Below are 224,226 nucleotides of genomic sequence, written 5' to 3'. Positions count from 1 at the left end.
ATAAAAGGCAATCATACCTGGTGTAATTCGGATTCATAAAATAGAACACAAAAAAACTCCTGAAAAAAAACCAACAACCTATCTGTGGAATGAACCAATTTATGTTTCAGGTCGATTTTCATCAGAACTCTGTGGAAGAAAGAGTTGCAGTTAGATAAAAGACGTGACATGTCTCTCTAAAACCATGGCCAAACCCTTACCACCTGACGCCTGGAGGAAGAATGACTCATATTCTGCCTTGGGACCCTGCAACCACAGGGTTAAATGTGGATTTCAACAGTTTCCTCATTTCCCCTCCCCTCATTATCACAGTCCCAAGCCTCCAACTTGGCACAGCCCTTCTGACCTGTCCATCACCTTTCCCATCACTTCACCCCCTCCCCCCCCCCAACCCCGACCTATATCAGCCTGTGCCTGTCCCACTGAGCTCCATCTCTGTCTACCTTGACTATCTCTGTCTCCTTTAGTCCAGGAGCTCCCCACCTATGTTTGGGACACCACCCACGTCCTTCACTTCCTCCAAGATTTTCATTTCCCTGACCCCCATCTTCACCATGGGCATCTAGTCCCTGTGCACATTGATCTGCCATGAAAAAAGGTTACCAAGCCCTCTGTTTCTTCCCCTCACGCTGTTCCAACCAGTACCCTTCCACCGACACCCTCATCCGCCTGGCTGAACTGGTCCTCACCCTCAACAACTTCTCTTTCCAATTCTCCCAATTCCTCCAAACCAAAGGAGTAGCCATGGGCACCCGCATGGGACCCAGCTATGCCTGTCTCTTTGTCAGGTACTTGGAACAGTCCATCTTCCGCAGTTACAGCAGCACCACCCCCACACCTGTTCCTCCGCTATATAACTAACTGTATCGTGCTATCATGAGGACATTGAACAGTTCATCAACTTTACCAACACCTTCCACCCTGACCTCAAATTCACCTGGACCATCTCAGACACCTCCCTCCCCTTCCTGGACCTCTTCATCACCATTTCCAGCAACCGATCATACACAGACATCTACTACAATCCCACCTAGACTATACCTCCTCCCACCCTACCTCCTGTAAAACACCATGCCTTATTCCCAATTCCTCCACCTCTGCTGCATCTGTTCCCAGGATGATCAATTCCACCTTTAAAAAATCCCAGATGACGTCTCTCTTCCAAGATCACAATTTCCCTTCCCCGTGGTTAACGATGCTTTCCAGTGCATCGCCTCCACTTCCTTCACAACTGCCCTTGAATCCCACCACCCCCAATGCAACAAGGACAGAACTCCCCAGTCCTTATCTTCTACCCCACCAACCTCCGCATATATTGCATCATCCTCTGCCACTTTTGGCACCTCCAAATGGTTCCCACCACCAGAGATATAATTTGGTCCCCAATCCTATCAGTGTTCCGAAGAGACCACTCCCTCCGTGACTCCCTCGTCAGATTCACACCCTCACCAGCCCATACCCCACTCTCGGCACCTTCCCCTGCCACCGCAGAAATTGCAAAACCTGCGGACCCACCACTCCTCTCACTTCTGTCCAAGGCCCCAAAGGATCCTTCCACATTCCACATGCCTTTATCAATGTTGTCTACTGTATCCATTGCACCTGATGTGATCTCCTCCAGATAGGGGAGAAAGGACACCTTCTTGTGGACTGTTTCAGAGCACATCTCTGGGATACCTGCAGCCAACAACCCCACCGCTCCATGGTTGAACACTTCAACGCCTCCATCCACTCCATAAGGGACATGCAGATTCTGGGCTGCCTCCACCACCAAACCGTTACCACCCGGCGCTTGGAGGAAGAATGTCTCTTTTCCACCTTGGGACCCTGCAAACACATGGGACCAATGTGAATTCCAACAGTTTCCTCATTTCCTATCCCTCCACATTATCCCAGGATCAAGCCTCCAACTCAGCACCGCCCTCCTGACCTGTTCATGACCTTTCCCATCTATCCGCTCCACATGCGCCCCCCCGACCTATCACCTTCTCTCTCACCTTCATCTACCTATCGCTTTCTCAGCTACCTTTCCCCCAACCCCATCCCCCTCCCATTTATATCTCAGCCCCCCGGCCCAGAGTCCCCATTCCTGATGAAGGGCTTATGCCTGAAACATCAATTCTCCTGCTTCTGGATGTTGCCTGACCTGCTGTGCTTTTCCAGCATCACATTCATGATACAAACTAAATAGAACTGGCATAAAAACAGTACAGCCTGGATGCCCATTTCAGTAGCACTTTGAATCATTTTGAAGAGTAGTTTTTGTTAGCTAGTGTTATGAAGATGTGGCTGAACTATACGTTTTAAGAGAGTTAAAAGCTAGCAGTGACTACACCAAGTGTTCTCAATAAGACACAGTGTAACATGTGCTCCCCCCAAAAATACCAATTTCCAATCAAGTTTGAATTGAGTACATTGACAATCTTAAAAGCCAGTGATACAATCTGATGCTCTGGGGTATAAGACTGGTGAAATTGAATAGTTGGGAGGAGAATTGCCAAGCCCCAGTGGATAAAAGGTTGTTTGAAAAATAGCTCTCTTAAAGGTACCTTTTTTGATCAGTAACCTGTGATGCAGAAATTCCTAAGAAGACACAGGAAGATTCAAGTAGAAGAATCAAAAGCTGCCTGGTTTTGAGATAATAAGTGTTGTTTTGTAACTCTTAATTGGGAGTTTTATTGGACTAGTATCATATAAAGGAAGATAAAAGATAGGTTAGAGTAAGGACTTGTACATAGCTGTTAGTTAATTATTCTCTCTTATACATGAAGAAATAAAGTTGATAATTGTTACTTTAAATAGTTTTTGGCCACTCAAACTTTTACAGATTACTGCACGGGATAAAGCTCTTCTGTGTTGCTGGTTTTAAATTAAGCAGGAGAGTTTACCCCTAGGTAGGTAAGTGAAGCAATCTTGACAAAATGCCCATCAATCTCTGATGTGGTATTTTTGAAACAGAAAAGAGTTAAATGATAATAAATGGGAATTTAAAAAAGTCCAATACATCACCAACTACAAACACAAATGTGGCAATGGTACCCAACACAGCAGTGAATATCAACTGTTTGCAGATTCTGCTGACAGGGAATGTCAGGTTCACAGATGTGTCCCTGTCACCAATCCACCATCATTGCAGGACTTAGCAAATCGACTCTGGTAGAAGCCTGCATGTGACTTCATTTAACACGGGGACCTTGGGCACCTTCATTTTGCATGTAATCTTTAAAGGTTGGTGGTTAGATATTTTACCCAGTCAGATATCAGTGACATGTTAAGCCATAATTACCAGGAGCAGTTTCTTCTGTCTTTGCCATCAGCAAAATGCATAATGTTCCAACACTTGTGATGGGACAGAGGAGGTTTTGGGCAGCTGCATCTGTGATTGAGGATATCTCTTCAGCATATCCTCTGACCCACGTTTTCCTGGAACCCACCTCCAGCTGGATCATGAACTTTATGGTCAAAGAAATAAAACTCTTCATTTTGAAACTTGGAATGTTCGAACATTCGTGGATGACTCTGGTCTGACCATCCAAAAAGAAGGACTGCAATCTTAATCACGCCAGTTAGCAAGACCCAAATTGACATTACTGCCTTTAGTGACAGCTGTCTTTCTGGGCAGGGGCAGGTGGAAAACAGACAATGGGATATACCTTTTATTGAAATGGCAACACTGACAGAAACCCTCATATTCATGCAGATGATTTTGCCATTGGTAGATGGACCTTGAATGCATTGTCAAATTCCCGAACTGCATAAACGAATGGCTCATAACACGTCAGCTCCAGCTTAGTCCTGATCAATATGCCACAGTCATCTGCACTTATGTTCTGATACTTGACTCAGATGAAGCTATTAAGGATAAGTACTATTTTGATCTTGGTGAAGTTTTCACTGCAATCCTGAAAGAGGGAAAGATCATCCTCTTGTGGAATTTAATGCCAGGGTTGGCCCTGACTCTAATGTTTGATCAGGACGTACTGTGAACATTGGCGAGGGAAAGGCCAATACAGATGCTGTCCTACTGATGACAAAGTGTGATTAGGATTGCCTCTTTATAACCAAACTAGTCTTCCGCAAAAAGGACTGACATGAAACCACATAAAACATTCTGGATTAAAACATCAGCACTTTCTGCATTGTGTTTTTTTTTCAGTCAAAGTACTGAGTGACATCAGTATTACTCAATCCATGCAGAGGACTAATACATATTGGTCAGATTATCTGATAATGTATTGCTGGAAAAGCGGAGCAGGTCAGGCAGCATCCAAGGAGCAGGAGAATCGACGTTTCGGGCATGAGCCTTTCTTCAGATTATCTACTGAGCACAAAGACAATGCAACAACCAAAGGTAAGAGGAAGAATATCAAGGTTGCAACCTTAAAACAGCTCACAACTAATATGGAAGATCTTCATGCACCCAGCGCAATTCACTGTGATAAAAATAAGTGAGCTGTACTGGATACCTGTGTCCAGATCATTGAAATTTGAGCATTGTCTGCACCAAGACTTGTTTGATAAAAATAATGCAGAGATGTGTTACCTCCAGAAAGAGAAGCAAGCAGCACCTTTTGTCTGTCAGACTACGCAAGGTTGCAATTCAAGAAGACAGCATTCCAATCGCTCAAAGCAGACAGTCAAAGACTCATCTAGAATATAAAAACAAGTGGTGCAAAGAGAAAGCCTGAAACATCCAACAGTAAACTGTCCACTACAATGTGTAAGGCTTTATGAAGTTCCAGGGCTATTTATAGACCGTGGCCAAATGGATGAATCCCCTTTGCTTGCATGATGGGTATCTCCCTCTCTTAGGCTTGCAATGCTGGAAAAATATTCCAACAATTCTTCAACTGTGAATTCACAGTGACAGTTGTTATTCCCCATTTTGTGTCCAATTATCCTGCAGTAGAATCTGTGGGTGAACCACCATTGATAGGGGAGCTGCAATAAGAAATCAAACTGATGGAATACAACAAAGCCTTCAGTCCTGATGGTTTTCCAGCTGAGATCTTAAAAAATGCCATTTACATCAGAATTCCATGCACTCATTCTAGGGATTTTGGAGGAAAAATAGTTATTCCCTAACTTCAGAATTATGTAAATTTGGATTATCTTCAAGAATGGAGATAAACCATGCTGACAAAATTATTGAGGCATATCCCTGCTGTCCATAGAGCAAGGCAAATGTTGACATAGGTTCTCCAGACTTGCCTACTTTCTGTGGCTGAGGAAATCCTGTAAGGTACACAATGTGGATTTAAACCTTTCAGAGGAACCTACATTATGACCTTTGTTGCTGGGCAAATATAATAACATTTTTGAAAACAAGACTATGAACACTTCATGGCACTTATTGATGATCAATGCATTTGATAAATCTCCTGTCTCTGCAGACTCTACTGCAGAGATTACATTGTCCAAGAAAATCCATCACATCCCTGCCAATGCCTTGTAAAATTTTGACTGCAACCTTTAATAGGGGATCTGAAATAGATGCCTACATATTCTGGACTAGTGTCAAAGAAGACTGTGTCAAGGAATCATTCAAAATGATCTATCCTGTCTATTGAGCTGCATCAAGCTTCAGGTCCAGTTGCTTTAAAGAGGCAGGGCAGCAGCGGGGAACAAAATAAAAGGAAGCAAATTCTGCATTTGAGATACTGCTACCTTGTGATTTGAGGTTCAGGAATCAGTCTGTTCAGTCACATGAAGATCCACAGCAGTATCTCAAAACTCTGTGTAAATGTCATCTAGGAATCAAAGGACAGACTTTGATATGAATATATATTCCTGTGCATTGACAATGCTATTTGGCCACTTTTATACAATGGCACACTTATCAATGAATGGAAAGAAATAGCAGAAATCAATTTACCAAATATGAAAGAGAAAAATTAGAAATGGTTAATATCTACATCCTTATCCAATTTCTGTGGTTTCTCAATCTCACACTGATGTGTGATTCTTAATTGTTCCTGAAGTGTTCTATAAGGCATTGGTTGCAACAAGAAGCTATAGAAAAAATATGTTCTGCAGTCGTCTAAGAATGTGACCATAACTTTCTCAGGTCAGTGAGAGTTGGGATAATAGATGTTCATCTTTCCTGTGATCTTTCTCACAACGCGAGAATGATTACATTGAGAAATACCTTAAGGGATACAAGTAAACAATTCATGTTCCTGAATTCAAGTTGCTGAGATCAAAAGATATTGGTGCTCGAGTTGAGAATTGAAGGATAAGATAGGATTAAAACTAGACCCTTCAAACTACATACCTGAAAAATTCACCATGGGAAGTCTAAGCACGAATAGAATCAAATTGTGTGGAATTTGAAAACCAGTTGTCAGAAATCATAGCTTCATATGATCCATAAGCTGCAATAGGGATACCCCTCACTAGGATTCAGTATTCATTGGTAGCTAGTTGAAAACTTTGTCTTCTGCCAGTTAAAAGAACAACAAACAAAATGGCTACTCCTGGAAAGCCAAAAGACGTTTTGGTCCAGTAATGAATGAACATCTGTTAAAGTGTGAGAACAAGTTCAGGCAAGCAGAAATGTACATTTGAGGTTGATCTGGCTTCTGTTCAAGGAAGAGACTAATTTGTCAAACTTTCCCTGATGGGTTCTAATGCTGGAGGGATTGGACACCTGTGGTGAAAAAGAAATAGTGAAGGCTAGGAAATTAGAAACTCTTAAAATGATGAAAAATGTTGGAAGTGGCATGGATGTAGGTGGGAGGGGATTGAACATAACAAAAATAAATCACTTTTCTATTTACTCATTCTCTAGAGCAGCAGTTAACGATGAATTTAGTTTCTGCATTTACACCTTCAAGATTTTTTTTTCTTTTTTACTTATCACATTACCATCTCCCTCTGCCTCACATAATCACCCCTTCTGTCATTTGATTACTTCTACCTTACACTCAATTACAGACATAATCTCTTTTCCATTACACATCCATCCACAGCTTTCTCAGCCTCAATACTTGCTTGAAGACCTGTTTTACATCAAGCGTTTTTCTATTCTGATCATCTATCTGAAACATTAACTGCCTTTCTCTGTTACACAGTATGACCTGGCAAGTATTTCCAGCATTTTGTGTTTTCATTGGCCTGGTATTGGCTTAGGTTAGCTAGCATTGTTTAGTTCATGCTAAAGAATGTATTATTAGATTCAGCCCTTTTGGACCAATGCATAGAAAAATGTAGAAGTTACATTAAAAAAACAGAATATATAGTTCAACCAAGCCATGTCAATATTTGCAATAAAGTTCTAAGCACATTCAACTGTCCTGTTCCATTATCCAGTGATCTCCAATTCCTTAAGTATCTGTGTAATAGATTTTGTTTTGCTTCGTTGTAAATATTTTGCATTTAATCTTGAATCCATGTCTTGAGCCTTTCATTCAAGACTCATCAACCACTGGAAACTGTCTACTTTCATCAACCCTGCCCTGTCCTGTTATAATAATGAACAATTACAATTACATTTTCCTCAAGGATTGAATGAAAAGAACACGGTTTTCAAGTCAGGCTTTACATTTGTATTATCATATGTCAGGCCGTATCTTCATGAATCTACATTATGATATCTGCAAAGCTGCAATATTATTCTTATTATAGGAAGTCTAATACTGTACACAATATTCTCACTGATGTTTTAATGAGGTTTGTGCAATTTTATTATTATCTAACAAATTTTATGTTTCAAACAGCTTGAGATTAATTCAAGTATCCATCAGTTTTGCTAGGTCTTTGTCAATCTGAAGGGCTGCATTTAATATTCACTGATCCTGTGCCCTCAAATTCCCCTGCATTTCTTTAGCATTAGATCTTCTTCCATTTAGAATAAATTATTGCTGATTTTTCATCTTCAGTAAAATATAACCACATGTGAATTCCACCTGTCATTTTTAGTCTGTTGCCTTATTCATGTTCCTCTGCAGTTTCCTGTTGTTTTACCAAAAATAAAACTATAGATTTAATCTGCGCCATCTAAAATCACCTCCTCTAGGGCAATATCCAAATGAATATTGCCCTTAATTCCAAACTGTTTGTTCAATTTTTCTAACCAATTTTTATTCCTAATTCATTAACTTTAATTCTTCTCCAGTAATCTCTCATATCATACCTCCCATAGAACATAGAACATAGTCAAAAAAACTTCCTGGAGATTAATACACACTATAACATTTTTCATGCAGATAAAAAAAATCACACCACGCCATATTATAGTCCAACAGATTTATTTGGAGGCATTAGTTTTTGAAGTGCTGCTCCTTCATCAGGTGGTTGTGAAGCAGGACCGTAAGACACAGAATTTATCACAAAAGATCTTTTGCTATAAATTCTGTGTCTTATGGTGCTGCTTCACAACCAGCTGATGAAGAAGCAGCACTTCAAAAGCTAGTGCGTCCAAATAAATCTGTTGGACTATAACCTGGTGTTGTGTGGTTTTTAACTTTGTCCACCCCAGTCCAACACCAGTACCTCCAAATCTTTTTTCATATATACTAAGTTGGTTATCTCTTCAAAGCTTTTAAGCTTTATGAAGTATGATCATCTCTTTTGAACTATGCTGGCTGTTTCAAACTATCTTCGCTTTATCTAGATAATTGACAGTTACAATTAAAAATACTCAACATTCTCTTTACCACGCTAAACTAAATGTTTTGGACTAGCTTTGTTATCCTTTTCAAATATGGCTCTTTTGTTGGTTACTCTTCACACATCTGTTATATTTGTTCGTTCAATTAACCCCTGAACTCTAACCTATAGGGCTTCCACATTTCCTCCCTCAACTCTTTCAGTGTTCTACAATGTACTTCAGCAGGTTACAGTAATTTGTCTTCTTTCTATCTATTTAATTTATCAGTTTTTTAAAAAAAATCCAAATCCACCAGAACTTTGTTCATCACAATCAGTTCAAAACTTAACTCCTTCCTTTTTTAGCCAGGAAAAATGTGAAGCGTCTTTTAGATATTTCTCTTATTTTTGATCATTCTCACATTGACAACTATCTCAATTAATGGGGGTACTGGTATTGGACTGGGGTGGACAAAGTTAAAAATCACACAACACCAGGTTATAGTCCAACAGATTTATTTGGACGCACTAGCTTTTGAAGTGCTGCTTCTTCATCAGCTGGTTGTGAAGCAGCACCATAAGACACAGTTAAAGTTCTCTTTTACTGATATGTTTGTAAAATCCTTTATGTTTTTGATACCTTTGTGAATATCTTTACCTCTCTGTACTAAGCACGTATGCTTTGTATTCTGGTTGTTTTGTAACTATCTATCTCTGATTTCTTCTCTGTAAGTATAAAGATGATTCAACCCTCTCAGCTGAATAGAAACCAGACAGTTGGGTCATTAAAATGTCCCTTACTTACTTGCATGCACGTTACCCAGATTTCACTGATGAAGTTTCTGGCCTCTGGATAATTGAAGATCGGAATATCTGGCAAATTCCCATCAGAATGCTTCAGGAAGGCTTGCTCACTGATCCCATGGGAATTGCCCAGAAAGTTTTAACTACTAATGAGCAATTATTCCATATCCTGAACCCTCCAAAAAAAGTCTCCAACTATGAGTTAGGGACAGACACATAAGAGTTCCAATTTATTATCTGGATAGTCACCCAGGATAAGTTAGCAGAATTAAAATAGATGACACCTAACCAAAGCTAAGAGAGTTTATTTAAATATGTCAAAGACTGAAAACATCATTGGGTCCTGACTTCAAATCTAACTTACAGCTTTACCTGCCAGTCCAACAGAAAAGAGAAGGGGGGAAATGGTATATTTTTAAATTTCCTTTTACTTAGTTTTATGGAGCTAGGGGAGCAACAATGTCACCACATGTCACATCATCACTATTTCAAGTACAAACTGACACGGTCTGGAGACTTTCAGTGATTTAAAAAAGAAGAAACACAGAATGAGGGATTTTTCACAGATTATGGAAACGGCAGTGGTGTTGGCTGAAAACTGTCTACTTGCTGAAGAATGAGACATAGCATGACAGAGGTCCCTCCTCAGCTGTTTTGTGAAACTGATGAAATGGAAAATATTTCAGTAGCATACCCAGGTGGATAAGTCACTTGTGAGATGCAGGCAGTTGATGCACTGTTAGGAAATATTATGCAAAAGATTTTCTGTCCTACAGATTACCGCAAGCAGCATACAACACCAGCATCATATGAAAGCTAGACCACAGGCACACATATGGTAAGCATAGTTGTAGTGTCTGTTGCAACTGCACTTACTGATGTTGTTCAGTATTTGGAGGCAGAATGTGAAGTACAAGGGGATGTGGGACGTGTGTTTGTGCAGGGGCATTAAAGCCCCCAAAATGTCATCCAGTCAGTTACCTAACATGACCATACACTCTTCCAAATGTAATCTGGGAGGGTTTGCAGGAAAGTGGGGAACCCTTGTGGAGCTGCCAGGCAAATAATTAAAATACTCAAAAGAGGCAATTAGCTCAGAATTTATCTCAGCATTTGGACTTTATGGGTCAGTGGAAAGGTTTTCTGAATTGCGTGGAGCTTGCCAGGTCCTACCAGGCAAGAGTACAATGCAGGGAGTGCTACGTCAGTGAAACTGACAGACTTTAAATGGTGAAACTGAATAATTGCAGTCACCCCGAGGTGAAAGGCTGCTGATCAGAGCACTTCTCTAAGAGTATGCATTTACTGTGTGACACGATCTTTCCAAAGGTTTGGAAGTCAGTTTATCTGTCTTGCACTTTACTCACCCTGATCTGCATTTTCTTCTGTCATCCTTTATTATAGTGTGGGAACAACACATGCAAAAGTCCTTCGGACTCTGATAAGGAACAAGAAAAGCAGCAACACCAACGGAGTAGAGTCCCTAGTTCTCATTTCCATTCTGTTATTCTTGAAGCTGCAGGAATTAATGTACAATTCAAATCTAATATCTATTACAGTCCCTTGGACTAGAAATCCTTCCTTTGAATGGTATGGTGTATTTTCCTGCCTGTCTTCTAATTTATTGGGGAACCTCAAACCTGTATTGTAGAGCCATGGCAAAAAGACTTATCTGAACAAATAAGTTTATAATCCAGACTTGTCCATCCAACTCTGTGTGCCCATTATGATAAAACTTGTTTCTATGTTCCAAAATTGCCTTTTTGATCTAGCTATAGTTACAGTTATTCACCAATGAAAGGACAATAGTACGTTAATCACATCGCCTATGTTTCCAGGAGCTTCCAAATTTATCTAAACTTTGGTATTTTACTATGAATAACAATGTAAACAATATCATAAAATGAGCATTTTATATTAGTAATGATAACATAGATGCATAGAGTCATGCAGCATGGAAACACAGTCTTTGGTCCAACCAGTCCATGCCGATCATAATCCCAAACCAAATTAATCCCACCTACATGCTCCTGGCCCATATCCCTCCAAACCTTTCCTATTCATGTACTTATCCAAATGTCTTTTAAATGTTGTAACTATACCCACATCCATCACTTCCTCAAGAAGTTCATTCCACACATGAGCCACCCTCTGTGCAAAAAAATGACCCCTATGTCTTTTTTAACTCTCTCTCCTCTCACCTTAAAAATGTGCCCCTCATCTTGAAGTCCCCCAGCCTAGGTAAAAGACAACTACTATTAACTCTATCGATACCACTCATTATTTTATAAACTTCTATAAGGTTGCCTCTCAACCTCCCATGCTTCAGTGAAAAAGGTCCCAGCCTGTCCAGCTTTCCTTCCTAAAACTGGGCAACCAGAACTGGACACAGTATTCCAGAAGAGACCTCACTAATGTCCTGTACAACCTCATCATGGCTTCCGAACTCCTATACTCAAAGGACTGAGCAATGAAGGCAAGTGTGCTAAGCACCTTTTAAAACACCCTGTCTACATGTGATGCAAACTTCAAGGAATTATGTACCTGAACCCTTAGGTCCCTCTGTTCTACAGGGCTTGAGCTATAGGGAGAGGATGTATAGGCTGCAGCTGTTTTCCTTGGAGCATCGGAGGCTGAGGAGTGACCTTACAGAGGTTTATAAAATCATGAGGAGCATGGACAGAGTAAATAGACAAAGTCTTTTCTCCAGGTTGGGGGAGTCCAGAACTACAGGACACAGGCTTAGGGTGAGTGGAGAAAGGTTTAAAAAGGAGCTAAGGGACAACTTTTTCATGCAAAGAGTGTATAGAATATGCTGCCAGAAGAAGTAGTGGAGGCTGGTACAATTACAACATTTAAAAGGCATCTCGATGGACACATGAATAGGAAAGGTTTAGAGGGATATGGGCCAAGTGCTGGAAAGTGGGATGGATTAATTTAGGATATCTGGTCTGCATGGATGACTTGGACTGAAGAGTCTGTTTCCATGCTGTACATCTCTGTGACTCTATAACACCATCCAAGGCCCTACATTAATTGTATAAGTCCAACCCTTGTTTGATGTACCAAAATGCAATACCTGACATTACATATATGACTTTACAATGGGAATAGGTCTCCTAACCTGAATCTAACCTGTGGGTATATAAACCAAATTACCTTCCAGGTTTGCTTTCCCTCAAATAACAACCGTCAAAACAAAGAGATATTTAAAAACAAATATATATATTAAGAATACCACCCATCTCCTGCTGGTTTTACTGAGTTGACAATAGCTATACGTCTTAACTGAAAACCTCATTAATTTACCAATCTAGAGAAATGTCTAATAGGGAGATTAATTAAAGAAATAACTTTCTTGCATACAGCAGCATCTTGGCCCTGGTTGAGCAATCATTGACAGATGAATGATGCATGTTGTTCCTTACACTCTTTATTTTGCAGTTACTTGCAGTAATTAGAGACACAAAACAGTGTGGTGCCCTCTACAAGTGATGTTGAATCTGTGAGAAAAGCAGGCAACATTGTGTCTTGTTATTCAGTAAAGTTGAAAAATCATTACTGAGACAAGCAGAGTTTAAAAAGGAAACATACCTTAGAATATTTAATTCAATGCCAAGTCAAATAGAGAAAGTGGAACAAAGGAGGAAAAGAAAGAAAAGGGATGGAAGGAAAAGATCGTAAACTAAACATTTCACTTTAATTGTTGAAAATCTCCAACATTCATTAAAAGTTGAATGAATGAGATTCCATATTTGTAAACGTTAACTTAACAGTGTTAGAGAGGTTGATTGGTAGTAATTAAAACTTCCCACATGTTTAAAGCTCACTTATAGTTGAACAATATTTTTCGGCATGATTGGGGTACATTTAGTGGCCAAGTACAGCAACTTCACAATCTTTCCATCCTTGAATGTCTTATCCCTCACAAAATATCCTTTGCAGTAAGCAAGACATCCCAGTCACAAACTACCTGATTTCCATGTTTATCTGCACTTGGTGTTGGTATCTGATTAATTCCTCATTAACAATGAAAGATTATAGTCTGGATTTAGTGACAAAATAATGGTATGACTACTTCTTCCGCAGAATGTGCTGAAGTGTTTCACTTATAGAGGTATTTCTGCAGTTAGCCACATCATGAATAAAAAATAGTCTCTTACTTCAGGATGCATTTCGTTACCACTTCCCCACAGGAAGTACCTGAATAACAGCCATAAATAATCAGGCGAGATTAACAACTAAAACATATACATATCATCAACACTTCAAATATTATCAAAATTCTATTTGTTGAAAGAATTTAAACCCTCAGTTGGTCATTAAGAAATGTATTCATTAAGATGTATTTCCATACAATGGAATTAAGAGATTGGTATTTGTCATCATGCAGTTTGATTGACTGTAGCCATGAAGTCCACAAAATAAAGTTGGAGTTTGTTTTATTTAACTGCGCACACAAATACAAACCTCCAGTTCCATGTTCTGTGCTGCAGAACATTCACTTTTTTTGGAGATAAGCTGTCCATAATCTGTTGGTAGAATAATATAGCAACAACTTTTTAAATAATGAATGTATAATGCTTGTAAAATGCATCACAAATAACTATTTTAATGCAATGCATAATCGAGGTACTGGCTTATTGTAGGGACCAGCTTACTCTGTTGAGTCATCAATATCTTGTAGTCTGCATGTGGGTGAATTCCTTTTTGTGTGTGTACTGAACATATTGGATGTACAATTAATAACAGCTGTCACATTCAATAGCCAAAATTCTTAACCAGCCAGTAAATATGTTGCTCTGCTGCTTCACTTATAAATTAAAGTATGCTTCACCACCTGCACTGACAGCATGACCAAAATCTACCTGGCATTTAGATAAAAAAGCAAGATGGGTTTCTTCAGCTGGATATCGTACCATCTGTTCTGCAGCTTAATTGGGTAACAGGAAGGACAGAAAGTATGCAAAAAATAGTTTAAAGGTTGTTGGGTTTTGTATTTGTGTGCACAGTTAAATAAAACAATTTGTAACTTTAGTTTGAATTCTTCACAGCAGTGAATGGGACTGCACTATGACAGTTCCTTAGCTCCTTTGTATGGGAGTACATCTTAGTAAATCCATTCCTTAACTTCCAATTAAATGTTTAGATCTATTTTTGAAAAGTAGAGTTTAGATGATGTTTAAAATGTTGATATGTGTATCGGATTGGAAGTCAATTGCTCAGAATGAAAAGGAACAGATTTTCTAAATAGCATAGCAAAAGTAGGAAGTTGTTACTGATCACAGAAAACTACAAGAATAATATAACTATGACTATTTTTTAAAATCTTGCAATATGTCTCACTCTGACTAACATTTTAACATTTTGAAATTTATCCACATATCATCCATGCACTTATTAGAACAGTTAAGTGTTGATTTGTACCAAGTGGTTCAGAGTCTTTACTTAATACAATTGTGTAAGAAACCAAGAGCCATTAAATAGATAAAAGGATCGTTATTTTTGGAAACTGTGAGAAGGAGTTCTTACAATGGTGTTATTGTATAAGTGAAAGAGAATGCTTATTAGTCCAAGTCCCAGGCGAAAGAGATCTTATGTTATATGTTTTAATCTCCATGTTAATCTGCATTTGTAGATGTTGCAATTTCATGGGAATGCAATGCTATCCCTAAATAAGTAGTTATTGCTCAATAGGGAATGATGTTAACTTTCTTTGCTTGGCAAAAAGGGGGCCATGGCAGAATTAAAATGATAGTGGTGGATTTATTACACCATCCTCCACACTTATCATCCAGTGCATGGAGTTTTCATGCCCAGGCAAAGCAAGTGCTTGAATCACATAGTGGCTTATGAATGTTTGCAAATATGTTTCCTATGAAATGTATAGTGCTCCAAAACAATTTTGATGGCTTTTAAGGTGGATTGTATGCTAGCAACACTCTGTTTTGCAATATCTGGGACATCTGATATTGTGAAAAACAATAAAACTAAAGCTGTAATAGCTATTAAACAGTGTCAATTGTGTTTAGTTTTGTGCTAAAAATGCCAGAGGGAAATGTTGAGCCGCTAAACAAAAACACACATTCCAACCTGAAGGTGTTTAGTTGATTTGAAATTGGATTTTGGGCCTCCCTTGCCATTTCTTTGCATGAACTGCTAGCACCTGTTATGCTTCTATAACACTAAAATTAATATTTTAATAATATCCTATTGACAACAGCATAACGGTGAGCATGTGAAGGGGGTTGAAGAAGCATTGGGCATGGACTAATTATAGGAAGGGTGGAAGCACTGCTTAGACTGCAGGTGAAAGCTGAGGGGAGGGAGGTTCACCATTTCAGTCAATCCTAACTAACCTCTGCAATCTACGCATGAAAGTAGCACAGACCTATCTTAGGAAGCTGAGGATGCTTGCAAACCAGCCTTTGACAAATGCAGTGGCACCTGCTTGAGCACTTTAGACACCAAAGGATAAAGGGAGCAGATACATGGGAGCAACACCACCTGCAAGAGTTTTTACAAGCCATTTACCATCCCAACTTGGAAATGTACGACACAGTTCCTTCAGTGTCGATGAGTTGCTATCCTAGAAAACTCCCCCAAATGCGATTGTGGGTGTACCTACATCAAATGGACTGCAATAGTTCAAGAAGGCAAATCATTTTAAGACCACCATTTTAAAGGCAACTAGGAACAGGCAATAAATGCTGGCCCAGCTAGTGATGCTCATATTCTGTGTATGAATGAATTCAAAAGAAATATCACATTTATTACCAAAAATTATTCTTTTTGCTTTTGTTTTCCAAAGAAACAATAAGATGCAACAAGGACCAATTTTTACTCTCACTTTTATTTGGTAAATTTAATCATTCAATTTAAGAAAGGAAGCAGGGAGCAAAACAAAATTGTACAGACATCAAACCTGTTTCCCAATGCAATTTATTTTATAGTGGTTACTATCAATTCTACGTGATTTCTAGTGGGAGACAACCCAAATGCAGGCAAGATTTTCAAAAAGACCGCTTTATTAACTTTATCCCAATTCCCAAAGACAATCATCAACAGTGTGTTATTAGTCCACATACACTATTCAACTCTGATCAGCTGTAGCCAACAGAAGATTATAGAGATGAAAGTGTAATTATCCATGCTGTGTGACTCTATAATTCTAATGTTTACTTTGGACTTCAGCTTTATACAATGGTGAACATGTTCTGAAGGAAAGAGGGAAGGGAAAACTGTTGAATAGGTTGCAACTAGTCTTCAACTAAAATTACTAACCTTCTATTTTCACATTTTGATGAGATAGTGTGGTATGCTCAAGCACCTTAGAAAACAAGTGCATTAATTTACTACATGATATATTCTCTTTTCAGCCAGCATTCTCTGTTGTATTAACTATTGCTGTCACTTATTGAGGACCATTGATTGTTGGTTTCCATTGGTGAAGGATAATGAAAACTATTTTTCTCACCACAGACTGTAGATGTTATTACTATTTCAGATGAAGCGTCTAAAAAACTTGTTCATTATTAAAGCATCATAGAATCCCTAACTGCGGAAAGAGGTCTTTCAGCCCATTCAGCCTGCTCTGACTCTCCAAGAGCATCCCACCCAATCCAGCCCTTTCTCCATCCCCATAACCATGCATTTACCATGACTAATCCACCTAGCCTGCACATCCCTGGACTATTATTTCTACTACATTATTGCTATATATACAGAATGCAAAAGTTTCTGATATACAGTCGATTATAATTTATTTTGCTGCTTAGTAACTTTCTTAAATGTATTTTTAATTTAAAATTAAATATTTTTGTTAAGGAGCATGCTTTGTGTGCAGGGGAAGGATTAATGATGTCAAAGTTATTAATATAAGCTTTCCTCAATGTATTGAACAGAAAACATTCTAATGATTCCAAAATATTATTTGAAAGATCACACAAATCCTGAAATTAAAGAGTAATAAGTTAATGTGAGAATGTCTACTTGATTAAAAATGGTCTTCCTACTAATTTATTAAAAACATTAAACCATTTGCTTTAGACAGGTTAACACCTCCAATAAATTGGCAGAGACGGGAATTTTGGATGAGCATATTGACTAGTAAACCCGATTTAATTTCAGTGCTAGAGTATTTAGTGCCAATTTTGTTTCCTATCTCGTTCAATTGACATTGTCACTAAGGGAGTGATGGAAGAACTGGGAAAATATTTTCATGCAAAGGATTGTGGAGCAAGGACATTTTATCAGGTATAGTGCATGATGCAGGAAGCATATGCATATGATGGGCCCCAGCTATACTGCCATGTTAGCTAGCAATTAGTTACAATTGTGTTTAGCTTCAAGTCTAGTTTACTGTTCAGTCAACATTTATACACAAAATTCCAACTACTAAAAACATTACAAACTAAAACCCATACTTAACTTAACTCTAACCATCAATTGCTTATTTTAAATACTTCTCTGTGTCTCTCAAGTTCCATCCTTTGCACCAGTTGTGATATCAGTATTTATGTATAAACATTGCACAGGTCATTTTAATTAGTGAGTGGATAGTAGAGTATCTTAATTCAGACATACAATAAAAGCTTGCATTTATTTATTGTCTTTATAGTGTAGTGACATTTTTACTTTTAAAGGAAGATATTCATTTTGCATTTTAGATAAGGCAAAGATTCCAAAGTTAGTCTGGTATGTAGCAAAAAGTATGCATGTGACACACAGTGCACATGTAATTTTGTGAAGTTGATAATTTAATGTGAAAAAATGATTGGGGAATAAACTCTGAACATGTCTTGTATCAGTTTATTTGTATAGCATAATAGGAAAGGAGACTGCTGCAGCATGCTTAAGAAGTAATTAATTTTGAATGGCCACAATAAAATGAGGTAAAAACAATGACTGCGGATACTGGAAACCAGATTCTGAATTAGTGGTGCTGGAAGAGCACAGCAGTTCAGGCAGCATCCAAGGAGCAGTGGAAATCGACGTTTCGGGCAAAAGCCCTTCATCAGGAATAAAGGCAGAGAGCCTGAAGTGTGGAGAGATAAGCTAGAGGAGGGTGGGGATGGGGAGAAAGTAACATAGACTACAATCGGTGAGTGGGGAGGGGATGAAGGTGATAGGTCAGGGAGGAGAGGGTGGAGTGGATAGGTGGAAAAGGAGATAGGCAGGTAGGACAAGTCCGGATAGGTCATGGGCACAGTGCTGAGTTGGAAGTTTGGAACTAGGCTGAGGTGGGGGAAGGGGAAATGAGGAAACTGTTGAAGTCCACATTGATGCCCTGGGGTTGAAGTGTTCTGAGGCGGAAGATGAGGCGTTCTTCCTCCAGGCATCTGGTGGTGAGGGAGCGGCGGTGAAGGAGACCCAGGACCTCCATGTCCTTGGCAGAGTGGGAGGGGGAGTTGAAATGTTGGGCCACAGGGTGGTGTGGTTGATTGGTGAGGGCGTCCCGGAGATGTTCCCTAAAGCGCTTTGCTAGGAGGCGCCCAGTCTCCCCAGTGTAGAGGAGACTGCATCGGGAGCAACGGATACAATAAATGATATTAGTGGATGTGCAAGTAAAACTTTGATGGATATGGAAGGCTCCTTTAGGGCCTTGGATAGAGGTGAGGGAGGAGGTGTGGGCGCAGGTTTTACAGTTCCTGCGGTGGCAGGGGAAGGTGTCAGGATGGGAGGGTGGGTTGTAGGGGGGGCATGGACCTGACCAGGTAGTCACGGAGGGAACGATCTTTGCGGAAGGCGGAAAGGGGTGGGGAGGGAAATATATCCCTGGTAGTGGGGTCTTTTTGGAGGTTGCGGAAATGTCGGCGGATGATTTGGTTTATGCGAAGGTTGGCAGGGTGGAAGGTGAGCACAAGGGGCGTTCTGTCCTTTTTACGGTTGGAGGGGTGGGGTCTGAGGGCGGAGGTGCGGGATGTGGACGAGATGCGTTGGAGGGCACCTTTAACTACATGGGAAGGGAAATTGCGGTCTCGAAAGAAGGAGGCCATCTGGTGTGTTCTGTGGTGGAACTGGTCCTCCTGGGAGCAGATACGGCAGAGGCGGAGAAATTGGGAATATGGGATGGCATTTTTGCAAGAGGTAGGGTGGAAAGAGGTGTATCCAGGTAGCTGTGGGAGTCGGTGGGTTTGTAAAAAATGTCAGTGTCAAGTCGGTCGTCATTAATGGAGATGGAGAGGTCCAGGAAGGGGAGGGAGGTGTCAGAGATGGCCCAGGTAAATTTAAGGTCAGGGTGGAATGTGTTGGTGAAGTTGATGAATTGCTCAACCTCCTCGTGGGAGCACGAGGTGGCACCAATGCAGTCATCAATGTAGCGGAGGAAGAGGTGGGGAGTGGTGCCGGTGTAATCCCGATGTGGTCTCCTCTACATTGGGGAGACTGGGCACCTCCTAGCAAAGCGCTTTAGGGAACATCTCCCGGACACCCGCACCAATCAACCACACCGCCCCGTGGCCCAACATTTCAACTCCCCCTCCCACTCTGCCGAGGACATGGAGGTCCTGGACCTCCTTCACCGCCGCTCCCTCACCACCAGATGCCTGGAGGAAGAACGCCTCATCTTCCGCCTCAGAACACTTCAACCCCAGGGCATCAATGTGGACTTCAACAGTTTCCTCATTTCCCCTTCCCCCACCTCAGCCTAGTTCCAAACTTCCAACTCAGCACTGTGCCCATGACTTGTCCGGACTTGTCCTACCTGCCTATCTCCTTTTCCACCTATCCACTCCACCCTCTCCTCCCTGACCTATCACCTTCATCCCCTCCCCCACTCACCGATTGTAGTCTATGCTACTTTCTCCCCACCCCCACCCTCCTCTAGCTTCAGGCTCTCTGCCTTTATTCCTGATGAAGGGCTTTTGCCCGAAACGTCGATTTCGCTGCTCCTTGGATGCTGCCTGAACTGCTGTGCTCTTCCAGCACCACTAATCCACAATAAAATGATATCTGTGCAGCATTTTAGTTTTCCCTTATTTGAAGAGACATAGACATCAAATAAATATACCATCCCTCCAATTATTCTCTCAAATTAACATGCCTGGCAATCAATGAATGCTAAAAAGCTGCTGAACAGAAGGCAAGTTTCTATTGCCCACTTCATCAAGCCTGACACTAGTCAGTGACAGTGAAGTGAATAAGCCATCAAATTCTACAGAGCTGTAGAATTTTCAGGGGTTTCAAATTGACTGCATATGTATGGCAATTAATTTAGGATTAGTTCATCCATAGGCAGAATTAAAGCCTGTACCCCCAAAAATTTGAATATAATTTTAGTTTGAAGTGTTCTGCTCATCTGGGGATAGATGGGGGAGGACTGACCTTTCTGCTTTCTGTTCCAGCGCTCCCTCCTGGAGGCATATCAGTTGTGAGCACCTTGTATATGTGCTAGAGAGGGCACACAACTGGCACTATAGTAAAGGGCATTCACCTTGATCCCATGAGCTATGGCAGTGCCAGTGGCAGACATGTGGAGTAGGGGACTATCAGCATTTATGTCTCCTGATAAATTTATGGGCTCTCCATATTTATTATGGTGTTAGGCTGGTGTTACAAGGATGTTTTCTTATTTTCAAGTTGATGTATAATTGACCTCAACAAACCCCGCAAAACATACACTAATGCTTCTTCTTCGAGAAGGAATTTCTTCACCCAGAGAGTTGTAAATCTATGGAATTCCCTGCCCAGGGAAGTAGTTGCCACTACTTCAGTAAACATTTTTAAAACTAAGATAGGTTTTTTTTGAAAAATAAAGGAATTAAGGGATACAATGAGAGTGTAGGTAAATGGAGTTGAGTCCACAAAAAGATCAGCCGTGATCTTATTGAATGGCGAAGCAGCCTTGAAGGGCCAGATGGCCTACTCCTGCTCCTAATTCTCTTGTTCTATGTTCTTAGGTCTACACTGTGCACCACATAGGAACAGGCAATTGTTGCAAAACCATGAGAGTTATTCCTGGTCTGAATTATTACACATTACTCTATGTAGGATCATTGAGTAATGAAAGCCACCAGGGGGCCTCATGGGTATACTTTAAAATTCCTATTATTAAAATATTTTTGGAAGAATAATCAAAGCAGCATCTCAGAAATCTTCAAATTTGGAGAAGCTGTGAAGCAGGATTCTTCAATGTTCAGAACGTACAAATGAGGAAAAGTACTTTTGCTTTAAATGCATTTACCCTCTCGGGCTACGGTTGCTACGGTGACCATTGTCATTAGGAATAAAAGGGAAGTAATGCAGAACACTGGAACTTTGTAAATCATGAATTTACATATGTCGAAAGTTTTAAAAGGTATAAAAGAAAATCCTCTGATATCTAAAGCAGGAAGATGCTGCAAAACAAAAACCCACATTTGCACACTGAAGCTTTGGTGAATGTTAAATTTGAAACCCCTTCAGGCTGTATTTGGTAACTCAACAATTTTTCTATCCTTCAAACGAGTTTCTGAAAAGATTTGGTCAAAACTCTATGCTGCATACATGACCAAAGGGAGTATTTCAAGGAACATGCGTCGCGATTGGAATTAAATCAATCATTGCAGAAATATCCTGGCAAATGCAGGAAGCCTGTCACTGGCAATACTACAATTCCACTCCAGTTACCTTGACATTTAGATTTGCTGGATCAAATTGAAGCGAAATACTTCCTGAGCTGGTTAGAATTCAAGAGTTGAGAAAGCATATTCCTTTATTTCAGGTGACGTGGGTTGGGAAAAGTTTGGATTTTTTAAGTGACGTGGTGAAATCAGAATAAACTGGGGTCGGGGCGGGGGGGCTCTTTGACACAAAACTTGGATTGATATCGATAGTAACGGGGTATCTAGTGATCTCATCTTTCTCCAGGAGAGTGTTGTCTTTAACTGTACAACATCCGTCCGTTAGTGACCCTCCCTCTCTCCCTCCCTCCCTCTCAGCCCTGGCACATTGATTGAACTGAACTTTCTGATCCACAAGACAAGCTCCAAGCGTTCCCTCCACTGAAACCACCTTCCAGCCCAGCATTGAAAACTGTTCACGTTGTATTTATCTCCCGATTTTCGTTATGCTGTCGGACCAGCCTCGCTGACTGCTCTGTGTATCAACAACAAAGAGTTTTTTTTGTTCGTTATTTCATCCCCGTTGTCCTATTATTTGAGGATGAGCTGTTGTACGGGGCGGTGTACCCTCACCTTCCTATGTATCCTTCAGCTGGTGAGTGTAAAATCATTCTAAAACAAAATCAACGTGGAGCATTGTCTCCTTGAGTAAGTTTGTCTTAGTCGGTAGATTGTTTTAATATTTTTCTGATTTATTTGTCAGAACTTTCAGACAATCGATTGTCGGGTCAATGTACTTAATGCAATTTCTTTCAACATCGCGATGAAATTGCAGTAACTCGTGATAAAAGCGGGTTGGAAAACAGTAGAAAGGTTTATTCATGCCTGCATATAAAAGTCTGAGTATCCCAGTGGGAAGCGTTGTGTTACCAGAGCCTTTGCAGAATGATATATAGAGCCCTGTGTATCATGCCGTGGGTCAATGCAATGCAGCGGGTTATTGTGGCACAGCCAGTTGGGATTAGTGCTGTCTTGTGTCTGTCCCGGGTTTGCCCGCGAGATCTGGCGCTTCCACCGAGCTGGTTGTTTCTCTCTTTTGTTCCGGCGAACCGAAAGGGGTGACGCAAGGACCCTTTTCAGCGAGAGAGGCAATAACAAAACCCGTTGGCAAGGCCGTGTCCGACTTTGTTTTGAAAGATCAACGGCATAGTATTTCAAATTCGTGCAGTTCACTGAACTGACATGGCAGGGTACGTTCAGAGTGCAGCCCAGTGTAAGGCAAGGTGTCTTCCTGGTCAGCAGCTCAGACTTTGCCATTTGTCATTCCAGGCAGCGTGGTTCCACGCTGTTCCACGCGTTTGGTACCAGGACTTTAATCACTGTTGCAAAGAGAGTTCATTCCTGCATTTACCTTCCCCCAACAGCCACCCAAGAAGCATTTCAAACCCCACCTCGCACGATGCAATATCACGGTTCTCTCCCAGCCTTTCAAACCGTCTGTAGCCACTTGGCCTTCCCAGGTTCCTTTCACATCTTCAAAACGAGCCAACGCTTTGAAGTGAGAATGTCATTCAATGGTCGGCTCACTGACATTGAGCGATCTCAAAGCCAAACTGATCACAAGGAGGTAATGAGAGAAATTGAAGAACTGGAAGTGAAAACCCTCTTGCTTAGATACAGTGTCTGTGGACAGAAAGGGCTTTGAACTGTTTTCCAAAGGGTCCTGCTCCATGCTATAAGGGCAATGTCCTGGGAGAGACACATATTGGAAAGCACGGGAGTCTTTGAGAAGAAGAGGCAACATGAGATTTGATTTGTGTCCTAAATATACCAACATTCACAGAAATATTTGTTCATTATGCAACACTGAACTTGAATTCTCACTTGGAGAAACCATAAAGATGGTTACTGTAGAAAATGAAAATGCCACACCAATGTGCTGTGAGGTAAAAACGCAGCGTGCTGGAGAAACTCAGTAGGTTTGGCGGCATTTGTGGAGAGAGATAAAGAAGAGTCCGTTTGGACGAGAAATATTCACTTTGCTTCTCTCTCCACAGATGCTGCAAGATCTGGTGAGTTTCTTCAGCATTTTCTGTTTTTCTTTCAGATTTCCAGCATCCACACGTTACTTTTATTAGAATGCACAGTGAAGATTTAATTTGTCCTGCCTAGAGGAAACTTTACACCTGGTGCTGGCCTTGACCTGGAAGTGCTTGATGCTACCAGTGGGTTCAAAAAATGGAAGTTGTTTTGATTTTTAGCAGTAACTTGTTTTTAACTATTTGAACATTAAGAGATATTCTTGTTAAGTTCATAAGATATAGGAGAAGAATGAGGCCATTCAGCCCATTGAATCTGCTCCACTATTTGATCATAACTGATATGCTCCTCGCCTCCATTCACCTGCTATCTCTCCATATCCCTTCATCCCATTACCAATTAAAAATCTGCCTAACTGATTTACTCACTACCTCAGCATCAAGCACACTTTGGAGACCAAACCAACTCATGAGTATATTCTGCACATCATCCTTGTATGTCCAATAAATGCCATATTCAGCAAAGAAATGTGTTGGAATTTAGTCATACTTCAAGGACATATGTACATATTATCTAGAGTCTATAACTAAATTAATATTTAGCTAACTTTGTTAAACATATAATTTGATTGGGTAGTGTTGCAGTACAGACATCTTGAACACTTTCCTCATGTAAAACATCTACTCTGCAGAAGAAATTAGTTGCTACATTAAAATAAAAATAAGAATGCACAGCCCCAAAACATTTTGGTCATGAAATTAAGGCTGGAGCTGGATGACCATTTAATGTGTTTGAAATTCCTGTGAACAAAATTAAGTTATATTGTTTATTATTTAGCATATTATTTGTTTCTTGACGTTTAGCAAGGCACATTAAAGGATTAAAAGCAGAAGAACATGTCTTTTAATATATTAGAAATTTTATTAATTTTGTCTTCCTATTAAATGGATTAAATCAATTTCAGTTCAACTTCAGTCATCTTTTAGGATTTGTTTAAATACTAATTTTATTGATCTTTTCTGAACTTGACAGTTGCCCTGTGCTTAAATAAATGCAATGTTCAGGAATGCTGGAGAGCTGAAATAAAAATCAAAAATGCTGGAGAAACTCAGTTGGTCTGACAGCAAGCATGGAGAGAGAAAGAGAATTATCATTTTGAGTTCATTATGACTCTTCAGAACATTGCAATGTTAGCCAAACATGACTATTTTGCCATGTCCTAATATTCCAGGATTTGTTGGGCCCTATAATATTTTCTGAAAACTTAATTGTCAGTATCCTGTGATCTGGCAGCCTGCTCTCATCAATAGTGATATAACACACAATATTGGGAGTCTGAGAGAAAAGGAAGGAGATGAAGTGGAAAAGTAACTGATCAAAAGTCAACCAAGATTATTGCTGAATTCATTGGCTCATTATTACCAGGCATTATTAGTGGGGAGTCCACAATCAAGGGTCACATTCTAATGATACTGGGCAGGCAATATAGAACTGAGATGAGGAGAAGTTTCTTCACCCAGAGAGTGGGGTGCTTGTGGAATTCACTGCCACAGCGAGTGGTTGAGGCCAAAATATGAAATATTTTCAAGAAGGAGTTAGATATAATTCTTAGTGTTAAAGGGATCAAAAAGATATGAGTTGGATGACCTGCCATGATCATATTGAATGGCAAAGCAGATTTGAAGGGATGAATAGCCTACTCCTCCTATTTCCAATTTTCTATCTTTCTATGTGAGCTTGTTTATTGTGTAGCTACATATTCTGGGTTAAAATTGCTCTTTTTCTGAAGGATATAATTTTCCCCTCATTACTATTGAACCTGCTAATAAAATTACATGACCAGAAATTGCATTTTGATTTTAATTAACGGACTCATTTTAGTGGAAATGGCAGGTTGGCAGTCCTGTTCTCTATGTCAGTGTCTCGGTCTGTGTTGAGAGCCAAGCCTCATTATGAACATCACAAAATCTGTCCAGCGTGTGTAATCCACCCACTCCAGACAGATGCAACATTTGGTAATCTCAGTGGTAAGAATTATGAGATAAGAATGGATATAAAAGTGCTCATGGTTATGATTGATGTACTTGGGAGGTGGCGTTATTAGGTATTTTGTAGGATTCTGAAGAAATGCTCCTTTTCTACCTGTCCTCTGCCTCAGCAGTCACTTGACCTCAGATGTTCAGAAGGCTATTAAAATGATATATTTTGAAGGATCGAATGTAAAGCAACAAGTTCTCTGTTACAATTTTATGTCCATTACTACTTGACTTCCAGGAGTAAGGGGTCTGGATTGAGAACTAAAATTGGTTGCTGTAAGTTGCAGAAGTATTTGTTATTATAAATCATTTTCAGGTTATTAATGGCAGAAAGTAAAATGGGCAATATCCCATATTCCAGTAAAAGATAGCCCTCACTGACCATTCACATATATTTGTCAGTATTTGCAGTCAATAAATGTTTGCCTTCAGTCTGGTGAAATATGTAGTTTGATACTGATAAATGTGCAACCATGTGTAAGTAAGATTAGATTAGATTAGATTACTTACAGTGTGGAAACAGGCCCTTCGGCCCAACAAGTCCACACCGCCCCGCCGAAGCGCAACCCACCCATACCCCTACATCTACCCCTTACCTAACACTACGGGCAATTTAGCATGGCCAATTCACCTGACCTGCACATCTTTAGACTGTGGGAGGAAACCGGAAGCAGGGGATATCTAGGGCATCTCTGGGATTTGCAGTGGGAAGGAAGAGAAAGCAACTATGTCAGAATAATTTGGGGCAGGCACTTCACTATGGTTATGCCCATGACCAAAGAGGGTTCTTCAATATAAATTGTAAGTTGATTTATCTTCAGAGTGTAGTCTTTCGTAAATCCTTCCAAGTCTTTGAAGTGACTGTGATGCTCAGTGATGAAATAACAAAAGCATAACATTGTGTACTATAAATATTGTGGTATGGCACAGTGAGCATGCATTTCAGCAAACATCATTGTCAAAAACATAACACATCATACAGGCAAAGTTAAACCTCACTATTTCAAACTGCAGCACTTGGGTGACTATTGATGTAATTAAGATATATGGTTTCAAGAAATGTGGATGGTATTTAATGAAGTTGATGGGGGTCTTAGACTGAGTTCTGCCAGAACTCCACCCATTAGAGGCCCAGGATCATTGTGGATCCAGGCCACAGGTGGGTGATGGCTGAGGGGAATCATGGGGAATAACAGGGTGAGGTTGGCAGCAAGATGGTTCAGAGCAGTTCTCCCCTCTCCAGGACATCAATGTGGACTTCAACAGTTTCCTCATTTCCCCTTCCCCACTTCACCCCAGTTCCAAACTTCCAGCTCAGCACTGTCCCCATTACTTGTCCTACCTGCCTATCTTCTTTTCCACCTATCCACTCCACCCTCCCCCCACCGACCTATCACCTTCATCCCCTTCCCCACTCACCTATTGTACTCTATGCTACTTTCTCCCCATCCCCACCCTCCTCTCACTTATCTCTCCACCCTTCAGTCTCTCTGCCTGTATTCCTGATGAAGGGCTTTTGCCCGAAATGTCGATTTCGAAGCTCCTCGGATGCTGCCTGAACTGCTGTGTTCTTCCAGCACCACTAACCCAGAACCTCCCCTCTCCATTGCTGAGCCCATCTTCCTGTTGCCAGGTTCCTCGATCAGGCCGAGTGCCTTTGAATGAGAGACTCCCAGGAAGTCTCCAATAACTCAGAGAGGGCTTGTGTCGTGGGCTCCCAGCTTAGAGACTGCCCTGTCTGCCCCTGGGTGAATATCAGCAGGAGTGGGCTGAAGACCTTAATAGGATTTTTGATGGCAGGGTGAGAAGGCTATCTGCTGAATGTAAATGTATTGATAAATACTTTTTTGTTGCATGTTGTATTTGTACTTGTACTAATCTTTTATAAATTATGACCTGTTTTAGAAACCAAATGCTATTAAAATTATGACTCTTCTTAAAAGAAAGGTCTTGATTGTTATGGGCTGAAATCATGTGGCTTATGATTAAACAGTTTACTATGTTTTCTGCTGTGTCTCTTCACTGAGAACAGATCAATAATAGATCCTTTCTCTCAGTGGTGTATTGTCTAAGTGTAGGCTGTAGCCTTATTCTAATTAAACAGAACAATAGGTGCACTTGCTTCAACCACGTCACTGAGTTAACACCATGTAAATACCTTGTAAATGACTCTTGCAACTGTCAGAATGATTCTTTCACACTGCCCTTACTTCTGCAATCCTAGAAAACCAATTTAATGAAACAGCGGAAAAGCTTGGGTTCATACAGCATCAATCATGACTTCAGGAAGTCCCAAACGGATTCACAATCAAAGAATCTCTTTGGCTGTGAAACTACAATTGTAATTTAATTTTAATATTTATGTATATATTTTATTCATGGTTATCATACATCTAATGATGAGGGAAACATAGCATGAGCATAAACATCTTTCACTGCAAAATCATGGGATATTGGAAGTATTAGCAAGGGCACCCCTAATTACCTTTCCGAAGTTGGTGGAGAACCACTTTTATGAACCACTAGAGTTCATATTCTGTAAGCATACCCATAGTGCTGAGAGATAGGGAGTTTTCCTAAATTTTGACCCAGAGATGATGCAGTAATGAGGATAAATTTTCAACAAGATGTTTGCGAAATGGAGGAAAACTTGCAGTTGGCAGTGCACCCATCTATCTATTGCCTTTGCCCTCCTAGATGATAAAGATTATCATTTTGGAAGGTCAAAGGAGCCTGTGAGGCTAGCTACAGTGTGTCCTTTAGATGTTACACACTGCCATTGTGTACATGGTGAAGGGAATAAATGTTGATTGTATTGTCTTGGATACTGGTGAGCCCTTGTGTGCTTTTTGAGCTGTGTTCATTCAAAGAAAATGGAGCATATTCCATCAGACTCTTGACTTGTACCTTGTAAATGGTGGAAAGGCTTGGGAGAGTCAGGAGATGATGTAGAATTCCTTGCCTCTGACCTTATCTTGCAGGTGCATTACGGTCAGTGTAATTAAGTTTTCTGGTCAATGTTGAGTTGTAGGATGTTGATGCTAGGGAATCAGGAAATCTGTCATTGAATGTCAAAGGGATGATGGGCTGAGTTAGACTCACACAGAATGAAAATTGTCATTGCCTGGTGGCACTTGCTTGTCATGTGTCAGCCCAAGACCAAATAATGCCAAGCCCTTGATTCATATAGGCATGGACTGCTTCATTTTCTGAGGAGCTGTTTTAAGCACATATGATAAACCTAAGGCGTGACTCCTTGAAGAATTGACAAAAAACAAGGAAGTAACCAATAATGTACAACGTTCTCTTGTTTAGGGGTGGAATTTCTTCTTCTTAATCTTTCTGAGAGATAAACACAGTGCAACCATTGCATCTTAACTAAGAATGACAAGACCATGGCAGATTATAACTTTAACTGTTGGCAGTAAATAGACAGTCTAAGATCATAAGAAACTTAAGGAAAAGAAGTTGGTGTTATGGTCCGAATGCCCACTTCACTATTTGATAAAACCATGGCTGACCTTTTATTTCCCAGCCCTAATGTACATCTACTAGTTGGTTGTTAAATTGAAATACGTCTTGGTCAATTTTTCTTCCTACTATCTTCATTGGAATTCGAAAACAGGTCACTTTTCATCACTTCTGAATGAAATAACTCCACAGAGACTTAAATCCCATTACCAACTCACCCTTTGTTCACACAAGAACAGTCTTTGACTCTAGTGCTACCTCTTCAGAGACAATTCTCAGAGTGCCAAAATCTTTGACACTCAGCCAGACCTTCCTGATTAGACCAGATTAACAATTCCAATCAGGGAACTCATATTCTATACTGGATGACCTCATTACAATCTCTCTGAGTCCAAGGATATAGGCCAGTCCTTTTTCTTGGAGAGCCTCCTGGGGTGTTTTAGCATTGAGTCAGATTCCTCTGACTTGGCTTCCAACATAGGTGGTATGCTACGCTAAGGAGCTCCCCCCTTGCATTGGAGCATCTCGGTAGAATTTCACTCTCTTCTTCCAGTGGCAAAGGCATTAAGGGAGATACTTCCATTGTGTCCATCTCTGATGGAGAGGACTCATCAATGCTTGACAGAGGGGGTGAACTCATGGCAGCCTTTCCGATTGTTTTGAGGAGCAGAGCACATTTTGCTCCCACATTGTTTGGGTATTCGTGGCTTTTATATCGTCCACATGCTTGTTCAGGACTGTCGTATTTACCATCACTTTATACGTCACTGCTCTGACCTTGCATCAACCATGCCTCTTGTCCATGCAGGGCCATTTCCATGATTCTTACAGCAAACTTTGTCGCCTGTATCAAACTGTCTGTCTCACTTCGCAGAGCGTTGAGTCCAGCATTGGTATACCTGATGTCATTTCATCCTCCCCACACCTCCAGGTCTAGAAAGATCAGACTTAGCCTGGTGCAGAGTCCTCTACTCATTAGCAACTCTGCTGGTGCTATCCCCCTGTAGTTGCATGTAGACTGGTCCTATAATCAAATAAGACAGGTTGGTATTTAGTGAGGTGGTAGGCTGTTTCTTCAAGCCTGTCTTCAAAGTTTGGACTGCTGTTTCTGCCAGGCCATTGGACGATAGGTGGTATGGAGCTGAACTCATATAACGAATCTTATTTAGCTGAAATATTCATAATGAAATAATGAGATGTTGGAGCATTTCTTTGCAAAATGCATAATTGGTATAAAGTAAGACATTTTCATTCCATGACGGCTTTAATGCTTCCTTTTGTAATGTTTTCTGAATTGATGTTTTGTGCATTATGTTTGCAAGCATTCAATAACAGACGAGTGAAGCTTTCTCCAGTCTGTCTTACTCAAAATTACTTGGTTGGAAAAAAAACTATTTTTAATAAACAAAGCTAAACTTGTGTAGGAAATAATCATCGTTTGTTTTATCTCATAGTTGCTTCCCTGAGCTCATCACAGATGTTGTATTCTATAAACTTTTCAGCATTTACAAAGTTGCAAACTGTGTGTGACAACGATATTGGTTTAATCTTGCCTATCAAAACTAAACCGTTTTTTTACATGGCTTTAGAACTGAGCAGTAAACCAATTAGCAATAACAAAAAAGTTCAGAAGTCTGAAAAAAATACAGTAACCTGGAAAGTTTACATGAAACTATTTATACTACCTCTCATTCAGCATAACTCAGTTGACATAAAAGCTTAGCACATAGGGCAGCAAATAATTAGGAAAGTGGATAGCATATTTTCATTCTTATGGTTGGAATTAAACACAAAAGATATGGAAGTTATGCTTCAGCTATCCAGGGCATTGGTGATACCACTAGAGTACTATGCACAGTATTATCCACCTTATTAAGAAATTTTGTAAATGCCTTAGAAGCAATTCAGAGAAGGTTTACCAGAGAGATACCTGGAATAAGGAGGTTGTCTAATGAGGAAAGATTGGATAGGCTAGGCTTGTATCTTCTGGAATTTGGAGGAAGGAAAGCTGACTTGATTGAAACATTTAAGAAGGGTTTGACACCGTAGCTGTGGAAAGGATGTCCCTCTTATTGGAGAATCAGGAATGAGAGGTCACTGTTTAAAGATCAGAGGTTGCCCATTTAAAACTTAAATGATGAAAATATGTTTTCCTGAGAAAATGGTTGAAGCTGAGTCCTTGAATATTTTGAAGGCAGAAATGGATATATTCTTGTTGAGCAAAGGGTTGCAAGTTATCATGGATAGGCAGGAATGCATATGTGAGGATACAGTGAGCTCAGCTGTGGTGAGCAGGCTCGTGGGGCCTGAATGGCCACTCCTGTTCCTCGTTTGTATATAGAAATGTTCATATGTACAGTATATATATATTGAGACCAGGATTAATATCCAGAGCAAGTTAGTCCATGCAGATCAGTGCAAGATATGGCAAGGTCTTCCATGTTCCTTTCCAGAAAGCACTAATCAGACCAAAGCTGGATTACTGTGAACAGGTTTGGGTCCCTTAACCTCGGAAAGATGTACTGACACTGGACAGTCCAGACAAGGTTCACTGTTTGATTTTGGGCATGGAGGTATTATCTTATGAGGAGGGGTTGATTAATTTGGGCTTGTACTCAGTGGAGTTTAGAAAAATGAGAGGAGACTTTATTGCAAGATATTAGATTCTTAGAGAGCTTCATAGTGTGGATGCAAAGAGGTTGTTCCCCCTTGTGAGAGAGTCTTGGACCAGAGGGGCATAATCTCAGAATTATGGATGACACATTTCAGACAGAGATAAGAAGGAATTTCTTCTTTCAGAGAGTACTGAATCTATGGATTTTTTTATTGCAAAGGGCTACCAAGGTTGAGACATTCAGTATATTCAAGGCTGAGACAGGTTTTTAAGCAGTTCAACAGTTATGGGTGCAAAGTAGGAAAGTGAGTTGAGGATTATCAGATCAGCTATGAACTCATTGAATGGCAGAGAAGATTTGATGGTTTGAATGGCTTCTTCTGTTCCTATGTCTTTTAGTCTAACAGTACGGATGTACAACGCAAGAATAATATATGACTGAACATAAACCTGCAATGTGTATTTAAGTAAACAAGGTCAGCCATGTCAACTATCCCAACAAACTAAATGTAGTGGCCTTGAAATTACATTGAATGAATATTAATGAATGCACTGAAATCAGTGTTAGGGCAATCTTTTATCTGTTATTTTGTTAACCTAAATTAAAATAAACAGAAAAGAAACATGGAAACATTGAATGGTTGTAACGCAGAAAGTTGTAACATGGCCTGCCATGTCTGAGCTGGCTCTCTGCAGGAGCAACGCAGCTAGTCCCATCGCTTCCCCTGTGACTGCATTCTGTTTTTTCTTTTTATGTGTCTATCCAGTTCAATTTTGAAAAACACAATTACATCTGCCATCACCATAGTCTGATGTAGTGCTTTTCAGTTGGTAACTCTCTGTAACAAGGGCTATCCTGTTGTCACAGTTGTTTATTTTGCCAATCAACATTTTTTACATTAAGACCTCGTCTCAGTTTAACATTTTAAAATATGTTGCTTACATTTAACCTGTTGTCATGCTGCAAATAATCTCTCATAACTTCATCTATAATCAATTGTACCATTATTGCAATCATTTTGTATTATTAGTATTTTGATTTGGAACATAAAATGTGGAACAGTGCAGTACAGGAAAATGCCCTTCGTACATCATTTGACCATGTTGCCATTCTAAACTAATCCCATCTGCAAGCACATGGCCTGTTTCCCTCTATTCCTTGCCTGTTCACATGTGTTATCATATCTGATCCTACTACCTTCCCTGGTAGTGAATTCTTGGCACCCACCACACGCTGTGTAAAAAAAACACTTTCCTCGCACATCTCCCTTAAACCTTTCCCCTTTCACCTTTAACCTATGCCCCTGAGTACTTGACATTTCCACCCTGCAAAAAAGACTTCAAGTATCCACTCTATCCATGCCTCTCATAATTTTATATTCGTCTACCATGTTGCCCATCTGTCCCTGATGCTCTGGCAAAAACCATCCCAGTTTAACCACCCTTTCCTTACAGCTAATACAGTGCAATCCAAGCAACATTCTGGTAAACCTCTTTTGCATCCTCTATAAAGCGTCCACAGCTTTCCTATAATGTGGAGACCAGAACTGCACACAATATTCCTGTGTAGCTGAACTAAAATCTTAAACAGCTGCAGTGTGACTTGCCAACGTTTATACTCAGTGCCCCAACTGGTGAAAGCAAGCATGATGCACACCATCTTTACCATCTTATCCACTTCTGTTGCCACTATTAGGGTGCAATGGACTTGGACCCCTTAATGTTCTGAAGGGTCTGGCCATTTACTGTATATTTTCCTCATGCATTTGACCTCCCAAAATGCATCACCTCACAGTTGTCTGGCTTAGCTCCATCTGCCATCTTTCTGTCCAACTTTCTAGCTGATCTATATCCTGCTGCATTCTTTGAAAATCTTCCTCATGATCCACAATTCCACCAAATTTCGGGTTGGCTGAAAATTTACTAATCAGACCACTCACATTTTCATCTGGTTAAGTTTTGTATATTACAAACAGCAGAAGTCCCAAAACTGATCCATGTGGAACACTATTGGTCACAGACTTCTATTCAGCAAAACAAAAATTCAATTGAGTTTGTGAGACAAGACATCTCCTGCGTAAAGCCATGCTTTCTATCACTAATAAGTTAATTCTGTTTCCAATGAAAGTAAATGTTCTCCTTAAGAATCTTCTCCAATAATTTCCCTACCACTGATATAATGCTCACTGACCTATATTCCTGGATTATCTCTGTTGCCCTTCTTAAACAAAGGAGCAGCATTGGCTATTTACCTTGCCTGTAACTAAAGAGGATACAAACGTCTTTGTCAAGGCCCCAGCAATCTCCTCCCTTGCCTTGTTCAATTTCCTGGGATAGATCCCATCAGACCCTTAATTTTATTTTAAGATACTCAACACCTCCTTCTTCTAATATTGACATGTCCTAGAATATCAACATATCCCTCCCTCATCTAACTGTCATCTATGACCTTCCCCTCAGTGAATACCATTGCAAACTACTCATTATGCATCTCACCCACTTCCTCCAGCTCCACATATGAACTCTCCCCTTTGTCTTTGAGTGGACCTAACCTTTCCCTAGTTACCCCCTTGCTCCTAAAATATGCATAAAGTACCTAGGGATTCCTATTAATCCTACTTGCCAAAGACATTTATTTGCATCCTTAGCTCTCCCAATTTCTTGTTTAAATTATTTTCTGCTTCCTTTATACTCCTCAAGGGCATTCATTGATTTCAATTTCCAAAAACTTGCTTATGCTTCCCTTATCTTTTTGGCTAAACTTTTAATATCTGTTGTCATTCAAGGTTCCCAACCTTGCCATCCTGGTCTTTTATGCTCACAGGAATATGCTAGTCCTGAAATCTGATCAACTGGCCTTTAAAAGATTCCCACATGTGAGATGGGATTTACCCTCAAAAAGCCACTGCCAATCTAATTTCTCCAGTTCCTGCCTAGTACTGTTATAATTAGCCTTCCCCCCCAGCTCAGCACTTTCATTCTTGGACCAATCTTAGCCTTATCAATAGCTATCCTAAAACTTATGGAATTATGATCATTGTTCACAAAATGCTCCCTCACTGAAACTTTGATTACCAGGCTCACTCCCCAACACATGACCGTTTTGCTAGTTGGACTATCTACGTGTTGTTTCGAGAAACTTTCCTAGATGCACCTAACAATTTCTGCCTCATCTAAGCCCCTGTCATGAAAGGCATCCAATCAATGTTGAGGAAGTTAAAATCACCCACTACAACAACCCTGGTGTTTTTACATCTTTCCCTGATCTGCTTACATATATTTTCCTCTATGTCCTCCCACTGGCTATTAGGGAGCCTACAGTATAAATGCGTCAGTGATAGTCCTGCCCATTGTCCTCTCTTCGTGCAGTTATGACATTCTCTTTAATCAGTATTGCAATTCTTCCACCCTTTTTACATTCCTCTCTATCTCACTTGGGACATTGAAACCTTGGAACATTGAGCTGCTAGTCCTACCTTTTTCTCAATCAGGTTTCTGTAATGGCTACCACATTGTTACCCCATATATTAATCCAGGCTTTAAATGTCTCTCTTTTATGTGTTATAACCCTTGCATTAAAATAAGACAGCCAGTCCCACTGTGTTCCTGCCTGTGCTTCCTATTAGACTTACTTGACTTAGCATTGACCTTCTCTTCAATCCCTCCACATGATGACCTATTACTCTGTTTTCCCACACCTTTGCCGCACCAGTTTAAACTCTCCTGAGTGGCAGTGGTAAACCTCCCTGTCACAATATTGATACCCCTCTATTTTAGGTACAACCCATCCTTCTTGTACAGGTCCCACCTGCCCTGGAACTGATCCCAGGGATGCAGATATCTGAAGCTCTGTCTCCTACACCAGCATTTTAGCCACACATTCAACTGTATTATATTCCTATTTCTGGCCTCACTAGCACATGCCCAGAGAATAATGCTGAGAATACAACCCTAAGTATCCTGCTTTTCAATTTCCTATCTAACTCCCTAAATTCCCTTTGCAGGATCTCATCTCTGTCCATGTCATTACTACCAATGTGGATCACAGCCACTGGCTGTTCCCCCTTCCTATTATCTTGTGCCTGCTCACATAACATCTTTTACCCTGGCACCAGGCAAGCAACACACCCTATCCATGCCTCAGACTATAGAGTCCCCTATCACTACCACTTGCCTGCACTCCAGCTCTCCTTGCTGTACAACAGAGCAAATCATGATGCCACGGATTTGGCTGCTGCTGTTGCTTTCTCCGGGCCATCTTCCCCGACAACATCCAAAATGGTTTATCTGTTTGAGAGGGGAATGACCCCAGGGGTCTCCTGCACTGCCTACGCATGTTTTATAGTTTTCTTGGTAGTCACTCAACACTTTCCTGTCTGTCTGGCTCTTACTGGTGGTGTGATCAACTTGCTCAATGTGCTATTCACAACATTCTCAGCCTCATGTAGCTCCATAATGAGTCCATCCACTCCATTTAAGTATGGGATTTAAAAGCTGCAATTAGTTTGAATTTACATGTACTTTCACAATAATTGCCTGCTTTCTTGTAGAAACATCAAAAGATGTCTGGCACAGAAGGAGCCATTTGGCTCATTGTCTCCATGCAGGCTAAAAAGTAATGACCCTTCCTAATCCACCTTTCACTTTAACCAATACCTTTATAGGACCTCAAATGCATATCTAGATGTTTTCAAAAATGGTAAGGGCTTCTTCCCCAACTTCAGTAGGTCAGCATCTCCTTGTCTAGATGATTTGGAATTTCTTTTTGTAAAGAAAGTGATGAGTTAGATAAAATCACATGATGGTAAGGAACAATCTGATGAGAAGAAGATCTGATTACCTATTACATCCTAATGTGTATTTCAGATGAAATACTGGACACATCTTCTCTGACTTTGCCAGGTAAACAGCACAGTTCCAGTCCTTAATAAATGTTTGTGCTCTGTTGATCTTATTGGATATTTAGCTGCCTGCTTATGAGTTTCCAGGCCTTTGCATTTAATTTAATTTTAGTACAAACATATTTCATTATGATTCTCTGCTCAGCTTTGGGATAACATTAAATTCTACCATAATAGGCCATCAGCTCATCATTGGTAAATTGTATGTTTGACTCTGTAGGCAGTCCTCTTGTCTGGGAAGTGTGTAGATATAAGCATCAGTCAAGTGCTTGAGCACGTAATCTTGCCTCGTACTTAATCACAGTACCTAATGAAATGCATCATTAAAGCTCCTGGCTTTCAGATAACCTGTTAAACTGAAATTATAACTTACATGATCCAATGGTTCCGTAGCTCAGTTGATAACACCCACGGTTTTGAGCCAAAAGATTGTGTTCAGTGCTTTATCTTGTTCTATAAACCAAAACTGTTCCTTGCACACTGAGCCACTGGTCTAGAATGTATTGGGCTGCGGGTGTTTGTACGTAAATTATTCCTGAGACCGCTTGTTCCTTATCTCTAACTTTTTGTGTTGTGTAATGCTCCTTTATTTACATCTATACATAGTAGTTTCCAAGTACAGTTCACTAATGTAATGTCTAAGACTTTTCTCATCATATGTTCTTTTTAGATTGCTGTCTTCCCTTTTGCTGACATTAGAGTTATGTCATTGATGGATTGTAAATTATGGATTGAAGGATTGTAAATTTACTTGGACAAGGATAGGAAAAGAATGATAAATTAGAGAGGGAGAATTCACATCAAGTGAGGTAAGAAAGAGCAAGAGAGAAGATGTAAACCAACAGCCACACTCAGACAACAACTCACCAGAACGAAGGACCCGATACCCAGCATAAGCAAAACTGATGTAGTGTACAAAATCCCATGCAAGGACTGCACAAAACACTACATTGGACAAACAGGAAGACAGTTAACGATCCGTATACACGAACACCAACTAGCCACAAAACGACACGACCAGCTATCCTTAGTAGCCACACACACAGACGACAAGCAACATGAATTCGACTGGGACAACACTACCATTATAGGGTAAGCCAAACAGAGAACAGCCAGGGAATTCCTAGAGGCATGGCACTCATCCACAGACTCTATCAACAAACACATCGACCTGGACCCAATATACCGGCCACTACAGCGGACAGCTTGAACTGACAACCGGAAGCGGCAGAGACAGGCCATTATAAATGCAGCAGGAAACAGCACAGAAGCGCTTCACAGGAGGCTCCCAAGCACTGAGGATGTCACCTAGACAGGGGACGAAACGTTTGCAAGACAAATTCCCAGCTTGGCGAACAGAACCACAACAACGAGCACCCGAGCTACAAATCTTCTCCCAAACTTTGTTAAAAGAGTATTTTGATAGAAATGGATAAACTGTAACTGTGGTGAACTTGGCTCTCATCTATGGTGCAACTAAAGCAACATTATGTCATTCAAACAAAATGAGAAATTGCTGGAGAAACTCAGACATCTGACATCATTTGTGGGAAGAAGGCAGAGTTAACACAACTCCGGACTCAAAACATTAAGTCTGTTTTCTCTCCACAGATGCTACCAAACCTGCTGACTTTTTCCAGCAATTTCTGTTTTTGTTTCAGGTCTCCAGCATCTGCAGTTCTTTGTTTTATTTTATTATACCTTTCAATGTATTTTGATTGTGAGGTGGACAACAAGGTGCCATTTCTGTGAAATTAATTGCGGAATAGAGTAACTTCTATGGCTGTGTTTGGATCCTTGTGTTTCACTGTGCAACTACCTTTTGTTTGAACTTGCTGCATCATTTACACAGAAATAACAATGTATGCTATTAGCAACAGTGCTAATTTAACACTGCTTATCTGGCTATACATCTCATTTGGTACTTGCAGGATCTTGCTATGTGAAAATTGACAACCATGTTTGCCTACATAAGACTTCAAAAATAATGAATTATATATATTTAGTGTTGAGGACATGATACAGGTTCGAGTTCTTTCTACCATTACTTAAATAACTTCAGAAGCTAAAATGTATGATTTTTATTCTTAATTCCTCAGAGGAACTGTGAAAAATGTGTTCTTACCTGTAGCTGGACATGTTTACCTTCCATCTAAAATTTTGCAGTCTATAAAATGTTACTATCAATCCAGTTAGATGACAAACTCTCAGTATCAAATAAGCATGCTGATTATGTTAAGTAATGTATGAAATATTTCTTCATAAAGTAATAGCATAGTGTGTTTAGAAATTACTTTTCTGCATTGGACGAGTCTTAAGGCAGATGGATTGAAGGATTGTAAATTTACTTAGACAAAGATAGAAAAAGAATGAAAAAAGCCTAATTATCATATACATCACTGAATGACTCTGAGTACAACCTTTTTTCCTAGGATTCTATGTTAGACATTCAACAAAATTGTGTTACTTGTATTTGGATCTTAATAGAATAGAATAGAATGTCACATGTACTCAAGTACAGAAATACAAGGGTACAGTGAAAAGTTTACAATGTCACCCCACAGGACACCATCTTCGGTACAAAGTACTTAGGTACAGACCATAGATACAATACACAGAAAAAAGGGAAAAAGAAAGGAAAAAACAGTTATATTACTTACAGTTGTTCAAAGTATAAATTAGAAAAATGAGAATGACGTTACAAAGATAAGCATTATAGTCTTTTATAGATCAGTGTAGGGGGCTTCCACACATGGTCTGCCTGGGCTCACAAGCTGCTGGCTGCCTGCACCAGTGCCCACTCCAACAAACGGTAACTCTGCTCGGATCTCCAGCACGCGTGCCATCCCCTCCCTACTTAGGTCTTCAGCCCGCTCTGTTCCATGGCTCCAGCTGCTCTATCCTTGGAGAAACCACCAAGAGGGGAAAAAGGGAAAATGAGAGAAAAAAAACAGGAAATAAATAGAAGGAGCAGAGGAGCTTCCATTGGTCACTTCAATAAGCCACGTAGCAACTGTTATCATCTAGTAGGGTCTGACAGAGATGCCTGAGAGCAAATCCCTGCTAATTATGCTTATTAGGAATGAATTCGGTGGACACTTGACTGAATGTAAAGGGAAGAAGTAATCCATGTGGTTGAAGATTTGTGATGTGTAAGCTGGAATAAAAACAAAGAACAATACAGCACAGGAACAGGCCTTTTGCACCTCCAAGCCTGCGCCGACACATTTTGCCTTTCTGTACTAAAACAGTCTTCACTTACAGCATCTGTTTCAGTCTATTCCCTTCCTGTTCATGTATTCATCTAGGCGCTTCTTGAGTACTGCTGCTGTGTCTGCTTCCACCACCTCCTCTGGCAACGCGTTCCAGGCACTCACCACTCTTTGTGTGAAAACGTGCTTCGTACATCTCTTTTAAACATTACCCCCCCCCAACGCCATGAACCTGTGTCCCCTAGTAATTGACCCCTCCACCCTGGGGAAGAAGCCTCATACTTTCCACTCTATCCGTGCCATTCACAACTTCTAAACTTCTATTAGGTCCCCCCTCAACCTCCTGCACACCAGTGAAAAAACCCAGTTTATCCAACCTTTTTTCATAGCTATAATCCCCCATAGTAGGCAACATCCTGGTAAACCTTTTCTGTACCATCTCCAAAGCATCCACATTCTTCTGGTAGTGTGGTGACCAGAACTGTATGCAATATTCCAAGTGTAGCCTCATTACAGTTCTATAAAGCTGAAGCATAACTTGTCTACCCTACACTCAATGCCCTTTCCAGTGAAGGCAAGCATGCCATAGAATAAAACTCGGACTAGAAAAGTATGTGCCTGGACTCTGTCTAACTGTCATTTAACCTCTGGTGGTTTGACAGCATAGATACTAAGTTAAAGTCCTCTTTATGACTTCACAGGCAGAAGAACTTTGCTTTCCCCAGAAGCACCACTACATTCTCCTTTCTGGATGTGATAAAATCTTCAATAGAAGCAGATCAATTTCCAGCTTACATATAAAGCGAATAAAACCTAAGCAATGCAAAGCATTCAATTTTTAATACAATTAGGATTTGAGGCTTTGAGCAAGCATGCGACTCAGCCTGTCACGGGCATTAGAGGCATGAGATGTTAGCAGCAGCTGAACTCAATGCTGCAGGTTTATTACTTGCCTGTTCATATATAAATGATTGTACATATTCCAATCATCATGGATCTTTAACAAAAGAAAGGCTAAATGTATTTTATAGATGATGTCTTTTGATCTTCTGATGATTTCCCAATCAGAGCATTTTAAATAATTTTAGCATTTAATGTCCTCAGTATCTTGTGTAAAATGAAATAAATGGTAGAACGAATTTCTGGATTTAAATAAGAGTTTAATTTTGGAAAGAAAATCATTAGAAGAGGAAACACAGAATAAATGTTAATTTTCCCAATGACAAATGTCAGTAAATGGAAGTAGACTGAGAAATATTTTACCTTTAAATAAAAGTCTAACCTGTTATCAGAGACCTGACATTTTACTGAGATTGAATGAAAATTAGCCAACAGACACATGCAACCTGCTATAATGCCTGTGAAGTCTAATGACTTATTTCATTAAACAACCCCATATATGAGAAATTTATGATGTGGTGGGGAGCGAGCAGACAGGAAATTATGTCCTTGTATTAACTGCAAAGTCACCTGAAGAGTTCAGTACTGTAAGATTTTTTAGGAGCTGCATTTTTGCAGGCCAAGCCATGACTGTGATTAGGAGAATTTAGGGGAAACTGAAACACTTCATGTTGATTATGAACAGGACAGTACAGTACCATGAATGATATATCTTACACTGTAAGGTTAGAGATTAGCATGGATTTCACAAATAATTTTAATCAAAACTTGTAACTGTTAATTAAACAACTCATATTTTGATGATTTAGTTGGCATAAATGTGATGTCATATTTCTTAATATACGAACTTAGATAAATAGATCCAGCTTGTCCCTGGGAATTTAGCACCATTATATGTTGTGACATTGTTTATGGATAGTTTGAATACTTGAAGTGGCATTTTTGATAATTTCTGTAATCTTTCTATAACCTGAACATTACTGTAATCTTTCATCTCTTTACTATGCAAGTGTGCTAAAACATACTGTTTTAGCGTGTTAAAAAATAGATACAGACCTCACATTATGATTGTAATATTGTTAAAAATCACACAACACCAGGTTATAGTCCAACAGCTTTAATTGGAAGCACTAGCTTTCGGAGCGCTGCTCCTTCATCAGGTGTTTGTGGAGTACACAATTGTAAGACACAGAATTTATAGCAAAACTTTACAGTGTGATGTAACTGAAATTATACATTGAAAAATACCTTGATTGTTTGTAAAGTCTCTCATCTGTTAGAATGACCGTGATAGTTTCACTTCTTTCATATGTAAATGGAAAAACATCTTTTATAAGTTACGTTCTTAGGTTAACTGTAACAATTGGTATCAGCCAGATGTTGAAGATGTTAGCCCCCTGTGTTCCTTTGTGCCATAGTGTTTAGACTGATTTTAATCTAAAAAATGAGTTAACAGAGTCTTACATGGATTCATGCCATTTTGAGCAAAATACAATGTAACTCTGCAAGTACAAATTCACCCCACAAACATATATGTGTATGTTTTAGACCCCTTTACACTCACACACATACACTCTTTCTCACAGACACACATAAGCCCCCACCCCAGACACACACACACACACACACACACTCCTACAGACACACACACTCCCACACACACAAATGCACTCTCTCACAGACTTAGACCACTTTACACTCACACACTTATACACTCACAAAGCCTCACCTCAGACACACACACACATAAACCCACATGCACACATACACATATACGTTTGTGGGGTGGATTTGTACTTGCAGAGTTACATTGTACTTTGCTCAAAAACAGCATGAATCCATATAAGACTCTTTTTTAGATTAGAATCAGTCTAAACACTATGGCAAAGAGGAACATGGGGGCTAACACCTTCAACATATTATCTGGCTGATACCAATTGTTACAGTTAACCTGAGAACGTAACTTATAAAAGATGTTTTTCCATTTACATATGAAAGAAGTGAAACTATCACGGTCATTCTAACAGATGAGAGACTTAACAAACAATCAAGGTATTTTTCAATGTATAATTTCAGTTACATCACACTGTAAATTTTTGCTATAAATTCTGTGTCTTACAATTGTGTTCTCCACAACCATCTGGCGAAGGAGCAGCGCTCCGAAAGCTAGTGCTTCCAATTAAACATGTTGGACTATAACCTGGTGTTGTGTGATTTTTAACTTTGTACAGCCCAGTCCAACACCGGCATCTCCAAATCAGATTGTAATATAGTTTGCATACCACTGTGTAAAATTATGTTAAAGTGTTGTTGCATTTATTTATTCCTTCCCAAAATACCTTAGTTGCTATTCCCTCTTGGTTAACATGGAATACTTGATGGAAGTGCAAGTATATTAGTGATTTGTTTATTCTATCGCCTTTTTTCTTAAAACCTTCTCTTCTGTCAGTGTTACACATACGAGCGAAAAGTATTTAATGTTCATTCATTGCAGCAGTGAATTTGATGTTCTTGCTAAAGCTGCCTTTGATGTAGTGTTGTATTATGAAACTTTTATGCACTTAGACACTCCAGTAACCAATGCCTTGAACATGTGACCTTCAGCATGCTTCTATCCTGACTGGCTCTGGTGACAATGTTCTGGTTCCTGATGAAGGGCTTATGCCCGAAACGTCGATTCTCCTGCTCCTTGGATGCTGCCTGACCTGCTGTGCTTTGCCAGCAACACACTTGACTCTGGTTACAATGTCCAAACTTAGCATCAAAGCTATCTTAACTATTCCTTTCAGCATAAATATTTTGTAAGGTGGGTGATGCTCATTTATTGCCGTATGTGTGATTGAGATCTTTAAAATAATGAAGGGACTAGAAGATGTAGTGACTTTGTAGCACATTTAATATTATTTCTGTACTGTTGCAACGAAGCTCACTAAATAGTACTTGCCATATATTTGTACTTGCTGCAAAAGCCAAAAATTTGTTCCAAATGTCCATAATTCTTTACAAAAAGAGAAATCCCCTGTGTAGGCCGTTTCCAAAGGCTTGAAAAGTCAGCCCCACAGTGTGAACTAGAATGTTAGCAGTTAGTGATTATCATGCCCAAGTGAACCAGGAGGATCTGAAACAGTAATCTGGGAACGGTAATGTTCATTTATCCACGTTAGTTCACAAATTACCAGGTTTATTGAATTCACTTGACATATTGGAAGGATATGAAATGATGGCTTATGAGTTGTGATTTCAGTAGCACACCGTGTGGGTGGCATGGTGGCACAGTGGTTAGCACTGCTGCCTCATAGCGCCAGAGACCCGGGTTCAGTTCCCACCTCAGGCGACTGATTGTGTGGAGTTTGCACATTCTCCCCGTGTCTGCGTGGGTTTCCTCCGGGTGCTCCGGTTTCCTCCCACAGTCCAAAGATGTGCAGGTCAGGTGAATTGGCCATGCAAAATTGCCCGTAGGGGTATGGGTGGGTTGCGCTTTGGCGGGGCGGTGTGGACTTGTTGGGCCGAAGGGCTTGTTTCCACACTGTAAGTAATCTAATTCCGTATCATGTCCATTATAGGCGCGCTAGATAGTGAAATTTTGTGATCACCAAAGTAAGCCCTAACACGAAAGCAAAACACTGCAGATGTGGGAAATAAAAACAGAATGTGCTATAATTACTCAACAGTTCTTGCAGCATCTGTGGAGAGAGAAACTGAGTTAATATTTCAAGTTGAATTTGATTCTTAGAGTCATAGAGCCATAGACATGCACAGCTTGAAAACAGTCCCTTCAGTCCTACCCGTCCATGCCGACCAGGTATTCTAAATTAATCTAGTCCCATTTGCCAGCACGTGAGCCAAATCCCTCTAAACTCTTCCTATTCATATACCTATCAGATATCTTTCAAACATTGTAATTGTCAGCCTCCACCACTTCCTCTGGCAACTCATTCCATGCACGCACCACCCTCTGTGTGAAAAAGGTGCCCTTACGTCCCTTTCAAATCTTTCCCCTCTCACCCTAAACGTATGCCCTCTAGCTCTGGACACCCCCACCACAGGGAAAGACCTTGAACACAAATAAAGTTGCTGCTGGAGGATCCTGGAATTATTTGGAAAGGAGGTTTCTGAACTTTGAAGCATGGGGAAGTTCTTGAATGAGGAAGGATTGCAATTATGATCCAGCAGTTTAGGACTATGGAGAAGGGGCTGTGAGATCTGTTGAGTGGAGAGACTGATTTTGGAGCTTTGGGGTCAGAATCAGTCAGTGTTTGGTGTTGGTGAGATCTTCAGTTTTCAATAAAGTGGAGTCCAGATTGTTTGTGATGATTGAGCATCCAAGAGAATACTGAGAAATATGACAGAAAAATCCCAGGACAAGGCTACAGAATTCCACAACCTGTGACTTGCTTACTCCAGGAATCCAGAAACAGAGCTTTTACTCTTTTGTGCGATATTAGTGAGTGTCTTCATATTAGAGTCTTCAAAAAACATACATTTCCATAAAAGAAACTTGATGAGAAGCTCAGAAATATATTGCTAGCAATTTTTTTCCCCAGACTTTTATATAAATTAACCTTCCATTAATCATCACTCAGTGGTTCAAAATAAGGCGTCTTGATAACAGAGTTTGCAACACCAATCAAGAGCAATTCATATTGGATATGTAATCTTTGATTTCCATTCTAGTTGTGAGCTACAAGCAAAGGAATTATGAATGTAGCTGTAATAACGTACAGTTTTGCCTCATGAATTTTGTCTGTCTCAGCAGTTTTTGCTAGGAATTATTTGACTGGGTGACTTTTCAGCAGGGTGTGGGTGGAGCATTTGAGTCAATGACCAGAGTGATTCCAGCAGTCCTAACTTCACAGAAACTCTTCTTGGACAATTCATCCAAGCGCTCCCATAATATTGTTGTTATCCCTTGCAGCATGTATCAGTGCTTCAATTGGTGCCATTTAGGCTCTGGTTTCTTCCATTTCCATACAATAATCACACTAATGAAGACTTTGAATGTGTCACAGATCTCCTACAGTTTGCTCTTCGGTGAATCAATGGCGGTGATAAGCCATAGTTCTGGATTAGTGGTGCTGGAAGAGCACAGCAGGTCAGGCAGCATCCAAGGAGCTTCGAAATTGACGTTTCGGGCAAAAGCCCTTCATGATTCCTGATGAAGGGCTTTTGACCGAAACGTCGATTTTGAAGCTCCTTGGATGCTGCCTGAACTGCTGTGCTCTTCCAGCACCACTCATCCAGAATCTGGTTTCCAGCATCTGCAGTCATTGTTTTTACCTCGGTGATAAGCCATAGCCCATAGGAAGTGGAGGAGGCTTTCCTCGCTCAGGATAAGAGAACATCTGCTACCTTGTCACCTCTTCGACTAATGCCCACTATGATAACAGACAGCCAAATGATTAGTGCATGATTGAATCACAATTAATAATTTTGACTTACAGCCAATAAACTACAAGACATTTAGATATATGAAATTGGCAGATAATTACCCCATGCCAAATGTAATGACAGACTATGATGCAGGAAGTGTAATGCTCTTATTGTAGGAATTGCATGCAGATGTACTATTTTTTCAATATCTAGACTGAGGAGAAAAACTGTGAAGTTTAGCAAATTTATCAAAAATATTTGCCAATTAAAAGCTGCATTGTGTATATGCAATATTGTAAGGTATGTGGAGCTTACAGAAATATATACAGCATTACCACTGCTTGATGCAATTGGTTTGGAAAAATATGCATAGGATAAAGTATCTTACTTAAAGAATTTTGTTGACATTGAATTTAATGTCTTTTTTGGTTTGTCTAGTTTTACTAATTTTGTACAGCAGCAATCACTTGCATTGTCTGGTGCTGCAAGACATTTTTGAAAAGGCTTAATGTGCAATAATTGACTGAAATTTAAGAGACTAGACAAAACACTGAATTGATAAGAAATATTTTGAGGTAAGCTTTTACAGGTGGGAAGGGAAATAATAAGTTGATGAGGATTATATTGGATGTTCCATGAGATAGGACCTAGAAAACTGTAAGATTTGCCACCATGGATTTTGTAAGTAATTGTGAGTATAATCAGTATACAATATACATCCCAGTAATGTATATTTAAACCAATGGCAGATTTTGGATAGATTCATTGCACATACCAAAGTTTTATAACATTTTCCTCAGATGTTGCTGCAGCTGATTGATGTTGGAATGATTCCTGGCTGGAATCTAATGTCATAAACAACATTTCCTTCATCAGTGCTGTTATCAATCAAGTGAATATATTTTGTCTGTCTAGAGTAGTCAGTGAAAAGATGCTAATATAATATTGCTGAACTTTATATGTGGCCTAAGGGTTTAAACCTGGAACAGACTCTCCAGGTAGAACCACTATCCCGAGTCAATAAAGGACACAGCTGAACATTTTAAACACATATTGATTTTGTAACATTGAGTTAGTGCCTGCCTTGCACACCATTAAATTTGTGGTTTGAATTGACACATTGTCATGCATCTCTGCTGAAAGCTGCTGTGCTGTCTGATAAGATTAATCAGGAATGAACTGACTATGAATTTAACACTTACCGCAGATGAGCATTTTAAGGAGATACTTTAATATATGCTTTCCGTCTATATTTTTGTGTGTGTATATATGGTCTTATTAACATAATTTTACAACAAGGATAAATGGGTTAAGGCATTGACTAGATTGCTCATCAGAGAGCTGGTATAGATGTAATGGACTGAATGGCCTCCTTCTGTGTTGCAGTAGCTCTATGACCTAATGTCCTTTTTGTCCATCAGTCTTTCAAGTAGAATAAGATTATATACTGGGCACGTACTTATTCAGCATCTCAACCAAGTGAATATTCTTCATATGTAATCAAAGATTCACTGATAGAGCTAACAACTATGCTTGATCCTCTTTTTAACTGAGGTCTGGCTGGGTATGCTTTTGAGCAAGGGCCACTAGATAACCACTAGGAACAGGGACCACATGTTTAGGTGTTCAAGTTAGTTGAAGGATCTCGACAATCATTCTGGCTAAAAACAGCTAAATTAGAACAGACATTGTGGACCTGTGACATACTGTCCTAATCCTACAGACTACCGTATTAACCTGCTCTTCTGATTGGATGAAGAGGTCACCAGCTGGAATCCCAGCCTGCCTTGAGTTGACTTGATCAGAAATTGAATTTACAAGGATATATTTGCCAATATATTCCTCTGTTGTATTCCTGTAAGCGTCTGTATCTTGGTTTATTGCTTTCTCTATTGTATAAGTATCTTCATACTAAAGCTTTCATATTTATTAATGAATTTCTTCAGAACTGCAGATGCATGGAAGGCTGATGGGTTTTATACCATAGGAAAAGGTGGGAGGAACAAGCGAAGGGCAAATCAGGAAAATGTGTCACACAACAAAAAATGAGGGTGTGCTCATAGTTGTGGGGAAGTGATACAGATCAAGTGTATAGCAGAATATAGGTCAACATTTCTGAAAGCAAAACAATACAACAACACACTGGGGTGGGGTATCAGTATGGAGGACAAAGTTCATGGTCTGAAATTGTTGAACTCAATAGGGAGCCCAGAAGGTTATAAGTACCAGAACAGAAACTAAGGTGCTGTTCCTCCAGCTTATTTTGGGTTTCAGTGCAAGACAGTGGCAGACCGAGGACAGAATGTGAGTATGAATCATAGCGTGATAGACTCATTCGACATGGAAACAGACCCTTTGGTCCAACACGTCCATGCTGACCAAATTTCCCAAATTAAATCTGTCCCACTTGCCTGTGTTTGGTCCATAGCTCTCTCAACCTTTCCTATCCAAATATCTTTTAAATGTTGTAACTGGACCTGGATGCAGCATTTGCTCTGGCAGTTCATTCTCCATACAAACTACCCTCTGTGTGAATAAGTTGTTCCTCATTGCCCTTTTAAGTCCTTCTCCTCTCACCTTAAAATATTCCCCTAGTTTTGCCCTCCCCCACCCTAGAGAAAAGACTGTTGTTATTCACCTTAACCAAACGTTTCATGATTTTATAAACCTCTATAAGATCACCCCTCAACCTCCTACCCTCTAGTGGAAAAATTTCCAGCCAATTGTTATAACTCAAACCATTCAGTCCTCAAAACATCCTAGTACAGAGGAACCTCGATTATCCGGCATTCAATTATCTGAATTTTGGATTATCCGGCAAGATCGCATGGTCCCGATGCTTGGCTAAACTATGTTACCCAGCATTCGATTATCTGGAATTTGATTAACCGAACAAAATACTCCCTGCCTATGTCATTCGGATAATCAAGGTTCCTCTGTAAATCTTTTCTGAATCCTCTCCGATTTAATAATATCCTTCCTATAACAGGGCCATCAGAACTGTACACAGTACTCCAAAAGTGGCCTCATCAACCTCCTATACAACCTCAACATGACTTCCCAACTTTGATTCTAAATGATCTGAGCAATGAAGTCAAGTGTGCTAAATGCCTTCGTAACCACCCTGTCTACTTGTGACACAACTTTCAAAGAACTATTTACCCGAACCCCTCGGTCTCTCTGTTCAACAACATTATCCAGGACACTACCATTAACTGTATAAGTCCTGTCCTTGTATGTTTTGACCTAATGCAATAACTCACATTCATCCAAATTAAATTCCATTTGCCACTCCTCAGCCTATTGGCCCAGTTTGCAATCTTAGATAACCTTTTTTCACTGTCGACTATTCCACCAATTTTGGTGTCATCAGCAAACTTATTAACTGTGCGTCCTAAATTCTCATCCAAGTCATTATATTAAAGACAAACAACAGTGGACCCAGCACTGATCCCTACTGAATAGTGCAGATCACAGGCCTCCAGTCTAAAAAACAACTCTCTACCACCACTCTCTGAATCTACTATCAAGCCATTTTGTATCAGCTTGGCAAACTCTCTCTGAATCCAATGTGATCCAACTTTACTAATCAGTCTACCATGTGGAACCTGCCTTTCCTAAAGTCCATGCAGACAACATCCACTGCTCTGCCCTCACCAATCTTTTGTTTGCATCCACACAAAACTCAAATCAATTTTGTCAGGCACAATTCCCCATGCACACATACATGCTAACTATCCCTGATCAGTCTTTGCCTCTTGAAATGCATGGAAATCTTTTCTGTCAGAATCCCCATCAGCAACTTACTCACCACTGATGTCAGACTCACTTGTCTGTAGTTCCCAGACTTCTCCTCACAGTCTTTCTTAAAAGAGGACACAACATTAGTAACCCTCCAGTCCTCCACAATCTTACATAGTTCTAGATGATAGAACTACCTCTGCTAGAGGCCCTATAATTTCTTCCCTAATTTCCACAATGTCCTCAGATGCATTTGATCAGGGCCCTATGATTCATCCACCTTTATGTTTTTAAAGACCTCCAGCTACACAGATATCTTTCAAGGGTTTCATCATTCATCAGTTGGGGCTATTCTTCCATGCAAAGAGGGTAGGCCATAATCAGTCCTGGGGGGGGGTATGCTGACTATAGTCAAGGAAGGATAACCATGGGCCACCACTGTGGTAGGGAAACTGGGGAACTCAATTGTGGGGATTGGAGTCAATATGCTGGAAAGCAGAGGTGGCAATCATTGTGACGGGAAACTCAACATATGAGAGTGAGAAATGATAGTGCATTGGAGGACATCAGTTACTGTGGGGATGGAGGGCAGGGAGTGTCATCTATAGTCACCCACCACCTTGAGACAGTGTATTGCAATATTTGATATGACTAAGCTGCAGGACTTAGGCTCAGGGGATAATGTTGGGATTGAGGATATAAATGGAAGGGTTGGGTGGGAGCATGTAGAAGCTCAGAATCGATGATGTTGCCAGCGAATGCAAGGAAGAAAGGAACATGAAGTGGGAACATTGGGTGGCCACTTAGATTATTGTTGAATCTGTGACTCACTTTGTGAGTTACCTTCCATTCTCATCTGAACTGCAAATGTGTAATGGAAATAGAAATTTGTTGCAAGCACATCCGGAATGCACAGATTAAGTGTCTTTTTTTCTCTGTCCAATCACACGGTCTTCACTTGTATACAAAGTGAGGGCCTTCAAGGGATAATTGTGAATTCACTTGTAATCACAGCATCCTACATTGTGTCCAATGATACAAATCCTGCTCAAAGCAATCTTGAACATGTAATTGGTCATTTCAAATTGATCATAGTCATCTTTGTGAAGCAGAAGTAATCACAGGTGAGCATACAACTCTCGCTGCAGACCATAATTCACACAGATGATCCACGACCTGATAGGCTGTACAAAGTCATAGGACTGATTTCCTTTCACCTGGAAGTGAAATATTTCCCAACAGTATGTTACATGCAATGCTGGCTTTCTTGGGGCTGTGACTAGGAGTTGACAAGGAGGGCATTTAAAAAAGACAACACATTAATCATGGGTGACTTTAATATTTATGTAGATTGGTAAAGACAAATTGGCAGATGTAACCATGAGGAGGAATAATATGTAATGGATCCAACCACATACCAGGCTACTTTGGATCTGGTGTAATAAGGCAGTATAATAAATAATCTCAGATTAAAAGATTCCTTAGAAAACAGTGACCTTAACTTGGTATAATTTAACATTCAGATTGAGAATGATAAACTTGGGTCTGAAACAAGTAGGCTAAGCTTAAAATAAGGGTTTTTAAAAAGAAACAAGGGCAAAGTCGGCTGGAGTGGACTGGGAATGGAGTTAAGCTGCAAGTGTATTTGATGAATAATGGCAGATGCTGAAGAAAATAGTTCATGATTCACAATAAAGGTGTTTCCCAGTGAGAAAGAACGATTCTAGGAAGGAGATAAGCTAACTATAATTAACTGGCAAAGTTAAGAATAGCTTCAAATTGAAAGAATTAAAGCATATAATTGTAGTAAAGATTAGTGGTAATCCAGAGGTTTAAGAACATTTTAAAAACCAACAAAAGATTATTTAAAAAAGGGAGAAAATACACTATTTATGGTAAACTTGCAAGTAATATCAAGATGGACAGCAAGAGCTTCTTTAAATATATAAAAATGAAGAGAGAGTTCAAAGTGAACTTAACCTCCTCAGTGAATGATGCTGAAGAAATAAGAGGTAACAAGGAAATAGTGGAATAGTTGAATAAGTATTTTAAATTAGCCTTCTAAGTAGAAGACACTCGAATAATAGCATTGCAAAAATACAAAATAATTACAGGAAACATAAGAAGGCATAGGATATAAATATAACAACTATCACCAGAGAAAAGTACGAGGGAAACTAATGGGGTTAAAGGCTAATAAGTCTCCTGAACCTGATGGTTTGCATTCTAGGATATCAAAGAAAGTAGCTATAGAGATAGTGGAAGCACTGGTTGTAATCTGCCAAGAATCCTTAGATTTTGGCAAAGTCCTGTGGCATTGGAAACTGCCAATATATTATCTATATTCAAAAAGGAGTACTCATTGTCTCTTTCCATTGTGCTGCAAATTGAAGGGATACAACGGGGAAGAAAATGGCAGTGCCAGGAAGTAGCCAGTCAGAGGAGGATCCACACATATGCCCCTCAGAAGGCTTCTCACTTGACATTCCAGAGGTAGTCAAACCCTCACTCCCCACCCTGCCAGCCCACTTCCAAACCTTGGATATTGCAGCCATGAAGGATTCACTTGCTTGTGACAAGATGACCCTGAGCATGTCAGGGCTGTTCTGGACAAACAGCCAGGGTTTCCCAACAAAACCAAGAGCCAAGACGCTCCCCTGCCGAGCACATTCCCTCTCCCTCATCTGTAGAAACAGTAGTGTAATGGAAGAGCGAAGAAGAAAACCTATTGATGGCACTTTGGTGGTAGGGTTGACAATGTATTTACGTTTGTTACGTTTCTATAAATTTCACTGTTTGGACCTTACATCTATTGTTTTAAGTATCTATATAGTTTTGAACAGAACTTGTGAATGTGTCAAGTTTTCCCATGCCCCTGTCACCATGCCTTCTGTCCTGAGGATCAGTAGCTAGGTAGATGGGAGTACAGTTGTGTGCTCCTCTCCAGGAGACCTAGAAAGTGCTGGGACTGAGTCTCCATGGCAGTCACCAACCTGTTCATGGAGGCAGCCAGACAGTTGCTGACCCACTGCCCACTGCAGTCTCTGGGCAATGAGGCCTGTGGTGACCCACATCCCTGTCTGCTACTCCTGTTCCTCCCTGTGCACGTGGATGAAATCCCTGATACCACAGGCTCCTCCCCGCCCTATGGTGGAGCAGGTGTCTGGTTTTCTCCAGTCCTCTAGTGCCAGCAGCCTGGGACGTTCTTCCTTTGCCAGCTGCTGAGGCGCTATACCATTGAGGTGCTCACCAGCTTATACCCCTAAATTTTCCAGGACCGACATTCCCACTGAGTGTGAATCTGAAGTGTTGGAAAGTTCCGTAGGTAACCTTGCCAATGTTTCCTCTGGGGCTTTGGCACTCTTGTTCTCAGAGTTGAGAAGGTAATTGCTGAGGCTGGAGGGCAAGCTGTTTCTCTTCACTGGACAAACCAGTGGTACCTACACTATTAAAGAGAAAGAAGGAGTTACTGCCAATGGTCAGCAATGGTTTGCAATGATTAGTTTGACAGTGGGATTAGTGTGAGAGTTGCAGTGGGATGAAGAGTAGTAGCATAGGAACAATCTTGGCCTTCTCATGGGAGGGCAAAGATTTTCTCCTCGCAGGCCTTTTGGCCGTATTGTAGGTTGTCTTCTGCTGGTGTGAGCAAAAGGGAGGGATTGAGTGAGCTGAAAATGGTTAGCACTGCTGTTAGTGCTGGGGCAGGTGGGGGAAAGGTGGTGAGTTCTCCAAGGTAAAAACAATGACTGCAGATGCTGGAAACTAGAGTCTAGATTAGAGTGGTGCTGGAAAAGCACAGCAGTTCAGGCAGCATCTGAGGAGCAGGAAAATCAACGTTTTGGGCAAAAGCCCTTCACCAAGAATACAGGCTGGGTGCCTGAAGGGTGGAGAGATAAATGAGAGGAGGGTGGGGTGGGGAGAAAGTAGCATAGAGTACAATAGGTGAATGGGGGTGGGGATGAAGGTGATAGGTCGGGGGGGGGGGTAGGGTGGAGTGGATACGTGGGAAAGAAGATAGGCAGGTAGGACAAGTCAAGGGGACTGTGCTGAACTGGAAGTTTGGAACTAGGGTGAGGTGGGGGAAGGGGAAGGTGAGTTCTCCAAGGTGAGTGAGTAGGCAACACAGTGTTAGAGGTAGTGCAGGAGATTGGGGAAACAGAAGCGAATGAGGCAAGATATTGCAGGTAATAGTGACAGTGGCAGAGCATGAGCCTGACTGGGAGGCAGGCACAGCAGCTGTGGTGGTGAGTGTGAGGTCGAAGAGACAGGAGTATGACATTTTACCAGTGGGGCAGTGAACTTACTAGATCGTCTTTCTCCACTGCTGGCCATTCCTTTGCACTGAGACTTAAGGGTCTTGTGGCACAGCCTCCTTTGGGGAGAAGGAGCCCTCTCCTCTGCAGGTGACTGTTAGAAATTGTTTGGCATCATCTTCCTCTTCTCTGACACATTCAGATTCTGTCCATTCCTGTGCAGACAGCTTCATAATGCCAATGCTCATCCGGGTGTACAGCAACCTTTTAAATGGGACACGAGCACTAATAATGCCAACCTGTTGGCTGATATCCACTGAGTGACACGTGATAAAGGTGGATAGAATCAGACATGAGCGATGCTATCAGGCGGGATAGGTAATATATGAGATGTGTTTGGTAAGATACGGCAAACATTTCATTTGGCCTCATGGCAAGAATCATTCCAAAACAAAACTCAATACAACGCATGCTTAGTCAAAAAAATATAAGATTCAGTACTCAGATTCAGTAATCAGATGCAAGATTTTGCTGAACTTCTCGGCATTTTGCTGTTCTTTTTTTCCAATCGATGTTAGTTCAGTGAAGTGATTATTTCTTGACTGTAAATTTGTTGCTTGAAAGGCAAGCAATCTCTGTCTGTTCCCAGAAGCAAACAGAGCTATTTTTGTTTGCTTTTTCTCCACTCTTGCGGTTCAAAAAACGTTAATGTTTTCAACAATTTGAAGGCTTTCCAGCATGTGACACTCTCACTTTGGACAATGACAAGTTGTTATACTACACTAGGTGTTAGGGAAAGAGTAGCTGTTCCTTAAACAGCATTATAACGTGCTAAGAATGGTAGTCAAGATTAGAGAGGTGCTGTCCATTAGAGCCTCATTCCTGATGAAGGGCCTTTGCCCGAAATATTGATTCTGCTGCCTGACTGGCTGTACTTTTCCAGCACCACTCTAATCTTGACTCTAATCTCCAACATCTGCAGTACCCACTTTCAACTATGCTAAGAATGGGCGCCTATGTAGCTTGGTTCTTGTGACTATAGTTACTAACAGTTATCAGACAAGTGATAATGTAAAATAGCAATACATTTATGTATGGGAGATTCTCGTAACAATGAAATGTCAACCATGCTACCCATGTGACCTCAGAAACCTTTCTTCTCATTACCCTCTCACTACATGTACTGTGAAGGCTATACGTGGATGGAGTGATTGACTCGGTGCACAGCTGGGCTTTAAATATGGCACCAGTGGCAGGAATACCAGGCATTACTAGCATTGGCAAGTGGCACTAGAGAGGTCAATGAGGTGAGCAGCAGAGACTTGTGTGAGGTAATTTGCTTGAGCTCACAGAGACAAACCCTCTGTGAAGCTCCCAAAATTGAGGCTTGGCTGATTTTCAGTAAATTTCAATCCAACAAGTCTGCCACGGCACTCCTGTTTGTGGATTTCGGGGAGAGGGCAGAAGTTGGCTGTACAGGGTTAGTGACAATAAGTGGTAAGCTGTGGAAGAAAGGTATCCTAAGGAGATGAGGTCAGTGCCAGTCCAATTGTGGAAACAATGGCATGATATTCACTCGTGGGGTCCTGCTGCCTTATTCATTTCCACTTTACAGTTTACTTCCATTCCATAATAGGGCATGATAGTAATCTTATTAGCACGCATTTATTTTGTTATTTTCCATGAGTCAGGTATTTGTTATTGCAAGGAACATGAGTTTTAACAATTTTCATCAAGTTCAGCTGGATAGTTAAAGGAAATTTGAAAATTGTCAGATTTTTGTGGAATTAAAGTACTATAATTTTAAAGTGTAGACACCTACTCAACCAAAATCTTTTAACTTCCAATAAAAAAAACTCTAGTTAAAATATTACATTTCTAGGTATAATTGAAAGTTTTATTACCATAAGTTATTCTGTAATCAGTGGTTTTGTGACTTTTTTGAATTATTTAAGACATTGACAAAGTATTACACTTATTACATTATAAAGAGTTACATCTGCACTACTTCTAAAACAAATTGTTGGAAAACTGGTACGATGTACATAAATGTGACATTAAACAAGGATAAAATGAAAGATACCTAGGAATGTATGAGTAGGATTCACAGTTACTTGTAGGGTTACCTCATCTTCTTTTCCTTTACAGGATAAAGCTCTATCTGTAAGCAATTGCTCATTAATGGTTTCCATCTTGACAGGTGATATATACCAGAAAGTTGAATCTCAGTGCTATGTCATATTGACATGAGCTTCTTGTTATCACATTGATTTTCTTCCCTACACTTGTACTGTAAATTGTTTTATTCATCCTGGCGAGCGTATTGTTCGATCCTACAGAGACATTGACCAGTTTTGACAAGTTTCTGGTGTCCACTTTTTCTTTCTTGTGCTTCAAAAGAAAGGCAATGTAAAAATGAAACATTATTTATTCATCAGCGTAGATGGAATAATATAATCCAAAAGTAGAGATGTAAATTTTTAAAAACATTAAATGTACTCTTATTAATCATTGTTGAAGTCTTATCAAGGGGAAAAAAAGGTTTTTTATATTGACATTTATCTCATATTTGTACCTACTCTTAGGTTACAGAAGAAGGACAACATTTTCTGTGTTTTCTTTACAAGTCAGTTGTTGAAATCTTGCCCTTGAGTTGGTGGTAGGCTCCAAGGTGTGCATTTTCACCTCACCTCCCCTCCTGCCCTACACCACCCCACCCCACCCTACCCCACCATGCAAGAGCCTTCTTCAAGTGATCCCAAGAAGTGTCTCAGTTTCACAAGACTTCCCTCCCAAAGTTCAACAACTCTGGAAACTGAAACAAAGTAACATGCTTGAGATATACAAACTGCAAAATACCAGTTCCTCTTTCCAGTGTACTGTACTCTCATGAACATTCCTAATATTATTTACTGAAAATCTGGTAACTTTTCTCTTTCTAACCTCCAACTCATGATGAGATCAGCTAGTATAGAAAATAAAAGTCTTACAATAGAAAAGAAACGGGGCTAATATGAGGCAATGGGACTAAAGTTAATTCCCTACAAGCTCTTTGCCCGATGGAATTTTGCATAGAGCACCCAAGAAAAGAACCAATTTTTAATGAGTGGGTTACCTTGTCTTTCTTGAAAATGAATCGCAACTGTGAATTACAGCATGTCTATAAGGGAACGGTAGTTAAACATTACTGCATTTCAAACTTCCTTTCAGTGCACACTAAGGCCATCAATTCCTTCAATGTCCTGAAGGATGTAATCCCAGCAGGATCACAGCTGCTACTGCGCTCCTTGATCGGAGTTTGCATGGGGTCATGAAAATTAGATAAGCTAAGTAAAGGTCTACAATGCCTCTTTGCCCAGTTAGTACTTAGCCAATATTTGGGAAGTAATTATCTATGTGTTCCTTCCTTCTCCAAATTGGATAATGCGCTATCACTGTCTCTTGGGTCAGGAGGGAATTCTATTTCTTTCAGTACCCTTTTTTTTGGTTTCTAAGTTGCTGCTATCACATGGAACCCTGCCCTTGCCTGTGAGCTTCCTGTGCCCACCTGCAAATTAGTGTCTCTCAACTTAGAACCAAAAGCAGAGCAATGCAAAGCAGCTGAATACTCTTGAGCCAACAGAATCTAAATGATTTAAATTAAGAAAATCCATTATATGCATCAACTTTAGGGTTAGGACATTTACTAATGTCTAGGATGGGAAGCTATTTGTTTATATTAGTGAATCAATATGTGCAAAAATATTTTTACAGATATTAATAGAACAGAAATTGAGAACAGGGACAAATTTTCTTTACTGTAGAGACATATATGTGAAAAAGTGATGTACATAATGGGCTGGATTTTCACAGAGTTGTAAAGATTTCTTTTCTAATAGATTCACTGTTAGCTGGTTGGGAAAAGAGCGATTCACACAGAGGGAATCCTAAAACTCAGCAAGACCAATTGAACTCAGAGCTACGTTCAAACAGACCCAACTTTGGTTTATTTAAGAACTTTAATCCAGAATATGGCAGAACATGTGTTGCTGGAAAAGCGCAGCAGGTCAGGCAGCATCCAAGGAGCAGGAGAATCGATGTTTCGGGCATGAGCCCTTCTTCAGGAAAGATTCCTGAAGAAGGGCTTATGCCCGAAACGTCGATTCTCCTGCTTCTTGGATGCTGCCTGACCTGCTGCGCTTTTCCAGCAACACATTTTCAGCTCTGATCTCCAGCATCTGCAGTCCTCACTTTCTCCCAGAATATGGCAGTCCCATATTGTTGGGGGTACATGCAAACACCCCTGAAGGGCAGTAAAAGTTTATTCATGATCAAAAGATATTTAGACGTCGTTAGACTTTGTATAAATCAAGCTGCAGATAACAGTGAAAGTATTTGCTAGAAATTCCTCCATTGGAGTGCTTTGATTGACAGACACGGGATGGGCAAATATATTAGCATCTGGTTCTTTGTTGGTATTTCCCATTGGGCCATTGTCATGCCATGATGAATACTTAGATAAAATCAATGACTGCAAATGCTGGAAACCAGATTCTGGATTAAGAGTGGTGCTGGAAAAGCACAGCAGTACAGGCAGCATCGGAGGAGCAGGAAAATCGATGTTTCAGGCAAAAGCCCTTCATCAGGATTACAGGCAGAGTGCCTGAAGGGTGGAGAGATACATGGGAGGAGGGTGGGGATGGGGAGAAAGTAGCATAGAGTACAATAGATGAGTGGGGGTGGGGATGAAGGTAATAGGTCAGGGAGGAGGGTGGGGGAAGGTAGCAAAGAGTACAATGGGTGAATGGGGGTGGGATGAAGGTGATATGTCAGAGAGGAGGGGGGAGTGGATAGGTGGAAAAGAAGATAGGCAGGTAGGACAGGTCATGGGGACAGTGCTGAGCTGGAAGTTTGAAACTGGGGTGAGGTGGGGGAAGGGGAAATGAGGAAACTGTTGAAGTCCACATTGATGCCCTGGGGTTGAAGTGTTCTGAGGAGGAAGATGAGACATTCTTCCTCCAGGCATCGGGTGGTGAGGGAGCGGCGGTGAAGGAGGCCCAGGACCTCCATGTCCTCGGCTGAGTGGGAGGGGGAGGGCGGTGAAGGAGGCTCAGGACCACCATGTCCTCGGCTGAGTGGGAGGCAGAGACATGGAGGTCCTGGGCCTCCTTCACCGCCGCTCCCTCACCACCTGACCCCTGGAGGAAGAACGCCTCATCTTCTGTATCAGAACACTTCAACCCCAGGGCATCAATGTGGACTTCAACAGTTTCCTCATTTCCCCTTCACCCACCTCACCCCAGTTTCAAACTTGGGGTTTGACTTGTCCTACCTGCCTATCTTCCTTTCCACCTATCCACTCCATCCTCCTCTCTGACCTATCACCTTCATCCCCACCCCCACTCACCTATTGTACTCTATGCTACTTTCTCCCCACCCCCACCCTCCTCTCATTTATCTCTCCACCCTTCAGGCACTCTGCCTGTGTTCCTGATGAAGGGCTTTTGCCTGAAACATTGATTTTCCTGCTCCTCAGATGCTGCCTGAACTGCTGTGCTTTTCCAGCACCACTCTAATCCATGATGAATACTTGCCTGAATTTTAAAATGTGAAATGATCTGAGCTGTAGGTTCTGAATTCACAGTTTGATTACAAATTTTAAGTATCTATTAAAGGATTAGTTGTCTCCAATGTGGGTTTCGAATATTTGTTCTTGAATATCAGAAAAATCACTTGAGATTTTAAATCATAGAATGAGTTCTTTGACTGCAAAGATAGTGAGAGACAGAGCAGCCAGTCTTTTCATTACTAAATGTAGGAGTGTGTACTGTATTAAATTGTTAGAAGGTGCATTCTTTTCTCATTTTTACTTGGCTCCTGAGGTCTGTCTATAGTGAATAACTAAGGAAATGACATCTGGAGCATAAGAAGCCATTAGGAATGTGTGTGGGGCATGAGTTGACATTGAATTGACATGGTTGATGTGAGGGACTATGGGGTGAGTGGCTTGTATGTTGGTGGCAACATGGCTCAGCAGGTAGGATGAATCAAAGGGGAAAGTGGATGGGTGAGGGAGTGTTAGGAGCCAGAGCTGGATGGCCTAACAACCTGTAAAATAACTGAGACAATAATCCTGAGAACCAAGGCACGCTTTACAACTAACCCATCTTGGCATTCTCCACTCTCATGAGCCCTCACAGTCTGGGGTCAGTGGGATAGAGCCCTGCCCACATCCTCCCCCTGAGAAAACTAAGTGTCTCAGGGCATTTTTTATGCAGCCAGGTACAGTTTGTTGGGTACCCACTTTAGTGGACAAAGTCTGGTCTAATGTCTCATTAAAGGTGAAACAAATACAAGTATAATCAAACCAGAATGGGTTATTCTATGATAAGCATTACGACACATTTAACATTGAAAAAAACCTATCCAAGCACTACCTACAAATGTATTTTCCCAAAGGAGTAAATATTCACATGAGAGCTATTGATGAAACTCATGTGAAAAATATGAATTTAATATATAATGAAAAAAAACTGTGAATCTTTTTAGATTTTAGAGAGTTTTGAATTGAAGTATTAGCAAGAAATAAAAGTATGAATTTGATTTATGCCAACAACACAGAAATCAACTTATAGTGCATCTGCATTTGATTTTTCATTGCACCATTAATATGCCAAAGGACACATTAGCATTTAATTTCACTTTACCTTTGCATCCTCATTCAACTCATGTTTTGGCACATGCATTCTTATTTTGTTATTGTATTCTCTTCTTTATCTCCCTGCCTTTCCTGCTGTCCATTCTCAACCAAGTATTTCACCCAGTTTGACCTCACACTCTGGAACACTGTTTTCTACATTGTCACCCCTCTCTTCTTTCACAAACTATTTTATAGTATATTCCTTAATTCTGATTTGATCATCATTCCTAACTTTATTCCCATCACTGCTTGGCATTCTGAGTATCTGATGAGTATCTGAGTATCTGAGTATCTGATGGGTTAGTTGTAAAGCGTGCCTTGGTTCTCAGGATTATTGTCTCAGTTATTTTACAGGTTGTTAGGCCATCCAGCTCTGGCTCCTAACACTCCCTCATCCATCCACTTTCCCCTTTGATTCATCCTACCTGCTGAGCCATGTTGCCACCAACATACAAGCCACTCACCCCATAGTCCCTCACATCAACCATGTCAATTCAATGTCAACTCATGCCCCACACACATTCCTAATGGCTTCTTATGCTCCAGATGTCATTTCCTTAGTTATAGTATATTCCTTAATTCTGATTTGATCATCATTCCTAACTTTATTCCCATCACTGCTTGGCATTCTGAGTATCTGATGCTATGTTATGTTAAAGTCCTGGATTATTGTTGTCATTGTTTGCATTTTTTTCTTATTAAAAAGAAGCAGGTTACAAAGATGACCAGATCTATGTTAGAAATGTGAGATTTATAAAATTATGATGTTTTGGGTGATATTTTTTGATTTATAAGATTATTAGAATTTGGGGCTCTAACTTTAAATGTAGAGTAAATAAAGGGGATCATGAATTTTGTTCTGGAATGTATCTGACCGTAATCCTGGGTGGTTGTTGGAGATCAAAGGTGGACTCAGCTTACTGAGAGAGGGAGGTACTAGGTATTTATGTTTGGAGGCAATGGTGGTCGTTTAAGAATCTACAATGAGTAGACCCTAAACCTCCCAAGTTCCAGAAAGATGCTTTGATATAGAGTTATAAACAGTATGCTGTAAAGTATATGTTTACTTTTAATATGAAAAGAAGTTGGGATCAAGGATAATCAATTAATATTTCTACTTAGGTTAGTGTTTCATGTTGTCAAAAGGAAGAGAGCAGAGGAAACCATTTTTGAGGTGACCTTCCAGGCTTCCCATAATCCCATGTATATCACAGAGAGAGGGCAGTGTTGAGTCTTGTCTGTGTCATCTGAAAGGTAGATAGTGAGAGACAGAAGCAGCCAGATCTGCACTTGCAGCAGAGAAAATGCAAGGAATACAGGTAGGAGCTCGTGTTCAGAATGAGGATCAAGTTCATGAGTTAAAGGACGCTAGAAGATTTGTTTAATTTGGACCTGGAGGAGGGAATCTGCAGCTAATCCTCACAATATTTCTGAGATTAGAATCACCCAGCTAGGAAAATCAATGGCAGGTATCCCTTTGGAAGCTGGGACCAGCTGTACCTGTTTGCAGTATGACCTGTAACTCTGAACAATGTCAGGTGTGGTAAGTATAAATGGAGGTATTTACTTAAGAATTTAAAATAACTGTTGGTTACTGATAATTCATAGTTATTTGTAAAGTAAAAGTTTGAAACCACGAAATCTTGGTGCAATCCTTTTGCTGAAAATTAAAATTTGTCTTTAAACAGTAATTGGTCTTAACAGAGATTGTACTGAACCACAAAGTCACATGACATAGGAATAAGAGTAGACCATTCAGCGCATCAGGGTGTACTCTTAAGTGAGACCATGGCTGATCTGATAATCTTCAACTTGATGGGCTGAATAGCCTAATTCTGCTCCTATACCTTATGGTCTTATGGCCCACTTTCCTACTTTTCTCCCCGTAACTCTTGATTCCCTGACTGGTTACAAAGCTACCTGTCACAACCTTGAATATACTTAACGAACCAGTCCTCTGCAGTAAAGAATTCCCTCGATCCTCAAAAGAAATTCCTCATCTCTGTTTTAAATCGGTGACCTCTCATTGAAAGATTATGCTCTCTGGTCCTAGACTCTCCCATAAAAGAAACAACTTTTCCATATCTACCCTGTCAAGACCCCTAACAATTTTACATGTTTCAATAAAGTTGCCTCTCATTCTTCTTAACTACTTGGTTGCTAGTTTTTTGTGATTTATGCATAAAAACACCTGAATTCCTCTGTGCTGTAGGTTTCTGCAGGCTTTTTCTATTTAAATAATATTCAGCTCCTCTATTCTTCCTGCGTAGTCTCACATTTCCCCACATTATATTCCATCGTCCAAGAGCTTACCTACTCACTTAACCCATCTATATCTTTCTGCAGACTTTTCCTGTCATTCTCACACTTGTCTTTCCATCTATTTTGTGTCATCTGCAACCTGGTTATAGTGTATTCACTTTCCTCATCTAAGTCATTAAAATTTGTTGTAAATAATTGTGGCCCTGCCACTGATCCTGATGGAACTCCACTAGTTACAGGCTGTCAATCTGAAAATGCCCCCTTATCCAAACTCTGTCTTCCTTAGTGAACCAATCCTATATCCATGCTAATATAATACCTCTAACACCATGGGCTCTTACCTTCATGTGATATGCTATCAAATATGTGATATCTGATCGGGGTGACTCAGCAGAGACATATAAAATCCTTTCGGGGTGGTGAGGGAGTGACTCTTGACTGGGTGGATGTTAAAATAATGTTTCCTCTTGTGGGAGAATCTAGAAATAGGGGCCATAGTTTAAAAATAAGGAGTCATCTATTTAGGACAGAGATTAGGAAACTTTTTTTTCTGTCAGAGGGTTGTGTGGCTTTGAAATACCACTTGTCAAAAGGCAGTGAATATAGAATTGTTACATATTTTAAAGCAAGGGTTTGATACATTCTTAATTATCAAGGGGTGAGAAGTTATCAGCGGCATGCGAGAATGAGTTTATTGATTGGTGGAGCAGGCTTGAAGGGCTGAGCAGTCGACTCTTGTTCCTTGTTTGTATGGTTTGTAAGCCTATGTTTCTCCTCTCCCAAGACCCTCTCACCCCATCTAATTAAAACCCTCTCTGTAGCTGTAATTATTTCAGTCATAAGGTCACTGGTTCCAGCACGATTCAAGTGAAGCCCTTCTGACTGAAACAGGTCCCTTTTACTCCAGTAGTGGTGCCAGTGCTCCACAAGCATTCTTCCCACACCAAGCGATGAGCCATACATTAAATCCCTTGATTGTATTTTTCCTATCTCAGGCGAAAGTGGGGATTGCAGATGCTGGAGATTAGAGTTGAGAGTGTGGTGCTGGAAAAGCACAGCAGGTCAGGCATCATCCGAGGAGCAGGAGAATCGATGTTTTGGGCAAAATGAGGAAGGGCTTTTGCTCAAAACGGCAATTTTTCTGATCCTCAGATGCTGTCTGACTTTGTGAGTTTTCTAGCACCACACTCTTGATTCTTTATCCTATCCCAATTTGTCCATGCCTCAGGTCGTAGCCCAGACACTAATGTTGCATTTTCCGCTTTATACTTTAACCACTACCTGTTATGAATCTTACAGCAGAACCTCTTTTCTAGTCAATGTCATTGGTACCAATGTGGATGACACAGATACTACCACATATGGTACTGTATGCAATGCACTTAATATCTATACTTACCTTATAACATTTCCTTATGTGTCCTTTCAGATTTCTGACTCTCTGTGAGGATTTGGAATCTCTCCATCATGAATGTCTACCTCTGTTTTTGGAGAGTAAATATTTCCAACAACACTAACTAACATTTTCCTTGTGGAGAAACAGTCTTATATAATCTGGAGATTTATGCAGCAGAATAAATATTCAAACTATTCTTAAAAGCATTGAGTTATGTGCATGTTAAATTTATGATAAGAATTTTAAAATTTATGATTGCATGTTACAAGGCAATAACATTTAATCTAATTGTGTAAACAAGTCTTTCTCAAGCAGATGTTGCTTTCTGGAATTTATGAAATAGTTAATCAGTACCAGATGGGAATCTAACATTAAGATTAACCAGATGTGGAAGTACCTGAAAAAAAATCCTATTTTCAAGTAGCTCAATCACTAATATTTACTTCTCTGTGTTATTGTCACTGAAGACTTCATCATCAAACTGCAAGCACACTGACGTGATGATAGCAGCTGGAAAGTCCCAGAGCATTAAAATACCAGAGCATTATTAAAGCATGTCAAATCCCAGCCAAATAGATAGAAAGAAACATGAGTAGATTAGATCAAAAGTTGAAGTTCAGGAATCAAAAAGATTGTGAAGTAGAGTGAGAGAAAAAGAGATAGCAAAATCTTTTCATATGGAAAGATAAATGAGAAAGTACAGACATTGGTAAATAAGGCTCAGAAACCTTATCCTAGCAACTATTGAAGAACAACTTGAAGATAAAAACAGAAGCGGAAGAAGAAAAACCAGATGGATGGATAACATTGATAACATTGAGAGGTGAACTGAAAAAGGCTTGACAAAGGCTAGAAAAAAAGCAAGTCAATAGAAAGACCTCCACAAAAGCTATGTTGAAGCAAATGAATAATCATGTTGACTTTCAATCCAGTTGGTTTATAATCGGCTATCAGAATGGGTTGTAACAGTGCCAATATTTTTAAATTTTTTTTTGCAGGATGTGGACATTGCTGGTTATATCAGTGTTTGTTGTCCATCTCTAATTGCGCTTGAGAAGTTAGTGGTGAGTTCCACCTGAATCGCTGCAGTCAATGTGTTAGAGGTTCACTAACGGTGTTGTTGGGAAGGGAATTCCAGGATTCTGACCCTGGAACAGCGATGAAACGACAATATAACTTCAAGTTACAATGGCGTGTGGCTTGGAACTGGTTTGGATCCCATGACAGCAGATGGTGAAATTTGACTGCAAACAAAATCAAGAATTAGAATTTAAATGATAACCATGGAACCAATCACAAATGTCAGGAAAGCCCATTTGTTTTACTAGTGTGTTTTTGGGAGGAATACTGCTGTTCTTACTTGGTCTGGCCTATGTGTGACCCCAGAGCCACAACAATATGGTTGACTCCTAACTGCTCTTTAAAATGGCCTAACAAGCCACTCAGTTCTACCAAGCTTCTTAAAAAGTCACAGTAAAGGAATGAAAGAAGGAGTGCCTGGCATCGACTGAGGCACTTAAAAAATGATAACAACAAACTCAGCAATGTCCTCCTTACTAATAGGTAGGTGCCAAACTGTTTTCAGTCGAAGCAATCAATAGACTGACAGCCATTTTCACAGATTTATACCTTACAGATTATGTCCCAGAGAATACCATCACCATCTTTGGATATGTCCTGTCCTACAGGCAAGATGGACTCAGAAGAGGTGGTTGTATAGTGGTATACACGTCAGTAGAGAGATTTTGCCCCAAGAATCCTTAATGTTCATTCTGGATCCCATGATGCGTAACAGCATCAGGTCAAATATGGACAAGAAAATCTCTTGTTGATTAATATCTACCCCATCCCACCTCAGCTAATGAACTAGTAGCCTTGATGTTGAGCATAAGCAGCAAGTAGTATACAGAGCTAAGTGATCCTACAACCAACAGATCACCTCTAAGCTCTGCAGTCCTGTCACATCTAATCATCAATGGTGGTGAGCTATTAACCAACTCACTAGAGGAGAAGGCTCCACAAATATCCCCATCCTCAATGATGTAGGGCCTACAATGTGCAAAAGATAAGGTAGAAGCAATTGCAACAATTTTCAGCTAAAAGTACCAAATGGATGATCCATATTGGCCTCTTCCAGAATTCCCTAGCATTACAGATGCCAGGTTTTAAACAATACAGTTTAGTTCTTGATGTCAAGAAGTGGCTGGAGGCATTGAATATGGAAAGGCTGTGGGTCCTGACGAAGTTCAGCAACAGTATTGAATACAAGTACTCAAGAACTTGATGATCCCCTAGCCAATCTGTTCTGGTGCAGAATCAACACAGACATTTAGCCAACAGTGTCCTTTACACAAAAAGCAAGTCAAGTCCCAACCTGGCCAATTGATACTCCAACAACCAACTCTTGATCATCAGTAAAATGATGGAAAATGTCATCAACAGTACTACCAAGCAGCACTTGCTTAACAATAATCTACTTACTGATGCTCAATTTGGGCTCCATCCTGGCCACTGAACTCCTGACCTCATTGCAGCCTTGGTTCAAACATGGACAAAGTGCTGAATTCCAGAGTGATGTGAGAGTGACCGCCTTTGACATCAAGACTGAATTTAGCCAAGTGAGGCATCAAACAACCTTAGCAAGACTGGAGTTAATAGGAATTGGAGGCAAACTCTCCACTTTTTGGACTCATATCCACCATGAAGGAAGGTTTGTGGTTATAGGACATCAATTATATCAGCTCCAGGGCATCTCTGTATGGGTTCCTCAGGGTAATGTGTTCTGCCCAAACATCTTCAGCTCCTCATCAAAACCTTCCCTCCATCATAAGACCAGATATGGAGATGTTCATTGCTAACTGTAAAAAAAATCACCATTTCTGTCACCTCAGATAGTGAAGTAACATATGGCTAATCATAGCAAAAGTTGAACAATATCCAAGTTTAAGCTGACAAGTGACATTTAAGGTTTATGATATACAAGTGCTAGGCAATGACCACCTGCAACAAGAGAGAATCTAACCACCGCTCCTTGACATTTAATAGTTTATCATTATTGAACCTCCCATCATCAGCGTCCTGCTGGTAGCCATTGATGTCAGTAGCACCTCTGTAAGTCATGAAATAGCCCTAACAGAAGTTCTTCAAGGAGCTTAGGTAGTGGATATCGGGGTTTATCTGACAATCTTCACATGTATCTGTGAGATAAGATGAACGTTAATTGATGTTCTGGGCACCCTCAAAGAAAGTCATAAAAATGCTTTGTGAACCATTGTAAGATACGGGGTGATTTTACTTGACCAGCATGAATTGTTAAAAATGACTGTCATTTATCAACCAACCTTGTACCAATCCTACCACCTTTAATTTTAACCTCTTCATGGATATTAACAAGGGCACCAACCAATGGAGATCTTAATTAAGTATGCAAATATAGCTTCACTGTCTAAGATTTCAGAACAGTATCTTAGGAAGGCCCAGCGGACATGCTGACAAGTCACCTAAGAGTAGAACTTAGTTGGATATTGGACAGTGTTTTCCTGCAGAGAACACTATGTTGGATATCAGTTCATGCAGTGATTGCTGGTTTGCGGTTTATCTTCAACAGATAATACCCTTAAATATTGCCCTTAGTCTTCATGAGAAGGTGGCACTTGGCCTTCTGCTTGAGTTACATTAGTCCCTGTCCCAATTGTGTTCCTCTGATGGTGTCACATAGGAAATTCCAAAATGTCGACTTAGTGATGACAAAAGAATGGAATTGGGATAGTATTTAACTTCGAGGGGAACTTGGAGGTAATAGTCTTCTTATAATATTACTGCTCCTGCCCTTTTTGGTGGTCAAATTTGTCAGGTTCGGTTGTGTTGTTGAATTGAACTTGACAAATGATTGTGTTGCAACCTATCAACGTTCATACTACCACCTTAATTTGTAGCCAGGGTTCTGATCAAGTGAATTGCTTTATCTACATTGTATTGAGCTTGAATTATACAGCTTTGTTTTAAAACAAAATAAAGAATTTCATCACTTCAATATAAACCTCCACAGAATGGAAATACTGGCATGAAAACCAGATAGGTTGAATATTTTCTGTCCCTCTCATAAATTTCACACTTTTTATTAAACACCAGCAAATTGCAACAGAATATATTCAAAAGATGAAACAATTTTCAAATGATTTTTCTGACCTTGAGACAGTGTTTGATCTTTCCAACAAGAGGAGCTTGCATCAGGATATACTTCTAACAGGAACAGTAATTAGTCTCTCTTTGATTGCATGGAATTCCGAATAAAACAGTTCCTTACAGTGTACCTGACCAGTGGTCTGAATGGAATAACCCTGATTACCAATTAAACATCTTAATTATGCTCCATCACCACAGGCAATGTCACCACAGGAAATGACATCACCAACCTAAAGAAATCCAAACATATAAATAGAAAGCAGGAATTATCAGCAGTGCTTTGTCTGAAGGCTCACTGAAGATGTTACCTAGTAGGGTGATGAAATATCTGGAAATGAACCTTCCAGCTCAGTGAGCAAGCTTACATCCAGAACTTCAACCTGACCTACAAATCTATACTCCAATCCTTTGATTGACTATGAACAATGATAGAATCTACTGGCAAGAACAAAACCATAAGGAAAGAAAATCATTGAAGAATTCTTCATTGCAGAACTCATGCTATTGTTTAAGGTTCAAAAGCAGTTCTATGTTTGCAAATGTAAACATTATAGTAGAATTTTGTACATAACAATGGTTTGCAAATGCCAAATTACACAAGGAAGAAATATAACTTTTCTTTGGGTTTAGCATAAAAGATTATTGAAGCTTTAACTTTATAACTTTAACAATATATTTCCATTTGCAATTTTATCCCATTGTTGTATGCCAAATATTAATTGACAGCCAACAGATATAATATGTTTACTGATATCCAGAGAAATGCTGTATTAATTCAGCTAAAGATACCCCTCCCCTCTCAAAACAAAAGTGTTCAGGGTAATTAGAGTGACATTAGGTTTTAAGCACTTAACCTATATCTATGTGATAACCCAGTAGATTTTTCAGGAAATGTTCATAGGTACATTGTAATTATCTGAAGAAACCTTAATCTGACAGATTTATGATATATTTGCATGTTGTAGGATAATTTCCCCATGAGGTTCAGTCTGGGTCAAAATGAATGTTCTCAAAAATCACTGTAGCAGCTTCAGAACTGAGTGAGTCAGCTGCCACCAATTGGTTTTACCTTTAGTTACTGAAGAAGATGAGGAAAGAGCAGTTTAATTGATGCTGAAAACTGTCAAATGTCCTGTTTCTATGTGTAACTTTTATTAAACTTGAAGTTAGGAGGTCTTTAGTTTACAGCTCCTCTTTTCGAGGTGTTGGAATTTATACAGTCATTGACTCTTAGTGAATTGGGGGTTCAGTGGAAGAATGGTCCTTTTATATATTCTGCATTCTCCATTCAGTACTAATCTGCAACCAATAGCTGGAGTTTGGCTTTTAGCGAGGTGGAGAGAATGTTTATGGCTTGGCTGGAGTTCTAAGTACTGTTTTGAAGACAGTACTATACATGCTTGGTTCACATGGGTAGAGTTCAGTCCCAGTAGTTCAAAATGTAAAGAACTAGAAAGGGAGAACTTTTGCTTGTCAAATAATTAAATTATAGCCAGGTTGGTTTTTAAATTGTGGGCAAGTTTACAGAGTGACCTGTGGGTCCAAAAAACTCCTGAAACCAAAGCCTCGTTTCACACCATATTGAATTTAATGCCATGTTATATCAAACCCAAATACTGTGAAATTCTCTCCAAGGAGCTGCTTACTAGAATCAGGTCAGATTGTGGTTGAATGTACATTTTGGAAGCTTAGTGTCGATACGAAACTGGAATCTTTTTTTGTGATCAGTCAGCTTGCAGCTGAATGAAGCTACATCTGCAAGTCTTGTTTGATACCATAAAATGTGGCGAAGTGCACAAGTAACAGCTCCAGAGTTACTTCACCTTCAATGAAACTGTTGTTTTTGCCTGATTTATTTGATTTTTCTCTGGGTTTCTGGGGGAGGGAGTCTGTATTCTATGCACTGTTTCTTTTCTAATTGGACTGTCTTGCATGTATTTGTTCCTGCTTCTTTTGTGATGACTGAAAGTGAGATTTGAAGTTTATTCTCATTTCCATGGAAACGGTTTGAAAGGTGGGGTTTGGGGCCTGGCTTTGCCACTCCATTCCCTTGTAAATTGCTGTTTCTCTGTATACAGCTGTTAATATCTTTCTAATAAGAAAGAAGCATGTTACAAAGCACATCTGTTATATTACTTGTAGATTTTCTGTAGTATCAATCATGGGTTGGGAAGTGGAGCAGGTCCATCAGCAATACAGTCTTTGCATGGCTGCAAATCAATGTGTCAGAGAACGTTACATGGAGTCAAAAAGTGGAGCAATTGAACTAAGTAGGACTAAGCAAACAAAGGCCAAATTGGGGCTGTCCTAGACGTGGATGGAAGGTGTGTCAGGGCAGACGAGAGCTGAATGGAGCATTGGGGGGACTGAGAGCGAGAAGGGGTGTAGGGACAGGTGCCTGAGTGGCCAGAAGGGAGGGGCAGGTGGCTGGCTGGGTTGCTGGTGGGAGGGGATCTGTATTCTATGCACTGTTTCTTATCTAATTGGACTGTCTTGTATGTATTTGTTACTGTTTCTTTTGTGATGACTGAAAGTGGAATTTGAGGTTTGTTGTCATTTCCCACTTTCTTGGTGTACAGAATCTGAAAATGCCAAAATCAATGTTTCAAGGTGGGTGGGTACATTCCAAAAGATTATGTCATAAGCAAAGATGTTCTTAAGATGAGGACATGAATGGTGGTATTCTTGGGATAGAGGCTGAGATAGAAGCCCTGGGGAGCAACAGGTCAGTTGTTGGAATATGACTTTAGTATGTTTTTTTGATGCAATGGATAATGAAAGTGCTGATGGGACTGTCATGGACACTTTACTGGAGGATTATATCCCAAGAATCAAAAACTATATTCTGTAAAAAAAATTGAATCTTGAGTGAGTTTTTTATCATTTGCTGAATTTGTCAGGTAGTATCAAAATTGAACTGAAAGATTCTGTTTCATTTCTACTTGGACTGGATGTATCCTGCAATACAGTATTTTTAACATTGCCCACTCAGTGCCTGAGCTCCATTAGTGAATATAAACTTTGAACTGAGAGAAAAGTTGTTGGCTGTTTGGTGAGTTGTGATAAGATCTCCCATGTATTTCCAAGGTATTCACTAATGAAATTTGATGTTGTAAGGTGAGAGCTCAGTCTGACCAAAGTAGTCTTTATCAGTATTGTTGGTGCATCTGCCCTGACTGGTAGCAATGCTGACTTCATTATGTAGATTGGGAATCAATTGGGTGAGATAGGAAGCATACTGCCCATCTCCTCTGACAGTACAATTCAACGAGAAACTTTGCTCCAGAATGTCAGTGACAATTTATTGAAAAGGTGGGCATGAACTTGTAAATATATGGTCTTGATGTTTTGATAGCCCGATTCACGGAAGCAGTATGGACTGGCGTTGTGCGTTGAGACTAAACTGAATCTTTGATGTAGCTGATTCCATGGGAATTGCATGGGAAATTGAATATTCTGATGAGCAGTCCCCATGCCTCTGAAACCCTCCAAAAGCATCTATTATAGGTGGAGAATTCTGAGTGTTCTGACTGATGTAATCTTAATAGTTATCCAGGAAAAGTTAGACGATTATAAACCTGCTGTAATTTCTGGGCAACTAATTTAGCAGGACAGAACTTGTATACTCTGAAAGACACAATGAGTTGAAACTTACTTTTTTTGACTAAATGCAAGTTACATTGACTGTTTTACCAAGATTCCTCAGTGTCTTGCCAAAATCACCACCTTAATTACCAATCACACCTCACTGATGTCCCTCATGTTCGATTCTGGCCCCATAGAGCCACAGAGTCATACAGCACTGAAACAACCTTTGGTCCAACCAATCCATGCTGAACATAATCCCAAACTAAACTTGTCCCACTTGCAATGCTCCTGACCCATATCCTCTAAATCTTTCCTATTCATGTATCTATCCAAGTATCTTTTAAACATTGTAATTGTACCCATATTCACCACTTTGTCAGGAATTCATTCCACGCAACCACCCTCTGTGTAAAAAAATTTGCTTCTCGTGTCTTTCCTAAACCATGATCTAAGAATAACTCACCGCTCAGCGAATGTTCACTGAAAGACCAACGTCACTTGCACTCACACCAATTTTAAAAGCCTGATGTGCAGTCGGCCTGACAGTTCAGAGCTGCCTTGGCAAAATTTCTGACATTTGCCCCAGCTGTGGCCAATGGGTGACATCTGATGCCCTGCTTTGTGGGAAGGGACCCTGAAAGCCTGCTGGATGGGGTGGTCCACTGATAGGTCGTGCTCTTGTAGTGGAAGCATGATACTAGACCAATCTAGCCTATTGCAGGACGTCAGCCAGGATAAAAGCAGCATCAGCTGTTTGGAGGAATGCCCAGCACTGTAGAAAGAAGGCCAATATCATTTTCACTGCTAAAGTGCTGCCATCTTGTCTCTAATACCTTACATTCCCTCTGCTACTATACCAACCTCCCATCAATGATCATCCTCCCCGACTCTCACCCTTACCTGCGGTGTATTCCCTCACAAAGCTGTCACAGTCCCCCAGTTCCCTGACACCATCAACACTGCATTGCTTTCTGTGCTGCTGTGTTCAGCTGATGCCATAACCTGCAGCAAAATCTACATCACCCACTTTTGTCTCCCTTAATATCTGCCTCCTTCTGATTCCCAAGGAGGAAAACAGCCTGCGGAAGGGCAGAAAGACTGAAGATAGGCAGTGAGTAGCCTGACCTAGAGGGCATCCTGACTCTGACCACCCTAAGTAGCTGTGTTCATCCCCTGGGCTGGTGTCAGATGCTGTCCTTGAGTTAGTGTGCCAGGGCTCCCTGAGCAAAGGCTATTCTTGTTGACCTGACTGAGGCCTGCTGACAATAATAACAAGCATCCTGTCTAAATGTTTGAGCTAAATAGCAAGGCAAGTTTGGAAGTAATGTGAGCCTGGCGTATTTAACGGAGAGGGCAAAGTGCAATTGAAGGTAGCAATACTGTGAGCATCCAGATAAGCTCAGAGTGAGTGAGCACTGAGACAGAGTGAAGACCCCAGAGAAGCCTGGTCCAGTACATGAGCTGGATGTATGTTCCTGAGCAGACAGTAATAGTTACCGGTGCAGCAATAAAAGTGCAGAAGTGTCTGGGAAATGGACGGGAGATGTGCCATGAAAGTGGTACATATCAAATGCCGATGTCTGTGGCCAGACAGTGTGTATGGGCTTGTGCCCAGGAGTGTGCGTTGAGATGTTGGTGTGCAGTGTCTAACATGGAGGTTCTTATGAGCAAGCAGCAAGCTGAGGGCTACAGGTACCCACTCTGATTTGTTGGCTAGATTTCTTCATTTCTGGTTTGTTTGAAACTTTTGGTAAGATGGAAAGCTGAATATTAATAAGGTGTTTAACAAGCAAAAATCCCCTGACTTGGCAACTCATTGCTGCGTGGCAAGAAATTCATTACCCTGCTCAGCAAATCATAAAACATAGTGTCAGATCTTTTCACTGTCAAAGTAGGATGTCAAACTTGCCATCTGATTTTGCCACAAATCTCCCCATAGCTCACTTCACTCAGACTCCTGTAAGATTCATATATTTTGTTGAAACACTTCATCTTGCACTTAACAGGGTATTATTGAAGAATACAAGTTTGAAGGGAAAACCAACATTTGCACTGCATGAGAGGATTGCATTGATTCATTGGAAAGTAGGCTGATTGGTAGAGGACACAGAGGTCCTGATGAAGGGCTCCAGCCCGAAACATTGATCTTCCTGCTCCTTGGATGCTGCCTTCTCTGCTGTGCTTTTCTAGCAACACACTATCAACTGTGATTGACAGAGGCATTGCCATGGAGAATGTACCCATTAATGCTGATTTCAATTAATAGCCAGGTTTGTTTTAAAATTTTAAATAAAGTAGATGATTCTGATTGGTCAGGGCATTGCCTTGAAACCTGAACCAGTGAATCACCTTTGTCTGTTTCACCTCAGCAAATGTGCGGGTATGTGTTTTTTTTCTGATTGTAAGGAACTGGGTGCTTGTATTAATATGTTGCTTCCAGTATGCACAAATACACCACACTGCCAACTTCATTACAATCCTAACATGGTTGTAAGTGTAATTCCTTACACATTCAGGATTATCCAGAAAATGCTGTTCAATTGCAGCATCACACCTAATATTAGACAGTGTTGTGAATTTAGAAGTGTGGGCTGTGTTGGGTGCTTGTTGCGAACAGCTGAAGGGACATGATGTTGATTTGATTTGCCAGGCTATGGGATGTATGGGCTGCATACCTGGCACTGAAATTCAGACACTACATTACTCATTTTTATGAAAGGCAGAATGTCTTTTTGGCTTGACTGCATTATCCTGTTACTAATGAGCACAACTTTTGCTACTGTATAGCAGCAATACGAAACCTCTAACTTCAGCAGTTGCCCAAACCTTTCAGATAGATTACCCTAGAAGGGTATGGTGAGGTGGACTGGACCCTTGTCTCAGGGCCAAGAGTGATCACTTGCCTTCATTGGTAAGGAGACACGTTGGGAATCCTACTGTTTCATGCATTCCAAGATTGGCTTTAAATATGGCCAAAGTCACATCTTCATGCAAACCTGATCCTGAAATAGGGCACATCCAAGCCATCTGAGTGAAAAATGGCTACCCTGTTCAGATCATTTGTGACTGTATATCACGCAAACTCATGGAAGGTCTAAGGATGGTCACTCTTGGTCCGTCCTCTCCCAGGCATGACAAGAACCAATCTCCTCGCACTGATATGACCCTCCAGAACCTGATGCTACCTGTCAGATCAGTGAACACCAACCCAACCCACTCATTCATCTACTTGGCATCTTATCCACCTGGCACACTACCTATCTCACCTAGCTGGTACAAAACCCACATCACTCGTACACATTCTAGCCCTTCACCTACCTGGCACTTTAACCCATCAGCCTTTTGCTACCCTAACCCACCACTTATATCCTTCACCTTTCACAGGAGCTGTCAAAGTGTTTGGCTGTTATTGAACATTTAAGTCACTGAACACAACATACTGACTGCTAGCAAAGGAGATGGGATTCCTATGAAAATCTTCTTTGTTGCTGGACTCATGGAATCTTTGACAGGTTTCTACTGGGACACCCCTGTCCAGGAATCACTGGCACAGAAGATACCAAAAGATAATTAGGTAAATTTTTTAATCAGATCAGGGTAGGAAATGGCAACAATCCTGATTGGAATATCAATATATTGATTTTTATCCAATCCAATGCATTAAAGTATTGGCAATTTACTTAGCTGTTGAAACAGTTAATGCCTCTTATGCAAAAATTGTGGACTTTGCGAATATGTTTGCCAAGCCAGAGAAAACATATTGTAGCATTTTTTCATACCGCTACACCCAATCAGGTACTTTCCTGGCGCAAAAAAAGTAAATTAGACAATTTTTTACAATTCAAAAAATGAAACTTGGAAATAGAATCTATTCTTTCTTACTGATATTATTAGTTCTGTGAATGATCTCCATGTGAAACCTCATAGAAAAGGATTTCAGGCAAAGCTGAAACTAGTCTTCCCTTAAATGGAAGAGAAATAATTACGTACTTTCCAGGTTAGCTGCTTTATCCAGCTGACTATCATTTAAAAAGAAATATGCTGCATAGCTTTAAAAATCTTTGGAAAAATTTAATGTTGGATTTGCTGATATTGATGTTTCAAGCCTGACCTTTCAGCTTATAGGAGATCCATTTCCCCTTGATATTGTTTTTGTGGAAATTAGTGGAAGAGGTCTCTGTCGTCAGGCCCGGAGTGGAAATAGACTTGGCTATACAGCAAAGTAAATGGCTATGGCTAACTGTGCTGAAATTTGGGCCTAACGTCCAAACTGTGGTCAGATATCCTGTTTTGAAAATTGATGTGAACAAGTTACACCCCATACTTAATCATTTGATTTAATATTTTCAGCAATCAGATAAAATCTAGGTAGTGCTTGAAGCGGCTGAACAAAATTCTAGGACTACCCAAGGTAGAAAGTCCAGAGGTAGATATAGTTTAAAAATTAGAAACAGAACATTAGTACGGTGAGGTATCGCATCTATGTGCAAAAAGGACAGTAGTAATTTGAAACTCTCTTGTACAAATGAAAATCGATGCTAGAACATTTGTTAATTTGAAATCTGATATTTGCGAGATTTTTGTTTACCAAAGTTTTTAAGGGACACTGCCTATGTATATTTGGGTCAGAGAGCAATCATCATCTTATCAAATGCCAGAATATACTTGCAAGACTAAATGGCTGACTTTTGTTGGTTTGTTTCTGAAGTAACATGCAGTGTTTGAAAAACCCAGGCCAGAATGCTAAAGTCTCTCTCTGAATGCTGCTAGTTCTTTGTTGAGTAAATATATACATGGGAAATATGTTTATCTGTATGCAATTAGTGTATATAAAGTATGGTTAGTACAATTAATGTGTGGTTAATACAATGTCACCAATCCAATGATTAGTCAATGTTTTCTATTAGACAATACTAATTTTAATGATTTTATCAATTTTAAATGTAATCTAATGGTGGTTACCCATGGCTTTTTTGTACGATATTAGACGCTATTAATACATTTTCTATAATTTTACAAGTACTTTTTATTCACAAGGAATTGTAATTCTTTTACGGCTTTGGTATCTTCAAAGCAAGTGTGAAACATTGTTTTAAAATCGACTAATATATTTTTTCATGGTAAAATAATTGTTATGTACTCATGTAAAAATCAAGTTTCTGTGACCACATTTTTAGTGAAAAAGCATGAGGTTGACTTTTTCAGGAGTAATACTTTTGTGAGGTTGAAAATCACCCTTTCACCTTGCCTCACAACAGAGTTGCCAGGCCAGGAATGTTTCTTGCCTGCTATTCTCCACAAAAGTAAAAACAGAAGGAATCAAAAATATTTTTGTTATTGAATTTTCATTTAAGCAATAATTTCCCTTGAGACATAGGCAATTTTTGTATGTTAAATTTAATAGTATTAAGTTCAGCAAAAGCGATATTCAAAATTTATATTATTGCAGTTTAAGAGTACAGATAAAACCTGCTACCTAGCAGTAGGACATGCATTTAAAACAATAACATCACCCTCCTCCTCAATTTATAAACCAAACGACTTATCTCAATCTGCTTCTTCATATGAATCATCAGCATCACCTTCAGCAAATATTTTGGAATCACATCATTCCACAAATAGTTACCTTCTGTCCCATTCTGCCTTGGATATCTTGGATTTCTTGAATAGCTTAACAACAATCTCCATATTGTGGAGGAGGTTGGTTATCTAAGTTAGTTGGACAGCAATACTGTGTGATGTCAACAGCATGGATGCTATTCCCCTATCCACCAAAGTTACCAAGAACTCTCCTTCTCAAACTCTCTCTTCACTTAAGGCATGGCCATTGTCAGGTTAAATCACCACAAGCTCTCTTGAATGAAAGCTGCCCTGTGATCTGCAGAACAATGGGGACTTTACCTTACCTGGGGTTGGAAATTCCATAAAGCCATCTTCATCCATCCTTTATAGTGAACATGACTGATAACTCCTTTTTGGATTGCTGTTTTGGAACCGTTTTGAGGTGGAATATTACCATTGACTTCAGCTTCATCTCATCAGGCTTACATAACAGCACAATGTTAATCTACACTTTTCATGGCCAATTGTATTCACCACTACTGTTTTCTTTCCAACCTTGCTTGCATTTGACTAGCTGGCTTGCCAAAATTCATGAGTGTCTCATTGAAGTTCCAAGTACAGTTTATGTGAATCCATTATTTTGGCATAGCTTGATTATAAACTGCTGAAATGTGATAAATGTGACATCAAGTTTTTCTGGGAAATCTTGATCTTTTGTCACAGCACAAAATTATTTATCCTTACAGATCAGATATAATGTCTTAGGCTTTGTGGATTTCAAAGCCACCCTATTTTTCTGGTTCGTTTCAGGATAATGACTGTGATAAACTTGCAAGAAATGAGTCAAGTCTAGTGATTATTATTGAAGCTTTTTGCAATTTCATCTTCCAGTTGTCACTTGCTGGACTTACCTCTCATTATGCTTAGATTAGATTACTTAGTGTGGAAACAGGCCCTTCGGCCCAACAAGTCCACACCTACCCTCCAAAGAGCAAACCACTCTTTTTTACATTTCCCCTACATTTTACCCCTTCACCTGACACTGCGGGCAATTTAGCATGGCAAATTCACCTAACCTGCACATCATTGGACTGTGGGAGGAAACCCACGCAGACACGGGGAGAATGTGCAAACTCAACACAGACAGTTTCCCAAGGTGGGAATTGAACCCAGGTCTCTGGCGCTGTGAGGCAGCAGTGCGAACCACTATGCCATTGTGCCACCCTTTATTTTTAAATATTTGCCTAAACTGCGTGGAGAGTTTCTTCCAATTTCCAATGTTCCCTGCTTTGAATTCTCTCGCTGCTGCAGAATTACTTGTTTCCTCTGCATTCTTAACAGTTTTAAGTTTGAACTGAGCTGTGTATCTGTGGTACCCTCCAAATTTCTATATTTCTATGTTGGACACCATGTTGTCATTTCAGAGGATGGAACTGGAGTGGATGCCTTGGGCACCAGTGAGTTGACAATCTTGACAAGTGCACAGTCAAAATCTTGGAACTTACTCCCTCAAGAAGGCAACTCAGTAGCAGCATCTCAAGGGCAACTAGAGTGGGCAATAAATGCTGGCCCAGTGAATTATGCCCATCTCCCAAGAATTAAAAAAAAATTTGCATCTATTTAACAGTCAGTTCCATGTGATGCTAGTTTTTAAGCTTTTCTATGGTATTTCTCAGTGTATGAGCTCTGTAGCTTGGGTTGTTTTTTCTTTATTGAAAAGCCCCTTATTGCCTGCATTGTGTGACCCACATATACATTTCAGGTGTCTTGTATACAAATTAAGGATTTCTGTGCCAACACTCAAGATACATGGGCTCAGTAGCGAACTCACCTCTCGAAAGCACTAGGTCACCTTGGCAAGTTCAATCATGGGGATGATCAATTTGAGAAAAGTCTCCTTCTTATTTAGAATGGTCAGAAGCCAGGATGAAAAACTTCTTCAATCTAAGGGTGGTTCTATCTTGCCTTTGCTGAATGGTGATGCCTCTGACTAGAGCACTACTGGGAAGGTGAATGGTAGCATTTAGTGAGGTCAGAGGAAACCAGGCTTATGAGGCCACAGGTCAAAGCAACAGGGAAAATGGGAAGTGTAAAGGACTGCAAGGGACAGGGAGAGGCTGCAAAACATTGAGCCTGCAAATGGGGGCAAGGTTCTGCAAAGGTGTATGAGGCTGTAAAAAGGAGTAAAGAACTGCAAAGGAGACTGCGGGACCATAAAATTGGGAGATGTCCTGCATAGGGGAGTGAGCGTCCATACAAGTAGAGTAGTTTTAAGCCTTTCAACACAATACATAGCTAATTGGGAACCAGGGAAACTAATGTGATGAATTCTTGCAAATGAATGTGAAATCTGTAAACTAAGATAACAGGAATTAAGGAACTCCTAGATGGTGGATTTATGTCATGCATGTTATTGTCATGAACTACATCAATTGGATCATTTAATATGGAATAGTTTTCTTAAAGATTTACTTTTATGTTATCAAAAAAAAAGCATCTGACACAGTGAATTTATTGAGATGTAGTTGCTATTAGAGACAAAACTTGCAACTGTTTTGCTGTACCCTCACCAATCTTCAATCACCAATGATAGCTTTTTGTGTATAGATGTATGTACAGTTATTTTTATAAAAAGACATAATGAACAACTTTTCTGGTTTCCTTAATTGTAACTGTATTTTGAAAAGTATACCATTGTCCAGAATCAGTCCAAAGAGAAGGTATTGCTTTCTCTGGTGCCTTCCATTTCCAGTTTCTGTTTTGAGAAAAATAGAATGCCAGTTTCACCCATTTGAATATTCAGGCTGACGTGTCTGCTAACTGAAAAATGTTTAAAGCTATGCAAACAGCTCACCTTAATAAAGAACGTAATGATTAAGAATTGCACATAATCCAAGTGTAGACTGGAACTGGTCTCTTTCTCTAATTCTTGTACGTCTGCAGCCTCAAAGCTTAATGGAGGATGACCCGAAGATTCCAAACCTTGACCATGACTCAGCATCCAAAAGGATCACTGTCCTTCTCTGGCAGCCAATTTAAACTAGATTCTCTGTCATTTACTTTAATCTGTGTGCAGCAAAATTTGTCCTGCTAATTTATTCCTGTACGATCAAGGAAATCATATTCTGACAGTGGGCCTGTAGCATCACCTAGGAAGATTTTGTTCTGTCCATCTGGGTCCTGTATAATTGGGATTCCTGCAGACTGCTCTGCTCTGTAAGTAATGTTTTGTGCTGCCATTGCAGCTTTACCCCAGTCTCTCACTTTACACACCTGAATCTCCTATTAAACTAGCTGTGTGAGGTTTTCCTATCAGTGGAGTTTCTTTGAGGCGTGGTCTGCACCCTATTCCTTCAGGTTTTTGCCATCAGTGTTCTGAGTCCTTATTTTATTTCCCCAATCTCTGCAAGTACTTTAGTTTCTGTACTCCTTTACTACTGAAGCCAATTGAGTTCTTCCTGATGTTAATTGTATCGTGTACTGAGGGCCTTCACCTGCGCTTCCTTCAGGTTCGATGTGTGCTTTCCCATTCTGCGGTTCAGTGCATGAGTATGCCTCAATATCTGTCACTATCTGGCTCCTAGCACCACTAAATTCAGATTGCTGGATTCACCTCGTAGTTTACTGCCACTGGCCTTCATTTCAGACACTAATCACTTGCACTGGTTTCAGTAAATCTGATCAGTGTTGCCACCACATACTAAGCTGAGATCTACATTCTTATGAGTAAGCAACAACAGGGTTTATTGAACATAACCATATTGTTATGAAGATGTACAGTGCCTTTAAGGGAGTTAAAAGCAACAGAACTACCTGACAGCACGAAATGTTATGAAAAAAGATATAATGTAACCTTTTGGTCCAGCAGTTAGTGTAGCTGGTTGTCTGGAGACCAAAGCAGATTCAAATTAGGCCAATCAGTTTAAATTATATCCCCCAAAAACACCAACCTTCAATCAAGTTTGAATTGAGTATTGAATTGATAATCCTAAAAGCCAATTAACAATTCAATGCTTTGGGGGTATAAGACCGGGGAAAATTGAACAGTTTTGAGGAAAACTGCCAAGCCACCAGCATGTAAAGACTGCCTGATAAATTGCTGTCTTAAAGGTATCTTTATCAATCAGTAACCAGCGAAGCATAATCCCCAAAAAGAAGAAAATAGGAATACAGAGATGAACTGAAAGCTGCCTGGTTTTGAGATAAGAAGTTTTTGTTTTGTACATCTTAATTGGGATTTTTATCGGAGCAGTATTGTAGAAGGGAAAGTAAAAGATGGAAATAGTTGTTAATTATTCTCTGTTATACTTTAAGAAATAAAGTTATTAATTTTTACTTAGTTTTTGGCCTCTTGAACTTTCACAGATTACTGCATGGGATAAATTTTTTTTGTCACTGGTTTAAATTAAGCAGGAGGGTTTACCCCATGTCATAACAATATACCAAGGATTGTAAGAGAAGACATTTTATTTACAGACCTAGACTCCAGTTCCATGTGACCTGCCATCTCTCTAATAAAGCTTCTTTTGCACATGCTCAGCAGCCATATGGAGCTTCAAGATATAATTCCCTTAGTAAAGATATAAGTCCTTTAATTTACAACGTGGAAGAGCAGGAGTATTTCATCCTAGGCACCTCTCCCACAATTTAAGCTATTTCACTCCTTGTGTTTGCAATCCCTAGTGTGGTCATATCAACCCCTTGACCCAGATTTTCTCCCAAAGCCATGATCACTCCTTCCACCAACAGCCACTACGTAATTGTCTACTTTTTGCAATTAATTCAACTCCCTGACATTTGATCTCTTACCTGGTTCATGAGCTCCATCCATACCTCCAAAACCCCAAACCCATAATCATCTCACTTCCTTCTTCCCCAGGCTCTCCTTCACCTTCTCTTAAACTGCTCAGCTCTGAATGAGGAAACTGAAAGAAATTATAACATAAGCAAATCCACTGTATATCCAGTTAAGTGCTGCAGTATCATGTGGCAGGTTGTTTGTGTTAACCTCATTTGCAAATTTCCAGCCTGCTGCATTCTCTCTTTGCTCCTTCCCTCAACCAATGGAGTCCAGTTATTTTACAGCCAGCTTGAACACCTTTCAATTAGATAGTTGAATGACACATTTCCTTCTCAACTGGTCATGTAACAATTGGGAATATGCCATAAAAGAGACAAACAAGCTGTGAAAGCACTGTCCCTTTAAGAAGCAGCATGGAGATTGTGTGAGAATCTGAAAGGGATCTGACATTGCAACAAATGGGCCATCCACACAGGGCAGGGAAAGAACACTGGATAGCACTTCAGTTAAAAATGCAGACAAGGGACTCTCAGATAAATATGCTGAACCTGCAAGCATATTAATCACCAATGGCCAGTTTAGGATTAAACTAGTGAATTTTTTTTTACATAGAGAAGCATCTTTTGTGTTTGCCTGAATTCTACAGTTCCTGACATTATGCTACTTCTGATAACTTTAATTCTAAATAACCATTTAAACATTTAAGTTTCTCATGTGCCATGGGTACTCCTGGGATCAGTCAGTTGGGACTGATTTGTTGCCTCAGACACATTCAGTGGGGATGGATAAATTGGGTTAGAGCCTAGGAAGCAGTTTTCCACTTGTTATGGACCAGACTAGATCAGACCCCCTCAATATATTTTAAGATGGTAGCCTAGACTCTAACTTTTTCTTATTTTAAATGTAGATGTGAAGTGCTATTTTTTAGATGCAATGCAAATGGTCAAACTATTCAATGTGAAGCAAAACACAATTTATTTAAACACTATAGTTAAAATAAAACCAAAAGAAAGAGGAATGTAGAATAATTTAACCAATGGAAAATTTAACTAAATAATAGATATTACTAATTAACAGTTCCAATTTAGTAACATCCCACAAACACACTCCTTAGCGAAAAGGCAAATTCAGATACAGATTCTCACATGCAGTTCTCCAATCCAGGAGGAAAAAAAAGTAAAGAAAAATTTCAGTGGAAGTAGCTTCTAGGAGACATTCACTGAAGCGCCAACTCTTTTGAGAGGCAAAAGACTTCTGCTTAAAACTAAGCCTAAAAACTAAAGAAAACTAGAAATCCTGTGAGAGATTTGTGAGAGCTGGCCACCCCCAGGCTGCTTCCATTGTTCCAACTTTAAAAACAAACGTAAAGCCTCACAAATTGTTTACTTCCTTAGAGACAGTTTGGTACCTCTGCCTTACAATGTCTCTTCAAAAAAACTCGGGACAAAATAACCTTTTACAGTGATAGCATTATCACACATTGGACCGTGTTTGGGACCAGATCTCCAGCTGGTTTCATGATGCAGCAAGGAACAAACATATAGTCTATTTGATGTTGAAACTAGGGTTCATCCCTGGATTTTGACCTAGATTAGATTCCCTGTGGAAACAGGCCCTTTGGCCCAACAAGTCCACACCGACCCTCTGAAGAGTAACCCACCTAGACCCATTTCCCTCTGACTAATGCACCTAACACTATGGACAATTTAGCATAGCCAATTCACTTAACATGCACATCTTTGGACTGTGGGAGGAAACCGGAGCACCCGGAGGAAACCCACGCAGACACAGGGAGACTGCAGTGCTAACCACTGAGCCACTGTGCTGCCCTGACCTACATTGTATTAAAACTGTCAGTGCAAGTATCCTTTTCAGTCACCTTAGAAGTGGGCTGAGGGGGTAGTAGTTTCAATTAAATAAACATTCTGTTGGCTAATAGTACCAACATCAGTTTTGCCTACTTCTTCTGAACTAACCTGACACTGCTGCTGGCAAATAGATAACTACAAACACTAGAGAATGAATAATGGATGTCACAGCCCAGAAAGGATGAATCGACACAATGTTCCTCATAACTAAATTGAATGCCTGCAGTGTATCAAAGTGTAGATGTTAGTGAAAATGTAACTATGACGACAAAGACATTCAATTTTTAATTTTCACTCTGTTTAAAACATCAGCCTAATATAAAGTTCTAATGAAGTATGCACTTCTAGGACTCAAAATGACAATTATAATAGAATAAAGAGCTGAAGATCTGAAACAAAAACAGAAATTGCAGGAGAAACTCAGCAGGTCTAGCCCCATCTGTGGGGAGAAAGCAGAGTTAATGTGACTCTTTAATAAAACTGATCAGAACTTCATGAGGAAAAGTGATATTTATATTGAAGGTGAGGTTGGGGGTGGTTGTGTGGTTGTGGGAAAGAGGTGAGTTCATAGGTGGAGTTGGAGCCCTAAGATGGAGAGATACAAAAGGGTTAAGGATTCAGGGGATTATTGATAGTAGGCCAGAGTTTAATAACTTTAGTGCCTGATTCTATCCTTCGATGTTTTTTACTCACCCCCCCCCCCCCATAACCTTGGTCCCATCATGACTTGAGTTTCTTTCAGCATAGCCAATCTATTCTCATCCACCCTTAGTCTTGTTATCACATGATGTGAATTGCTCACAGCCTACTCAGTCTCTCCTGCTCTCAGCCCTCATTATCACTTATTCAGCTTCTCTTCTGTCCTGACCAGTTGTCAATAATCCCTTTGCCCACCTACGTCTCTCTCTCTCTCTCTCTCTCTCTCACCTCACTACCACCACTTTTAGCATCAGAGTTTATTATTTTACCCAGTGGGGAGAAATGCTCTGTGCAGAGCAGTGACTTCTCCACTTAACAAAGGGAAACATACACTTTTGAATCATTTGGTTTATGCCACTTTTTTTTATGCCACTTTTATCTGTTACAAGCCAATTGTATTATTAATTAATTAATTACATTGACATCCAATCAGATTAATCATATGACTGCAGATCAGTGCATTGACAGCTTTTGGCTGACTTATGATCTTGTGATGTTTACCAGATCTCCTCAATATTTACCCTTGGGCCTTCAGAAAACATCTTATTCATTAAGTTTCTGGGCTTTAGCTCCTGTACTAGTTATTCTGTACTCCCCTGCTAATACCAAAGGGGACTTCCACTACCTTAGGCTGCATATCCATGGGAATGCAGTTAAATTCCTTATATTCTATGGCAATGATTACCTGGAGGTCTTCCCTTTTCTTCCATCCCATGACTTTGGACCAGCCTGGTACGAAGGCTTCTATCAGTCAAGGATATTCTTTATCAAACTGTCTTTATACAAGCAGCAGCTGCATTTTTGCATCGTGTTCAACAGGGATTCTTTTGTATGTGTTTCACAAGATCCTTTGTGTGCTGTGTTAATCTTGTTACCTTGGACACACTCAGAGTCAGAAACAGACCCTTCGGTCCAACTAAACTAGTCCTTCTATGAAAGCATCTAATTACTCCAGCTTATAGTTTGAATTGAAACAGCAGACTATGGAAGCTGCTATTTCAGCTAAAAATCTTCCTTGGCCAATTTACGGTGCTTCTAGCACAGGCAGCCCTAACACTCCACAACATCAACTTCACCATAAATACCACTTTCTTGCTAGCTGCTATCAGCTCCAATGAAGTCACCGGATTTGAAACGTTAATGCTGCTCTCTCCCCACTGATGCTTCCAGATCTGCTGACTTTTGCCAGCATTTTCTTTTGTTTTTGTTTCAAAATTACAGTTGTTGGTATTACACTGTAATGTCCCTTCGTCAGTGCTTTTAATGCCGGAATTAAACTGCTTAGTTGAAATGTCTTAACCATTTCACAGAAATAAAAGATTAAAGAAATATGAACGTAAATTTTTCCATTGGAAATATCCCCAGGAGTAATTTATAGATTCATTAGTTTGGGGGATCAAGGAAGTAGCAGAGGAATTAAACAGATATTTTGCATCATTCCTTACGGTGGACAATACTTTGATCATTCCATTAATACTAAAGAATACCAGGAAGGAATTAAGCACCATCACCATCACTAAAGAAGTAGCATTAGACAAGCATTTAAGGCGAAAGGCAGAGAAGACCCCTGGCCCTGATGGTTTACATTCCAGGATCATTAAAGAGGGAGCTACAGAGATAATGAATGCATTAGTTTGTAATTTTCCCAAAATGTTGAATTCTGGGGAAGCACCAGAGGATTGGAAAACTACCAATGTGATATCCCTATTGAAAAAGGGAGGGAGGGAGGCAAGCAATGTGTAACTTTCGGCCAATTAGCCTCATATTGATTGTTGCAAATTATTGGAATCACTTATGAAGGATGTAATAGCAGAACATTTTGAAAATCATAATCTAATCAAATAGAATAACAATGCTTTCATGAAAGTAAAATTATGTCTGACTAATTTATTAGATTTTTTGAGGAGGTCTCAACCAGACTGGACAGAGGAGAACCAATGTGCAGGTTGCATTTGGACAGAAGGTGTCTGATAAAGTACCTCACAACAGTTAAACCATAAGATAAGAGCCCACACTGTTGGAGGAAGTAAATTGGCAATGGATAGAGAATTGGCTTAAGGGCAGGAAACAGCAAGTGGGGAACAAGGCGTTCTTTTACAAGTTGGTTACATGTGACCAGTGAGATTTCACAGGGGTCACAATTGTTTACAAAATAGTGACTTGGGGGAAGGAAGTGAATGTAATATAGCAAATATGAAATTTGCAGATGATACTAAATAGATAGAAAGACAGGTTGTGAGAGGGATACAATCAGTTTATAGAGATATATTGGTAGGTAAGTAAGTGGGCAAAAAAAATTGAAAAATGGAGTATAACATGGGAAAATGTGAAGTCGTTCATTTTGGAAAGGAAAAGTTGCAATACAAAGGGATTTGGGGGTAGTTGAACACAAAACATTGTGAGCTAGCACATAGGTGCAGCAGGTAATCAGGAAGACGAATGGAATGTTGGCCCTTATTTCAAGGGAGTTGGAGTATAAGATTAGGGAAGTCTTACTACAAGGTGTTGGTGAGACCACAACTGGAATACTGTGAGCTGTTTTGGTCCCATTATTTATGGAAAGATATCATTGCATTGGAGGCAGTTCAGAGAATATAATAGAAATTAGATTAGAATAGAAATATATTGTCATGTGTATTTCTACATGAAAAATACAATGAAAGGTTTTATAAATCGTCCTACAATGGTGCCTACATCATTTGCAGAAATCATACATAATAATTTTAAAAAAGTAAAACTAAGATAAAGTTCATCACAGTTCCTGGGCTTTGCAAAAGCCAATTAAGGAACAATAGAATATCCTGAAGGTGCAGCGGGACAAGACCATCACGCCAGGCCACTGGAATACTGGGCTGGAAGCCTCCACCAAAGAAGACCGTCATGCTGGGCCAAGTTATACTCCCATGTTATACTCCATTTTTCATGAGACCACCTGCCAAGCCTCTGTAATACCTGGACTCTGAAGCTGAAGAAGCCCTCCACATTGGGTGAGACCGTCATGGTGAGGCAAGACCACCATACTGGGCCGAGACCACATTTCTCATCCTTCAGGCACCTGGGCCTAGCTGCAGACCTAGAGCTTCAGCCTAGTCCACAGATTAGGATCTGGGCAGTCAGCCTAGGAATTGTACCTTGCTCGCTGGGAGACCCTGGGCTGGGGTGGAGCTATGTCTGGCTTGTCCTGGCATTGCTGCTGATTCACCCACCACTCTCCAGGCTTAAAAGAAAATAAAGCTAAGAAAAAAGAATACAAAAAAAGAACAAAAGCAAAAAGAAGGAAAAAAAACAGAAAGAAAGCCTAAGGAAGTGGACAAGTTCCAGGCTTAGCCCCCTCCTACCCTGCCACCATCTTGAAAGATCCCTAGGATGATCCCTAGTATGGATAGATTGTCTTCTAAGCAAAAGCTAAACAAGTTAGGACTCTACTCAGTAAAATTCAGAAAATCGAGTGGTGATCTCATTGAAACTTATTGGATTCTTAAAGAGTTTTACAGGATAAATGCTGAGATGATGTTTCCCCTCATGGGAGATTCTAGTATCTAAGGGTACAGTCTCAGGATAAAGGGACACCAACGAGGAAGACTTTCTTCTCTCAGAAGGTTGTCAGCACTTGGAATTCCTTGCCACAGAGAGCTGTGAAGGTAGAGTCCTTGAGTGTAATTGAGGCTGAGAGAGCTAGATTCTTGATCATTAGGAGAGTCAAAGGTTATGGTTGAAAGGGCAGAAAAGTGGACGTGAAGTATGGTGAATCATCAAACAACCCACTATTTCTATTTCTTATGATCAAAGGCTTGTCCACCTTTCCACCTCTAACCTGTGTGTGGCACGTAGTTCTATCAAGCGTACTCTCCACCGGTAGTGCAGGATGGGTAAATTCATCCACACACTCATGAGGATCCAAGATTTCAAACTGATGCTGTGTTGATAGTATATTTGAGCTCACACTGAATATTTTGACTTCCCAATGGCTATTTGTCAGCTTGTATGAGGCATTTTGCTGTGTCAAGCCCATACTTGTTCATTGGACTTGCCTTGGCAGATCCAGTTCTGTGATGTATATTGGAATGAGTTTCTTGATTGACAGAGTGCTCCCAAGGCTGTATTTTCTTATTTACCATCTTCACCAACCACAATTCCACAGTGGATTCTTTGGATGTTAAAATTGTATCAGCCATCAGTCTTATCTAATTATTCTGTTTGACCTGAAACAAGCCCATATCATCAAAATTATTGGAATCAGTTATTCACATCTGTATTTACACCTTTTTGAAAATTTCCCTTATTGAGATGAAAGTTGTTTAGGGGTTATCCAGTTTAGGGAAATGAAAATATTCAAAGGAAGTGTATTTTATGCATTTGGGAAGAGAGTGAGAAAGAGAGAGAGGGTTGATGGATTTGTAACTGCAGGATTGGAAGGATTCCTCTCTCTTTCTCACTCTCTATACCTTTGTTACTCTCAGGCTCTCAAAAACAGCACCTGATGACTTACTGAGAACTCAAAGGTATCTATAAATTTTGCTACTTTAGAGGGTGCAAGTCATCAATTAAAAAACTGCAGTTCAGTTTAAACCTTACTCCTCAGGGACTTTCAACTGTATATTCTTGATTTTTCATTTTGTACTGGATGGTCTCATGTTTTTAGATTAGATTACTTACAGTGTGGAAACAGGCCCTTCGGCCCAACAAATCCACACCGACCTGCCAAAGCATAACCCACCCAGACCCCTACACCTAACACTACAGGCAATTTAGCATGGCCAATTCACTTAACTTTTGGATTGTCGGAGGAAACCGGAGCAAACCCGCGCAGAAACAGGGAGAATGTGCAAACTCCACACAGAGAGTCGCCTGAGGTGGGAATTGAACCCAGGTCTCTGGCACTGTGAGGCAGTGGTGCTAACCACTGTACCACCGTGCTTCCCACAGATATTGTACTGATATTTGTGTGTGTGTGATTTTGATGTGTTTTTTAAAAAAGTTTTCTCATGGTTAGTAGGCAATAAAACTTTCTGTTTCTTTCGCTCAAGACAAGCTTGTAATGAGCTCCCTCATTCTTGGACGAGCAACCTGGGTTTCATTTGATGTAGAATGTGTTGTGTGCTAAAAAGAGTTAGAAACTGAAGGCATTAAAAACAGGGGTGTCAATTGACCTCCTTGTCTGGTTGTGACAATTATTCAACGATCAAGAGAAATAAATGGGGGTGGCATGGTAATTTAGATATTAACACTGGTGCTTCACAGTACCAGGAACCCAAGTTAAATTCCGCCCTTGAGTGTCTGTGTGAAGTTTGTACGTTCTCCCTGTGTCTGCGTGGATTTCTGCCAGGTGCTGCAGTTTCCTTCCACAGGTTAGATGGATTGGTGGTGCTAAATTGTCTGTAGTGTCCAGGGATGTTAGTTGGATTAGCTATGGGAAATGGGACGTTATGGGGATAGGGTAGGGGTCTGTGTCTGGGGAGGATGCTTTGTCTCGATAGGATGTTGTTTGGAGGGTTTGTGCAGACTCTGCAGAATTGTTTATTGTGGATTAAATGTGTCATCAAATATAAAAAGCCAATTTAATGAACATCCGCAAAAATTTCAAAAATTATGTTAGGTGAGGCTTCTCGAGTAGAGCTGAATGGCCTCTTTCTGCACTGCAGAGATTTTATGGCATAGTGTCAGTAAATTCAAAACAAGTTTTGTATGGCTTTATAGACAGGGTATATCCAAGTGATTAAGCAGCATGTTATAACTGTTATTTAACACAGTACCCAAATGCAAAAATTGATTAAAAATAATGAGATCATCATTAACAAACATTCGCTAGGTGTTGAAGTGTACATTCACCCAAGTGGACTCAGAGTGGAAATATAGCAACAAGTTCTGTCCGAAGCACGTGAACCAATGGGAAGGAAGGGGATTGTACCTCCTTTGGGAGGTGCTCTCTGTGCACTGGAGGTATCCCCTCTAAAATACCTTCCACTTTGAGCCTCTACACTTTTTCTCCCAAATTCATCCCACCCCTGCTCCTGCCAGCACTTTGTCCAACCCTCAGCTTATTAAATCTACCTGCAGTATATTATTGTTTAAAGTTGATTAATTTGTAACAGACCTCTTTTCTGCAAGGTTGAGATGAACAGCAGAAACTCAAAAATTCAGTCCGTATCTACAGATTGTGAAATGTTCTATTTTTGTCTGCATTTCTACATTCCCTTGTGGCAGAGGACACTATTTTGCTTTTTGAAAATGGATGCATTTATCAAATAGCGATCAGTTTTGATTTTTATTGGTCTGATTTACTCTGTGATTTGAAATGGTATTACAAAGGTGCACGTCTATAGTTTTCATTTCAGGTTACTCAAACCAATTTTGTAATTCTGGAATTGTTTATTGTGGATTAAATGCGTCATCAAATATAAAAAGCCAATTTAATGAACAGCTGCAAAAATTTCTAAAATTGTGTTAGGTGAGGCTTCTTGAGTAGAGTTCAAAATCTTAATTTTGTCTCTCAACCATGGGTATGTGTCTAACCATTTTGGGGCATGGTAATGTTATAGAGCCATAGAAATGGTCAACACGGAAGCTGACTTTTGGTCCAAATTGGCCATGCCATCCAGATATCCCAATGCATGATGGCTCAGTGGTTAGCAGTGCTGCCTCACAGCACCAGGTCCCAGGTTCAATTCCAGCCTCGGGTGACTGTGTGGAGTTGGCACGTTCTCCCCGTGTCTGCGTGGGTTTCCCCTGGGTGTTCTGGTTTCTTCCCACAGTCCAAAGCTGTGCAGGTCAGGTGAATTGGCCGTGCTAAATTGCCCATATTGTTCGGTGCATTAGTCAGGTTCATCTTAGGAGGGTCGGTGTGGACTAGTTGGGCCGAAGGGCCTGTTTCCACACTGTAGGGAATCTAATCCAATCCAGTCCTACCTGCCAGCACCCGGCCACTATCCCGCCAAATCCTACCTATTCATATACCCATCCAGATGCCTTTTAAATGTTGCAATTGTACTAACCTCCACCACTTCCTCAGGCAGCACAGTCCACACACACACCACCCTCTGCGTGAAAAAGTCCCTTGGGTCTCTTTTATATCTTTTCCCCTCTCACCCTAAACCTATGCCCTCTAGTTTTGGACTCCCCCATCCCAGGGAGTCTAGAATTTATCCTATCCATGCCCCGCATGATTTTATAAACCTCTATAAGATCACCCTCAGCCTCCAACACTGCAGGGAAAACAGCCCTAGCCCATTCAACATCTCCCTATAGATCAAATCCTCCAACCCTGGCAACATCCTTGTAAATCCTTTCTGAACCCTTTCAAGTTTCACAACATCCTTCCGATAGGAAGGAGACCAAAATTGCACACAATATTCCAAAAGTGGCCCAACCAATGTCCTGTACAGCCGCAACATGACCTCCCTACTCCTGTACTCAATACTCTGATCAGTAAAGGAAAGCATACCAAACGCCTTCTTCACTATCCTATCTACCTGCGACTCTACTTTCAAGCAGCTATGAACCTGCACTCCAAGGTCTCTTTGTTCAGCAACACTCCTTAGAAGCATACCATTAAATGTATCAGTCCTGCTAAGATTTGCTTTCCCAAAATGCAGCACATCACATTTATCTAAATTAAACTCCATCTGCCACTCCTCAGCCCATCGGCCCGTCTGATCAGTTTCCCGTTGTAATCTAACGTAACCTTCTTCGCTGTACACTACACCTCCAGTTTTGGTGTCATCTGCAAATTTACTAACAATACCTCTTATGTCCACATCCAAATAATTGATATAAATGACAAAAAGTAGTGGACCCAGCAGTGATCCTTGTGGCATTCTACTGGTCACAGGCCTCCAGTCTGAAAAACAACCCACCAGCATCACCGTCTGTCTTCTACCTTTGAGCAGTTCTGTATCCAAATGGCTAATTCTCCCGGTATTCCATGAAATCTAATCTTGCTAACCAGTCTCCCATGGTGAACCTTGTCGAACGCCTTACTGAAGTCCATATAGATCACATGTACCGCTCTGCCGTCATCAATCCTCTTTGTTACGTCTTCAAAAAAAAATCATGTTTGTGAGACGTGATTTCCCATGCACAAAGCAATGCTGACTATTCCTAATCAGAGCTTGGCTTTCCAAATACATGTCCCTCAGGATTCCCTCCAACAACTTGCCCACCACCCGATGTCAGGCTCGCTGGTCTATAATTCCCTGGCTTGTCCTTACCACCTTTCTTAAGTTATGTTGTATTTAATGCACTTTTGGATAGTTTTTTGAGAGATGTGATACTGTAAAACATTGATACAAGTTCTTACTTGTTTTTATAAAGAGTGGTTGATAATGATTGACTCATTTTTGTTCTCTCATTTTCCTTTAAGCTTGCTGCTTTGGAGAGACAGATCTTTGATTTCCTGGGCTATCAGTGGGCTCCCATACTCGCAAACTTCTTGCACATCATTGTTGTCATACTTGGCCTTTTTGGTACAATTCAGTACAGACCTCGGTATATTATGGTGGTAAGTAAAGAACTTCCAAATTTTTATGATGGTGAGAACTCCAACCAGCCACCGTTACATGGACAATAACATTATTGATCTTAGTGTAGTGTTCAATGTATTAGATTTGTTAGTCATCACGTTAATTTAGAATTCCTACTGTGGAGTCACCATCTTGAACACTTCCAATCCAACAAAGTGCTTTGTCTCTTGAAAAAGCATACCAATATGCAGGTAACATGTTGCTTATAGCTATTTGAATGGTTAGAAATTTTATGTATTCAAATTTCTGATGTGTGCCCACAGAAACGTGCTTTTTGTACCCCTTTCCTCCATGTCAATAGTTGATGACAATTTATAACAATCTTATGCTTTTATGACCATCAATGCTAATATTTGCTTTCCATTGAAAATTTACTAAATTGATTACACTTGTTAGGCCTCAGTTGGAGTATTGTGTACAGTTGTGGGTGCCATATTATCGGAAAGACATTGAAGCACTGGAGAGAGTGCAGAAGCAATTGACCAGAATGGTTCCAGGAATGAGTAACTTCAGTTATGAGGATCGATTGAAGAAGTTGGGACAGTTCTCCATGGAGACAAGAAGGTTAAAGGAGATTTGACAGAGGTTTTCAAAATCATGAGCAATCTGGATAGATTAGACAGGGAGATGTTCTTGCCTATCATGAAGGAATTTATGTTTGGAAGGGCATGGGTTTAAAGTAAAATAAACAGCAGTGATGCGAACAAAAATGTTTTCACACAGTAACTAGTTAGGGTGTCATATGCGCTTCCTGGAAATGTGTTGGAGGCAGGTTCAATTGAGGCATTCAATAAGAGTATTGAATGATTATTTGGATGGTAGTGGTGTTCAAGGATATAGGGAAAAGGCAGCAGATTGGTGCTAGGGAATAGAACCTGTGTAGGCATGATGGACCAAATGGTCTCCGCTATACTGTAAAAATCCTGTGATGTTGTGAATTGAAATGGGATTATAAGTGTTCTGCTTGATGTTTAGTCAATGTCACTGGATTACGAGCTTGATAACATAATCATAAAGCTGTCTTGGCATTTTTCAGATTGTGAAATCCCTTCTCCTATCACTTCCAGTACTCTTGTAATTTCTCTATCTCCCTCACATCTTTCCCAGACATTGAGGAATCAGTCCCAGAAGGCAGGAACCTCTCATAGTATTTTGGAAAGTTGTGAATGCCCACTCACTTGTCAATCATAATTACATTTCCCACAACTCCCATTTCTGTCCACCCCTCCCTATCTCAATGCTCTCAGTCCAAAAACACTACTCCCAACAACAAAAGCTCCCCTGTAGTATTCTTTTTATATGTGAAGAGTCACCTCTTCTATGATGTCACATACCACATACAACCCTCCATCATTATTATGCCACATTTCAAGAACCACAGAAATCTTCCCTCTGCTACTTCCCATTTCCAATTCTTCCTCCTATTCACCCCATATCCCCTTCCCCCCATACCAATTTCCCCACTCCCTTCCCAACTCCCTGTCATCCTTTTTCCTGTCTTCTGCCTTTTCCTTCGCTCTGTCCCTCCTTCCCTCCAGCCTTATCTTCCACATTCCAAGTCAACACCTTAACATGATATATCTACATTGCTAATCCCAGACTACTGAAGTGAAGGGAAGACCAGCACATATGTTGGACGACCTTATCTAATATCCTTATATAGCTATAAAGCAATGGAGCAAGAGGGAAAATCTAGAAAAGAAAATGCCGAGATTTTCTGTTTAGAAATTAAAGTGATAAATGTAGAGCCAATATGTGAAGGCAAGATATTTCAATTGATGTGTTGTTCAGGGTTTACTGAATTACTAAAGCAGTTTGAGAAAGTTCCCAATTGAGTTTTAATCATGAAATGGCTGTTTTTAGCTGCAGTTTTGTACCCATCAGTGGGGATGAGTGATTGTGCTAAGCAGCAGTTTTAAACAGGCCAGACACTTTCTGGATCATTTTCCTGTTGAATGGGGAGTGAGAAGGGGCTGAAGAGCATCAGCAAATGAATCCCTATTGTAAAGAACTTCCTGTCTCCTAAAATCTGCATTCTACATTTTTACAACGATTCATAGGCCTAACGTTTCCGCTTCGTGAAGATGGGGTTTGATAGTGTGACTGGGAGGAAATTCCCAAAATGTGCTGGTAGCTATGTCAGCACTAGGTCACATTTCTGCAAAAAACCAAAAGGAATTTGGATGCTAGAAATCTAAAACAAAAACAGAAATTGCTAGAAAATCTCAGAAGGTCTGGCTGCATCTATGGAGAGAAATTAGAGTTAACATTTTGGGTCTAGTGACCCTTCTTCAGAACCTGAAACAGCAAATACAAGAGCAACATTTTTGCCAAGAGAGTGATGAGTGTATGGAACTCCGTTCAACTAGGAATAGTGGAACCAAATAGAATTTAACTGGAGAATAGATAAACATATGAGGAGAAGGAAATAGACGGTTATTATGCGGACACAGTCAGATCAGGAAAGGTGGGAGGAGCCTCATGTGGAATACAAATGCTGTCACAGACCGGTTGGAGGATTATGTACATTCCTGATGAAGGGCTCCTGCCTGAAATGTCGATTTTCCTGTTCTTCAGATGCTGCCTGACCTGCTGTGCATTTCCAGCACCACTCTAATCTGGCCCTTTGAGCCTGCTCCATCATTCAATAAGATCATGGCTGATCTTTACATGGATTCAGCTCCACTTAGCCACCCTCTCACCGTATCCTTTAATTCCTTTATTGTTAAAAAAACCTATCTTAGCTTTACTACTTCACTGGGCAAGGAATCCACAGATTTACAACTCTCTGGGTGAAGATGTTCCTTTTCAATTCAGTCCTAAATCTGCTCCTCCTAATTTTGAGGCTCTGGCCTCTTGTCCTAGTTTCACCTGCCAGTGGAAACATCCTCTCTTCTTCTATCTTCTCTATTCCCTTCATGATTTTAAATATTTTGAGAAGATCCCTCCTAATTCTTTTACATTCCAATGAATATAATCCCAGTCTACTCAATCACACCTCATAAGCCAACCGTTTCAACTCCAGGATCCTCTGCACCATCTCTAGTGCTAGTACATCCTTTCTCAAGTAAGGAGACCAAAATTACACACACTACTCCAGGTGTGGCCTCGCTAGCACACTATACAGCTGCAATATAACCTCCTTGCTTTTAAACTCAATCCCTTTAGCAATGAAGGACATAATTCCATTTGCCTTCTTAATTACCTGCTGTACCTGCAGACCAACCTTCTGTGATTCATGCACAAGGACACCCAGGTCCCTCTGCCGAGCAGCATGCTGCATCTTTTTAACCATTCAAATAATAATCCTTTTTACTGTTACTCCTAGCAAATTTTGTGACTTCACATTTATTAACATTGTATTCAATCTGCCAGACCTTTGCCAACTGAGTTAAAGTATCAGTCCTCTATACACTTTGCTCTGCCAGTCATCTTAGTGTCATCTGCAAGCTTTGACACATTACATATTGTCCCCAGTTCCAAATCATCTATATAAATTATGAATAATTGTGGTCCCAACACTTATCCCTGAGGCACACCACGAGTTACTGATTGCCAACCAGGATCGCACTCATTTATCTCTACTGTTTGGTTCCTGTTAGTCATCCAATCCTCTATCCATGCTAATACTTTACCTGTAACACCAGGCATCTTTATCTTATGTAACAGCTTCTTGTGTGGCACCTTGTTGAAGGCCTTTTGGAAATCTAGGTACACCACATTTACTGGGTCCCCATGTCCACCATGCCCATGATATCTTCATAGAATTCCAAAAAGTTAGTTAAGTATGACTTGCCCTTCATGAAGCCATGCTGCGTCTGTCCAATGGGACAATTTCTATCTAGATGCCTTGCTATTTCTTCCTTGATAATAGACTCAAGCATGTTCCCCACTAGAGAAGTTAGGCTAACCGGTCTATAATTCCCCATCTTTTGTCTATGTCCCTTTTTAAACAGTGGCTCACATTTGCTGTTTTTCAATCTGCTGGAACTGCCCCAGAGTCCAATGAATTTTGGAAAATTACCACAAGTGCAGTTGCTATTTCTCCCGCCATCTCTTTTAGTACCCTAGGACGCATTCCATCAGGGCCAGGAGACCTGTCTATCCTTAGCTCCATTAGCTTGCCCAACACAACCTCTTCCATAATAATGATTGTTTCCAGGTCCTCACATACCTTGGCCTCTTTGTCAATTACTGACATGTTATTCGTGTCCTCCAATGTGAAGACCGACACAAAATACCTATTGAATGCTTTGGCCATTTCATCAGACTCCATAGCTAAATGCCCCTTCTCATCCTCTAAACAACCAATATTTACTTTAGACACTCTTTTTCATTTTATATATGTATAGAAACTTTTGCGCCTGTCTTTATGTACAAGCTGGTCGGAGATGTCCTGCATTCTGCATTAGTGGTGCTGGAAAAGCACAGCAGTTCAGGCAGCATCCGAGGAGCAGTAAAATCGACGTTTCGGGCAAAAGCCCTTCATCAGGAATAAAGGAGATGTCCTGCACCCTGGCACCGGGCAGGCAACACACCATACAGTACTCCCGATTTAACAAAGGATACTATCTATTCCCCTAAATATAGAATCTCCTACTGTGTGCAGAATCCCCCATAACTATCAGTTGTCTTTTTGCTCCCTCCTCTTGAATGGCCTTCTGCACCACAGTGCTGTAGTCAGCTGGCTCATCCTATCTGCAGCCCTTTTCCTTATCTACACAGGGAGCAAACATCGCATCCCTGTTGGATAAGGTCAAGAGCTGAGGCTCCTCCACTCCTGAACTCAAGATCCCCCTAACTGCCTCACTTGCAATCATACCTATTGTCCCTGATCACTGACTGAATTTGAATTACTTAATCTGGGTTTGACTCCTCCTGAAACAAAGTATCCAGGTAACCATCCCCCTCCTGGATGTGTCACAGTGTTTGACATTCAGATTCCAGCTCATCAACTCTGAGCCGGAGTTCCTCTAAGAACCAACACTTGCTGCAGATGTGGTCTCTGTTGTTTCGCAATGGGATCAGCCAGCTCCCACATCATACAGGTACAGCACATCACCTGCCCAACCATCTCTACTTAGTTAATTTATTAATTTATATAAATTTATGGATTAATTAATTTCTAATACTGCTCTGCTATGCTCTTTTTTCAAACTTACTGCAGATTTCCTACCAGCCAATCAGGTCACAGCTTCCCAGTAAGTTTTATACTCAGTCCATGAGCTCAGTGAGTTTTATACTCACTCCATGCTGCTGCTGCACCGCCTTCCAACTACTCCCTGCAGATTGGCATATTCCACATGAGCCAGAGTTGTCATATTTTATTTCAATTTGGTTTGTTTTTCTACATTCAAATCCTTACCTGCTCTTCCACCAGATTTAATTTTGGGGTGCTCTTTTGCTTCTTATATTTTGGGGAGATGTACACATTGAAAATGATCAATGCCCCAGTCTACAAATCCTGTGCCCAGAGGCCGCAGTCAAGCTTGGAGCCCCTAGTGAAACTCACAATCACACAGAAAACATTGCATACCAGCTTGGATCAGGTCTATCTATGCCTAGCACATTGGGATATGATTTGTTTTATTATGAATGCAACGTGCAAGTGTTCTGCAATCATGTTTCTTGGTATAATTTTACAATATGTTTGAGTTGTAAAGGATTAGAAGAGTGTTGGGTGAGGATGAGGAACATCTCCATGTTCTTGAGATGAAGAGTTCTTCCTCCAGCTCTGGATGTAAAGTGCCCCAATAGACTTCATGAAGAAGAGAAGGGAGTTTTCCCAATGACCTGGCCTGTAACATTTATTAACTGAAACCACTAAAAGAAATGAACTATTCATCTATTTCTATAGTTTATATAGAATTTTCCAATGTGTTTGCACCTTCATGCTTGCTAAGAAGTGAAAATGACTACATTTCAAAGGTAATTCCTTTGTTGTGAAATGCTTAAATTCTTTTGACAATGTGAAAGGTACTATATGAATCCGTTAACGTGGCTCCTATCATATTTCACATAAACCAGAGTTGTTATATTTTGTTTCAATTTGGTTTGTTTTTCAACATTCACCACCAACCATTTCCAGGTATGCAGAAAACATTTGCATTGATTTTCTTGTTCAATTTGTTGAGATTGAAAACCTTAAATCCATTTTGTGAAGTTCTTAAAATCAACATGAAAGTTTATTATCAACCATGATAATGTTACTTTTAAGATTTTAGCTCAATACTTGAGCATCTACTCCAAACTCCAATATGAATGCTGAAAACAAAGCGCTTTTGACTGTATTTTAACCTGTAGGCTTTTGTCAAAATAGCCACAGTGAGGGCCAGAACAACACAGATCAGCATTTCTCCCAATGGAATTAGTTTCATTGCAAGATCAGAAATTTGTGCAGGTTTTCTGACACAATGACTAAATGTAAAGAAAATTTATAAACAGAAAAAGAACACACCAGCTTTCATTGTAATGAGGAATGTATCTTATCTTGAATCTAAAAAAGCACAGTTATAAATAATTGAATGATGTTATGATGTTAGTGGGCGGCACGGTGGCACAGTGGTTAGCACTGCTGCCTCATAGCGCCAGAGACCCGGGTTCAATTCCCGCCTTAGGCGACTGACTGTGTGGAGTTTGCACGTTCTCCCCGTGTCTGCGTGGGTTTCCTCCGGGTGCTCCGGTTTCCTCCCACAGTCCAAAGATGTGCAGGTCAGGTGAATTGGCCATGTTAGATTGCCCGTAGTGTTAGGTAAGGGGTAGATGTAGGGGTATGGGTGGGTTGCGCTTCGGCGGGGCGGTGTGAACTTGTTGGGCCGAAGGGCCTGTTTCCACACTGTAAGTAATCTAATCTAATCTAAACATTTGGAAATAAAGTCTAATTTGGACTGCTTTTGTTGATGAAAATATAAAAATGCAAACATTCTTCTTATAATCATTGAAAATGATGTCTTCCATAATAATTTACAACTTGCAAGGAGAGTGATCCAGTGATATTGTCATTAGACTTTAATCCAGAGACCCAGGCTAATGCTTTGGGGACATGGGTTCAAATCCGTTGTGGCAGATGGTGAAATTTGAATTAAATTAATAGACATGGCTTTAAGAAAATTGGGTGGCAAGCAAAAAACTATTGAGGTTCACTAGCATTTATTTGGGAAGGAAAATCTGTCATCCTCACTTGTCTGGCCTCCATGTGACTCCAGCCCTACAGTAATGTGGTTTACTCTTAACTGCCCCCTGAATTTGCCTAGCAAGCCACTCACTTCAATTACTTCCAGACAATGAATTGTTGGTAGGCCCACCTTCCATAAACGAAAAAGCAAAAGAGAATTTTGAATTGAATTTTCAATGATTGCAATTCCAGCTAAACAACATTGACAATTATCCAACTCAACACTGCAGTACTAACTTTGCAATTATCATGTCTTTCAGATCATGTCGGATCACTGTACATCTGAGTACAAATGAATAATCATTATTTTCACACCCATAAATGCAGTTGAACAATTTGATTTGTGATGTTCATTCATAAGTCTGTGAACATAACGCCAAACGTTTTGCTTTTATTTCTCTAGTATGCAGTCTGGACAGCACTGTGGGTCACCTGGAATGTATTCCTCATCTGTTTTTATTTGGAAGTAGGAGGTCTTTCAAAGGTAGGTTGCTTACTTAATCCTAGGCTGGAAGTATTTGAAGATTGTAGCTCATTATCAAACTCTTTAAGCACTTTGTGGCATAAAATGAAGTGATTGTGTTGTCCAGTTGGTAACAAAAGGTAAAATTAAATGCAAGATATTTTGAGTAATGTAGCTGTTGGCACCAACATGTTGTCTTTGCACCGTTAGACTTGGGTTTGAATCTACTACAGACTGACCTTAAACAACCATCCACATTAGTGGATTTGTTTCACAAGCTTGAATGTTGGATGATTTCACTTATTTGGTGAAATATCAGCATGTCTTTTCTCAGAAATTGAAATGGGCTGATGCAAGACTACTGCTCTTAGAAACTGGGGTTAAAGTGTACATTCACTGATCCTACCATCCTAGTGCAGAGCTGTGTTTGAAGAGAATGTAGGTTGAACTCAATATAGTGCTGATTCTCTGTTCTTCCCAGCCTTTGAATGCAACGATATGAGATTGGTAAATGTATCTTAAAATTGCCCTACAGAGTAGGTGGAGTTTTCCCCTCGTATTGAATCTAATCTGATGATCATTCATATTGACACTTGACTATATTGAATAAATATTCTGTTTTATTGTTAGCTCTCCTGAATAGAGAGATTAGCCGAAATTAATCAATTAGAAATCAAGTTATTTTAAGTATGCTCTGCAATAATGGACAAATAAATGTTATTCTTTGTAATATCTCATAACTAACTGTGAAAGAAAAGTAAGTATACACTGAGCTCATTTAGAGCTTTATTAATCCTCAGTGAGAAAAGCTTGTGTGAATTAGGAATTGTTTGTGAAATTCTATTTCTGTGTCAGGAGGGAGGGTTTCAGGTACTTGGATAATTTGGGCTCATTCTGGGGAAGGTGGGACCTGTACAAACAGGATGGTCTTCACTTGAACCAGAGGGATACTAATATCCTGGGTGGGAACTTTGCTGGTGCTATTCGGGTGGGTTTAAACCAGCTCAGCAGGGAGGATGGGAATCTGAGGTGGAGTTACAGTGCACAGGAGGATGAGAGTAGGGAGGACAGGGACAGGATTTCACAGTCACATGAATGTGCTGGCAGACAGCAAACTGGTTTGAAGTGTGTCTACTTCAACGGCAGAAGTATCCGAAATAAGGTAGGTGAGTTTCTAGGAGAAAGTGAGGACTGCAGATGCTGGAGATCAGAGCTGAAAATGTGTTGCTGGAAAAGCACAGCAGGTCAGGCAGCATCCAAGGAGCAGGAGAATTGACGTTTCGGGCATGAGCTTCAGACTTTCCTCATAGGTGAGCTTCTAGCATGGATCGGTACCTGGCACCTCGATGTTGTGGCCATTTTGGACACATGGATAGAGCAGGGTGAGGAATGGATGTTGCAAGATCCAGAGTTTAGATCTTTCATTAAGAACAGGCAAGGCAGTAAAAGAGGGAAGGTATGGCCTTGTTAGTTAAGGATAGTATAACAGTGGCTGAAAGAACTTTTGACTAGGACTTGTCTACTGAGATAATGTGGGCTGAGGTTAGAAACAGGAGAGGAGAGGTCACACTGCTTGAAGTTTTTAATAGGCCTATGCAGAGTTCCAGGGAAGTGGAAGAGAGGATTGGCAAAATTATTCTGGATTGGAGTGAAAGGAACAGAGTGGTCATTATGAGGGACTTTAACCTCCCCAACATTGACTGGAAATGCTATAACTTTAATACGTTGGATGGATCAGTTTTTGTCCAATGAGTACAGGAGGGTTTCCTGACACAGTATATCAAAGGGCCAACAAGAGGGGAGGCCACACTGGATCTGGTACTTGGTAATGAACCAGGCCAGGCATTTGATTTAGTGGTAGGTGAGCACTTTGGACAGTGTGACCATAATTCAGTTACATTTCGTTTAGCAATGGAAAGGGATAGGTACATGCCACAGGTCAAGAGTTATCAATGGGGCAAGGGCAATTATAATGCAATTAGGCAAGAATTAGGATGCATAGAATGGAGTATCAAAATGCAGAGAATGCAGACAATGGAAATGTGGAGCTGGTTTAAGGAACAGACATTACGTGTCCTTGATAGGTATATCCCTGTCAGGCAGGGAAGGAAGTGTTAAGGTAAGGGAACTGTGGTTTATTACAGAAATTGCATCTCTTGTTAAGCAAAAGAAGGAGGCTTATGTGTTGATGAGGCAAGATGGTTCAGATGAGGTGATGTAGAGTTACAGATTAGCTAGGAAGGATTTAAAGAGAGAGTTAAGAAGAGCAAAGAAAGGACACGAGCAGTCTTTAGCAGATAGAATAAAGGAGAACCCTGAAGCTTTCTATAGGTACGTGAGGAAGAAAAGGATGACTAGGGTAGGAATAAGACCAGTCAAAAACAGAAGTAGGAAGTTGAGTGTGGACCCTGTGGAGATTGGAGAGGTGCTAAGTGAACATTTCTCATTGGTTTTCACTCAGGAAAAGGAGAATATTGTAGAGCAGAAGAATGAGATACGAGGTATAAGTCTATAAAGGATCGAGGTTAGTTACGAAGAGGTGTATTAATTCTAGAACAAGTGAAAGTATACAATTCCCTTGGGCTGGATGGGATTTATCCGAGGATTCTCTGGGAAGCTAGGGAGGAGATAGCAGAGCCTTTGACTTTGATATTTGAGTCGTCATTGTCTACAGGTTTAGTACCAAAGGACTGGAGGATTGAAAATGTTGTGCCCTTGTTCAAGAAGGGCAGCTGAGATGACCCAGGTAACTATAGACCAGTGAGCCTTACTTCTGGTGTAGGAAAGGTTTTGGAAATGATTATAAGAGGGAAGATTTGTAATCATCTAGCAAGCAACAATTTGATTTCTGATAGTCAACATGGTTTTGTCAAGGACAGGTCGTGTCTCACAAACCTCATTGAGTTTTTTGAGAAGGTGACCAAGCATGTAGATGAGGGTAGGGCAGTTGATGGACTTCAGTAAAGCCTTTGATAAGGTTCCATGTGGTAGGCTGTTGGAGAAAATGTAGAGGCATGGGATTGAGGGTGATTTAGCAGTTTGGATAAGAAACTGACTTTCTGAAAGAAGGCAGTTGATGGAAAATATTTAGCCTGGCGTCCAGTTACTAGTGGTATGCCACAAGGATCTGTTTTGGGACCACTGCTGTTTGTCATTTTTATAAATGACTTAGACGACGGCATTGGTGGATGGGTTGGTAAGTTTGCAGATGACACTAAAGTCGGTGGAGAAGTGGACAGTGTGGAAGAATGTTACAGTTTACAGGGGGACTTGGATAAACTGCAAAATTGGGCTGAGAGGTGGCAAATGGAGTTCAATGCAGCTAAATGTGAAGTGATGTACTTTGGGAAGAATAACAGGAAGGCAGACTACTGGGTCAATGGAAAGATTCTTGGTAGTGTGGATGTGCAGAGGGATCTTGGAGTCCATGTGCATAGATCGCTGAAAGTTGCCACCCAGGTTGATAAGAAGGCATACGGTGTATTATGTTTCATTGGTAGAGGGATTGAGTTCCGGAGCTGCAATATCACGCTGCAACTATACAAAACGCTAGTGCGGCCGCACTCGGAATATTGTGTACAGTTCTGGTCGCCATATTTCGGGAAGGTTGTGGAAGCATTGTAAAAGATACAGAGGAGATTTACCAGGATGTTGCCTGGTCTGAAGGGAAGGTCTTATGAGGAAAGGCTGAGAGACTAGGGTCTATTCTCATTGGAAAGAAGTAGGCTAAGAGGGTATTTGATAGAGACATACAAGATGATCAGAGGATTAGATAAAGTAGACAGTGAAAGTCTTTTTCCTGTGATGATAATGTCAGCTTGTACGAGGGGGCATAACTACAAATTGAGGGGTGATAGATTTAAGACAGATGTCAAAGGCAGGTTCTTTACTCAGAGAGTGGTAAGGGCGTGGAATGCCCTACCTGCCAATGTAGTTAACTCAGCCACATTAGGGGCATTTAAACAATCCTTGGATAAGCACGTGGATGATGGTGGGATAGTATATGGGGACGAGCTGAGAATAGTTCACAGGTCTGCGCAACATCGAGGGCCGAAGGGCCTGTTCTGCGCTGTATTGTTCTATGTTCTATGTTCTATGAAATGATTGATTTGTGTTTTTTTTCATATATCAGATGCTTTTAAAGTATGAAGGATGCCACTAAAATTATTATACTAGTAGATTACTAGTAATTTCCAGTGGATTCAGATCTGTTCTTTGACTTTTGAAATCTGATTTCAAATCCAATCCAGAAATAGGTGATGTAAGTCTTCCTCTTCTGCTTATTAGCTTGCAGTTAACATGAGTTAGAGTTTTGGGACAGTTGCTCAAAACAGCCCTAAAGTTGTCATTGATTGCAATGTTAAATAACATTGTCACAGACATGGAGGGAATATTGGGACTAAGACAGATTCTTGAGACAGGGTAGATTGTGTTGTCATGCTCATCATTCTTGACCTGGAAGTATTTGATGCCTGAATCATAATCAGAATGAGTTATTCCATTTTCCAACTAGTCATCTTGAAGAGAATACATACATTTTAAGAATTCTTTTTTTGTCCTCCTCCTCTATTTATGTTGTCCTGTGTAATTCCCCATTATTTGATATGGAGAAAGAAGCACTTTGCATTTGATTCAGGTCTGCATGATATTATAACCATTACTTTTGAAGTGTAGCCACAAGCTGTTATTAGTAGGGTGAGCAAATAATCTGTCTCACATCTTCTGCTATAAATTCATCTGTGAACAGATGAATTTGTTTTCAGTTGGATGTCCTTTGTACATTAGAGAATCTCTGTATTATACTACACTTTACCAATTTACATTGATAAGTCACTGCGCTCCTGCTATCAGCCTGTTTTGCTTTTCTGTTCTTGTGCCAAATAGCTTGATATGAAATGCTACTATAGTAGGTATACTGTACCATTCCTGTTTAGTGATAAAATATGCCTGAGCAATCGAACAATTATCAAGTAATTAAAGTGTAACGTGTTGGTACAGATTAACTGCAAAAAGGTGATTTTATGATATTGGGTTTGTGCTATGTAATTATGTCCACTTATAAAACACATCATAAATGTGGACGTCATTTGCCATAATCTTCTGATCAATAGAATAAAAAAATCATATGCTCTAAATTGCTAAGTTCCTAATATCTACTCTCAGTGGGTAACCCTCCAAGCTGACAGCATTAATTCATAAAATTACCATTTTATTCTTTCACCCAAATGCTTATCTTAGATAATTGGATGTGAACTTTCCATTAATGTGAATGAAACAATGAAACCAAGGTTTAATTATATGTTAAATAAAAGTAATGTAATATGCAAAGATGGGGATATTGAATTCCTATTATTAAAAAAATGTCAGTGCCACAGTGCGGTAATCCTATGCTACAATGATTTCTGAATACATACGATAGATAAAATACAACCAAGAGAAGCAAGCTGTTTGATGTTAAAGCAACAGAATTTTTTTAATGGGTAGGTAAATACTGACAGTTCTAGCAAAGCAGCTGTCCTGACAGAGCTATGCCTTTATTGAAAGACCTTCTGTCACTCATGATACTTATGCAGTTCCAGATTCTGTATGCACAATAGCTGGTGAATAAGGATTCTGTTTCAAATAGATTAGTGATCACAAATCTCCTACCTAAGTTATAATACAATATAATACAAACAATACCTGGGCAATCCTGTACTTTGGCATCCTTTCTTTGAGTTTAAATCAATATTGCATTAAATATTCATTTCCTCAAACCGTAATAGAGTCATAGAATTATACAGCACGAAACAGTCCCTTCAGTCCAACTTGTCCTTGCCGACCTGATATCCCAATCTGATCTAGTCCCAATTGCCAGCATTTGGTCCATATCCCTCTAAACCCTTCCTATTCATGTACCCATCCAGATGCCTTTTAACTGCTGTAATTGTACCCCCTCCTCTGGCAGCTCATTCCATACACCCATCACCCTCTGTGTGAAACAGTTGCCCCTTAGGTCCCTTTTAAATCTTTCCCCTCTCTCCTTAAAACTATGCCCTCTAGTTTTGGACTCCCCTATCCTGGAGAAAAGATCTTGGCTATTCATCCTATTCGTGCGCCTCATGATTTTATAAATGTCTATAAGGTCACCCCTCAGCCATATTTAAGAAGTCTTTTGTTTTGTAGCTACCAACACACCCTCTATGATGTTAAAGCATTTAACTGGAATCTATTTGTGAAATTTTCTTGGTTACTTTTTCTGGAAAATGACCTGGCATTGTAAATCCCAGGTGTATGCCTTGATTCTAATTCTGAAACTGCTGGACTTCATATTGAGATTTTTGCATCTCTCCATTATTGGCAGCAGCTACTAGGAGTAGTGGCTGATGGCAGTGATATACCTGAACCTGTGTCAGGGGCTGTCATTGAATCCCTGGTGAAAAGTAAGTGAGGGTGGGATAGGAGCTGCGGTAAGGTGGTGAGGTGCAAGACAAAGCAGAGCAGTCATCAGAAAAGACATGGCTATTGAATACTAGTAATGGCTGCACGAGGCTCTAATTGGGCATTAAGTGCTCATTTAAGGACCTCAGTTGATTACTAGGCTGCACACACCAGCCAGGATCTTCCTGACAATCATTATCATTGCCCACCATTTCCAAATTCACCTCTGAGCAGGAGGCATTAAAGTCCACCCATTGTACACAACAATAGGATAAATGTAACTTCTCTGGAGGCAGAGAGCTTTTAGTCATAACATATTTCTTCAAATAGAAAAGCACACTGCAATATCCTTTGTTATCAAAAGAAATTGTAGCATTCAGCCATCAATTTAAAAAATCCAGCAAAAGACCTTGATTCTATCCTTGTCTATTAACTACAGGAACAACCCTGATAGTTTCACTTGTATTCATTCAATGTATAACACAAATTAATCTGCTAAACACAGACAAAATAAGACACTGCACTGTTGTTCTTCACAGACAAAACAGTTCTGTTCATCTTAAGTATTCAGTGAAACAGTTAACTATTTTGCTGCCTTCTTGGTGCCAGGACCTTCTGACATTCTCAGTTAATACAAAGAAAAGCGTTTTGTTTCCTTTTAACAATCAAATGGGGCTAAATTACCATCTATTCAACAAATACAAACGGGGTGGTTTCAAGCATTTGATATATGAGGGGACTTTCATTGACACTCAACTATAATTTAAATAGTTTGTTTCCAGGGCAATATATTTAGCCCTTGTTTAGTCATTTACATGTTAGACAGGGAGAACATATGAGCAGAACTTGTTCTGTACTTTTACCAAGAAGTTCATTTGCCTCAAAATCACCAGGAATACCACTCAGAAATTCTTAAAACATTCTATAAGAATTGTATGTCAAATTGCTTACTCAGTTAAAATTTTGATGTGAGTATTGAAAGATTTGCATCTTTTTTGGATCATTAACTGTGAATTTTATAGGCTATAATTTTTTTGTCACTTCCATAACAGGATGAAGATATGAATGTAATGGTGAGGTGAAGGGCATTTCTTATTAAGGCACAAATCAGGTAGCAATTTTTGGTGAGTGCACCTAAGCACAAAAATCCACAAGTTGCTATCTGAGAAGTGCTGCACTTCAAAATGACACAAAAATAATATCCCAGCATTTTCGTTCCCTGTTCAAATGTACTGGATGTGTGGGCTTCCTGTATTGATATTGTAGCTACAAATTACATGCACAACAAAAATTTTTGTTTCTCCATTCTAGTCTAAGACTCCTTTAAACAGCATGGTAAATATTCATTACAGTGCACATGAGTATATGTAGATTGAGTTTTTGGCAAGGCATCAGTGATAAACAATGCAAAATACAGAACAAGAACTTAATATGTTCTCACACAACATGTCATGCCTGCAGAGGTTGGACTTTTCAGACAAGAAATAATGAACACCATTGTTAGCAGAAAAAGAGTTTTCTTTATCTGTGATTTAGTACAGGTATTTACCTATTACAATTTAAATTAATTCGTACTTCTGCTGAAATACAGGGCACATAATGCTCTATGACTACATTAAACATTGTCTTCTAAATTGCTAACAATGATATCAAAGTTTTAGATTTATTTTTATTTGACTTTTAGAAAATTTTATCCTGAGACTGACAACGTTGTTCTGGCATAACGTTACAGAACTCTGAGTGGGATATTTATGTGAACCATAAAATTTGATAAAAAGTTAATTAATTTCTTTTCACTGTTTATAACAAACATAAAGTTATTAAAATTATTGGTTAACCATATTTGATGAAAGTCCTGAAATTTCAATAATTAAGTTGAAATTATATTAGTTACTCAGTGCAGATGGCTGCCACTTCAATTGTTAAGCAATTGATGGATTTGTAGAACAGTATTTGAATTTGCAATGTCCTCTATAAATTTCTATTACTCCCACATTCCTATGCCATTCACAAGGCATATTTTTTATTGTGAACTTCATTATTTAGTCCACAAAACACCACAAACCATGAACAGTTTCATGGAACTGGTTTTATTTCTTAATGAAGTGCAACAGAACATAATGCATACAGCAACATAAACACTGGAACCAGACTTGTCAACACCCACAACTATGGCAGCAAGGTACTGTAGAAGATGCAAATTATTTTTCTCTCCTGTGTTTCTGTACAGTATTTTGCCTGTACAAGGAAGTGTGTTTTAAGTATAAACAAAAGTTCTAAATTATGCAGGGTTGTTGTTTTTTTTTTTAAAAAGATGCTTGCTGTTCTATAATGGCTTATCTTGCCCTCAAGATATCTCAAAGTACTGGTTATCCAATCAGGTAAAATGTATCTGACAAGCAAACACAGAGAAATGATGACTTGGATACCAAGGAACTTCTAAAGGTTTATTTAATGAGTAACAAGGGGTCTTTTGCATTCATATAAATGGGGAAATATGTGTTTTGTTTAACATGCCATATCTGTTACTGCAGCAGTCTCTCATTTATATACTGAAACTTGATTCTATAAGCTCAAATTCTGGAGCAAGAATAAATTCGTGAGGAGAGAAATTGCAACGTTTGTGAAACTGGAGCAAAAAGATAGTTTTTCTGGGTTATGTCCTAAACCACACAAGAAGCTGAAGTATGTCAAATGCCATTTTGGCTTTAGAGATTTTTCAGTGCTCCTCATGACCTCGACCCCTCTAACATGATACTGAGTAGCCTAAGAACTGTTTAAGGATTCCTTTTGAAAATTGGCAAGTGTCTGGCCTCCAGCAACCACAACCATCTTTGTTTGTGCTATCTATGATTCCAACAACTGGAGACTTCTCATTAATTCCTATTGAGTTCAATTTTGCTAAGGCTCCTTTACACCACACTTAGTTAAACGTTGCCTTGATGGCAAGGGAAATCACTCTCACCTCGCTTCTTGAGGTTAGCTCTCTTGCCTATGTTTTGATCAAGGCTGTAACAAGGTTAGGATCCAAGTGGCTTTAGTGGAACTCACATTGAACATCAGTGAGTTTATGAATGTGTAAATATCACTTGATCACTGTGTCAATGGTACCTTCCATCACTTTACTCATGGTCAAAAGGAAGCGGATGAGGCAGTAATTGGCCAGATTGAATTTGTTCTGTACTTTGCAGACAAGACATAGCTGGGCATGTTTCCACAATGTCAGGTAGATGCCAGTGTTGTAGATGTAATCATTAGAGGCATGGCTAATTCTGGAGCTTAAGTGTTCAGCACTACTCTGAATAGTTGTTAGGGCCTCTCACCTTCGCATTAACAGTGCCTCCAGCCATTTCTTGACATAATATAAATTGATTCGACTGAAGATTAGTATCTGTGATGCTGGGGAAGAGGTAGCCACAATCATCATCTGGCTAAATGTGGTTGAAATGCTTCATCAATCTTGTCTGTTGCGCTGACGTACTAGGATCCCCTTTAAGTCTTTCCTGAGTACAGTATGTTGATGTCAGTCTGGAATTCCCTAATAGATGTCAGCTAGGAAAGAGGATGAATTCAGCCAGGGGTAAATTTAGAAATGGAGGGAAAGCTGCTGCTGATACTGATCTATCACAGATGTAGCAAACTAAAGGAGGACCTGAGTAGGTTAGCAAACGGTCTCAAAAGTGTAGGAAAACAAAATACACAAAATAAAATTTTATTTTAGAATTAAGATCGTGTAAAAGAATTGCACCACAAATTGTAAGGTATTTAAATGAATTAGAAGATACGCAGATATGTAGGTCAAAATGCGTGAGAGCAAAGTAGATAAGGTAACTAATCTAACTCTTAGATAACTGCTAAGGTCACCCTCTGAGTCACGTCACCCACTCTCACAACCCCCCTCAACCCCAACTCCCTTGTTCCTTACAACTTCTGAACTCTGAAAAACACCCCCTACTCCTCCACCACAACTAGACTCTACCAATCCAACATGATTTCACACCCTCCCCAGATCTGACATCATCCCCACTGGTGCTGTTGGCTTGACACCGCACCCTTGTCACCTCCTGATGGCCTCTCCCACATTTCACCCTGTGCTGGCTCCAAAACTCCATACCCACCAAGCAACCTTTGATACTGTACTCACCTGGCACCTTCACGCTTTAACTAACTGCCATTCTAACCTCACATTTAACTTACATCTTTACCTTTTCACAGCAGCTGTCAAAGTGTCAGACAGTGCTGCTGGATGTTTAACTCTCAGAAGATAACTACTGACTGCTGTAAAAAGGGACCTAGTTTGACTTCCATTGTCTATCCTGTATAATTGGGAACTATTTGATTTCATGTTCTGCATTTCTGAGGAAGCCAGGACTGAATTCCTGGCTAGAAATGTGAAGCTTGTTTTTAATGGAATAAAATAGGCACCGAGTGGCAATCTGACTGTGATTGCATTCTAGGCCTTAGTTTGAAATTGCCAGAAAAGAAACTTCAAAATGCTTCAGTGCAGAGGGATCTGGGTGTCTTTGCGTATGATTCGCAGAAAGCTAGTATGCAGGTAAAGCAGGCAAGTGAAATTTTGGCATTTATTATAAAGAAATGGAGCATTAAAGTAGAGAAGTGTTTAGATTAGATTCCCTATGGTGTGGAAACAGGCCCTTCAGCCCAACAAGTCCACACCGACCCTCCAAAGAGCAACCCACCCAGACCCATTCCGCTACGTTTACCCCTGACTAATGTACTTAACACTGTGGGCAATTTAGCATGGCCAATTCATCTAACCTGGAAACCAGAGGAAGCCCATGCAGACATGGGGGGAATGTGCAAACTCCATATAGACAGTTACCCGAGGTGGGAATTGAACCCGGGTCCCTGCGGCTGTGAGGCAGCAGTGCTAACCACTGAGCCGCCATGCTGTCCCAATGCACAAAGTGTTGTTAAAAACTACAGGTGAAGTACTGTTACAGTTTTAGTCCCCTTACATGAGGAGGGGTATAATTACTTTGAAGGCAGTTTAGGGAAGTTGAGAGATATATTAGATAGAGACAATTAGGATCAAATGAATCTCTTGAAGAGTATAAAGAGTGTAGGGGCATCATAAAAGGGAAATCAGGAAGACAAAGAGGGAATATGAGATAGTCTTGCAGGTAAGGTTAAGAATAATCCAAAAAGATTCTACAAGTATCGTAAGAGCAACCAGAGGGAGAGTAAGGCCCCTTAAAGATCAATGACGTCATCTTTATGTTAAGTCTCAGGAGATGGGAGAGATACTAAATGAATACATTGCATCAGTTTTTACTGTGAATAAAGAAATGGAGGGTGGAGAACTCAGCGAAATAAATATTGATGTTTTGAAAACCGTTCACTTTACAGAAGTGGAAGTACTGGAAGTCTTAGAAAACACAAAGGTGGATAAATCTCCAAGACCTGATTAAGTGTATCCCAGGACATTGTAGAGAAGTTAGGCCAGAAATCACAGGGGCCCTTGCAGAAACACTTATAATCATGGGTGAGATGTCGGAGGACTGGATGGCGGCTAATGTTGTGCCTTTATTTAAGAAAGGCTTTAAGCAGAAACCTGGGAACTATAGACCTGTGAGTCTGATATAGGTGGTGGGTACGTTGCCGGAGGTGATTCTGAAAGAAAGGATTCACATGCATTTGGAGAGGCAAGGACTGATTAGTGATAGTCGGCATGGTTTTGTGTGAGGGAAATCACAACTTGATTGAGTTTTTTAATCAAGTAACCAAAAGCATTGATGAGGGCAGAGCGGGAGACATTGTTAACTTGGACTTTAGTAAAGCCTTTGATAAGGTTCCACATGACAGACTAATTATTAAAGTTAGATTACATGGAATTCAGGGAGAGCCAGCCAAGTGAATACATAGAGGGTGTGGCAAAGGGATGTTTTCGGATGGAAGGCCTGAGACCAGCAGTGTTCCACAGGGATCGGTACTGGGTCCACTTTTGTTTGTCATTACTCGGACTGATTTGGATGAGAATATAGGAGGCATGGTTAGTAAGTTTGTGAATGACACAAAATTGTTGGTGGACAATGAAGGATGGAAGTTTTGAGTTATAAAAACAGACTGGATAGGCTGGGACTATTTTAACTGAATCATAGGAGGTTGAGAGATAACCTTAGTGAGGTTTATACAATTATGAGGGGCATGGATAAGGTGAATAGCAAAGGTCTTTTCCCTAACATGAGGGAGTTCAAAGCTAGGGAGCATATATTTAAGGTGAGAGGAGAAAGATTTAAAGAGGACGTAAGGGGCAATGTTTTTACACAGAGAGTTGTTAGTGTGTGGAGTGACCTACCTGAGAAAATGGTGGATACAGGTACAATTACAATGTTTGAAAGACATTTGGATAAGTACATGAATAGGAAAGCTTTGAAGGGACATGGCTCAAATGCAGGCAGGTGGGATTAGTTTAGTATGGGAACATGATCTGTGTGGACAAGTTGGACCAAATAGTCTGTTTCCATGCTGTATGACTCTATTAATTCCAGCAATGAAAGGCTTGTTTTATGGGGAGACACTGAGCAGTTGAGGCCTATACTTGCTAGGGCATAGAAGGGTGAGAGGAGATCTAATTGAGATATACTGAAGGAGATTGGCAAAGTAGATATTTTCTCTTGAGGACAACCTAGAATGAGAGATCATTCTTTTTGGATAATTACTGGCAGATTGAAGTCCAAGATAAGGGGGAATTGCTTCTCTAAAAGGATTGTGAATCTGTCAAATTCATTACCCCAGACTGGGGTGCACTCAGGGACACTGAATAAGTTAAAAGAGGCGATAGACAGTTATTTAATTATTAACAGGTTAAAGAGTTATGGGAAGCAGGCAGAAAAGTGGAGACTAAGATGAGATCATTCATGATTGTATTAAATGGTCTCAGAGGACTGGAGAAGAGCCAGAGTTGTTCCCTTGTTTAAGAAAGACAACAGGGATAATTTATGAAATTATAGGCCTGTGAGCTTTACATCAGTGATAGGAAAATTATTGGAGAAGATTCTTATGGGCACAATTTACTTTCATTGAAAAAGAATGGACCTATTAGGGATAGTCAGCATGGCTTTCTGCAGGGAAGGTCTTGACTCACACACTTGATTGAGTTTTTTTGAGGAAGGGATAAAGATGATTGATCAGGGTAGGGCAGTGGAAAGTGTCTACCTGGATGTTATTAATGCATTTCATGAGGTCCCTCATGCTAGGCTGGTCTAGAAGATTAAGTCACATGGTGTATTGGTAAGTTAGATACAAAATTGGTTTGGTCATAGAAGATAGAAGTAATTGTGGAGCGGTGTTTTTCTAACTGAAGGTCTGTGACCAGTGGTGTTCCACAAGGATCAGTGCTGGAACCTTCACTGATTGTAATATATATAAATGACTTAGATAAAAATATAGGTGGTCTGAGTAATGTGTTTACAGACGCATGAAAATTGGTGGAGTTGGAGATAGTGAGGAAGATTATCAAAGGATACAGCATGACATATATATACCAATTGGAAGATTGGGTGGAGAAATGGCAGATGGAGTTTGATCACGACAAGTGTGAGATGATGCATTTTGGAAAGCACAGTGCAAGAGGAAATTATGCAGTAAATGGCAGGACCCTTTGGAGCATTGATATTCAGAGGGATCGCGAGTGCAAATCCACAGCTCCCTGAGAGAGCCAATGCAGGTGGATAAGATGATAGAGAAGGCATATGGCATATTGGCTTCATTGGTCATGGCGTTGGGTATAAAAGTTATGGCAAATGTTGTAGCTGTATAAGACCCTAGTTGGGGTCATGTTTGTATTGTATGCAGTTATGGACATCACACTATAGTGTTATGATGATGTGGGTGTACTGTATCTTTAAGAAAATTAAAAGCTAGCAGAACTACCTAACAGCACCAAGTGTTCTGAACAAGATACAATGTAACTTTTGATCCAGCAGCTAGTGTAGCTGGTTGCCCAGAGACAAAAACAAATTTGAATTAGGCCAATCAATTAAACACCCAAAAATACCAAATTCCAATCAAGTTTGAATTTAGTATATTGACAATATTAAAAGCCAATGACACAATCTGACGCTTTGGGGGTACAAGACCGGGAAAACGTGAGCAGTTGAGAGAGAACTGCCAAGCCTCCAACATCTGCAGACTGCCCAGAAAATTAGCTCTCTTCAAGGTGCCTTTATTGATCAGTAACCTGTGAAACAGAAATCCCTGAGAAGAAGAAAATCTGCAGAGGAAGATACCAAGAGAAGATTCATAGCTGCCTGGTTTTGAAATTTGGATTTTTGGTCAATCTTACTCGAGATTTTATCGGGCTAGTATTATAGAAGGGGAAGTAAAAGATGGGTTAGAGGAAGGAGTTATAAATAGTTGTTAATTAATTACTCTTGTTTATACTTTAAGAAATAAGTTGTTAATTTTTACTTTAAGTAGTTCTTGGCCTCTCAAATTTTCACAGATTACTGCACAGGGTAAATATTTTTTGTGTTGCTGATTTAAATTAAGCAGGTGGGTTTACTGTATCGTAACAGTTTGGAAGCTCGTCGCTGGGATTTGAATGGTTTGGGCGTGGGGGGCACTTTAGTGCCATTTCTCCACCCAATCTTCCAATTGGTATATATATGTCATGAAACATCCCAGCAGGTTTAAGCACTTGCAGGTGAGGGTCCTAGATCTTTAAATAAAACATAGGTGAGACAATTTGTCTAATTTCAGTGACTTGTGGTTGGTCAAATTAGAAGTGAGAGAAATAGCTCTTAAAGTTGCTAAAGATGTTCTGGGATTTGAAGGTGATTCTCAAATTTGCCAAGGAAGTTTAGAAGGAAAGAAAAAGGCCATACTTTTAGAATGACAAATAAGGTAGATTTAGGTTTAACCATGGATAAAAGTAAAGCTGAGATTGTAAGGGAGGTACTTAAACACTTAGGTATGTCAGAGAAACAGATAAGTGCAGTAGAGGTACAAAAACCTAAATTACAATTGAGCAAAATGGAGATAGAAGATAATTAAAGGGAGAGAGAAAGAGAAAGAGAGAGAGAAGTTTCTTGGCTGAGCAGAGAGAGTGAAGAAAGGAACAGAGAGAGAGAGAGAGGAAAAAGAAAGAGAAGATTGTTAGCTGAGCAAGAAGAGAATTTGAACTTTAGAAATTGTGACTTAGTCAGCAAAGTCAAGTTAACAGTTTGGAGATTAAAAGAGAAGGCAGTGATAAATGTTAAAACTCTGCCACATTTTGATGAGAAAGATGTTGAAGCCTTCTTTATTTCATTTGAAAAATTGGCGAGACAAATGGAGTGGTCCGATGGTTTATGGGTAATGCTGGTTCAGACTAAACTGGTAGGCAGAGCTAGGGAGGTATTTGCCTCACTGTCAGATGAAGGGTCAAGAGATTATGAAGAGGTCAAACAGGATATTTTAAGTGCTTATGAATTGGTACCAGAAGCATATAAACAGCGGCTCAGAAACATAAATAAGGAACCAGGTCAAACTTATGTTGAGTTCGAAATAATTAAACATAGTTATTTTGATAGATGGGTGTGTGCTTTAAAATAGATAAGACCTTTGAAGCTCTACGAGAGATTATTCTGCTGGAGGAGTTTAAAAACTCACTTGCAGAGATGGTAAGAATTCATGTGGAGGAACAGAAAGTACAGGAAGTGAGAAGGGCAGCAGAATTAGCAGATGATACATGTTGGCACATAGGACAAGCTTCCGGCCAGAATTTCGTCCTGTGAGGGATAGAAGCTGGGAGAAGGGAGATACTATGCTACGAATTCAAGAGTAGAAAACACTGGTAAGAGTTTACCACAGGTTAATAAAGATGCCCAAGAGGGTAGAAATGAGTTGAAAGGCCTCAGGTGTTTCCACTGGAGTAAAGTGGGATATGTAAAGTCACAGTGCTGGTTATTAAAGAAAGGCGCTTTGGGAAAAGATGTGTTAAAAGAAGCTAAGTGAGTGAAGGTAGTAAAGGAGATTCCAAGAAGAGCTGAGGAGCTGCAGGAGAGTGCACAGCCCAGGCAGGGGCTGGGTATGGAGTTAGTACCTGATACCTACAAAAACTTCATCTCTGTGGGCAAAGTTTACTCTGAAAGAACAAGAGAGAAGGACAAGAAGTTATAATTTTAAGAGATATAGGATCTAACCAGTCACTGATGGTAAGAGATGAGTGAATATGCACTCTTTCTGATTTGTTACCTGAGAACGTGGCAATTTGTGGGATAAATGGACAGAAATCTAGCGTTTCCCGATGGAAGATCAGGTTGGAGTGCCAACTCAAGACTGGGGAAATAGCAGTGGGAGTGATTGACAGAGTGTCAGTTCCAGGAATTCAAGTTCATTCTTGGGAATGATTTGGTAGGATCCAAGGTAGGGGTGATACCCCTTGTTGTGGAGAAGCCCAAGGAAGACCAAGAAACTGAGGAGTTAAAACAGAAATATTCCAGTATTTTCCCAGACTGTGTGGTAACCAGATCGCACTATTATGAGTCACAGCATGAAGCAAAAAGTAAAGAGAAAGATGAAGGAGTTGAGGTTCAGATAGCAGACACGCTGATGCTTTGGGGGTTAAGGCTGGGAAACATTGAACAGTTGAGGGAGAACCGCCAAGCCTCCAACATCAGCAGCCTGCCTGGAAATGAGCTTTCTTAATGGTGCCTTTATTAATCAGTGACCTGTGAAACTGAAATCCCTAAGAAGAATATCTCCAGGGAATGATACCAAGAGAAGATTCAACAGCTACCTGGTTTTGAAATTTGAATTTTTGGTCAATCTTACTCAGGGGTTTTATCAGACTAGTATTATAGAAGGGAGAGTAAAAGATAGGTTAGATGAAGGAGTTGTAAATAGTTGTTAGTTAATTACTCTCTGTTATACTTTAAGAAATAAAATTGTTAATTTTTACATTAAATAGTTCTTGCTCTCTCGAATTTTCACAGATTACTGCACAAGGTAAATCTTTTCTGTGTTGCTGGTTTCAATTAAGCAGGTGGCTTTACCCTGTGTTGTAACAATAGGCAGGATGTGGAGGCCTTGGAAAGAGTGCAAAAGACATTTACCAGATGTTGCCTGAACTGGAATGTATTAGCTATAAGGAGAGGTTGGACAAACCTGGACTGCTTTTGCTCGAGTGTCAGAGGCTGAGTGGCACCTCAGGGGGTGGTATGTGGTATAAACATGTCACCAAGGGAGATTGTAGAAGCGGGTAGGTGGCAAAATTTAAGAGGCATTTAGAAAGACACGTGAACATGCAGGAAATAGAGATATATGGAGCACATGCAGGCACATGCGATTAGTTTAGAATGGCATCATGGTCTGGCATGGAATGGAGTCTGAAGAAGTGTCACTGAACCAAAACATTAGTTCAGCTTTCTGTCCATAGATGCTGCCAGACATGATGAATTTTTCCAGCTATTTCTGTTTTTGTTTCTGATTTCCACCATCTGCAATTCTTTAATTTTTTTGGTTAGAATGGCATCATAGTCAGTACAGACATGATGGGCTGAAGGGATTGTTCCTGTGCTGTACTCTTCTATGTTCTATGTTTTAGAGCTGCTCTCATCCTGGATTCTGGAAGATCAACCACGAATGTGAATTCTTAAGGATATCTTCAACTCTTCCCCCCTCCATATCTAAATGCATTGTAACATGAATCACATTGGTATTGTATCCTAATGTTGATTATCTATTCTTTAGGTAATGTGAAATTTCAACATGTAGACTGCCAAAAGGTCATGAAGCAGGGATTCTTTATCACACTGATATCAAACATGAAAGGAAACTTAGGTAAAACAAGGAAAATAGAGTATTTAGATGGAATTAAGCCTGTGATTTACATCCAGTTGAGGAATCCTATGTCTCATTCTTTCCTGCTTTAGGCCTCCTTCCCACAAAGATACCCTTTCCTCTAGGAAAAATTGTTCTGCTCATACTGTCTTGCCCTGTTTGTCTTTTACTGTTGCCATTTACTACAAGAATTAGGGGGCATAGTCTCAAATAAAGGGGAACAGATTCAGGCCTGAGTTGAAGAGGAACTTCTTCTCCCAAAGGGTTGTGAATCTTTTGAATTCCCTGCCCAATGAAGCAATTGAGGGTACCTTGTTTAATGTCTCTAAGGCAAAGATAAATAGACATTTGAACAGTAAAAGAATTAAGGGTTATGGTGAGTGGGTGGGTGGATAGGTGTAGCTGAGTTCATGAAAAGATCAACCATGATTTAATAAATGGCAGAGTAGGCTCAAGGGGCCAGAAGGCCTACTCCTGCTCCTGTTTCTTATGTTCTTATGTACTGGAGGTCCCAGCACAACCGCTCGAGCTCTGCTGCCCGGTGGTCCCCATCACCACTTACTGTTGGAGTTCTGTTACATTGAGTCAATAATTCTTTTTTGTGCTCTTGGAAATAAATATAACTGTTGACAGCCTGACCTTCTCAACTGTTTTCTGGGACTTTCATGACTCAAAATCTACCCACTGTTAGAAAAGAGGCTTCCGCCATTGCAAACACTTACGTCTCCTTCCCACTATAACTTTCTGGACCCCCTTTAACCTGTAAAAATCAAAGCTGTCAAGCTTGATGCCTGGTAGACTTGAGATCACATAACCCAACCCAATGCCCCTCTACCCTGCTCCCCCCATCCCACCCACCCTATACATTGTACCTTAAATTAAAGACAGGGTTCCAAATTATACCATTACTAGGTTTACAAGATTTTTTAATAGCATTCACCTTTGATGTTGTCTTTTCATAATTCTCAATACTTAGATCACATGTCACACGGCTCTTTTCGAGCTGTTCCTATATATTTAAATTATTTTCTGAATAGTTCAGGAATTTATGTGTTTTGTATCACACGCGACTATATATGTTACATCATTTCCTATTCATGTAGGTAAAACTCAATATAGGTTCAACTGATGCAGGCGAAAGTGAGGACTGTGGATGCTGGAGATTAGAGTCGAGGGTGGGGTGCTGGGAAAGCACAGCAGGTCAGGCAGCATCCGAGGAGCAGGAGGATCGACATTTCTGGAAAAAGGCTCTTCATCACAAATGATTCGAAATGATTCCTGATGGACGGTTTTTGCCCGAAATGTCGATTCTCCTCCTCCTCGGATGCTGCCTGACCTGCTGTGCATTTCCAGCACCGCACTCTTGACTCAACTGATGTAGGTAATATGAATGTCTTTGTACAACTCAGTATTTAATATTCTTTTGTGAATGCTTGCTATACCAATCACATTCAATTTCTAGTCATTTATTGCAATCGCATTTTTATTCATGATGCACCTAATTTAATAATGTATCCTTAATTTGAAATCACATTTGCTGTTTTTAGATCAATGTGCATTATTTTACAACTCTCAATATTAAACACCATCTGGCAATGCTGGATTAATCTCTTTAAATTTTCTTCAAAAAAATTTGCATTTCCACACAGTTCTCATCATTTACATTTGCATATATTATACTCAAAATCTTCAGCATGGGCATTTCTAAAATATTTGGAAATCATTGGAGTGCTGTATTGGTCTCAGGAATCAATTCCAAACATTCACTACACTGTGAGAAACGAAATTCCTTTGCTGGTCAGTTTTGAATGAGTTACCCTTAATCTATCACTATGTCTCCAATTTGAGGTTTCTCTAACAGTGGGAACATCTTCTTAACATTTACCCTGTCAAGCCTCATTAAAGTCCTGTATTCTTAAATCAGGCCACCCCCACATTCTTCTTAACTCTAGTGAATAAAGACCGAACCTGTTTAGACATTCTTGATCGGTTAATCCCCTCATCCCTGGAATCAACCTAATGAATCTCTTTGGAACAGCCTCCAATGCTTAAATACAGGGAACAAAATTGTATTCAGTACTCCAGGTGCAGCCTCACCAATTTCCTGCATGTTTCTCACACAGCATCCCTTTTTTTAAAAATTCTAGCCCCCTAGCAATAAAGACCAAAACTCCATTTGACTTCTTTATTACTTGCTGCACCTTCATGCTAACCTTTTGTTATTCCCAGAGCCACAGCCCTCTGCGCTACACATTTTGGAGTCTATCTCCAAGTGTGCACTTGATTTTTCCCAACAAAGTGCATGAGCTCTCCTGCCCTCCTGTTCCAGAGCAACTTCAGGTTCCTCACTGCTAAGCAGGGAGTGAGTTGTCATTTCGTCTCAGTCATGTCCTTGTTGATAATAGCTGAGCACACAGAGTGAGGGCTAGTTCCTGATTTACGTTGTCAAAAGTGGTATGCAAGTGACCTTTAATGTGGAAACAATGGCATGAATGCAGGTAGGCCTCAGCAGTAGAGAGCAATTTTGCCCCTCTGGGTATGCAGTTCCCAGGTAGGGTGATCAAGAGGCCCATTGCATAATTTCTGAAGTGATGGGCAGAAGATTTTTTTTATTTCAAAAATATACTTTATTCATAAAATACTTTGATGATCATTACAATTGGTCATGCCATACATATGTACACATTCCATTTCTTTGCATACCGAGACAGAGTAATCATTCATATTTACAGGTCTGTACGATTATTCTCCACATATTTAGCTGGGGGGGTCAGCCGGGCCCCCTTACTGCGTCGGCCCCCTGTGCTTAGGCAGGCAGATGTTACACGGTGGTCTTTTCCCACCGCGTCTTGGCGGCAGCTGCCCCAAGCTTCAGCGCGTCCCTCAACACGTAGTCCTGGACTTCGGAATGTGCCAGTCTGCAACACTCAGTCAGGGTCAACTCCTTCAGCTGGAAGATCAACAGGTTTCGGACCGTCCAGAGAGCGTCCCTCACCGAGTTGATGATCCTCCAGGCACAGTTGATGTTCCTCTTGGTGTGCGTCCCGGGAAACAGGCCTAGAGCACAGAGTTCCACGTCACGGTGCTGCTCGGGGCGAACCTTGACAAACACCAATGCATTCCTCTCCAGACTTCCTCTGCATAGGCACATTCCAGAAGGAGGTGTGTGACAGTCTCGTCCTTCCCGCAGCCACTTCGAGGACAGCATGTGGTGGGGCAGAGAGTCTGGGCGTGCATAAAGGATCTCACAGGCAGAGCCCTTCTCACCATCAGCCAAGCCATGTCTTGGTGCTTGTTGGAAAGTTCTGGCGATGAGGCATTCTGCCAAATGACTTTGACAGTTTGCTCAGGGAACTGCTCGATAGGATCCGCCCTTTCCTTTTCCTGAAGGGTCTCAAGGACACTACGTGCTGACCATGTCCTGATGGACTTGTGGTCAAAGGTGTTTTTCTTCATAAATTTCTCCACGAAGGACAGGTGATACGGAACGGTCCAACTACTCGGAGCGTTCCGCGGCAGTGAGGCCAGGCCCATCCTTCGCAACACCGGGGACAGGTAGAACCTCAGTACGTAGTGACACTTGGTGTTTGCGTACCGGGGATCCATGCACAGCTTGGTGCAGCCACACACAAAGGTGGCCATCAGAGTGAGGGTGGCATTGGGTGTGTTTTTTCCCCCATTGCCCAGATCTTTGTACATTGTGTCCCTTCGGACCAGGTCCATCTTTGATCTCCACGTGAAGTGGAAGATGGCCCAGGTGACTGCGGCAGCACAGGTTTTGGGGATTGGCCATACCTGTGCCACATATAACAATACTGAGAGTACCTCACACCTGATGACCAGGTTTTTCCCAGCGATGGAGAGCGACCGTTGCTCCCATCTGCCTAGTTTCTCTCATCTCCCTGATCCGATCCTCCCAGGTCTTGGCGCACGCCCCAGCCCCACCGAACCAAATACTCAGCACCTTCAGGTGGTTGGTCCTGACGGTGAAGGGGATCGAGGATTGGTCAGCCCAGTTCCCGAAGGGCATGGCCTCGCTCTTGCCTTGGTTTACCTTGGCCCCGAGGCCTGCTCGAACTGGTCACAGATGCACATGAGTCTGTGCACGGACAGTGGATCCGAGCAGAAAACGGCGACGTCATCCATGTACAGGGAGGCTTTAACCTGTAGGCCCCCGCTGCCAGGAATAGTCACCCCTCTCAGGCTCACATCCTTCCTGATGGATTCAGCAAATGGCTCTATGCAACACACAAACAAGACGGGTGAGAGGGGGCAACCCTGCCCGACTCCAGATCTTACAGGGAAGCTATCTGATTCCCACCCATTGATTGAGACTGCACTGACAATGTTGGTGTATAGCAGTCTGATCCAATTACCGATTTCCTCCCTAAAGCCCATTTTGGAGAGGACATCCCTCATATATGTGTGCGATATCCTGTCAAAGACTTTCTCCTGGTCCAGGCTGATGAGGCAGGTGTCCACCCCCCTGTCCTGCACGTAGGCGATTGTATCCCTGAGGAGTGCAAGACTCTAGTGATCTTCCTGCCCGGTACAGCACAGGTTTGGTCCGGGTGGATCACCGATCCCAGAGCAGACCTGACCTGGTTGGCGATGACCTTTGACAAGATTTTGTAGTCTGTGTTTAACAGTGAGATTGGTCTCCAATTTCTAGTTTCCTCCCTCTCCCCCTTCCGCTTGTAGACGAGGGTGATGATGCCTTTCCTCATGCATTCACTCATGGTACCTGCCCGAAGCATACTGACATACACCTCCAGCAGGTCCTGGCCAATCAAGTCCCACAGAGCGGAATAGAGCTCGACCGGTAAGCCGTCGCTTACGAGAGTTTTATTCTTTTCAAAGGACTCGAGGGCCTTGGTCAGCTTGTACAGAGATAGCGGCTGGTCCAGCCTCTCCCGTGTTCTGTCGTCTAAGACCTTTGTGATAGAGGACAGGAACGACTGGGAGGCCACGCTGTCAGTTGACTTTGAGTCATGCAGACTGGCGTAGAAGGATTTGCTGATCCTCATGACGTCAGCCTGGGATGACGTTGTCGAGCCATCTTCTTCCTTCAGGCTGCTGAGCACAGAGCTCTCTTTGTACACCTTCTGGAAGAAGAAACGTGAGCACGTCTCGTCCTGCTCCATGGAGCGGACCCTGGACCGGAAGATTATCTTGGAGGTCTCTGAGGCAAAGAGCGAGGCTTGCTGGCCCTTCACCTCCTTGAGGTCCTCAGTGACATCGACCCCCATTGTCTGCAGCAGGAGCAGGTTCTGCATACTTTCCTGGAGTTGGGACAGTTTTCCCCGCCTCCCTCTCACCTCCTGAACACCTTTGAGGATGAAGAACCTCTTGATGTTTCCCACCAGTCCGCTGGAGACTCAAAGAGGCAGCTTCACGGTTCTCCAACCTGCGTAATCCCTCTTGACCTCCTCAATGTTTCCCGGGGTCAACAGCTTTGTGTTCAGTTTCCACATTCCCTTACCAGCCCGCTGCTCGTCCTGTAGGTGACAGTCGGCCAGCAGGAGGCAGTGGTCAGAGAAGAACATCGGCTTGATGTCGGTGGATCTAACCCGAGAGCGTTCGGGACACAAACAAGTAATCTATCCTTGAGCAGATAGACCCGTCTGCCTGTGACCAGGTGTTTCTACGCTGCGCTCCGTCTGCAGGGGTGCTGAAGACATCGTGCAGCTTGGCATCTTTGACCGTTTCCATCAGGGCTCTGGACATGGCGTCCAGTTTACTGTCCCCCCCCCCCCGCCAGATCGTCCATCTGCATTAATGATACAGTTGAAGTCTCCGGCCAGAATGACCAGCCTGGATGTAGCCAGCAACAGTGGAAGCTGCTGCAGGACGGCCAACCGTTCATTCTTACCTGCTGGGGCGTACACATTGATTATTCTCAGGGGAGCGTTTCTGTACATGACATCAATGACGAGGAGGTGCCCGCCCACCACCTCCTTAACCTCGGAGATGGTAAAGTTGCCTCCTCAGAACAGGATACCCAGGCCGGAGGCGCGGCTATCGTTGCCCCCCCCCAACCAAACTGACGGCCCATGGGTCCACAAGCTCAACCATCTCCTGTAGCTGCTGAGGTGTGGTATCCCACACTCCTGCAGAAACAGGACATCGGCTTTGACTTTGGCCAGGAAGGCCAACGTTGAAACACATCGCACAGCAGATTTTATGCTGCGCACATTAATACTGCAATTCTTATCCCCATTTTTAACAGGTTGTGAGGTTACCCGTGTCCATTTGCCGCTGGTCCTGCCCCTCTGCGGTAGCTGTCTGCATCCCCATGGTGAACGTGAACAGCTGGACCCTCGCGGGGCTGAGGTAGCTGTCCAGCTCCACACAGGGCCCATTTGCCCGCTCCGGTGTCATCAGGTCGGAACCAGGGTCCACACTATCTGATTCTATATCTGACAGTGGGGCTGTCAGAGGATCGCTGCTCCCAGTAACCTAGAGCTGTGTGGCGGTGGGGCCCTCCTGGATTTCGCCAGGTGGGGGGTGGTTGTTTCCAATTGCCTCAGGAGGTTCGTCCTTTCTTGTTTGGCAGGTGCTGCCCTCCTTTCTCCCCGCAGCACTCTGTCTCTTCTTTTGGTGATGACCCTCCTTGCGCCCAACCTCACCCTCCAAAGAGCTGCCCGTGTCTTCCCCGTGCAGCTGCTGTTTCCCCCTTTCTGGGAGGTTTTGGTGGCCTGGTGGGTTTTCTTCCTCCTGTTTTGTACCGGGATCCATTCCTCTGCCTCCTTCTTTCCCTTCTCCTCCTCCTCCGCCTGTCCTGTCGGAGCTTCGATCGGCAGCTGTATCTCTCTGGTGGCTGTCATCTGCTCTGCTCTGGCCTGTCCTTTCTCTTGCGTGCCCCCAGACACCGTTCCCTTGCTGGTTAGTGGTGCCTTGCTGTCCTTTTGCGGCCCATCCCCGGCCATCTGCACGTAGGTGGTGGCCCCTCATCTTGGGCAGGCCCTGTGTATGTGGCCCGCCTCCCCGCACAGATTGCAGATCTTGGCCTCCTTGCATTCTTTGGTCAGGTGGCCCTCCTTCTTGCAGTTCTAACAGATCGTGACCTTGCAGTCTGCCGCCATGTGGCCTGACCTCCCACAGGTTCAGCACACTTCCGTCTGCCCTGCGTACGTCAGGTACCCTCTGCTCCCTCCGATAGCAAAGCTGGAGGGTGGGTGGAGGATGTTCCCATTGGCATCAACCCTCAGGGTTACCTTGACCTGTCATTTGCTGGTCCAGATCCCGAAAGGGTCAACCATGTCAGTGCTTTCTCCCTCAACCTGTACATATCTTCTCAGGAACGTCAGGATATCGGTTGCTGGAACATAGGGGTTGTACATATGGATCGTAACAACCCGGCTCCTCTGTGCAGGAAGCACACACAAAGGGACTGCCGACAAGATGGAGAACAGCATTGCTTCGCGCTCCTGAAGGTGACGTCAAAGTAGCCTGCCCCAGGGAAATCCTGCAGGTTTTTTTTAATTTCAAAATATACTTTATTCATATAAATAAATCTTTGGTACTTGTACCATTTGCCATGTCGTTCATAGATATATACATTGCATGTCTTAACATTACAAAGAACAGATTGAATTAATCGAATTTACAGTTATCCTATTTACAGTTCCCTTTATTAACCGTCCAGTCTCTTAGTATTTAGCTGTGGCTTCAGCGGAACACACCTACTGAGTGGGTGCCCTGTTATATGAAAGCAAATGAACCTTCTTTAACCCCAGTTTACGGGGTTACCATTGTCCATTTGACTCTCCTGTCTCTGGGGTAGCTGTCTGCATCCCCATGGTGAGCACGAACTGCTGGACCTTCGCTGGGCTGAGGTAGTTGTCCAGCTCCTCACTGGGGTCATTTACCCGCTCTGGTGTCATTGAGCCAAGGCAAGGGTCCTCACTGTCCAGTTCTGTGTCTGACAGTGGGACTGTCAGAGGATCACAGCTCTCGGTTGCCTGTAGTTGTGGGGCAGTGGGTACCCCCTGGTTCTCACTGGGTTGAGGGTGGACTTCGGGGGGTCCGTTGTTTCCTGGTTGGGAGGAAATGCCCTCCTCTTTACCGACTGCGCTCTGTCTCTTCTTCTGGTGGTGATGGCCTTCTTTGCGTCCAAACTCCCCCTCCGAAGAGCTGGCCATCCCTCCCTTGTGCAGCTGTCTTTTCCCCTTTTGCTGGGAGGCTTTCGGAGCCTGGCAAGATTTCCTCTTCCTGTTTTTAACAGGTATCCACCCCTCTGCCTGCTTGATTACCTCCTCCTCCATTTCTTCCATCTGCCCGGCAAGAGCTAGGATCAGCTGCTGCATCTCTCCGCTGGCTGCTGCCTCCTCCACTCCAGCCTGTTCTTCTTTCTGGGTGCCACCAGACTCCGTTTCCCTGCTGTCTGAGTGGACCTTACTGCTCTTTGGGGGTCCACGGCTCACATTGCCACCTCCCGCCATCTGTGCGTAAGTGGGGCCCCCCCGTCTTGGGCAGGTCTTATACATATGGCCCGCCTCTCCGCACAGGTTGCAGCTCTTTTCTTCCTGACAGTCCTTAGTCAAGTGACCCTCCTGTTTGCAGTTCCTGCAGATGGTCACTTTGCAATCCGCCGCCACGTGTCCCGACTTCCCGCAGGTTCGGCACACTTTCGGCTGCCCTGCATATGTCAGGTAGCCTCTGCTCCCTCCAATTGCGAAGCTCGAGGGTGGGTGGAGGATGTTCCCACTGTCATCGGCCCTCAGAGTTACCCTGACCTGCCGCTTACTGGTCCAGATCCCAAAGGGGTCGATCACATCAGTGGCTTCTCCCTCAACTTGGACGTACCTTCCCAGGAAGGTCAGAACATCAGCCGCTGGAACATTGGGGTTGTACATATGGATTGTAACAACCCAATTCCTCTGTGCAGGAAGCACACACAATGGGGTCGCTGACAAGATGGAAAACAGCAGCTCCCCTTCTACATGAAGACCTTCAGGAGCTGTTTGCACTGCTTCACGCTTCTCAAGGTCACATCAAAGTAGCCTGCCCCAGGGAAATCCTGCAGGTAGTACATGTTTTCTTTAATTTCAAAAATATACTTTATTCATAAAATGATTTGATGGTCTGGACATTTGATCATGCCATACATATGTCCACATTTACAAACACAGATTCGAATTTATCCTTGTCATATACAGGCCTGTGCATTTTTCAATCTTGTACATATATTTGGCTGAGGCATCAGCAGAGCCCAAAAAAACGTCCGCATGGGCCCCCTGTTCTTCTTTAGGCAGGCCGATCTTACACGGTGGTCTTTCCCCACCGCGCCTTGGCGGCAGCTGCCCCAAGCTTCAGCGCGTCCCTCAACACGTAGTCTTGGACCTTGGAATGTGCCAGTCTGCAACACTCAGTCGGGGTCAACTCCTTCAGCTGGAAGATCAACAGGTTTCGGACCGCCCAGAGAGCGTCCTTCACCAAGTTGATGATCCTCCAGGCGCAGTTAATGTTCGTCTCGGGGTGAGTCCCGGGGAACAGGCCGTAGAGCACGGAGTCCCGCGTCACGGCGCTGCTCGGGACGAACCTCGACAAGCACCACTGCATTCCTCTCCAGACTTCCTCTGCATAGGCACATTCCAGAAGGAGGTGTGTGACAGTCTCGTCCCCCCCGCAGCCACTTCGAGGGCAGCGTGCGGTGCGGCAGAGAGTCCGGGCGTGCATAAAGGATCTCACAGGCAGAGCCCTTCTCACCACCAGCCAAGCCACGTCTTGGTGCTTGTTGGAAAGTTCTGGCGATGAGGCATTCTGCCAAATGGTTTTGACAGTCTGCTCAGGGAACCGCTCGACAGGATCCGCCCTCTCCTTTTCCCGAAGGGTCTCAAGGACGCTACGTGCTGACCACTTCCTGATGGACTTGTGGTCAAAGGTGTTTTTCCTCATAAATTTCTCCACGAAGGACAGGTGATACGGAACGGTCCAACTACTCGGAGCGTTCCGCGGCAGCGAGGCCAGGCCCATCCTTCGCAACACCGGGGACAGGTAGAACCTCAGTACGTAGTGACACTTGGTGTTTGCGTACTGGGGATCCACGCACAGCTTGATGCAGCCACACACAAAGGTGGCCATCAGGGTGAGGGTGGCATTGGGTGTGTTTTTTCCCCCATTGCACCGGTCTTTGTACATAGAGTCTCTTCGGACCCGGTCCATCTTTGATCTCCAAATGAATTGGAAGATGGCCCGGGTGACTGCGGCGGCACAGGTCCTGGGGATAGGCCAGACCTGTGCCACATATAGCAATACTGAGAGTACCTCACACCTGATGACCAGGTTTTTTCCCGCGATGGAGAGCGACCGTTGCCCCCATCTGCCTAGTTTCTGTCTCATCTTCCTGATCCGCTCCTCCCAGGTCTTGGCGCACGCCCCAGCCCCCCCGAACCAAATACCCAGCACCTTCAGGTGGTCAGTCCTGACGGTGAAGGGGATAGAGGATTGGTCGGCCCAGTTCCCGAAGAGCATGGCCTCGCTCTTGCCTCGGTTTACCTTGGACCCCGAGGCCCGTTCGAACTGGTCGCAGATGCACACGAGTCTGTGCACGGACAGCGGATCCGAGCAGAAAACAGCGACGTCATCCATGTACAGGGAGGCCTTAACCTGCAGGCCCCCGCTGCCAGGAATAGTCACCCCTCTCAGGCTCGCATCCTTCCTGATGGATTTGGCAAATGGCTCTATGCAACACACAAACAAGGCGGGTGAGAGGGGGCATCCCTGCCTGACTCCAGATCTTACAGGGAAGCTATCTGATTCCCACCCATTGATTGAGACTGCACTGACAATGTTGGTGTAGAGCAGTCTGATCCAATTTCCGATTCCCTCCCCAAAGCCCATTTTGGAGAGGACATCCCTCATATATGTATGCGATATCCTGTCAAAGGCTTTCTCCTGGTCCAGGCTGATGAGGCAGGTGTCCACCCCCCTGTCCTGCACGTAGGCGATCGTATCCCTGAGGAGTGCGAGACTCTCAGAGATCTTCCTGCCCGGTACAGCACAGGTTTGGTCCGGGTGGATCACCGATCCCAGAGCAGACCTGACCCGGTTGGCGATGACCTTTGACAAGATTTTGTAGTCTGCATTTAACAGTGAGATCGGTCTCCAATTTCTAATTTCCTCCCTCTCCCCCTTCCGCTTGTAGACGAGGGTGATGATGCCTTTCCTCATGGATTCACTCATGGTACCTGCCCGAAGCATACTGACATACACCTCCAGCAGGTCCTGGCCAATCAAGTCCCAAAGAGCGGAATAAACCTCGTCCCACCTACTGCAGGTAGTACACACCCACTGCAGCAAACCCACAGTACTTTTATTGACAAACACCGTCCGATCGACTGGTGTACGCTCCTTCACCTTCTTGACAGTCACCCTGACTGTGTTGCGAATGCCCTGGCCCGGGGTGCGGGCAGCTGCTGAGGCCATAGCTCTGAGGTTGTCTGGTCCCTGAATTGGCATTAGGCCGAAGCCAGCATGAAGATCCACCAATAGCAGGTCAGCACAACCAAACGATCCTCCAGTGTCCAATCATGATCCAGCGATGATCTCCACTAGCTCTGATGACTCGCAACTCGACCCCTGTCCTGATAAGAACAGACACTTGATCTTAGCCAAAAGGAGTGATGGGCAGAAGATTGCATGAGAAAAGCTGCCGTGAATCTTACCCAACAAAGCACTTTAACTGCATGAGGGAAAATACCACTCAGGACTAACCTTTCAAGTTAAGTTTTCATTGGAACTAGAAACAGATTGACATTGAAATTTCTTTAAGACAGTACATGAATGAGGGGGCAGGAAAAACAAAGGAGAAGGGATGTGATGGATGGAAGGGTGGGGAGATTAAATAACAAAAGATTTTATAATGCAGCAGCATCAAAAAGATGGATAAAGTAAAGAAATAAAAGGTGTGTCCAAATGAGGTGTGAATTGCTGCCAAAAAGCCATTTGATCACATGGCGAAATGTTAAAGAAACATATAAGTCTTACCAACCTGTTGTCGAGTGCCAATTCAAATGCTATGGTTGTTGTTCCTTTAGGTTTAATAGGATTGATTTCTTTTTGAAGATATGGATGAATTCTTCTCGTCCTGCTTCATTGTGAGTTCAAACATCCCATAAATCAACGCAATACAGAGGGTCATGTCACTACATAACTGCATAACCTAATAAAAGAGATGGTAAGAATGAAAAAGTACCCACATGGAGGGAGAAAAGTAAAAAAAATAGAGTAATACCTGTACTTTGAAATGAATATACTGGAGTGCTGTTCTGATATACTCGGCTAGTCAGACTAGTATACATCATTTACGCGTTTTATTGATTTCTCCTTCTGGGTATCCCTGTAAACCAGAAAATAGCTTCTAAAAATCAAAAGGAGTCATCAAGATAAAACTCCAGAGAAGCCCTTGGTAAATAAAAAATATTTTGTGCCCCACCTTTCAACCATGCTGGGTGGAAAACCTGGGTGGTTCAATCATGCTGGATCACACTTTAAATAACAAACTGGTGTCTTGGTAATTGTGGGTTTAAGTTGTGTTTCTTGACCTGATGAAGAAAGCAGGTATCAGGAAGAAGAGGGGGAGTTACAAATATGGCCTCGCATACCTCCTATTTTGTCCTGATGCAGGTTTGCTCAACATTGGGAGATGAAGATTCAGCCTTTGGTATTTATATCTGGTGAAGGATTTACTTGCAGCAGAGGTGGTACAATACAAATCCACCAGCTTGGTTCCTGGGATGAAAGGGTTGTCCTTTGATGAGAGGCTGAGTAAATTTGGCCTGTGCTCTTTCCCGCTTAGAAGAATGAGTGGTGATCTGATGGAATATTATTCTGAAGGAACTTGACACCGAAAGAAGACAATGAAAGGGTTGAATCTAGAACATGAGACTACAGTCTCAGAATAAGGGTTCAGTAAGTTAGGCCTCAGTTAAAGAGAATCAATTAATTCAAAGTGTCACGAAACTTTAGAATCATTCAGGTCATTGTTGATGCTCCATTGTTCGACGGTGAGATATTTTGTTTGTTAGGGAATCAAAGGAAATGAGGAGTGGGAAAATAGCGTGAATGGGAAATCTAAAGCCAAGTTGTGGTTGAAGATCTGCGATGGTCACACTGAACAGCAGAGCAGGTTCAATGGGCTGTATGGTCTACTCCTGCTCCTATTTTCTATGGCCTTATCCAATAGCAGCAGACAGTTCTGACCAAGCATTTCAAATTCAACACTGTATTGGATATGAAAAATGTGGTGCTGGAAAAACACAGCAGGCCAGGCAACATCCGAGGAGCAGGGGAATCGACGTTTCGGGCATAAGCCCTTCTTCAGGAATGAGGCTGGTATGCCAAGCAGACTGAGAAAAAAGGTAGGGGGGGAGGGAGTTTGGGGGAGGGGGTGCTGGGAATACGATAGGTGGAAGGAAGTGAGGGTGAGGGTGATAGGCAGGAGAGGGGGTGGGGACGGAGAGGTCAGGAAGAAGAGGGCGGTGCTGAAGAGGGTGGTGCGGGTTGGGACTGAGATAAGGTGATTTATTGGGTGCAGCGGATACAGTAAATGATGTGTGTGGAGGTGCTGGTGAATTTGCGATGGATATGGAAGGATCCATGGGGGCCTTGGAGGGAGGTGAGGGGGGAGGTGTGGGAGCAAGTTTTGCGGTTGCAGGCGAAGGTGCCGGGAGTGGAGGTTGGGTTGGTGGGGTGTGTGGACCTGACGAGGGAGTCGTGGAGGGAGTGGTCTCTCCGGAACGCTGATAGGAGTGGGGAGGGAAATATATCCATGGTGGTGGGGTCTGTTTGGAGGTGGCGGAAATGACGGAGGATGATACGATGTATCCGGAGGTTGGTGGGGTGGAAGATGAGGACCAGTGGGGTTCTGTCCTGGTGGTGATTGGAGGGGCGGGGTTCAAGGGCGGAGGTGCGTGAAGTGGAGGAGATGCGGTGGAGAGCATTGTTGACTACGTCTGAGGGGAAATTGCGGTCTTTGAAGGAGGAGGCCATTTGGGTTGTTTGGTAGTGGAATTGGTCCTCCTGGGAGCAGATGCGGCGGAGGTGAAGGAATTGGGAATATGGGATGGCGTTTTTACAGGGGGCAGGGTGGGAGGAGGTGTAATCTAGGTAGCTGTGGGAGTCGGTCGGTTTGTAGTAAATGTCCGTGTTGAGTCGGTCGCTCGAGATAGAAATGGAGAGGTCTGGGAAGGGGAGGGAGGAGTCTGAGACGGTTTTATCGGGTGCAGCAGATACAGTAAATGATGTGTGTGGACGTGCAGGTGACTTTGTGACAGATATGGAAGGATCCATTGGGGCCTTGGAGGGAGGTGAGGGGGGAGGTGTGGGCGTAAGTTTTGCACTTCTTGCGGTTGCAGGGGAAGGTGCCGGGAGTAGAGGTTGGGTTGGTGGAGGGTGTGGATCTGACGAGGGAGTCGCAGAGGGTGTGGTCTCTCCGGAATGCTGATAGGGTTGGGGAGGGAAATATATCTGTGGTGGTGGGGTCTGTTTGGAGGTGGCGGAAATGGCGGAGGATGATACAATGTATCTGGAGGTTGTTGGGGTGGAAGGTGTTTTTATCGGGTGCAGCAGATACTGTATTGGATACTAAACCTTAACAAATATCGTTATAATTTTGTAGAAACTCCATCTGGCATAGTAGATTAATGAAATAAACAACATTAAAAACATGTTAGATATGCAGATTTAGAGTTTGCATTCTAACAGACTCACTTCAAATAAATAACAAACCCATGAAAAAGACTGGAAAATGTCCATGTCCAGTTTTAATACGAAAGCGCCTATAACTTAATTATTTCAATTAGTTTGCTTTTTCAAATGACAAATTAAAATGTCATGTTTCATTAATTTCTCAGACACATTTAAGAATAAAGTAATCCCTCACATTGCTATGCCAGATTGAGATTTGGTGGTTTGGGAATTCTGGCCAATGTGAACAACATTAAGGGGAATTTTATCCCTCAAATTCAGCAATATGTTAAAACTTTTAAACACCTCAGACCCCATCCTCAACCCATTTTAAACCCACCCATTTTGGCTTGAATGAAAATGTGGAAATCCATACTCTTAGGGATTGGTTGGCCATTTAAATATTGCAGAGAGGCTGTCAATGTCAGCGGTAATCTGCCATACAGGCTTAATTCTGGCTGCCTAGGACCAGTGAGCAGCTGAAGGGAGTTGAAAACAGCTTTTCTGAATAGATAAGTGCTGGAAGGCCAGGAATATATCTCCCTAGTCACCAACTCCTGCATACAGTAGAATTTATAGCTTCCTCTGAAGTGCTCCCTGACTGGAGGCAAAGCCAGGAGCCATCAGGCTAATGCCCAGTAGGAATTCTGTAATAGAATTCAAATGTTTTGGAGTTAAAATTCGACAGTATAGGGGAAATCCAAACTCCTCGGATTCTGCCCCCTCCCAATTCCCTCTAGTTCTGTTCTGCTCAATATCTTATGGAGACTAGTCTTAGTTGGGATGCAAATATGTGCAGCAGGTACTGGTGGTTGGTATGCATGTAGCTATATGTATATGACCTATATCAGATTTTGGCTTTGGAGGAAGGCTATTGAAGATTAATTACAAAAATAATACGATTAAACTATAAGGGCAGGAAACAAAACAATACAATAATACTATACAATATAATGCAACACAGGAACACACCCTTCGCCTCATACTTATTTAGACCCGCTACTTATCACCCATACACAGTTTCTATCCCTCTCTTCACCTCCTATTCATGTATCTATCAAGATATGCCTTAAGCATTGCCAATGTGCCTGCTTCCATCACCTCCACAGGCAGAGCATTCCAGGCACCTACCACTCTCTGTGTGAAACATTTTCTCCGCATTTCTCCCCTAAACCTTCCTCTCACCTTGAACCTGTTCCCTGTTTTAGCTGATTTTCCACCCTGGGAAAAGTCTCTGACTATCCACCCTATCTACGCCTCTCATGATTTTGTAGAACTCTATTAGGTTGGCCCCCAGCCTCTGCCTGAGTTTATCCAACTTCTCTGCATAACTAAAATCCTCCAGACCAGGCAATGTCCTGGTAAACCTTCTCTGCAGCCTCTCCAAAACATTCATGTCCTTCTGGTCGTGCCTGGCCGACGAAGCCAAACATTCCGTATATCTTCCTGACCACCATTATCCACCTCTGTTGCTAATTTCAGGGATCTCTGGACCTGAATACCCAAGTACCTCTATATGTCAATGCTTCTAAGGGTTTTGCCATCTATTATATAATTTGCACTTGATTTTGACCTTCCAAAATGCATAACCTCTCATTTGTCTGAATTAAGTTCCACCTGCCATTCCTCTGCCCAAATCTGCAATCTATCTATCTCCTGCTTATCCTTTGACAATCCTCCTCACTATGCACCACTCTGCCAATTTTCGTATCATCCAGAAACTTACTAATCAGATGATCTACATTTCTTCCATATCTTTTATATATATTACAAACAAAAAAGGTCCCAGCACTGATCCCTGCGGAACACCACTAGTTATTGATCTCCATTCTGAAAAGCACTCTTCCATGGGTACTCTATGTCATCTATGACCAAGCCAGTTTTGTATTCATCTAGCCAGCTCACCCTGGATTCCATGACACTCTACCTTTTGTACCAACCTGGCATGAGCTATCTTATCAAATGCCTAACTAACTCCATGTAGGCAACATCCACTGCCCTTCCCTCATCAATCATTCTTGTCATATCCCTTCACAAACCTGTGCTGCCTGTCACTAACGTATTCAAAAGTGAATGAATCCTGTCTCTCAGCATTTTGTCCAACAGATTTCCCACCACTGACATCAGGCTCAGCAACCTGTAATTACCTGGATTATCTCTGTTCCCTTCTTAAACAAAGGAACAAGATTGTCCATTCTCCAGTCCTCTGGAATCTTGCCTAAGGCCAAAGAGGATGCAAAGCTGTCTATTAAGGGCCCAACTATCTCCTCCCTTGCTTTCCATCGTATCTTGGATAGATCCAAACTGGCCCTGAAGACTTGTCTATTTTAGTACATTCCAAGATACTCAACACTTCCTCCTTCATTATGTTGACCTGCCCAAGAGTTTTGACACAGCTTTCCACAACCTCAACATCCCTCTCTTTGGTGAATACTGAGTAAAGTACTCATTAAGTATCTCACCCATTTCCTCTGGCTCCACACATAATTTCTCTCCTTTATCCTTGGGCAGGCGTACGCTTTCCCGAGCTACTCGTATTAAATGTATAAAATACCTTGGGATTCTCCTTAATCCTGCTGGCCAAGGACATTTCGTGGTCTGTTTTAGCCCTCCTAAATCCCTGTTGTAGCTCCTTCCTACTACCTCTGTATTCTTCAAGGACTTTGTCTGATTTTAGTTGTCTAGACCTTAGGTATGCTTCCTTTCTTTTAACTAAGCTGATTATTTCACCAATCATCCAAGGTTCCTGAATCTTGCCATTCCTGTTCTTCATTTTCACAGGAACATGCCTATCCTGCACTCTAATCAAATAGTCTTTAGAAAACTCTGACATCAACTGTTATACTTCTTGCATTGAAGCAAACACAGGCTAAGCCTCTAGTTCTGTGGAGATAGAAGGCTTTTCTGAGGATTAAGATCTTACTGTTGTGCTTAAAATGATGAAAAGATGTGATAGGGTAACAGAGAAAATATTTACGTTGATGGAAGGTTTCCGATAAAGGTGCCTTAAATTAGAACTAGTCCCCTTCAGAATTGATGTCAGAAAGCACTTCTTTACACAGAAAATTGGTTTGATTTGATCTAATATCATCACAGGCACCAAAGTACAGTGAAATGTTGTGTTTTCTGTGCAGTACAGGCAGATCATAACATACAAGCGGACACAGATCATAGGAGGGGTTGTGAAAGTCTATTGGGTTGTGAAAGTTTAGAGCTCTCTTTCGTCTAAATAGCTGTTCATTCTAGCTAGTGGAAGATGTTGAGGTTGAGTTTTTGATAGACAAGAGCATTATCTATTGACAAGGTTGACAGGATCAAGCTCCATCTCAGCCATGATGCTCAGATGAACCAAAGAACTGAATGGTTACTCATATTCCAATTTCTGGATTAGTGGTGCTGGAAGAGCACAGCAGTTCAGGCAGCATCCAAGGAGCTTCGAAATCGACGTTTTGGGCAAAAGTCCTTCATCAGGAATAAAAGCAGTGAGTCTGAAGCGTGGAGAGATAAGCTAGAGGAGGGTGGGGGTGGGGCGAAAGTAGCATAGAGTACAATGGGTGAGTGGGGGAGGGGATGAAGGTGATAGGTCAGGGAGGAGAGGGTGGAGTGGATAGGTGGAAAAGGAGATAGGCAGGTGGGACAAGTATATTCCAATGCTGATTCTACAGTATAGGCAACTCTGTTAAAACTGAGGCTGCAAAGTAAGACACAAATACTTGAGTTTGAATTGTGCCCCATTATTTCCTGGGCCTACAGATAAAACTGGGTGATTGTAGTTAATTGGTTACTTAACAACATCCTGATTATGGTAATGTAACAGTTATTGTGTTGGCTGGTGACTCAGAGATTTTAAACTCAAATTATTCCATAAACAAGATGTATTTTTGTCACATAAAAACCCAACCTGATGACTCATGTCCTTTTCAGAAGAGAATCTGTCGCCCACATGTGCCCTGGCCCACACATGACTCCAATACACAATGGACTCTTAATGTCTTCTGATTACCAAAATGATCTTAAGAACCTTCCTTCAGCAACACATGTAGCTTTCACATTTAAATTTAAAACTGAAAACCCAAATACCAAAAGGCTTACACATTATTGTTAGGTTGTAACAGAGATGGCAACTGCCTCATAACAGGCATACATGATAACAATAGGATGATGCTCCCACACACCTAAATACCTAGACTCTTTGGTAAACAGTAAAGATTAATTAAATTAAACTTTAACTTTGTGAGAACAATTTGGAGTATCAATATAAAGAGCTGAATCTTACTTTATTTTGGGTAAGTACAAGTTGGATTGAGTTTCTGGAGGTATTTCCATCCTGAGGGCGAGCAGGCTTTCTCACCACATCTCATCAAGCTTGTTTCATTGTTTACCAACCCACACCTACGGCATTCTTCCCAACCAGGTTCAGTCCCATCGTAGCGTGCATGTTCCCAGAACAACTTGCCATTTGGATATCCTAGGACTGATTAGCATCCCTCGTACCTGGGCCATCTTGGATTGTCAATTGTGCACTTGGATAAGCAGTGTCACTCTGTCGCTCCCCTGCACAATTCCTGACATTTCTGTGGATGTGGCAGGCAGGGGGAAATTGGCGCTCTGTTTTTTTTTTGGGAAGGCACCTAGAGGTCTTGTTATTCAGGTTGGTGCAGAGGTGGACCTTCCTCCTCCACTAGGACGAACAGACGAGTCTACAACACTAGACCGTGCCAGCCTGGGCTGAAGTTGCCCCCCAATTTGAGCAGTGTCAGCTGTCTGGGAGAATGCACATTACCCTAAGATGAACTTCAGTTACTTTTTCCATTCTCAGTGTAAGTGCTGCCAACTTCTCTCTGATACCTCACACTCTACCTCTGCTACTGTAATCAGCTTTCACCAAGGCTCAAGCTTGACTATTTTCATCATTGCCTCCTTCACTTACCATTACTCACCCCAACCCTCAACTCCATGCATGCCCAGTGCACGGCCTACTCTCACTCAGGACAATTCCCAACTGCACCAACAGCAACAGCAAAAACACCCAATTCCATTTCCCTTGATAGATGCCTCTTTCTCCTTTCAGGAAGGGAACAGACTCCAATAGGGCAGAAAGAAGCAACACATATGATGGGCAACCTGATATTCCTCACATCTTAATGTTGAAAACATCCTGACCTCCGAATGGCTGATTGACTGTTTCCAAGCCCATGAACTGACATCAGAGGCACCTAGATCAACTGTGCTGGGACCCTTGAGTGAATGCTATCCCTCTTGACTTGACTGAGGACTGCTGATGACCATGACAAACTTACTTTCTTTGGGTCTGTCCTAGATGGCAAGGCCAGACAGAAGTAATTTGACCCCTGTGTCTTGGCTAAGGGGGCAAAATGTATAAAGGAAAAGAAAGCAATACAAGGCAGGAATGCTGTGAGCATCCAAGTAGGGCTCATGTGAGCAACAAAGAGCCCAAAGATGTAGCCTGGTCCAGAAAATGGGTACCTGTACCTGTGCATACTGTATCCTTGCCAACGGATAATTGCCAATGTAGCCTGAGGTGCAGCTCTGAAGTGCAGAAGTTTTCTGTTACTCAATTGGAGATTTGCCATGAGGATTTTCAGAGGCTGGCAAATATCGGATGCCAATGTCCATGGACGTGGAGTGCATCTGCTGGTGCATATGGAGCGTACCCTGAGATGATGGTGCCTGATGTCCAACACTGAGGTTGCTCGGAGCAAGCAGTGAGTTGATTTACTAGATACATGCTCTGATTTCTATGTCGAGCTTTGTGGATGTTTAGCTTGCTTGGTGAGCTTGGTAAAACAGAAAGCTGAATATTAATATTAGGGGCAGCATGGTGGCTCAGTGGTTAGCACTGCTGCCTCACAGCGTTGGGGACCCAGGTTCAATATCACCCTCAGGTGACTGTGTGGAGTTTATACATTTCCCTGTGTCTGTGTGGGTTTCCTCTGGGTGTTCCAGTTTCCTTCCACAATCCAAAGATGTGCAGGTTAGGTGAATTGGCCATGCTAATATGCCCATAGTGTTCAGGGATGCCTAGGTTAGGTGCATTAGTCAAGAGTAAATATAGGGGAAAGGATCTGAGTGGGTTACTCTTCGAAGGGTCAGTGTGGACTTGTTGGGCCAAAGGGTCTGTTTCTACACTGTGAGATTCTATTCTATTAATGAGATGAGTTGGGCTGTGAACGTGGCATTTAACAAAAATAATCTTCCTTAATAGCCAACTCACCACGGCCTAGCAAAAGATCCCACCGTGCCACTTGTAAAAAGCATAAAAGATGGAATGAGTGTCCCTGACATTTAGATAGGCATTGCAAGGATTCCAGTCCAATTTTACCACAAACCTCCCCATAGCGCACATTATTCAGATCCCTCTATGATTCCACCTATAATGTCAATGTATGTTGTGCTACAGGTTCAATGTTTACATTCTGCTGAGTTCTGCTGTAAGGAGGATTTCAATCTATATATGGCAGATTGTAATAGGGCCCTGAATGATATGGACCAAGACAATAAATCTGGGAGAACCATGTAATAAGTCCAGTCAGGCCTTTCTCTAAGTCAGGAGAAACAAGCTGCATTTTCTAACTAACTTCACATGTTGAGATGAGGTTCTCACTAGGCATTGGAAAGATATCTATTAACAGGGATTATCACAAGTTACTGTTGCCATCTAGTGCACATGTCAGTGCAGTAATATGCAGCTTCCTATCCTACCACTCACTACAAGGAAACTAGACTCAGGAAAACATCCTTGCAGGTATCTGGTGATTCAGCTCATTGCTTGCTCCTCCACACCACCATCTTCGACACCTGGCATAAAAATCTCAGGGCATACTCCAGACTATTGACTACACTCATCCACCTATCCTGCCAGCCTCTCAGGACCTCTTTGTACCTCTCTGATCCAGAGTTAGGAGGCTTCTGCATTTTAAAGCTGCATTTCAGGACAGATTAGCCACTTGCAATGTGGCTAACATTTGCCAGGAAATGGTATTGGAGAGAGTGTTAGGTCTGAGGGCTGATAAATCCCCAGGACCTGATGGTCTACATCCCAGGGTACTGAAGGAGGTGGCTCTAGAAATCATGGATGCATTGGTGATCATTTTCAAATGTTCTATAGATGCAGGATCAGTTCCTGTGGATTGGAGAGTGGCTAATGTTGTCCCACTTTTTAAGAAAGGAGGGAGAGAGAAAGCAGGAAATTATAGACCAGTTAGTCTGACCTCAGTGTTGGGAAAGATGTTGGAGTCAATTATAAAGAATGAAATTACAGCACATCTGGATAGCAGTAACAGGATAGGTCAGAGTCAGCATGGATTTATGAAGGGGAAGTCATGCTTGACTAATCTTCTGGAATTTTTTGAGGATGTAACTCTGAAGATGGACAAAGGAGATCCAGTGGATGTAGTATACCTGGACTTTCAGAAAGCCTTTGATAAAGTCCCACATAGGAGGTTAGTGAGCAAAATTAGGGCACGTGGTATTGGGGGCAAAGTACTGACTTGGATTGAAAATTGGTTGGCTGACAGGAAACAAATAAACGGCTCCCTTTCGGAATGGCAGGCGGTGACCAGTGGGGTACCGCAGGGATCAGTGCTGGGAACGCAGCTTTTTACAATATACATTAATGATATAGATGATGGTATTAAAAGTAACAGTAGCAAATTTGCTGATGATACAAAGCTGGGTGGCAGGGTGAAATGTGAGGAGGATGTTAGGAGATTACAGGGTGACCTGGACAGGTTAGGTGAGTGGACAGATGCATGGCAGATGCAGTTTAATGTGGATAAATGTGTGGTTATCCACTTTGGTGGCAAGAACAGGAAGGCAGATTACTACCTAAATGGAGTCAAGTTAGGTAAAGGGGCAGTACAGAGAGATCTAGGTGTTCTTGTACATCAGTCAGTGAAAGCAAGCATGCAGGTACAGCAGGCAGTGAAGAAAGCTAATAGCATGCTGGCCTTCATAACAATAGAAGCAAAGAGGTTCTTCTACAGCTGTACAGGGCCCTGGTGAAACCGCACCTGGAATATTGTGTGCGGTTTTGGTCTCCAAATTTGAGGGAAGACATTCTGGCTATTGAGGGCGTGCAGCGTAGGTTCACGAGGTCAATTCCCGGAATGGCGGGACTATCTTATGTTGAAAGATTGGAGTGACTGGGCTTGTATACCCTTGAGTTTAGAAGACTGAGAGGGGATCTGATTGAGACGTATAAGATTATTAAAGGATTGGACACTGTGGAGGCAGGAAGCATGTTTCCGCTGATGGGTGAGTCCCGAACCAGAGGACACAGTTTAAAAATAAGGGGTAGGCCATTTAGAATAGAGTTGAGGAGAAAGTCCTTCACCCAGAGAGTGGTGGGTGGGTGGAATGCTCTGCCCCAGAAGGCTGTGGAGGCCAAGTCTCTGGATACTTTCAAGAAAGAGTTGGATAGAGCTCTTAAGGATAGTGGAACCAAGGGTTATGGGGATAAGGCAGGAACAGGATACTGATTGAGGATGATCAGCTATGATCATTAATGAATGGTGGTGCTGGCTCGAAGGGCAGAATGGCCTACTCCTGCATCTATTGTCTATTGTCTATTGCTGAAACAGGGAAACGCACCTCGCTTAGGCTTCAACTAGGCTATAGCTCAGGGCTGCTCACTTGATCTCTTAGTATATATCTGTTTTAAGCTTACCTTGTTGCTCACAGCATGTCTGCCTTATCTTGCCTTGGCTTTTTGTGCTTTTTTCCTCCAGCCAAAGGTAACAGACTCAATCGTACTTGTATCTTGCATTGTTGTTTCTTCCAGGCAAAAAACAGGAAGCTTACTGTGATTGTTAGCAGTTCTCAGTTAGGTTAAGGGAGACAGCCTTCAGTCAGAGAGCTCCACAACAGTAATCCAAGGGCAGTCTCCAATACAAGTTCAGCTGACAGAGCCCAATCTCTTGACTACTCGGGATATTTAGAGTTGGAATTCCAGCCTTGGAGGTGAGGAGTTGAATGTTGGAAAACCCACCACCCATCTTGGCTGTTACTACCATATAGTGGGCTGAATTGAGAGCGAAGGAGGAATTGAATGAGATGAAAGTGGCTGGCACAACTGTTAGTGCTGGTGCAGGTGAGTAGAGTCCATACAGGGTTAGGAGCGGGGAGGGTTGGAATGGCAGACAGTGTGTGAGGGAAGATGTTGCTGTGGATGTGAGAACAGTAGAGAATGACCCTTAGTGGCAGACGGGTACAGTAGCAGAGATCGATTGAGTGTTGAGTTCTTTCATTTATGGTGCGTTGCAGAATTGGGCTAGTATCGGATGTGAGGGGTGCCATTGGATCAGGGTAGGGAACTGGATTTGATTCACTGGCACGAGAAAACATGCTGGCCTTATGGAGAGAAACCCTCCATGAAACTTGTTAAAAATAATGCTTCTCGAAAAATAATCTTTTAAATTCAGCCTATGGGAAAGTCATTTTAAAAATTATAAATAGTTAATAAGTTAAAAATTTAAGAATACTAATCTAAAGTGTAAGGGCTTGAAGCATGCAAACTGAAATCCATGGCTAGTCCAAAGTAAGAGAATTGTGCCCCTTTATCATATGAAGATTGTTAGGGAAAAACAGTGATTAATGAACTTAGATAGCTTCCACACTCTCATTCATATCTAAAGAGGTGTCAAAGATGGAATACATTTTTGAGTTTCTAGTCTGCAGAATATGTGTGTTTAATGGCTATTTGCTGTTTTCTCTAAGAGTTCAAGCAACCAACCGACTAAAGAAAACATATTCATTTGTCAGAAAAGATGCTCATTACCCTCCTGAAGTATGTGTAGTGTGTCTTTGGGAAATGATTTAATTTTCTAAGTGGCTAATATCTTATATTTCTATAGCCAGCTGCAACTAGTCTAAAAAGGTAAGGATATTTCCTGCAAATTCACTGCCCATGTAATATGATGTCTGTATTCTTCTCATTGGTATTCAGACCCCAGGTAAAACACGCACGGCAGGTTTTCATGGACTGTGTTGTGAATAGTAATGGGTTATTTGATGAATTACAGTTACTAGAAAGGTCATAAGAGGTTGAATGTATCTGAATTCAAGGGGACTGCCACACTGTTTGGTGGTATTCCACAGTCTATCACTTGTATTAGAAAATATTAGATTGATGTCTATTCTTGCTTTGACAGTGGTCTTTTCAAAGCTCATTAAATTATTTTCAATCTTCAAACACATGCTGTACATACCAATATGCGATGTCAGCCCTCAGAACAAAGAAGAGGGTATCTTGTCTGTAGTTCACATAACTTTGCTCCAATTTTGAAAGTATCTGTTTCCTGTGTCATTTTATAGTCACAAGAACTGGCAAACAAATTGTTCCCAGTGATCTGCTAAATATATTAACCCCTCATTCCTTTCGTTGGTATATGTGTGAGCTTGCGGAAGGTGATTGTTACATTTCCTTGAATGGCTGTTATTCTCCTTCAAAGTAGTTGTGTCTATGTTAAGCTCTTTCAGAGTTTCTATAAGGCATTACACCCTTATTAAGATTCTGCTTTGACTGAGAGAAAATTTTAAGACCAGCTTCTGTTTTGCAGTATTTGTTGCTGGACCTTTCAAAATTATTAAATCATTTTCAGTTCCTAAAATAGATCATCAACACTATGGGACGAATCTTCCCACTCCTCGAATGTCATGAGCAATGGCAAGATAGTTAGGAAAATATGGAAGAATTTGGAAGAAATGTAATTCTCAATATTGAGAGAAAGAAGTCCAATTCTAAAATCAAGTTTTGAACAACAAGATGAGATTCTAACCAGTGAGCAGCAAGAGAGCAATTGCATGTATTAACGTACAATTAATATTTAATCTTGCCTCATTGATCTGCATGTTGTGGAGGAGTCGGTGTTGGACTGGGGTGGACAAAGTTAAAAATCACACAACACCAGGTTATAGTCCAACAGGTTTATTTGGAAGAACTAGCTTTTGGACACTGCTCTTTCATCAGGTGGTTGTGGAGTAGGACCATATGACACATGATTTATAGCAAAAGATTACAGTGTCATGCAAGTAAAGTTATATATTTAACAAACCTCGATTGTTGTTAAGCCTTTCATCTTTTAGAACAGGTTACACGTTTCAGTTCATTAACGTGTAAATCCCAGAACTTCTTTTAGATTGGATTCCCTACAGTGTGGAAACAGGCCCTTCAGCCCAACAAATCCACACCGACCCTCCGAAGAGTAACCCACCCCCCTCTGACTAATGCACTTAACACTATGGACAGTTTACATGGTCAATTGACCTAACCTGCATATCTTTGGAATGTGGGAGGAAACCCACACTGACACAGGGAGAATGTGCAAACTCCACACAGACAGTCGCCCAAGGCTGGAATTGAACCTGGGACCCTGGTATTGTGAGGCAGCAGTGCTAACTGCTGAGCCACTGTGCAGCATTCTCAAAATAAGTTAAGGTTTTACAAAAAAAGGTGACATCTCAGCTCAGACAATGCCTTAAGGGTGTATCCCAACCTTGACTCTGACTGGTTCTATTTCCAATGTGGAAATTACAAAATGTTATATGGATATAATAGAATAAAATGTATCTGTAAATGGAATTCTGCAAATACAAATTCACTCCATAGACTTATATGTGTGCATGTGTGCAGGAGAGAGAGTGAGAGAGAGAGAGTGTGTGTGCATGTGGGTGTGTGTACATGTGAGTGTGAGTGCATGTGAGAGGGTGTGTGTTTGTGTGTGTGCAAGTTTGGTAAAGTATATGTGTGAGTGTGATGAGGTGTAAGCCTGTGAAAGGGTGCATATGTGGGTGTGAGTGTGGAGTGTGTATGTGTGCATGTGTGAGAGAGAGTGTGTATGAGAGAGGTTCTGCGTGAGTGTGTGAATATGTAAGAGTGTGTGGGACCGATTCTCACATACACACTCTCTCACATGCACTCACACTCACAATTACACACTCAGATGCATACTCTCTCTTTGTCCTGCACACAGTCAACGCAGACAGTCAATCCCTATAATACTTTGTAAATTCCACTTTGGAAATAGACCAGTCAGAGTCAAAAATGGGAAGCAGACAGACTCACACCCTTAAAGCATTGTCTGAGTTGAGATGTCACCTTTTTGTTATAAAACACTAATCTTTTGCTATAAATTCTGTGTCTTTTGGTCTTACTCCACAACCACCTGATGAAGGAGCAGTGCTCCAAATGCTAGTGCTGTTGGACTATAACCTGCCGTTGTGTGATTTTTAACTTATTGATATGCAATTTTCAATTTTTTTGTGTGTTAGAGAGAAACTAGAGAGGAACAATTCCTAATATGAAAGTCAAGAGTGGTACGTGGTGACTCCATGTCACTGCTTGCTCTTCTGAACCTACCTTTTGGTCAATAGTCACTGACATCTGAGGGCCTGTTCATGGGCACTGATCACTTGCATGCCCCTATCCACAGAGGTTGGCATTGGATACATACCAGTCTCATCAAATAATCATGGCACATTTTCAACCAATTTATAATACAGCCCTTCACTTCAATGCTGCACTTGGTGCACACTGGCACCTTTCATTGGCACACTGCTGCCAGGACATTTTGCACATGGGGACAGGCAGCCAAACTCATGGATTGGGCAAGGGTACATCTCAGTGCTCATCACTAACTCGCCTCCACTCATTCATTCTGCAGCTACTTGGATGAGCATGGCATCTCTGCCTTTGCGCTTTGCTCTCTCATTCAGAGTTGAAAGGCTCACAGTACTTATGTCTTGTCCTGTTGTTTAGCACAGGCACAAAGCCAGGCAGCTTGTCAGGGTTGTCTGTGGTTATCAGTCAAGAGGATGGACATGGTACTGTGTTGAATCAATGTTACACCTACACCATGTGGCAATGGTTTATATGGAAACCACACAGCATATACATCAGCCAAATCGCTATGTGACAAAGTCTATTGGAATAGTGCTCAGTCAAGCCAAGGAAGAAAGCCTTCACTCAGGGTGTTCTGGAAAGTAACATAAAGAGCAGCATCCAATATCAGGGCTTTTACATAGACAGAGGACCATTTGGGGTGTCCACAGTATGAGGATCTCAACCAGCTTGCCATTGACAGAGGAGCTTGAGGTAATGTTCGGAGATTAAACAATAATTCAAAGAAGTGTGAGGAGGTTCAATACTGATTGGCTGACAGGGAGTGCAAGGAAGAAGGGAACATGGCGGTTAGGGTTTAGCCTTTTGTTAAACATCTGAGCCTGTGACTCATTGTGAGTGTATCCTTCACTGCTTTTCATACTTGTGTGTTTTGTAAATGTGCAATGGACATGGAAAATAGCTGAGACAACACCTGGCGTGGGTGGAATAAGCAATTCTTCTCTACCTTAGCATGAAGTCTCTACCTGTCAGTGATATGAGACCTTTGGGGGCAATTGCATTAATCAGGCACTTACACGATATAGATCAAAAAACATCTGTAATTGTAGCACCCTCCATGTATAACTCATAGAACATTACAGCGCAGGACGGGCCCTTCTTGCGCTGATCTGTGGAACCAATCTGAAGCCCGTCTATCCTACACTATTCCATTTTCATCTACATGTTTATCCAAAGACCATTTAAATACCCTTAAGGTTGGCAAGTCTACTGCTGTTGCAGGCAGGGCATTCCATGTCCCTGCTACTCTCTGAATAAAGAAGCTACCTCTGACATCTGTCCTATACCTATCACCCCTCAATTTAAAGCAATGTCGCTTGTGCTAGCCATCACCATCTGAGGAAAAAGCAGCCCAGCTCTGCAGCTTATCTATGTCCCTCTGTAACCTGAAACATTCTTCGGTACAACTCTACTGACCTTAGTGTCATTCGCACATTTAAGAACCCATCGTTCTACGCCTTCATCCAGGTAATTTATAAAAATGACAAACAGCAGTGGCCCCAAAACAGATCCTTGTAGTGCACCACTAGTAACTGAACTCCAGGATGAATATTTCCCATCAAGTGTCTTCTTTCAGCTAGCCCATTTCTAATCCAAACTACTAAATCACCCACAATCCTATGCCTCCATATTTTGTGCAATAGCCTACCATGAGGAACCTTATCAAATGCCTTACTGAAATCAATATACACCACACCAACCACTTTACCCTCATCCACCTATTTGGTCACCTTCTCAAAGAACTCAGTAAGGTTTGTGAGGCACAGCTGACCCTTCACAAAACCATTTTGACTATCCCTAATCAAATTATTCCTCTCTAGATGATTATAAATCCTCTCTCTTATAACCCTTTCCAACACTTCTCCCAGCAACTGAAGTAAAGCTCACTGGTCTATAATTTCCAAGGTTGTCTCTACTCCCTTCTTGAACAAGGGAACAACATTTGCTATCCCCCAGTCTTCTGGCACTACTCCTGTACACAATGACAACATAAAGATCAAAGACAAAGGCTCTGCAATCTCCTCCCTCTCTTCCCAGTGAATCCTAGGATAAATCCCATCCGACCCAGGGGACTTATCTATTTTCACACTTCTCAGAATTGCTAACACCTCCTCCTTATGAACCTCAATCCTGTCTAGTCTAGTAGCCTGTATCTCAGTCTTCTCCTCGACAACGTTGTATTTTCCAGTGTGAATACTGATGAAAAGTATTCATTTAGTGCTTCCCCTATCTCGTCAGACTTGACGCACAATTTCCCACTCCTGTCCTTGATTGGCCCTAATCTTACACTATAAATTCTTTTATTCCTGATATACCTATAGAAAGCCTTAGAGTTTTCCTTGATCCTATCTGCCAACAACTTCTCATGTCCCCTCCTGGCTCCTCTTAGCTCTCTCTTTAGGCCTTTCCTGGCTGACTTGTAACCTTCAAGTGCCCTAAATAAGCCTTCATGTCTCATCCTAACATAAGCCTTCTTCTTCCTCTTGACAAGAGATTCAACTTCTTCAGTAAACCACGGCTCCTTCACTCAGCAACTTACTCCTTGCCTGACAGGTGCATACTTATCAAGGACCCTCAGTAGCTGTTCCTTGAATAAGTTTCACATTTCAAATGTGCCCACTTCCTGTAGTTTCCTTCCCCATCCTAATCATCCTAAATCTTGCCCAATTGCATCACAATTGCCATGTCCCTGGCAATAACTCGTGCCCTGTGGAATATACCTATCCCTCTCCATCGCTAAAGTAAACATAACCAAATTGTGGTCACTATCACCAAAGTGCTCATCTACCTCCAGATCTAACACCAGGCCAGGTTCATTACCCAGTACCAAATCTAATGGGGCTTCACCTCTTATTGGTCTGTCTATATACTGTGTCAGGAAACCCTCCTGCACACACTGGGCAAAAACTGACCCAACAATTTGGAGGTCTATAGAAAACTCCCAACAGGATAGCCTCTCCTTTCCTGTTTCTAATCTCAGCCCATACTACCTCAGTAGACGAGTCCTCAAACATCCTTTCTGCCACCCTAATACCATCCTTGACTAACAATGCTCACCACCCCCTCTTTTACTATCTTCCCTGTTCTTACTGAAACATCTAAATCCCGGAACATGCAACAACCATTCCTGTCCTTGCTCTATCCATGTCTTTGAAATGGCTACAACATCGAAGTCCCAGGTACCAACCCATGCTGCAAGTTCACCTACTGGATGCTTCTGGCGTTGAAGTAGACATACTTCAAACCACCTTCCTGCTTGCCAGTGCACTCTTGCGACCTTGAAACCTTATTTCTGACCTCACTACTCTCAACCTTCTGGACACTGGACACTACAACTTAGGTTCCCATCCCCTGCTGAATTAGTTTAAACCCTCCCTGCAACACCTCTCAATAACCCCCCCCCCTCCACCTCCCAAATGATCAAAAGTTCATCCAGCTTCAGCTCCCTGACATGGTTTTCAAGGAGCTGGAGTTAGGTGCACTTCCCACGGATGAGGTCAGCAGGGACACTAGTGGTGACCCTTACCTCCCACATTCTGCAGGAGGAACATTAAATTGTCCTAACTATTTTAAATTCCTAATGAGATTATTGAAAAATAGTTACTTTACCAATCCGGCGCACAGAACTCTTTTTTTTTGTTTGGAGGAAGAGGATGGGGGGAGACACTACTTAAGTAGTGTTTCGGTATCGCAATCACCCAAAAATATTATTTCACTTACTCAGCTGTCCCATGTCCACTCCTGCTCAGCATGCGCTCCACCTATTCACGAGGTAGTCCCCTGGTCAGTGTAGACATCTCAGTGAAGCAAATGTAATCACAGGTGAGCATAAAAGTGCCACTGCCAGTCATAGTTTATGAAGAGAATCCAAGATTTCAAAGGTTAACCAAGGAAACGGAGCTGAATTCCCTAAAGCTTGAACACAAAGTTTTCACCACTGCGTTTTTATATGCAATGGTGCCTTTCTTGTGTGGTGTGGAATAGGGGGAGAGGGGAGGGTGTCAAAGAATCAGCAATAATACAGCACCTACAATTTGCTATTGTATTTGTGCAACATGGCATGTGCTTCATTCATTGGAATAAGGTTCTTGTGTCAAAAATCTATGTAGCTGAATTTCACCCCTGGTCAGAGCTTGCAGCACAGTCCAGTCACAGTAGTCTAGCTTGCTGGCAACGAGGGATATAATAATCTCTGAAGAGCTGGGATAGTGGCAGCAGCCTTTTGAGAAGGAAGGTAAGGACATTAACATCAGCTTCAACTTGATAGAATGATGCAGAGCAGGGTGCAACTCGCAAGTCAGTTCCTATCTGTTCATAGAGCAGATGTAATTTTTGTTTGTTTATTCTTTATTTTGGCTGTTGCTGAATAAGAGTGAATGTTTTGAAGGTTTTTCACATATTCAACAATGAGAAGATGTGAAGCTACAATGGGCATTGGGGTAAAGATAGCACTCCCTGAGATCGGGTTCTGAGATGGGATGACAGTAAGGAAGGGTAAATCATAGAATCCTTACAGCTTGGAGACAAGCCCTTTGGCCCAGCAAGTCCATACTGACCCTCAAAATGTATCCCACCCAGACCCATTCCCCTATTATTCTACATTTACCCTGACTGATGCACCTAACCTACACATCCCTGAACACTATGGGCAATTTAGAATGGCCAATTCACCTAACCTGCACATCTTTAGATTCTGGGAGGAAACCCAGACATGGGAGAATGTACAAACTCCACACAGATTGTCACCTGAGGCTGGAATTGAACCTGAGTCCCTGGCACTGGGAGACAGCAGTGCTAACCACTGAGCCACCACGCCACCCCAAACTGTAAACTGTATAACTTGGATTTTCAACAGCAATTTGTTCAGGAATGTGCACTTACATTTGCCATGAAGTGTCAGCTGTGCCATCCATGTGCCCAAGAAACATTTCTTTCTGGTTCCCCTCCCACTACCTTCGCAGTGAAAGGCTTGGTTACATTGACCAAAGTGGCACCAGTTCTGGGAATCCAAATCCAGTGAAAAATACTTCTGTCTCTGGACAGTGGTAAAATAGGACAAGCATGCTGCCATAGAGTTGAGGTGCAAGGTTAGTGAGGCGAGTTGAGGAGAATAACATGAGAAATCACATTAGGGCTTCTGGAGAGAAATGATCCCTGAAACTTGCTAAAATTGATGGTCAATTTCTGATAAAATTCAGTTAGTTATGACAAAAGGTCACTTACCTGAGGCATTAAGTCTATTTCTGCAACCTTCAGCCTCTGTATAGTTTACCAATGTAATTATGTAAGGGATACCACCATAAATGGCACAAGGATGACTCATCTATAATTAAGGACTTTCCCTTTCCTTGGCACTTTATACAGGTCCACGGGACTGAGCAATACCAGACTTAGAGGTATATACAAGATTATCAGGGTTATCACTGAAACATTCACTGTATCGTCTAAAATTTAACTATATCTATACACTGATATGAAAATCAGATTGTTACTTATCACTGAACAGTGGTGATAATCCAGATTGATTGGAAAGATACCTATCTTTACTGTCAGTGGGTGTTGTGATCAATATTTTTGAGTAGCCTCAGATGTTGATACATATAGTTTGAATCATTGAGTAATTTAGATATCCTGGATCATAATTAATGTCAATGTGGTGACACAGTAGTTCCACTGATGTTTAATTAGATTCCCCGAATATTGAGTTCACAGTTTTGCTCAATCTTTGAAGTGGAACTGTAATTATGCTGAGACTAGAGACTGGAAATGAGTATGGTACAGACATTGTTCTCTGTTTCAAGTAAGGTTTTAAGAAAACTTATTAAGGTTGTACACTTTGTAAAAGAAAACCTTATACTGTACAGATTAAAATAAACAGATAATTAAGCATTAAAAGAACGATCTTGCATGGAAGTAGTTCCTTATCACATCTATCAAATATCTCAGGGTGCTTCATTTGGAATGAATTACATTATGAAGTTATTGTTGTACGGTGAGTAACCTTAGCAACTAATTTATGGACAGCAAGGTCTCACCCCTAGCAAAGAGATGAATGACCAGGAAATCTGCTTTTTATTGAGGAAGGAATATAGGTCATGGTTCCCAGATACTTCAGTTAGTACCATGGGATCAAATGAATTAATTAAAATAAGAAGAGCAAGAAGCAGATCAGCATAACCTTCAAACTGAACGACAGCATTTCTGATAGTGCAGTAGTCCATTGATTTGTCAGCTAACATTCTGTTCTCAAGTACCAAAGCCATCCTTGATGCCAAATTCCAACTGAACTAAACCAACATTTACTTATTTTTAAGTTGTATGGCTTTTCTGTACATTTATTGAAATCTTATTGAGTGCTGCCTCAAATCATTAAAATGAAGAAAATTTAAATGCAGGCTTTTCATATTGAGCTGGAAATGGCAAATACAGTTTCTTCCTTACAAAGATGAACCATTCTGAGTCTCTGGGTATATTTGAACAACAGGGTGGTTTGTGTCACAAAAAGAGAAGTTGCTGGAAAAGCCCAGTGGATATGGTAGCATCTGTGAAGAGAAATCAAAGTTAATGTTTCAGGTCCAGTGACCCTTCCTCAGAACTCCTCAGGACTCGAAATGTTAACTTTGATTTCTCTTCACAGATGCTGCCAGACCTGCTGAGCTTTTCCAGCAACTTCTGTTGTTATTTCTGATTTTCAGCATCTGCAGTTCTTTTGGCTTTTATGAAAATAGTTTGCGTTCCGCTTTCCAGCTTATCTACTGATTATTTAAAATTAATTTGATAAAATTCAAAAAGGTTCAACCTGAAGATGCTGGTAGGTTCAGAGAGATAATATTGTTGCTGGCCATTTCTTTGTTTTTAACTTACAAAGGCCATATTTTCTGGTGTACATCAGAGCCTTGATGCCAGATCTGCAGAAGGCACTGGCATCTCTCCATGGCACCTTTATATGTTCCACTGGCACAACATTTCTGGAGGTGGTATCCTAATTGTCTTCACTGTTAGATTTGACATATTAATGATGGCAGGCAGGCTTCCCAGGCTGCAGACACAATCAGAGAGCCCACTGCCATATCAGTCAGAAACAGGCTGGGGAGTGGGAGGGTATCTAAACATGGAGGCAGTTGTGGTTGCTCACAGTGAATTAATGAAATAAGGAGGTGGGAAGCTGGTAGGAACATTGGGATGGTAGGTCTGCTTGCCTATTAATTAAAGATTAGTGGATAAGGCCGTGGTGTTTCTGTATTGTTCTGATGACTCCATGGTCTGATGCCGAGACTATATGAAATGGCCTCAAAGTGGGGCTTTAATTGCACCCTGTGGAGTAGGAAACCAGCCTTGTTTCCAGCACAACCCAGGGAATGCCCCCAGTATGGGAATGCATTTCTAACCCTGCTCCCTAACCCACAAACAGCCTCCAACCCCATCTTCATGAGGCTAGGCCAATCCAGCCCAATTGTCTAGTTGTAACAAACACTAAACTCAACAAGAAAGTGCCAGGAGAATCCTTATTACTTTAGTTGTTATCTTTAATCACCCAATCTTAAAGAAATTGTAAAATTGAATATGGTTGACTTTGCAAACAAAGGCAGCATTTTCCTTTTGGACTGTTTTATCTTTTTGGATTTAAACTGGCATCTTAATGTGGTCTATTTTAACTCTGGTTTTTTAAAAAATACTCCTTGCTTATCAGCATTGTTCTTTACGTGCTTTCAATGTTTCATTCTGGTGTTTAGAACAATTTCCCAAACATGAGATTCTTTTTGAAGAGAGAACTTGCATTTTGACAAGTATCTTACCAAATTCTCAGGATGTATTTCTCCTGAAACACTTCAAACCCTAAGGATTAATGTTTCAATAAATATCAATGTAAACTGGTTTTGACACAGCTGCTATAGTTTAGCATCTGCTGGTCTGTTATCAATTGAACATCTGGCTTAAGATAATCTTGAGCAGAAAGTCTTGCGATGCCTGGCTGTTAAGGTTGCAGAATGCTGGAATTTTATTGCATGTGGCCCGGCTTTCAGTGCTACAAAGCAATTGACTTTCTCAGTCGGTCTTTACTACCAGTAGAAATTTTATCAACTGTCAAAACCTGCCAAATTAACTTTGTGTTTGCCTTTTAGTCAACGGTGCTGCTGTGGATCTCCAGCACCTGATTCAAGGTCAGCAGTAAAATATAAAGACTGAGATGGTCATGTTTTATTGTGAATAGATTGTTGGCAGTCCCATGGAAGCTAGCTGATTAATGAAACTTGGAATGTTATGTTGTAAGCTGATTGATTATGCTTAGAAAGTTATCTTAAGTATTTTATTATAACTAGTAATGCTGATTTCTATATATATTTTAAAACAGGAGTGATAACATTTGTGTATATTAGTACATATATTATGACTAATGTAGCAAAATGTTTTGCAGCACATCCATGTGACTCATGCCTTTTTATTACCTGCGGCACAGGCAGGCTTACTCTATGTCTTGTATCAATTGCAGTTATAATGGTTACTGTTTAAAAGGTGGAGTTGCCGTATTCATACTGGACCATAGGGCTGTTCTGTCATTAGAGAGAAATGATTGGTGTGGTTTAATCTGTGGGTCACCATCCCTCAGGCAAAAGACAAGTTGAGAAGGACCTTTGTGGTAACCTCAGCCAATGCAGGAATTAAATCCACGTATTGGTGTCACTCTGCATTACAAACCAGCCAATCAGTCAATTGAGGTAACTGGCCCCCTTTTTGCCTGTAAACATATATTTATAACATAAGTTTAAATGTAAGCATCAAAATTGCATTTGTGGGCAGAACAAAAAAAAATCCTATAACATGTTATCAGTCCAGAAATTAATAAGGTATTTGTGAGCACATTTATTTAAATTTGCCTGTTATTTTAACTTGTGTTTTCTTTAAATCTGCTAATATTGATTACCATAGTTGATAAGTTTGTATAAGTTGAAAAACAAGATTAATACACTCACTAGGTTTTAAGGTATGATTGTTGTTGCAATTTAAGTAGACTAATTTTAATGCATGGTTGTAGAGATAAGTAAGAAAAATGTGCTTCAGTCTCATGGAAGAATGTCAGTTAGGTAGACACTGACAAAACAATTGAGGAGTGAATCAGTTCAGAGCAGACTTTGGAACCATGGCAAATTTCTTAGAAGTACAGACACAGATTGTAACACACATATTTTCTCTTTGCTGTTCTCACTCCATATGAAGTTGCTAAGATATCAAAATCGTCCATCTGTTCAGTGATTATCTGAAGACACTGACAGATGCCCTCTTACGCCTAATTATTCATCATATTTCTTGCCAGCTGCTCAGTCCAAATGAGTTTTGTTAATAATTCAAGGACATGTGGCTTTACATTGGCTGTCATAAAATATTACAATCTTAACAAATTTTTAACAACATATTATGTTGAGAAAAGTTGTAATATGTTTTCGTGGTTGTATCGTCAGTCCATTCTGCAAGAGAGAAATTAGTTTGGAAATGCTGGTAAACAAAGCTGCAAAGTAATCACTGTTTATTTTTAAAAATTCTAACTGATTAGTTTAACTAAAATCTATTTTGAGCATTACAAATGATGAACTCTACAGTGTACCTCCCATGAAACCTGCATTGCTGAAGGTCTATCATTAATTAATGCATTGTTTTTCTAAATAACAAGCAGTCTTAGCTTACAGAGCATGCTCCCCAAGCAGGCATGGAAATGCTGTTTATAATTCCCATGAGTGGGCCTGATATAATAATTCATGAGTGAAGAATTCATAAGTGAATTTTAAACTCATGCTCCCCAGAAAAGAGCAATTTACTTTTCCAAAAAAGAGTAAGTATAAAAATGTATTTATTTAAACTGACAAGAGTGTACAATATGTGCAGGTTTATAGAGTCAGTGAAGCAGCAGACATAGCTAAGCTTCTTTGTAAGTTGGATGGACGGACTTAGCCAAATAAGCACGCGTAGGAGGCTGCGAAATTGCCTGTATTGTTGCCAGGCAGCAGACTTTTATACAACACAAATTATCCTCTTCTCCCAACCATTACAAAAAGAGGTTAATTTTAACCGTGGTGCTTTTTCTCTCGTGGTTAAAAAAAATGCTTGCGAACACTTTAGTTAATTCCTTATTAATCTTCACTATCATTGCTTTATTGCATGTTGCCGTCCATGCGTTACTTCCTTCAGTAAAAAGTACTAATAAAGTTGTGCATTTAACCCCATGCAAAATGTCGTGTGGCTGTAAAGTAGCTATTGACAAATCATTCTCTTGCTTCTGTCATTTCCACCTGCTTCTGTGTAAAATTTGAGTAACAAGCTTCTTAACTAAATCTAGTTTCATATTGCTAATGTTTGATTCTTGTTTTGATGTTGTATTTGCTGATTGGATATTACAAATGAGATGTTGACAAATTCTTTTTCCTGGAGTTCTGCAACAGAGTACAAAATTGACATTTAACTTGGAAAGATCTTTCTTCAGTTAATATTATCTTACCTTTTGCTGTGTTAATTCTTCTTTATAATTAATAATGAATAAAAATGCATTAATATTTTGAGCCTAAATAAAATGTACTCTCGTGTTCCACTATAATTCATTAGTTTCTAATGCAAGAAACAAGAATATTTTAATTAATGAATGACCAGGAACTGCACAGCACCTGATCTTTGGTATGCATTGAAGTTCTCATCATTCAGTTATGTATATATTGTAAAAATTCCAAATACAGAGCTATCCAGTCTCATTTTTCACGGTATTATTCAAGGCTGGATTACAATTTTAAAAATTTTCCCTGGTGATTTATTTTAGTCTTTTTTTACTAGATTATGTAATCTGCTGTTGTTTCTCTGTGATTTTGTTTTGAGTGGGTGAGTGCCAGTGAACACAATAATGTTAAAAGGAGTGTATTAAACATTTGAACAGGGAACTTTGTAGAATAGAATTTTTTAAAATCTCTCTGGTATCCTGACAATTTTTCCTAATATTACCCATGTACTCTTGCTCCTATGATGAATTCTGCAATTATTATTTTTTCCATGAATTATTGTTATTTTCTTTTTTGCTTCCTATCAAATTCTCTTTCCAATTAATGATTCTTGATTTATCTCTTATGATCCATTTCTGTTTTGCATTTGCTTTTATCTCCTGTATAATTTCTCCTTTACTGTCGTTAATATTTCATTCTGCCCGTGCTCTCTCTATTTATGGATGTCGTATTCTGTAATATTCGTTTGAATCTTTTTGATACCTTACATTATGATCTGTTCCTATTTCTTTCCTCATTTATATTCATTTCTTAATGCCTGTCTTTCTTGTTTTCTTCAGTTCGCTAAGTCCATTAATCCATCAAAATTGCATCTTGGCCTCTCCAAAATATTTTATTGCACCAGCAGACTCATTGGGGTTATTACAATAAGTGATGGAAAGGGAGGTTCAAATGCAATATAATACGTGTTTTAGAAAGGGTGTATAGACCCAGAGAATGATTGCAGCAGCCCTGCAGACAACAAGTTTGCGTTTGTTTTATATCAAATGCCAGTTGAGTTCTTGCAAGAGATCGAAACCGAACCCAGTCAACAGTTTACTCCTTCATTTGAAGCTCTTGCTCGACTGAAAACAGCGAGGGAGGGATTTTAATCCGACCCTGCTTCAGCAGTAACCAGAAAGGTTGACAATTAATAAAACCAGAAAACGTTGGAAAAACTCAGCTGGTCTGGTTGGATCTATGAAGAGAGAAGCAGAATTAACATGTTGTGTCTGACTCAGCCATTGGACTTGAAACATTAACTCTGTTTCTCTCTCTTCAGATGCTACTAGACCTGCCAAATTTTTCCAGCACTGCCTGTTTTTACTCCAGGTCTCCAGTGTCTGCAGTATTTTGCTCTTATTTCAGCTTGACTGTTAAAATTGCCAATGCCTCTTACCCGCCCTAAAGTCACTGATGAATTTGGATTCTAACTGGCTGAACTAAGCAGACACTAAGTTTATTTGTCCAAATCCTGGTGGCGGATAATTTTACATTACTGTATGTATGTTTAGTGCAAATGATTTCATTGGAATCTGACTGCAATTTTAACTTGCTGGCTTGAAATGGCCAGACCATTCAACAACAAAGTAGATCAGGTTGAACGATGCCCATAAAAAATTAGTTGTTTCATTTCATATTTATTTATTGCTAATACTACACTGCATACCACTAGGAATACTTTGCCATTCTGCTGAATACTCGTTTCTCAGCTCCATTCTCAACCACTTCCTCACAAATGCAAATACTCGTGTGATAAATTCAAATGAGAATTAACTGATCTCACCTAGGACTCTCCAGCTTGTACAGACTTCCACCATTTTCCTTTGAGTTTTCAACTCACACCACTGCTCGCCCATCCCAGTCTGGCTTGGAATATTATGGCCCATGTTTTTTAGATTTATTGCTTACTTTTAGAGCCTGTTTTATAGAATTGTTGGACATCGTGCAGTCTTCTTGTTGAAAGTGAAAACAACTTTGGAATCCTTAAAAATAATAAATTTTGATAGTTTGGCTCCTGATTGGTAACTTTTCAGATTTTTAAGTGTTCCATTTCAGAGTTACTTAACAGTCAGTGGAAGAGGTTGATCTTGTAGACTTGAGATATGTGTATGATTCATTTGTGAAAGGGTTCAAGTCCAATATTACTTTTATAGGGCTATTGAATCATGATGAAATTTAAGCATTCCACTTGACATACATGAAGTTTTTATGTCTTTTGCTTTCTAATGATAAGAAAATATTGCTGAAAAAAGACTCACCTTTGTCAAAGTTTTTCATCGTGCACTTATTAGTGCAATTTATGAGAGTGTCAATTCAAGAGAAAAACATATGTACTGAGATAAATGTGTTGATTGGTGAACTCTAATTGTTTGAGATATTGCCATAGAGAAAACACCAATTAATTTTGACTGAAAGTTATCTGTCAGGTTTTTGTTTAAATTTAAACCAGGCAGGTGTACTCTAATTGGTTAAGACATTGCCCTGAGAAATGAACTAACGAGTAACTGCAGTTTATTTTGTTGAGTTAAAGCAGGTGTGGTCTGCATACGTGTTCTTACTGTCAGCAAAGAACAGGGTCCTGTATCTTTCACGCTATAAGCCTAACTGATTGATTGTCAGTCTAATTCTTTACACATTCGGGATTTTCAAGCAAATGTTGTCCAATTGCAGACTCACATCTACTGTAAACTATGGTATTGTGAGTTTTGTAAGCGTGGGTGAGTTGGTGACCTCACCAATGCTTAAGTTCTTCACTCCCAACAACTATTTGAATAAAACAAATATTGTGGAACAACCTCTCACTTTATGTGCTACAAGTGCTCTCAGGTCTATAGAGCATAGCCTTTGGGCACTGCTAGGTTGTGCTGGTTTTCCAAGTGCAGTTCTCCTGAAAGTAGCCAGATCGCATCATAGATCATGACATTTTGAGTAGAAGTTGCATTGAGTATAGATTGAAAAGCTGATTCAAAAATTCACTTGCGAAGTCAACCTCACACACAAATTGGTCATGCCCCAGATCAAAATACCAAGATTGACATGTTTCTCCTGATTTGCCTGTCTAGCAGCTCGAAGAAGTCTCAAATTAAGCTTGTTTTATCTTATTTCAAAGATGCATTTAAAATTTTCAAATATTAAAACATATTTAATTCATAAAGGAGCTAATGAGTGTACACTATTGAAATTAATAAATCAGCATAGATTTTTAAAACTATATTCAGTGAGTTAATACCAGATTATTTGCTTGGTGGACTAAACATGTTTATTAAAAATGATTATTTTTGGTATAAACATATTTTCCATGGTGTTAATTAATCTGCACAGGTTATCACTCTCAATACACCAAGGAATATTTCTTAATGTTTGAATAACAAAATCAAATACACCCCAAAAAAAGGACCTTATTTCTGCGTAAGAGATGATGGAAACATCGTGATTTCAGTTCCAGTAATGATGCCTGTGAGAACTATATTTTTCACATAAATGTTGAACATACAGGATAGGGAAGTGATTTGATAAGAGCACCAATGATAGATAATTAGTATAAAATGACAACCATTATATACTTATTTATAACATTGTACACTTAGACATAGAACATAGAACATTACAGTGCAGTACAGGCCCTTCAACCCTTGAAGTTGCGCTGACCTGTGAAACCTATCTGAAGCCCATCCAACCTACACTATTCCATTTTCATCCATATGTTTATCCAATGACCATTTAAATGCCCTTAATGTTGGCAAGTCCACTACTACTCTCTGAGTAAAGAATCTACCTCTGACATCTGTATTATATCTATCAATCCCCATTTTAAAGCTATGTCGCCTTGTGCTAGTGATCACCATCCAAGGAAAAGGGCTCTCACTGACCACCCTATCTAATCTTCTGATCATCTTGAATGCCTCTATTAAGTCACCTCTTAACCTTCTTCTCCCTAATGAAAACAGCCTCAAGCCTCTCAGCCTTTCCTCATAGGACCTTCCCTCCATACCAGGCAACATCTTAGTAAATCTCCTCTGCACCCTTGCCATTGCTTCCACATCCTTCCTATCATGTGGTGACCAGAACTGTACACAATACTCCAAGTGTGGCTGCACCAGAGTTTTGTACAGCTGCAATATGACCTCATGGCTCCGAATCACCAATCCATCTACCAATAAAAGCTAACACACCGTATGCCTTCTTAACAACCCAATAACCTGGGAGGCAACTTTCAAGGATCTGTGCACATGGACACCGAGATCTCTCTGCTCATCCACACTACCAAAACTCTTACCATTAGCCCAGTACTCTTTACTCCTGTTCCTCCTTCCAAAGTGAGTTACCTCACATTTTTCCACATTAAACTCCACTTGCCACTTCTCAGCCCAGCTCGGCAGCTTATTTATGTCCCTTTTTAATCTGCAACATCTGTCTGCAGTGTCCACAGCTCCACTGACTTTAGTGTCATCTGCAAATTTACTAACCCATCCTTCTATGCCTTCATCCAGATAATAAAAATGACAAACAGTAGTGGCTCCAAAACTGATCCTTGTGGTTCACCACGAACAACTGAACTCCAGGATGAACATTTCCCATCAACCATCACCCTGTATTTTCTTACGCGAGCCAATTTCTGATCCAAACCACTAAATCACCCTCAATCCCATGCCTCCATATTTTGTGCAATAGCCTACTGCGGGGAGCTTTACTGAAATCTATATTCAACATGTCAACTGCTTTACCCTCATCCATCTGTTTGGTCGCCTTCTCAAAGAAGTCAGTAAGATCTGTGAGACATGACCTACCCTTCACAAAACCGTGTTGACTATCCCTAATCAAATCATACCTATCTAGATGATTATAAATCCTATCTTTTTTAATCCATTCCAAAACTTAGCCCACAACAGAAGTAAGGCTCACAAGTCTATAATTTCCAGGGTTGTCTCTAGTCCCCTTTTTGAACAAGGGGACAACATTTGCTATCCTTCAGTCTTCTGGCACTATTCCTGTAGACAATGACGACATAAAGATCAAAGCCAAAGACTCTGCAATCTCCTTCCTGGCTTCCCAGTGAATCCTAGGATAAATCCCATCTGGCCCAGTGGACTTATCTATTTTCACACTTTCCAGAATGGCCAACACCTCCTCCTTGTGAACCTCAATGCCGTCTAGTCTAATAGTCTACATCTCAGTACTTTCTTTCATTTTGTGAAACTTTGCTGTTCTTAGAATTCAACAAAGAGCCAGTGAAATTACATCCTTAACCATTTTGTAGATATCTTAAAAAGTGACAATTTACTTTTTTGAAGTGTTAAGTTGATGGATTTATTGATTCCATCTGGTTTATTATCAGGTTTCATAATACCAATTCATTGAGAACTACTAGCGGAAGATATGTCCCCATAGTTTAGAAAAAAAAGCAGTTTGGTGTCCTTGATCAAGAGGTGAAGGAGTGAATTTTTACACAGTTTTATCTTCAATATTAGTGAATATTTGTAAATTAAAATGTAACCCTCATATGCAGCAACTAACTTACATTTTCATGAAAACATTGGGACTTCAATTTTAAATGTTAAATATGTTCTGGAATTAATTTTACCAAATTATTGGACACAATTAGCTGGAGTAAACTATTATTTTTAATTCTACTGTAGAGAATTTTCACTTAGATGGGAATTTAAATGATCACACGCAGTCATGGAATAAATTCTTAATAATTTCCAGAAGAAAAGGTGGTTGTCTGTGTATGTTGCCTTTAAGCAAGTTCATCCTTAAGGTCTCTATATGCTGTATGTACAATGCTATTTCTCTCCTGGCAGTTGTTTTCTCTTGTTTGAAAGCTACACTCAGAAATCAGTTCTTTGCTGTAATGTCTGCTTCATACATTATAATGTGTCTTACATTTTTAAATAAATTAACTCACCAATTTAATCAATCCCTAATGGTCAATTGATGATTAGACTATTATCATTAACATGATATTAACCTACTGTCTTCACAATGTAATAGTGATAGGCTAATCTGATATTCAAATAACAAATTGAAGCAGCAATTCATAATTGACAGGAAAAACCTGGAGCAATTGTTCTGGCAAAATGGCAGAGCTTTGTATTTTGAGGCTTACTGCAGAAGCAAAGATGTTTGCAACATGCCAAACAATTCATCCTTTACCTTCTGATCTCAATATTATCCATACTGAAACATTGATATTGCCATTTTGAAAGATTAGGGTAAGATTGGACTACTGTACTTAACACTGTAAATCCTGTATTTCACCTTTATTGTTGCTATGTTGTCATGTTGCTATCAGTCCTTAATATAAATGACACTAATTGTGAATGATAAGATCCATAATTTATAATGTAAACAAGTTTGTGTAATGTACTGATCAATACGATTAAATTGAGGTTGTTGTCCTATTGTAGCAGGAAAGAACTAGGATTAGATATTTCCCAGCAGTAGCCTATTGCCTATCCTTTTAATAGTCTCCAGAACATCTAAAGTGGTTCACTGGACTTGATGCGTTGGCCCTGTTTCCTCTCCATAGATACTGCCAGGTCTGCTGAGTTTCTCCAGGAATGTCTGTTTTTGTTTGTTTCAGATTTCCAGCATCTGCAGCTCTTTGTTTGATTTATTGTTATCTAATAATCTTGAAGGCTAGGACTCATTAGCACTTGGCCATTGACAACTTGCCCGGGGCAATTTGCCAACTCCCTACCACTACGATATTGAAAAGTACACCAACCTTCAGCCCTGAAGAAAGTAGAGCGGTGACAGAGAAGGGGTAACATTTTTTTAATGATAAGGCTGATTTTATGGAGGTCAGAAAAGTTCAGACAATCCACTTCTAGCTGTTCTAACATGGTGCATTTGTGTATTACGTTTGTCTCCTACCTAATTCAATGTGGGTTCCTGCGGTCAGCTAGGGAATATGCAACAGCCATAATGATAGAAGAATGGTATTATAAAATTCTCCTCACCATTTCAGAGCACTATAGTCCTATTCCTTCCCAGTGAGAAGCCTTATAATTTGTAATCTTTAGAAGAGTCATTTGTTTGACCTGTGACTAAAAGGTGTGATGATACTGAGAAAAGTAATTATTTGAGTCATAGCTGATTAATTTAAATGCAGTTCTGAAACACTGTCAGAATTGCAGTGCAACAAGTAAACTAAAATTACTGAAATAGAATTTAAATTTATTCTCCGATCTAATCAATGCAAATGGAAAAGGAACACAAGACTAAAATTCGCAATTGCACATGTTGTGTACAGAATATCCTGTTCTAATTAGTCAATGTAATGATGTTTAATAAATTGTTAGGCTATTTTACCTTTTCTGCCTGTGTGCAATTATGTGTGTTCCCTTATTTCACTGAAATACTGAAATAATGGTGAGATAATAAGTGGGTTCAGAGTACTGACAGGGAACCTCACTGCGTTTTTCCACCATTAACTCAAAACTTTGTGTTTGAATTGGGTGGAAGTTTGAGCAGCTCATGGTGTAATGAGGCAATGAAACATCTGGGGTAAGCAAACTGGAGGAGCAACAGGGTTTCTTCTTAACTAATGAGATTTCAGGATTGAAAAAAGAAAGCTAGAAAGAATGGAAAGTAAATGTAGAGTGAATTAGTCAAATTAGGTACTGTAATAGAGGGAAAGAAAGATTGAATTATGATGAACAGAAAGGAAAATGAAGTGAAAAGTTTGACTTATCTTTTTTTAAAAATCTCGTGCAATAATTGACTACAAGTAGGAATGAATTTGAGTCATTCAAATTGACCCAGTCTGGGCTAAAGATGTTGTTGTCAATACATTAACTACTCTCACATTGGTTTTCATAAAAAGTAGTTGCAATCCATTCCATACTTACATTTCAGTAGTGAATTTAATGGATAATTAATACGAAATTCCAACAAGTTCTTAAGAATTACTGGAGGATAAGAGCAAGATTTGGTTTGTGTAAAGCAAACAGTGGAGAGGCATTAAGTGACCAGTTTAATGCTTTGAATTTGCCGGTTGGTTTGCTAGTAACAGTGGTTTGTTAGTAACAGTGTGCATTTTTAACCTGATGTTATTCTTTCTGCAAAATCTGGCCCCATTTCTCCAGTGTTTCAACATAGTGTGGCATATGATCTGAAGAAATTGCATAGAAATTGCTGGCATATATTTCAGTGGTATAATAACTAGATTTGTTCCAGGTCTGATCTCAGGATTATGCTGTAGCAGATGATCTGAATTGGGGCATGGCAATTGGCCACAGTAGTTCTGTGTTTTCACTTGTACTTGCCATACCGTGACAAGTATAGCAATCTGTATTTTTATAGATAATGAAGGGGTCAGCTTTGGAATACTCCACAGTTGGATAGCCTCCCTGTTAAGAATCATACATGAAAACTGATCACTTGGGTAAAGCATTGGATGGGGAACATAATTTCTTAACTCCCAAAACAGAGTCATTTGCTTCAGAAGAAGAGGATGAACCCAGGAAAGCAATAAAATACTTTGTATTAATGATTTCTGCCATTATTCATTTGATACTGTTAACTCCTTAAATATTTATGCAAAACTAATATAAAGAGGAATTCTAAACCATGTTTATTTTTACCAACATTTCCTACTCTTGTTCATGGATTTATTTATTTATCACTATTTGGATACTTTATATCAGTTGGATACTTTATATCAGTTACATGTTTTATTATATTCACAGCACATATATAAGGAGCATCATCTGCTGAGTGACAATGCAGCAAATATAATAATAGTTTAAAATACTTTATATTTTGGACAATATTGAATTGCAATTAAAAGCATGTAACTAAAATCATTATTAATAGTTCTCTCTGAATATTAAATCAGTGAACCCCTCTGTCAAATTTCGCATGAACTGACTGCAGCATCATTGCTGAGGCAATGAGTGTGCTTGATATAAAAAGCTGCAGGACATTTGTGCAACACAGCTGACAGCAGTAACACAGCTAATGATGCCATCTTTTGATTGACAGATCTGTTTTGGTCTCTGTGAGTTTTTTGTTGCTGGAATGTACTAGTTATCACAAGTTATTTCAAACATTTTTGTGAAGTTTATTATAGAAACCTAAACATTTACATAATAACCATCTATATAGTCCTTCCAGTTAGTTACAATGGCATGGAACATATATAACCAAATGTAACCAAGTGGTCTTAAAATGGCATTGAGGTTCTCTGAGTGAATATTTATAACACCAACTGAGGAAGCAGTTCATGTATGTATTATTAATCTTAATAGATATTTGTGATTCAAATAATATAGTTCACAGCCATTTAATGGACTCAGAATTAAATACTATGCCTGTGGCGTGAGACATATTAATAAAAAAAACTTATGTGAAATTAGCAAATAAGTCTCACTCATTAAAAAAACAAAATTTGTAACATGCACCCACAATAATTGGTTGGTAACAGTTACGACATTAACTTCATGCTTGTGGATTGTAGTTTACGCAATGACTACTGGCTGTGTTTTGGAGGCATAACTTTTTTTACCAGATTTATCTCACTTTATGGATTGAACATTCAGTATGTGCTTAGGATGTTGGAGGCTGCAAATAATTAGATAACATATTTGTTGTTGTTCTGGTAAAGGGGCATATGTGGAGTAAGGACTGATTAGACTATCAATATAATTTTTACTGATTGTAACCAGTGTTGTTCATAATTTTTATTACAATAATTCAACTTTTATTATGTGTTTAATATCCAAATATATGCTTCTTTTTATACAGGAGAGTGACCTACTGACATTCAATATTTCTGTGCACCATTCCTGGTGGAGTGAACACGGTCCCGGCTGTGTTAGAAGAGAGATGCCAACTGCCTATGTGAAAAGTTTGGATGGCCATTCCTATATCTCTGTGATGGGTTGCATTATTGATTATCAATATATCGAGGTTATTCACAGCTCCTCTCAAATATTGTTGGCAGTAAGTATGGCACTTGATGACTACAACACACTCAGATATTCACACATAGCATTGTGCTGCTAAGTAGTGTGGTAAAATCTCTGTGATTCTCTGAACAGTATGAGAAATATGTTTTCCATGCAGTCAGAACTTTACCAAATCATAGAAAAATATCAAGAATTCTGTACATCCTCCAAGTTATCTGTCACTATACAGTCATACTCCATACATGGGTGGCTCAGTGGTTTGCATTGTTGCCTCACAACACCAGGGACCAAGGTTCAATTGCAGCTTTGGGCAACTGTCTGTGTGGAGTTTGCACGTTCTTCCCGTTTCTGCTGGGTGCTCCAGTTTCCTCCCCACAGTCCAAACATATGCAGATTAGGTGAATTGGCCATGCTAAATTGCCCCACAGTGTCTAGGGATGTGCAAGCTAGGTGGATTGACCATGGTAAATGTGAGGTGGGTCTGGATGGGATGCTGTAGGGATTCATATGAAGTGCACAAAATAAAGTGCACTGTATAACTATATGACTCAATTGCATTTTGTTATATTATTTATAAACATTCTAAATCATAAAATATTTATAGCAATAGTCCTGGTTTCTTATATCCAGTTTAGTTTGATCTATCTCATTGTGTCAGATTCATAATTAAATCGATATGTAATTATAACTCTGCTTCCTAAATAGTTCCTGGCAAATAAATAGATGATAAGCAAGAAATAGATTATTTTCTATTTTGTTAGTGACATCCCTGACAGTTTGAAGTATGCACGTTTAATTTCCAGCTTTGCCAGTTTATGCTACCATTAAAATATTTCTACTTACCAAGAGAACAATAGTTAAAATTTTAGCAAAATACTGTCTCAGAAAAAAAATTGCCAATGGATTAATTTTCCCATGCAGCTTTCAGAAAATTACTATGAATACATAAACAGCTGAGTATATAAGTTAGTAAGCTGAGCTTTGAAGGTTTGTTTTCAGATGTTTTGTCACCATATATCATCAGTGCGAGTCTCCAGTGAAGCACCAGTGGTATGTCCTGCCTCTCTATTTATAGGTCTTGGTTTCTTAAGGTGGGTGAGGTAATTTCCAGTTCTATCCGGTGTACAAACCAGCAGGGAACTTGCCACCAGGATACATGAACACCAACTGGCCACCAAAAGACATGACCCACAATCACTAGTATCCTTACATACAGACAAAGAAGGACACCACTTTAAGTGGGACAACACGCACATCTTAGGATGAACGAAACAAAGACATACATGAGAATTCTTAGAGGCATGACATTCTAATCAGAACTCCATCAATAAACACATCGATTTAGATCCTATCTACCTTCCCTTGAAAAAATGAACTGGGAATGACATCACCCACCTTAAGAAACCAAGACGTATAAACAGAGAGGTGGTACATACCACTGGCACTTCATCAGAGACTCTGACTGATGATGTTACCTAGTATGGTGACAAAACGTCTGAAGACAAACATTCAAGCTCAGTGAGCTAACATACATACTTATCGTCAACCTGAGCTACAAATCTTCTCAAAAATCACTATCAATAGCTCAAAGTATTTTATAAAAATCATATCGCAACTATTTAATCCCTAATTACGACATATATTTGTATTCAGTACAAATACCTTATAAATCTTGACTGAATGGGAGTTGTTATCAAGCTGTGAACTGACAGCCACCCCGTTGCAATGATGATAGTTTATGAAATGTCATGCTGCGCAAATCCAAAGCAGGGATGATGGTGAGCATCAACGTTGACGCTAAGACAGCAAGCAAGCGACCCTCAAATCTGTGAGGTGGGGATCTGTCCCTGCTGGCAAAGTGTTCTGGCAATGGCATTCTAATGAGAGGTATCAATGTGTTCTAAAGTACAGCATTGAAATGCGAAACGGTACTGTCAGTAATTCAGAGATATACTGTGATGGTGTGGTGAGACTGCTATGTCTTGGTGCCAAAGTTCCTTGATGAAGGGTCCGCGTGGTTCATGCCCATCGACCGTTCTCTGAGATATTGGTGTCTAATATCCATGATTGAGGTCCAGAGGAGCAGGTGGTGGGCTAGAATCATCAGATACCCATTCTGATTTTGATGCCAGGAATTATCGTCATTTAGTTTCTACCCAGTAGGTGGGAGAATGTGAATCTGCATATTAATGAGATTAGGTAAAAATAGGTCGCTTGCTGCTTACTGGGTTCAAGAATCTCAGTCAGTACGTGGTTAGAATATTGGGTTTGTTTTTCTCATTTGGACGCTTTTCACTGATCATCTCATATGATTTTCCAAACCTTCTTGCCAATGCCACATCATTCTGGGGCTGGGAAAATCCTGCCTCCATGTGTCTGATTTTAATTTTTTTCCTGGTAGCAATTGAATACCTTTATAATGTATACAGGACTTTTCCAAAATGTACCCTAATTCATCACTGAATACCACTGAAAATCAAAATTTATCCCTTTGCTGGTTATGAGATCTTGCTTTATGCAAATTCATGATGATGCCTGACCTAGTCCAATAGTAAATTCAAGGACATTGTTCCAATTTATGACAAAAGCAAATGATTTCTGTTGGGAAAAGTAAGTCAAGAATTAACTTGAAATCTACTATCATTGAAATATTGATATTTTCATTAATTTTGATTCAAACTTACTGGAAATTAAATACTAACATGGAATTCCTACGGTTTTGAAACAGGCCATTTGACCCAACAAGTTCACACCAACCCTCCAAAGAGCGTCCTACCCAGACACACACCCCTACCTTATCCATGTAACCCGGTGTTCCCATGGCTAATCCACCTAACCACCACATCCCTGGACACTATGGGCAAGTTGACTTGGCTAATCCACCTAACCTGTACATCTTTGGACTGTGGGAGGAAACCAGACCACACAGACAAAGGGAGAATGTGCAAACTCCATATAGACAGTTGCCTCAAGCTGGAATTGAACCCAGCTTGCACTGTGAGGGAGCAGTGATAATCACTGAGCCACCGTGCTGTCCTGTACCCCTGAAAATGGGGTTGGGGATCAGGATATGTGATGAACCAAGGCCCATTCACTTTATTGCAAGCATTATGTTCAATTAGAGATGACATGAGCACAGTCTGTAGCCAGTGTTATCCAGTGCTATTCACTGGCTTGATATTGTGAGTGGCTAGTGGTACTTAAAGGCACTCTTTATCTGTTAAAAGTAAGCTATTTGCCACTGTAAAAAGTAGTGGATCTCTTTTGTGAACTGGGCTATAATGTATGGCAGAATGGTTGTATGTGTGAGAGAACAATACCAAAGTTTTATAATAATGCACTAGAGGTCCCGGTATATATGTTGAGCATAAGAGACAATTTATGTCTCAGCTAGAGAGCTGGAGGCTCTAGGGATGAATGCTCAGAACAGATGGGTAAAAGTAGCAAGAGTGGCCAATCCCAGACCTCTCCAATAACGAGGATGCAGTGCAGGGAAGTGTTTACAACTTTGTCAAAGTGATTGGGTTCAAACTTTAAATGTCATGTCTTACCAACTGTACATAACTGTAATAGTCTATCAATCTGTACTCCAGTAATTACCAGAATTGCTGAGCCACCACCCTGGAGGAGTGCCATTGGCTTCATGACGCATGAATCTGTTGTCTTCTGTCAGGGTGGCAATGTTTCGGCTTCACCTGTGCTGCTTTAGCAGATCAGCCCAAAAGCTGCAGTTGAAATTATCCTTCAAAATGATCTGCAATTAGAGGTGGAAAGTCATCTATCTCGCATGATGCAACCATTGAAGAAACAACTTCTACGAACACTCAGTATTATGGGTGCGTGTAATAGTTAAAGACAGTCTCCTTTATAGTAAGGTGGTGGTTGCTGTAAAAGGTGGTAGAAGTCTTTTGTTAACTGAAACTGTGCTGTAATGTATAGCTGGATGGTTGAACATGTGAGACAGCACACACTCAAGTCCATAGAAGAGGTATTGAGGAAGTGCACAAATGTGTTTAGTGTAGCAAATTGAAAGGCAAATATCCTACAAAAGCTGCCTGGTATTAACTGGTACTGAATAGCATTCAGGGCCAGGAGCTCTTGTGCAGTGTTGTGTCCCTACCTCTGAGCAAGGTGACCCACCTACCACCTGCTTGAGAGATATATAATAACGTCTCTGAACAGGTTGAGTAGGAAAATACCTTCAAACCACAATGTGTGAAACAACCCCAGAAAAATAAAATAGAGTTCAGGGCCACCTTTAGCACTCACCTTTGAAGGTCTGAATTGCTCTTAATGTGCTTTGCATGGAAATTAATCAATTGGAAAACACGGATGATTCACTGGTGGTGGTTTGTAAAATGCCACAGGTGATTTGGTGATGCAATGAACCAATGAGTTGTGGTAAGAACATCTGGAATCTAATAAACCTTGGGGCCAAGAAAGGGTTCTTGTGGCACAGTGGTAGTGCTCTACCCTTGAGCCAGAAAGTCTGTGTGCAAGTCCAACTGCTCTCGAGCTATGTCATAACATCACTGAACAGATTGATTAAAGATATCTAGAATTGGTGATTTGCATTATGACTGAAGTGATATGTATTTGAAAGCTTGGATCATTATTCCAAGTAGTTGTAGAATTGCTAACACTATGATTCCTACAGTGGAAATTATGCAGGAATAGACTCATCATAAAGAACCACCATCTATTACATGGGCACAATCCATTGTACCTTCTAATCTCGTAGAGGGAAGATTCCGTTTCCATCCAATTTGATGTGCTTTTGGTTCAATTCCATGAGTTATGGAGGAGTATTATCAAATGTTATTTCTTTACTGTAAGATTTAGATCATTTACAACAACAGCATAATAACTTGAACATATATATCATTCTTTACATTCAAAGAGAGCTATGGAAACAATAATACCTATCATTCAACTTTAATTTTAAAAACATAAAGCTCCAAATTGAAAATTTGGCTTGAATATTCATTTTATGTTAACATATTGGATTTTAATATTATAGATTCCTTTTATTGACATGTGGAAAATTAGTCTTTTTCCCATTAATTTTATTTATAGGCAAGCACTTCCGAATAACTAATGTGTAACCTTTTTCCTTTTGTATCTCTACGTCTACGCCAACAGATTTTTGGCTTGCATGGTCCTGTTTTCGTTACAATTCTTTGACAAAATATTGGATTATATTCAGATCATTCTCAAGGGCCAGTATCTCACCCCAAAAACTTGACACCATCTAAGAATAATTGTTAAAGCTTGATGCTGGATCATAACAAAGCAGAACAAAAAGCAGGAATACTCCATTAAGCTCCTCATGCCTGTTCTGTTATTTAATTAGATTGTGACTGATCTGTATAATAAATCCATTTGTTCCACTTAACTCCTATCTCTTATTACCCTTATCAAACAAACATCTAACAATCATTTTCAATTAACCTGCCTCTGACCAGTAGGGGAAAGTTCCAGACTTCCACAAACTTCTGTATGGCAAATACTTCCTGAATCACTTAGCTGTAAATTTAAAATTTAGAACCTTGGTTATGAAAACATTGACCATAGGAAATAATTCATCTCTATCTATGCTTTCCTATCCTATTATTATAATGGGTGCACAGCAAAGGATCTGGTCATTCAGCCCTAGCCAATGTTGATGCTTCATTTGAGCTTCCTCCTGTCTTTCCTCTTCTAAATGTATCATTATAAACATTTAATCCCTCTCCCTTAAATGTTTGTCTAGCTCCCCCTTAAATACACCAATGCTATTTGCTTCAGCCACTCTCTTTGATAGCAAATGCCACATTTTTATGGCTTTTTGTGTCAAGACGTTTCTTCTGAGTTCCTCAATGATCTCTTGCTAACTGTCTTATACTCATGGCCTCCAGCCATGTGCTCCTCCACAAGAGGAAGCTTTCGTGTTGACAATCAAAATATCTTAGAATTCTAAAGACCTCTATTAAGTCATCACTCAACCTATTTTTCTCCACAAGAACACTATTGAATATCCCTTCATCTTCTTAAACAGAGTCATAGAGTCAGAGAGATGTACAGTACAGAAACAGATCCTTCACTCCAACTCGTCCATGCTGACCAGATATCCTAAATTAATCTAGTCCCATTTGCCAGCACTTGGCCCATATCCCTCTAAACCCTTCCTATTCATGTACCCATCCAGATGCCTTTTAAATGTTGCAGTTGTGTTAACCTCCACCACTTCCTGTGGCAGCTCATTCCATACACACACCACCGACTGCAAGGAAAAGTTGCCCCTTAGGTCCCTTTTAAATTTTTCCCCTCTCACCCTAAACCTCTGGTTCTGGACACTCCCACCCCACCTTGTCTATTTATCCTATCCATGCCCCTCATGATTTTATAAACCTCTATAAGGTCACCCCTCAGCCTCCGACGCTCCAGGAAAAACAGACCCAGCCTATTCAGCCTCTTCCTATAGCTCAAATTTTCCAACCCTGGCTACATCCTTGTAAAGATTCTGTTTTCTGAACTGCTTCAAGTTTCATACCATCGTTTAGATAGAAGGGAGACCAGAATTGCACACAATATTCCAAAAGTGGCCTAACCAATGTCCTGTGCAGCTGCAATTTGACCTCCCACCTCCTATAGTCAATATTCTGTCCAATAATGGAAAGCATACCAGATGCCTCCTTCACTATCCTAACGACCTGCAACTCTACTTTCATGGAACTATGAACCTACACTCCAAGGTTTCATCATTCAGCAACACTCCCCAGGTATAGAAATCCTGCCCTGATTTGCCTTGTCAAAATGCAGCACCTCACATTTATCTAAATTAAACTGCAGCTGCCACTCCTTGGCCCATTGGCCCATCTGATCAAGATACCATTGTACTCTTCGCTGTCCACTCCACCTCCAATTTTGGTGTCATCTGCAAATTTACTAACTATACTTCCGATGTTCACATTCATAACATATTTAACTATCTCAGGGGAAATAGTGGTGGTGTGATAATGTCACTAGACAGGTACCGGGGATACTTCTCAGTATAGTGCAGGTTCAAATCCTGCCATATTAGTTAGCTGAATTTGAATTTTGATTTAATTCATCTGGAATAAAAAGATGATCTCAATAATAGTGACCATGCCAACTATCATCAACTTTTGTGAAACCCGTCACCAATACCCTTTAGTGAAGAAAATCTGCTACTTTTATGTACTATGGTCTTACTGTGACTCCAGACCCACAATAATGTGGTTGGTTCCTAAAACACCAACAGCGATGGCCTAGCAAAACATTTGGGATCAAGGGTGGTTAGGATGGGCAACAAATGTGGTTTTGCCAGCTATGTCCGTGTCTCAACACAGAATAAAGAAAAATAATTCGTAAATTTAATTACCTATTTATCTTCTATACTTGAGGGAATACACGCTTATAATTTAACTTTATAAAGTTAATTTACCTTTACTTTATAAGTCTATGTAACATTCTGGTGAACCTGCATTATGTTCTTTCCATGGCTAAAATATCCTTTGTCACAGTACTGGTTCTCTTACAGGGTTACTATGCCCTTGATTTTTTTCGAGGGCTTGTAAAAAAGCCCAGGCTCCGAAAGGGCTGAGTTGGTGCAGAGATTAATGATTTATTGGAGCCCTTGTTGTTTATCCCTAAACAGATGATACTGCAGGCCAAAGGCTTTCATGTTTTTGAAATAGCTTGCATACTGAAAGGGGAGTAGTCAGTCCTGGCAGCTGAGGGTTTTGGGGCATTTGAGCAGTTGTGTGTGTGAAGAAAGGCTGCTGGAATCAGTCACAGTTGAGACTGGAACTTTGATCTCTCCTTCTGCCCCTCTAACTTCGAACTGTAAGCCTCTGTTTCATTTTGACTCTGTGTTTAAGGGGTTTGTTTATTGGGACTGTTGCATGTATTTTTGGATCGACATAATTAAGCCGGGTTTGGATAGGATAGGTTAGGTGGTATTCTGTTTTTGGTTCTTTGTGTTTCATTCCATAATTTTGTAAATAAACTTTGTTTGTTTAAAACTGGCAGACAACCCAACTAATTTACACTGGGACTATCCTAGCTAAACAAATAACAAAGTTATGGTCTGGGCTACCTGCTTAAAAAATGTTTTGAGGGGGTCTGGCCTAGTCCATAGCACCTTCCTGAACCAAAGATACTCGAGAGATGCTGAAAACAGAACTTGCAACTGCAGCAAAATGTCCACCTTGTTTATACCCCAGCATCCTTGAGATTAAGGTGAACATTCCATGTGCCATTTAAATTAACTTTGTATCTGTCCAACAATTTATTTTTGATCATGGACTCATAAATCCCTCTACTCATGTAAGATTGAATGGTTCAAAAGTGTAAATGTAAACATCCACTTACTAGCCATTTAGCTGACCTACACATATAAGATATGGGTACGATGATATCAAAGTCTGTCCTGCCCCTAGATCATTTGTTAGAAAGAAAATTCAGCTGGAGCTGAATTTGTCACAATTACAGCACAATGGAAGATGCTGAGTCTTCAATTTGGTATCTCTCCATCTGGTCAGAATATCTGACAGGTAACATGGCAAGGGAAGCCTGAGAATAGTACCTTGTTTCCCAGATTTCCAAATGGATCTTTGAACTTGAAGTTACCTGTCTATACACCATGTTTCTAACCACATTTTTCAATGCAATGTCTTATCACTGAATGGACCTTCAAGAAGGGCATGGCTGGCTCACCAAAAGCAAGACTGGACGGGCACCTTCACCTAATGCTGCATATTGTATTAGTCCAAAGCCCACTCAAAGGGCGAGACATGTTAAGGTGATATTGTTGTAATCATGCTAAGCTACTTCAGAGTGCTATTTTATTTCTGTGAAACTGGAGCAGAAGACAGCTACTGGCAGCTGTTAGACTGCACATTGAGTAGCTTACCTGTTAAGGAAAATGGATTATAATTAATAGATATTTGAATCAGAAATAATGACAAAAACATGCTACCTTGCTCACGCTTTGTTATAGTATAATCTGGAGGAAATCCTCTAGCTTATCTCTCCACGCTTCAGGCTCACTGCCTTTACTCCTGATGAAGGGCTTTTGCCCGAAATGTCGATTTCGAAGCTCCTTGGATGCTGCCTGAACTGCTGTGCTCTTCCAGCACCACTAATCCAGAATCTGGTTTCCAGCATCTGCAGTCATTGTTTTTACCACATGGGTTCATCATATCAAATGAAGCTCAGTTGTCTCATTTCAAGAATTAAAATATTCTAATAGTATAAAGTCTTTAGCTTTGTTTCATCTGATGTGAAGTGAGTTTTTTCCCCAACTTTTTTCTGCATTTTTATTTTGCAGGAACCACTAACTTATGCCACAGTACAGTTCCAATGTTGCTTGTAAGCAATCAGCATTTTGCCCAAAGGATATGCTTTATGTAGAGAATACCTCGATAAGTATGGAAGGTATTTGTCTGGCAGGAAAGCTGTAGTGTTTCAGTGGTGGTTTTACTTATCTCTGAGCCAGTAGACGTAGGTTCAGATCCCACCTGTTCTGGAGGTGTGTAATAGCATGTCTGAACAGTTTGATTAGAAAATATGTAATTCCTCTGGCTGGCGGGCTGTTGTGGCACAGTGGTAGGGCAACTACCTCTGAGCTAGGGGGTCTGGGTTCAAGTGCCACATGTTCCGGAGTTTGTGATAATAGTGCTGAACAAGTAGATAGGAAAATATCTATTCCACTGACTAATGGCTGACCCATCATCCTCCATGTAGCCCATGACGCCCAAGGAGACAACTTATAGTTCTTCAATAATGAGTTGATTGAACTCAGCTAATTTAGTACAACATTTTTGATTCATTTGAGGATTGTAGGCTTTGTTGGCCTTACATTAATTTCCCATTCCTAGTTTCTTTGAGGGTGGTGGTGATCTGCCCTTTGAACCCCTACAGTCCGTTTGGTATTGGTACATCCATACTGCTGTTCAGAAGAAAATTATTCTGAAACATTGAAGCAATACGACATATTTCCAAGTCGGGATGATGAGTGGCTTGGAGGGGAATGCGCAGAGGGTGGTGTTTCCATGTATTTGTTGCCCTTGCTCTTCTAAACAGTAGTGGTTGTGGGGTGGATGGTGCTGCTAAGTAGCCTTGTTGAATTTCTGCAGTGCATCATTTAGATGATAGAGTCAGATTGCCTTTGGTCGAGGAAGTGAATGTTTGCGGCTGTGGTGCTAATTAGGTGGGCTGCTTTGTCCTGGATGGTATCAAGCGTCTTGAGTATTGGAGCAGCCTAACTTCTGACTTCGGCAAAAGTGAGGACTGCAGATGCTGGAAATCAGAATCTAGATTAGAGTGGAGCTGGAAAAGCACAGCAGGTCAGGCAGCATCTGAGGAGCAGGAAAAAATTGAGAATACCTAAGACAGCTTATTAAGAGCTCAGCTACCATTCTTTCATCATCCCAAGAGATGATTGAATTGCTGTGTATCCATTGAATATTTAATTGGTAATTATACAGTTGATATGGAGGAGTTACCCTACAATAAAGTACCTAAGGAATCCTTGGTAATATAAAATGATGCACAGAGTGTGTGAAATGATTCAGTTATCTTCAATAAATATATTTTATATGTGAATTTACAATTCTTAAATTATACAAATTGTTTCAACAGAGTAAGGAACATTGACCTAATTAAAAGATACAGTCATGTCTGGTATTTGGTGACATGATACATTGACTGACCTAATGTATAATTTTATATTTAATTAGAAAGAGAAAAGAAAGATCACCTGGCATCTCAAGGTGTTTGAAAGCCAGTGGAATATTTTTGAAAGGTAGTCTCTTTATACCTCATGGTATATTGTAGAACAGCATGCTCCCTCAGTCTATAAGGTGTTAGTGCCTGGGTAATCTTCTTTTATGAAGATTGTTTGCTTGATAAATGTTGGCCAGGGAAAAACAAAAGTGGATCATAGAGTCAATATGAAAAAGTACCTTTTTAAAATCGAATTCCTTTGGAGGGCAAGTTACTATGATGTGAAAAATTTCAATGCTCTCCTACAATCATTTGCAATTTTTTTTATTTTAGCTGTGCACAATCAATTACTCATTTTTACGATTGCACATTTGGCTTGAAGCTTTCGATAATATACTTAATTGCTCCAAATAAGAGCATGTTGCCTTTTGGAAGAGTTTTCACGGGGGTGTAATTGATTCACTGCTTGTACCCAAAGCCTCTTTCATCATGATCACTCAAGACTTATACAAAATGCAGCAGACATTTGTCTGCAGCTGAGGAATTTGTGGCAAGTCAAGTATCCACCCTGAGTCACATTGTGCTGATTTCCTTGTGTGATTCCCTGCTGGCATTGTATTTTCTTGCACACAATGTGACTTCATTTTGAACACAAATACAGTGCAAATCAGCTGGGAAATTTCAGATTTCTTTCGACCCGATGCTATGAGAAAAGGTTTTGATTGCAACAATGACCACCAACACCATAGTATATAGGTCAATGCTAGCTACCTAGGCAACAGTCACAATGCTTTCATTTTAAAGCGTTTATATGTGCAGGTTGGTTTTGAAGACAAAGGTAGGTGAGAAGGTTGCTTCCTAAGGGAGGAATGTTCCCCTCCCCTGGGCATTGAGAATAATGGAGAAGATGATGAGTTAATCAGGCAAGAGTTCAGAAATCAGATTCATGCTGTTGAGTTAAACTGTCAGAATTAAATCCTCCGTCCTTCAATGGAGAAACCACTTTCTCATCATCAGGTGGCAAGAAGTTTATTTACATTTATTTGCATCTCATTCATTATCCTACACATTGGAATTAACTTCCCGTTCCAATAAATTTCTTTCCATGTGAGATACTTGGCACTTCAGAATCTCGACTGCATAACCCAAGCTTGTGCCTGTCGACATAAAAACAGAAAGAACTTTGGAAAGTGTAAATCAGAAACAAAAACAGAGATTGCTGGAAAGCTCAGCAACATCAGTGGAGAGATATGAGAGTTAACGTTTTAGCTCCAGTGACCCTTCCTCCGAACTGCCTGTCAAGGTGAGTCCTCTACTTCCAGTCCAGGTAGTGGCATGGTGTCTCAGTGGTTAGCACTGCTCCCTCACAGCACCAGGGACCAGGTTTCAATTCCACCCTCAGGTGACCATCTGTGAGGAGTTTGCACATTCTCCCTTGTTTGTGTGGGTCCTCCGGGTGCTCTGTTTCCTCCCACAGTCCAACGATGTGGAGGTTAGGTGGATTGGCCATGCTAAATTGCTCCATAATACCCAGGGAGGTGCAGGTTAGCTGGATTAACTATAGGAAATGCAGGGTTACAGGGATAGTGTAGGAGGTTAGGTCTGGGTAGGATGCACTTCGGAGGGTTGGTGTAGACTTAATTACCAAATGGCCTGCTTCCACACTGTAGAGAGTCGATATGCATGAAATTTTCATGACCAGGCTCCTTTTCTTCACTTACACTGGAATCACTTCAACTACATGAGGGTCTTCCATGTTGACTGAGGCACATTGTCTCTATGGACCAGTACCCCAGCCAACTAGATGACCGTATTTCACTAGTGCCAACCCCTTGGGTGGCCCTTCAGTGGACAATGCCAGGCAGCAACTGTTTGCTCCCAGGTGGCAATTAATCACAGAAGGATATCCAGGAGCATATGGCTGTAGGCAATGGTGAAGAGTGAAAGTGAAAGGGGAGTGAGGGGGTAATATGAAGGTACCTGGCCTGGTGCTGTGACAGTGTCAGCGGTAGTGCCTGTGCCAGCAGTGTATATAGCAAACACAGTGCATGTGCTTGAAGAAAATGGTGATTTGTATGAAGCAAAATAGAGACATGCTTTTTGAAGTGGAGGGAAGTTGATTCTAGTAAGTTAGATAGTACTGCCACAGTCAGTTCAGGGGCTGGGCAACTTCTGGACTGGGGGTTTGGTCTTGGTCAATCAGACAGCTAGTCCAACGTAAGTCTGGGGATCAGTGATGTTTCTGTCCAGAGATTGGGCCATGGTCAATCCTGGCAGTTAAATAAAATCAGTCAGGCTTTGCTGGTTGCTCAGTCAGGATCCTGTTGCTCTGGCTGTTTGGGGTTCCACACCTCTGGCCTGGTCTTTTAGCCATGGTATTTCTGTGGCTGCTCCAGTTATACTTCTGCACAATAATACTTAAGTCATTGATAATGGGGGATTCATTAATTGTAATGTATACCATTGATAGGTTAGATTCTCTTTTGTCACTTGGCATTTATCAGCCAAGTTTGAGTATTGTCCAGGTCCTGCTGTATGTGGACAGACTGGTTGGACCAAAGGATCAGTTTCTGAGCTGTATGACTCTAAGACTTTTCATTATCTGAGAAATTGTGAATGAAACTGGACAGTGCACAACTATAACCGCACCGTGGGCGGCACGGTGGCACAGTGGTTAGCACTGTTGCCTCACAGCGCCAGAGACCCGGGTTCAATTCCCGCCTCAGGCGACTGACTGTGTGGAGTTTGCACATTCTCCCCGTGTCTGCGTGGGTTTCCTCCGGGTGCTCCGGTTTCCTCCCACAGTCCAAAAGATGTGCAGGTCAGGTGAATTGGCCATGCTAAATTGCCCGTAGTGTTAGGTAAGGGGTAGATGTAGATGTAGATGTAGGGGTATGGGTGGGTTACGCTTCGGCGGGGCGGTGTGGACTTGTTGGGCCGAAGGGCCTGTTTCCACGCTGTAAGTAATCTAATCTAATCTAATCTATAACTGAATGTCCACACTTTATGACCTTTGTTTGGAGGGTAGATCTTTGATAAAGCAGCATAAGGTGTTTGACCTGAGAACACTACTCTGAAGGACTCCAACACCAATGTCTACAACTGACTGAATTGGATCTGACAACCCTAGCCATCTTTCCTTGTACTATATGTGATAGTGGAAAGTTCTCCTCCTGGCTCCCATGGATTTCAAATTTCCTAGTTGATGCTACATTCAATTAAAGGCTGCCTTGATGTCAAGAGCAGTCACTCTCATCTCACCTGTGGTATTTAGCCGTTTTGACCTCATTTGGAGCAATATTATAATGAAATCTGGCACTGGTGATCCTGGGAGAACCCAAAATGAGCGTCAGTGGGCATGCTACTGGCGAGTTTGTGCTGCTTGACATTATTATTGATGACACCTTCCATTGCTTTGCTGATGATTGAAAGCGGACTGATGGAGTGGTAATTGGACACATTGGAATTCTCCTGCTTTATATGGCATGATTGATTGCATTGACTTAACGTGTTGAGAACAACTGGTGCAAATACACAACCAATCAATCCATGATACATATACTGAGGCTCCAAAGCACTGTCCTTTTCTATCACTAACTTCACATCATTTGATGCAAGAGAAAAATAAACAGTGCCTATTTCCAGATTTTATAAGGGTGCATCAGAATCTTTCCCCTTGCAAACTGCAAACATTATTTTCTCTCTATCATTGCGACATCAATCAGTTTAATTTAACACTAACAGTAAAAATACACTTGCAGCAGTGGTATTTTTGCCACTGTACCAGGCATTGACCCATTACCTGAAACTATCAATACAATTTTAGCCAACTAGTTAATGCATTTTTTAGCTTGAAATTAGTATGCATTCAAGTTTCAGTTGGCCTTTTATAATTAATTCACCATCATTAGCAACAAATTCTGTTCTGCAAAATTTATCAAGTTTGAGGTTCTACAAATACAAAGAAAACAAATCTGTAGCTAAAATGCAAAAGGAGACTTGAGAGTAATCACAATAATTATTAATAAGTAGAACATTGGATTAGAGATTCATGTGACGGGCCTATAATTTATTTGGAAGATCAAATAATATAATTGTTTCAGTGCCATGATATATATTTCCTGATGGTGTTGGAAATGTGCAATTATGGCTCAGCTGTCACTACCTTCTTTATTCTGACTTTGTGGAAGTGTAATCCATGTCGGGAAAATGTAAATTGGCTAGAGATCAGATAGGAAAGGATGCATTGTAGTGGTACAGCTAGGACTAGACAGCTTGATATAATCAGCTGCAGAGCAACTTGATGGTTTCAGTGGTGCCTTTAAAAATATTTTAGCTTTTTTTAAATTTCATAGATATCAGTAAACCTTATGGGTAAACTCTTAGGATAGAATCATCAAATTTTACAGTGCAAAAGGAGGCTTTTTGGCCCATTGTGTCTGTACCGGTTCCAAAAAAGAGCTACCCAGTCTCATTCTCCAACCCTATCTCCATAGCCCTCACTTCCAAATATATAACCAGCTCTCTTTTGAAACCTCCTGTGGAATCCTCCTCTGCCAAGCAGCAAATTGCAAATCCTAACAACTCTCTGAGTAGAGAAATTTCTCCTCATCTCACTCCTAGTTCTCTTGCTGGCAATCTTGAAACTATGACCCCTGGTTACTGACATAATGCAATATAGGAAATCTAATCATGGAACAGGTCATTGCTAGGTACTTTACTATGCTTAAATTCTAATAGCCACCGAGGGCACCATGTCAAGGAGTGAATATCAAAGGAACAAATGTGCAAATACACACCATCGATGATGAGACTTTCATGCTCGACTTGAACATCTGGAATTACTGCCTACAACTTTCTGTTTTTGAAAACTGTTGGGGTGGACAATCTGGGCAGAGGCCCTGTGGCTCCCCAATATCTGTTGCTGGTGCTCTCCAGTACACAGTCATCGCACACATTCATAGAATCTGAACTTGTGGGCCAGATTTGCAAAGTGGGTATCAGTATCCGACACCCACAGGAATTCTAGTTCTCCCACCCTCAACAGCGTCACTCCTGCGACAGTATTTTTACAGTTAATCAGTGTAATTGCCAGGTAGGCAAACTTGGTTTCAAACGTGAGAAGTTGAATGTCTCCCAGAGGCAGGAACTATGCCTGATACCAGTGGCTAAGCCAGACAGCAGTCATTTTGAGACCTGTGGCCACCTTGCCAATGGGAGTAGATAGTTCTTCAGAGAGTCATTCAGAGTCAATGAAACTGGTTGGGGCCATACTTGTACTGGCGGAAGTCAGTCCCACACTAGTTGAGGGAGAGAAATAGGGGCTCTTTTATGTATGTGCAATGTGAAGGAGTTAAACTTAAGGATGTTTGTGTAGATTATCAGTATTGTGTTATTTTATACCTGAGTGCAAGTGACCCATTGTGGGTCCAAAGTTACTTTTTTAGGGATTCCTGATCCATTTCTCCACCCACTCCCCCCAAAAAAACATACATTCCTTTAAAAATACTTATTTAATCGACAAGTACCTTCTTTCATAATGTTCATCTTGTATTGGTCTTTTTCAAATGTTATTGTAAATAACACACAATTTAACAGCGACTGGGGTAATTCCAGTTTCAGAATAATTCTGTTTTCTGATCTACTGCAGTGAGGAAACTTACTGTACCACAGCTCTTAGTTCCCCGGCAACTGGGAGCTAAACTTTGTGCTAGGTGTGACAGCACTTATTTCTTTTTGTGAGTTAAGAATGTGTCATTTCAGAAGTTAATATTGAGAAAAAGTTTGGCTTTCTAGAGTACCTAGATTTAAATTGTCATGAACAATTGCAGAAAATAAGCAAGAAAGCTAGTGGAATGAAGGCCTTTGTATCTATAGGACTAGAGTTCAAGAATGCCGAAGTGATGCTGTAGCTTTGCAAAACCCTAGTTAGACCCCACTTGGGGAAGTGGGCACCACACGTTGGAAAGGATACATTGGCCTTGGAGGAAATATACAAGAATGATATCTGAATTTCAGCGATTACTTTATGAGGAGAGATTATACAAATTAGGCCTGTTTTCTCTAAAATTTAATAGGTAACGAAGTAATCAGATCGAAGTCTTCAAGATATTAACAGTGAAAGACAGGATGGATAAAGGTTTCCACTGGTCGAAGATTTTAGAAATAGGGAGCACACTCTGACAATTAGGGCCAGACCATTCAGGAGATACATTAAGAAACACTACTATACATAAGTGGTGGTAGATGTTTGGAACTGTTTTCCACAAACAGCAGTGGATGCTGGATCGGATGTTAACTTTAAATCTGCAATAGATACATTTTTGTTAAGCAAAAGTATGAAGAGATATGAGCCAAAGGCAGGCGCACGGAGTTAGACCACAGATCAGCCATGATCTCACTGAATGGTGGAACAGGCTCAACGGGCTGAATAGCCTAATCCTGTTTCTAGAACAAATAAGCTTTAAAAAACCCACACATTTTAATGGACCCTGTAGGAAAACTGAGAGCTTTGCATAATATGTGTCAGAATATTCAGGTTTGACAAACTGAATTTTAAAAATTCAGTTCTGTTCCGGACACACCCCATATGAAGCTTCTTAAGAGGTTTGAGACGTGTTAATTGGCACGTGTGTTTTCACTGTTCAACGTGTAATTTGTAGAGAGTTTGCAAGAATACACCTAATGTTGCCACCAGTAAATTAAACAGCTACTGTTTATATATAAAATGTATAAGCAATTCAAAAGTAAAAGATTATAAGTTAGCAGTCAAAAATTCTTAAGATTGTTAATAATAGTCTAAATGCTTCCCAGAAGTTCACTTTACTTTTTCTGTTGCATTCCATGGGTTGGGGTTTACAAAAACTCAATTTGGGGAGTTTCGTTGAGAGTTTGTCTCCCAATTCTCTTCTGCTCACTTTATTAAGTATGAACCATCCTTTCATGGTGCTTGCATTCTCTTGTACTGAGCAATGGCAGAAATATTCAGTGCCGCTAGGATCTTCCTGGATTCCTGGTACCATATTTAAAACCCAGCTGCGCACTGTCAGCCATGGAGAGCCCTTCACAGCTTACGTAATGGGAGGGAAGTGAAAAAGAACAGCTTCTGAAAGTTTATCAGTGACATGAGTCACACTTCATTGGAAATAGATGTTCACGTTTGTAAATGTATTGCCACTTTACATTAGCAACTGCCTGATTGACTGTCATTGTAACTGCAACAGCAAGAATCAAGCTAAGAATCCACTCATCCTTGATGATATAGCATGTGCTCTAGTCTGTTGTGCTGAGGGTGATGTTCCTTCTGCTCAATGTCCATATGTTCTTCCTTTGTTACATTGCATCAGAGGATAAGAAATAGGACCAAGGGCAGGCAATTCAGCCTCACAGGCCTGCTTCATCATTTAATGCAGCCATGGCTAACCACATCTCGGCCTCAACTCCACTTTCGCTCCCACTTTCCGTCACCCTTTAAGTCATAGACAGATTTTTACTCGGCAATCTCTTCCTGAATTTATTCAATATCCTTGCATCCACAGCTCCCTAGGGTGGTGAATTCCACACATTCATGATCCATTTTAGAGAAGTAATTTCTTCCCAGCTTTTTTTATGTCAGCCACTCATTAGTCTGAGCCTATGAATTGTCATTCTAGATTGACCCACAAGAGGAAAACATCCTCTCTATTTCAAAATTGTCAATCTTCTTTATCATTTTATATGCCTCAATTAGGCTTTCTTTCATTCTTCTAAATTCTAGATGGTATAGACTTAAACTGCTCAGTCTCTCCATTTATTTGACCAAACATTAACTTATGATTCTTATATTTTTTTAAAAATTCACTCATGGGACATGGTCATCGCTGACTGGCCAGCATTTATTGCCCCTCTCTATATGCCATTGGACAATTTAAGTCATTTAATTGGTCAGGATGAAATTTCAAAATCTTGGTCTTGAAAATCCCCCTTGTGTTTGCTTTTCACCTTCCTCAGGAGATAAAAGAGATCAGTAAGAAATTCTGAAAGGTGATCCAGTTTGACGCACTCTCAATGCCATGTGCATTGTCTTTGGCATCCTGCTTTTGAGAATCTAGTTATTTGGCAAAACCTCATCATGGGAAAATGAGACAAAGCTGTGCAATCTGTCACAAATTACATTGGCAATAGTCTTAATACATTTGTGGGTTGAAGGTTGAGAGATTCCAGACAGGTCCGCAGTGGAACTTTGGATGCAGCCAATTGCATAAAAACTGAGAGCAGCTGTCACCTTTATGATCATCAGGATAGGATGGCCATCTACTCCTTCAGGTCACAGGTCATAGGTCCCACTCCAGGGAGGTGCTATAGTTCTGTGATGGTGTCCAGGAACATCCAGTTATGGACCAGGCCATAGCCCATCAAAACATTTCTAGAAGGTAGCCCAGACCATAACTTTACTCGTTATTTTAAACAACTATAAGGTGGATATTCCAGGAGAAATGTGGCTGGTCAAACCATTCAGTTTTAAACAAAACTAAGAGTTTATTTATAAGATTACTGAATGAAACACAAGCAACAGAAAGCAGAATATCGAATAACTTAACCTCTCTGAAAATCCAACAGATCATCTCAACTTAATGATGCTGTTCCAACTACTTGAAACAATCCCCATAAACCTCCTTGGCACAAAAGATAAAATCAAACACAGGTTCTTACAGGAAAGAGGTCAGGGAGAGAGTACCAGCCTGAACATGCTTCTTTGGATCTAGCAGTGTTTTTTCACAATACTGTTAAAAATCAAACCAAATCAGAAACAAAGGCCGAGCTGAGAGAACTGGCCACTCCCCTTTTATTGTACAATTGTTCATTTTTAACACTTGAAAGCCTACTACCTGAGGCAGTATCTATTAGCTATAAATAAATTGGCCCTAAAACCCTTCATCCCCAGACTTTTCTGAGTCTGTGTTGATTACGACCTCTCTTAAAAATAAAGCCAAGAACAGCATAACCTTGTTAAAGAAGCAGCTTTGTCACAATCCTCAGATTGTGACAACAATGTGATTTGATCATGTGGAGGAAATGGCATTAAGGATGAGAGACTCTGAGTCTTCTGCACATTGTCCACACCCTGAGCGGTCTATCAGCTGCAACCTCTTTCTGTGGAGGTTGTTTGACTGCTGCTAGAGATTACTGCTGGTCTTGGGCTTGCTTGTGCATCTGTTACTGTATTTCTCTGCAGATTTGTGGCACAGCAACCCACAGTGATAATGAATCCATGGGGCTGAATCCATTGGTCACGTTTCTAATGAGACTGTTTGGGGAATATCAGAAGCAGAACAGATTCTTAATAATGTGAGCAGTCAGCATTAACATCACTCACACTGATGGTTTAGTGTAATTCTCCCTGCAGTGGGGAATGCCTCTACATAGGAACTTCATTCTGAAGTCTAAGCAATACTGTGTAAATACTGTAGGAGGTTAGAAGGGTTATGTAGGATTAATTAGACCTTGTTCCCAAACACCCCACCCCCATTCCATTTCACAGGAAGGCAGAATTTCATACAAGAGTATGTTGGCAAATACATACAGTTCAAGATGTGAGGAATTCAGCTCCAAGCTTCTGAGCAGCCTAAGACCCTTGAATTGTCTTTGAGAGTTGTGATCCACAGGGGCCTGCAGTTACTTATACATTCCAGAGATGATAATGATCAATTTTTAATTAACTAAGACATAGTCAAGACCGTTGGTGTCCAGGATTTGTATCCTATATTGTTTCTTACTGCTTGCATTTCATATGCAGTATTCTATGGTTATAAATGTCTACAGTTGGTAATTTGTAAGTGCCAATTATGTGATTGCTCCTCGAAGAGGCCTCACATGGCTCACAAAGACAGCCTGTATGCTCACACAGGAACCCACTCTGAGCTTGGTGAAAGCCATTTTGCATTCCCATTGTATATTTGTGATTTGGATTAGACTGGAAGGCAAACAGGTGTGACATTGCAGAGTGAGTTCCAGGCTCAGCCTGGTAATCTAGATGATCTCCCCCCCTGCCACCCCCCACACCACCCCACCCCACTACCTCTAAAATCTTCTTGTTCCTTTCTTCCTTGCATTATTTGTTAACCCCATTAGTTCCAAGCTTCCATACCTTCCTACCCAACTCTTCCACAGATGTCCTACTCTTCCAATGGTGTTCCCTGAGTGCTGGGCACACAGCTTAGCCATGCCAAACGCCATGGTTCACTATCCTACCATCAAAACCAGAGTGATAGTGGCCATCAATGATTCATCCTCTCGTAGTAATCTATGAGCTCCAATGTGCTATTGTCACCTACCCTGATATGTTGAGCTGTCGTCTCTCATGACTGTTGTTCCTCTGCATATCAACATGCCACTTCCAATTTCTAAAATTGGCTCCCCAATTTGCTTATCATAGTCTTGGACCCTGATTACCCATGACCTTCAGGAAACAGAGTCCCAAGATTGATTGTGACTCACCCCCTGACTGACTGACCACTCCCCTTAGACTATGGTTAAAGCACATGCAACGTATTTGCTGTGTAGGTAGCAGGCACATGCTATAGGTGTGACATTGATGTAGCATGTTGCTGTACATCGACACATTCTCCCATCTCATCTTGACTGATGACTGTTGACAACCATGACAAGCTGCCTGGCTCTGTGTCTGTGCCAGAAGATAAGGCAAAACAGGTACTTTGAGTTTGTATGTTCTGAATGAGGTAGCAAAATGTACAAAGGCAAGGCAGAGAAGCTGTGAGTATCTCAATGTGCACAAAGCACGATGGCTCAGTGATTAGCAGTGCTGCCTCATAGCATCAGGGTCCCAGGTTCGATTCTAGCCTTGGGTGACTGTCTGTGTGGAGTTTGCACATTCTCCCTGTGTCTGCATGGGTTTCCTCCAGGTGCTCCGGTTTTCTCCCGCAGTCACAAAGATGTGCAGATCAGGTGAATTGGCCATGGTGAATTGTCCATAGTGTCAGGTGCATTCGTCAGAGGAAAATGGGTCTGGGTGGGCTATTCTTCGGAGGGTTGGTATGGACTGTTTGGGCTGAAGGGCCTGTTTCCACACTGTAGGGAATCTAATCTAAAATAATGGCTGAAAAAAAAAGGTGCATTAGTTAAGGGGAATGGGTCTGGGTGGGTTACTTTTTGGAGGTTCGGTGTGGACTAGTTGGGCTGAAGGGCCTGTTTCCACACTGTAGGGAATCTAATCAAAAATAAGTGAAGAGCCCTGAGGTGCACCTCTCCAAAATGAGATGGATACATGACCCTGGGTGCAAAGCACTCTGACAGCAGCATGGCAATTAAAGGTGTTGATGCACATCCAAACTGCAGTAATGAAATGGAAAAATATTTCCTAAATGAGTCAGAGATGTGCCACAATATGGTGGTGAGATCAGTGAGTGTCCAATGGCAACTTCCATGGAGAGGGAGGGTTCCATACAGCATTCCCTGAGACATGGGAGACTACTGACCAAGATATAGGCTCCAAGAACAAGCTGGAGCCACTAGGAACCTGTTCTGACTTTCATGTCAGGAATTGCCACTGTCTGTTTCTTTTCTGTTGTGTCGGAGAATAGCCAGTGCGATAAAGATAGGTAGTAATAAGATATCAATGCTTGGAAAGGAGCCTCTTGCCACCCATGAACAAGATACCGATCTCACTGTACAAAATTGGGTGCAAAACCTTTGTTCTTTGACGTTGAGAAGGTCATTGGTCAGACTTCACAACATTTTCCCAACTGGCATGACATTGCCAACACTGTTCAGGGGCTGGGAGAATTCCATCCACACAGCCAGATAAATGCCCCATATATAACAGAGTGCAGCGGACATCCAAGAAGAAGGGAAGGAGGGGCATGAGGTAAAAGCCTAGTTAAAGGGATGAGTTTTTTGGTGACTTTGAAAATAGGGAAGGAGGTGAAGAATTGCAGTGTTGACGTTTGGGGGAGTTCCAGAAGGCAGGGAGTAAGGAGTGAGTACTAATGGTGGATATTAGTGATAGGCCAGTGATAGATGAGCAGAAGGTGCATGGCTGGGCTGAGGCTGATGCAAGGAAGTGGTGGCATGTCCTTGTCTTTCTGTCCTTTGAAAAAAGAACTCCTCTCCTCTGCACCACCAGGAACTCCAGATCCCTGCCAGAGAATTGTGGCCCCATTCTCGTTTTTTCTGACATGTTCAGACTCTGTCTGTCAGCAAGCCGGGAAGTTTTGGAATGCCAGTGCTGGTCCGAGTGGACAGCAGCCTTTCAGAGCTGAAATGCATGCCAGGGATGTTGGTGTTCCAGCAGATTTCTGTTGAGTGGTGACTGGGGGCTAGAAATGGATGTGAGAGATGCCATAGTGGTGTGATAGATAATGAATTCAATGAGTTTGGTAAGCTGCTGGGTGAGAACTTGATAGGCCTTCAAAAAACTTAATGCAACTCGGACTTATAAAAATAAAGTAAGATTCCACCCAATGTTCCAGTTGCAGATCTCTTTTCAAAAAAGAAGTTTCTGTTTGCAGTCACAAATTTGTCCTTTTGATAAGTCTTGTATTCTTACAAACAACTTTGGTTGCCCAGATTGTCCTGCTCAGAGCAGCACCATCATTGGGAACATTTGGAAACATTAAAAGGCACAGGCCATTTTAGCAACTAAACTGTGTATATTTAGTGCAGATCTTAGGCTGTAAGAGTTAGGAGTCAATCTGTGGAAGATGCCATGAACATTTACACAAAATAATCAAAAAGGCTAATGAATGCTTTAGGTCTGGAGGAATAGAATACAAAGGTATGCTGCAAATGTGCAAAGTCTTAGTAAGGCCACATTGGAGTATTGTGAATGGTTTGGAGGACCACTTGTAAGAAAGGATATAGAGGCCTTGCAAGGAGTGTAATGTAGATTTACTGGAATGAGATCTGATGCCAAGGGTTCAATTATGAGCAGAGCATAATTGAACGGGGCATTGGTGAGGCCACATATGGAGTTTTGTGTCCAGTTTTGGTCTCCTTACCTGAGGAAGGATATTTTTGCTGTAGAGGGAGAGCAGTGAAAGTTTGCCAGTCTGACTCCTGGGATATCAGGACTGACGTATGAAGAGAGATTGAATTGGTTACAATTGGATTCACAGAAGCTTAGAAGAATGAGGAGGGCTCTCATAGACACCTATAAAGTTCTGACAGGACTAGACAAGTTAGGCGCAGGAAGGATGGGGGAGGCCAAACCAGGAGTCATGGTTTAAGGATAAGGGGTAAACTTTTCATGACTGAGATGAAGAGAAATTTCTTTACCCAGAGAATGGTGAACATGTAGAATTCACCACCACAGAAAATGTTGAGGCCAAAACATTAGGTGTTTTCAAGAGGAGATAGCTATAACTCTTATGGCTAAAGGGATATGGGAGGGAGGGCAGGTTTAGGCTATTGAGCTCAATGATCAGCCACCATCATATAGAAAGGCAAAGCAGGCTGGAAGAATTGAAGGGCCTACTCCTCCATTACATAAACTAAGGCTGTATTCACTGGAAGTTAGATGGTTAAGAGGTGATTTGATCAAAGTTTTCAAAATATTAAGGGCAACAAATTGAGTAGATAAACTGTTTAAAAGTCTAGGATTGGGGGCATTATTTAAAAATTAGAGCCATAACTTTCAAATGTGGAATGAGGAAACGTGCAAAAGGTGATACAAGTTTGGAATCTCCTTCTTCAATAATAAATGATGTCCAATCAATTCTTAGCTAAAAAGCTGAGATTGATAGTTGTTTATAAACTACAGATATAACAGGATTGGTGAAATTGTCTTTTCAATCATTTATTGAATAGAGACCTCATCTGTTCTTTCAGGTGGACATAAAAGATTTTTTTGAAGAGCATGGGAATTATCCATAATGGCTTGACCAACATTTATCCCACAATTCAGGAGCAGTGATTAAAAATCATGAGGAGCCCTAGTGTTGTTCCTGGTCCCAAACCAAATGCAATAGGCCCCAGTTGTTGAGGCCGGACATATCCAAAGGCCTAGGTCTCAATCAATATCATGGAGACAAATTGTCAGTATAGCAGTGTCTCGCTTTGTGAAAACTTGTGTGCGAATCGGTTGCTGCACTTATTACAACAGTACTTCAATATCACTTCAATGGCTATGACTTGTTTTGGGATGTCTCGGATATATTACCTATGACTTTACATTGATAATAGAACATTATGAAGCACTTGAACATAACATTTGTGAAAATTTTTTTTTGCTTGAGAATATTTTTATTGAGGATATTCCATTGTACTATTCTGATATTAAGATTGGCAGGAGGCAGATTTAAGTCTAAATGTACAGTTAAAAAGAGTTTGCAATTATTTTTAAGCTTCTCTTTCTTTTGCAGCTCATTGGATTTGTCTATGGATGTTATGTTATCAGCGTCTTTACAGAGGAAGAAGACAGCTGTAAGTAGTAGTGTGTGAAACTGTTAACTGCTTAATTAGAGCGAGACAGGTTATGTGTGAAGTGGGCCAGCTGTAACAGCTTTCAGTGAGAAAGTGAAGTAGGCTTTCCTTTTTCAAACCCATGTGAATTATAGGTTTCAGCTTCAATGACTTCTGGCATTAAGGAAGAAGATCTAGCAGTCACAGTGCCATAGCAGCTGCAACAAATACATCACTGATTTTCAGTGTGTAAGGCATGTGATTTGAATGTAACAAAAAAAAACTGGAGGGACAGGATTCCTGATCAACTTAATTCACCAAAGCCAAGTTAAAATATTGTCAAGAATTAAAACATCGAATTACTGGAACTGAATTAAATAGAAAAGAGATTGTCCATTACCAAGGTTTCTAGCGTTTACAGTTTTTGTTGCTGATTTTACCAGTTCACGCTAGGTCTGTGCTTGAGCACTGCCTTTTGTTGTACTTTTATGTGGAAAGAGAAACAATGGATGTAAAATGTAATGGCATTATTGTTTCACACATGCAAGTCAGTTTCAGTACTGGTTCACAGACAGATCAACAACTGATAACATATTATTATTGAAAAATGTTTGTATTTGGAGAAAGCAGTGCTATCATAAAGGTAACAAGCAAATAACTGGCTGGAACCAAAACTTCAAATGCAGGAATATGCAGCTGACAGTTTTCTTTAGTTTGGTTCAGTCATCTTCTCTGGAATCTCCACGATAAACCTTTCCACATTGTTTCATCTCCAACTGCTTTTAGCTATAGGAATTTTTCAGCTGCACTCATGGCCACCTTCTCAATCTCTTGCTGACCAAAGTCTGACGACAAGTCATGAAGCAGCTTTGAATGTCTTGTTAAATTTAAGTATGAGAGTAAATAGATAAAACTGTTGAAATGAACAAGATTTTAGACTTTTCCATGATAATGATAGTGGTGATAGGATGGAAAGCGAAATCCCTATCCATTCAACCTATTATGAAGGCAGCAGACTCTTTAATGAGAGCATCAGTCCTAATCATAATGTTAAGACAGAATCCCTCTTTGTATGATCATAGGTGAGGAGGGAGCAACTTGGCTCCCCTTTATTTGTTCAGTCCCCTTCCTCTCAGTCGTAACAAGGTTAACTTATATCTTTCCTTCTGGTTCACGTTCTCAATTCCAATATCTTTATGTTTTTGAAAGGAGTATAAACAGGCATTCTTGAGTTAAAGAAAGATTGATGTTATTAGTTACTAACATGTGAGGAAAAATAAAACATGGCACATATGCATTCAGATTAGAGATGAGAAGTGAGTAAAAAGATAGCATTTATACTAAAGGTATACAATATATTGTTCATGCACAGTAGATAGTGAAACATTGCAGCTTATCTTCTATCTAATTTGTTTCACTTCAGCGTGGATATGCAAGGTCTATGAATGAGATCAACTTCAAAAGCGGTAGTCAATACTGGGAATGGTGACAGTAGATCCTTGGAATGACTAGCTTTGAAGAAACATTGGTTGCAGCCAATAAATTAGATGATTTTGGTGGCATTGATCTGACACTTGAGCAGTTGGGTTGGAGATTCTTGGTTTTACAGGTTAACCATAAGGAGTTGTTTGGTTTATTGTTCAACTGTGGATTTTGTTTCCAGCATTCAGAGAAAGAGTGCCATTCCATCCTTTAACTTTTTACCTGTGATTGCTGACATGTCTCATAGATGTCTTTCAGCTGTAACCTTCATAGCACATTCCAGCCCAGAAGCATTATAACACCAGTTTAGCACTCTAACACCATATTACAAGAATAGCGCACTAGCACTAAAATAGCATACTAGCACTCCAGCACCAGAGGTGCAGATGGGTTTTAACTCCTCTATTGTGTATTCTTGAAGGGCAAAGACAGATATAGCTCTTTCCTAGACTGCTTTCTATTACATCTCTTCATGTTCACGGTCTGGGGGCTACAACTCACGGAAAGTGGTTCAGGTTTTTTTGCATTGTATTTCTTCCTTTAAAGTATTGCTCTGAAATCCCTTGACACCCTCCTTAGTGTGACATTCCAGGATCTCTCATGGGGCTGAACATAATCCACATGGGAATTTGCCAGACAGTCACTGAATTATATTCTCAGCCATCTCTGGCTTGTATGTCCCTCCTTAAAAACAATGCAACCTGCCTTACTTAAAGGTTCTGTGTGCCTGGAAGTAATTCAGGCTATGATCCATTGTCAAGACACTGTCATTAACAATCCTACATCTAAACTAAACTGCAATAAATTCATCCCGAATGGGATTTTCCAAATCCAAGACTAGGCTTATAAAGAGGCACCTTCCTGAGAATCTTTTATAAGAAAGAAAGTATTACGACCATTTGAATGTAACCACAAAGTCGACTGAATTTTAGCTGAAATGTTTTACATTGCATTTCAACAAGAACAATGCACCTGCTTCTGTCAAATTGTGCGTGAACTGTTATTTTGAATGATTTTCTGCATATTTTCAATTCATAGCCATTAATTTCTCACCTGGAAAGTGGGTAAGCAGCAGTTGGATAAATGGAGTGTATATCACTGCTTCATTGGTGTCTAACTCTTGCCTTGCGCTCTTTTCTTTGAAAAGTAATTGCAAGGTAGTCTATGCTTGGTAGTATTTTAAATAAATTGAGCTACTTTAGTTTGTCTAAAACAATTTTGAAAGCAGAGACTAAAGTGCTCCATTAGAAAAATGGCGTGGCTCATGACTATGTATTGCAAATAGTTCAAAATATGCATATATTCATGAATGTGTTCATGCAATTGAAATGTAGAAAAAATTCGCTTGTTTCATTTTTTTTTATAAAATATGCTACCTACCTTATTTGGTGAGTCTACTGATTTCCACAGAAATAACAATGGGTCATGATATAAATATAGGAGCCAATCCACCACCGGACAGTTTCCACCCAACAGTAAAAGTAAACATTAACACCAGGTATTTGTGCGAAGTTGGAATAGGTGCCCTTTGAAATTCACCCCACAGGTGGTTAGAAAGCAGGAGAATGTTTCTTAGCTTCACCTTCACTCAAATAATTTTTAATTTCTCACCTAAATTGGTGACATCAGTTAGCAGCAGAGAGATGTTGCAATGGACTGATACTGCTTGTCAATTTCTACTTCTCTGGTTTGATCAGAGGCCAATTTGTTGAAGTAAAAAGAAAGTAGCAAGAAACAATTGGCATTTGATGCTTAAGCATTGTTACTTATCACAAAATGTTTAGAGTAGTATTAGTAGTGATTAAAAAGTGAATATACAGAGCTCAGATAATCAATGAACATGAATCAAGCCCTGAAATAAAGTTTACACTTTTAATTGTCATTCTTTAATATGTATTATTGTTATTCATTAGGCTACTTTTGGGATGCAATTTTCACCTCTCTGGAAGTGGAGAGAGAGAGGTCACAGGAAGGGGCAATAATTGAATGATTGGCCCTGAAGCGATTCTTGCTATCTCACAAATCAAGTGTAGTGCCAGAAGGTCCACTGGAAACTTCCATGACTCACCAGCAATTAAGGCCATTAAATGGTCAGGTAATGTCTAATTAAAGGCCTCAGCTCACCATCCTCCCAATTATATGCCTTCCCAATAGATAAGAAAAAATGGCATCCCGAATGGGTCATTAGAGTGACATCCGGAATGGAAATGGTCAACACTGGTGCAGAGTGTCAGATAACAGGAAAATGGGTGCCTCCTGAAAGCTACTCTTTACCTTAAACCAGCCTCTCACCAGCCACTCAACCGCTCACTTCCTATGAGTAGCTAAAGGAAATGACCTGCCTTTTCTTTGTTGATGCTTCTAAAATGTAGGCCTCAATAATGTCATTAGGACCAACAAGTTGCTGGTCTCTGGCCGGGAAATACCACTATTAAGGCCTGAGAGGGATGAAGAAACTTGCTAAAGCTCGCTGGTTAGCACTTTACAAGTTGATTGGCTCATCATGTTGCAAGCTTTCTCAGTGGTTTCAGAGGCTTGTCAATACCAATCATAATCAGTCCCCAAACTTACTCAGGAAAAAGAAAATTTGTGCCCTTGGTTCTTATGCACAAGAGAGAATCTACTCATTTCTCTTCGACATTCAATGGCATAACTATCTCTTGATGCACCATTGTTAACATCCCTGGGGGGATTGCCATTGATCAGAAATTAAACTGGAATGGCCATGTAAGTACAATAGTTACAAAAGCAGATCAGAGACTATGAAATTTGCATCAAGTAATTCATTGCCCGTTTTGCCAAATTCTGCCCACCATCTACATGGCACATGTCAGGAGTGTATGGAATGCTTTACACTTAGCTGGATGATTGCCATCCCAACAACAGTGTAAGCCATCTAAAAGATACATCATAGTGACTCACCAAAGCTCATCAGTAGCACCTTACAAATCTGTGGCCTGCACCTAAGGGCAGAAGATGCATGGAAACACCACCACCTGAAAAATCCCCCCAGATCCACAACAATCCGGACTTGGAACTTTATTGCTGTTTCTTCACTGTTGCGGGGTCAAAATCCTGGAAATTCCTTCCCAACAGCACTGCAGGTGAACCTGCACTAGATGGACTGTTGTGGCTCAAAAGGTTCGCACTCTATCACCTTCATCTTAAGGAGAGTTAGGCATGTGTAATAAAAACTGACCAGCCTGTGATAGCTATTTCTCATAAAAGACTATGATAAAGATTATATTTGGTGACACATCTTCAATTTTGTCTTTTGTTTTGCTATTTTGCAGCAATATGAGTAGCTTTTATTTGTAGGAATGTCATTACCATGCACCGCGGGCCTTGCAAGGTAATTCTATCCTCAGGCTTGGTAGGTTTTGTGTGTATCTCTTGAAATTATTTCCTAATGCATTTTGATTAATTTCTCTTGTTTTATAACTGACTTATTGGTTTTATTGTACAACTATTGAAATGGCCATGGAGAATTCCATTTCCTAGTTTAGTTTCCTCCTCTGTCTTTTAATAAGTAAATTGTTCAAGAGGGAAAATAATTTCCGCTTAAATGCGATATTTCCCTGAATGCCAGTTTACATGCAAATGTACACTTTTTATGCAGGATGCAAACCGTTGAGTTTATAGATCAATTCAAAATGGAATTCATTATTTATTAACGTATTAAAATAATGAGGTGGCTCGCTTTCATTTACCCTTCATCTTGCTGCTACTTTAAACCTAATGGGCTCCTGTTGACCCTCCAGCTTTGAGAGTGGTACTGCCACCCCAATTGGTTATGGGAGCAAATTACTGCAGATACTGTAATCTGTACTGAAAACAACAAAATGCTGGAGATCACATTGGGTCAGACAGCATCCATGGAGAGAGAGCAAGCTAATGTTTTTAGTCCAGATGATGAGATGATTGGTTGTGGCTCTGCCCTCTAGCCTTTAACTCACCAATTTGACAAAAACCATAGGTGAGTGACCTATTTCCCTCACATTTGAGCGTGATAGTAGGATTCAGAAAGCCTCTGCTATCTCCAGGCAACTTGTTCAAATCGGACTTGAAAATCAAGGTACTGTGCTGATGGCAATGGCTCCTGGATTAGATTTTGAGGAATTTGGAAAGAGGGTGAGTGGATTGGAGAGTTTATAAGGAAGGAAAGTAGCAGTCGCTGAGTGTGAGAGTAGAGGAAGGGTGAGCTGCCTGCTCCTCCAAACTCCATGTTCAGGAAAATATATCTCGAACTCCTGCCTTGTTTATTAAGGACTGCACAATGCCTTCAAATGGCCAAATTTAGAAATGGTTGAGTCCAGGGCAGGCCAATAATCACACCTTATGCAGCTATAAGGCTACTGATTTGATTATGCAAAGGCATGGCTTTTCTATCAGGCACAGGTCATGGAAGCTCTTTTAATGTTTGTAATAATATTTTAAATTTTAACTTTTAATTAGTATGCCCTTCTTTCCATCCATACTGAAATTATTTTGCAAGGCCCTAGATACACGAGAATGTCATTCCTAAACAATAAAGTATTGTTTCAAAATAGTAAAGAAGAAGAATAAAATTGAAGATCTACCAAAGATTGGCTGCATAGCATCTGAAAACAGGGTGGCATCTCCCTCTTCCAATTTTAGGCTGATACGTTTTTGCCTGGTTTAGATGCAATTTTACTTGTAACATGGAATACAGGTTTTTTTTCTCATTTTCTGTTGCTTTTCAATCTTGTTCCTCTTCCTCACCCTTTTTTCATCCTTCGCTCCCCTCTTGCCCTCTCTTACCTTCAAACTGGCTTTCCCATTTCTCTCTCTCTCTCTGTCCTTCCTTTATCGTGTTGTATTGTCTTTCTGCTCATCCTTTGGTTTATCTTTCATTTCTTTGTTGCAGTATCTCTCCCATTTGAGAAGGTTGCAGATTAAAACAGCTCAGGTGAAAGGATTAATGAACGGGGAAAGAAGACAGATTTGACTGATTATATCACAATTAAGTAAATTGTAGAATTTATTACCTTCTCATGAGGTGCGCAGCATGTACTTCATCACCCTGAGGCCCTGAATCACATCAGTATGATATACTTACTTCCACGGGAACTGTCAATGTATCTTCATTATAAATATAGTTTCTGTGACAGGAATCCTTTCATAGAAAATTTTAAATGTAGGCTGGATTCTCAGTTTTTGCTCACAATATATCCTGTCACATATCTACTGTTTTGCAATGTCAAAACCTCCTGGTAGTACTCTTTAAAAATAAATTGCAATTTATGCCATGGAATTTTGTGTTATATTCCCTGCACCCTTCAGTCGGGCTTATGCCACACAGCAAGTCTTAAATGATTAAGTACAAGTGCATTGGACTTAAATTGCAGAATTCTATCATGTTCTATGAAAGAAGGTAAATATATCTTGTTAAAGAACATTATTTCCATGACTCTGTCAATGTGGATTACTTTTATTTATGCATAGATTTTCTGTCAGTCGCACCTAGTTTATTCCCAAATGGATTTGTTTATTTTAACATGTAGTTGAGCTGTAGTTGTTCAATGTTTTAATGCCCAAATGCAGTTTTTATGCTTTCCCTCATGGCTGATGTACAATTTGAAATAATAAATTGTGACATGACATCAATAGTTAATGCTGTCTCCAGCTGACATGGCCACTGACCCAGATTACTATATTTGTGCCTAATTTTGATCATCTTGTTTGTTTTAGTCATTTAAAAAAATGGTTGTAATCATTAGTATGTGTCACATTCTGAAATTTTCAGTTATTCTGATGGGTTGAAGTAAGTCTTCCTTTCAGAGCTGTTTAGCAAATATATCAGAATTTGAATTCTGGCTCTTTTTAATTTTCAAAATGCGTACAATATTGGTAACTTTTAAGATTACACAAAGAGTCAGCCAGTAGAGTATCTGTGTTATCAGTAGATCCAGAAGCTAAAGGAATATTTACAATCAGGATGATTTCACATTACTTACTTATCTGATGTTATTGAGCTCTTTCCACACCATGTACACGTTCTATTCTTTAAAACCATACTCACAAACTATGGAATTTATTCCCTTTATATCATCAGCTGAGAAAACCATCACGTCAGAAAGATTTGGGGCTCAATTTTAGCAATGTAGTGTAGAGTAGGAAATGCAGTATTATTTCCTAGATGGACAATTATGCTTGTTAGCGAATGATCACTGATAATTGCACCTATAAAAAATGAAGGAAGTATGGTCTGGTTAATTTTACTTATTGGATCCAACATAAATTCTTCAAATATGGCTGCTGATGGGAATGATGTGAGAGAAGCAGGCATCAGGTTAAGAGACTGGAAATGAATGCTGAAGGGGAAAGAGAGAGGGAAAGTAGAGGGATGAGGTGCTGGGTAACATAGGCAGAAGTGGATATTGCAGATGCTGGAGATTAGAGTCAAGATTAGAGTGGTGCTGGAAAAGCACAGCAGGTCAGGCAGCATCCGAGGAGCAGGAAAATTGATGTTTCGGGCAAAAGCCCTTCATCAGGAATGAGGAATCATGCTGGGTAACATGCTAGCTTTTCCTAGTCCACAAAGTGTAATAAATCTTTGAAAAATTATTTAAAACCATTTCCTTATTATATCCTGGTTATATAATGTTCTGTATTTGCATTTACTGAGGTTGTTTTAGATATTTTCTAATCAGTCTGTTCAGAAGCCATGCTACACACCTTTAGAACAGATGGGACTTGCACTCAGGCTTCCTGGCTCAGATGTAGTGACGTTACCACTATGTCACAAAAGCCCCATCATGAGGTTGTTTTAATGCATTCCCTACAACTTGTCTTCAGGCCTGTCAATTCAGATCTTTGAATTAGTTGTGAGTTTGGAAAGGAAAAGATGATTTGTTTGAGGACCTAGTCTGATTCATTTGTCCTTAACAAAAGGTACAAAGATACTGAACCTTGAGTGCTTTAGGACATCAGCCACAGCTCCAGTGAAATATTTGTAAATGATTACTGTTAGTTATAAATTAGTTGTATGCTTATTTATATTCAAGAAGTTTAGGGTACTTCTACTTTTTCCACACAATGTGGGCATCAACTGGGGATTGACTTAAACTCAAATATGTAATGGGGAGGAGCCAGTGTAGGACTGGGGTGGACAAAGTTAAAAATCACACAACACCAGATTATAATCAAACAGATTTATTTGGAAGTACAAGTTTTCAGAGCGCTGCTCCTTCGTCAGGTAACTAGTGGAGTAGGAGACACAGAATTTATAGCAAGAGGTGATAGTGTCATACAACTGATGCGATATTGCTGTTAAGTCTTTCATCTTTTAGAATGGGCTGCAGGTATCAATTAATTAATAAGTAAATCCCAGAACTTCTTTCAGGTCACGTTCCCAAGATAACTTAAAGTTTTATAAAACAAAAGTCACATCTCAGCTCAGACAGTGCATTAAAGGTGTGAGGTTAGAATCTGTATGTATTCAATCTTGAGTCAGACTGGTTCTATTTCCAAAGTAGGAATTTATAAAATGTCACATGGATCATTAAAAAAAAATGACTGTCTACAGATTGTGTGCTTTTTGAACAAAATCAAATGTATCTGCAAATACAATTCTGCAAATGCAAATTCATCCTATAAACTTATATGTGTATGTGCATGGGCTATTTTGGTTGGATTTAGAGGTGCTTGTTTGTAGTATGTATCTTTGCAACTAGGAACATTTCCAATGTTTAAAGACTAGGCAGTAGTTCTACCCTTCATTTTATGCAACAACCCCCTCCTGCCATGTTACATTTCTCATAGCCAAGTATTGAAGGATAAAACTAGAACCTAGGGAGGAATATTGTAGAGGGGTGTGCAACGTGGGATGTGGCAAGGGTTGTGGCAGAATTGAATGAGAAGCCCAGCAAGGACCATCTTGATGTTGAGAGCGCTTTTTATGCTTTTGCGAAGTGGAGCGTTGAGTTTCTTATCAGACAATGGGAAGTTGCCTACTACAGGTGATTACAACTTGCTAAAAACCTCATAATGCTTGACTTGCCTCATTAGTATTGAGCTTACTGTTTTACCAATTGTGTCAAACAAGCTAGATGTCAGGAATTCTTGACATGTAAGTCAGAGCAAGTACCTGGTGGCTTCAGCGTTGTGCTGGCTCTGAGGAGCCTCTATATTGCTCAGCACCAAACAGCTCAATGCATGGTCACTTGCTGCACACACTCCTTGTTCAAGGACATTGGCACCTGCTAATGTCTCACAACTATCAAGGCACCATTGCTGGGTGCATGACAACAAATGTTGAAATGCTGCCGCAACGATACTTTGTGTGCATGGACAGGTACCCCGCTGACAGATTGGACCAGGCTGTAAGCTAAGGTCCCTTGGTACCTCTATGCCAACTCCCAGCATCCATGCCTTGCCTTGCCATGTTAAAAGCTATTAGTAATGCCATTCTGGCATTATTTAGTGCAGAGACACAGCTTGTCAATAGGTATTTGTTTGTAGGGCAGCAGCATGTTGTGTGATAATCTACCACCAACAGCATGTGCCAGTTGCCTGTGTAGCAAATGTGCTGCACATTTATTCAACAAACTGGTCCTGTTGGAAAGTGGGTGAGGGCAGTCTTCTGTCTAGTGGAGTTGGGGGGGCTGGTCACGGTCTGTTGGGTGATCAGTTTTGGCACACTTTGCACAAGACCTGCAGTTTGGCCAGGTTCATTCACCTGACTTGGCCTCTCATAATCAGAGGATCTCTCTGACTGTAATCCAGGGGTTGGGCAATGGTCAGTCCTGCAGGCCCAAGATTCGAACCTAGGTTCCCAGAATATGACCTGGGCCTCTGGATTGACAGTCCAGTGATCATACCTCTAGGCTATCACTTCTCCTTGTGCAATGTGAGGGCTCAGGGAGGACAATTGGAGGTGAAGTCCAATATGGTGGCTCTCCACATCAGGGGAATGGGCGCAAATATGCAGTTGTGGTAGTGTGAGGTAAAAGGAATCATGGAGGTTCGGGGGCGTATGGGGTGGTAACCTGGTGACCAGGCAAAGCACCTGACCATGCCCAGTGTTCCCTGCCATCACTTGCCATTCTCTAGGTGCAAGATGCAACTGAAAAATGGGTGGGGCAATGCCCAGTATAGGCAGATTCAGCATCTCTTTAATGTGCAAAAATTGCAGGAGCTATGCCTGATGCTTAATAGGGCATTGAAGGGCCAAATGCCTAAAGTAGGCATTTACAAAGCCCAGCTACGGTTAATTTGCAATTTTTTATCATTCAAATGCTGGTGTTTTGCACCATGCCATTGTACAGATACAACTTCTGTGGGTGTTGTGCTTCATTGCTTCATCATCTGTCCTAAAGATTTAATTATTCGCTACTGAATGACAATGTGGGTCTGGGATGAAAAGGGAGTTAGAATACAGCAAGCACTCCCTTTTAGAGGTTGTGTTGGTCACACAGACAGCATGACACATTCACCAAATTGGTGCATGTACTGAGGCTGGAGCAGAATAAATCATAGACCCTCAATAGTAAGGTGCAGTGTATAAAGGAGTGTGTGCAGCCCTCATCTCCAGGATATGCCACCACTGAATGGTCTCTGATCTAAGAACCTCTTTCACTCTTTTTGTTTCCACTGTTGGCCATTTCTACCAAGAGTCCTGTGCCCAGTCACTGGGGGATGTTAGTCACTGTGGTTCAAGGACAGATGCAGGGTCCAGGGTCAATGGCATGCCCAGGAGTAGCAGCAGGCTGCTGCAGAGTACGGGAAGGGCCCAGTTCAGGAAAAAGCCACAGCCACGCACCCCCTCAGGATGTATGGTGTCACTAGAGGCCCCATGTGTTCTGGTTCAGCTCCATTTCCTGGGGATGAGAGAGAGACAGTCTTAACATAGGTTCCATAACCTTGGTCAATGTGAGAGAACAGTGCTGGATTCTAGAGTGGGGCTGAGGCTATCAGGATTGGGAAGCCATCCTCTCCTTGTGGCTGTGAAGGTCACTGCCACTCTGAACGTCTATGTGACAGGCTCCTGCCAGGGACTGATGGAAGATATCTCAGTCACACATCACCAGTGCATCAGTACAGTAACTGACATCATCTGTGCAAGATCACATCGGTTGAGTTTGTGTTCCTAGTACAGGTCGGTGCTGCGGCCTGGGTAGCAGGATTCACAAACAAAGCTGGTGACTCATGGCACTGAGAGGATCAGGTCATAACACTGTGGTATTCATCATTAGGAAGGAGTCCATTTGATTAGTATTCAGGTGATCCTGCAGGTGTGTGCTCGCCACCCTAGTAGCTGCCATGGCGCATGCATCCTGGAGCACTCTCGCATACCTTTTGCATTCAAGGGTCCATGTATAATACAAAGCTGCTTACTGGCAGATAAGGGCTACCCACTGTGAATGTAACTCACAACAGCATTGTGCAGTCCTCTGACTGACGCTGAGTGCATTTACAATGCTGTCCATACTTCAACGAGACTTATGATGGAGCAAACATTGGGGCTGCTGAAAATGTGGTTTGGAGTGGTTCTAGGGCACCCTCCTATATGGCGTGGACAGAATGTGCTACATCATCCTGACACACTGTGCTCTGTGCTGGATGCAGAGGATCTGGGTGAATGGGACCAGTCTTTTGAGGGGAAGGACGTTGGTTTGGAGGAAGTTGATGTTGTTCGTGATGAAGCTTGGCTACATTGAGTGTTACAAGCCAGACAGAACTTCATTAACAACTTCTTCCAATAGATGAGAGCTGGTTGCAGCAGTCAGTCAGACACTTAATTATTTGGTCATGATGCCCAAATCCAGTTGATATTTTGGGAGCAAAGTTCACTTTCTGCTGTTTCATTGCTGTTTCCTTTTTCCTTCTGTAAATAAAAGCTCATGTCTGTGTTTATTTTTGTTTGATTGATTGTCAGTGTGTGATGTTTCCTTACTGGACAATGACAAGGTACAAGTTGTAAAGATCTTGTCTTTTTAGTTTTGTGTTTTTTTTAAATTGTGGATTGAAATGAGCAAAGAACTGTTTGAAGGGATTGCAAGGATTGCTACTTATTCATTGATATTCATTGTTTACATAGCTATGGATTACCACAGTGATTACAGATGAACTGGAGCTGAAGAGAAGTGTACAAATTGAGCTTTGTTTGGCAACATATAGTGAATTGGCTTGTGAATTAGTGACCAGTTACCAATGACAAAGGTCTTCTGCCTCCCAATAATGTGACTGGATTTCAGGTAGCTGAATAGCTAGGGGATATGAGCAAGGTACAGTGAAGCCTTTAGACTACCATCAGTTTAGGAGCTCTTTCTTTGTTTTCTGCTGTAAGCCCCTGAACCCAGTTTATATTTCCTATAAAATATGTTTCCATACTAATTAAGGGATACCTCTGTGAAAGTCATACATCAATAACTGTTTCCCCGGGCCTAGATATAGCCTACTTTCTGAAATCAGTAAGTTAGCTTAGCATTTTGTCTGTTAAAGTAAATTATTGAATTGCATACAAATATATGGTATTTTCTACATTTGTCTGAGTTTTGTTTTCTAAGTTTAATTAGTTTCTAAGTCTGCTGAATGGAATTTGTTTGAAGCAATCAAAATGTATCACACAAAATACCTTGTGTGATATTCTCACGAGTTCTTAACGTAGGCTCTGAAATTCCTCTCCCTGTCATTTTAACAGAGGAACTAATCCATTTAGAATCAATAATTCAGGCTTTCAGGCAGAAAACTAAACCAAGCATGTGGCACAGAGTTCAGCTTCCTGGTTCAGGACTGGAGAGGATCAGTTAGCCAAGGGGCTTAGCATGTTGAGTTGATAGCCTGGGAATTCAACCAAAAGTATTCTGTGATTATGCCCCAGTAGTGGAGGTGCCAAAATATTTTGTACAGAAATCGTCTCAAGCTAATTCTGAACAAAAACATTTAGGGACAACCTAGTTTGTGGAATTAATGACGAAGAAATTAATGCGCTTCGGAGTTTATTTGCATTTTTGACAGTTTGTTCCATAACGATATTGTATTCGGTTTACATTGAATTTCTGATATGTCATATAGCCCAAGGCTTTTGAACACTTGTGAATGGTGAGCAATCCGACCCACTAGTCTTACATATTGCAAAGCCATTGGCACATTGCCTACAAATTCCCAGGGAGTACTGGTGCTGGCCCAGGCATCTTGCTGCTGCTGAAAAGCTGCTTCCATATGTCCATAAGAGTGGTACTTAACTATATCTCATTGCAGAAGGATAGAATTAAAAAGCTTTTTTTGTTGAACTTCTGTAGCGAGTTAGCTGAAGCATACTTCATGTACTGAACACATTTCAAATGTCCATTTTACAAGAGGTGGAGGCCTTGGAAAAAATGCAAGAAGGATTCACAAGGATTATACCAGACTGAGCGGTTATTCTACTCAGAAAGATTAAACAGGATAGGACTGAGTTCTCCAGAAAATAAAAGGCTGAGGGGTGACCTGATTGGTTTTTTTCTCATTATGAAGTGGTTTAATGGTATGTCATAGTAGAGAACGTGTTTCTATGTTATGGGGCAGACCAAACTGTGGACCATAGATATAACATAGTCTCTAAAAATCCGGGAGAGAAATCAGGAGAAACATTTTTACCCAGAGAGTGGTTAGAATGTGGAATTCACTATCACAGAGGGTTGAGGCAAATAACATTAACAATTCGTAGGAAAATCTAGGTACAGAAAAATAAAGTTAGATATAATAGGTTGGGAGTAGGTGCATTTGGGCATAAACACTGGCTGTTTAGACCAAATGATCTGTTTATATGCTGTATATAATTGCTTCTGTCTGTGACATAATTCATTTCATCACCTTGAAGTAAGCGTGTAGCTTCTGAATTGAAAATCATTTTGGAGGATTTCCCTTTGTTGTTGGCTATGATTTGTTGGGCTCCATTATGAGCAGCAATAGCTATTTTCATATTAAACTGTTTATTCAGGATAGTATTACATTAAATTATCCATTATATCCTATCTGCTTATCTAGATTACCAAGCCTTTTCCACAAAAAAAACACAGGTTTCTGCAGCAAACGGAAATACAGAATAAGTCTAAAAAAGAAATTTTTAGCAATATTTTCTCCATTTTGCTACCTCTCCTAATCTGCTTTAACTAAAATGACCAATACATCCTATTCTTTTTTATCCTCAGATAGCACCTTTTGATCCTGGCCTGCTATGGGTTATGCAGCTCTCAAATCATTTCAAGGCTGAACTGTTTGAATGCACCATGTTATCATGTCGCCTCTCAGGAGATTTTATTGCAGTTTGTATTTTGAACAAGCCTTGCTGTCACCAAGATGAGGGATGCTTATGTTGTGGAATAGATTCTTACAGTATTTTCACATTCTGTCAACATAAGCCCTTCCAGGCACTGTATGGCAGGGGTTAAATGAAGTTCCCTGAACCCTATTTTTAAAAAAAATCCTCATACTGTGCCTCTGTGATATTTCCAGCTTTGAGGAGTTTTGTGGGCTTGTCCCAAATCATGGCAGTTTGTGAATTAGGTTGCATTTATATAGCATCCTAACACTTGCTAAATACGTTCCAGAATGTATTGAAACTGCTGAAATTGCAGTGCAGACATTATATGAGCTAACAAAATTTATAGATACCACCAACAAGCAGAATGTTTCAAACTATGCTATTTGATGAAGGAATATTAGCCTTGAAAAAAGGACATCTCCCTGTATGTTCTCAAAAAGTATAAAGGGGTAATTACTAGCATCATGTTAACATGCCTTGAAAAGATGGCATTTCAAAAACACAATGCTCCTATGGTCCTGCACTGAAGTATCAGCAGAGTTAACATACTTGGCATCGAGCTGTGCATTGGTAGTCTGAAGGAGGTCAGATGAGAACACGAGGCATGAACTTAATGCAACTAATGTTCATATAGGGGCCAAGAGCACACATTGAGGATTGGAGAGGAAGCATTAGAGATTGAGGCCTGAGGCATTGAAAGCAGGTATGGGGAAAAGCACCTAGCTTCTGAATCCTGGATGGCCGTATTTCCCAAGTGTCATTTCAGTTGTTCGGTTTACCAGCTGGCTTTGGTTAAAATTCAGTTGGTTGAATAAGAATAAGGTACACTGCCACAATATAATAGTAAAAGCACCAGTTATTACCCTTCTCCCTCTCCATCTCCCCACTTTGATTTGATTTGTTGTTGTCACATACAGTGAAAAGTGTTGTTTTGTGTGCTCTAAGGCAGATTGTACCATATAAAGTACATCAAGTAGCAGAAGAAAATGTAGAGAAAGAGATCAATATTAATGTTTGAGAAGTCCATTCAAAAGTCTGATAACAGCAAGAAGCTGTTCTTGAATCCATTCATACACTTATTGAAGCATTTATATCTTCTACCAGATGGAAGAGGGTTGAAGAGAGTATAACTGGGGTGGGAGGGGTCTTTGATTACGGTAGCTGCTTTCCTGAGGTAGCGGGAAGAATAGATGGACCAATGGATGGAAGGCTGGTTTGCATGATGGGCTGGGATGTGTTCACAACTCTCTGTAGTTTCTTGTGGTACTGGGAAGAGCAATACCACATTGTGATGCAACCAGATAAGGTGCTTTCCATGGTTCATCTATAAAAAATGGTAGGAGCTTTTGTGGATATGCCAAATTTCTTTAAACTCCTGAGAAAGTAGAGACATTGTTGTGCATTCATGACACTTGTGTTGATGTGGGTGGACCACGACAGATTGTTGGTGATCATCACTCCCAGGGACTTGATGCTGTCAACCATCTCCACCTCAGCACCACTGATAGAGAAAGGGGAATGCCCTCCACTTTACTTCCTGAAGTCAATGACCAGCTCCTTTAATTTGTTGACATTGTTGGAGAAATTATTGGCTTTACACCTTGCTATTAAGCACTCAGTCTCTTTCCTGTACTCTATCTCATTGTCTGACATCCGTTCTACAACAGTGGTGTCGTCAGCAAACTTGTTAGTGGGGTTGAGGCAGAATTTGGCCACATGGATGTGAGTGTATAAGGAGTATAGTAGGGGGCTGAGTACGCAGCCTTGTGGGGCATAGGTGTTGAGGATTATCGTGGAAGAGCTGTGGTTGCCTATTGTTTTTGATTGTCAGAAAGTCAAGGATCCAATTACAGAGGAGTGAGCCATGACGTAAGTCTTGGAGTTGGAGATGAGTTTGTTTGGTATTATGGTGTTGAAAGTGGAGCTGTGGTCAATAAGTAGGAGCCTGACATAGGTATTCTTGTTACCCAGATGTTCCAGGGATGCTCCTTGAAGTGTGTGGGCTACCTGCCACACACCTCCTCTACAATTTGAATTGCAAAGGTTGGGGTAGGGACCTAGATTTTCCTAGCCTATCCAAACTGTGGGTTGAAGTTCCTTCCAGATACTTAGTACAAAAACACTGTTACAAAGTTAAAATAGCGCAGATGCTAGAAATCTGAAATCAGTGGAGGGTGCTGGAAATATTTAACAAGGCTAACAGAATCTGTGGAAAGAAAAAGAGTACTGGTCCAGTTTCCATACGTGCTGACCTGCTGTTTTTATAGCTTTTTCTGTTTTTCTTACACGAAAACTACTCACTGAAATCAGTGAGTATTCTCATCTCTCATTATTGTATACTTACACTCATTTTGAGCTGCCTTAAGATTGCCCAAATTATTTCATTTGAGACTTTTAGATCTGTCACAAAGCAGACTTATACGCAATTGTTTGATGTTGAAATTAAACTCGGATAACTTACTGCACCAAAGAATGCTTTTAAAATAAATTAATGGTGGCATAGAATTTCTAAATTCTGCTGTTACTGAAAGATGAACTTGTTTTTCAGTACTTTCTCGTGTTTCAGAATCATCTAAAAGCACTTTGTATTGAATAATTTACCTTGTAATGCAGTAACTGTTAAAGGAACAAATGCAGCAGACATCTTACGCTGAGGAAATGGCCAATTACAATGAACATTTCAGTGCATCCAGCCATGGCCTAGATACTGTGAATAGTAACAACTGAGAGGTAGAATTGGTAATTGTATGTATACATTCTTACTTAAGAAGCTGTACTGATGCTTTCATTAGAATATTTTTGAATTCCTTTCGATTGCTTCTTCTATGAAATCCAGAATTCCAGTTTCAACTTGTCCAACCACCTCCAAAGATTTTGTGAATGTCCAGGTGGGCGGCACGGTGGCACAGTGGTTAGCACTGCTGCCTCACAGCGCCAGAGACCCGGGTTCAATTCCCGCCCCAGGCGACTGACTGTGTGGAGTTTGCACGTTCTCCCCGTGTCTGCGTGGGTTTCCTCCGGGTGCTCCGGTTTCCTCCCACAGTCACAAAGATGTGCAGGTCAGGTGAATTGGCCATGCTAAATTGCCCGTAGCGTTAGGTAAGGGGTAGATGTAGGGGTATGGGTGGGTTGCGCTTTGGTAGGGCGGTGTGGACTTGTTGGGCCGAAGGGCCTGTTTCCACACTGTAATGTAATCTAATCTCTCTGATACTGTATCCCTTCTGAAAGTGTAAACTAAATAGTTTAAATGGACTCATAGAATGTTGGAGAAATATCAGCGTATTAAAGTTTATTATATGCTATTCTTCAATAGCATACTTTCAATGCCTGTGTTGTTGAGTATAGTTTTGTGATTCAGGTTCAAGCTATATCCCCATTTTCAAATTGATGGGCAATAGTTTATGCAGTTAGGTCTCCACTGTGCAATAAGAATACTATGACTTTAAGAGGTGTATTTTGCCCCAGTTTGTTTTATGAAAGAGGTTGTGTTACAGATACCAAATGGTCTGTTCCAAGCCAATAAAGTAAACAGCTTGTGAGGCCTTGTTTTTTTTTAAGTTGGAACAATAGGAACAGGCTCCCAAAGAACCAGGATTTTAGTTTAACTTTCAGCAGTTGGTGGGGTTTTGAAGTTGGCTGCTATAGCTAAAACCTTAGGTTTTCTCTACGAGAATTTTCTCTTGATGTTATTTCCTCCTGGACTGGAGAAACATTGCATGCGAGACAATCTATTTTTTCAATTTGCCTTTGCCAAGAGTGTTTCTGGGGTGTGACTATATTGAAACAGTTGCTGTTTGGGGGTTAAATAATCTTTTATTTTGTTAAGTTTTCCAATAGAGTTAAAGTTATGCCAATTCTTCTTTGTTTGTATTTAACTACAGGATAAGAATAAAGTGTGTTTTGCTTAAAGCCAAGTAATGTGGCCAATCAAATTACACCTGAAACACACCAGATGTTATTTGCCTTTAAATAAGAAAAAGTTAGGGTCTAGGTTATCTTCTTGATATATTTGAGAGGGGTTGGTCTGGTCCATAACAGTATCCATAGAAGGAAATAATGCGAGATTCTCTGATGAGATCATTTGCTTTACATTTGGGTTTGAGACTAGATAAAGTGTAAATCTAGGGCAATGCCAAGTTAGATAAGAACTCAGTGTAATCTGGGGATTCTTTTCAAGTTCGAGTATGGACTCCTACTCAGTATTCTCTCCAATTATTTGTTGTGCAGGGCCTAATAGATTAAGAGCGCAGATATGTGCTCCTGCACACTCAAGGTAGCCTGAAGGAGTCAACTTGCGTATGTCTGCACAGGACCTAGCCTAGTGGGCATGCTTCATCCCTTTTCTGATGGCCATATAGTCATTGGAGTAGCGTGGGCTGAAGTTGCAAGCTGGAACCATGCAATATCACCAAAACAGCTGATTCCAGGGAAATTGCCCAGGAAATTGAAAATTCTGATAGGCAATTCCTCTACCTCGAAGAGTTCCTTCATTCCAGAGAATTTACAGGACTCCAAATTGCCCAGGAAAGATTTGAAGATTAAAACATGCTCTAACTCATCATGGACACCAAAACTACACCCTCTGATCACTGACAATCTTAACTCCTGGTCCCTCCATCACTGGACCTGATCTGACCCTGCTGAACTGAACCCTGGTGGACCTGACCTCTGCCACCTCCAAACATTGCTGTATTTGACACCCACCACCATCCCCCAACCAAAAATTAGACCAAAGTGAACTCAGTGAATCTGGTTCAATCCCAACCTGAACCTCCTAGGAGCTTCTGGCGGTAGAAGCAGCAACAGTAGCAATGATGCCAGGATAAGCCGGATATGGCTCCATCCCAGCCTGTGGTCTCCTGATGAGTGAGGAACAGGTCCGTGGCTAACTCCCCCGGCCTGGACCTGCAGGCGAGGCAGTGGCTGCAGGTCCACGGCTAGGCTCAGGTGCCTGAGGTGGAGAAAGGCGATCTTGTCCCAGTGTGGTGATCCTGACCCGGTGTGGCAATCTTGTCCCAGTTTGCCGATCTTTGCTTGGCTTGGCAATCTGTCCCAGCATGGCGATACTGTTCCAGTATGGCGATGTTGTCCCGGCGTGTTGATGTTATCCCAGCATGGCGATCACGACCTAGCATGGCAATCATGTGCCAGCGTGGCGATGTTGTCCTGGCGTGTCAATGTTGTCCTGGCATGTTGATGTTGTCCCAGCGTGGTGATCGTGTCTCAGCGTGGCGATCGTGTCCCAGCATGGTGATTATGTCCCAGCGTGGTGATCATGTCTCAGTGTGGCGATCATGTCCCGGCGTGGTGATCGTGTCCCAGCGTGGCGATCGTGTCCCAGCGTGGCGATCGTGTCCCGGCGTGGTGATCGTGTCCCAGCGTGGCGATTGTGTCCCAGCGTGGTGATCGTGTCCCAGCGTGGTGATCATGTCCTAGCATGGCGATGTTGTCCCGGCATGTTGATGTTGTCCCAGCGTGGCGATCGTGTCCCAGCGTGGCGATCATGTCCCAGCGTGGCGATCGTATCCTAGCGTGTGGATCATGTGCCAGTGTGGCGATGTTGTCCCAGTGTGGTGATCGTGTCCCAGTGTGGCGATGTTGTCCCAGCGTGGCGATCGTGTCCCAGTGTGGTGATCATGTCCCAGCGTGGCGATGTTGTCCCAGCGTGGTGATCGTGTCCCAGTGTGGCGATGTTGTCCCAGTGTGGTGATCATGTCTCAGCGTGGTGATCGTGTCCCAGTGTGGCGATGTTGTCCCAGCGTGGCGATCGTGTCCCAGTGTGGTGATCATGTCCCAGCGTGGCGATGTTGTCCCAGTGTGGTGATCGTGTCCCAGCGTGGTGATTATGTCCCAGCGTGGCGATCGTATCCTAGCGTGTGGATCATGTCCCAGCGTGGCGATCATGTCCCGGCGTGGTGATCGTGTCCCAGTCTGGCGATGTTGTCCCAGCATGGCGATGTTGTCCCAGCATGGCGATGTTGTCCCAGCATGGCGATGTTGTCCCAGCGTGGCGATGTTGTCCCAGCATGGCGATCATGTCCCGGCATGGCGATGTTGTCCCAGTGTGGCAATCACGTCCCAGCGTGGCGATATTGTCCTAGTGTGGCAATCATATCCCAGCATGGCGATCGTATCCCAGCGTGTGGATCATGTACCAGTGTGGCGATGTTGTCCTGGTGTGTTGATGTTGTCCCAACGTGGCGATCATGTCTCAGCTTGGTGATCTTGTCTCAACATGGCAATCGTATCCTAGCGTGTGGATCATGTGCCAGCTTGCCAATGTTGTCCCGGCGTGTCAATGTTGTCCTGGCGTGTTGATGTTGTCCCAGGGTGGCAATCATGCCTCAGCGTGGCGATGTTGTCCCAGCATGTCAATGTTGTCCTGGCGTGTTGATGTTGTCCCAGCGTGGTGATCATGTCCCAGTGTGGCGACATTGTCTCAGCGTGGCGGTTTTGTCTTGATGATCTTGTTCACATTTGGAGGTCTTGTCCCTGTGTGGAAATCTTCTTCATCTTTGGCATCGTGGTATTCCAGTGGCTTGGCAGATGGTCTTGTCCAGTGGTGGTCTCAGCCTGGCATGGCAATCTTCTTCGGCAGAGGCCTCCAGCCCAATATTCCCATGGCCCGGTGTGGCAATCTTGTCCTGGCTAAATCTTCAGGGTATTCCATTATTCCTGACCTGGCTTTCCCTGAACCATGAGCCATTAACTTTGTCTTAATTTTGCTTTTCTTTATTATTATGTATCACTTCTGTCATTGAGGTAGGTGTCATGGTGGGATGACTTATAAAACTTTTCACTGTATTTTTTTATATAAAAGTACACATGGCAAATTTCAATTCTATTCAGATCCAACAACTATCCCCAGCCTTAACCCAATCTCCCTGACCTACCCCAAGCACTCATCCACTTACCTGTCACCCTCCTTATCTCACTGACACAGCACTATATCCACCTGGTTCATTGCTTCCCTACTCCATCTACCACCCTACCCCTCATTTATCTTAGTCACCTGTCTTTCCTCAGTCATCGGCAAAATAGCTTTGGAATCTTTAACTCCTGAAATACAGCAGCAAGTGCCAATTATGAAAAAGGCTGTTTCTTGGCTTACGATGTTACCCTTGAATGGAGGGGATTTCTTCCTGCCCTTCCTCCAAAGGTCCCATTCAGGACAGTCCAGCCTCTAAATCTTGGCTGCTCTAATGTGGTCTGATGGTACTAAAAACTAGATTGGGAACTATTTTGTATAGATACTTTTGAATTATAATCATGTATTTTTCACTGTTAAAGGTTTTGAAAATTTCATGATTCACCATGAGCTTTGCTCCTTGATGTAAAATGTATCATAGAGAATCATGAATCTCAAATTATAATACCCAGGCAGCCTTTCGAGGAACACACTTTTGTATAAGCGCTTGTGTGTATGTGTATCTGGATTTCTGTGCTTATGTGCACGTATTTCCATTATACATTTGAATAGTATATTTGCATATATATTTGGACATAAGTACCTGGCGTTAAACATGCAAACATCATGTCTTTAGGTAATAAGCATAAAGGTATGAACTGCATTTTGCATCAGGACAAGGCCATTACTTGGCTCAGAGTGAGACGTCCACCTCTGTCTGTGGAAGAAGCCTCAGTTCTGAGAGTTGCCCACTAATCACATGGCCAGCAGCTCTCTGGTTCCAGCAGTGCCACAATGGACTGCATCTAGTTCTCAACAGTGATCATCTTTGAGCCAATTGTGAAGGTAATTCCAGAGAGAGGAGCTCATTGCTGAGGCTGGGCTGGTGGGTCCTGATGATGGGGGCATGTTGGGTGGGGTCTAGTGCGGAGTAGGCAGGAAGGAGGGAAAAACAGAAATGAGATAGTCTTAAGGGGACTCCAATGAGTACATGGGCCCATTGTGCTCCAAGTCCCATTCAGCCAGTAGTCCAAACGGTAAAAGCTGTCGGGCATGGTGTGGGTCTCTCCATTGAGGGTTAAATCCCAGAGAAAGTGGGAGGAGGCCCTTATGTGGTTATTTATTAGTTTTGATTGGTCCACGGGCAGGCCTCCAAATGCATATCCCACTGCTGGCAAAAATGTGGGGACAGGTTGGGAATGGGTTGTGTGGTATGCAGCAGAATTTTACAACAATTTACACCCCCACTATTCCCCCATCCCTTCCACAATTGATCTGTTATTTTCATCCCTTTGCCATACTGTCTAATCCTATTGGTCAGAGCAGTACAGGACATTGGTGAGGCCACTTTTGGAGTACTGCATACAGTTCTAGTCGCCCTGCTATAGGAAAGATATTGTTAAATTGAAAAGAGTCGAGAAAAGATTTAAATGGATGTTACTGGGACTGGAGAGTTTCAGTTATAGGCTGGGAGTGTAGGAAGTTGAGGGATGACCTTGCTAGATGTTTACAAAATCGTGAGTGACATAGGAAAGGTAACTAGCAAAGGCTGTTTCCTGAGGGTGGGAGAATTCAAAACTATAGGACATAGATTTAAAGTGAGAGGAGAAAAATTTAAAAGCGACTTGAGAGGCAACCTTTTCATGCAGAAGGTGGTGGTTATGTGGAATCAGTTACCAGAGGAAGTGGTAGGTGTAGGTATGTTACAACATCTTCAAAGATATTTGGGCAGGAAAATGAATAGGCAAGGCTTATAGGGATATGGACCAAATGCAGGCATATTGCATTGGTTTAGTTTGGGAAACCTGGTTGGCATGGATGAGTTGGGCAGAAGGCTCTGGTTCTGTGCTTAATTACTCTATGACTGGGGTGGCACAGTGGTTAGCATTGCTGCCTCACAGTGCCAGGGACCTGGATTTGATTCCAACCTTAGGTGATTGTTTGTGTGGAATTTACACATTCTCCTCACGTCTGCCTGTGTTCCCTCTGAGTGCTCCAGTTTCCTCCCACAGTAATGCTAATTACCCATAGTGTCCAGGGATATGTAGATGGATTAGCCATTGGAAATGCAAGGATATAGGGAATGGGAGATGGGTAGGGGGGTTCTGGATGGGATGCTCCTTGGAGGGTCGGTGTGGACTCATGTGTGAATGGCTTGCTTCCATACTGTAGGGATTCTATGATTCTATGGCTCTACGTAATGGGATATATTGATGCTGGTGTAGTTAGACAAATAAGGAATGATGTATAGACCTTGTTAAAATAATCAATAATAATAGCTTACACGGAGCATTGACCGTTCCTTCAGTTTCATTCTCACTTAATCACATTCTAATTATTTTTTCTTCTCTGCACCATGTGACATTTCAGCTTGTTATGCACTTTGTTAAGACCATTTTGAATTAGCAGAAATGTCTTGGGTTCACTGACCAGCATGTCTTCTCCATGCTTCTCTAATTGCGTTATAGCTAATTTGCTTTCTTCACTCAACATGACAGAAGCATTTACCTTGACTTGGAACTGTCGGCACCATGACATTTCCACTTTACTCAAAATCTTTTCTAGAAAGCTGATGACATTTTTTCCCATATTTTTACATAATGAGGAAAAGATGTCTTTTTAATTGGAATGTATAAATTACATGGACGTACAAGGAGGAAAATGCCAATAGCGCATTGAGCTATCATGTAGATTGTTAACATGGTCTTTCTGCTACAGCATGTACTACAATAAAGATGGATGATATTTTATATTGGTTCAACTTTGAGAGATTGCATTTTTCATGCAGAAATTTAATGCAGACTTGCTTTGTTCTTTGTCAGGAAATAGGCAACCATGTTACACAATGTTTATAGCACAAAAACAGGCTACTGTGCCCAATAGGTGTTGTGTATGTTGTACATGAAGCTCATTTTACACCTCTCATTAAATCCTATTAAATTATCCTTCTGTTAATTTTTTTGTCTTGTGTTTATCCAGATTCTTCTTCAACGCACGTATTTAATTCATCTCTGGCAATACTTGCGATAGTGAATGCTATATATTCCTCGTCTCTGGGCAAAGGAGTTTATCTTGAATTCTCATTTTAATTTCTTGGTGACTATCCATATTTGTGGTCCATATTCCCTGTAAGCCATGTAGCAATCCATTGGTTTCGCTGTAGATCACACTCAAATTATTCCCATTAAGCTAGCGTTCACAGATTTAAATCGATCAACATTGCACTCCAAACATAAGTATTTATTTATGGACCCCAGTATTGGCCTCACCTGCAAATGAAAATATCTTCACTGAACCTTCTCTAGCAAAGCATTTCAGAATTTTAAAGACCTCAGTCTTGTCACTCTTGGACTAGACATTGTAGAGAAAAATACCCCAGAGAGTTCAGTCTTTCTTTACTCAGAGGATAGTAAGGGTATGGAATGCTTTGCCTGCAACGGTAGTAGATTTGCCAACTTTAAGTACGTTTAAGTCGTCATTGGACAAGCATATGGATGTACATGGAATAGTGTAGGTTAAATGGGCTTCAGATTGGTATGACAAGTCGGCGCAACATTGAGGGCTGAAAGGCCTGTACTGTGCTGTAATGTTGTATGTTCTATGTTTCCTGCTCACCTTTCAATTCTAATGTCACTCACAACACTGATGCATGAAAGAGCTTTGAAAATATGTACCTTCTATAAAGATTGCCAGAGTGATCCTTGTTTTATCTTTGTGAAGCCACATACCTGCAAAATATTACTTTGATGGAAAATAACCTTAAATTGTAAGTGAAAAAGAGAATGAAGGTTGCCTTTTACCTTACCTTTTGCCAATTGCATTAGATCTGATTGCATTCCTGAAAAGTTCTTACAACAGTTTTATAGAACGGTTGACTTTAGACAACAAATGAAAAGTGTATTTGACCAAAGATTACTAAACTATAACTCCTTATGACTAGAAGCCTTGAAAGTAAGAAAATAACTTTGCTTCAGCTGTGGATATTAATTCATCCATCTTACACCTTCAATATGCTATTCTGGGGAACTGAGTTAGAATAAATGTCAAGCCTCAGATGCAAACACAGCCCTTGATAGTGTCTAACCCTGAATAGAGCTACAGGTTTCATTTTATTTTTTAAAATGGAAGTTCAAGTCAGATGATAAACCTTCTATCACACAGGACTTCTTCAACTCTTCATGTTGTTGACAGCATTTAGTTGCCTATTTGAAATTGCAAATATGATTAACTGCAGGCGTCAAATAATATTGGATTAGAATTAGTGGATCCAAATCTTCTCTCCTGCTACTTCCTACTTGAAACAATACCTTTTCAAATTAGTTGCTAAACATGTGATTGATCTTGTATTTCAGCTATAATTTGTTTTTATTTTAACTTTGTCTTGATCAGTTTGTTATATTTTTTGTTTATAATTGCTGTTTGGTTGCTTTGCTTTAACCATGGAAAGGAGCTCTTCATACATATTATTTATTTACAATTATGTTGTGATTGCAGTTGATTTTATAGGTGGATTTGATTCATTCTCCGTCTACCATGTGCCTCAGAAACCCTCTCATGTACTATTAAAGCCAGTTTATCTGTAAGTAATTACCTCCTGTCACCCTAATGGCTTTTTGTACTAGCAGCACGCAATACCTTTAACCTGTCTATTTTCCATTCTAGCAACCTTGTCTGAATAAAGACATAATACTGGTACTGATTGGTCACAAAACAGAAGCTATACCGAATTCAGTGGGGATGATCACCAACATGCTTCACTGGCTTGCAGTGCAAAGTGGAAAATGGGCATGACCAAAGTTCCCATTTGTTGCTCCTGTGTATGTGGCTCCCTTGAACTTATGGGTTCCCCATTGCCAGCCTTATATCCCATTTAACATTCAACTCCTGTTTGAGACTCCATACTGTAGAAATCTGGACCATTTACTGAATCCCAAAGGATGAAAATTTCTGTAAAGGGATAAGCATTTTGGCACAAAGAACAATCATTTATTTGGGATGCTAATGTAACAAGATTGATTGGATAACAAACATTTAACAATCATCATTAGTCAAGGCATTGCTTGGTACAAAGATTAGAGTCAGTATGTCTTTCAGGGAGGTCTTCTCTTAGTTCCTGGAACCTGGTCTCTTAATTCATGGTGTCCTTTGAGATTTTAGCTGAGGCAACTTAACTCTAATATGCATACAAACCCCTTCACAGCTTTACAACATAAATGCTAATTTCCTAGTTTGCCTTAACTGCTGTAGCTATACGGTTCACAACTGCTTGCTGAGTGCTTGATAAAGTAGTTGCACAGTTCACAGCTGCTGCTGAGTGGAAGCAGCTTCCTAAAAAGGAATGAATGCTTCCTTTCTCTTAAGGCCTTTTGCTCGAATACTGATCTGGGTTTTTACCTATGGTAATTATCTGTTGTTTAGAAATGTCCCACACTAGTGCTAACGTTCTAACAAGTACTTTACTACCATCTCTTAACTTTCTCTCCCACCAAGTGTTTCCAACAAGTACCTCATGCTATCCCCTGGTAAGTGTAAAGGCCCCTGGCAAGTGTCATATTCTTATATCCTTTTTCAGACAGATTTCACAGCATTTAATCTGAATCTGTGTACTCTGTTTAACGCAACTAATGACTTTTCTCAAAAACATAGCAAAGTATAGTGGATGTGGGAGATGTGAAATGAAAATTATAGATGATGGACATATGCTAGTGATGGCAGCTTTGGCAGTATCTCCAGGTTTGACTCCACTTTGACTTTCTTTGGAACACTAATATTTGCAATTCTCAATCTATGGAAAGAGTGCTTATGACTTCTCTGCAACAACCTAACCTTAAGTTACATCCTATGTTTACAGTTCTAATTTTGGCTTCCATTTATTGCTAATGCTACCCTCATTGGAGATCATGTCCCAGTGATAACCTCACATCACTCCTGTTTATTTTTCTCCTTAAAGCAACATTACGATAGGTGACAATGAATTCCCAATGTAAAGACACAACATCCTATAATACATACAGATTAATGTTTTTCATCATAAAACATAAATCCAGTATTTTTCACTAACTTAAGACTTATTCATTACAAAAATGATTTGATGTCAATTGATAACTAACTAAAAGGTGATAATCAATGTACTAAAAGAAAACAGCAAGTTTTTTAAAAACTCTTTAATAAGTATAATAGAGATAACAACATTGTCTGTCCTGACAATGCTATTTCATGGAGTGGTTTAGTTATGGCCTGTTGTTCCTGATATATTTCATGCTGGAAATGTTTGTAATGGGCTATATCTGGAGTTGGTGCTTAGATATTTCATTTAGGTTAAATCAAAGATGCTGATCAAAGTACTCACTTTAAAGATTAATGAATTTGAGGGCTAATGCACAATAGAGGAGCAGAGGCAATTATTTGCAAGATTTCCTAAAAAATAAATATTTCTTCCACAGTTCTGGGATTGTATGTACCCTTCCAATCATGAATTTACATGGAGACTCAATGAAGAATCAGTGAATATGCAACCAAAGTGATTGTAGGCTTACAGTTTAGGATTGGTTAGATGGACTGTGAAGACAGGTATATCCTAATTCTGAGCTTTCCTAGGTTCCAAATAGATTGGAGTATATCCTCAAAATAACCTTAAGTGTATTTATTTTTCATTCGTCTCCACCCTGTCGTGTTCTTCTGTACAAGGTTAAGCACTGATACAGTAGTTGCTGGTTAGGCTGAATGAAAAGACCATATTCAACATTCAGTATTGCATTAAAAATTAAATCCTTAATCACTTCTTTTATTCATTCAAGGGTTAGGCCTGAATTTATTGCCCATCCCTAGTTATTATTAGTCAGCTGTATTACTGTGGATCTGGAGTCATATTTAGGCTAGACCAAGTAAGGATAGCAGATTTCCTTCCCTGAACGACATTAGTTAACCAGCTTTTTTTCCCCTCTTAATCGGTAATGGTTTCATGGTCACCATAGACCCCTTATTCCAGATTTTTTAAAAATTTAATTTAAATTCCATCATCTGCCATGGTAGGATTTAAACCCAGATCCCAAGAGTATCACCTGGGTCTCTGAATTAATAGCCTAGCAATAATACCACTAGGCTATCGCAAATGTCCTGCAAATTCCAATGTGGAAACCCCTCTCAGCAATGAGAATCTGCGGTAGAGAAGAAACCTTCCATGTTCCATGGAAAGTTAAATATTGTTTTAATCCTGATGACTTAGTAGAGTAAATACTAAAGTACCAACCCTCTAAGCAACTAGTCCTGACACCCAAACATCAGGTCAGGTTTTACTAATGTATAGCTATTCCTCATAATTCCTTCTGCCAGTCATTTTTTTGGAGAGTGGAACTTGTTCATTATTAGCAAGACCATTAAATGGAATATCCACTACAGAAAGGTTTATCTTTGGGAAAATTGAAACTTTCTGTTATGTAATAACCCATCACTCACCTGACTCCATCCCAAAGAAAGCTGTATAATAGCTTCTTTATAGACTGGGGATTATAAATAATTTAATATCAATTTCTTTCATGTTTATTCTATTTTACGCTTTGCATTTGGACAACTCGTTAATAAACTCTTACTGCCACTAACAAATATTGTTGCTCGTTCATTTTTATCGCTCTTATTTCTCTAGAGCTTTTGATAGCTTACTGGATGGTTCTGCTTGTACAAGTTGTCCTTCAGTACCTCACCCTTGGCCATTATTCATGTAAGCCCTGACAGTGATGGTTGACAGTCTATTTGTTTGTGGGGGCTTCAAGGCCAAACCTGATTCAGCCTTTAACAGACACCCACCCACTTGCCATAGAGGTCAATAGTTAGTGACTTTAAACAAGGAAAATCTTCCCCTCTCTAAACCAAGATCAGCAATTTAAATTTTAATTCCCTCTATCTGATCAGGAATCAAATCTTGCCTGGTACGACTCACAAAGCTAATGTCTGTATTCACTGAGCTATTGAGCAAATGAAATGTTTTAAATTAAGTAGAAAAGGCTTTAAAAGGTGGTTGAGAATATTCATAGACCGGTTTCTTATTTTCTCTACAGGTCTACGTAAATGAACAGACTTCACTACAGTACCTCTTTGTTGGAAGAAACCATTGCAACAAGACAACATTTCTTTTTTTAAAAAGCAGCTCACATGGTTCCAAGTTTCTCCTTTGTGAAAGAATTAATGTTTTGCATACTGTAACAATTTATAATCATTTATGACATAACTGTATTTTCTTTGGATTGCCATAATTCACTGTATTTGCATGGAGGTACAAAGAAGAGTTGCTCATTTGAGATCAAAGATATGAACATTATACCAGTGACAATGTTGGAGCAAAACCTGCAATTGGTTTGCATGGTCTTAGATGCGTAGAACAAAAGATGCCCACTTTAATAATGTCATTCTATAATTTGAAAGTACGGAAAGTAGATTTTGGGTTTTTGAAGCATGATGCTGTGACTTTGTATCTGTTAAGTGGTTTTTCGCAGAGGAGCAGTTAGCTTTCTGGAGCAGGGAAGCAGCATAGCCTTCAACTCGATTAATGTGCCATGCTGCCATACAAAATAAGATATCTTTTTTGACAGAAAATTTGTTTTCCAGTTATCAATGTACATTATCATTTGTATGATAATCAGCCCATTATTGACTGTTTTTTATAGTGAAATGTTTTGATCTTCGATATTACAAATTCCTCGTTTTCTGTCAGGCTTGCAAGTATTGTTTCATAAACAGGAAATGCTCCCACATAACGTTAACATTTCATTCACACTTTTGCTCACATTCTTTTAAAGGGTCTTTTGACTCATCATCGAGTATGATTAATTCAGTTGCACTTACTGTACCTTTAGTTTACACTGCTTGTTATGAAATGTAGAACCTGTACCAAACAAATGTTCATTACAATCATTACAAACATCAGATGAAGTCTGTATCTTAAAGATAGTTCTGGATCTAATGGCAAGGAGGTGTGCATATATGTAAGAAGAATTTTCACCAGCGCAAAAAGATTAGGGCAGCAACTAATTATTTTTAAACCTACTGGATATTAGCAATTTTTCCACTCTATAGTAAATGGGTAATTGTGTAAAGTTGCTTTTTAAAATAATTCATATACTGGCCTATGTTTAATTCATAATCCTGATTTTATGAGCCTACCTGGTAATGATCTAATTCCACAATAGTGTCAGTAAGTACAGTGCAGTATGCTGAAGCAATTTTCTTGGAAAATGCTAAAAGATGTCTGACTAATGTAAGAGACAACATAGTCTTAAGAAATATATAAAGAATGCCACACCATCCTGCAGATTACAATAACACTGAAAGAAATACTTCATTTATCTTATACCTAGGCTTCCAGTGTGTCATTTCATGTCTGGTCAGGTGAATCAAATTAATAATATCATAAATGCATACATTTGTCCAGGAATATGTACTAAACAGTTCAAAAAATAAAATTTTATGTTTTCAAATTTTGAATATCATTCATAAGAGCAGGAAGTATTGGCAGATAACTGGAGCATTACACAAAAATATAATTTTGTGCAGAGCATCATAACTCACATTAGGCATGAGTTTGTAGCAGCATGTTTCATTTTAGACAGTGGAGGAAGTGACAGTATATACCTGCCCTGTGTTTTGTTTACGTCAAGACGGTTTTGATTAATGTCTGTAGCCGATTGTCCACTGTCCAATAATGTCTATGCTCTGAAAAAATGATGTTGCCATTGCTTTCTTTTGGCAGTATAGTGATCATCTCATTTGCAATTTCTCAGTAAAAGAAAGTTGTGGGTGGGGCGGGGGGAAGGAACAAATTGCAAAGTACAGGCAAAGTGTCTGAATTTCATTCTTTTTACTGTTTGGAGAAACACTGCCCTCTTCTGTACAAATGTTTACATTGAAGGCTTCAATATCCTGCCTTTTACGCTTAAATGAACACTTTACATAGAATGCTTGTCCCACACATACTGTGCAGACTTGTCAGTTGCTATGACACTAGCAAATGGCTGTCTGACAGAA

General features: G+C 40.8%; 1 protein-coding gene across 2 annotated transcripts; it reads left to right on the top strand.

Annotated features, from left to right (window-relative positions):
• The first annotated feature begins 22,212 nt into the window (after nucleotides 1-22,212).
• Nucleotides 22,213-223,679, top strand: LOC140463052 (sodium/potassium-transporting ATPase subunit beta-1-interacting protein 3-like). 2 transcript variants are annotated; one of them, XM_072556686.1, is made up of 7 exons: nucleotides 22,221-22,590; nucleotides 93,873-94,010; nucleotides 101,610-101,690; nucleotides 167,259-167,456; nucleotides 192,511-192,571; nucleotides 218,704-218,788; nucleotides 222,264-223,679. In XM_072556686.1, exons 1-7 carry the CDS (start codon nucleotides 22,537-22,539, stop codon nucleotides 222,271-222,273), a joined length of 627 nt encoding a protein of 208 aa, XP_072412787.1. In that variant the 5' UTR covers nucleotides 22,221-22,536; the 3' UTR covers nucleotides 222,274-223,679. The 2 variants fall into 2 exon arrangements, with proteins under 2 accessions (XP_072412788.1, XP_072412787.1); XM_072556687.1 differs by lacking the exon at nucleotides 218,704-218,788 and having other exon boundaries at nucleotides 22,213-22,590.
• Nucleotides 223,680-224,226: the final 547 nt, after the last annotated feature.

The sequence above is a fragment of the Chiloscyllium punctatum genome, chromosome 37, assembly GCF_047496795.1.
Source record: "Chiloscyllium punctatum isolate Juve2018m chromosome 37, sChiPun1.3, whole genome shotgun sequence".
NCBI lineage: Eukaryota > Metazoa > Chordata > Chondrichthyes > Orectolobiformes > Hemiscylliidae > Chiloscyllium > Chiloscyllium punctatum.
The sequence above is the reverse complement of the archived record's forward strand: the minus strand, read 5'-3'. Positions and strand labels throughout refer to the sequence as shown.

Excerpts from the sequence above, each read along its gene's own strand:
- LOC140463052 (XM_072556686.1), top strand. The coding sequence starts at position 22,537 with ATGAGCTGTTGTACGGGGCGGTGTACCCTCACCTTCCTATGTATCCTT. Across the intron at positions 94,011-101,609 it reads GACCTCGGTATATTATGGTG|TATGCAGTCTGGACAGCACT; the intron begins GTAAGTAAAGAA and ends TTATTTCTCTAG. Across the intron at positions 167,457-192,510 it reads CCTCTCAAATATTGTTGGCA|CTCATTGGATTTGTCTATGG; the intron begins GTAAGTATGGCA and ends TTTCTTTTGCAG.